The sequence below is a fragment of the Pangasianodon hypophthalmus genome, chromosome 24, assembly GCF_027358585.1.
Source record: "Pangasianodon hypophthalmus isolate fPanHyp1 chromosome 24, fPanHyp1.pri, whole genome shotgun sequence".
Classification (NCBI taxonomy): domain Eukaryota; kingdom Metazoa; phylum Chordata; class Actinopteri; order Siluriformes; family Pangasiidae; genus Pangasianodon; species Pangasianodon hypophthalmus.
Genome location: NC_069733.1, coordinates 2,664,094 through 2,952,451, shown reverse-complemented (window position 1 = coordinate 2,952,451; position 288,358 = coordinate 2,664,094). Strand labels below are relative to the sequence as shown.

At 39.4% G+C, this 288,358-nt stretch overlaps 8 protein-coding genes across 15 annotated transcripts; all 8 read left to right on the top strand.

The window, feature by feature from the left end:
• The first annotated feature begins 47,071 nt into the window (after nucleotides 1-47,071).
• On the top strand, nucleotides 47,072-201,178 carry unc5db (unc-5 netrin receptor Db). 2 transcript variants are annotated; one of them, XM_034299177.2, is made up of 17 exons: nucleotides 47,072-47,341; nucleotides 132,060-132,272; nucleotides 147,943-148,086; nucleotides 151,698-151,801; nucleotides 160,458-160,638; nucleotides 162,320-162,487; nucleotides 164,791-164,955; nucleotides 165,707-165,739; nucleotides 168,258-168,443; nucleotides 173,358-173,627; nucleotides 176,776-176,860; nucleotides 183,380-183,551; nucleotides 187,532-187,756; nucleotides 195,221-195,370; nucleotides 197,775-197,939; nucleotides 198,076-198,251; nucleotides 199,666-201,178. In XM_034299177.2, exons 1-17 carry the CDS (start codon nucleotides 47,260-47,262, stop codon nucleotides 199,847-199,849), a joined length of 2,703 nt encoding a protein of 900 aa, XP_034155068.1. In that variant the 5' UTR covers nucleotides 47,072-47,259; the 3' UTR covers nucleotides 199,850-201,178. The 2 variants fall into 2 exon arrangements, with proteins under 2 accessions (XP_034155068.1, XP_026795891.2); XM_026940090.3 differs by having other exon boundaries at nucleotides 198,073-198,251.
• A 10,059-nt stretch (nucleotides 201,179-211,237) lies between these two features.
• hdr (hematopoietic death receptor) lies at nucleotides 211,238-228,289 on the top strand. 2 transcript variants are annotated; one of them, XM_026939599.3, is made up of 10 exons: nucleotides 211,238-211,463; nucleotides 222,523-222,640; nucleotides 222,784-222,912; nucleotides 223,320-223,431; nucleotides 223,739-223,833; nucleotides 224,415-224,498; nucleotides 224,599-224,639; nucleotides 224,772-225,008; nucleotides 227,439-227,475; nucleotides 227,595-228,289. In XM_026939599.3, exons 1-10 carry the CDS (start codon nucleotides 211,443-211,445, stop codon nucleotides 227,891-227,893), a joined length of 1,173 nt encoding a protein of 390 aa, XP_026795400.3. In that variant the 5' UTR covers nucleotides 211,238-211,442; the 3' UTR covers nucleotides 227,894-228,289. The 2 variants fall into 2 exon arrangements, with proteins under 2 accessions (XP_026795400.3, XP_026795401.3); XM_026939600.3 differs by having other exon boundaries at nucleotides 211,240-211,463; nucleotides 224,772-224,855.
• LOC128317323 (inactive histone-lysine N-methyltransferase 2E-like) lies at nucleotides 212,360-221,171 on the top strand. 5 transcript variants are annotated; one of them, XR_008300843.1, is made up of 14 exons: nucleotides 212,360-212,828; nucleotides 213,851-213,986; nucleotides 214,137-214,299; nucleotides 214,425-214,617; nucleotides 214,756-214,857; nucleotides 214,971-215,042; nucleotides 215,182-215,274; nucleotides 216,029-216,121; nucleotides 216,818-216,910; nucleotides 217,480-217,551; nucleotides 218,136-218,241; nucleotides 218,485-218,549; nucleotides 219,266-219,447; nucleotides 219,551-221,169. XR_008300843.1 is itself a non-coding variant. In XM_053229093.1 (13 exons), the coding sequence occupies exons 1-13, from the start codon at nucleotides 212,730-212,732 to the stop codon at nucleotides 219,356-219,358; spliced, it is 1,380 nt and encodes a 459-aa protein (XP_053085068.1). In that variant the 5' UTR covers nucleotides 212,360-212,729; the 3' UTR covers nucleotides 219,359-221,169. The 5 variants fall into 5 exon arrangements, 4 of the variants coding, with proteins under 4 accessions (XP_053085068.1, XP_053085067.1, XP_053085069.1 ...); XM_053229093.1 differs by having other exon boundaries at nucleotides 219,266-221,169; XM_053229094.1 differs by lacking the exon at nucleotides 219,266-219,447 and having other exon boundaries at nucleotides 212,361-212,828; nucleotides 219,551-221,167.
• A 1,792-nt stretch (nucleotides 228,290-230,081) lies between the features above and the next one.
• LOC113542230 (lysosomal membrane ascorbate-dependent ferrireductase CYB561A3) lies at nucleotides 230,082-235,468 on the top strand. 2 transcript variants are annotated; one of them, XM_026939601.3, is made up of 6 exons: nucleotides 230,082-230,143; nucleotides 231,872-232,070; nucleotides 232,376-232,584; nucleotides 232,844-232,998; nucleotides 234,546-234,714; nucleotides 235,090-235,468. In XM_026939601.3, the coding sequence occupies exons 2-6, from the start codon at nucleotides 231,884-231,886 to the stop codon at nucleotides 235,111-235,113; spliced, it is 744 nt and encodes a 247-aa protein (XP_026795402.1). In that variant the 5' UTR covers nucleotides 230,082-230,143; nucleotides 231,872-231,883; the 3' UTR covers nucleotides 235,114-235,468. The 2 variants fall into 2 exon arrangements, with proteins under 2 accessions (XP_026795402.1, XP_026795403.1); XM_026939602.3 differs by lacking the exon at nucleotides 230,082-230,143 and adding an exon at nucleotides 230,763-230,895.
• A 286-nt stretch (nucleotides 235,469-235,754) lies between these two features.
• On the top strand, nucleotides 235,755-237,113 carry LOC113542232 (histone H2B). Its single transcript, XM_053229100.1, has one exon. It carries the CDS (start codon nucleotides 235,834-235,836, stop codon nucleotides 236,206-236,208), a length of 375 nt encoding a protein of 124 aa, XP_053085075.1. The 5' UTR covers nucleotides 235,755-235,833; the 3' UTR covers nucleotides 236,209-237,113.
• zgc:153409 lies at nucleotides 236,634-236,945 on the top strand. The gene has a single exon (XM_053229246.1). It carries the CDS (start codon nucleotides 236,634-236,636, stop codon nucleotides 236,943-236,945), a length of 312 nt encoding a protein of 103 aa, XP_053085221.1.
• A 2,456-nt stretch (nucleotides 237,114-239,569) lies between the features above and the next one.
• On the top strand, nucleotides 239,570-241,326 carry LOC113542231 (histone H1). Its single transcript, XM_026939603.3, has one exon. It carries the CDS (start codon nucleotides 239,653-239,655, stop codon nucleotides 240,265-240,267), a length of 615 nt encoding a protein of 204 aa, XP_026795404.1. The 5' UTR covers nucleotides 239,570-239,652; the 3' UTR covers nucleotides 240,268-241,326.
• Nucleotides 241,327-248,593: 7,267 nt separating this feature from the next.
• On the top strand, nucleotides 248,594-277,301 carry loxl2b (lysyl oxidase-like 2b). Its single transcript, XM_034299212.2, has 14 exons — nucleotides 248,594-248,752; nucleotides 251,887-252,256; nucleotides 252,470-252,645; nucleotides 261,761-261,972; nucleotides 265,286-265,496; nucleotides 267,252-267,435; nucleotides 268,052-268,209; nucleotides 268,389-268,556; nucleotides 269,905-270,070; nucleotides 270,180-270,420; nucleotides 271,213-271,328; nucleotides 271,461-271,597; nucleotides 273,517-273,628; nucleotides 275,703-277,301. Exons 2-14 carry the CDS (start codon nucleotides 251,908-251,910, stop codon nucleotides 275,771-275,773), a joined length of 2,301 nt encoding a protein of 766 aa, XP_034155103.1. The 5' UTR covers nucleotides 248,594-248,752; nucleotides 251,887-251,907; the 3' UTR covers nucleotides 275,774-277,301.
• Nucleotides 277,302-288,358: the final 11,057 nt, after the last annotated feature.

Below are 288,358 nucleotides of genomic sequence, written 5' to 3'. Positions count from 1 at the left end.
CTTATCTCCTGTAATCACGTTAACCAACAAGGGGTCGTGAAAGCTCATTAAGAGTATGGATTTTAATTAGTGGCCCTTTTGAACCTAGATAAATCACTGATGCTCCACAAGTTGCCATTAAACCTTTCATGGCTTTTATTTATTTTTAAAGTACCACTGAAGGTGTAATTTAACCCATTAACTATAATCTATGTTGAGTAATAAATTATGTTTTCGTAATGAGCGAGAAATGAGTAAATTGTTCTAAGAGCATCTCTAAACCAGTATCCTTGTAAAGAATGCAAGAATTCATGAATATGTATGAATATGCAAATGGGAAATGTTGTCATGTCCTTCTTCCATCCCGACTTCCTTCATTCCCTTTTGCTACACCACTTATGCTATGTGATTACCAATGATATATGCACATTGGGTATGTGATAGAATATATAGAGTATATACATTATTCTGCTTTAACATTGTTCTGTAGAAATACAAATACAGACACGAATAGGAGATGTACTATTTTTTTCCTTCGTCAAATTTTTCAACTGGTTGACAGTTGTGGTTGAACTCCAGATCCCTAAGCTTCCCCTGGCCTTGTATGAGCTTCCCCCAGGGTTTAATTAACCCTTCAGGTTTAGGCCACGCCCATTTTAGGTTTAAATACCAATATAGATACAGCTCTAAACAGATACAGATAAATAATGGCATTGCGTTACACCCCTAATGTAATCTAGTACAAAGTGGTGGGAGGCAACAAATGGGAACATAAGTAAACAAATGTAGCTATTTATAAAGGGTAAACACGGTTTAGAGTCCATAGTTAGTTATATGATTAATTCTACGCCTATCTATGTTTCTTTCTGCAACTTGAAGTGGATCTTAAATCCAGCACTCTCAACTAACACCCATACTTCACATCAAGCCCTGGCTCAGGAAAGAAAAATGGAGATGGGTAACAACATTAACTGAGGAAAACAAACAGACACACACACACACACACACACACACACATGCATCACATTATGGATTTTATAAAATCAGAGTTTGATAAACAGCATCTCTAACCAAAGCAAATAAGCACTCATAACGGGATTGTCTTAACGCATATTGACCGCTGGATGCCCGTCATATACAAACCATCCAGGAAAAACTCATAAATCTGTGTTAAGTGAATCTGAGCAGCGACAGAGGCTCATGAATATCTGTGATCATGTTAGAAAGTGGTGGGGGGAGTTGTGGTGCGTCTCAAATCGACTTCTTCTGTATGTAGCACACCGAGAATTCAGCCATTTTATAGGGAAGCTAGAGCTCAAAATAGAGGTGATAATTTGTTCACTGTGAAGCAAACCAAGAAAGAAAAAAAACAAAAAGAATTCAAGATGCAGCTGAGAGTTTATTAGGTACATCTTGCTTATACCTCCATTTTGTGTAGATAGCAGGTAAAACTCTGGTATAGGTCTCTTTGTAGGTGTACAAGTACTGACTGAGATTTCAAAGGCACCATCATATAATTGTTAGCTGCATAACAACTAATGACGTAGCTGCTGATCGCAGTGATGCAGTTATGCTTGTTATTTATAAAAGCAATAAAAAAAGCGGAGGTACACACAACTCTGTTAAACAATATTGCTACTTAGGTTGTTCTATATGCTTCGCCCAATACTGTCTCTTAGCTACGCAATGCTTGTGCTAGCTAGAGTATTCCCCCGCCCACTATTATCCCCTAGCCTCTAATGCTTTTCCCAGTTATTTGCCTCGCTCAGTACTGTCTCAAATATGTCTACAGTGTAGATACTACTTTCTCATAGACACACTATGCTCCACACACTAGCTGTAGTATTGCCGTACTGTTTTAATTGCAAAGGTCGCAGGCCCATTGCTGATTGCTGGTGAACCAAACAAAGTTCAGCAGTAGATTGCTTTGCAAATGCATGCAATGGCCTCCTGTGATCTTGATCAATTCATTAGCGAAACAGAGCAGCTTCCTTAATTATGATCTGAATTCCGATTAGCAAAACATCTGTTTTCCGTTTGATTTTACACTAACAAGAGCAACTCCCCTGACTCCGATTCCTTCGTGAGCGACATTAATTAGTGATGACAGATACAGTTGAACTAATTAAACTGACAGGCCTCTTGTGAATTGGGACGACATCATAAGAAGTGTGTGCGCGTGTGTTTTTAGCCAAGATGGATTAAGCAGAACAAAAGTACTAAGTTTACATTCGGAGCCATTCAGCCTGACCTTTCAGACACTCGTAGCGTGAAAGTGGATAAATGTGCATAGAGTCAGATCTAAAGTGAGTCCACTATACCATTTAGAAAAATGAATGTGATAACGTACAAGCTATCACACCCCCGTATTCCAGACAACAACTAACACTGGTCGTTAGGGACTTACAGTGTGAAAATATTAAGCAAACACATATACATATTCATAATTATACCATAGCACTGTTGAATTGTTGATGTAGTTCCAGCTCTAAGTGCCACCATGGGAAAGTTTGTATTTTACCTCTTCTCAGTAACATCAATCTGCTTTTTGTTTCATTAGCTTCAAGAGAAAAAAGAGAAAAACAATATTCATCGCATACTATATTTCAATATTATATAAGGCTTTCAAAAAAAAAAAAAACAACTAAACACATCAGTCTCAGTTTTTAATAATGATCAAATAAAAAACAGCTCTTGGTAAAGGTAGCGTACATATAGTACAACACAGCTATATTCTTCCTCTTGCTAAAATATAACCAAGATCATTTTTCGCTTTAGAAGTGGTGGTTAAAAAAAGGAAATAAATGTTGTGGAGCGTGACATTGCGTTTGCACATCTGTGTGTCACGGGTCTTGGAGAGTGAATGCCTTGCTAGATTTACAGGATTGATTCTTATGGGCACGAAAAGGCACTTTGTTTTTTATGAGGGCCTCCTAATGAAACTACAACAATCCCTCTATCTGTTATGAGAACTGAGGCCTGGGGAAGGGATAAGTCACTTTGAGTATTGTTTAAATTCACTGTGTGACATCGTGTAAGGATGTTGTTTTGAAGCTTTTATAAGCTCTGTGGCCCAGATTTTGGGGATCGGACATCATTTCATATAGAGTCAACTGAAAATAAGCAAATATGAAACTATACAATTAATTACTCAAGTATATTTAGATTTCATGGGAACTCTGTATAGCTATAGCGTGCCTGTAGGGAATGCACACAAGAGAGTGTCATTTATTAAGGCAAATCATTATCAAAGTCTGCACAAGGGGTCAGAGCACAAGCAAGACAGCAACAAACCTGGTTAATCGTAATCAAAACAGGCAAGGGTCGAAACAAGGAAGAACAACTAGTAACAAGGAAACAGGAAACACAGGCTCAGAAATGCACAATAACTATATACGAGACTTTGCAAAGAGACAGAAGAACCTAAAGGTATAAATAGATGGCAGAACTCAGAACAGGTGCACACGTTAGGTAACAGACCAAGAACTGGACCAAAACACAAGCAAACAAAAAAGCAAACAAAAAGCACATGTCATGAACTCGAAAACAGAACATGAAAGCATCACTCTGTGGGAAGTCATGACAATAGATTTATTTTACATTTAACAAGAGTCAAACACCATTTTTTTGCAGTTTATACTGTATGTGTTTACCAGTTTCAGTGTACTGAATTCCTTTGGTCCAATGGTGCTGATAGGTCAATTTTATTAATCTAAAGGTCTGTAAGCTATTGTGTTACACTATACATATGTATGTCAAATTCAAACCGTTAAAATGAGTGCTATTACCATTATTGAATTCGGCCAAATTAATATTTAGGAGGCAAAACCTTCACCTGAATGCATTTTAAGTGAGTTAGATGTATATTTGTCAGCTGAATTCAATAAATTCAATTTAGTAAATCAACATCTGGTTTTCTTACTCTCTGGGACACAGCATACAGAATAAGATTTTTAAGCTAATATTCAATAAATTAATCTTAGTGATCATATGATCACAGCACAATCTAAGTCGAAATAATGAGATATTGTGGCTCAGGGTTTCTGTAGTTTCTTAAGAAATACAACTTCTGTAGGGAAAGAAATCTGGTTTTGAAGTTATAGTCATCTCCACAATTAATATTACATGAAGCCCTCTATGGAGAGAATAACAGCACCAAGCTTCTTCCTGTAATGTCTAATAAAGTTGGAGCCACTCGTATCTTTTACTCCTCCGTGTGAGGTATTTTTAAACTTCAAATCTTGAGACTGAAATCTTTGCATTGCAAAATAGATTTTATGTCTTGCACCCACTTCTGTGTTGACAAGGCGTTGGATACCTTGTTGAAAGATCCATCTACAGCCAAGTCATAACCTCCTGGCAGAGACAGCCTAGTTTTAGACTAAAATAAGATTGTACAGTGGGTTTAACACACATAGTGTGTTATTAAAGTGTCAGGCCATCACAAGCCACCAGATCAGCTTCAGTAGTCACTGGCATTACATTTATAAGTTTCTAGAACTGTATTGGAGTTTCTTCCAAAACATATTCCCTCAGTTGGTGATTTGGGGGACGATGGTTCTCTAGTATTGTCTAACACATTGCTCCAAAATCTCTCATAGAGTCATTTAGGTTGAGATCAGGTGAATGTCATATGAGGCCATAGCATAATCCTCATCAATCCATTCAGTGACCCTTTGTGTTCTATGGATGACCTGTTTCATCATAGGATAAGATGATCAATCAGACGAACTGCAGTGTTGAGTTGCAGAGGAAAAATAAATGCACCCTTTAATTTTTCACTGTACAAGGTGGACAAAGAAAAATTCTTCAGCAGAAACTCCTTGACAAAAATCTTCCCGAGAGTCTTCACTTTATATTTTCGTTTGGCCGCTATTTGTGCACTACTAATTCTACAGGGTTTTTTTTTTCCACACTAGTGTCTCCTGGTTTTCCCTGATACCCACAAAGTTTCTTCTTTGAGTCTTCTCTGAGGCGCCGTGATACATTTGGATTTATTCATTTGGCAGCACTTTTAATCCACAGGAAATTACAAGTGAATCCGAACCCATTCTGTGTGCAGAACTGAACTCCAGCAGTGGCTCTCTGCTAACAACCTTCTGGTCACTAGCGGAGAACCTTAACCCTCTGCCTCACATTGTTGCCATGTAGCAAAATACTGTAAATGTGGATATTTTTAGCGTTTAATGCAAATCTATTCTCTGACTATGTACAGAGATGAAAACACATGACCTATAAACGTCCCACAAACCTCCTCTTTTCCAAAATGAACATCATTTTGAACCCCGAGAGCCACCAAATACAGGACAAATGCATCATTTTGCAGTGATGAAGAGTATTGGCATATGGAAATGTACCCCAAAATACCCCCTAAAATGGATTTTTTTTAAACGTTTAATCATTAAGAGTTATCAAACTCAAAATAACATTCTTTTTCGCATGAGAATATCATAATGTGTGCAGTAGAGGGTTAAATGCTGACCTGTGTCAAGTGAAAAACGTTCAGTTTTGCTCTTGCTGAATTAACTAATCTCTCAGTGAATAGGATTTCCTGTAGGTAAGCTTATCAGGTCAGCGGTGTGGTCTGAGGAAGAGAATTGAATTTAGTTGTATATTAAATAACCCTGGCCAATACCACGAGTGCTGACACGCTGCTCCATTTTTCTTTTGTCACTTACACACACCTCCACGCGCACGCACACACATACACATTCTTTCACACTTTTTTTTTTTATTTTGCTCTGCTTCTGCACTATAAAAAAATCCAAGGCTGTAAAACTGTCCAGATAAAAACGTGCTCTTAGTTTATCACAGCTAGAAAAGCTTTAAACGAGCTGAATAAATGGCATTTCAGTTTATTTAGAAAAGTTTAAATGCGCAAATTTGAAGGAAATTTCGCTGATTTAACTTTACGTGCATATACGGAATGTAGTCATTCAGTCAGGACATAAGAAGTGTAAGAAGCTTCTTTCTTTAGTTCTACACTAGACCTACAAGTGTACACTTGTTAGCTCCGACAAGTGTGAAGCACTTGAGCCACCAGTTTCAATGACTCACCGCAAAAGACATGAAGTTTGTAAATGTAAATGTTTTTGTAGGACAAACCAACTAAAAACAACAGACAACCTAAAGGGTAGAATTATTCAGTCCCCGTCAAATGTATAGGAACGGCTATGTTCTAAGATGTTTAACAGTTGTTAAACACCAGGAAATAAAAGCTGAAACTCTGATCTATCGTCTCATATTCATCTTTTGATCTCAAACCCAAATGTCTTCAATGTATAGCAAAAACAAAAGAAATGGCCTTGCCGTTCCAATACTTTCGGAGTATTATAAATTCATTTGTACGACACCCATACGACCTACTATCATGGTTCTCCTATGGCAATAAACGTCTTTAGGCAATGCAGCAGAAGTGTGAGGTCTAAATAATTAGATTAATGTATATTTAGTTCTTTTATTATCAGAGCCGTATAAAACATCAAATCTGCTGACTGATTCATTTTCACTGACACGTTTTAAAGTGTAATAAAACTAAGATCATTTCCGCATTTGGTCCCACATTTTATCATCCCTAATAAAAAATGTAAGGCTTTAAAAGTTTCAGTCTGGAAACAGAATGCGTCACTAGTGAAATGCTCTTGACATTGAGTTAAACTCATGCAAATGATGCTCGTGTCTTCAGTCTGAGCTTCTCGGTGTAGCAGATGCAGCCATGATTTGAGTTAAAGTCTAATTAATTTCTAAATTTCAACAAAAACCTCAAAACAAATGAAAGATTCCGAATAATCATGCATTTGAGTAAATATCAATGTAGTTTGGTGTTTAATGCAGCACATATTGTAACCTCATACTCCAAAATTATTGGCACCTTTCATGGACAATGAGCGGAAATTAATTTATATATTTAAAAAAACATTATTTTTGAGTAATGTTTTGAGGTCAAATATATGAGGATGTTGTATAGTTTTATTATAACGTTTGTTTTTTCTAATGCATTACCATTTTCTTCTCAAAATGCCAGTTTTATCCATAACTCCCTGCCGTTCTACTAGGTGTGTGCACTGTAAACAGCAAAAGTTAACATTAAGATCCCATATTGTGAATTTACAGTAAATTATAGGAATCTGGCTTTTCCTGAAGAATTATGGGATTGATCCTCGTTTGTGCTGATGCCGAGCTGACATAAATTTACAAACTGTGATGGTACGAGGAACAGTTATATAGCATTATAGTTACAGAAAATTATAGATTCACTTGCCATTTTTACTTACTGTTCCTGGCAATTTAATTGACTTTTTATACTGTGGTGATGTTGAGTGCTTTTTTTTTCCCAATTGCTGTTTTTTTCAGACTGAGTACAAGTAGGAGTACATATTTTTTTGGTACTTGTCAATACCAAATTGAAAAATCTTGTCACATACGGAGGGTGGAGATGGATGCAAGTGCAGTAAAAGGTTTTATTGAAAGGCAGGCAGACAAATCCAAAAACAAAGAGCAATCATGTAGTCAAAGACAGGCACAGGGTCAGGTGATCAGCAAACAGGTGTAACTAGGCATAGACGGGAAACATGAGAACAAAACATGAGAACGAGAACCGGATCAAAACCAAGAAGTATGGACAGTTCACAAAAGGCTCAGTAGCGTACAGGCAGCAAAACACTGATACAATACTTCACGATGTTACAGTGAAACACAAGGGCAAATCACAAACAGGTGATAACGATGATGACACAGTAGGAACACAACCAATAACAAGACAAGGGAGGAGACAAGACGGAAACCTAAACAAAACACACATGGCTATGTAAACAAAGTCACATCAACCCGGAAGAGCGGTGTCACTCTACGGGTAGCTTAAGCGCACTGAGCACTCCGACACTCACCGCGAGGAGGAAACTCCCTGACAGAGTCCCCCCAAGGGCGCTTCTCCTGAAGCACCCATAAATACTCCCCCTATCTACACTTAACCTAAGGTCCTGAGGTAGGCATTGTCTATCGTATGGTCTTCTTCTAGAAGAGCTGGGACGCAGACATGGGGCATATTGGCGGGAAGCAGGCAGGGGTTCAGCTGTGGGCTCACCGGGGTCAGGAAGCTTGGTTAGGACAGGCTTGCCGGGGTCAAGAGGCAGGGCTAGGACATGCTTGCCGGGGTCGGGTGGCAGGGCTAGGACATGCTCACAGGGGTCAGGTGGCGGGGCTAGGAGAGGCTTGCCAGTGTTACTGGGTGGGAACCAGGCTTGGGAGGCTGTATCGTCAGTCTAAGGCGTGAGCTGGTTTTGGAAGGCCTTGCCGCCGGCCTCAGACTGGAGCATGGCATATGAGACTGTCTCGTCAGCCTCAGACGTGAGCAGGTCATGGGAGGCCATGTTGTCAGCTTCTAGCAGAAGCAGGTCATGGGAGGCCGCGCCGTCGGCCTCTGGCAGGAACAGGCCTGGGGAGCCCATGCCATCGGCATCAAACTGGAGCAGAACTTGGGGGGCCTTATCGTCTGCCTCAAACTGGAGCAGAACTTAGGAGGCCATGTCGTTGGCCTCAACCTGGAGCTTGGCGTGGGAGGCCGTCCCGTCAACCTCAGGCATGATCATGGTCTGGGAGGCCACGCCTTTGGCCTCTGGCAGGAGCAAAGCAGGAGAGACCACATCTCAGGCTGGAGCTCTGGGGCTAAGGTCACCACCTTGACCTCTGGCTGGAACTCACCTTGTAGGTCTCCAGCTGGAGCTCTGGAGGCGAGGTTGTCATGTTGACCTCTGGCTGAAGCTTGGCAGGGGAGACTAATCTCCTCTGCAGGGAAGGAAGCTGCCCTGTCAGCCTCTGGAGGGAGCTCTGCAGGAGAGACTGCCCTGTTGGCTTCTGGTTAGAGCTCGGCTAGAGACTTTGCTTCCTTCTTGTCTCCAGCGCCACCCACTCGTGGGCTGGACTGGTGAGCCAGGACAACCTGGACCCCAGCAACTGCTTCTCGTCAGGCTCAAGGATCAAGTTAAGCTCTGTTTTTATGTTTGCCCGGTTCAAATAGTGGCTCTGTAATTAAAGTACCTTTTTGTTTTCATTGCATCTTAATCCCTCATTATCAATGACTGACAGTGGCTGATTATCAAGGACAAGATACTGGTTTAGACCTGTTATTTTTACTCACCTAGCATTGTTTGTAAATATTTTTCTTGCTTAGCTAGTACTTACTGTAGTGTTGCTAGTGAGGAACTTCTCAAGCTGAGTTTTATGTTTAAGATGTTTAAGATAACTAAAGTGCTTTCATATGTAATGGTTTCTCTGCATGCTTGATTCACTTCTCTATGCTCATACTTAATGACCACACTCGCTAATACTGCTCTATGTGGTCAGGTTGGCCATCCTCACACTCTCTGTTAAAGACACTGTTTACAGACCATAAGATATTTTATCAGGTTGATTGTATTGCCATCAGGAGCTGTAGTTCCTTTTGATAGTTTCACAGAGCACAATTTGCTTTGATTGCCCTCATTAATCATGAAATACATCAAGAGCGCTGTCATTTTGTGTCATCTGTTCATTATCGTGACCATGTACACTAGGCTTATATTACATAGAATCATGTGATATTGGATGTTGGTACCAGAGCATTTTTTTCTGAACACGAATATAAGCAAATGAGTGTGTTATCAGATATAAGAATACCAGAATCAGTTTTGATGCATCACTACACAGTGCAATTAGTAGGAACAGCAATGGCAATGATGGCAATGGAGCCCTAAAAGCCCTTCCCCATGCTTAGAGAGGATGGTCAGAATAAGACAGCGAAAAGAATTGAGCCGAAACTGGAAAAATCTCTTCATGGAAACCCAGACCTGACCTGAACCTGATAGAAGAGCTCTAGCGTCAATCTCCAAGGGGGTGGAAACATCACACAGTGATGAATAAAAATTGAATCCCAATGAGCATGCGCTCCCTCTATCTCAGACCGCTCCATTAACTTTCATGATGGTTGAGTCCATCATACAGTGCCTTCTTCAGCCGTCGCCGTTTAATTTATGATCTGGAGTGCACCGCTGACATAACCTGAAGCCACTCTTCCTCACTTGCACTCATTGAAACAGGCCTGAGCATCGTAATATTGATACAACACTGATGTGTAACATAAAACGGAAAGGGTAGCCCACGGGTGGAAATGCGGCAATTTTTAGTGATCGTATAACCGCTGTGAAAATAGTGATGGAGGACTAAACAAAGTCAAGTCAAGTTTTATCGTTGTTCCATCCATCATCACTCGTATAAAGATACAACAGTGGCTAGGAATACACCATCATGTAAAGGTGGAAAGATTGAGAAGTTTCTGTATTACCGCACTGCATAGAGATGAGTGAAGCAGCAAAGTAAAGTGCGGTATTTTTATTTAGGTCAGAGGTCAGATCACAGGCTAACATGATAGCCTAACCCTGGCCTTAGATTGAAACAGAATTATTCAGAACGCAAAACTGAAATACCTGTATTCAATCCATGATACATTTTAAAAAGTCAGTATTCAGAAGGCAGCTACTTTTTAAATGTTTTAGGAGAGTCATGTTAAATACTTATCTATGGAGCTGCTGCAGTGACATGGTGGATATACAGTATTTAATAAGGCATGGCCATAGTATATTGGGGCCACGAGGTGAAAATTTGTGGCCATGAGATGACAAAGTCATGTCCATGAATCGTATAACTTGAGCCCGCAAACTTTTATGTTGTGGAATACCATACTTAATATGTGACCTTCAGGTAATTATTTGGCAGGAATTGTGAAAAAATCTGTTCACTCTGAGAATTCGCATGTATCCCTTTCACAATGCCAGTGATTACAGTATGTCTTCATTCCAGGAATGAAGGATAACGTTATCAATCTTTTCCATGTCTAGGTTTGTGTGGTCACAATGATCCAATACTACTGTCTTACTCATTTTAAAATACAATTGTGGCCATGAGTTAAGCATTTTGTGGCCACAAAATAGATCTCAAGAAACAATAATTTGTGACTACAAGAAACATATCTCGTGACTTGATTTATTGGTTTGGAACTTTGTTTTGGTTACCAAATGTAGGTAAAACCAGAACGGTCCAAAAATAACCAAAAATGACAATGAACTAGAAAACAAAGACTGGATTTCAGAAACAGCTCTACAACTAGGGACTGGGATACCAAGAGACTATAATGTAAAAACTATGATACATTGAAACTAGAACCAAGCACTGGCAACTGGGAAACACTGAGACTAGAACTAGCAAATAGGAACTATGTGTAGAATTAGACACTAGAAATGAGAAACAATGAAACAAGGGAGCTAGGAAATGAGGAGTATATTACTAGGAATAAAGAAATCGGAAACAGTGAGTCTAGAGCTAGATACTAGGACTTGGGGGTCTGATTGATTACAACTACAACTAGAATTGAGAAACCAGGAAGTGAGGAGTATAATACTAGGAATAAGGAACTAGGAAACACAAGGTCTAGACCAAGATATTAGAAACTAGAATACCAGGAGATTACAACAATACTTGAGAAACTAGGAAATGAGATGTCATGAATATGAATATGGTACTAGGAAACATGGGGTTTGGAGCCAGACACTAGGACCTTGGATACCAGTAGCCGACAACAAGAATCAAGAAATTAGGAAGTAAGGACTCCTAATACTAGGAATAAGGAACTAGGAAACAAGGAGACTAGAGCTAGGCAAGGAAACTAATGTACTTAGCAACTAGAAATGCTGTAACTCTGGCAAATACTGTCAGCTCTGGAATTATTGGCCCCCTTGACGTGGGCTATTAGTGGAACTTGGCAGTAATGGATAGCATGCATGAGCTTAAATTTATGGGAGTGCTATGTAGTTTTATTAACTATAAAGTGTTTTTGTAAGTAGCACCATTTTAAAAGTATTGTTGTTTCAAAAACATTTTGTGATGTCTGCCTTGAGAGAATAACAACACTGAACCTCTTCCTGAAATATTTAACAAGGCTGGAGATACTTGTAGAGGAACTTGGTACCTTCTTCCATTCAGCTTCTTTAGATTCAATGCTATGTGCATGTGGATTGTCCTCTTAATTTCAAATGACAGATTTTCAGGGGTTTTTTTTTTGGGGGGGGGGCAAATGTCCAGAGACTGAGATGGTATTGGAAGGCATTGATTTTGTGTACTGCAGCCATTTCTATGATCCTCTATACGTAGGTTTGTGGGCTCATCATTTTCTTACTACCTCCATCTGTCGTGAAGAAGGCTAGGACCATCAACGATCCACCATTCTTTCTTCACTACTTCCTTGTTTGGCCAAATCCCAAATGCTTCCTATAGCAGTGCAAGACATCGGTTATGAATTTGGAGTCTCCACACCATCCTCTGACATTTAACCCTGATAATAAGTACCTCTGCAAAGGTTAACCAAATTCCAAGCCTCATCACATTGTCTGTGGATTTATAACCAAAACGCTGCCTCACTTTCTACTCTCAGTATTCTGCTGCCGCTGTTCTCTTAAACCATTACGATTCCTGTTACAGACATGTGTCGGGATGAATATCTCAACTTGCAATTGCACATATTGATTATCTTCATCTAATCAGTCTAGAAAACATCTATAATAAAAATTGACAGGTGCATTCATCTTAGAGTGACTTTTTATTTGTATCTTTCTGAAAAGATTCAGATTCATTTATTAAAATAGAACTACAATGAAAATACAAGCTTATAATTAATGTAGCAAGTGCATAATATGTAAGTTATCACCAGGAGCTATTTTTTTTTCATCTTGTGTATTTTGTCACATTTGTGTGCCTAATTAAGATCTTTAAATGTTAAGGTATCTTTGAGGTGCCTAATTAAGACATTACTGCCGTGTTTTTATTTAATATCTGCTTAGATTCAGTATCTCGAGGAAGATATTTTTTATTTAATTTTATTTAATTTTCTTTACTTCTATACATTAAGGTTCTTCTTGTAATTAAATTCTTTAAAAAAAACCCTTTTCTATTAATCTAAAATTAAACCACATTAATTAGCACAAATTAAATTACAAGATGTTATGAAATAATGATAATTGACTCAACTCAGGTACGTGGGTGTAAATAATAAACTCATCATTCTGCCTCATTTATGGATTCTGCCAGTAAACCACCAAAAAAAACCCATATTAATTAACTGGATACTTCAACTGTAATAGATTTTCTGCTTGAAATGCTGATGGAACTTCTCCACTCCTCTTTTATGCATCCACTCCTCTGAGATGTGCGTAACTTTTTCTTTTCTAAGAGTTGCTTTTATGGTTTTTCGTTTGGAGAGCGCCTCCTGACTCCGACTTTCTTCACTCTCAGTTCTCCGATGCGGCAAAGACGGACGATCAGCGGAGACGAAGCAAAGCCCTCTGATGTTGTTCCTCATCAAGGTATCTGAATGATCGTCTTTGTTCACAGCTTGATTAGTTTCTGACTACAGAAAGTGTTGAGGCACCAAGAGGACGCTTTAATCTCTGAATGCACTGTGGAACTTCTCTAGATATATGTGACAGATGAACTGCATCAGAAAGACAAGAAGAAAAAAAACGTAGAGAATGCTGTAGCGCAACAAGTTAATTGTAGAACCCTATATGGTTTTTCAGTTTTTCCACTAAAAGGTAAAGAACCCAACAACCCTTTTATGCAAAACCCTTTTAGGAATCTAGTACTCTTACTCTCATTAAATTCATGCTTTCCTGCCAATCAAGACCACCACTTTTTTTTTTTTTTTTTTTTTTTACACCTTTTCTTTGGGGAGCATCTGCTTCACAGGATTAATCATAATAGGTCTGTAAGTGCTATAATGACCCCCTCTTGACCTACTGTCCTTCATGTGCTTCATTAAAAGACCATAAAAGCTCCTCATTCCATTGATGACTTGTCAATGGAGAATCAATTATTTCCTTCCTTGACTCATGATTCATCATTGACTGCTGCTGATTGGATCCCTGTTAATGCTCTTACGCCATTACGCCATGCGTTTCTCATTTGTCGTTCTCTTGAACAGAGCTGAACCAGAAATGATCATGGTCTAGAAATGTCCAGCTCATTTATTAAAATTCAGAATGTCTGGTTTGATGATTGTACCTCCCAGTATTAAGAGTTTCCAGTGTGTGTCATGGTACGAGCTCCTGGGAGAGCTTTTGCTTCGTTTTTCTCTTTTTTTCCCCCCCTTTTTTACACGAAGTAGCTAAGGGTTAGAGGCCTCACTTATTAGCTCAGATATGGTAGGAAGGGTCAGGGGCAGTTGTAACCCTCTGGCTATACAGAAAGCATAAGTTTTGAACTGACTAGGAATCAGACCCTGGTCTTGGCAGCTAAGAAGTGGCTTTGTTCTCCTTAAGAGGAAAGCACTACTGCGAATCAATCCAAACATCTTCTGTTTGATCACCGTTATTCCTATCCTGATGGGCGTGGTAGCTTCCAGGATGACTCCGTCTCCATCAACAGGCCACAAGGGCTCACTTATGATGCTATAGCCTTCACATTCATCAGATCTCAACCCAATTGAACACCTTTGGGAGATTTTGGAGTAACATGTTAGACAGCAACAGTGCTCAAGAACCACCATTATCAAAACACCAACACTATTCTTTGGGAAGAATGACTTTCAGCACTCTGGTAAAGTTCAAGAGACCTGTCAAATCGATACCATTTAAGTTTTTTTTTATAGTGGCTCGTGGTGGCCCAAATCCTTGCTAAGACACTTTATATTGAAAAGTGAGTTATGCAAATTTCACCTTAACTTTTGTCAAACTTGCATTTGGGACCTGGCCCATTTTCAGGTTCTTTGTCAACCCTAGGTGTTTGTGATCATTTCCAGCTTGCAACAGAAAAATGAATGATTCTCCCCCTTTTTTGACGTTTGACACTTCCTGCCAGGCTGGATTACTTTCGAGGCAGCTGACGGATCGATCCTGACACTTCTGCGTGATAAATGGGGTGTGATGTGACGAGCATGATGACTTCTTTTTCCTTTTCTGAGGTTTATTTATCGATCGCCGAGGCCTGTTTTCAAAGCATCCGCTCTTACCGATATCCAGGTGAAAGGAAATTAAAGTGCAGAGAGCGTGTAAATTTGAAGCTGACATATGATAAAAGCAGGCGATTTGATTCGATTATAGTGTTAAAGTTTAAAGCATCTAGACTTACTTCCTCGTTTGGCTGAAGGTCAAATTTCTCCTTTCACCGCATGTCATTCTGCATGAAAAATTCATGACTCCCCTTCGAATGACCTTGACCTTATGTTATGCAGAGGCTTTAAATCACGATCGTCTTTTCCATTATGAAGAACCCGTATCACTCCGTCTGTTAAAAATCCGGCGCAGGCATCTTGTAAAATTCATTCACCCATTTCAAATCCTCTAATAAAATGTGCAGTGATTTATTAACCATCGAGACCTTGGCCCGTTAAGATCGCTCTCTTGTGCTATTATCATTTACGAACTACAGATCGAGTTCAGCCAGGGGGGGGGAAAGTTTATCAGAACTGCACCAGGAGAAAAGTTGGATAAAGATGAGTCAAAGTCCACGTTCGGCCATTGAATGGAATCTTCAGGGGGCAGTTTTGCAGACAAATCCTCCGAACGAACGTGACGGTGTCTCTCTGCTGATAATTTGCTCCAGTCAAAGACTACATTTAATCTATTTCAGGCCCCCGGCATTGCGAAGCTTTAAGCTATAGCCAGTTAGCTATAGCCGTGTCTGCTGAGAATTCATCAGCATGGCGCTAAATCCTGAACTGCTAGAGGATCGGATGAGTAAAAAAGGTGAAATTAACTCAGCCCGAACTGCATCAAGCTTACTGTTAGAGACGCTAGGGAGCTTTCAAGTGGCACAATAATTAAATGGCTTGAAGTGGACAAGCTTGGGGACAGGAAAAAAGGGAACACAGCCTCTGGAAATTACAGCCCATTTATTCCGAGCACACTACCTCGTCCCTGAGAGCAACAGTCAGTTCTTGGTAGTGCACTCAAGACTTTTGGACCCGAGTGTACGTCAGAGTGACTAAAAGTCAGTGTGAAGCTTCTGCCCTCCATTAAGAGAGAAGAGCTGCACATGATGCAAGCGAAGAGAAAGCTTCGTTCCTTGGAAAAGCTGGACGAGGAAAATATTTGGCCAGAGCTGAACCGATGACTTTGTGATTCGCGTGCTTGATTCGTGTCCTACTTTTGTATTACATTTACAAATATGTACGTCAAGTAAATGGAAAAGACGTTGTTCTTCACTAGATCCGTTTCAGATAAATCACTTAAAAATAAAAAACGTACAAAATCTATAGCGCTAATCACTCCACTTAAAATAAATTAAAATATTTCAGAAATCATCGTATTTTTGCATTAATGCGTGAATCCATTTAATACCTCGTGCTTAAAGCATCCTTTGCCACAAGTTATCGTCCATTATAGGTTATGAAAAATGTACATTTTCGTTCAATATTCGTTCACACAGCTTCAACACTTTCACCCCTAAGAAACAGGAAGTTGCATCATTTGAATTTTTTGAAGATCAAAAGAAGAAATGTTCTTTCTCTCCTTCTTTTATCTTTCTTTTTTTATTTCTAAAATGATATTCAGCATGATATTGACTAATAAATTCACTTTGCAAGTGGAACCCTGTTATTCAAATTAAAATGATTAATTAAAAAATAATAATAATTTTAAATAAATCGTTGAAATATTCTTAAAGTCCTTATGCCATTAGTCTGGATGCTAGTTAACCACATTGTGTGTATTTGCTATTGCTGTGCTTGAGGGAAAAAAAATAAAAAATGCAACCATGTTACTCATTTAAAATGTAACATTTATGGCTCAGGATCTTAAAATCAGGAAATTGGCAGAAAAAAAATTGTCTCAATCCAAAGGCCTATGGTTTAACCATTTAATTTGTATAAATTACGCCTGTCAGATTAATCTCGGAAATCAACATTGTGGTTTTCAAAATATTTTTGCTTCTACGCTGGATCTCCTCATATCCATAGCACGGGTTTGTGGGAAATTCGTATTTTATTGGCGAGCCAGAAGATAAATAATGCCTGGGCCTAGTGCATGAATATTATTCCAGAATCACGATGAGGGTTTATTTTATTAATCTCCCTAGTGAGAGTTCAGTTGATAATTTAAGCTCATTTAATCCAAAAGGAATAGCGGGACAAAGCCGGATCACGGGTGTGTAAATAACAGCGCCGGCGCTAGATTACTCCTATTTGTCAACGTCACTGTGTCCTCTGTGCCGTTCTCACGTTCCTGCACACACCTAAGCGCCTGCGATTTCTACAATCAATTTGTCAATAGATTGCGTTTGGAATTCATAACACACAGATTCATAGCACACCGATCGCGCCAGAGCCGTATTTCATCTACAGAACAATTACAGCGCAATATGGAAAGGGTTCGCTAATAAATCTTTATGCAGATTATAATGAAAAAGAGAGCAGAAGTGTTTTTTTGAGGTTGCTGATGAGTTTCAATAGGAGTCAGTGAGAATCCTCCAGTCCGTGCTGCTTCGTTTAGCGTACGCTGAGTGCGTAATGACGATTTTACAGTTCGTAAATTTCAGTTTGCCGCTGTGATCTTGTTTTTTTACGACATATGCAGCTTTTTGCGGTGGTCTTAGCCTGAGGGATACGGACCTGAAAATGATCCTCTCATAACAATACCTTAAACCTTACTTCATTCAAATACTTTGGATATACTGTATACTATGGCTGTATGCCCTTTTTTTTAATGTAGTGTTGTTTCAATCCATACATTTTTAGATATTTTCATTCAAACAGAACTACCAGGAATTTGAAAATATCACTATATATATATATATATATATATATATATATATATATTTTGGAGTTTGTGTGTGATGTGGAAATGTTGTGCATGGAGAAGATACTTATAGTCACGTTACAGAACTTAATATACCACAGCGCTATTGAATTCTCTAATCTGATTGGTCGTTTCTATAGCAACAGCTAATTCACAGGGAGTTGTATGTTGTATACTCTTCTAATAATGAACATGTTGTTATTTAACAACAAGAACAACAACAAGAACAAACACTTAATTGTTGATAAGCTGAATTTTTCTGTAAGAAGACTTAACATTTATGGAAGGAGTCTCCAGTGTCAGTGCTGGAGACAGTGTAATGTAACTGTAAATGGATAAAAAATGGATGGCGTTATTGGAAAATGATCAAATTCAAGGCGGTAAGAGCGACTTCTCTTCATCACATCAATCCATCGCTGGTTAATTTCCTATAACCGCACACACCCAGGTGTTTGATTCCGTATGTATTTACTTTGAATGAGAAGAATTTTTAAATACGTTCACTAAAATTACCGTAAGCATCTAACATCATTTGATATGCAATGCACGTTTTGATAGAATAGAAATACCCCACAGCTTGTCTGCATGTGTGAGTGTGTGTGTGAGTGTGTGTGTGTGTTTGATAATGAGTCATGGCAGGCTTATTTGTGTGAATATCGATGGCGTTGATGGATGGAGTTGTCCTGTTCTCATGCTGGACATTGGAGAAGGTGAAATATGTCCAGCAGTCTTCAGCCATGCATCACTGTGACTGGAATAGTTCATATGATTGACCACTTTACGTGACTGGTTTCTTTTAGCCTCTGCCTAAAATACTCGGATAGTGAGGATTATCCAATCTCGTCTAACGAGAGTTCACAAAAGCCAACTCGTATGGAAATTTAAGGATGGTTAAGATTTGCGGTAGCAGCATGCCATTTCATGCTCGTATGGAATCCAGTGAAAATTCAAATGCTCTGAGTTGTTCTTTTTTTTTTCAGGACTTTTAGTTAATTGTCACATAAGAGGTCTGATATCCTTACATCCAATCACTGCTCAGTATGGGTTTAGCGATATTAGCAGAATCTGTGTTCTCAATCTTTCAATTTATGTTTACCGAAACTGACAAATTTCTTTATGGACAATTATGGAAACCATCTTCAGTGATATTCACGGAAAATCTTATTTTCTTCTCCATTCATGTGTCGAATTACTCCATCACCTTTACGGAAAAACATGTAGAGTCGTTCTGTCTACATTTACAGAATCAACATTGGCCCAATACGTTTACGTTTAAAAAACATAACAGATATAAATGGGCAAAATGCAAGTAGCTGTATCTATAAGGTCATAAAATTACCAAAATTCTTTACTCAAGTAAAAGTTTAATTAACTAAATAAATCTTTAAAGTATGAAAGGCACTGTAAACGAAAGATTTCCAAAAGAAAGGTGTCTCAATTTCAAATCACACAATGATTTTAAGTTTCTGATGGTAAATTCGTCCCCCAAGGAATCGAGGACAATGAGAAAACAACAGCTTTATTGCTAATCTCTCATGTTTGCTAGCATAGTAATAACTCCGGTTGAATGCTAATTGCTAGCTGTCGCAACACGAAATGCCGTAATTTTAGATCGAGTCCTTGAAGCCATCTGAGGGCAAAAAAATCAACTTCACAGACATGTGATTATAGAGAAATGTAGTATTGAAAGTATTGAAAGAAAACCCAAGTTTAAAAAAAACAGACTTAAGTACAGTTATAAAGTAATTAGATGTATATAGTGTATGTATATAACTAATGTAGCACAATTGTTTTTTTTTTTGGGTAAATTTTGGAGGAAGTGTAACGTTTGTCCATATCATGCTGGAGATACAGTGCCTCCTCATCACGGCTGCTCTGGAAGCCATATTAGGACGAGTTCATGGTGTCAGTCAGTGTTAGCTGGATGAAATAGTAGGCGTGGGAACATGCTACATGGGAAACTTACTTATTTACTATATCTGTTAAAATGGTCCTTGCATATTTGTGTTGCTGTTTGGGAAAATTTGACATACTTTATGTTGCTTGGGGTTAAATTTTGGCAACCAGAAAAAAAAAAACACACAGAAATAATTTTGCCAAAAACTATTTTGCCTATAACAGATGTCACCGTAAATATAGTTCACTAAAAAAACATTTTTTTTTTTAATTTAACAATTTTTTTTTTTTTACTTCACAACCGTGCCTTGTCGATCGTCCTGCAAAGATCGTGTTGTCTAAGCAGCCAGTTTTAGAGTTTTAGAAACGCATAAAAATCATGAATCTATAGTTTTCAGAACAATACGTAGGAGAAAATCTCAAAATTTCACTATGTGAAGGGTTTTCCCAGGTTGCCACACATACGTAAACTTTTCAGTCTTTCCATGTACAAACGTCTGCTGAACAAAACACACCCATCCATCACATCCATCACACATCATTTCATAGATTTTCTGCAAACATCATATATATATATATATATATATATATATATATATATATATATATGTATGTATATATATATATATATATATATGTATGTATTTATATATATTATTGGTCTGGGATTTTCAATAAATCCATCAAATTGAACAGTGAAGAATTGCTGTTATGACAGAATTATTCGGGGCACGAACGCAGTTTTGTTCCCAACAAACCAAACTTTCATGGTTGACTGAAGTTTATCTAAGGTTATTAACAGTATTTGTAGCAAATATCTAGTAAAATACAGTATATAAGGTTGGATGGTTGCTTTGATTGAGTTTACAAACCAATGATTTTTACTTTCACCTGTTAGAGAGATTATACTGTGTATGTATATGTATATATATGTATATATGTGTGTGTGTGTGTGTATATATATATATATATATATATATATATATATATATATATATATGTATAAACATATTTTGATCAATATGTGTTTCATGCTTTCGTGCTTTGAATCATATGGAGTTTGATACAAGAGCTGCATCACTTTTTTTTTTTTAATTATCATCTTTCTGAAGCAGTTCATCTGTCACATGCATCTGGTGAAGTCACACGGTGCCTTCAGAGATTAAAGCATCCTCCTGATGCTCCGACACTTTCCGTAGTCAGAAACTAATCAAGCTGTGAACAAAGACGATCGTTCAGATACCTTGATGAGCAATAACATCGGAGCGATCCGCTTCATCTCCGCTGATCGTCCATCTTTGCTTCGAGGAAGAAGCTAGAGTGAAGGAAATCAGGAAGTGCTTTCCAAGCAACGAATGATAAAAGCAAATCCTCGAGAAGAAAGAAGCGTGGATAAAGAAGTACTTTAGTAGCATTAGTAGCATTTTTTTTCTACTGATGAGGCCATCAAGGTTAGATTTTTACAGCACTCCTGGTATTAAAGTTTATTTTAAAAGACCTAGTATACACTATATCCAAGGAATAACACACTTCAGGATGTGCTGTTATAGGAAAATAATCAATGACAATGTGGTTAAGATGAAGCAGAGATACTGTTACTACCCCGAAGTCTGAAGTTGATTGTTTTACTTCATCCTAAAGTGTTTTATACCTCTTATACCCTCCTCTGTCCTGAAGAGTTTCCCATATTTGTTGCAAAAGCGCTGACACTGGAGACTCCTTCCCTAAAGGCTAAATAAACAAACAACAAGTGTCACCTGTTATGATTAAAGAATAAAAAACATATTAGAATGAGTGCATTAATATAAACTTTAATATAAACTACTGTCACCAATCTGAATTCTTCCGACCAATCAGAATCGAGGATTTGACAGGTCTCGGGTAATAGCGGAATATTAAAATAGTGATATAAACAATATGGATGGAAATTGCATGGAATGTATGGAAATATATGGAAATGAATGCACAAAAGCCTTCCCATATTTCTTACTGGGAATCTTACTGTTGTTGTATTTGTGTGTGTGTGTGTGTGTGTGTGTGTGCAGGTGGAGTGTAAATATGGAGCCTGTGAATCATGTTGGAGAGGGAAAAACAACAATCTAAACGAATAAAACCCTGCATCGACTTTCCTTTTTTTTCCTCTCCAGCCGTCCTCCCTCCATCCATCCAGGTCAGCAGAGCGAGCTACGGCCGCTGCGTAAGTCCTGACCCAGCAGCCGAGAATGTTGAGATTAGCGGCCCTGGGCCAAACAGGCCTGATGAATTCTCTCATGAAAATGGAGAGGGGTGGGGGAAGGGAGAGGGGGATAGATGGAGAAGAAAACAGGGCAGATTGTGATGGATGACAGGGTCTTAGAGTCGTTCTTCACGGGCGTCTTTCCAACAGCTGGGCTACCTATGGTTACGGCCTCCGTAGGACACCGATTTTTCTTTTTCAGCATGCAATAGTCTTAAAACGTCAGTGGCGCAGAGATCTAAAACCTCCCCCTCGGGCGTGCGGTAATTAAACGAATTTATCACGATTGCCAATCAGAGGGCTCAGAAGGAGGGCACGCTTTCTCGTTACACACCATTATACGTAACAGCTATTACTTTGTTTGGAATTTAATTTTCCCCAAGGTGTGTAGAGAGAGAGAGAGAGAGAGAGAGAGAGAGAGAGAGAGTGTGTACACAGGTAATAACAGGGTGAAATTACCTTGGCCCAAATTGATCAGCGTACCAAGCTTGCTGTTGGAGAGGTTAAGCAGCTCTCAGCTGTCGCAATAATTAAATACAGCTCGGGTGACGCAAGTAAGGGAACACGCGGTGCATCGATTCCAAACGCAATACAGTGTCCGATAAACTTCATCCTGGAAATGTACGAATTTTACTCAAGTCACCTAATCCAACAATGTCACCAGATATCATTTGAGTCTTCTTATTATTTATACCACAGTGCTGTTGAATTCTCCAATCTGATTGCTCAGAAGTCGATTCATTTTCTCAGAGAAAGCTGTTTGAAATCCTTCCCCCAAACGAAATCGCTCTAAATATTAGATTTGCTTCTTTTTATATATTCAACTTCATCACACCATCGCACTATATTCGAAAAGGCTTAGCACAAATAGTGTTAATTGTCGCTTGTTATCGACCAACAACTGATTACGGCGTTTAAGCAATGACAGCTGTAGGGATGGCTACGGCAACCAGAAATAAATCACGCCGTAGCCATGGAAACCATGGAAAGTTACTAAGCAACATATAAGGAATAGAGTGTTTGGCATTCGTTCAAATTTGTTTGGGTTTTTGATATACTGTATGCTTATAATATATCAGCAATTTGTTATGATATCAACGTTGACTCAGGGATCGCTTAGGACCTTGAGTAATCATAAACGGATAAAAAGTACAATGTGTACTATATTTAATTAAAAAAAAATGTCATGGTTGGCATTTGTGTAAGAGGAATGAAACACTTCAGGATGCACTTTTATAGGAAGATAATCATCTTCGTGGTTTTTACAGTAGCTCCTGTTCATCACACCATCCTGTCGTTGATTATTTGCCTAAAACAGCACGTCCGCAAGTCTTTTATTCCTTATGTGGTTCAGCAAGCGCAGATTTATAAGTAACCTGATGAAGCCCGAATGCCAGTTTGTCATGTTCTGCAATTTCTTACTGCAGTGTCAAGAGCTTTTTTGTTTTGTTTTTTTCTGCTTGTTTTTTTTTTTTTTTTTTTTCATTTCTATTCCTCAGGTAAATAGAGGATTATGGGTGCTAAACGCTCTGAAAAGCCCGAAGGCTTGCACCTTATCTCCTCGCACAAGCGATGACAGAAGGCAGCGATGCAGCAGATTGTTTTTAATTGCCTCTTCGACTCCCGTCTCAGCAAATTAAATATAAAAAAAATTATAATTTAAAAAATAAGAAGAAGACGACGTAGAAAAAAACACAGTGCCCTCATCAGAATGTGTTGAATGCGTTGTTGCTGGCGGATGACTCCCTCTCACACTCGTCACCGAAAGGCCCAGGGGTGGTATACACTACTCGTAGTGTGTGTTGCAGCTTGACAAAGCACACTTAATGGCCCCCTTGTTCCATTGAGCTCGACGAACATTCGGCTTTTGTCCTCTGAAGGCTTCCATAAGGGCAAGAGCTGGATCGGATCCATAATTCAATTCGCTTTGGTTCAGCGCTCGTACATAAAAAGGTGAGTGGGAGGTGTGGATGAGAGAAAGAGAGAGAGAAAGAGAGAGAGAGGGAGTAAAAACGTTGCTTTGGCATAGTCAAGAAAACGATAATGATCCCTCAGGAAGGTCAACAACTTCAGACAACATGGTGATCAAAATGGAACCCAAATATTTTTAATTGGATTCTATTTTTATTTATAGATTATTTACATCTATCCTAACACACATCTTTTTTAGTAGCAATATTGTAATAAAAGTGAAACGAAGCTGTTAAATATTTATATTTATGTTTATAAATGATTGACAGCTCGGTATCTATAATAAGCTCGGTTCACTAACGTACCTCAGCGAAGGCTTTTCTGATCGACTGAGTGAAATTTCCTGATATCAGGCAAAACAGATGCTGTACGACGCATGTAGTTCGACATCCCAATTTTAATTCCGTGAAAAAAATGAAAGTATTACCTGTAATAAATTGCATTCCTTGAATGAAGAGTCATTTTGAATGATATAGAATGAATTTCTAATATGGCAATGTTTTCATCTACAAATAAGTAGTTTTTCATCATATTTACTAATTATTTGATATTAAAAATGATCAAAATAGATTCCTACATTTGCTATCAACTCTGTTACCTCCCATTTGGCAAACTCTCCAGATTTTTTCTAAGAGAAAAAAAAATATTTATAATTTTGTTGTGGCAGTTGTATAAGGTGTTTTACTATCAAAAAAATCTTTAGTTGTGCTGTGTGTTTTATCTCTGCACCAATATTATTGTGGAGAAGTGTGAATTGCTTGCCCAGGAGGGGGCTCACACCCCTCCCCTTTCCCATCACCCTGCTTTTAAGCAGCTTAACATAATGTCATGATACTCTACATACAGAAACCCAACAGTGTCCTGACTAATCTAAAAGATTTGCGGCAATATAGTAATTCTTTTGTTTATATGGATTGAAAATGTATGATAAGTCGATTTTGTTCATATGAAGAAATTCATTGGTGAATATGGTGAATATGGTGACGCTTTTTAAAGTAAGGCAATGTTTAATGTTAGCCTTCAAGTAATAGTCAGAGGTAAAGCTGTTAAGCCGTTAAGGTTTTCCACCTTGGAAAGTAAATTCAGGGCGTTAACAAGCTTTACATCAGAACATCGTTGCACCATCCTGTCATTGATTATTTTCCAATAACGGTGTGCCAACAAGTGTTTTATTCTCTCCTAATGTAAAATAATGTACTTGTTCATTAAGAAATTTTGAGGAAGTGACATCCTTCTCTTGGGAGGAATTTAACCGTAATAAGGAAGTAAGTGTTCCAGACTTGTTTTGTATTATTTATAATCAGTTTTTCTGTAATAGAGACTAGAATCATTAAGAAAGGCATTTATACTTGAAGGAGTCAGTATATGTACATTGTTGTAGTTGTACTTAACTATTTAAAAAAATGTATTTGCATGATGATAAAATGATTGACAGGTGAGATTTAATGAAAAAATATAAAAAATGTACCGAATATAGTATGTGTAAATAAAAAATAAACATATCTAATGAAATAACAAAGAAATTGCTTGTGATTATAGATTTTTTTAAAAAGTACACATCAACTGTATGATAGAAAAAGAGTATAATTGCATCATAAGCTCCATTTTTTGTAAACATATTATGAACATTACCCTTCTGCTACAAATATCATAAAAACACAAAGCCAGATGAAATGAAAAACAGTTCTCTGTTGGAATTTGTGATTTAGTAGTAGGAGTACTGGAGCACTTGAGTTTTCAAGTTGACCCATACCCTAGCGAGTGCTCTCATATCTCTGTTCATCAATAGATCTTTTTTTTTTAGCACTTCTGCGACTGGAGAACAATCCTCTATCTCTCTAACAGGCCTGAATTGAATTCACATAGCCGACGTAGCTTTAGTTAACTTATCAAATGATTAAAACTCCCAGCCTGCCTACAGCGTCATTTCGGTTCTGATCTATGAGGGACTCTGCACCGTAAATCCACTTAGCTCCAAATAATCTGTGGCTGTATTTTGGAGATCTAGCAGGAGGATATTTCGGGGTATCTCTTCTGCATGGTCTTAAAGTGTTTTGTAATTTAAATAATAGAATGCACTGTAACATGATATTAGCTCCTATCATGTATGATGATTAAGCTAAAGAAATTGTAATGCTGTTGGATTTCCACTAAAAAAAAAAACAACACTCGCAATATAATACTTCATAAAGTAGTTGATTAGCCATAACGTCTCATCCGATAATCTTCTGAGTAAATAAATACATCCTCATATCTTGCTTTAAATTACATTCTTAAGCTCTCTGTAATCGCATTTTTTAATAATATCTAGCAGAGTTGAGTTGTTCAGATGAATATAGGTCCGTATTCAGAGTTGAGTAACGCACAGATGTAACTACAGACTTAAGAGCTATGCAGACAGATGTGCAGGAATTGCATGTGTGAGATCTCAAAACAGCATAAACTAAACACAACTCATTTTAACGCTAATCTTAATAGATGTGCAGAAAATCAACTTAGGCACGTGCGTAACCCGACTCTGAATACAAGGAACTTTCCCTGTTTAAATATTGATGTCCCTTTTGAACTAAATTAATCATCACTGAATACAGCTCTTAGTGCGTAAGTAGAACTATATTATTCTCGTTGTGTGCTAACAAAAAAACTTTGAACAACAAACAAAACTTTGAACAGCGCAAACTTTGAACAACAAACGTGGAAAATTGCTTAAATTCGAATTTTTACTCCAACTCTTCAATTAAAGACCTATATTATTATTGACTTGAGAAAGATGGCTGTCACATAAAGTGCGACATAAACAGATTAAACTGGATCTCAGGCTTTGTTCATTAATTTTGAGCTTAAATTTATTTCTATTTTTTTTAAATCTAGGTATCCTGCACTCAAATTTCTCTGCCCATGTTTACTTTTTTTTCCCTGGCCTACCTCCCACTTCCCCACTCTAACAACAGCCTGAGGATAAGAGTGGAGGGAGAAATATTGCTCAGGTTCACCCCATCCATCACCCATAAGGCCTGGCGTGTGAAATACAGGCCAGGCTCCTCCAACAATGAGGCCTATCTTGTATGTTAGACCCCTCGCTCGGGTATTTATCACCTCCGAGTCCGGACAAAGCCTGATTCATGGGCCGATCATGCTGATAAAAATGTGCTGACTGCATCTCAGGGCTTGCTGCTCAGGACTTGCTCTCTTCCATCAGCTCTTTCTTTCTCCTTCTGTTTCCCAGCCTCTTCCCTACTCAGTCCCCAATAACACACCCAAAAATAGATTCTGTCTTTAGGGCTTTTTCAACCTCTGTTTCGACCTGGCTACCTCCTAAAGCACTTTCTCCCACAGGACAAATGCAGAAAAAGCTCACAGGGCTAAACTAGAACAAACTGTTCAAATGGTCTTATTTAGCTACACAGGGGGTCAGTGACTGTCCAAGTGATTTTGATTCAGGGTAAAAGCAGCAAATCAACCATAACATCACAGTAGCTCTTTTTTTTTTTTTTTTTTTTTTTTTTGTCTAGTGCTGTTGCTAGCTACAATCCTGCACTCCGTTTATTTGATTTTTTTTAACCTCTTGGCTCTACTCCTGTTCATTATCCAGACAATCTGTGGCAGACTCTATTAGCTCAGCGCACAGCTGCTGGTCACTGTTAGCTAGCGCTAATGTGCCAACGTTTCCTTGCCAGCTTCCATAAATGTCCCTGTAAAAAAAAAAAAAAAGGCATAAAAATAAAATAAATAACATCCCACATCACTGGATAACAGTTTCTAATAAGAAAGAAGGGCTGTAAATTGTTTTAACAATGGTAAATGATATGCTAATGTTGTTGGCATAAATGTTAGCAAGATGGACTGATTATTATTATTATCGCTTTTTTGGGACATGTAATTGTCTTTCTATAGTATGCAGAAAACAAACTTTAAAAACAAATTAGCTTTACACAAACGTAAAACCAATGTACAGGTATCTCATCTTTTCAGAGTCCATGACTCTAGTTAAAAGTGGTAACGTGAACCGACCTTATGGAAGAAAACATAACCACTTCAAATTCTCATTTATAGCCATAAACTAATCATTAATGATTAAGCATAAAAAAGTAACTGTTAGTAAATATTAGCTGCTTATACAGATCTTTGTAAGCAAGGAATTGTATGAAACTGGACCTTTTTGCGTCAACAGCAATATTTCAGAACCTTCAGAACCTACAAAAAATGCAATACGGCATCCCACAAGGTTCAGTTTGAGGGCCACTTTGATTCTCCATTTACAGGGACATGAAATTAGTTCAACAAACATAATGTTGGATTTCAGTTCTATGACGAAGATACACAATTATACTTATCGGGTCATTATGCAAATTAGAAAACCGCGACTATAGTTTGGAGAAAGCGCAAGCTACAGCTAAGAACCTGAGTGTAATTCAGATTTTCTTGTAAGAAAAAAGATTTTCTTACATCATGCTCAAATTTGGTATTTAGGTCTATTTAATAATGCATTTAATGAATAGATTCATATTCAACTAATTAGCAGTTAAAAGCTTGTGTCATTAATATGCCTTAAGTTGGATTTTTACCTCCTTTATCTTTTATACAAGGTCAGGTTAACCTCATCTTGCCATTTATCATTTATGCTTTTCTTGAAAGGGTTGCTCTCTGTTACAGTAGATTTCACTAGGAGGGTTGGTGTTACTTCATGCTCTACATGTGCCTCATCAATATCCTTCCCCCACATTGAGGGCAACATACAGCTGACAGCGAACGTCAGAATTTTGTGCGCTTTGCGGCCGCGACTCTATTGTATTGATTTAATGATTGATACGCTGGAGAGAAAAAAGGGACGCCGTGACTGACGGTGGGGATGAGCGAAGGTCTACGGTTTCTCTGGATAGCCTTGTCCTTGATTTAGACGAATTAATATCTGGAGGGCGATAACTCTCAGCGGCCTCTCTGACCCTGGGGCTCCACGCTGGATTGAGAGGTGGAACATCCGGCTTATATCTTAGCTGTGATTGATGGTAGTTAAAAACTAATCTGAGAAGATAGTAACTGGGGCGTCTAGCATCACTGTCTGAGCCTGAAGCTTGATGTTTCAATTGTTGTACTGGTTAAGTAAGGAACATGACAGGTGCTCAGGGCAACAAATACACTGTAACATATGAAATATGAATATGGAATTAATAAGTACATGAAAAAGTGTTAAGGATTATAAAGCATGTAAATTATTAGGATATTTTGGAAATGCAGGATGACAACATAATGGGGGAAAAAAAGCCAGATGAAGTTTCCTTGCAGCTTTAGTTACAAATACTGTACGTCCCCCATCAACCCCCGCACACACACACACACACACACACACACACACACAGCTATATTGTACTGTATATGCTATATTGTCCCTTCATATAGAAATATTGGCAAGTACTGTAAACATTTTCCCAGAATAGCACCCACTACAGTATCAAACGTAATACACACGCTGGAACACAGTAATTTCTTGTAGAATTTACAGAAAGTCTTTACACTGTAGTGTTTGTAATAAAGCTCACAAATCAGCTAGAGAGAAATGCAAGAACTGTTTTCTACAAACGCACACAGGGAAGTAGAAAAGCCAGGATTAACTGCACTAATGAGGCAAGCATTGGCTTTGTGTACATGCATGAAAACAGGTACGAGTGCTAATAAACTGGCGGTGCATGCGCTTATGTGCAATATCTCATATATTATAGAATTAATCTGGGAACTCGGCAATATATACAATATATTTGTAATTTATTGTATGCTCCTTTTTTGCTGTGTGGTTGCTGTTTACTATATTTACAGCAATTTCCATGCAATTATCTGTGTGTGTGTGTGTGTGTGTGTGCGTGTGTGTCCCGAAAGCCACTCGAAAATAAATTCAAAAGGATCTAGAACCCTAAAGTGCTACGTAAACCAGCAGAATGTTTCCATTTCATTTTTATCTCAAGAACCCTTGACAAACCATTAAAAAACCCTTCATGTAAAGTGTTACATATCTGTCTGTCTGTATAGAGTCTCTCTCTCTCTCTCTCTCTCTCTCTCTCTTGACAGATAGATAGAGAGATAAAGGATTCTTTTAAAGGTTTAATGTAGAACAGTGTTCATGTACCTGAGAGGGGTCAGGTAGAACTTCTAAATGTAGCTAAGAACCCATAAATGTCCAAAGAACCTATGAGGAACCCATTTTTGGTTATCTATCTATCTATCTATCTATCTATCTATCTATCTGTCTGTCCATCTGACTGTGTGTCTGTCTTATTAAGGGATACAGGCTTTTCTGTCAGTCCAGTGATATTACATTCTGAATGAGTAAAATGATGCATAATTTAAAATGTCATTGTTGTTTATTCATAATGTTTTTTAATGATGTCAGAGATCCTCTGTATATTTGCCTCTGAAAGAAAAAAAATAAAAAATTTTTTTTTTAAATGACCATGCTCCAAGCCGACTCCCTCCCTGGTGGCCTACAGCACAATATCACACTTATTAAAGAAAGAAATGTTGAACTGTTCCGAAACTTTCGCCTTATCCTGACTTCTCGCCCCCATGGTTTTTCGGGTTTGTGGTGAGTTTAATTTCTTCTTTGCGCTTTGATGAGTCTCCCTCGGCGAGGAAGCCTTCTCGGGCTCTGTGCTGAACTCTTTGTGAACGTGCTGTGTGGTGAATAATTGACTGGAGGTCTGATCGAGTCCCCGTGGCAGCTGGTCCGCCAGACGCCATGCCACGATCGCGATACATCACTCCACGTCACGCAGGCGATACCCACTAGCTGTCAATAAGCGCCTTTTTATGATTGGCATGACCTGATTAAAAGAGAAGCTGGTTTTGGTGCGGTTGAGTTGGAACATTTCTTCTTCCAGAATGAATGAATCTGCTGCTAATGTACCAAAAAAAAGAAAAGACATGTAACAAGCAACATGATTTAGCTTCCATTCTGCTATGAAGCTCACAGTCTGTGGTCTGCTTTCTCTCTCTCTCTCTCTCTCTCTCTCTACAAGGCTATGTTTTGAACAAAAATGAACTCGGCTTCTTTTTTTTTTTTTTTCTGAAAAATCTTTTCTCTTGGGCTGCTTGCATTAATTTTGTGATTATTCTATGTAATACGTCCTTGGGCTTTGGAAGGCCTCTATAAATATAAATTTATTATTAGGAATTATTATTTTATGGATCATAGCCCCGAGGAACTGCATGTGAAACCATGGCCCAACAAACGAATTCTTTATATCTGAGCATGTTCTATTGATTTTGCTTTGAAGCAAGTTATTTAGAGCCAGTCGCAAACGTTCATGTTCTCCATGTCATACGATTACCGTGTAGATGTGTTTCAAGAACGTTCAGAAATCGTCCGAAAATTAATGCAGAGATGATGACATTGCTAAAGCTATGTATGCGCATGTTAGCGTACGTTGGTTGACGATGACGAGCCATATTTAAGGTCAAAATTCGTAAATGTTACGGTTACTGTAACTGTAAATGTTAGCAATGTTAATGAGATTTGTTGTGCGTTATTTGAATACGCCAAACAAATTCACATTTGTTCATTTGGTCATTTTCATTTGGCCAATTCCCACCCACCAGCTACCAACTGGGGAAGGTGGACCTATCACCTTCCTCCATGTCTTTTCAAACTGCTGCATCACAGTACTGCGTAGCATACTTGGAGGAAAGCTATCTGCCCTTTTCCGCATACATGAGCTCACAGATGCTCACGGCTAGTGGCTAGTGTCACTGTGATTGACAGGGAAAAGAGAGTATGCCCCTCCCACCCAGAGAACACGGCCAATTTTGCTTCCTTGAACCCTGGCTGTGGATGGCCGTGGCATTAATAATTGGTTTTTAAAATATGTCTCACTTTATTTACAGCTTACAAAAGCTACTTATCAATTTGTATAACTATTTTATAATAGTTATAATAGTTTATCATGACAGTTTAAATTTATAAAAATTAATTTATGCATGATGTCTTATAAACACATTATAACATATAATTTCCTAAATTTATTTCCCAATTTTCTCATTCAAAGTTTGCCTAAATACTCATGTACGATGGAGAACTTTATTTCCGAGCCGACACAACTTTTCAAAGTAGCACCTCCTCTCTACTTTGGAGTATTTCAGCATGCTCTCAGCAAAATGTGAGGTTCACACATAGTCTCCCAGTTATTGCCTGGCTCGCTGTTCAGCTCCAGAGAGAGTCTCAGCCATATTTCACTCCCAATTAGAACTCGGACCATTAAGTTCTCATGGACGCTACTTGGCACAGCAGGTGGTTTCAAGAGTCCCATCGCTAGGAGCTATGTTATGCGGCTGAGTGTTTTATGAGGCTGCACCAGCTCAAGACTTGACTAACTTACAAGATTGGAGTGTCTCATTTGATGCCAATTGTGATTTGACCCCCTGAACATTGAACGTATGCTTCTATTAAGGTTTCGTGTCAGAGATCTGAAGGCAAGAGCCCGTCTTGCATCAAGTGACCTTTTCAGAGAAGTGCAAAGTTATTATGTCATTGGAGTTTGAAAAAGAGGGAACTCTTTTGGTCCAGACACTATGAATAAAATTATACTTTTCCTTGGTGAAAATTGCACGTCCTCCTTGACAGGCCCATTGTAATTTGCTCATTGAAGGCTTAAATGCGTGAGATTTCTTCGGAGACCTTTCACATGCAGATTTAAATTGCAGATGAAACTTTTGGAAGTGATTTCGATTATGAGGACTCTCTCATATTCCTGGAGAAGCTCGTTTTTAATCAGCCGATTATCTGAGCCGGGTCTCGGGTAACGTGAAACGAGATACGGCTGCCAAGTCCTTCTGGGGATCAAGGGGGAATTGTCTGCCACGACAAAGTGGCTGTGGTTTTGCGGCCTGTCCGAGTTAGTAGGGTGATTAATCTATTGGCATGGAGTGGGTGATTGAGAGAGGAAAAGTGAGAGGGAGGGAAAAGCGAGAGGGAAAAGTGGAGGTCGCACCTTTGTGGGATCAGTTAAATGGGACAGTTCAAGCAGCATTGCTAATAACAAATGACAGTCATTTGGGGTTTTCACACTTAAACCCCAGACCATAATCCGCACACCTTTACCAGTAATGTTTGGACCTTGTGGCCTTCAAATGGTATTTCATCAGGCTGCATTGACATTTGCAACGGAGTGTGACAGGAAGTGAGTGGATTTGGTGGAATTTACCTTTCAAACACTTGATCTTGGATATTACCTGCATTTTTTCTTTACTATATTATCTGCCTACTTCTGGTTTCCACATGCCTTTTTGGTTCATTTATAGATATTTCTCTTTTCCTTCTTGATTAACTTTAATACCCATTTTTTGCTTTTTCATGCTAATGTCTGAAATCAGACACAATAAAGAGCATTAGCGTGTCATAGCAAAATAATCTCCATGGCATCATCCTCTTTCCCAGTAATGGATCAACTTCCATTCACACATAAGCCAACCTATCTTAGCTCTCTACTTCTGGTCTTTAGCGCCAATGCTTTAGTGTCAGTTTCTTGGGAATTGGATTTCCTGGGAATTAAGTCTTGTCCTAGTTCGATGATGTCATCCCCTTTTTCCCACTAATGTACTAGCTCCCATTCACACATAAACCCTGGCGATCATTTCCCGGGAATTGTACTAGACCTTGTCTTGGTTAAATGATGTTATCCAATTTACCGGTAATGTACCGGCTCCTTCACACGTAAGTCCTTGCTGTCACTTCCTGTAAATAGTACTAGGCATTGTCTCGGTTAAGTGAAGTCATCCACTTCTCCACTATTTGGCTTCCATTCACACAGGACTCCCAGGAAGCGTACTAGGCCACTTCAGTCTTCCTGGGATTTTGCCTCTGCTCTGACATTTGATTAATTACTGCAAAACACTTGCATAAAAGTGCATGTGTGAAGCCCTAATACAAACTCCTGAACACTTAAGTTTTGCTTATTTGTTGCTTTATGGCAACAAATGAAATCTAAGATTGCCTTAGCATTACACAATGCAAATGTTGGTCCACTTTTACTACTCGCTAGCTACTTTAGAATCCTTCACCAATACAGACTAGTGGTGGAAAGCTAAAATTGTTGTTTAGTATTTAAAAAAAAACTACTTTTTATTCATTAGCAGCTACACTGGTGCTGAACTGTTCAAAATTTGGAAATAAACAGCTGGTCTGAGGCAGGAGAAGGCTAGCCAGAGACAAAAGGTTTTCAGTAATCTTCTCTAAATGTCTGACTTTCCAGTGACAGTACCATTTTATTCATCACTAGACACTGTCAAGTCATGTTGACGTTGAAGTATTTTCAAATTTGGGAAATGGGCAGTGAGGAAAAGAACAGCTAGAGATGAGAGATATCAGCTAATCCGACCTGTGGCCCTGGCACATCATCACAAGGGCTAATTCTGTTAGATCCTGCCTCAACCGGGACTCTCTGAGTACCGTGTGTCTTTATCCATGCTGTATCATTCGCAGTCATGTTCCTCACACACTGTAGACTCTCAATTACCTCGTCCCCAGACTGCATTCTTGTGTGCATTAGAGGACTGCTGAGCGTGATGGGTCAGGAAAGATTATCTGTGATTTATTCTCCCTTCCCACATCGCTGTGTTTTTAAAGATGATTTTTTCTTCTTTCTTTTTTTTTTTTTAACACACAGGCCAGTCACAATCTCTTCTCCATTTGTATTCACTTTAGTGTTTCCTCTGATGCTGAGGACGGCATGAAAAATGAAATTGAGACACATAAGAGAACGGGATCAATAATAATTGGGCTCTGTTTCTAAAACAGTGGAGATGGAGTGCCTCTTCTGCTCCCACCCAGTGTGTCCCATTTATAACACACCTAGTTGGGAAGATTCTTAAGGAGTTGTTTTAGAGGTGTGTGAGCATAGTGATCTATTATCACACAGACTCTTTGTAGGAAGTAAACCAATGTGCTTTAGTAAGCAATAAACCCCAGTTTTGATATAGTTACAGTGCATATAATGTATTTCTCTCTCTTACACACACACACACACACACACACACACTTTTTTTTTTTTTTTTTTTTTTTTTACAGAATTGAATTTTAATATCCCCTTACATGTCTTACACACACACACACACACACACACGCACATTCTGAGCATGGATTAAACATATTGATCTATTATTCCGGGGATGCAAATCAGACAATGCAGCATCTAAAGAGCACAAATGATATTAAAGCCGAGAAAATGAAAAGGTCAACACAGAACAGAACGAGGCCTGAGGCAAAGACAATTTTTAAAAAAAAAAAAAATCATTTTGTACTTGTGTGAATTTCCAAATGAAATATGAATACAGGTCCAGTGAAAATGTACTTTTAGCAATATATTACTTCCTCAGAAAAGCAATGCTTCTTTCTGGGTAACCAATGTAAAACATATTGTAGGTGTTCAGTGCTGCATTTCTGCATATGATCTTGAACCACCCACATATAATATTAAGGATGGAAGATATGCATAGAAAATCTGAAATTTATCTTCAGCTGAATGTTTACTTGGCTAAAAACCAAGGATGTGTCTTGTGGAAGGTCACATAAGCAAATTTTTTCTTTTTTTTTTAGATTTTCACTTATATTGTACAAAATCCTCTTCTGTACAACAAGATCATAAAGATAGATAGATAGATGAAGGGAAATTCTTAAAAGAAGGTGCATTTGTTTCTGTTCTAGACCATTACCCTAATGTGTTCACCTGTTCCGTGTTAAGGCTTCAATAGTTTGTCTATGTATACCCTGCTGTTTCTGTTTCTTGCTTGTATCGGCTTGTTGTCTCTCGGTTTTTGAACCTCACCTGTTTTCCCTATTTGTTAGTGCTGTGTTTTCATCATGTAACACTGTCTGCCTGTGTTTTTACCCCTGTCATGGACTCTGATAATGAAATTAGCATTTGCAGTAATAAATGTAACACTGGGTTTACACACTTGTGTCCTTCCTTCCCTTTTTTTTTTTTTTTTTTTTTTGGGGGGGGTTTGGGGGTCTGTCTGTCACGAGTGTTTTAGGCTCATGTGCTATGTGCTATTGTTTCTGTTCTAGTCCTGTCTCCACCCCCCCCTGTCACTTGTGGATTATCCTAATGTGTTCACCTGTTCCGTGTTAAGCCCTTAAATTAGTTTGTCTATGTCTACCCAGCTGTTTCTGTTCCTTATCCCTGAGTCTTATTTTATCATTTCTGTATTGTTAAGTTGCAAGCTTTGTTTTCTGTTTTACTTCCTGGTTTTTGTCTCTTATTTTCTCTAAATGTGTATATGGAAATTTGATCATGATATTTGTATTTGTCCTAATAAATATAACCCTGAATTTCCAGTTATTCTTATTTAATAATTATTCTCTTTTTTTTGGGACATCACTTCCCATTTTTAATGAGTGTCACTGGCAGTGTGACAGTTCAATTATTTTATTATTGAAATTGTATAATACAGTGTATTATCTATATAAAATGATAACTTCAACAAACAATAACACTTTCAGACTTTGGGAAAAGAATCACTGATAACATTACATACATTGCTCAGGGCAAGTTTATACCCCGAAGCCTCATAAAGCTTTTCTTGTAGTATTTGTAGTGTATTTCTAGCATATCTCTTCCAACTTCTATAAATAATTAAAAACAGAACACTGTTTCCTGATGGCTTGGAGCCACAGTGTTGGTAATCCAATGACATTTTCATTTTAGTTTACTGTTATATTACAGTTTTTCTCATTCACTTGAACACATCTGTCCATTCAGAAATTCCTTTTGCAAAACAGTTCACACACAGGCCTAAACTGAAATTTTGGCCAAATTGGCACATTTTGTTTGCAAAATGCTCTAATACTCACAAAACATTAAAAACATGCAACATAAGCAAATATGTCCATCAAACATGTCAAATTGTGCTCAGATGAATATATTCCTTCAATCAATCATTACACAATGGACAACAAACTACAGCTATCAATATGAACCTGTTTAACCTTCATTTGTGCTGTATGCCTGTGCCATTTGTTGAATTTTACATAAACATAGTGTGTGCCAAAAAAAGGCAAGCAAGCATATCACAGCAGGAAGAGTATTCTTTTCTCCAAGTGATTTTACCAGAGATAACAAACCCTACTGCACTCTGCACTTTTTAATTATTTTTTTTAGATGCTCTGTTGAAATATTGTACAAAAGAGACATTTTCCAAGAAGGAATCCATCCCTGGCAGTCCTATGCACCTATTGCCAGGCAACCAGCATTCACTGCCTCCAGGAGGGACATCTGGTCATATGGTCGGTTATCATACACCTTCCATCTCCAAGCAGAGAAGAACTTCTCAGTCGGGTTCAGAAAAGGAGAGTATGCAGGGAGGAATTGCATGAGCATACAGGGGTGTGCTGCAAACCATTCATTCACAGGGCAAGACTAGTGGAAGGCAACATTGTCCCAATTGATAGCATACCTAGTCATGTCTGGCCTCAACAGTCTTTCATTCAATGCATGCAGAAATATGATGAGGTGCTCTGTATTGTATGGGCTGTCAGTTGGTATGTAGCAAAGGACACCATCATTGGAGATAACAGCACACACGGTGATATTGGCGCCCCTCTTTCATGGCCTCCTTTTACAAATACGTGCCTTTGGCGTCTTTGATCCCTGCTTGCAAATAGCAACTCAGAGGTGGCATCTGTTATAAATGGATAACAACTGACTGCTGATTGAATAATTGTGCAAAGGTGTTTCAAGCAGGTGCACTGGAGAATCATAATTATACGGGTAATTGCTATTAGCTGCTCTTTTGCTTGACACAATTAATCCAACAGAGCGTTTGGTCTTTGGATGAGATGTGGGTTAACAGTTTCTAAAAAGGGTGTGAAAAATGTTTGAAACCAATGAAAAAGTATTAACATATTTGCAAGAAAACACTTCTGCTGTGCTAAGAAGATGATGATGTGGTGTGTATGTGCTATCCTTGCAAAATCACCAACTTTCAAGGCAGAATTGGAAGAAAAAAAGAACAAAGCTAGCTATAATATTCCAGCAGGAAGCACAATCCGAGTGCATTCGAGAGATGAAATCCTGACAGGGATCTCAAAAACGGAGACAGATATCGATGTGTCCTTGGGTTACCCCTAAGTGCTGACTATCGTTTTGCCACTTTGGGTCCAGGTCTCGGAGTATCGCCAGATATTCAGGCGGATGTTTTGCTCCGGGTGAAAGCTGATCCCTCGCTTTTCTCATCCCGAAAAAGAGACATTCAAAGCGGTTAAGCTTTTAACCCTGCTGTTCTGTTCGTTTACTTAGCAATGGATATCCCATTGACCCAGGCCTCAATTATCTCCATGATTAGTGATATACACAGTACTGATGGAAAATGGAGACCTAAAAGCCCTTCTCATGCTTGGGGATTGTCCTGATGTCAGGGGGGAATGTTAATAAGAGATGGAGGGAATAGGACAGCCATAAAAGTCCATGTTGGGGAAGAAAATATTGTCTTGGTCTGCTTTTAGCTGAATTTTAAAATAGGTCATCTTGACCCAAAGTAAACATGAGGGTTTAAACTGCTCTTGGAGTGTGCCATATGGAGTACCTGTCCACGCTCGATGTTCCTTCTGTGTCAGGAATTTAATATTAAGCTGCCTGCTGGCTGTTTACCAGATGGTGCCGTGAAACCCCTCGCAACGAGCGGCTTGAGACGAATATTCATGATGAAGGCATGCACTCTGGCTGATGCGTCCTCCACTAAATTTTCTGACTACGAGACAAGGGGAAGTGGTTTGCTTTACCTTAGGCAATGAAAGTTGAGACCTTATTAGTTGGAAGCTGTCAGTTTCACCTCCTGAGAACTTTCCTTTTTTTTTGAAGTTGAGAAACACCACCTCATACACCACCTTATACACATTTTCATTACCTTTTTCCAAGTCTCTAATCAATATGGTTCCATTTTGGTTCCCTTAAGAGACACATATTATAAGTGCGCCCTTAATCATACTGTACAATAGCTAGTCCTTAAGGCCCTGTCTTAGCATTTAATACTTTTATTCCTGAAAAATTTGTTCATTAAAAATGGCACCATCGATTGTAGAACCTTTGTAAAGTTTTCTCTTTGTAAAGTTGCATTGAAGTTACACAGAAGAAAACTGGGTCAAACTGGGTCTGTCAAACTGGGAGAAAGTTTTACTCCTCCAACTACTCGTTAATTAAATTCCAGAAGAGGTCAGAAGCCATGTTGGGAACTTTATATGGAGTGAACATTTATAATCAAGATAATGCAATGTAATGTACATAATGAAAGTAATTTTGAAATGTAACATCTCGAAAATATATCACTGCAAGTAATCCTTTAAAAAAACTGCAAAGGTTCTGACAGCTGCTGAACTGAATTACTTACGTTAACCCTCTACTGCACACGTTCATCTTCAATAAGCGCTTTATTCCATCACAGGGCACCACACACACACACACACACACTCATTCACACACTCTTTAATAATGTTGTGTAACCAATCTTTAAATTTAAATTTCTTTAAAGTTTTCTTTAAATGCTCAAAAAAAAAAAATCCATATAAATGGCATGTTGCCAATTGGCAACAGTGTGCAGTAGAGGGTTAATCTGACATGTATGAGATTTTTACACAATTCCTTTATTTTCATGTGTGATTTTTGCACATGAATCATTTATTTTCATAAGTGATTTTTACACAATTCACTTTTTCACGTGATTTTTCTTATAATACATTTACTCAATTTATTTATTTTCCCATGATATTTTTAAAATGATTCATTTATTTCCACATTTGATTTTTTACACATGATTAGTTTATTTTCATGTTATTTTTACACAATTCACTTTTTTCACATGTGATTTGTTCTTATAATACATTTATTTTCACATGTGAATTTTACACATGATTAATTTTTTCTGCATGTAATTTTTACTCAATTCATTTATTCTCACACATGACCTTTACACATGATTAAATTTGTGCACATGATTTTAACATGATTCTTTTGTTCATGTATGGTTTTTACTCAATTTATTTATTTTTCTATATTTTTAAAATGATTGATTGATTTTCACATTTGATTTTTCTCATATGATTAGTTTATTTTACTCATTATTTTTCTCCTCACATGATTCATTTATTTATTTTTTTACATATAATTTTTTTCCACATGTGATTTTCTCACATGATTAATACTTTTCCACATATCGCTGACATATTAATTTCCAATGGGATCAGATATTAATCACATAATCACGTGATTTTTTGACCACAGCATGACCATTGAAATGCACTCTAACATAACTCTAATTAATAAGAACATCATTTAAAGGACATAGAGTGATCAGTTTCTACCATACAAACCATGATGAAAAAGGAACACAAGATGCTAGAAGATGTAAACACACACTGTTTTTATTTGGGTTCCAGTTCTCAGAGTCATAATCTATAACGGTAATCAATGTAGCAGCAGTGACAGTAAACCCTGGCCGATCAATTATCATTGACCCTCGGAGGTCTAGGTTTACTTTCGCCCATTTTTTTTTCCCCACGCCGAGATTTAACAGTCAATAAAAACGCCCCCATTTCAAACAGATATGTTTTTTTTTCTATCTGGTTTCAGCACAGATAGATTGACAAACCTGTGGCATATGACTGATGTATGGACTGAATAACAAAATGTACAATTAGTGATATTTGAAAGCTATGGATGTGCTGTTTAAAGTAAAACAAATGTCTAGACTGTAATCCAAACACAATAACAAAAAAACCCAACACATTTTGTACTGTTAAACAATGAAGCTATGATTGGATTGCAGTTGAAAGTACATTTCTATGCCAAATAATTCCTAAATTACTATGCTATCTGTAAGATATGTTCATTCATGGTGTAGCTTACATCACAGGACATTTAAAGGAAACTGTCTAAAACAAGCAATTGCGCAACTATGTTTGTTACCAACAATGACACAACTAGTGTTGTTCAGAAACGCAGCTAGACGCATGAACAGTAACACTAAAAAGAAGAATATGGCACCACCTACCAGTTCTGCTATTGCTAAAACCAATAAATTAGTTATAATTATCATTATTAAATGTACGAGTACTGACTCCACCCCTTTATCCCAATATAAACCTTCCATAACTTCACTCACCTGTTAAAACGCGAAGAAATCTTACTATTAAGGAAAGAATTGCTTTTTTATTATTAAAAACATTTACATTTATGTAAGGAATATAACACTTAGGGATGTGCAGTTATTGGAAAATAATCCACAACAGGGAGGTGGGATGAAGCGGAGTTACTGTTACCACCCCAAAGTTCATTATTTTCCAATAAAGGCACATCCTGAAGTGTTTTATTATTTTTATACCACAGCAATTTGCAAACGATTACAATTTTTGTTATTTATTAAAGAACTGCACTTCTTACTTTTACATACAGTACGGTTACATGTCGTGGAACAAAATCGAGAAAGAAGTTGTGATCATTTATGTTATTTAAGACAAAAAACACAGCTTGTCATGTTACCGAGAAACCCCTAAAGTGTAAACTCCTCTGTCCCAAAGTCTGTACTCCAGACTTTCCTGTATCAAAAAACTTGATCATGTACTTGATCATGTACTTCTGATGATGCTCCCATGCAGAAAAAATTATACCCATGCAGAATCCCAATACAAAAATGTGCATAAAAAAGTTAGTCAATTGGGGTAACTGACAGATGATTGTAGTGTAGTGTTAGGACCGGCTATAGCTACACTTTTACTCCCGTAAGCCCAAACAGGAACTCAACAGGAACGTCAAAACCGAGATGGTCCGGCTGCCTCCACCATTCAATCCCAGCCATGAATAACTATATTAGTTGTAAGCTTAGCAAAGCCATGTTAATTTTTCAACACCTATGACAATAACCTGTTAAATTTTGTTAGCATAGCACAACTATGCCAAGAGTCGTCTTCCTAGGCTAGCCAGCTAATGCCGACCAGGCAGGGGCAGATCGGCCGCAGTTTGTGTGGCGAAATTGGGGTATTTCTGCTCAAATGCCAGAAGGGTTTGACCAATAGAAATAGGTTTTTCTCAGCAAGAATAAAAACCCATTGAATTACTAAAATACTTGAAAAGAGAAAAATAACTTTTTGTTGCTGAAGTAAAATTTAAACATTAACTGTGCTTACATAGTAAATGGCATGATGGCTCAAATGGCATTTAAAACAAAACAGACTAATTACCCATTTCATTCCCATAACACCTAACCTAACACTCATCTATAATCAAGCACAGCAATTTCAGCGAAGCCTTGAATGGCAAAACTATTGAACGGCTGCTGATAATTAACACTCGCGCGTCCACAAATGACAGTTTATCTTTTGACAAGAAAATTTTTCTCTGTGTGAAATCCGTTTGCTCAGTTAGGACATTACAATTACAATTAAAAAGACCTTTTTTGTAGATAATGATCAATTTATTGCCAGAGCGTTTCAGTTTATTCTGTCTCTTTCAGCTTTCATGACTTTTTTAGCTGTTGTCCTCAATGCACATGAGAAGCAAGATGAATATGTGAAATGGGTTTCTTGTATGACACATGCAGTCACGTCCAAATATCGAGTATATATCTGTTTATTATTTATTCATTATTGTTATTTTATTTAAATGGTAGCACTGCCCCTGTATACCAATCATATATTCCTTATATGGTTAAAATTTCTTTTTTTTTTTCTGTTGCCATGGCAGCTGATTCATCTTAAATGTTACTTAAATAAAAACCAGACTAAGCCTAAAAAAAAAAACAACAAAAAAAAAACCTTGATATAACTTGGTGTACAAATTCAAGAGCATTTGTTTGAGGTAAACTTTAAACAAGATAATATGTATGTGTGTGTGTGTGTGTATACATAAATATATATATAAATATATATATATATACACACACACACACACATATATATATATATATATATATATATATATATATATATATATATATATAATTAGTTGATTTGTAGCCAGTATTTTAAAAAAAAAATCAGAATATTTCAGAATATTTATATTCTCAAAGGCAATAAATTCTATATTTGGGGATATAGTATGTTTAAAATTGCATGTTCTACTGTTACGGGCTAAATGACCCTCTGAGGTAGGAAAAAAGTGCTGTAAAGATGTCATTTACGAATTTCAATATGCATGTCATTTATCTTTTATAAAATCAATTATGTATAAATTAACTTAATGTTTGAGAGAGCTAATGCATAGTTTTCTGTTTTCATCAGTATTCGGCAATGCTGAACTTTTTTCAGTTAAAAAAGTTTTAAACGTAACAGCGTTATGGCATTTTTTGCATCAACACAGAATCATTCAACAAAGAATCAGGATTCGGTAAAGAATCAATTATTTCTTCCATCACTGTTCTTAATGCTGTATGGCTTACTGCCTTACCAACCTCACTCAGTTAATAAGAAGAAATATTTTTCAGTTACATTGGTGGAGGATGCTGGAATCTTGTTTATGAAATCATTTACACACACAAAAAAAAACTTTTTGATGCATGTCTGGAAAAAAAAAAAAGTAGGTCTTGGAAGAAGAGTCAGACTGCATTCAGAGAAATAAAATAAGGGCTTCAGTTTGCTTGGCAACAAGAGCAGTGAGAAACCGCAGCACGGTCCCTTTATCACACTTTCTCGCCCTGTGAATGGAGCCGTGCATCTCCGTAGGCTGTGTGTGTGTGTGTGTGTGTGTGGGTGTGTGTGTGACGGGTGTGTTTCAGACAGCTTTACAAAGTGTGATGGAAAGCAAGAACCTTGACACTATGCTTCAGAGCACTTTCTTGGACACTCTTCATTATTCATACTTGGATATCAAGTATTAATGTGAATTTGGCATTTTATTTATTTATTAAAAAAAAAAAAAAAAAGTCAATGAAATTGCTTAGAAAATACAATATGTCCTTGATCCAGTGACCCAAGATGCACTACTATCTCGATGTAGATATGTATAGCCAAAAAATGATCACGTGACCTATAACTTTACATTTTGTTAGTTGATTTTAGCAGATTGTGAAAAATATAAATTGGATTCATTTTTCCATTATTATTTTATATAATTTTTTATACAGCTTATTTTTTTTTCTTTATGTAGTCTTTTTGTGAAATGCCTTAAATCTTTAAAAGACATACTGTATTTAGTATGTATGTAATATACACTCACTGGCCAGATATCATGGTGCAGATACAGGTCAAGCACAGAAAAGGGAATAAATCTCATATATATATATATATATAAAAAAATGTTTTATACGGAATGATGCGAAAAACAAAAAACATCCAGTGAGCAGAAATGCCTTGTTGATGAGAGAGGTCAGAGGAGAATGGCCGGATTAGCTGATAGGAAGGCTACGGTAACTCAGATAACCACTCTTTGCAACCGTGGTGAGCAGAAAAGCATTTCAGAATGCACAAAATGTTGAACTTTAAGGCAGAAGACCACATCGGGTTCCACTCCCATCAGCCAAGAACAGGCATTGACTTAACTTTAAAGTTAAAGATTTGAGAACCATCTCAGTGACAAACTAAATGTGCATTGTATCATTACTCAAAAGCACGAAACTTAGTCCCTTTTACTCGCTTGTAGCCTGAACGTTTTGATAACATGCCAGTGGTGGGTGTCTGTGATCTTGTGTATGAGGAAGACGACGGATAGCGCTTTCCTCCAAATGTGTCACTCTGCTCTGTGTTCCAGGATGAGCAGCAGGTCATAGTAGTCATGATTCCTCTTCACTGATTCGTCGTTTTGCATTAAAATGGGTTTCGGGATCTAGTCAAGATTTGGATATCTCACACACTTAGCACCCATTACATTATGGCTTTACCGTATAAACAGATGATGAAACTTTCTATTTGTATCTGCACATTTTTACCTTCTCCTGCTTGTTTCTCCACACTGAAGTTTCACCTGAAATCAGATAAATTGCTAACGCTGTCAGGCATCACCCTGCTAATCAAATGCAAGAGCTTACAATCGTCCCACTGTATCAAACTTAAAATCCTGTTTGCCTCGCGGTTCCATGACCAGTAATTGTTTTACGGCCTTCGTGAGAGAAAAACAAAAAGCAGCTCCCGAATGTTCTTCTTTGCATAATTGGGTTTGCAGCAAAATCTTGTGTTCCTGAACGCCATCACCTATAAAATGTGAGCCGTGTTAACCGTTTGAATTGCTTCCCCAAACGTAATATCGCCTCCACACCTTATTGTGTGTTGAATATGCAAAAGAAATAGTTTCTTTTTTTCTCCGTCGGAGCTGAAGGTAAAGGTGATTACAGTATAGTAAATGGACTTCAGTCCTGCTGATACATTATGTATGGTATAATAGTGAACACTCACACTTAGAGAAAAAAAAAATTAATTTCCCACTTACACGAAGTAGTTCCCGAACAATTACTATAATGTATGCTCTCTGTTCAAAGGCCAGCATATTAAAATATGAAAAATATGATTGTAACATTTAGAGTTTTTTGTTCTCTCTCAATAAAGGAGGTATTGTATTTCACCCAGGTAGGAGGAAGAATGTAGTTTCTTAAAATCAACTCGATAATTGCAAAAAATGACCTACCTTAATTCTAAAATTCTATATATAATGGTTTATTAAAATAAGAATTAGCGTATCGTTTGTATATATTAGTGACAGCATTTCTAAATGCTTCATCAACAGTGAGATGGCTTAACACATTTTTTTGAGTGGTTGAACACATAAATTCTTCGATTCAGAATTGAAAAATGATAGTAATAAGTTTAATATTTATAGGGTTAAATGGCACTCCAATTGTGGAGTCATCCTTAAAAAGTCATTTTAATTTATTATGTATTAATCCCATTTATCTTTATCTTTGCCCGCTGGTAGAAAGGACACAGTTTCTGATTTTTATGAATTTTAAGAATATAACACAAGAGTAAGGCAATTAGAAAATCCCAAACGTTTATTTGTTGGATTAGTCAGGTTTTGTCAACGAACCTGGGAAACAACTTACCAGCTGGCAAAAATGATCTACCAGCTTGCTTGTGGTTTGGCAGGTGGTATATTTTTTATGGAAATATAATTAAGAATATTCAAGTATTTTCAAATTATTTAGTTAGAGTACAAAAAAAAAAAAAAAAACAATTCCCGAATATAATAACGAGGTACAATTCTTTAAAGTCTCCATGAAATGGCTTGAAAGCCGTGATATGATTCCATATGTCGATGCATTTCCTTTTGAATCAGGAAGTCAGAGTGACGGCATATTGAAGTGCTGGACTAATTTACACAACAGGGAGAGTGTTAGCTAAAATGATACTGATGACTCTTCCTGATGGAGAAACCCTGACGGTATATAACGACGTTCTCGATCAGTCTCGGGTAGCGACTTTGAACAGCCCCGAGTTGGTAAAACACGTCTCTGAAAAGTCACGTAAGAGAGAACGCACTCAAATTCCACCCTCATCCAAATAAATAAACACCGGAATTGTTACAGAATAGATACTCCGCTAAAACATGCACCAGTGAATCACGTTTGCTGCTAAGGAGCTGCTACGATAGAGCAAGACACGCCTCCGAGGGCGGGACAAATACCTTCTAGAGAGCATTTCATTGGACGAACACAATACTCGTACAAGTTGAGTCATCAAAAATGTTTTAATCGTTTTCCTGGAAGTGAATTAAAATGAGGATATCTCTAAAATCATTATTTTTGTATACTTTTTCCAGATGTAGTCATATTAGTGTCCATAACAATAAGGGTCAGTTACAAAAAGCCCTGAAACACAGTTTGATTTCAGGTACTTTCCACCACTGGGAAACTATATATTTTTCAATCTTTTCAAAGTTTTTTTTTAAATAAAAGGTTAGTTTAAAAGTGCTGTTCTGTTAGTTGAGTCAAACTGAACTTTATTTCATTTCTCTGGTTGTCAAATTCGCTGTTGTTATTGTTGTTGTTGCTATGCTAACTGCAAACTCAACGGTTTCCTTCACGCGCGTGCCACTGAAACAGCTGCGGCTGATGATGATGATGATGCTGCTGCTGCTGCTGCTCACTTGCTTAACCCCGCCCACCTCGGCGCGCTATTGGTTAAGCCGTATCTCTCGGCGCCGCTCTCCTCAACTTGCTATTGGCTGGCTGTCCCACGTGTGACGCTTGAAAGTGCGAAGAGGCAGCTCGCGAGCTGGAGTTGAGCACTCGCGCTTGGGAGCGGAGTGACGGTGGCAGTTGGATAGCTTCGGCTTTAGTATGTGAAGTTATCCTCTTTTTTTTTCCCCCTCTCTCGTTTTTTATTTGGAAAACATTTCACTGAAGCCACTGAGGGTGTAGAAAGAAGGGAAATGTTGTGTATTTGAGGAGGAAAAGACCACAGAGATGCCAGCTCTGAGTACTAGCGGACGCTGTTGGGACGTCGCCTTGCTGCTCCTCCTGTGCGCGGAGTGCGCGTGCGGCCGAGGTAAGCACAACACTGGCGAATAAACTGCGCTTTATTTATTTTTCTTAAAAGATAAACATTTCAAACACGCACAAAAATATTCAGTAGAAACTCAGTCGTATGTAGAATTCATTTCCTGTATTTACAAATGCTTTTCTAAAGCATTCCTGAGTCATTTATTAGAGCGCACGAGGACGTGCTTGTTGGCTCGCGCGGGCTGAATGTGGATTATGAGTAATGATCACCTTGCACGAAAAAAAAAAAAAACACATGTTAAAGCTGTATGGCTGTGTATATATATATATTTTTATATACTGTACTTATTTTTAAATAAATAAGAGTGATGTGTGTGGTTTATAACATGCATATGTCTCGCGCATAGGAAGATGCAACAGGCGCGCGTGCACCACCACCACCATCATCATCACCATCCTTATGCATGAGGAATTAACATTGTTATATTATAGTGATAGTTCCTCCTCGTGTTGGGGTGCCTGAGCCACTGCAGTGCCTCCTCACCGATGCTCAGATGGAGAATAAAGTCCTGCATGCGGATCGAAAACCAAGTTGCACGCTGCACCCTGCTTTCTGCATCCACCACCACCACCATGAAATGTATCACACTCCCATACAGTATGCATACAGTACTCTGGGGAAGCCTACAGAGCAAAAGCCCTTCCAGGCTTGAATGAACACCTCCAGCGTTCGGTGTGTAAATGAGCCCTCCTGCAGTGTTGTATGAGAGGAATGGATTACTCTTGCGCTGTTGCAATCACACCTACAGTACGGAATTAAAGCTCTAACGTTGCATTAATTAACTCTTAGCGTTGGATTAAAGGCGTGCACTGATCCCACTTGTTCCGTTTCAGGCACCATCTGAGTGGCATCCAGTGTTGCAAGATTCTGTGCAAGTCATGGGAAATTTCATAGTTTACGGTTTCGTGCAGCATGATGCATAAAATGTCAGTGGATGAAAAAATTCGGACGATCTCCATCACCATTGTTGCAGTCAAAGAGTGTAATTGTCAAAAAACAAAAAGGGGTGGGGTTATAATTAGTGCCATCAACTCCCAAATACAGGTCCTTTGGCCTCGATCTGCCAATCAATCTTGGACCATTATTACATATCTGGTTCTGGGAGGTGCTAAGGGATTTTCCCCCCATGTCCCCGGTCAGTATTGCAGTAGCTAAATTCCAAATGATTCCTTAATCAGTCTTTATTAAGATTTACTGGTGTCAACTGTCTTAGTGATTGACTGTCAAATCTCAGAGTACTACATGATCTGTGGTTTGGTGGACGTACCGCACCATCTTTCACCCTGGAGAGATCCGAGAAATCCCGCTTTCTCCTGAAAATAAACGAGAGCTCTCGATCACGTGACAAAATGGAGCCTGATTAACCGGCTCTGGTGGTTGTTTCTGCACTATTTTGTACAGAAATAAGAAGAAAGAGAAATCATAGAGGAATTGGTTAAGGAAATGGAAGCAGTGAGGATTGTCTGTTCTGCCAAGAGAACTGGAACTATAGTGCAGTTTCTAACAACAGTTTGGGTTTGACATGGCAAATACTTTTTTATAGAAGCAATGTTGTTATGCTTATAGTAGTTTCTTCTCGGGACTCTCATTCGCTGTTCTTGCTTGAAAATATTTTCACAGTTTATCGCAGTTTCGTCGCAGTTTTGGGTTTGTCGCAGTTTAAAAAAAATCACGAAATGTGCGAGAAGGACACGAGGGCTAAAATCGTAGAGTACATTCTGCATTAGTTGTATATTGTCGTTTGTTACAGATGACGTATTTGAGTCAGGTGTGTTTAGTTTGTAGTTGGGTGGAGTCGAAGTTTCACTTTGACGAATCTTTTTTTTTTTTAATGAGAGAACATTTTTAGCTGTTTTTTTTTTTTTTTTTTTTTTTTTAAATATTTTAATGTTCATATTTTATACAAGTTAAGGTCGTATTATAACTTAAATGTTGGGCTCAGTAGTAGCAGACTCAGTAGCCAATCATGTGCGTTTATGGAATTTATTTAAGTGGAGGCAACTCATGAGAAAGGAAAGAGCTTTCACAGGCTTTTATTTATTTATTTATTTATTTATTTTTAAAAAACTCCATTTTCCCTCCCTGGGCTGATTAGTGACTAAAAAAAGTAAAAAAACAGAACGTGGCACTAGTCAAAAGTGGTGACATGAACACAGTGATGTGTTTTATTTATAGCCATTAAGAGTTACACACTAAAAGGGAAGTGTTGTCACCTTTCAGTGATGTTTATCACTTATCTGTACCTTGGTAAGCAACAGATTTTAAACGGCATGACCTTGAACACCTCTACACCGGAGTGTTAAACGAAGCTTTTTGCTTTCCCATGTCCAGCCACTGTGCTGAATTACCTGCAGTAGCAGGAAGTCTAACAGTGTGAACTGAACACTGCGGTGTTGATTTAAATTGCGTGTTGTGGATTAGCATGTATAGAGTTGAAATAACTCTCCCCGGGTTTAATGATCTCCAGTAGCGTTGATTTAATGCCCAACACAGGAGGTAATGCCACCATGTAAGAGTTAATTCCTCACAGTTGGTGTTAATTCTGCCTCGCGGATTTCTCCACGTACGTTATAGCTGTCATCTCGCCCCGAACCGTTACCTTTCGCTCTCGGCGTATATCACAGCGGCAAGCGTTATTAAAGCTCTGCTTCAGTTTTACACGTTTACAGAGCATCAGGAAGTTTCCATGCATAAATTAGTGTGTTTTGTTTTGTTCTAAAATATTCGTATATATCTGTATATCTGTTCCACCTGAGATAAAACATCTCTTAGGTTGTTTTCACATTTGAGTGTTTTTTTTTTTTTTTTTTTCACGCTTCAATATTAAAAAGAGAAAAGGCGAGGAGAAAAAAAAAGCAAAAAAAAAACAAGGCACCCTCAAGGACGTCGTCTTATCGTGATCTCAGTGTAGGTTTATGTTTCATCCAAGGCTAGAGAAGGACAGTGAATAGAAGCAGAGAATCGTGCACGTGAACACAGCCTGCCGGGTGAAGGTCGAAGCGAGTCGTTTCCACGCCCGTTCCCGAATCCATCACCTGCGCCGGTGTGCGCGCTTGCATTTACATTTAAATGAAACCAAACGAGCGAACATTGGCAGATGAAATACACTAGCGCTACCGGTAATAAAAAAAAGCGCCGCCGCCTTGTTTCTTGGAGGGCCGATCTCCCCAGGAAGCGGCATCATTTAAACGGCGATGTCGAGTAATTTATGAGCAACGATGACTCTCATTTATGCAGAGCCGTGGCGTGAAAAAACAGCGGGATAAATCCGGATACGGACTTCTGACCTACACGTGGCCTTATCAGCTCGCCGCGAGTGAATGATGTCGGAGCATATCAGTGTCACAACCTGGATGATCAGTCATATCTACTCTACTCTAAAAATGGCGCCGCGTGCTCCTTCGAATGACCCCCATTCGTTTCGAACGCCCACATTTGGGCCTCTTTGTCCAGGCTAACGTTTTCACACAAAGATCAGCATTAGATTAGCATCTCTGCCTCTCCTATTGTCGCTTGAGAAGTGATGAAGCGATTCATTAATCAAAGCTATGAGAGATAATCCATCTCAGTTTTCCAGCGTGTGTCGCGTTGGCATTTATTTTTTTTTAATCCCGAACAACTTCAAGCTCAGAGCTGAGCTGTTGCTCACAGCCCGAGCGTTGGCTTCCTGAGATTTGACCCCCATGACCTTCAAGTCACAGACACGTCTCCCGTCATCTTTAGCTGCCTTTTTAGGTTTGTGTGTCCATGCGTGTACTGTGTCACACTGGTCTGAGATTGCTCTCTGCTGCTTCTTCTTTTTAAAGAAGCTTTCTTTTTTTTTTTTCTTTTTTTTTTCTTTCTAAACCTTTGACTGCAACTGAACTAACAAACTAAATACATTTCACTTGGGATCTGGAACACACTCGCAGGCAATAACAGCCAAAAAAAAAAAAAAAACGTAAAATGGAAATCGTTCCAGAAATGGAGCTGCGAAATTTATTGAAATCTCTGCGATTGTTGGCACTTGGGACGGGAACTGCAGCCTGATTGGCTACAGTGATGTTGTGGGCGTGAACTTAGTTTACTTACAGAGACTGCGAAGTAACACACGATCAAACTAAATTCTTCGCTGTGCTCCGCATCGAAACTTCCTGTTTCCAAAGGAAATTAAGTCAACATACAAAATCAAACTAGCGTCTTCATCACGTGACGTTTCATTACCTGAAGTCGTAAGTGTGATCATGCTAATCCATCCCCAGGTGTGATTTATTAACCTTTGGTTACTCGCTAGCATTAGCGCTCTGTCAGCTTGAGTACATACACACTCTCCATTCTTATTCTACCCCCGTCTCTGCTTCAGCACAGCTCAAAATCATTCACTTATCAGCGTGTTAGCTGCGTTTGTGTCTGTGGGTTCTTCTGTATTCCAGCTGTCTGCAGAATATCTGTGCAAAGTGTCCTTGAGGTTTTTTTTTTTTTTTTTGTTTAAATAAATGAATTTTCTTCAAGCAGATCTGAAAAGCCACTAGAAAGGGATTTGGTCCTGAATGGCTGTGAGACAGGTGCACGCTTCCGAAAGGCATTTGGAACACGTGTAACTCGTGTATTACTGTACGTACACTATTAACACTGCTACCATGAGACTAGCGTGCGTTTGCTCCATTTATTCTGAACGTGTCGGAAGTCTGGAGCTGGGACGTGGGAAGTCTCCTGCGGATGCAGCAGAGATGCAGCAGAGTTTGATGGAGCCGTGACAGACAGCGTCAGCTCGTCTGCTGTCATCTCCACTCCCCTCGTTCCTCCCTCTCTATCTCTCTCTTTCTCTCTTTCTCTCTCTCTCTCTCTCTCTCTCTCTCTCTGCAGTCACTCTCAGTCTTTCCCCTGCCCTTCCCAAGACTATTGAAGATGATTACAAGCCAGCGCAAGAGATAAAAATCTAATAGAGGGTGAAAATCGATAACGAAAATATGAGGAACAGTGCACAGTATAGGACGCTCCGTGTGTGTGTGTGTGTGTGTGTGTGTGTGTGTGTGTGTGTGTGTGTGTGTGTGTCCAACTTAAAGGGCGAACAAAGTATGCTATGCAAGGGACTATCTATCTATCTGTCTGCCTGCCTTGCTGTCTATGTATCAGTTTTTCTGTCTGTCTGTATAAGGAATAACTGCAGTGTACTTAAGTAATTATTGTGCAAGCAAATCTATCTATCTATCTATCTATCTATCTATCTATCAGTCTAGGGAGTAACTGCAGTGTACTTATTGTACACGTAATTGTACTTATTGTACACGTAATTATTGTGCAAACAAATCTATCTATCTATCTATCTATCTATCTATCTGTCTGTCTGTCTACTGCAGTGTACTTAAGTAATTATTGTGCAAGCAAATCTATCTATCTATCTATCTATCTATCTATCTCTCAGTCTAGGGAGTAACTGCAGTGTACTTATTGTACACGTAATTATTGTGCAAACAAATCTATCTATCTATCTATCTATCTATCTATCTATCTATCTATCTATCTATTGCAGTGTACTTAAGTAATTATTGTGCAAGCAAATCTATCTATCTATCTATCTATCTATCTATCTATCTATCTATCTATCTCTCAGTCTAGGGAGTAACTGCAGTGTACTTAAGTAATTATTGTGCAAGTAAAGGTATCTCTATCTATCTATCTATCTATCTAGCAACTGTAGAGTACACAAGTAGTTATTTCATGTAGTAAAATTTATGCACAAAATTTCTAGAGTAACAAGATGTTTCAGAAAGAAATGTCCTTCATCAGCAGCAAGCAAAGAGACCTGTCTGTCTGTTTGTCTGTCTCTCTGTCTGTCAGTCTGTCTGTCCATCCATGTTATTATCAGCAAAAAGACTAAAATGTGTGTATAGAAACACATGTATAATATCTTCACCTTCTTCTTTTCCAAAAGAGAGAGAGAGAGAGAGAGAGATATGGGGGGAGTTGGGGGGACTTTGGATGGCTCTGACCTTCACTCCTCACACGCAATGTTGATTTACAGCAGTATTATTGGAAAGCAACTCAGCTTATTAGAGCTGATGGAGGAAGGGCTGTGTTTCATTCTTGTATTGTCCTTGGTGAAGTGTTCTATTTTAAAATGACTTGATATAATCAGAACAACTACGTCTCCTTTCAGTGACGTATTAAAGAAAAAAAAAAACCATACAGCGTGTTAGTAAGGTGTCGGGCCAACACGAGCCACCAGAACAACTACAATGGCGTAGATTCTCTAAATCTCTTCAACTGTACTGGAGTGATATCTCTCAAACATGCCGCTCCACAGGCCACGGCATATGATTTACTATTATTTATAACCTGGGGATGAGGGCGGAGTCATCCCGGAAGAGACCACACCCACCAGCATAGAAATGTTTGATCACCTTTATCCTGTGAGGAGTCAGAAGAAGAGCAGTATTCATTTGTTTCTTTTTATAAGGAGACAAGTGAATACAAACCCCAAACCATGCCAGCGAAATAAGTAAATGCCCCCGCCTTGACCCGATTCCTTCACGTGTCTGATTTTCTACAGCATGCATACATGTATCCTTCCCTGTCCTACACACCCCATAATCCAGTGCATCAGCAGCCTGTCTGTAAAACCCAGGCAATTGTTTCGACTCAAGATTATTCAAGATTCTGATGAGAAATAACTGGTGCAGTCACAGAGCATTCATTCAGTTTTCCCCTGTGCTACATTATTCCATCTCCCCTAAAGGACTTTTGGGATTAGCGCCCATTAGCATATGTTTGTATCTTGGCAACGGCGTGACACATTGCAGCCTTCAGAGCGTGTCTCAAACAATTCCTTTACTTCAACGCGCTGCCTTCTAACACACTGACTGAGACAACATAAGGCATCAAGGCCACATCCAAAATTTCAGTGCGTGTTCATTTCTGCTTATCGTTCATCAGTGTCATCCGTTTCCGATCACATCACTGCTGTGCCTGAGACACTCGAGAGTGGTCTACCACCCAAACACGGGTGTTGAAGTTTGAAATAAAACAAAAAAAAAAAAGAAAGAAAAGGAAAAAATCTCATAATTGTTCTTCTTTTATTATTTTTGAGAGCAATTTTTTCCATAAAATCTCTTACGCTGTCAGTATTTATTACATTATAAGCTGAAAGAGTGTGTGTAATATGTAATGAGGCGAGGCAGGACGCTAATGTTGGTGATCAGTGGTTTTTTTTTTTTTTTGGTCCAGGACAAAAGACAATAATCGTAGTTGTAGTCCGTAGTTTAGGTCAAAAAACACGCAGGCAACAATACCGGAACTGGAATAATCCATAACCAAAGTTGAAAAATATGAGTTTAAAAAAAAAACAATTGGATTTACATGAAAACAAGGTTTGGAACAATACAGAAATGTGCGGTAAGACTTCGTAATGAGACAAAGAAGCAAGAGGGTATACATAGACATAATAATCAAGGGCTCAACACAGAACAGGTGCACACATTAGAGAAACAACGACATAAAAGGAGCAGAGACAGGACCAAAACCAAAATAAATGCAAATGACAAACAAATAAAAAAGCACATAGTGGACAAAGAACAAGCACTAGCAGTTGGAGGTAGCAATGTAGCGTGTTTATAGCAGTAGCGGATTACGCAGCCGAAGGGCTTTCAGCGCAATCACGTGCCTGTGCTGAAAAAATGGAGGGTGCTGCAGTGTGATTTAGGGCGAGTCCACAGAAACAAAAGACGATTATAGACAGAAATGCATTTTATTTACTATTTTTTTTAATTTGGTGAGGTAGTCAGCTAACTGTGACACCAAGACAACCCAAATCTCGCTCAGCGGTGGCCCGGTGGTGTTTCCTTTGACGTTAATGGACGCTAAAAAAAAAACTGGAGACAGTATGTCACAACTGGTTACTCACACAAGTAGCATATCTCCAGCGAGCTCTTTTTCCGGAGCCGATGTTATTTATTTATTTATTTTTGCAGATGGCGCTCAGCAGATGAGCTTTTTATCAGCCTTGTTTATCAGCACTCAAACCCAGCCCTCGTCCGACCCGCCGCGTTATTTACAGCTCTGCGGAAAAACCTCGTCGCCCTTCTGTAACTCAGTTTACACACACGTCATAAAAGTGAACGAGAAACGGCCCGAGGGTTTCTTCCCCTCGTTCGTGTTGATGTATGTGTTTGTTCGGACCTTTACGAGGTTTTCCCGAGCTTGCAGTGGCACCAGAAGTTGTGCCGCACCATTCGCGAGCTGTAAACGCGAGAACTTCTCACATTATTGCACTTTTTAAGGCTCAAACAGGTAAACGATGGATCAGGTGAATGAGGAATGGCTCCCGTCTCTTTTCCCTGTGCATGCTGATCAATTTGTTTATGAGGTGTTTTTATGACTTTTTAGAGCTTGTCGTCGCACCGAAAGAAGATGCTGAAGGTTTAAACTGCTATAAAACGTGCTGGAACTTTTTAACTTAAGTGCTTCTGTTATTAGTGTGCTTCTTTAGGTCCAATTACGTGAACTAGATTCAGGCGAGAAAAGAACATCTCAGGAATTTCTTGTCCATGGTACTGTATTTAGATCTTTATGATATTTTAGTGCACATATTATTGTGCTTTTTATGCTTAAACATTAAGTAAATAAGAATGAAATAAGAACGAATGGGAAACGGAATCTCCTCGTTCTCCTGTACGGCGTTCCAGAGCATGTGTGCTTCGTATGTTTTAAAGCCGTTCACTTTAAGTGATTGTTTCTCTTATTGGTGCAATCAAGTGAGCGAGTGAAAGCCTGAGGAATTTTTTTTTTTTTTAACTCGCTGATGTATTAGTTCATTTGGATGTTTACGGCGTTTCAGAGCTCACAACCGTGTCAGATAATGGCGTCCACCTCTTCTTTTATAAACGCACGAGCAGAATGTGATTAAGCGACTAAACCGAACAAGAAACGTCCGAAGAATGTCTTCACCTTCTCCACACTGACACTGATGGCAGACATTTTGTGTGATTTCCCATCATTACTTGTTCTTAATGACGCACCGCGGAATTTTATACGTACACGTTAACCCAAACACCGTGCAAAAAAAAAAGAAAAAGCGCGTTTCAGTGTCAGTGTGAACAGACTGTAATACAGCCTTCCATCACCTGCTTGATCTCTCTTTCTGTTCGACATATGGAGGCTAAGCTGTGTTTGGAAGCACTGAGAGAGAAACACGGAGAAGCTGTGACAGTGTTTGCGGGCATCGTGCTGTAAACACACACACACACACACATGCGCGAACACACACCATTCAGACACGGTGTACCGTGCCCAAGCTATTGAGTCAGTTTATTTGACTTATGTATCAGTTCTGTTATTTCGGTGGTGTTTGTGTTTTCGTTTTGGCCGTCATTTTATATAACACTCATTTCATCCTCTAAAAGCATTATATTTTATTATATTAGAAATCTACATGCACAGCAATAGATTTCAGCTGCAGGATTTCAGGAAGATATTAAATATATTTCATTTTGTCCCTTAACCCTTTTATGCATAAATGCATCATAAAATAACATCTTCAGTGTTTTTTTTTGTTTGTTTGTTTTGTTTCTATTTCTACATCTATTCAAATGTTTTCATCTTTTTTTCTTTACTGCACATCATGTGAATTTGGATTTTTTCCCAAATAAATATCACTTATGCTGCAAAGTAGATGGATTGTCCATGTGTAGGAGGAAAAAAAAACTAAAACATGAAACGTGAAATAATAATAATTTAAAAAAAAAGTTTCAATTTTTAAAATATTGATATATCTTTTTTCCAACAAAATATTGCAATATTCCTGATGCAAAAATAAATTTTACACCTGTTGCATGATTTCAGAGGTAAAAAAAAAAACCTGTTATCTCTTTAAAAAAAAAATATTTTAAATAAGCCAAAGAGTTCACTGGAGTCTGGAACGAAAAATATTTGTTTTATTTAACTTGATCTTGTGTCTTCCTTAAAACAGCCTTAAATTGTCTGTCTGAAAGTGTGGACGAAAGGGTTGGAAGCATTTTTACATTCGATCCCAGCCGTTACTGTGTCAGATGGCTGACAAAATTGACCACGAAATTACCCAAAATCAAAGCCAGAAGAACACAGATTGCGCTTTTCAAATGAGCAAAATAACACATCTTTTGCACCCTTTCTTTAATAAATATGCAATTTGGAGTGTTTCTTGTTAAAGGTTCAAAATATAGGGTGGAGTCAGTGCAAATTTACTAAACCTTAAAGTCATTTCTGGATGATGAACATGTGTGTAAAATGAATACGACTGAAGGGCAGGTACTAAATTTGTGGAAGCCTGTTTCAGCCAGCGGAGAATAAAACAAAACTATTTAATAAGAGAATATATTAGCAGTTCATCTATTTGGCAGCACAAAAAAGACATTACTTATCATTTTTATCAACTGATTTTAACTGATAAATTTCCTTAGATTTTACTATTTATGTACGTTTGTTCTTAAGCTAACGTGATACACCTACATATTCTATCATACTGCCTAGTATTTATTTAAACTAACACTTTGGCTAATGCATGATCTTGAACTTTGAAATATTAACAAAATAATAAAGCAAGTCCACATTACGACTTCTTATTCTCGCAATTAACTTACGTACTCGCTGCACATTCACACCCGATCGCCAGCAGCGCTCAGACAGTTTACATGTGATATATAATAAGTGTAATTATTTCTCGTGAATCAGCTGCAGGCTGTCCATTAAGTGCACAAGCTATTTTATTAAAACCTAGCACCAACAAACAACCGAGTTTAGTTTGTAAAATATTTTTAGTTATTGATGTGATGCGTGTAAAGAAAAAAAAACAGGATCACGCAGCTAATTGAATAAAAGCTAAAAATAAAATGCCAACCCCCAGCAGCTCCAGATTTACCGAGGGGAATTAAGTGAAAAAGATCCGGCTCTCCTGGTCGCTCTCACGGAACAGCGTGGCAGCGATGAAGTGTTTCGACGTTGCTTTAATGGAACGGGCCGTTGTGTGTGGGAGTCCACAGTCACAGCGGTTAAATATAGAGCCGAGCGGTCAAATAAAAGTGATGCGTTATTGTTTTTCTCACAGTAAGGCTGACATTTATGTGTTCGTGCCCCTCATGCATATTACTGGCGTAGTTAATTATGGTTTAAAATAGCGTGGAAGGCTGAGAGCGCCAAACCTGATCTCCTCACGCTGGCTTACGCCAAGGCAGCAGAACCTTCTACAGGTTGCGTTTTTGGTTTTATAGTTGAGATTGAGATGTTCGGAGCTTTTTGCAGGCTGTGTATCATGGAAAGGGGGTGGCATCCTAAAACAGGAAGTAGTATGGACTCGAGATTCAAAGCAAATTTTTAAAAAAAATAACAAATGGTTTGAGGTGACATGATCACTTTTTCCCATTTCATTCCTTTTTGATGTGGCTGCTGTGATTGTCGTCATTGTGTTTTTTAGAGTGGGTGTGTATGTGTGCGCGTGTGTACAAGGGTTCAAGTACACCATGACCTGTAATATATACACTTTATATTTGCACTATTGATTTGTAAAGAGTGTTTTGGTCCCTGAAAAGCAGCGCGATGGTGTGGTCAATAGATGTTATGAGTCATATCATCTAGCCCTATTGGTTTTTTTTTTTGTTGTTATTGTTGTTGTTTTTGTTCGTTTTTTATAATGTATGAAATGTATGTGTTTTAAAAGTTGCAAGTGAAAAAAACCATCATGCTGTACGTTACTGAAATAAAAAAATAACAATGGAAAAAAAAATGAACTGATTCAAAATTGAATCGTGGCACAGTAAAATCAAAATTGAATCGAATCAAATCAAAATGATTCAGTGATTCAGATCTGGACAGCGATAATATTTATAAATTTTTTTATTTATTTATTTATTTTTCATTTTAACCCTCTCACTTTTGTCCAACTTTTCAACCGGAATAAACACCCATGCGTGATGTTTCACACACCAGAGAAAGAGAGAGTCGTTAGCTACCAAAGTTCACATAATCCATCCGGCGTGCTCACCTAATCCACCCATAATCACATAATCCATCCCGGATCGTTTTGATGGTTTTCTCCGCCTGTCTCTGTTTACTCACACGTTCACTGAGAAGCGGTTCTACTCTGCGCTTCTCCGCCGGGATCGTGTAGGTGTGATGATAACAGAGCTGTTGAGAGAGTGTGTGTGTGTGTGTGTGTGTGTGTGTGTGTAGGGAGGGGGAGGGAGGTGCGAGCAAACTTTGATCACGATGCTGTTCATTGATTTGTGCACTTTTTTTTCCTGAAGTTTGTTTGTTCTTCGTTCTTTCCGGTGATCCCTCGAGTAATGGCCTCGACCCTTCGTATCTCCTCCAACTCGTCTGTTTTGCATGCCTTCCATCTTCAGCAAAAAAGAAACCGCTGCCTTTCTTGCCTTGGTTCTGCGTGGCCTCGGGGCTTTTCCGTTTGTGTTCGTTCCAAGTTTCGATCTTCGCAGGCCTTTTCACTTTGTAACAAGGCCAAAAGTGCCACGAGAGTGGTTTTATAGTAGGCAGCGCCGCCTCTCACCAGCATCACGCCCCTCTTTGTTGGTTTAACCTCCACCTACTTCACTGCGAACGCTAATTTCTCAGCTTTTGAAGCTGGAGTTAAGGTATAGAGAATTAAAGGAATAGTACTAATGTTTGTTTGGGGTCAAAATGAAGCACTTGAAATGAAGTATGAAATGAAATGATATATGAAATAAGTAAGAGTTTATACACTTTGGGTGTGCTGTTATAGGAAAATAATCAACCGCCGGGTGACGTGATGAAGCGGAGTGAACCCTAGTTTAGAGTAAACATGTCTGAGATGATAAGATATTGGAATAGGACACATTTTAAACCACATCAGTCTCAACAACAGATGAAAAGATTCGACCCTGGGCAGCGAGACAGAACAAGCTGAAAGCACCTCACCATCAGGATCAGATCCTAAAGAGGCTCGCTGGAGCTGAAAGTGACTGCACGCGTGTCCTTCGCGCACCACCGCAGTGATTTAACGTCATGCAAACAGGGGAAGGCCACACACAAAGAGGAGCCATCTATCTATCGTTCCTTTCCTGCATGCGCAATCTAATAAAGCACTAAGCAATAAACCAGCTTCCTTCAAATCCAGGGGCAAATATCAGCTCATAAACACAGCACGAAGCTCAGACAAAGGGCATCGAAACGGCCTGCGGGGAAAGCCTGCTTCACGTCTCTGAAATGAAGTCCTACAAGATGTTCACCAGACGAGCACCTCGAATCCCGGCTCCAACCTAAACGCCGCTACTAATTGCCGTGGCAGTTTATTAGCGAATCAAGCGCCGGGCATCAATAATGCAGGCGTGGTTGCTCAACACCCTCATTTGTTTGTGTAAATACCTCAATGATATTTACATGGGCAAGCATGTATGAATTTTGAATAAAGCCTAATTAATGGAAGCACATTGATCACGCGCTCGGTTCGGAGCTCAGATAATTAACGCGGCTCGGTGAAATATTTATGCCGTCTAGAGTAAGCACGTCATCGAGAGCAGCCACGCAGAAATATAAACTGCAGTCCAGCTATTAAATATTAAAAGGGAACATTAATCTAAGGCCTTGTTTTGCGGTGCTAGAGGCTGGAGATTGATACCGAGCACGGTTAAAGCCGTTTTAATCATTCGGCCGCAGAGTCACAGGAGGTCACACACAGGGTCAGTGTGGATTTAATGGAGCTTTCTGGCTATTTTTAGTCATCCGTTCAAACCTGCTGTCCAATTTCCAGCTGTTTTGTCAACCGCTCTTTTAAATAGCTAACGCACGTTAGTGAAAAACACGTTCTGCTGCGAAATATTTGCTGTACAATATGGACCAATGACATTTGCCGTATTTTAAACCACAGCACTGTTGAATTCTTTCTGACTATAGGTTTATGGAAATATGTTACCGTTTCTATAGTAACAGCTAATTCACAAGGACTTGTATGGCAGATTCTGCACATGCTCTAATAATAAATGTTATATATATACATATATATATATATATATATATATATATATAGTGTGTGTGTGTGTGTGTGTTTAATTTTTTTAACAATGAAAAATGTATAGTTGTAGATCTGGTGAAGTTTTCTGTAAGAGAATTTCTTTAACGTTGATGGAAGGAGTCTCCAGCGTCAGCGCTTTGTAAGTCAGTAAGTTGTGTTTGCGGTTTCTCAGGAACATGACAAGCTGTATTTTTTTTTTTTTTTTTTGTCTTCTTAAGAGAGAAGAAAGAGAGACTGGTGAGGAAACAATTATTTATAGCTGCTACAGTGTACAGTGTTGCTGTGGTTGAAGAGGAATAAAACTCTTCAGGACATGCTTTTGGGGTGTAACAGTAACAGTTTTTTTATTATTATTTAGTATTACAATGTTACATTGGCCAAGTTTTTCTCTGATTTCTCTGAAAATATTGTACGAGCCGCACGCAGATGTTTTTAGATGTTTTTTCCGATGGTTTTTAGAACATTGCTGGAATGATTTCCTTTAAAAGAACCTGTTGAAACCAGGGGTTGGAAAATTCTTTAGCCGCACCACCAGGCAAGTGAAAGCTCCAGTGTTAATCTGAGGCCCAATTAACTAAGCTGAAAAGACAACTGTGGAAAGTAAGCGAGTACTTGCATCCGGATTTGACGTGGCCAGAGTTTTTAATCCTGCTCTGACGAAGTGTCTGATGAAAAAGCATATGGTGGTAGAAAGCCTCTCATCTTGGCTACGAGCTGCGGGGTTCTCTCATCGCCCCCGAAGACGCTGTTTGAGTCTGACTAGCGTCTGTTTGAACTGCGAATGAAAAACATGTGACATAAATATCATATCACGATACCTGAAGACGTTTTTACGATACGTGATATGTATTATGGTGTGTAGGTTTGGTAACCGCATTTTTATATCAATTCTAAGTTTGTTAGTTAAATTATACTGTATTGTTGTTATTTTCAGATATCGTGATATGATATTTTTGTCATACCAGCTAGTCATAGAGAACAAATCTTTCACTTCTTTTGAGAAGGTGGATGGATGTAAAGCTTTTATTTTATTTAAATGAACCTATAGAATGCTCTGGTGTGGTGTGATTCCTTTTGCTCTTCATGTTTTATTTCCTTTGTGATGTATTTTCTGCGAGAGACTTCTTGTGATTTTTCCCTTCATGGTGTCCTCATCAGTGCCAAATGAGATGTTTGACTTTGCTGATGAGTCACATTACTCCGCCTGTCCTTCGCCTCGTTTTTTTTTTTTTTTTTTTTTCTGTTCTTATTACAAAATGTAGGTCAGAACCGTTACATTTGTACAAGCTCAGACCTCCAGTTCCCATCGTGAGGAACGATGCGTGGATGGTTGCATGATTAAGTCCCATCGCGGGTATCACTGACTCTCGAACACCAGGGGACGTTAAATGAAATAAATATGGCGGCCCGCCAGCTTATTTTGACTCAGGCACATAGCTGCCTGAAATAGGCTCCGAGGCTTATTGCCTGAGCTTCGGCTTTCCCCTTCGTGTGACCTCATGAATAAATATTGGTAAACCAATTTCTCCAGATTCCGCAAGTTTGCAACAGACTTTTTCTTTTTTCGCGTGCCAACTGGCAGCCGTTTGACCAGCGTAATTCTAAAACAAATCAGGTAGCATCAGCTAAACAGGATATTGGAAGGGTTTAAGATGAATGGCACGCGCATAGGTTGCAATCAGACGCATCCTGGTGTGGCTCCACATTAATTTGCCATTATGTTGGGCTTTGTGCCATCTCAGAGAGTCATTAAATTAATACGCGCACCTTGACGAACACCGGCCAAAAACTAATTGCATCGACTGTGCGCTTAACACTACGCTAATCTGAGATCACTTACAAGCTCTGCTCTGCATAGTGAAAATCTCTCTCTCTCTCTCTCTCTCTCACACTCTCTCACTCTGTCTCTGTCTTTTGTCTAAGATGCGATGAAGAACTCTGCGCTGTTAAGCTTGTGTCAAAATGGAAGGTGTGCTAATTGATCCTCTGTAAATCAAACAGAATATTAATTGTCTCACACTCCGCTTTTAATTTTGTTAATGTGCGTGTTAAGAGCAGTGCACAAAAAAAAAAGAGCATTGCACCCACACACACAATTCAAACCAGAACTGTCACATTTCAGATAAAATATTAGTGAAATTTTCACGCATGAAGGCAAATCCACATGTTTAAGATCCCAGATTCGAATTGAATCACCTGAACATTCAGTCTAGGAATCCACCATGTTCTACTGCTTAGCTTTGTCTCCTTAGGGCAATCCTTAAGGGTTCTGTGTAGAACTAGAGAGGGGCGATACGATGATGTAATATTGATATCATAATTTTTAAAATTAATATTTGAATTTCATTAATATTTAATATTTCAAATAATATATATAATTTACTTTTACTGAGATTTTTGTAATTACACATTTTGACTTAATCTTTTTTTTTTTTTTTTTACTGAATTATTAAATGGAGAAAAGTTAAAATTTAATTACAAATAATTTTCCTACTTTATCAGTGTTAAATCCATGCTTTTATTTAATATCAACATATATCTTTCAGGGTTTCACTGCGTTATCGCTGGCAGTTTTTTAACCATCCGAAATGTATCACGATGCGTATCGAGCGTTTTAGAAATGTCTTTATTGGACCTATGAAGGAAATATGAAATTATGATCATATATGCTTTTCATATGTGTTGAATTTCTTCTGAATATATTCTCTAAGTACAAGATAGTTAACTTTTTATTGTGGAATGTTTAACAGTATTAAAATACTTTAAAGCAAGCAAAAAAATACCCGCTTCTGTGCAGCAACGCAAACATAAATGTCAGTCCCGGTTACGCTGGAAACTTCAGTTTATTTAGAACATCGCATGTAGCTAGCTCATGTCAGTAATATTTAATGCTAATGTTATGTGATGTTAGCTAGAATTTTAGCGAAAAATGTTTATATATTGTAATGTTCACTCACACTTTTTAAAGCACTACTTCATACTAATACTGTAAAATTATGATAAATGCATATGACATGACGATTCATGCACATCCATATATTTTAGTGCCGTCTGTTAGGTTAGGGAATCGGACTTTGTTAAAAGAATTGTTCTTAGCCTTATCAAAACCCATTTCTAATTGTCACCTGTTTAATCAGCAGGCCACTCTTGTAGGACACTTCCAGAGACATCAGTTCATTATCTCTGTCTGTAGCACAACACTGACACTGTAACAATTTCATTTCTTTATCATGCTGGTAATTCATCGCATCTCCGTTTCAAATCAGTGCAGAATAATGAAACCCCCAAGTGGAAGTTAGTGGGAAGAATGGTGTTGATTTTGACGAAGTGCAGCTTTCACGGCATGCCAAGAAAAGGTGCTTTCACACTCCAGTTGAGAATTCGTCAGAAAAAAAAAAAAATCAACACATGAAACATGAAGCGCAGTGTAAATTTCTGCAATGTTTGATAAAAAAAAAAAGAAAAAAGAAAACAAGAAAGCTGAACTTCACCTGACTTTTTGCTTTAAACAATCTCCTCCACTTTGAAAAAATAAAATCTAGATTAATCCCAGCTGTCCTTTTTGCTGTCGGAAATAATTTGATAAATGACATTTTGTGGCCACGGCTTCAGGCCCGGCATCTCGCTTTGATAAATGTTACTTTCCTTGGGTTGTCTTCAGTCAAAGGCCTTTCTTAAAGGCCACCTTCGTCATCATCACCGCTCGCCTTTGATGAGACGGAACCTGCTACTGTTATTGCAGATGTAAAGAGCGGGGAAGAAACGCACCGACAGACGTAAATGTCAGCATGAGCATTGTAGGCGCTCGCGAAGATATTTAAGACGGATGCAGATTTCTTCACTTATGCGATTTTAGACTTGTGTGAACTCTCTGAACCGATAGTGTTGCATGTAATATGAGTTTTATTCAGCTGTCAATCTCATGGAAAATTAAAGTTCTGAACGCAGAAAAAAAAAATGATCCACTTCAGTCTGTGTGGGCAGCCTGAGAAAACCTCTCACATGGTAAAATATTCTATTATACATATATACACACACACCGTCCACTTTATTAGGAACACCTGTACACCTGCTCATTTGTTCAGTTATCCAATCAGCCATGATATAGCAACTCATATAATCACTCTTTACACACACACATGCATTATGTGTTGAATTTGCCTCCTTACCCAAAATAATATTTGCAGGGAGATACCCAAGCCAAGATTAAAAAGCCCCAAGATCCTAGAGGTTTCTTGCAGTAACCCTTAAAGATTCAAAGCAGACGTTTTTCTTCAGCAAGTGGTAACAATCCAAAAACCCTCTGAGGAACCCTTTTCTAAGAGTGAACTGAGGACATAAACAGTAAAACTCAAGGCAGAATATGACAAAGGAGTGTCAGTGCTAGCGATCGTTAGACCTTTGAGGAATAGATGGAGAGACAGGGCTCTTTGGACTCAAAGGGGAAGCTCATTCAACTGCATTTACAGCATTAATCACACACTCCTATCCAGGATGACTTACAGAAGTGCTTTGTGGTCTTACTAGTACAAATAGATCAGGGTCTAAGAGTACCATTAAACCAAAACTATGTTACTGAGAAGCAAAAAAACATGTCAAAGGGTTTTTAGCAAATTAAATAAGGGCCCATTTAAGTTCTTGGTGAAGATGGTTTGAAGAGAGCCAGTGACTCAGCTGTTTGGCCTGCCAGTTCATTCCACTGGGGAACCAGGGCCACCACTGAGGAACCAGGACTGCCACTAACAGACCAGGACCACCACTGATAATCCAGGGCAACCAATGAGGGACCAGGATCTCCACTAAGGGAACCAGGACTGCCACTAGAGAAAACCGGACCATCACTGAGGAAACAGGACCACTACTGTAGAACTGGGGCCATCAACGTGGTACCAGGGCCACCACTGAGACACTAGGATTGCCGTTGAAGAACCAGGCCCACCAATGATGAACCAGGACCACCACCGAGGAGGCTCTTTGAAGCAGTGAGATCTCACCTTACGAGCATGATCTCAGCTAAGGACTTACAGAACATTGGGTTTGAGAATGTGCATTGGTGTTTGTGTGTAGTTCTGTACCAGGAGGTGGTGTAGAGACCTAGAATACAAGGATGAGTGTCTCAGATTTGATTCCTGCAGGAAAAGGAAGCCAGTGGAGTGGCCCCAGTATGGAAGTCAGATGAGAGAATTGGAGAAGGTAATGAACCATATGAGCAGCAGCTTTATAAATATTCTGTACAAGAGGTAATAGCATATGAAGTAGAGAGTTAATATTCAAGTCTGGAATACACTGTGGATGTGATGGCAGTTCTACCACAGAAGTCCTGAAGTTATAAAGATGAACCCTGATGGCTCTTTAGGTTGACTGTGCTGAGCTTGTGCAGATATAAAACAAGACAAAATGAGCTGAAATGTCATACATCAGGAGATAACTCAGAAATATAGCATACTTCAGTGGATACCCTGATGATTTGGCTAGTGCGTAGGTGTTGATGTATACTGTACAGCAGGTCAGCTGGTGCACAGCAGTCTGCATGTGAACTCAATAAAGTATTCAAAGGAACGGACCTAATACTTGAAAAAAAGATTCTGTAACAGAGCCGATAAAGAATGAAAAATACTATCTGTTGTTCAGCAGCTCTAAGACTGATCCAGCATGGCTTCTGTAGCATATGCTCTGTGCTGTCATTGGTTTGTTACCTGATTGTGTGCCCCTGGTTTGTGTTAGTTTGTCAATGTGTTTCTTAGTTCTGAGATTTCCTGGTTTTAACCCTAAAACAATTAAGCATTAAAAGATACCTTTTGTCGTTATTCACTCATGTGAGTTGCTCATTCGGACCTTTGTGAGACTGGAATATTATTTCACTGGACCTTTGTAATTTTACCTGAATACCCATGGGGTATAGTGCTCAGTGTCTGGTGTATAGTGTAAATGTCTAGTGACAACAGTTGAATTTAATCAAAAGTAATTGTGTAAGCAGTTCATGCTTTCATTTTTTGAGGATGATCGGTTTCCTAGTGCAAGACGCAGATCCATCAGATCAGTGGATGAGGGGGAATTGACAAAGTGAACAGCTGTTTGTCCATGATATTGAACTTCCCTGGATGTAACCTTATATGAAAGTAGTAAACGACTCATTATTATTTTTCTCCTCTAGCTTCACATGCACCGAAGTGCAACTAAAGTCCAATGAAGATTTCTCCTTTTCGCTCCTAACGCAGCAGCTCAGCGCTGTAATTGGCCCTTTGTGTGAAAGGAGTAGCGGTGAAGCATATGCTGAAATGAGATTCAGATCTCAGACTAGAGAGGCAGAGCGGTGGAGAAGTGATGAGGAGTGATAGCGCAGCGGAGGACAAAAGTGCCAGTGATTACGTTTATTTCCACTGCAGCAGGAGAAAACCTGCTCTGTACCTGTGATTGCTGCTCTGTACATTTGTGCAGGGCTTTGGCTAGAGTCTGTATGGTGGAGCACGCACATATACAATACTAATTATAATCTGCTCTCTGTGGGTTACATTTACCACCCCTTCGTTTTTGTATAGTACCGCGCTGTATTTTGTGATACGATTGTGCTCGGTGGTTTTACTACAAAGTCTGGCCTCTGGTTTGAGCTGAACTTGTTTATTAAATTATTTTATTTTATAAATATAGTTTATTTGGCTTGAGTCTGACTGGATTATTTTCGATGCCCACACACCCACATAAAGCTAATTTTAATTTCACAGGCGTTTTCGTGATTGTGTGTCCACTGCTTTGTCTTCTAAACGGAGTTGTACCGTAGTTAAAGGACAGTAGTTATGTCTCATGTTTTGGTTTGCCCAGAAACCTAATTATCTAGGCTAAATGCTAGTGGTAGCTAATGCAGTGTACTATAATAACACGGTGAGCTAGTTAGCTAGTTAAATGTATTAATACATACTAAGGTTAATTCTTATCCTCCACTGTTCTAGTCTCTAATGTAGCATGTCATGTTTGCGCCCTCGACAAAAAGTCACCAGTTCGTTTGTGAATGTTTCAGTTCCGAGTTGCGGCGTTCTCTCTTCACTTCACAAGTAAAACTTTTATTCATGACATGAAATCTGCTTCTCTTTGCATCCAGGCTACTGATTTGTCCACCACTGTCCCTATTATTGGTTATATGATATACTGTAAACACGCACATTATGTCTAATGCATTAAAAAAAAAAATAGAGATAAACAAATGATGTAAATTCTATAAAATTATGGCTCACTGTAAGTGACTTGGGATACAAGCCTCTGTTAACTGAAATATTTTACATATAATTGAAAACCCTGGATAAAATACTGTGCTTCCCTCAGCAGTGATGACTCAATCCCAGCTGACTAGTCTTCAAAAAGCAACTAGATCTAGAAGTTTTGAAAGCACAGTTTGTTTGGTGTTTTTTTTTAATCCTCCTTTTTTTTAAAAAAATCCTTCAGTCACGTTTCTGCACTTCACACTTAAAGCCGCAGCGCTCACCACTCAACCTCTCCACTTTGCCAATTTTTGCTTTTTGTTTCTCCAACGGTGCATTTGTGGTTGCTATGGCAGCGCCCGCGCTCCATTGGCAACCATTATGAGTAATGTGTAGTTAAGTTCAGATGGTCGCTGTGTGTACATCGTCCTCGTTTGCACCGTGATTAGCCCTTTACAAAGGGCACAACATAAAGCGTCCATCTGAAAAGCTGTACTAACAAGCGAGCCGCATCTCCCACACTCATTACAATTAGCACATGGTCATTTATGTTTAATGTTGCATTGCTACAAATGCCACATGCAGCAGTCTTGCTCTAGAAACGCCTGTGGAGACAGATGTTAATGGTCAGGGACTTTCAGTCAGTGGTTCACTGGACATTTAAGCAATTTGGGGGACGTATTACACACTGCATTACGAGCTTGTTCTACAAGCGAGTGACTCAGAACAAAAATCGGACAAAACTAATGATAAGACTTTTATGATTTTAAAGCATCTCTGTCCCTCTGTCTTTCTCTGGACATGTTTTTTGAGTTATAAAAGGAAGCATTGGACATTCTCATATACTACTGTATTGCAAAATAAAAAGAGTGCCATGGTTCTGGAGAGATTGGAACATACTGTACTGTCGGTCATTTGCATTTATTTCTATGATTTTAAACCACTACCTAAAACACGATGAGAGACTCACATGCTTGCTTCAGATTTTATTTTTGGCTGTGAGTGAAAGCTAGGCTCGATCATTCTCTACCCAATCTTTGAGTTTTAAAGAATGTCGACAAGCTCCATATGAATTTTAATGTTACTTTTCCCCCCCATGCAGATTAGTATTGCAGACAGATGGTGTCTTGGGTGGCAAACGTGACAGGCAGGCAAGATGGATCTCCCTCCGTTATCAGCGCGCTGTTCTCTGGCACTGTGTCCCAGGGGTGCAGGCCACCACGACATTTATTAATCGTCAGTGGATAATTCCAAATAAAAACCAGTTCTGCAGCGCGGAAATCTGCAGGGAAGAGCGAGAAAGAAAGCGAGAAGTCTCCGCAGCCTGACATGAAGCATTACTGTGCCTAGTTTCTCCCATGACTCAGAGCTATTACTTGTACGGAAGGCGGATATCGCTGGCACAGCCCTTTTTTCTCAGCCTAATAATTCTCAAAAAAGCCTGGAGATCGGCCTACATGCGAGCTTTCGATGAGAGGGAAGTGGAGAAGAGGTGCCGTAATCATATCGATGACACAGTTGTGTGCTCTTCCCACCAGAAATATGACAGTCGCTTTTTGTGTTTCTTTTTTCTGTCTTTCCACCATGCTGCAGTGGGAAAAGTGCAAACTTAGTGGTAAGAGGAAACATGTTAGTGCTACAGCTGATTTAGTCTCTTTTTTTTTTCGGTGGTGACTTGGTGAGGATGAAGGGCTACTGCCAACTGTATTCAATGGAAAGTAGCTATTGCATGCTCAAAAAGTTGCTAGAAGTCGGCAGATGACATCATAGGCTAATTTGCATATTCAGTGAATTATGATCTTTTGCATATAAAGACATGAAGATATGATGTTCTGAAGATGCTTAGAATAGAACGTAGTTTGAAATGAAGAAAAAAGAAGTATGCGGGTATGACAACCAATGGCAATCATTGGTTATTGGGAACAATAGTGATCAGCAGTTTGTTGCTGGGAAGAATGGTGAACAGTGGTTGATCATTGGGAACAATGATGATCAGTGATTGGTCATTGGGAATATTGGTGATTGGAAACAGCGGTGATCACTGGTTGGTTGTTGGGAAGCATTGGTCATTGGGAACAGTGGAGATCTGTCAATGGTCGTTGGGAACAGTAACGATCAGTGATTGGTCGTTGGAAACAACGGTGATTAGCAAATTGTGGTTGGGAACAATGGTGATCAATGATTGGCCATTGGGAACTGTGGTGATCAGTGATTGGTGGTTGGGAAATGAGCTCACACAAGCACAGCTCAGTCAGGCTTTACACACTGGTGGTGTGTCGACTGAGCCTGCTGTCTCAACTCATACATGCAGCAGCTATGATGTGAGCTGGAGATCCGTATCGAGTGCAGGACAGCCACTAACATCTGCTGAACAAGTCACTAGATTTGTCACTGGGCTCTTTTTTAAATTAACTTTAAAAAGTCATCAAATCTAGCAACAAAAAAAAAAGTTTCTAAGCTGACACGACAGAAATAGAACATTTTAAGAAAGAAATACTTCTCTCTGGAGGTCATTTCAGAAATCTGATAGCATTCATTGCTGGGATAAAAGCAACAATGCAGCTTTTAGCTCAAGTGATTGGATCGAAATGGACAGACGCACAATATGGGTTAGGCAAGGTCCTTGATCGGCGCTGGGAACGTGATGATGATGATGTTACTGCTGTGTAATAGCTCAGTTCTGACACTCCAGTTTGTCCTGGCATCTCCAGTGAAGATGAGAGTACAGGCTATCATAAAGCAAAAAACTCATTCAACAAGTCTAAGCTTCTGGGAAATAGACAGACCTCTGTGCACTAGCAGTGTGTTGTGCTGACAGCATTAAATTCACAATGCAAAGCAATTTGCTCTGATGCTACATTTTTATCCATTAGTGACTATGTATCTATTTTAACGCATTGTGTTTTGGGCAAGGCCCAATTTAGCTACCACAATAGACAAATTGCAAAAGATGAACACAATGGCAAACAACTTCCCCCCCACCCACCCCCCAGAGTTGAACTGTGTTCATTATATTTTCTTGTCTCAAGTGTCTCCTGCAGCTTCTATGCAAACCGCAAATTGCCGTCTTTTTTTTTTTCCCAGCACTACCCATCTCTCCCATTTTCTATTTTTGAACAGAGAAGAAGGTATGAGCAGGAGCTCTTTTATACCTAAGCAAGGCACTAGCGACGACATCTTGAGTGCACAAAACAAGCTCTGACAGATAGACTGACTCCCTAAATGATTTATGCAGTAAAGAAAGCATCTCCCGCACATTACCTGTCACTGGCACTTTCCCCGAGTGTTCACCAGCTCCGTTTTTGTTTCGAAAAGAAGCGTACAGAAGGGCTCATGCTTTTAGGTTGCTGAAGAAAGAGGGAAAAATTGAAGTGAATGAAGTCAAATTAAGCTCAATAAAGAGTGTTTTGATCTGTCTTTTCACTTGGAAGAAAACACCATTTTTGCACCATACCCTGGCTGTCACTTACTGTCCAGCGTGGCAGAGTGTAGAAATTGGGCTTGTGACATGAACCTTGTGTATATGGAATAATTCGTGGCTCTTTAGCTGGTTTGAGCTTCATTTTCCTGATGAGTTAAATGACGTTCGAGAAGGAAATCAGAACACCCATGTTTACTCAAATATTGCTTCATGCTCAAGCAACACAAAGTTAAATAACTAATAACTAATATTCATTCACTTGTTTTGATAGATAGTAACGTGATTAACAAACTATGTTTTGTTAAATTCAAATTCATTTTGATTTTTCAGCTCCTATTTGGCTGTGGTAGATGTCTCATGAATCGCTGATAGGCCAAATACATAGCCCACAGTAACATGTCAAACCATGCTTTTTTTTTTTAAACACAAGATCCTATAATTGTACATTTGTGTTTGTGAGAAAGAAGCAAAGAAAGAAAACATTTGCTGTGGCCTATGACATGTATTTAAAGTAATTGCTTGACTGAGAAGAGGTATCCTGCACCATGGGAGTTATATAAAAATACAGTTTTATCAACAGGGTCTACCTTGTAGATGTTCACTGAAGCAGGTCCTAGTCCAAAAAAAAGAAAAAGAAAAGAATCCCATCTCAAATGAGTTAATTATCTGTGCTCAAACAAGTTAACCCTAACCCAAAAAGCAAGCAAACCCTCTCTCAAATGATCAAACCTTGAACCAAATAAATGAACCCTAGAACAGTACAATCCACCCTTCAGCCAAACAGGTTGCGAGGTAATCAAATCCCCACTCAGATGAAAGAATCTAGTCCCAAACAAATTAACCCCAAACAAAGTAAATCTCAACCTAAACAAGTGCACCCTGGCCAAATGATCAAACCAAACAGATGAACAAAATAACAGTTGGCTGAAACGAATGAACCTTGAAGAGTTTTCCCAAACACAACATTCATCCAAACAAATGACCCCTGACTAAAATGAGCTGTGGTACATCAGTGGTTTCTTCCCTGGCCCGGAGTACACTGTTAAATAAAGGGTTCCATCCAGGACCTTAAAGCGTTCATTGATTTGTCCCTAACGGGAAACACTCAAATGTAGATCAGAAGGTTTCTCTTTCAGAAAAAGTTTTAAAGTAGAAGCGAAGAACCCTTAAGAAACTCTTCTCTTTCTATCTGGTTATGAAATCACAGAGCACGTTGGAAACCACTATTCTACACAGTCCAGACATCCTGACACTGAAAAATAATTCTTGTCAAGTAATTCTTTTAATATTGTTGTCTTTTCGTAGCTCTTCTCAATATTTTATTTGATTATTATTTCATTGTAGTCTCTGATGGAGTCGCATATCGACGCTGTTGTGACTCAGTGTAGTCCCACTTCACTGGGGAGCACCAATTTTTTACAACCAAGGCTAACGTTTGCTGAAGTACTTGGCTGCCAATTACTCACAGACTCTGGAGGCCATTTGAGAGTGTATCTTAGTGTCCTTATTTTGTGTTATCTTGGACATTTTTGACCAGGACTTTGGCAAATTGTTGTTGAAGTCCTGTGAGTTATTTGTGACTGACATTTTCAACACAGATACATAGCCCCAGGGTCCCCGGTTTGATCCTGACTCCTGGTTACGGTCACGCATTCACATCGGTTTCCTCCAGTTTCCTATGCGCTGGTAGGTGGATTGGTGACTCCCAATGAAACCCTGGGTGTGAATGAGTGTGTGAGTGATGCCCTGCGATGTACTGGTGTCCCATCCAGGATGTATTCCCATATCACCCCCAGTGTTCCTCGGGTAGACTCCGGAACCCTGACCAAGATAAAGTGCTTACTGAATATGAATGAAAGAATGTAATTGTCCACTGCAGTAACTTGGACAAAAGAAAGTTGTGGATTAATTAAATTTTCTTTTTTTTTTTTTTTTTTGCTGTAGCTTGTGAACAATAACTTAAGTTGGCTGCTTCTCCTTTGTGGATGGACAGAGCTCACCCTGCTCTGCTCAGATAACACCTCATCCCGTTAGTCTCCAGACAGCTTTGCTAGACTAAGCGCTGTCATTTTTAGCCCTGCAACTTTCACCAATTACATTTCAAAGTGGGTGGATTAGTGCAACTTTTAATTACTAACAAGGACAAAGTGCGTCTCTTGGTTATTTTGAACCATTTCTGAAGCATGGCAGCAGGGTTGATAAGTCCGGCGCTTCCTATGGCATAGAACGATTAAAGCGTAGAGCTGATAAAAAGGAGGCAAATTAACCCTTGGGGCTCAATTAGCATTTTTCAGATTATGATCATTTTTTCCACTTGGGTGTCACTTCTGTGCTTCCTCCTATCTTTTTGTTACATCAAAGAAGCATTTAGCTAGGAGACATCCCTTCTCTTTTAATTTGGCACCAGCTGTGAAGATCCAAGAGATCACCATCAGGGAAGATAAGAACGGATGCTAAACCATGGAGAGTGTCTCGAGGAATTCATCGTCAAGCAGCATGCTATATGCATGTAGAGAAACAGCCATCTTACTTTATAAGACAAACATGGCCATGTTCCTTTGAGGTACTTCAAGAAAGGCCAGCTGAGAAGAGTCTTATCTGCTATGTGCATGTGTTGACAGTGGTGTCAGATTTTTCTCTCAGACCATCCAGTTGTCAGTGAACGTCTGACACTGCTGCCTTTTTCAAGCTTGTTAAAACATAAGAAGACAAACCTCAAAAAAATTCTTTCTTGTCCAAGACCAAAGTAAGGCTGTTTAAAATCCACCCAAAAGGTACAGAGGACCATTTTGTCTAGCTTTTATGTAGCCCTGCTTCACAAAGAGGATTTAAGTTTAGATCTTTAATCACAAAACGTCAGATTTCACAAAGGAAACACACAGCAGTGAAGATGTGTCCATCAGAGCCGTTGGAAAGAAGATAGTATAACAGACTGTTCAGTTACCGCTTTGGCATACCTGTTGAAAAAAGTCTGTTTTTTTTAATCAGAGATTGGATGAATAGTAAGCGTTTGGCCTGTCAAGTCTACTTTATCTTCCAATCCATCTAGACCTATACAGTGAAATGAAATATCGGCCTCCAAAATCACTGTGCCACACAAAAATACAAGGGCTCTGTACACACAAGTACAAATAAAGTGTAAAACAAGGTTTGTGTCAGGAATCAGGGAAATGCCAATTCAATGAAACCCCATAATAAGTTCATTCTCAGCTAACAGAACAATCTAGTAAAGTTAGTGCATAAAAGTATAGGGTAGTGGTTTGTGTCACAATGTTATTACAGCATTACTTGCAACACAGTCACAGTTTAACAGGTTTGCACTGTGCAAGTTTTTGGCCCGATTTTGAAGAAAGGAAAAAAAAAAAAAATGAACATAGTAAGAATTCTTTGGTCATGAGTTGAAATTGGCCGAGAGTCCAAGAGTGGTCCAGAGAAGCAGTCGTTGGTTCTTTTGAAAATGGTGGCCTGGGTCTTGCATCGACTGTATGCAGACTGCAGACTCATTTATCCGGGCCAAGTGTGAGAACACCCAACTTGTGACTCTGCTAAGGTGGGTCAGCTACGAATACGGTACTGGTGATGGCGAAACATAAACGAAACATGCTAACGGACAGAAAAAAAATTCCCTTATTAACTCAAACCCACTCTGAAACATGTTTCTGTTTATGTGCTAATTGATGATGTAAGCAGAACATAGTAATGTTCTTTAATCACAGGTCTATCATCAGAGGATCTTCATGGTATAATCTGACATGGAGAACACGTCACATAGTCTGTCGTAGAATTCAGAAATCTGAAAAGATAGCTGAAAACAGTGTGTAAAACTAACGTTATTGTCTCCAAGGCTACTGGGAGCAGTTAAGCGCGCACATCTCATCTGCATGTTGTTTCTAATCCTAGCTTGCATGCGCCATCTTTTACCTAATTATTCTTTGCATCACCACAACATGCTGGCTAACTGTGCGTAATTTATCCGATTGCACAAGCAAATTAACAAATCAATAAAATTAGCTCAGAGCCTTAGTTTCATAGAATCCTTGTTAATTGGAATTCAGTTAATTCTGGAATACGTTTTTTTTCCTTGTGCTGTTGTGTGAGATACAGATCCTTTAGTAACAGTGTCATCATGCTAATTAACAGCAACAGCAGCTCGACCTCCTGCAAAGACTCACTTCATTGATGTGTTTATGAAGGTTGTTCATTTCTGTAAGGCTTACTCTGAGTAAACATGGTGGATCTCCAGACCTTTCTGTCTCGCCTTTTCCACATTTCTCTATTGATTTTGGGTAGTGGTCTGCTCTTGATGTTGGCATTGAAAGAACTGCAAATACAACCAATTCCAGGGATACAGGATTATCAGGCTAATCAATAGCAACACCTCCCACCAGGTTTTATCCACACGTCATGGTCCAGCCAAGCTTCAGTTTCCGCAATGTGTTCATAAAGACACTTCTTGTCTGCAAGGTCCGGTTTAATCAAACATGGAGCATGCCCAGGCCGTCTCTCTCGCTTTACACACATCCCACTAATGATTATGGACTCACTCAGGCCGATTTGGTCCGAAGCCCAGAGGGTTGTTAATCAGCTCTCGCTTCATGCAAATGTCTATTGGCCTTGCTCTTAATATTTCAGCCTCACCCTTCTCATCAGGTCCTATGAGGGCCAGGAGCTATCTCGAATTCAGCTGTTTTTCCTTCACATCATAGCCCAATTGTTTGCTACTGCAGTTTCCCTCCCTGCCATTTGTTCTTTTTACATAGGAAATGTTAGTCTGGTATTATTTTGTCCTTTGATGTTCTTGCCAAGATGACCCATATGAGCAAGCGCTCACGGCGGACCCTTATGAGGACATTTTTCCCTCCATAAAGCATTGCTTGAAACCGTAATATTGCACCTGGTGGGATTTTCATGTCGTTTTGCAATATCCAGCAGTGAGTCACGCTTGGCTGAATCAGCTCAGGGCAATGCTTTTCCACAACGCAAGCGTACATATCTCCACCAAAAACCCATCAAATTCCTTATCTATATTACATATTTACACCGTTATTTCCATATTGGCCAAGCTAGGGTCTTATTGCACCATGCATTTACCCCCCCCCCCCCCCCCCCTCCACTGACACACACACACACGCATGAAGCTTTGAAGGAGTGTTCTGAGGGCTGACTGCCCGAGTGACTGTCGCCTTGACACCATGACAGGAAGTGCAGGTGATAAGGCAGGCAGTGTCACATAATTTAGCGCTCCAGGTCTAAACTAGGTGAAATGCTATTTGTCTCAAGGTGGGAGAAACAGGGTGCCTACCAAGGTCAGATAAACCAATGACTGATGAAGGCTCTGAGTTAAGACGACAGACGTTGGTCGTGGCTTTTCATATAGGTAGCTATCATGTAAAAAATGCATACAAATATATCCAAATGTATATGCATGGGAAGCTTGAAAGGAACAGACAATAGCTTTGTTAGCAATACATTAATTTCACATCCCTAAATGACAAGGTTCACATTATGCTTTGAAAAAGAAATGTATGAATATAATTACTGAAATGTAGCTAGTTGGAAGACAAGTAGATATTTTACTGAAGATGAGGCTTAACTGTTTTTCTGTTTTGGTTTTCTAGCTTTTCTAGACCTTTCATTAAAACAGTGATTTGTGAGGACCGGATGATAGTGATTGTGGATTGTCCTCACGAATGGCTAAAGATGTGTGTACACACGTGTGTATATATACACACACACACACACTAAGAGAGAGAGAGAGAGAGAGAGAGAGATAGACAGTGTTTCTTGCATTGATCAGGGCAGCACAGCTTGACTTTGCAGTCTGATTGTCAGTTGAAAGTTGAAAAGAGAGTTGAAAAGAGTTTGAATTAAACTTCTTTACTTCTATTCATTTATGACCAGTGTACTTAGAAACACAGTTATTACTGAATGGTGACTGTGGATGAATGCTTTCAGCCTTCAGCCAGTCATGTTGAATAGTCTCATAGTCATGAGTCAAGATGACTGGACTTGGCTAAGTTCCTTAAACTCAATTTAATATTCGCATATTCACCTTCAAGCATATCAGTCAGCAATACCGATAGGAAAAGGTGTGTAGTCGCGAGAGCCAGGAACGCCTGGACCCACCGGCAGCTCCCGACACTTAAAGGGTTTAATCTTCCATGCTGTCATGTGACCTCAACGAGTTTCCTGACGCGCCATTGAACAGAAATGAGGAAGAAGCGCAGAAACAGATTTAGGATTATAACAGCAGTCCAGTCACTTTGAATTACCGCCACTAGACATTAAATGTGTTGGAGGCAGAAAGTGGCCTCAGTGAACACATTCATTCTGTGAGTAATATAGCAGTTTTGGGGGAAAAAAAAAAAAAAGAAGAAGAATCATCATATTGGAATCTGAGGAATAAAGTTAGCATTGCCGCTAAAGCGCCGCTGTAAAAAGACAGCTGTTACTTTCTCAACAAAAGATTTCAAACATCAATTATTCATCCCATGTGATGCGCACTGTATTGGCATCCTTTAAAATGGCAAAAAAGAAAGCGCACACACACTATTGTCTTGTTTTAGACAATACTGCTGCTTGGGGTGCGCTTTTATAGGAAACATATCATTTAGAGGATTCTGTGACGAAGAGCAGTCAACGTTACCATCCTGAAGTTGATTATTTTCCTATAAGAGCATGTCCCAAAGTGTTTTATTCCTCTTATATCACAGCAGTTTGTCAAAGATTACAATGTATTATTAATTAAAGAATGACACCTCATATATTTTATCAGTTTATGGTTAGATTTATTGTTGTGGAACAATAATAAAGACATGTTAGTTCCAATATAGAGTTGCTGTTATAGAAAATTAATCAACACCTTCTGACCAATCAGAATTGAGAATTCAACAGCGCTGGCATATACATTTATATAATCTATGACTGCAACCAGAATTCTCTCTCAAGCCACACATAGGGAATTATAAAGAGACGAGAGAGTCGTTCAGTCGTTCCATTTGGGAATCTTCTCGGCTGCCGTGATGGGGTTTTTGAGACAGCAAATCCTCCCGCTTTTGTGTAGTCTTCTGTTATGCTAATGTAATGCTAGCTAGCTACAAGTAGTGTACCTGATCACACCGCAACAAATTCAGTCTGGCAGTTGTTTATTGACTTTTATCAAGTGTATGCACCGTAATAAATGTGCTCCACTAGAGTAACATTATTAAATACATCCCTGAAGGAGTTGCACTGGAATGGAGTTTTTTTTTTAAACAGACACACATTAAAGAAGGAGAAAGGCTTATGGCAAAGTGCATTTGTAAAGGGAGCTGGCCTCCATTTAAGAGGGAATGAAAACATGAAATGAATGCACTGCTTTTAGGACCCAAATCAGAGACATTTCCAGAGAGTTTTTATTGAATGTTCAGTTAAATTGACTTACCCTGCAGTATTTTTTAATCAACTATACCTGGACTGAATCTATCAGCAGCCAAGGGATTCAAATCTGCCTTTTTTTTTTTTTTTAATGAAAACCGAATACAAACTAGCTGCCAAAACGAATACAGCAAAAGCTAGTCACCGAAAGTTAGCAATCAAAATGTGTGAAGCAGATTTTAGAGTTAAGTTGGAGTTAAAGAATCGTTCTTTGGTGCGAAAGAAAGTGCAGTCTTCTTCCTCACCTCTATACATGAGCGGCATGAATAAAGAGCTTCATGCTGTCAGTCAAGACCACGGTGTCCTCTCCTTAAGGCATGTCAAACCAAGGCCACTTTAAACTCCATTATCATTAAATACAATACGTTATTGTTTCTATAGTAACAGCTCATTCAGAGGGATGTGTATGGCGGATGCTGCTCGTAATCTATAAATAATAATAAATTAAAAAAAAAAAAGGAAGCGAGGGAAAAATGTTCTAGGCTTTTGTTCATGGTGAGCTGGTTATGGATATTATGGATATGCGGTTCCACTATACACATTTGCAGTGAGGGGAAATAAGTTTCTGTTATTTATTATACTTCATGTAAGTGCATATATCTACTTCAGATTTACACACAATGATAATTGACTTTGTATTTATAAATATGGACAAAAAGAATACATATTCATAAGCACAAACGAGGGGAAAAATATTCAGACACCACAAACTACCAGCATTAGTACTTCATCTGCAACACTGTCATTCAATTTTGGCGCATTCCTCTTCCTCAATTCGCCAAAGTTCACAAGGCTCGGTCTGATAGACTCACAATTTCAAAATCAATACATTTTCATTTTCAGTGGGATTCAGGTCATGAGATTGGTGAGGCCATGCAAGGCCTTCTCGGGTTATTTTGGCTGTATGTTGTCTTGTTGGAGCGCCTGACTTCTCCAAAGATTCAGTTTCTTGGCTGATGTGATTAAATTCTCCTCTAATTTGTCCTGGTACATCACTCCATTCATGTTTCCAATGATGTGTAATGCCCCAGGACCATTTGTATATCATGCATTTATATATGATGCTCCCACCACCGTGCTTCACTGCGGCTGTGGCGTTCCTTGAATCATAAGCGCAACCCTTCTTCCTCCAAACATAATGAGCTGAATTATTGCCACAGAGCTCTATTTTAGTTTTCCTAACCACATATTGGCTCTCCGTGGAAGTGTTGTTCCTGCTGCTTTCAGGTCGTCCTGCAACTCTATTCGAGTGACTCCTGGCTTCTCTCTTATCTTCCTTATCATTAGTCTGAGAGCGTGTTGTGTCTTGCGTGGCGCACATGTCCAGGGTTGATTAGCCATGGTTCCATCGAACCGGTCGTACTGACAGGGATGTTTAAGGTCTTTGCTATGGTTTTGTAACTTTTTCCAGTTGAACCCTGAGATCTTAAGGAAGCTCCTTCACCTTCACTATGACTGAATATATATTTTTGTTTTATTACCTTCAAGTGAAAGTGAGGGAACGACTGTTTATAGCTTTTATGACTAACTAGCTTCTTTGCAGATGTTCCACAACATGAAACGTAACTATAAACGGCAAAAAAACATGTCATTAATTAATAAAATCACAGAGATTAACATTATCATTAACATATTTCTAGTGATAGAAGAGGAATAAAACACTTTTATTGAATATGAATGAGATTTAGGAGATAAAAAGAGAAAAACAGGAAAGGCAGAGCTCTCTTAGTGAAAAGTGGACCAGTAGTTAATCCTTTATGTCATTATTATTTTTTGTATTTGTGAACTCTTACAGGCACATCTTGTATGAATATTTAATGTAACTAATTAATGAACAGTCTTCTTGACCTTTTATGAACATAATTAAAAAGAAAGCAGTTTTTTTTTCTTAATTACTGGATATTTATTATTTGCACTAGTTATTATTAATTATTTAGACTATAACATGGCACAATATTATTGACGCTGGCTCCTTCCTCATAGTCACTTCTGTCAAAATCTATATGTTTCCTGCATCTGAATGCTTCATTGCGCTTTTTGCGAGAGAACCTGATTGGTACATTGAGAACCCGATTGGTTTATTTTTCAGCCCCACTTTCTTGTGAAGGCTGGCGAAAGTTCCAGAGCGGATTTGTTCGTAACAAGCAGGTCGGAAATGAGCTAAGCAAAGCACTGAGAGAAGAAAATTCTTTACAAAATTTTAACTTAGGACGTGCTTGCTCAAAAAGTCATGCCTTTGAGAGCCTTTGAACTGATCGATGATATTAAAGTGGGAAATTAAAGAGGAAGCTAATTCATGATCAGAATTGAGAAACTTGGTTATGTGATTACCTGGACTTTAGTTTGTATTCTTGTAACGTGAGGACCAGATTGTTTTCCTGAAACAGCACAACCCACATGCGTTATCCCTTATTTTTTTTCCCGAATGTTTAATGCTATATCCATAACACTCGTCCTGTTTTCTGACATATTATTTTCCTTTAAATCCCGACACCCACGAAGCAGGTAGGCGGAGTGAAACCCGAGATCTCCCCAAGCGGCCGGCGTTGACTGACGGCTCGTCCTGACGGATTGACAGATTGATTGAAAGAAGCTGGGCTCCGTCTTCTACAAGCTGAAGTGTTGCAAATGAGGGGTAACTGTCTGGAACGGGGGAAAGCAGCTCAACACACGCTTCAGCAAAAATAAAAAGCGAGCAAAAATGCTCAACGAGGGCCTTGCGGACCAGGTAATATGCGACAAATCTGGGAAGCGAAGATACACCAAGCCCTCGCCGTACATTATTAGCTCGAGTACAGAAAGGGTCATCTGGTTTCTCGACCACGTCCAGCGTTCAAAGACAGTACGAAAAGGTCAGGTGTCATGTTTCAGATTCCTGATTGCAGAAAATGGCTCTAAAAATAGCATTTCCTCTCGAGTGCCTGTCTGTTTCCAAATAGTTGACCGCTTCTTTTTTCCAATTTCAGTTCCAATTACGGATTTTACGATACAGCGCTGACGCTGCATCGAATGGATCGGCCAATTATCTCTAATCTCCCGGGGGATGGATGTTTGCTTTACTTGCATGTCAAAACTTTTCGATTCTCATTAAATGTGTGTGTAATGTACCGCGTGTAAGAAGGATACAGGAGATAAAGGGCAGAATTACAAACTCGCAAGTGGACGCGATGTGCATCTACAAACTCAACGGGCGTCATTTAAATCTCAGACATGCTCTGGACGATGAAAACAATTATGTAGTTTTATATATATGATTTAAAAATGTTCAGCGTGGCTTTTTTTTTTCTTTTAAATCCAAAACCAAAGGCTTTTTTTCACCCATCACCCTTCCCCTTTCCCACATGGAGTCCATTTGAAGAGGGCCAACGAGGGGCGCTCAGATCCGTCCCCTCCATTGCACCAGTTTCATCCGACAAGTCTTCGCACTCGGAGCTTTCGCAGAAGCACATTTGTAATTGCACGGAAGCTTCCAGAAGAAACTGACGCGCATCCTATCAGCCAGAAGAGTGAGTGAGAACCTAAAACCTATTACGGCTGTCCATCAGGCCTTCAGGAAACCATTTATAAGATCAGAGGGATCAAGTTACCTTTTTTAATATCTTTTTGTTTCAAAATCCCAAGATTTCCAGTGAGCCCCTTGAAATTCTGTGTCAGGTTCCCGTGAATGCCGTAAGCATCACTTCACAGGCCAGATTGAGTTCTGTCTTCTGTAAAAAGGTTGCTCATTACAGCCCATCAGCCAGGTCTTTTACAAGCAGCCCGCCTTTCCCGAAGCCCGCCGAATAAATTGCCCCCATGCCCAGGCCGTGAAGTGAGCATAAAGCGAGTTTGCTTTAAACAAGTCCGGATTGAGGGTAATTGCTTTTTCCGTGTAGGTAGTTTTGGACAGTGCTGTGGACGGCTTTGCTGTATATCAGTGTCTGAAAGCTGCAATGTGTTTCCATTCATGTGCCAAGTGGATTTTAATCACACAGTGAATTTGGCAGAGATGTCATTACTTTCTAGTGCGCAATAAAACCTCATCCAAATTATACACCCAAAAGCCAGAGGCCACCACCAAGCGCTGCTTTTGGAATGGATTTGGAAGAAAATATGACCTTTAGACAAATTTCGCACAAAGCAAACAAACTACCTAGTGCATTTCATTTATAATCATTGCCAAGACCGAACAGGGGACTGATGGCATCAGTGCTATTGTGTCTGTGCTTCATTAAGAAGATATAGTGATAAACTTCAACAAGCAGCAGTGTAGCAGATCCATGCTGCCTTATAGCTGGTTTAACTAGCTAGCTACATTATGGGACTACTGGAAAGTTTATTGCTAACGTTAGCTAAGTTAGCTGACTAAGTCGACTAACTATATCATAGACTAGAGGGGGTGTCTGTGAGATAAATATATTAGGACGACAAAGTTTTTTTGCTAATTATAGTAGGATCAGCAGTTCATTGGAAGGTGCATAAGGATAAAAGTCTATTTTATCAGCTTTGTTGAAGTACTGTTTTTTCTCTATCTTTCACCTCTAGTTATGCGTTTGCATAATTCCACACAGAAAAATCACAGGATTGAAACGCAAGGATAGGCAACGAAAATGGCATTCCAAAAATGTCCAAATTCTAGAAATGTCTGTGAACATTTTTACACTGACTGAATGATGCGTATGAGAAGAGTCTCAGAGGTGGAAAGAGCAGTTTTCCACTTCCTGTTAAATCCCTTATAGTCACTGAGGTGTGGCTTTTTCCGCAATTCTAATTCCTGTAGGATTAAACTCTACTCTCCTCCCACATCAGAGGACCAGGCAAGTGGACCGTTTAAGATTCGGCTTACATACGTGCATAAAGCTTCTCAAGGCTTCATTCGGCTAAGTTGCCTTTGAAGCCCACGTTTAGCGAGCGCTTGCTGTTTATTTCTCCTTGAACAAAGATCTCAGCCTTGGTGACGCTCTGACTTCCCGAGCAACTGCCTCCTTAAGGGAGATCCTGCAGATAGTTTGAGTTGCTGTGCGTGTTTCTCTTTCTTTTTAATCACCTCCGCACACACTTTGTAATTCTGGTTTATGATACAGAACTTCTTTCCATTTTTCTTTTTGTCCTTGATTGTGCGCTGCACGGGAAGACGTGGGCGTATTAAATTGTTTCAAAGTAAGAAAAGGAGTTAGGAGCACACTAAATGTGGTGGATGCACTTATTTGTATTTAAATACAGTATATACACTCAGGTGCTAGTTTATTTGATACTCCTGCCTTGTAGAAACACTGGCAGGCGTGTAAGTTTCCTTATATTAGACACATATGAAGGAGCCTCGTAATACCACAACGCTGTTGCATTCTCAATTCCCTCTACAAGGCAAATCACAGGTTTATATTAATGTCTTCATTGTACTATGTTATTGTTTTTTACTGTATTAGTATATAATTACTATAAAAAGTAGTTTTATGGTAAGTCTCTGTGATCGCGTGGATTTGAATTTGTACACTATATAGCCACAAGTATGTAGATACCCTGCTAGATCTGCCCCGGGCAATTGTAGATACTATTATTATTATCTCCTGAAATGGAAGCGTCGATGAGCAAAAAACAGTCCAGGTACGAAGCAGTAGACTGTGCAGAATCGCAGAATGATACCACCGAGTGCTATTCTCTGTTACATCACTCACTACAGAGTTCCAAACTGCCTCTGGAACCAACATCTGCACAGAAACTCTGCATTAGAAGCTTCATGAAATCGGTTTCCATGGCCGAGCAGCAACACACAAGCCTAAGATCACTACGCGCAATGCCAAGTGTTGGCTGGAGTGGTGTAAAGCACACCACCACTGGACTCTGGAGCAGTGGAAATGTGTTCTCTGGAGTGCTGAATCATGCTTCACTATCTGGCAGTCTTGATGGATATAATCTGGGTCTGGCAGGGAATGCTACCTACCAGAATGCAAAGTGCCAACAGTAAAGTTTGCTGGAGGAGAGATAATGGTCTAGGGCTGTTTTCCAGTGTTGATGCTACAGCATTTAAAGACATTTTAGACAATTGTATGCTTACAGCTTTGTGGTAACAGTTTGGGGAAGGATCTTTTCCAGCATGATCGTGACCCTGTGCACAAAGCAAGGTCCATAACGACATGGTTTGACGAGTTTGGTGCGGAGGAACCCCAGTATCCCGCACAGAGCCCTGACCTCAACCCCATTGACCACGTTTGGGATGATCTGGAACATTGATTACAAGCTAGGCCTTCTCATCCAACATCAGTGCCTGACTTCCCTAATGCTCTTTAGACTGAATGGGCACAAATTCCCACAGACACACTCCAGAATCTTGTAGAAAGCCTTCCCAGAAGAGTGGAGGCTGTTATAGACAGAAACGGGAGAGCCAACTCCATATCAGTGCCTATGGTTTTGGAATGGGATATCCAAAAAGCTTATTGGTGTGATAGCCAGGTGTACACATACTTTTGGCTATATAGTGTATGTATGTGTTTCAAGCAAGCAAGGCATCTCTGCATTTCCCACCTCAACCTACTGCCAAGTGAAAAAGCTGCAGAGTCCATCCAGCCTACACTAATGGCCTTAAACAAATGGGCTAATAAGAGGGAACCCTGTCTTACCTCCGAAAACCGATTATCCATAGCTAATTAGCACATGTTTAATGAACAAAGAAATTAGGCCACGTCAAGTATGGATCTGTGTTTATGCTAATTTGCAAGGCAGTTATGCGAACAGTGTGCATTAGGCGGACAAATAAAAAGGAGAGAAATGTATTGAAATAAACTAAAGAGAAACACATGGAGGGAAAGGACCTGGGAAAAAGTGAGTGGGTGAGCAAGAAAGAGAGAGGAACAAAAAAATCAGTGTTGCATGACATGTTCGGTGGTAGAGAGTTGGCTATTTACAGTGTTGGCGTGCTCCCCGTCTGGCCATGGCACCGCTCAGACACAAGCCCTCCATCACAAGAGCCAATCAGAACATGTTTCCCGCACTGGCCGGTGGACCGTGTGGTGGCAGCCATATTGGATTCGTGCTTCCCAGCAGAAATAGAACAGCTGTGGCACTGCATACTAGCGTTAACACAAAACACACAAAGATACAGACACACAAACACACACACACATAGCAGCTATTTCTCTGCAGTAATGGCCTGCTGGGCCCTGGCACTGCCCGCTCACTCCCTGTTTTAAAACCCTTTCATTCCTGTAGAGGGTGGGTGGATTATGTGAGTAGCAGGAAATTACAGCTCTTGAATGGTAATGCTGTTTTGAATTGTTAGGATGGGAAAAAGGAAAAAAAAAAAAACCCAACATGGAGTCACAATACACAAATGGAATTGTGCACAGTGCTGTTTCTACCTGGAGGCTTCATATTTTCCATCCACTGTATAAAAGTGATTTGTTAGAAAAACATTATATAGATTATTTCACTCCAGCTTTCACTAGAGAGTCTGGCACTTTTGCTACTAAAGGTGACCAAGAACTGTCTACTTTCACAATAGCCAACCAATCACAGACCTTTCCCCGTATTCTGTCCACAAATACGATACGAGATTATCTCATTTACTCGCCACTAACTAATCACCTAATACCTTCTAAAGATGGGATTCTGTGACGCTCATTACATCACATTGTTCAAAAGTATATGTGCATACACAGCCAATGAGATCACAGCCTTCAAGATGCTGAAGCTCGTGGCCAGAAAACTGTACAAAAAGTATAAGATGGTCCGTGGCTAGTGAGGGAAACACCTGAGACTGAGATTAGGAACAAGATTATGGAGAGGGGTGGGGCTAGACGTTCTTCGTAGGAAATCCAAAGAAATCAGTCTCACTCTGTCAGAGATGGTGTGAAAGTGATGGTTAGGATTTTTCTTGTGCTTGTTTAGCTTTAAGAATAAAAGCTGAGATATACAATGCGCATTTGCCGTCTTGCTATTTATACGTTGTGCTCGCATGCTTTACCTGGCTGTAAGAAAATACTGTGGTGTTTGTGCATTGAGGTCTGATCTTCACACATCGCGATGCAGCGCTGTGCCTGAGAAAGACGAATAGCCTTTCATGAACACATGAACGCTTAGCTGATTCTTTACGCTGATCTGTCTGAACGTCAGTCCGGCTGTCAGCACCTGACTCTTTCATTCGGGAAGATGCAGGAGGCTTGTCAGAGCCATCACATTAAATCAACATTAGAATTTCTGCACTGATCTGCACGAGCCGTTCCATCGGAGTCCTAATTATGCCTATTAATCAATATCCAGAAAATGCGTCACATTTTTATTAAAGCGCACGAGAGAATATCCGCGCCGATAAGACGAGGAGTCTTTTCGCGCTTTCCTTTGTTGATTAGCATATCATAATTAGTCACGCTCCATTGGCCTGCCTGATAGATTCATTAGAAGCGAGGCATGCTGGAAGGCCATTAAGTGGCTGATAGTTAAGCAACCGTCACGTTTAGCAGCGGCGTCTCAATAACGTTTATAACCTCATCAGTCATGTGTAGGATTTTACCATTAAACTTATCTGATTCTTTCTCGTTTCGAAAAAAAGCGTACATTTTAATGGCTCTACCTGTAGCTTACAATTTATTACGCATTCTCATGTTTACTCTCAGTATATTGAAATAAGGCGTGACACAAATGAAACAGGAAGCCACTCTACATGTACATCCTTGACAAGTCATTTGGAGATTTTCGATGATGGATATAACTCCAATTGCTAAGAAAGGAGCTCTTTTCCCTTTCTCTCGTTTTCCCTAATAAGATTTTCAGCTCATGTCGATTTGCACGTGCGGATCCTCCACATGCGGACCTGCTAACAAGATTGTGGTTTTATATGTTTGACTTATTGACAGCTTGTGGAGCAGGCCATTAAAAAGTTGGTTTGCACAGATCTGTGCCAGGCTTCAGCACAGCCTCATTTAGCTAATTTGATTTACGCCACTTAATTTGTTCTCAGAATACAAGGCTACGTTCTGACAATACAGTTAAGCCATTACAACGGCTTGATGTCTCTGGGTTTTTTTTTTTTTTTTCCTTTATCGGTAAAGTGGCAGAAACTGAAGTACGCAGGCAGTTAATTGATTGCCAACTCTTTTTTTTATAACTCAGTTTCACTCGGATCTGCTTTTCAATGCAGCGGACCGTCTTTCCGACTTTTTTTTTTTTTTATGAAAATTTAATGACAAATTGAGAAACAACATTGTCTTTCTAAATTATTCAAAACGTGTTCCAAAGTGTGTAATTTCCAATTAAGCTTCCCCAGACAAGGACTTGGACAAAAATAATTGAACCCATCATGCATTAAATAATTCATTGAGACCCTAGACGTACAATTATGATATAATCTGAGGTGGCGAATGCATGAGGTTTAATACCTCGCTGCTTCTTTTTTCTCCGGTTTTAATGGAGGCGTCTCATTTCTTGCCCGCGTCCCGAGCTCATAAGTCAGCGCAGAGATCGCTGCCAGCTAGCGCCACGCTGTTTGTGTTTTATTTATGTATTTTCATCACGCTCCTGCGAGAGCTTGCAGCGTGGCAGCCCCCAAGCTAAAACACCACCTCGCCTTCGCTCCGAACAAGTAGATTTAGCTTGGCCTGCATCTCTCCTGACTTACAGTCCCCGTTTTTCATCAGCGCAGTCAGGAAAATGGTGAAAGAGGCCACTCGTTAGCGCCGGTTTTTTATGTCCGAGAGTCTTATTACATAAAGAACTAGGGCTCGATTTGAGAAACACCCTCACAACAAAAGTGCATGTACTATATCACCGAGACACCAGTGCATGCTAAAACCTTATAGGCTCACGCTAAGCAAACTGATAACTGGCTAGCTAACTGACGCTAATAATTTCGACATTAAGTAGACTACATAACAGGACAAAGGTTGTGCTGATAACATGCTGAGTTTGAGTGCCGGTATTTTAAAGCGTGGCTTTGTAGAGATCACAGCCGAACAAGCCGCGGCTAATTACTTTTCTAAAGCCGCACTTCTGTATTTAACACACAAGCTTTCCGAGTAAATCGATGTCCATCAACGCTTTTGAAGATGCACACAAGAACGAGAAACGTGATACCGGTGTCAGTGCCGTTGTAAAGTAAAGTGCTGGCTCTCGCTTATCTTTTAATGAAAATCATAAGTCAGGCTCAGGCTTGTAAATGACCAGAGGACCTGTGGTTCATAATCGAGATTGTAGTGAGACCGTCGCTTGACGTGACGAATGGAAATGGTGCCAAAACTTGTTCTAAGCGTCATCAAAAGCCTCTAATTCATGCTGATGCATTGAAGAAACTCACATTTCAAATGCACAGGTTGTGAATGCAGCTGGCAGATAGTTATGTAGCAGATGTTAGATTTCTTAAAAGTGTATTTTTAATAGTGTTAGTGCCTGTATAAAATATTATATCTAGTTTTCTAGCTAACAAATTACAGATACTTTCCTGTCGGGTTGCTGTACATCAGCTAAATTTAGTGCAGCTAGGATTTTTAAGTAGTTTTAGCACATGTATAAAAGAAAAAGCTAACTGTCAGCCAACTATCCTTAACTAGCAAAATAAACTTCCTGTCATATTGTACACTAGCTAAAGTAAACACAGTGTTAGCGCTTGTGAAAGACCAAGCTTGTCCACCATATGTAGCAAACTGTTTTAGACAGTGACATGCTTCCTGTGGTGTTAGCACTTGTATAAACGGCTAGCTAAATATTATAAATGTAAGATAAATAAGCTAAATGTTATATCTAGCTATTTCTAGCTAGCAATTTACAAATACTTCCTGTCAGGTTCCTGTACACCATCTAAATTTCACCCAGCTAGGATTTTTAATAGTGTTAATACCAAAGACCAAGGACTAATCTAGATAGCTAAAAATTCCTAGCTAGGAAGATACAGATACTTCCTGTCAGATTGCCTTACGCCAGCTAAATTTAATACAGTTCAGTTTTGTTTTTTTTTAAAAAAATGTTAATATACCAAATCCGACTGCTGTTGGCGATAAAATTGCACACGCCTCTTTTCAGATAGCTTTCTCACAGTCTACAAACGCGGATATTGCTAAATAACAGATTCCTCTGGTGGAACCGAGTGGAATTTTGAAGTATCCCTGAAAATTTCGTGCGAGATGAAAATGGCAATATGTTGTATAACTGATATTGTTAGGTTTTTGTCTGTGTACACGCTTTTCCTGATCCTGTTTATTTGTTTGCTGGGAGTCCTGTCTTGCCTAGCCTAGCCTAGCATATGCCTAGCCTACTTAACCCAGTCTGTGGTTCACCTGATACGTTACCTGTCTGTTGACTTGTTTTTTTTCCACCCCTGCTTCTTTTGATAAAACCCTTCAAATGCATCTAAAGCTTGTCTGTGCCTGACAACACTCATAACCAAATACATTATTTATATCGTAATATATTCTTAAATATACTTCAGTATGTATGTTTATTAAAAAATGGCCCAATTTCATGAAATTTGCATAGATTTTCAAATACAGTCTATTGCTTTTACATATGGGATATATCAAACAAAGGGGCGTATTCCACATGGTTTATACCAAACAAAAGTGAATATTCCATAATGGAAATGCTAAACAAAGGAGGATATTCCATATGCCAAATAAGAAAATTTATACCAAAGGAAGGGGCATATACCATATGGCATATGCTAAACGAAGGAGGATATACCATATGGGATATCCTAAGCAACTAACAGAGATATTCCATATAGGATATACCAAATGACGAAGGGTGATACTCCATATGGGATAGACTAAAAGAAATGGGGTACTCCAAATGGGATATACCAAACAAAGGGGGCTGGTCCATTTGGAATATATCGAAACAATGAAGGGTGATATTCCATATAAGATATGCCAAATGAAATGGGATATTCCATATGAGACATACCAAGTACAAGGGGATATTCCATAAGAGATGTACCAAATGATGTAGGGTGATATTCCATATAAGATATGCCAAATGAAATGGGATATTCCATTTGGGATATACCAAATCACGAAGGGTGATATTCGTAGTAGGATGTACCAAATGATGATTTCCTATAGGTTACACCAAACAAAGGAGGATATGGGTTATAGCAACTGCAAGGAAATATTCCATATGAGATATACCAAATGGCAAAGGATGATATTCCATGTAAGATATACTAATCCAAGAAGAATATTCCATATGGGAGATACCAAATGAAGGATTATATTCCATATGGGATGTTCCAAATGAAAGGGGTAAGATTCACCAGGTGAGACCCCCCCCCCCCCCCCCCGCTTTTTTTTATTTTTTTTTTTTAGCAGATTTACTTGATACAGTATTATTAGTTCAGAAGCATTCATTGACACCCACGTTGAACCGTATGTCATTTTTAATTTTCCTGTTAAAGATATGAATATATTTCATCACCTCTGGTTTTGTCAGCTATCTTTGCTTCATCTATAGCATTAAAGCATTCTGTCCTCTATCAGTTATTTCATTAATCAGGCTTTAGTATGCTATTTATCTTTTTGCTCACTCAAATCATGTAGTTCTATTGTTTTTTTGTTTGTTTGTTTGTTTGTTTGTGCTTGTAGGTGGCATTCTGCTAATTGTCACTGATTAAGTGTGTTCAGTTTTTGTCCCTAACACGCATTCTGGCTTGAGCTGGACCTCGATTCTGTAATTTAATTTAATACAGTTGCGTGGTAATAATATACCGCATGCAGAACATTTCCCTGTCCTCTACCTGTACTGTAATAACGAATGTCTGCGAGTGGGAAAAGCAAAGCCGAGGCGTTGTTATACACTGCATTAACTCCGAACAGCAGGGGAGAAAATGCATATGGAAATATATCAACATCATTGAACTTTCATGCTCTTTTGCAATTCACGGCTCTCTCAGAGAGGATGTGGGTGACGATGGAGCCAGTCTGACGAGCCTAATGAATTTTTATTGCTTAGGGCCATAAGGCAAAGGCAAAAGGCTCTGCCTTCGCTCAGTTTTCTGCACCTGTCTGAAACAAGCTCTGCTGCTCTGTTCTGAATTCTTCCTCCGATGCTCTTTGACTGTTATTTGGATGCAGAAAAAGCTGTAATAACTGATCAAAGCGTAGGCTGTGTTAATGCTTCGCGGTGATACGGCCGCGCTGTTCCTTTCCGATAAGCGTGTTGACAGATAATAAAATGAAATGGGTTTTTTTGAAATGTCCACTAGACCAATATATGAGGCTTAGCTGCTTTCTCTGATATAGAAATCTTCCAATAATCAGAAACCTGGGTTGTGTTTTCTTACAGTCGTGAGCAGCAAGACGTGAGCAATTCTGCTGCCTCGCCGTATTCCCATATGCCTGAAAAACTCCCAACAAAATGCGACACCCTGCGTGTACAAAGCGTCTCGCCGCATATTGTATGGATACGAAGCGGAATAATTCGCGGCCGACTCACTGAAGTGGCTCTAAGCTGGGCGATAGACGCGCTATATTTGTCATTTCCTACGGTCCTCTAGGGCTCGTTTCGGGGCCTTTACTGATCCGTGACATATTCTCCCTGATTGACCAGCTGCTCGGACATCGAAAGCAATGAATAACTAATGAAGCCGGGAACCTGATTTACCATGGAAAAAAGCATACGAGCGTTTCTTCCCCGCTATTAGATGATGTTTTGCGACGGCGGAATGCCAGTGCATGTCAATAAGATTCCACTCTTTGCCGGAGCGACTTTTAACCGGAGGTGTGCCATTTTTAAAGCAGAGGGCACCTTTGGCTCAGAAGAAAAAAAAAAAACAAAACAAAAACAAAACAGAAACTGAAAAGAAAAGATCCCTGGAACAGAAAGTTGATAGCTAATTTGTATGCATTATCTACATAATGGGGATTTATGTTCCAGGCCTCTTCCTGATTACAGAAGGAAAACAGTTTTCATTTCCCGCTAGGTATTTAGAAGAAGGCAAACGAATAGGCGCGGCTCCGGCAGGCCATAGCTTATGTGGATAAATGAATGTACTGCTGATTTACTCCAGTGTAAAACGTGATCTATCTATCTATCTATCTATCTATGTGTGTGTGTGTGTATATATATATATATATATATATATATATATATATATATATATATATATATATATATTGTCCAAGTCCAAGCTGGCTGTTTGTTTTGTTAGCTGTAGCTTTAGGGGGATGAGAGAGAGAGACTAGGAGGAAAAGTGAGAGGGATAGGGAGTGAGAGAATGAAAAATGCATTACATATCCTGACATGTTTTAGCTCAGAGAGGTATGGGATGTGAGGAGAGCTCTGGGAATTGAACGGGAGAACTCAATAGAGAAACATGGCACCCAATAAAGTGCTACAAACACAGCCATATGTGCCGTTTGCGTGATAAATCTCCAATTGAATCAGATCCCAGCTGAAGGAAGTCCTGGAGCCGGGCCAGCTTTGATGGCACTCTCATTACAACTCGAAGCACTTCTGTAACGAGTGAGCTATTCTTGAGAGAAGGATGATGATGATGATGATGATGATGAAATACATGCAAGACACCAACAGTTTATCAGAGTGACAGCTGATCGACAGAATGTGTTTGTTTTGTTGAGAGACAGATTTTTTTTTTCTCTGTAAAGAAAGGAGCAGGCTCATGAATCTTACATCAGCACATGGACATTTGTCTGTACAGCCTTTCTCTCTCTCTCTCTCTCTCTCTCTCTGTCTTCATGATGTGTGTCCAGACAAGCAGCAGGTCCTGGCAATTTGGGGACAGACTGACTTGGAACCACCAATTAAATGGCCATGCTTGGTTTATTTATTTTCCCGATATGACAATGCCTGTCCTTCTGAGATTTTCTTTATCTCTAGACAATAATTTAAAAACGTTATATGAGATACAGCTTCCACCCTAGTGCCAGTCGAGCATGCATAGTTTGGTACCAAGCTGCACACTTAGCACAATTTGCAGGGGATGATGGAGAAAATGGTATTGCTGAATAACTCTCCCTGGCCAAGACAGAGCAGAAGAAATATTACTTATTTATTCAGAAGCATATGTCTCTCTTGCGAAAAAAGATCAGGAAACTGAAAACAGAGCATGCTGCACATGCTGGTCTTAGCAAAACAGGCTACATAAGGGATAGATACAAGGAAATGTGCGCTACTGTATCCCAAACACCCCAGTGAAGCTCTAACGATACACTGATACAGAATACAATGCAAAACCTCTCTCCACTCTAAGTCCTCCTCAGGGGCCACCTAACTTCAATTCTTTGATTAAATACCCCCGATGCCCGGTTTCAGCCTGGGTAATTGAGCTGGAGTTTCAGTGCCTGAGGAGGTCACTGCTAAAGGTTCTCGGGCATTTTTGTTTTAGCCTTTCTAGACCACCATTTTGCTGCATGAACAACTTGTGTAATGCTTTAACACTTACTTCATTTAGCTGACACTTTTATCCAAAGCAGCTGGCAGTTGAGACACGATACAGCAGAGCAGTTGTGGGTTGAGGGCCTTGCTCAAGGACCCAACAGTGGCAGCTTTGCAGTACTGGGATTTGAACACATGACCTTCCAGTCAGTAAACCAATGCATTAATCCAATGGGGTAACCAAATAACCCAGTGGGGTAATCCAGTTTCTTAACCAAGTAGGGTAACCTAATGCCATAACTCAATGGGGTAACACAGTAACATAACCCAATGGGGTAACCCTGTGCTTTAACCCAATTGGGTAAAGTAGTGACTTAAAATAATGTAGTAACCCAATGCCTTAACATTGGGTAACCCAGTGAGGTAATCCAATGCCTTAACAAAAAAGGTAACCAAATGCTTTCACCCAATGAGGTAACCAAATACCTTAAGCCATTGGTGTATTCCAGTGCCTTATCCCAATGGTGTAACACAATGCCTTAACCCAATGGGGTATGGCATTGTTAAGGCACTGGGTTAAGCCATTGTGTTACCCAATGGGGTAACCGGAGCCTTTAACCCAATGCCGTAACCCAGTGGGGTAATTCATTGTCTTAACTAGCTGTTTGGATTTGTGTGCGACTAACGTATACAGCACAATGATTAGTTGAAATTCAGTAAAAGTACATAAATGGTTCAGATTGGAACAGGTGATGTTCATTTTTCTATTTTATTTATTTGCAGCATTTTACACTTAAGAGAAAGTACATGTATGTAAAAAAAATAAGGCATTGGATATTGAAGTGCAATGGGCAATGGCAATTTTATATTTTCAGGAGCCACATTGATGTTATATAAAATTTAATCGAAACTCAGCCATCTGTGAAGCTGTTTGCCTAAATGTGTTCATTTTTGTGTTCGAGTCACTGGAGCAAAACTACATCACGATTTTAAATGAAGAAGCAGAGGAAGGATTGCCAACAGTGGTGGCTGAGGAGCAGAATGTAATAAATGCCCATCTTCACATCAAGCTGTAGCGATCCAACCGCCGTTGCACAAACATCCGTCACTGCAGCCTCACTTATCCGCAGGCCAGAGTGGTGAACGAGCCAGATTTGTGGTGAGTGTGAGTGAGCGCTCGCTGAAGAATGTAATTACTAGAACTGACCGCCGCTCCGTGGCCCGTCTAGTTGTTCAGGCTCATTTTGAACACATGATGCTGACACTGCAGTGCCCACACTGACAAACCCAGCAGCACTGCAGGGGAAAAACTCCAAATGATGCCTGTCTTCTTCCACATGCTAAAGGAACCAAAGGCCTGGGAGGAAACAGAATGACAGGCACTGAATGGAAGCAAATGGATCCTCCTCGACAAGGTCAGGAGTGTCAAGGTACAGAAGGCTGCTTTTGTTTATGTGCTTACAGTGTGAGTTAGCTAAAGATCTTTACAAAACCTGCCTTATAAATGGCAAAAACCATGAAAATAAGAGTAGTTTTAAAAGGAAACTTTTTGGAAACTGCATTAATACCAACCTCTGCAGTTCACTTCTGAGAAGCTGTTATCTTTTATTAGCAAGATCATGAAGTTTTAATCGCACATACAGCCTGGTGCGGCTCGGTGGAGAGATCAGTCACATAAGGTGAGAGTCTGGTCAATATGAAGAGTAATTTTCAACCCATCTAATTGACACGTCAAGTGGCACCAAACCACACACCTGTTCTTCTGAACTGAGAGAGACACAGCAGTTCATTAGCACAAAAGTTTACCCAGAGATCACTAGGGAAAGGCCTGTCTTTTTTTTTCCCTCTTTCTTGACCCCTAGGCTTGAAGCCAGACTCCAAAAAGCTCTGCAACACTGAGATCATCTGGACTGAAAGGATGCTAGTAAGAGGTTGTAGAGTAATCGTTCTGCTATGGCACTCAGGGGAAGGGGAGTGTACGAGGAGTGTGTGTGTGTTCTTTTTTTTATTTTATTTATTTCTCATGAGGTGGTTTTACTATATATATAAAGTTAGCCCTGTGCCCTAGCCCACTTACCTCCGTGCTCTCATATGTGGAGGATTGGCCAAAGTGGTGTACAACATCCCTCTCGTCTATAACTAAAGCAGACCTGAGGGAGATTTCTGTGTCGAGTTATGGCTTTATGTTCCACTTGAGGGACGGGGCTGGGAATGGACAGACATAAGTTAAAAGTCTCTAGGTCAAAACCATTTTATCTCTAGGTCAAAACCGAAGAACCATAAAACACCAATGTAAACTAGGGAATGAGAGACCTACGAAACAAGACTTTGGAAATGACTTGAAAATGTTGTAGAAAATTCGAGACTTTGCAAAGAACATGAGCTATACATAGTGTATCAACAGTACTACCAGGTGAAAGGAATTAGATGCAAGCAGAAGCAAGGATTTGGAGGAGTGTCCAGTGTGTAGATTATACAGATAAGAGGACATTTTGGAGGGGAGAAATAGAAGAAGAAGCTTTATAGGTGTGTAGATTTTCTGAAACATTGCTATAAGTAACCCTCCGTTCACACTAGCGAACTTATAACAGCGATTTCATCTTATCCTGTCATATACAACCACTCATTAAATGTGTATAGAGACATTCCAAAGAAAAATAAAGCTTGGAAGGAAGTAGCAGAGAAGAGTGGATGTAGCTAGAAGAAAAAAAAAAAAAACATTAGCTCAGGCTATCTAAAAACAGTTGTACTGCTAATCTCTCAAAAGTTAGCTAGCATGATCATACCTCTGACTGTACAAACTAGCTGCCATGATAAATACAAGTAGACATAGCAGATAGATTACTGCGAAGGGCATTAGATTAGATTGTTAGACTTGAAGCTGTCTGATGATTAAAAAAAACTTATGACTCAACAAATATATGCTGTTTATGAAGCAATGTAGTGAAGTAGAGGTAGAGATTTTTTTTTTTTTGGAAAGGTACTGAGTAAAATTCAAAAGTATGAGGTGAGTGAAAAACACAAGCAAATAATGTAGCAATAAGTAGGCTAGCTGCCTAATAAAATGGCATTGTTTAGTTACATGGCTGGTTCAAGGCCTCAGTAATTGCAGCCCAGGTTTATTCTTTGTTTGCATGGCTATGATAATTCGTCAAGGTCATGCTAGCTTTGTGGGTTTTTTTTTTAATTAACTTCTAGCATTTACTTTTGTGTTATAGAATGAAGGACATATTGTTACCGATCAAGGGAAGTGTAGAGTAGGGAATTTCCTCTCTACCTGAAACCCTCATCTAAAGAGAATTGGTTTTTAGCTTAAACAATAGCGCTCGCTCAACCGTGATGCCAGTGCAGGTGCTGTAGTGTAACATATTTTCCTCATTACTTCAGCAGCTGTAAAGGAATTTTAGAAATGCAAGCAATCTCCGAGAGCTCACAACAGCACAATGGACACGATGACCCACTACACAGTGAAGTACATTGCCTTTAAACATGCAGAACGAGTTCAGGAACCTTTTTGGTCCTGGCCTTTTGCCGGGTTTCCTGTAAGTAAGACATTTTTCGGCGTAATCGTCTGATGTTTTTCGACTTGATCTAAAAATAGGACTACAGTAGCAGTGATTAGCTGCTATTTTAGCCAAATCATATGTCTTTTCATAAAAAATGGTAATTCATTAAGTATGGAATAAAACACTGAAATACAGTTTTTGGTAACTTTCTGTCAAATGTTATGTAGAGTCTGTGTGTGTGTGTGGGGGGGATTTTGCCACTTGCCCCAAATTAGGCCAAGTGCTGTCAGTAAGCAGAAGTGAGCATTTGGAGGCTCGGATGTGTGCGCTGAACCCTGGCTCTTCTGGAGAACATCTTCCCGCAATCCCGGTTGTGGCCAAGCTGAGACAGATGGGCAGCCGAACCCTCTGAGAACAGGTGGAACCTCTTAATTGGGACTCGGTCAGCAAAAACGGCGGCAAGCCTTCAAAGACGCCGCCACCACAGCTGTGTGTCCAGTAGAACTAGAGAGCCTGAGCTAAGCTGTGAGGGGAAGAACTGTCACGTTGGGCTCTTGGGACTGGGGCATGTAGCAATCTGGGGGGAAGAAAAAGAAGAAGTCAGACCTCATTATCCGAATATCTTGGTCTCAGTCTGAGCTTGTGTTAGTTATGAGTGCTCGGTTGTCAGCTTGGTAATCAGGTAGCATGATGTTCAGAAAAAAAAACATGGTATGATGCAATATTGTGTCAATACGGACTCGCCAAAAACTCGCCAAAAAACTCGCCCAAATTCTTTATTTTGCCATCTGACGCAAGTCTGGATACAAAACGGAGGAGCTGGGAGTGTTAATTATCCTAGCTTAGCATGTCTTACCCGTGCAGAGACTGACCTTGAAATTCAGCGCTTCTCCTCTTTCGTCTTTTGTGTGACCCAAGAGACCCCCGTGTCATCCTTTCTTCCCTCGTTTCCTCTTTGACTTTAGTGTGTGCTCAGGCAACATCAAGGGCTTTGAAAGCATTCGGGTCGTTTTCTTTTCCAATAACACGCTTTAATAGAGCCGTTTGTCTCGAGACGTGTCAATGCAAAGCGCGTACGCTGGCTCGCCGCATCATCCGTGTTGTACCATAAATGCTCCTCTCAAAGCACCAACATGCTATTATCATGTTATAAGAAAGGCCATCATCGATGATTGATTCTTTATTCCTGTGTATGTAATGACCTCCCTAGCGGCTCATACCGCGCCGGTCTGAGGGCTGCTTTATCTCGCCAATAAAGTCTAGACAGCAGTGACCTGAAGTCCTTTCGTTTTTATTTCTTTCCTTATTTTTTTTAATTTTCAGACGCTCAGCTGCAATCTGTATCCTTTCTCAATTGTAGGTCACTTTGGATAAAAGTACCCAAATAGTTAATCACTTGAGGTGCTGGTATTTGAATAATGTATTACGTGTATTATATATAACATTTATCTATATTATATACAACTGATATGTGGCAGTATTGTGGTTCAGAAAGCAGCAACATCACGGTCATATTGTTCTCTGATAAAAAGTCTCGAGGGTAGGTGATTTTTTTTTTTTTTTTTTTAAACTCTCATGCACATTGGCGCGGGCCATCAGAAATGACGCTGGTATGATATGATATTACATAAGACATTTCCAATAACATTCATTTAAAAGTCTTCAAATTCCAATGGCCTCAAATGAAGCACCTCAGGTTTGGAGCTTAAGCTCACTGAATTTGAGCCGACATCATGTAGGCAGGCTTTTGCTGTGCATTCTGTTCGTTAATCCTCTATATTCCATCTGTCAAAAACAAACATGCGACAGGAGCAAAAATGATACTTGATTTAACCCTGTTAAATTTTTTAATTCTTACCACTCATAGCTGTTGATTCTCTTACAGATATTGGAATATTAGGCAGAAGGCACATATTTAGACTAGGCATTTTTTTGGCTATAATTCAGGTTACTCTTTTAGAGAGAAATGAGAATTGTTCCAAGTGGAAGAGTGGACAGGCAATGAATAACTACGTAAATGTACCGAGTATAGAAAAGGCAGGCGATTATAACGGCGGTGCTGAACGGGGCTCAGATCTCTTGAATGTTCTTTGCAAAGACCAATAGTAATTACATGTATTGATTCACTTGTTATTTGCAAGGTTTTCTGCCCCTGAGAGTGATGGTTCCAGTTCAGGCAGGAAAATTCAGGCACTGTCCCAAGTTTACATTTTACAATCCTTAAAACCACAGTTCTGGAGTAATAAGGAGGGAGCACCGTGGCCTCGCACCTCCAGGGTTGGGAGTCCCGCCTCCACCCCATATGCGCAGAGTTTGCAAGTTCTCCAGTTTCCTCCCCCAGTCCAAAGACATGCACTGTAGACTAAATGGCAGATTGTCCACACTGTGTGCCCTGGATTGGGTTGGCACCCTGTCCAGGGTGTTCCCTACCTTGTGCACCGAGTCCCCTTGGATAAGCTCCAGGTTACCCCTTAACCCTGTGTAGGATAAGCAGTACAGAGAATGGATGGATTAATAATACTGTTGGAAAATGAAAGGGCCTTCAAAACAAGCCCACTTAAAGCTGCTATGGGCTCGACATATGGCCTGGTGTGCATTTTTAACACATGGAACATGGTAAGGTTATTTAAAGTGACCTAGAAGCCTCAATCCAGGGCCTGAATATTTCTTGAGTGACAACTTTATGAAGTCAGTTCTAAATGCAATGAAATGGGACGGAAGAGAAAAAAATGCATTGTATATAAAACGGAGCATCGGGATTTCCAAACCTTTGAGGGAGACTTATCTAAATGATGGATCAGGAAGCTGTCAGTAATAAGATCGTGTGCGAGCATAACGGCTGGGGAAATAACGAGTAGAGATTCATACGGAGCCTCTGACTGCATAAGTAAGCGTTGTAGTCATTATCGGGCGAGAGTCGAGTCCATATTGATTTTTAGCCGTGCTGAGAATCGAGCATATTGGAGCAGGTTGATGAAAGACCACCCTCTTCCACCCCCTCCCCCTCGCTTCTGCTATCCAAACACCATTTCTGGAGAACCATTTCATCTAAAATCAGCATTGTATCGCCACGACTGCCTCAAGCCACAACACGCCATCGAATCTCCATCAGTCATTCTGTTGCGGTAAACTAGACGACCTACGAGAAACTGCGCAAAGTGTAATTACGGACGGGAAAAAGTGAGGTTTCTGTTTCTGCACGTTTGTATTCGAGGCGTCTAGCGCTTCATCAATAATGGCTGGATGGTGGGAAGTCGAGAGAGGGGAGGGGAGGGGGGGATTTCCTGCACTCGTTTCCAGCAACAGGAGGCCCAGGGCACACTAGACTTGCTCGTCACGTCCCTCAGCTGCCTCCATGTGTCAGGCAGGCCGAGAGACGGAGAGAAGGAGAGTGAAGAAGAGTGGGAGGAAGAGAAGAAAGAGCGAGGCGAGGGGAATTTGAGGAAACTCGGCTTGTCAGTGTAATTGGCACCTGATGTGTAGGGCAGTGGTGATGCATTGACATTCATTACGCTTAATAATGCACTCGATTTCCCAGCTTCGGTCACTGCTGCTCCCGCCGACTGCATGCTTAGCAGAGAGAGTGAGTGAGTGCGGGGAAGACAGCGAGCGAGAGAGATGCTGGATGAGCTTCAAAGAGACTTCGTAAAGGCTTTTCGTCTCACTCTGCCGTGTGGTATTAAGCGGAAAAGCTGTCCGTCATTGGCCAGAATAATGTACGCCATTATCAAGAGCTCTGCAGTCCTGGGGACTCGATGGCCTTCAGTTTCACACACTCGACTACCCGATTCAGATCACGAACACAGCTTCTCACAGTCTGTCAGCTAAATTGGGGGTGTTACAGCAGGGGAACACCACAAACTTCTATCCGTGCTGAGATGTGAACCTTGATACTCGGGGTTCTCGTGGCTCTACAGTGCAAGAATATTACGAAATTCCCTCAGACAGAGCCATGTTTGATGTACAGGTCTTTGTGCTCATCCTAGCTGTAGTCAGTTATGTATTTTGTGACCATTCTCGCTGCTTGATGTGTGGAATACTGGACTTCCCCCATCCCCCAAGTAATAGGTGTGCTACTAGAAACACGAAGAAGGACTCTTCTTCTCTAGAACAGATAGTCGATGCAAGTTGAGAAGAAATAACAGACTATGACGTTCGCACCACTGTGACGTTCATAGCTCTCGGTCTCACAGGAAGTCTGCTACCTAGTAGACATTTCTCTAAAATGTTCTTGCTGATTTTGCTCCTGGTTTCAGGGGGCAATTGGGAAAAGTAACCACTATTTTACAAATTGAGCATTAAAATTCATTCAGCCTTGTACATTCTGGCTATGTGTCTTTTAGAGGAAAAGTGATACATTGTGCAATACAGTATATCCTTGCTATTCTAAGTGTTGTTATGGACTAAAATAGTCAGATTTGTTTACTTGCAACTTTGCTGGCATTAGTGCTAAAGGTTAGCAAAGAAGTAAGAGCAAAAGCGACACCAAAATCGGTCTGTATCTATCATTACAGCTAAATAGATGAAAGTTGTGGTATAACATTGAGAAAGCCCTAAGAAAGGACAATCAGAAAACCTTTATTCAGCTACGTCAGCTAAAACTTTACATACAACATGCTAACCAACACGAAGAGTGGTCCAAGCTCTATTTTTAAAATATCTATTATATTGAAAGTGTTTTTATGGACATATCGTAGATGGTTAAAAATGAAAGAATAAAAGGTAAAGTGAAGAATCCAATGAAGGCCATCTGATCTTGCCATGCATCAGCTTAGACTTAAAGTAATTGAAAGGATGGCTGGGAGTCAGATAGAACTCCAACTGAAATGGAGGAAAAATAGTGGAGGAATTTTATATTTAGTTATTGTAAATATATATATAAGGAATAAAGCATGACAGAGCTGCTAGTACATGTTTTTCAGAACAAGCGCATTAATACAAATGAGTGGTTCGATGTGCAGCCAGAACTGCTGTAATTTAAAATTAATCACCACCTTCTGACCAATCAGAATCGAGAATTCAACAGCGCTGTGCTATTTAAACCGTTCATTCCGGATCTGCAGGCGGAACAAATTCATTTGGCTCGACGACAAAATGCCCTTTCATGTAAACAGCCAGTGTTTGTGAGAATGACGTGATGCCGTGCCAGCGGATCTTACGCTCTAGCTGGTTTGGCCGTGTCGAGTCGTGCTCTGACCAAACCGACAATACAAACCTTATCTGGGTGAATTGGAACAGAAGCTCCCGGTCGCGTCTCATTGTCCGGCGGAAGATCACTGCACCTGATTCCAATCAGCTCGTCGTGCCCTTGTGTTCGGGCCCAGAGCCGAGAACCTGCTGCTTTCTTTGTCCTCTCCGGACTCTAGAAGAAAGATAACCCTTCTGAAAACAAATCAATTTGCTGGTGGTTGTGTAATGGTTTCTAATGGTTAGGAATGGTACTTTATGGTTTTCAGGTTTGAGTTTAAATGTTTCCTGATGCACACAATAGCTCCAGGAGCAGGTGTACGGGAGAAAAAAAATGTTTCAGACCCTCAGCTTGTGGAAAAGAGCTGAATTTGGCCATGTTTTCTTTTATGATTTATCATGCCCCCAAATGATATTAATCAGGCTAACAAGTGAATGTGTTGGTGTGTGTGTGTGTGTGTGTGTGTGTTGTATTATTTATGGCTATGTAATAGACCTGGTTATATTAATAAGGCTAACAAGGAATAGATGCCAATTTAGCCCACTTAGCACACTCTACAGAACACTAATTAGGGCTAATAATGCTAGCCTGTTATTAGACTAATTGTTTGTCACACCCTGACTTTAACGCAAAACAAACGCGTTTTGTTTCCGAGCCATGAACACAACAGTAATATATCTGGAAGACAGTTAATATTGGTGGCCTTTGCTTTACAATATAGTGCAGATTTGCATTAGTCTCAATTATTAGAAAGATAAATTACAGCAGATTCATCACAATACGCGTCAAACAGCCGGCACCCGGTACGCAGTGTGTTATATTATTCCAGCAGCCAGATGCTGACCAGTTTGTTTGGGTTCATCGTCTTCTCTTTGCCAAGAAAGTTGTAAAAAGGAGGGCTGCGATGAACCTCCAACCACAGCTGAGGAGCGAGACAGATAAGGAGAGACAGATGGAGCGATTGCGCGGGTTTGCGATCTACGCGGCTATAGAGACGTGGTGAGAGCCGAGAGCTGACGCAGGGCGCTTTAATGAGAAAAGCGCACACGTCCATCCTCCTCCACTTCCTTATTGTTGTTTACTTATAGCGCTGATTGAGTGATTGCACATAGGCAATTTTCTTATTTGTTTTCAGTTTCATTTCCACATCTTCATATTTCCATTCCAATTACTGTAGCAGTGGCTTAAAATAACACCTGGGTATTAGTCTGGATTTGTAGGAAGCTGGTTTGCGTACGTTTCCTGGATAACAGGCCTGGGCAGTGTGGCGATGTAATATGGATAAATTATGTGACAAGTTGAACTATCAGTATTAAAGACTGCGGTGTTATTTAATTTAAAGATTTGTCTCTAAACACTGACGGCTGATCGGACAGTTTCGAGAAGTAGAAGTAAACTTTAAGGCAGATTTACATTTCTTCATTTTCATTCTTTTAGGATTAAAGGTCCCAGACCTTTGTTTTGCTCCCAGACCTTTTTTTTTTTTTTTTTCTTGAGTTGTGCCTAAATTTCCAGACGTCCTACTGTGTGACACGACTCCGTACGTTCGAACCGTCTCTGCGTCACGATTTCACTCCCTGAGAAACTCTAGCACTTTCAGCTACTGTTTTGACAGCAGCACATAAAGGCTTTTTTTTTTTTTTTGAAAACGTCCTGTATTGTCACAGGAGAGAATCGTAATTTCTCGACTAGAGCCACAGGACGTCTCTGTAAAGCCAGCCTCGGTATTGTTCAGCAGATACCCTGATACGCGGTAATAAAGGGACCCGTGTGCCAGTTGGAGATCGTGAAACTGAATGGAATTTCCACGCTGAAATAAAGCGTCCTTGCTGAGATTCCTGGCAGCTATTCAGCTCTTCAGATTATTATGTTTTCTCTTGAGGAAGCAGGTTCAGAGCTGTATAGGTGCCGGTCAAGGCTGTGTTTTTGTAATCTCCATAGAAATGAGCTAGTATTGCTTTTGTGGCTTGGTTGCTTTATAAAATACGGAGCATTTTGTAGCACTCCTTCATTTGTTTTGTATTTTTTTTTTCCTGTCCAGACTATTAGACAGGTACCGGATTTTGTCTGGATTTATAATATCCTAATATACCATAACTATATTATATATAAAAAAGAATGAATGCAGTAGCTGGTGGGTAGGAAATTGTAATGTCTAAATTGGGAAATGGGGCAAAAAAGCCTTTTTTTTTATTTCCCTCTAAGATTATAACATCCTCAGGAGTTGTTTGGTTTTTGCCTCTGAGAAAACTTTTAAATGTTTTATGGAGAACCGTCTAACTATGGGCTTTCAGAAAAGCTTCCAAGTAGAACAGATGCAGAAAGTTAGAAGCCTGAAACATCCAAAGAACCCTTGACAAACTCGTGTTTGGAGGGACACTTCTGTTCATTTATTTGTTTTTTTTGTTTCTGTTTGTCGTATCACTCTCATGCAATAAACAGAATCTTTTGCTCTGTTGAACAAGTTTCAGTTTTACGTCTCTATGACTTATAGATTGGGCTGCCTATTACATTTTACTGAAGAAGAAGAAGAAGAAGAAGAAATCCTAACAATTACAATAGGGTTGCAAGCACTTCCTGCTTGTAGCCCTAATAATCATAAAGAAACCATACAGTCCCACAATCTACACACCTTTGGTGCTTGGCCCCCTAATAATAATAATAATAATAATAATAATAATGGAAATATCTAATATAAGAGTATGCTGTGAAATGTTGTGGTATACACACTTAAAAAAAGGTGGTTTACTTTTGTAATTTTTATGAAATCTTAACCTCCTGAAGTGGATCTGCTTAGAATCTCAAGATTCCAAGTTACTGTCTATATGTAAGGAATAAAACTCTTGGGGAGTGTGCAGTTGTAGGCAAATAATAAACAACAGGATGGCGTGAAGCAGTTACTGTTACCAAGTCGATTATTTTCTTTTCTTTCCCAAAATTTATGTTTTATTCCTCTTAGACCACAGCAATTTGCCACTGATTACATTTTTGTGGTACTTTTTAGCCGTTTAGAGTTACAAGTAAAGTAAAGCCATCCATCCTGTGGTGGAAAAGTGGAAGTGTTACAAAAAAACCACTGACACTGGAGACTCCTTCTATAACTGCTAAGTAAACATGTCATCATAATATCAAAAATGTGTTTATTTTGAAACGTCAAACAAGTTCCTGCGTAAGTTGTTACTATAGAAACTCTAAAGTGTTAGAATGAGCGCATTTAGCTGCTGTTATGGGAAATCAAGCAACACCTCCACCTTCAGACACACCTTCTTTCCCCATATGACCTAAAAATCGCTGTATGATATAACCGTACGTACGTTATAGACAGTCCTTGGGTTACTATAACGTTCACCGTAGAAACCTGCCAACAGTAATGATGTCATTCTACAGCATTCAGCTTTTTAAAAATATTTATTTATTTATTTATTTTTGACAAGAAAAAGCAACAGGGACGTCAATTAGGATTAGCATTCCACTCGGACCACCATATAAGCACAAAGAGTTGATAAATAATTCATCCAGTGTGAGTGATTTTTTTTTTTTTTTTTTTTTTTTTCCCCCATCACTACACTGATATCAGAAAATCTCATGAATGTTGGAACGGCTCCTGCTGTTTGTTTAGTTTACGCTGTATGATTAAGTCGCGCTGGGGATGTTAATTCATCCTGCCGATCAATAACGTCTCAATAACGTCCCGCTAGCACAGGCTTGCTAACATGGCCCACCCTTAATGTGTGTGTGTGTGTGTGTGAAGTAGGCTATAATAATAAGTAGGTTGCCGCTCCACTCTGTCTCTATGTTGTTCTTTCTTTTTCTCTCTTTCTCTTTATATTTTTTAAGCGTTCTCTCCAAGGCCAGAGCTTTGCTGACTCCAAGCTTCCTATATCCACACTGACTGTCTCGAGAAGCTCAGTGAGAATAAACTTTTCTCTGTTTTTTTTTTTTTTTTTTTTTTCCCTCTCTTGTCAGCTTTTCCTCTCTTCCTCAGTCAGCGAGATGCTATCTCAGTGGTTTGGATGCTAGTCTCGATCCCCTCACCCCTCCTCTCGACAAAGCACATTTGATAGCTCTTACTCAAGCATCTACGGGGATTGATACTGACGGACGGGATGCGCCGCGAGGTGCCCGCGTCGCGCTCGCCATTTCTCAACCTCAGACACGGCCCTTAATTAGCGCAGATCGCTTCTTGCCTTGCAAGTGCTACTGGCTCCCAATTATCAGCGTTCAGCTTGTGTTAGCTGCAGGGAAGGTTGCAGAGTTCAAAGCTCGGCTGCTCCCCTCACAGGTCCACCTTCACATTCTCAACGGCGGTTGCTGAAACACACGCTCATCCATGATATGATGCAATTCCAACACCCTCAGCCGAAACAGCCCAGGAATATTGAATGTTCCTGTTGTACTCAGGAGTAAGTCTGTGATTAAGTTTTTATGCCGGTAACTGGGGGATTAGTAGCTCAGATTCAAGGGCTGACGGGATGACACTGCTGGAGCCTTGAGCTAACTCCTCAAGACACTTCAGATAAAAAAAAAAAACACATCTATTTTGCTGAATACAGTCGTTAATATTAGGGATGCGCCTAAATTTTAACCGCCAAATAATTTCTTTTTTGGCCAAAAATGACACATTTCCGTTTTAATCCAAATGCATTTGTGCTGAAAACACTGTCATCGATTTTCTCCTTTTTCAGCTCGTGTAACAATGTTGCAGGTGTTGTGAAGGACAGGCTTTTTAATATTCAAGCTAGTTTTCATTACTGTGTTTTCAATTAAGAATTAATTAATGCTATTAACCTTAAATTCACTCAATTTCCAAACGCATTCAAAACAAAATGATTTATTACATATACAGTACAACGATACAAAAAGCAAATTAACAATAATATTAATAAAATCCAGAGCTCTATGAAACTTTTTTTTTTTTTTTTGTAGTTTGTAGAAGTTTTTTTTTTTTTTTTTTTTTTTTGTAGTTAGTTCATTGTTCCAATCAGCACTGCTAATAAATCAGCTTCAACTGCGTGGAAACGAGCTCCCGCCCACTAGCCCCTTATTTACATATTATATCCATACCTCAGTTTACTCTCATATACAGCTAATATACATGAAATATGCTAATTTATGCAGGTGTTGTTCCAGTGAGCTAATAAAAAAAAAAAGGAAAACATTCAGCACACTAGAGTTATCCTCAATATCTGAGGAAAGAAGGAAATGAATTGGGAAAATTTAGTTACGGTGAAGTTGAGTCGGCGGTGCTTGTGTCTGAGGTTGCGGCAAATAAAAATCTTCTTTACAGAAGCCTCCAAACACACAAGGGAGGAAAAGATATGTGCGATATGTTTGTCTTTTGCAGTCCTTTGTTTTTTTTTCCTGAAATGAACGCTGAGTGGGTGCGTAAGCTTTAAGGTCAAATCGTGAAGCGTTTTGCATTTTCACCCACAGGTAGTTAAGTTGTGAGTTTTTATTCAATTTAAAACTCGAACAGATGAGATTTAAGTGAGGTCAGAGTTAATTCAAGGTTCATTTATGAATACGGGTGAGACAGTACTAAACCCTTATTTCATATAAACAAAAACTCTGAAGTTAGTCAAGCCAAAAAGAATGAAATGTGTTGGGTTTGAGTGTTGATATGGCAGGAAGTGAAGGCGTATCTCAGCAACGCTTACGTGTAGTGACACCAAACCCAAGCAACAAGCTTTGGGTTCACTTGCAACTTGGGAAGGCTACTGAAAACAGGAAGTGAGGCAATATCCCAGCAACAACTTGACTAAATTTTGCCTTGAAATGTAGTATCTTCTAGTGAGCAAGTGCTAATTCTCAGTGGCTTCTGGTCTTCCTCAATCGCTAAGGGGTGCAGCCAAAAAGTGCTTGGCCCCCTTAATCGCTGCTGGCAGATATATTTTCAATTATCGATGATACAGATGTTAATTATTTAACTTCAAATTAAGCTTTTCCATCCACTCGAACCAGAGTTTAATTTTTCAGATATTCCAAAGATGACACTGATGAATAAGAAAGCTGACTGGAATTTGCGTACGCTCGTTTTTAACGATGAAATTTGATCCTAGCAGTTTTCCCCAAGCACTATGACTGAAAACCAGTTCTGACCACCGGATCCCTTCTTCCTGCTCTTCACGTGGATTAGATTAGTTCACCTGTCCACAATACGGCGACCTGCTGGCATTCCATAATTGATTCCTTGCACCAACAAGCCTGTGCCGTCAGTCAACCCTTCGTTTTTTTTTTTTTTTTTTTTTTTTTTTCCAGCTTTAATTAAAATCCATGACCGATTTCTAAGCCAAGTCGGGATCAATAGCAGAGGAGCGTCCAGAGATTGAAGCTCGATAAATCTATGGCTGTGAAGCCGCCGACCCTCCTGTCCTCAAGTGGGAATCTAGCACATCATCCTTGTGTGTGAAGAGGTATCGTGTCTGTGATCGTTACAGCCCCATACCTTACCCTCGTGTACTTTTTTTTTTTTTTTCCTCCATTGCAGCATTTGGGAAAAACTAACGTTTTTACATGAAAATATTCAGCAAGAAAAATAATTTCTGTTTTAACTCCAACCCACACATGCACACCTCACTCACTGGATCTTTACATTCCCCTGAAGATCAAGTAAAGTTTGCTTTAAAACCCTAAGGTGACTCAAGGTGAGGCTTTAAAAAAAAAAAAAGCCGGTTCAGGAGAAGGTGTTTACTTGCCGAAGGCGATTTTTTTAATAGAAACAGTTGAGGAAGAAACAATGCCCTGACTTCGGTAGTGTCGGTCAACGTATCTTATACAAGCAATATCTATTTTTATACCACTACAGTGTTGTATTCCGGATTCTGATTGGTCAAGAGGTGTCGAGTCATGTTCTGTAACAGCAGCTCTGGCAGTAACGCAGCTACAAATCACAGGTTTATATTAATGTGCGTTATTGTTGCTATATTTTACGCGTAATTGTTGATTAATGTAAAACGATGAGGAGATTTATGGAAGGAGTCTCCAGTGTCGGTGCTTTGGAACAGTCAAAGGTAAAGCTTTTCCAACGTGTGAAAGAGAAGAAAGTTGTTAATAGCCGCTATAACGTAAGTGAGAACGGGAACTTGCTTTAATTATTTTTTTAAAAACATCGTAATCAAGTGTAAGAGGAATAAAACATGCTGTTAAAGGAAAATAATCCTCTTTGGGATTAAATTGTTGATTATTTTTCTATAACCGCATCCCCTAAAGTGTGTCGTATCTTACTTATTCCATCATCTATCAAAAGCGCATACAACAAAAAAATTTGCTTGTTTATTGTCGTTTTTTAATTGGAAGACTCTCTCTGCGTCATGTGATCGTCTTTACAGCTTTCGGTCCAAATGTACATCATTTTTAAAAAATTCACGACTCCCGATTGTAGAATATACTTCAACAGAATTTGTATTTCGTATTTCGTTGTGTTTGTTTTTCGTAAATCATAAAATAAATACAAATAAAGCGCTGGCTGTTGGACTCGGACGTCACTAGCTACATGCACAGTGATGTTTTTAAAAATTTTTTACGAAAAATGTTTTCGCCCTTGAAAAATGTTTGTAGATTTAGACAATGGAAGTGGAAATTCTGTTTCGGTAACAAATACGGGTACAAACTTCAACTTTCATGGATAAATCACTGGTCAACACCTGAAGTGTTGTGAAACATCTACACTGGAAACATTTCTTATTCTCAGGTGCGAGTTTAGTCTTTCATTTCTAAAGTGTTCAGCTTTCCTGTGCCGATCTTCAGCTTTGGGTTACAGGGTAAATGAAGTCAGTAAGTCTAATGAGGACACGAGGGAGATCTTGCTGTCCTCCTCTCTCTCTCTCTCTCTCTCTCTCTCTCTTTCTCTCTCCCTCCCTTACAGCAAGCTTAAAACAGATGATTAACAGTTTGTAGCATCCTTTGTGTCCACATGCTATAAATAATACTTATTCATTTTGAAAGAAATCTCTTTGCGCCTCTTTAAATGTCACATTATCTGATAAACAGTTCAGATGCCTGGATAATTATAGGACAAAGAAAATAAAAGAATAAAAGGACGCGCAATTAATCATCTTTTAATTGTGATCATGGTATTTAGCTTCATCCATTAATTAAACATAATCTACTGTAATATTGGAGAAAATTAAGGAATGTCACAATTGATTAGGTTATATATTGCTTTTTTTAGACCGCAGCACTGTTTACTATTGAGAACTCTCGATTCTGTTTGGTCAGAAGGCGTCGATTCATTTTCTGTAGTTGTTTCTATAGCAGCACTTTACAGGGACAGGGACAAAATGGGAAAAAAGGGGACTAGATAAGGTGGACTAGACCTATAATAGCCACGATAGCTTATTGTTATGGCTTTGTTATTTTTTTTTTTTCATTTTGTTCATTCATTCTCTGATGTAATGTGAAGGAATACATAAATGATATTAGAATATGTAACGTAAATGTGTTTTCTGTTGAAATGGAATGCTAAAATGATGAAGTGCAATAACACAGTGTTTCTTAATTCGGCCGAAGATAATCGTGATAAATAATTGCGATTCCAGCGTTTACCGAAAATGGCTAATCTAATTTAGAGCAGGGGAAAATGTACGAAGGAAAAACACGCCACACAACGCGAGCGCTATATAAAGCTGCATTTCTCCCTCCACTGCCTCAGCGCCTGAGCCTACGCCGCCGCTGATTCAAGTCGTAGCTTATTATGCAGTTAGCAAGGACTGCAGCAGAAATGCAATTAGTCTCATTGCTGCTGCACGATCACTGACAAAATTCCATGGTGTTAATTAAGTTGCTCCAAAAATAAAGTTCCCCAAGCTACCAGCAAACACACGGGTCTGCTCAGGTTTCCTCGTTACACGGTGGATGAAGCTTGACTCCTCCCGAAGTGGAGGAACTTCACTTTAAAATAACTTTGCGGAAAACAGTTTGTAAGAGCAACATGTCCATCGGCGCCTTTGGAACCGGCGTGTCAACGGCCACGGCGGTCGCGCCTGAGCGATTTCACACCGGCCTCCTGAAGCATGGCGGCTTGCCGCTCTGCGTGTGTGTTCTCCTGTCTGAGCAGACATTGCCATACTGCTCACGGTCGAGTCAACACGAGGTCAGCTTTGCTTCCTTTCCCTTTGTAATGACATTGTGTGTTGGTTTTGATGTTATCACAGGCTGAAAATGATCCGGCCGAAAAAAAAAATTGTCATTGGCAAGATTGCATTAAAGGACAGATTAATGAAAGAGTGAGAGTTTTTTTCTTCTGCCCTGGAGCTGTTTTTTTTTTTTTTTTTTTTTTTTGACGTAATGGAAATTTCCCACGAGCTCAAAAAGCATGGGGTGTCTCCAAAATGGACGATAATTTTCCTCATGCATATTAAATTCGTTAGGTGAAATGATATCGTAAGTATTGCGCTGCTTATCATTATGCGCACAAACCCTGGGGACGGCCTTCTGGTGGCTAATGATAGCTCAAATGAGCTCCAACACCCAAGCTTATGTTCAGCGGAAGCTCGTTAGTGTGCAAGATTTGCTGGCAATTTCCACAGCCGAAACAACGGCTCAGTTTCTCCTGCTTTCTTGCAGCGTGGTATTAAAGAAGATTTATCCGCAGCTGCGTGTTCTCGGCCATATAGGTCGTTTCCCCTGGATCCCAGGCATGGCCCTATCACCCAGCTGGTAAATAAATCAGCGGCTTCCCTCTGCACAGATTTAATTTACCTTCTGACCGGGCCAGCGAGGGCTATTATCTCACCGGGGGAATAAGGACACACTCTAGCAGAGGAAGAATAGACGAGGGTGGGGAAAAGACCATACAGGTTCAAGACCCCTGGACTGTCCGAGCGAATAAATTGTCGCCAAAATGACATTCCGTCTACAGGTTTGGCAAACATTTACACACTTAAAGGTCATTCGGTGGACGCTACCACTGGTCAAAAGACATTTTGTCAAGTCCCCATCTTTGGTAATCAAATACTTACTCTTTACCTAAGCCCCCTTTTCTGTTAAATAAGTAAAGAGATGGGTGAAGCACACGGAAAAACGACACTCCCAGAAATCCAGAATTCCCTCAGGTCTCCATTTCAGTGGCCGTGCCTCATGCCTCATGTTTCACGTTTCATGTTTCATGCCCTGCTGACTGAACATCGCCGCCTGGCACGGTGCGCAGAATATGAATGAAACGATCTCCACATCAAAGAGATCAGCATTCGCTTCATATCATCCGAGACATTAGTTATCATTAATGGAGCAATCACGCTCTCTTGCCAATGAAGACGAGCGCGTTGCCTCAGCCCTGTCACCCTGCCGTCGCATTTTATAGGTACATATCACTCAGCTCACAGACGTGACGTGTAAACGACACAAGAACCCATTCAGTGGTTTGATGAACCCTATTAGCTAGGACTCGGTGACCTTGTAAGGTTACGAAGAATCAGCATAGATTAGTGTCATGTTGGTAATTTAGAACTGATTCCTTTAACAGGAACTGATTCATTATACTGCGTTAATTTGATTTAAAAAAAAAAAAATCCTACGCACTCAAAGCTACACACACACACACACACACACACATAACCTCAACCTCGTCTCGTCTCGTCCAGGAATATTAAAAGTGGTTTAATCAGGATGTTTGAATTCTCCTCTTTTGCTTAAGAAGCGACTGATTCCGTAGGATTCAGTGATTCAACGTAAAAATGTCTATTGTTTATGCATGAGATGGAAAATTGGGTTTGATTAAAGCACTTATTTTCTCGGAGCCAGTTCATTTCTGAGAGCAAATTAGTTTTTTTTTTTTTTTTTTTTTTCTTTGCCAGTCATGATGACAGATCCAAGCCACTTTTTTTTTTTTTTTTTTTCTTCTCCTCGCACTGAAGTGCGGTGCTGAAAGCCAAATCACTCCCAAGCAAGAGTTCAAGGAGTCTGTGAGCCTACAGAGGTCTCATTTTACCTGCATGGAGGTAGTGCTGGGATTAAAAATTCATATCATGATAATTCCCAACAATTGCCTTTTATACTGGTCAACACACTGCGCATAACTTCGTTAGACAGCAAACGAAGTGAATATGAACCCCATTTGGGATTCTGCCCAGAATATCGCTGTGGAAAGATGAATTGAATTACGTCGGAGGCCTAATATTTGCAAAAGTAATGTTTACTGTACATTAATGCTAGAAACAATTTAGCAATTGAGATGATTCATTTGGAAAAGGATTGTGGACTGTTTTCCTAAGAGCCTCTTAGTGCTTTATTGTTTTTCTCTAAAGTGTTTTATTGTTTTTATTTACACTCCGCACATTAGTAATTCCCTGATGTGCTTCGAGGTGAGAAAAATTACTGTTATTCTTAACTACTGTTGAATAAATTCCTCGCAGCGTGAGCATATAAAAGGGGAACTAACAAAAGCTATCTAAGCTATATCATAAGTAACACCTTCTGACCAATCAGAATCAAGACTCCAACAGCAGTGTAGTGTAAAGATGTATTTGAGGCATTCAGTTATTACAAAACGTAGAAGTAAACGTAAATTTCAGATTTGCTAATGACAAAAATAGAGTACGTCAGTGATTTCCGCCAATCACGAGTGGACGATGTGATCTGACTGGCCGCGATTAGAGCAGAAAGCTTAGAAATAGTATATATTCAAGAAACATCTATATAAACAGGTTACCATGACAACCCTATACTGATAAAAAAAAAATTTAGGAGTAATTCCTGAGGCTAAAATGCTGAAAAAAAAAAAAACAAGCAATTAAAAACTGAAATAAATGCTAGAATAAGTGCTAAGCAGGGCCATTTTACATATGAAGGAAAATGCTCAGGGTTTTTCTGTAGCTAGGCTTGTGCAATGAAACAATTTAATCGTCTCGGCACGATATTACACCTCCACGATGTCCAGTGATGTCCAGTTTACTCCGATTATATTTTGCGTTTTGCGAAGAATCTCCGCAATTTAGCGTCAGACTAAATAGCTAGTATGAGCTATCCTCAATAACACGAATAATACACATCTGGAATGATTCACGTAGGTATTTTCAACTCTCCGATGTGAACTGACACAGTTTGGAAGCCCCGCCCCCTTTCCCAATCTCATATGCTCACGCTTTCTGTCACTGTAAACGTTTGGCGTTACAGCTAATAATATTAAGACTCTTCTTAAGCCCGAAATGGTAGAAATGTTCGATTTTTGAAATTAGGATATAACAATAACATGAGACTCGTATGTTTATATGTTTCAACTGTCCCGAATCATTTTCCCACCAATCCTCCATAAGCGTTAAGCTCAAGGTGAAGCAAACTCTTTGTGTCTACCTGTCAGTGCTTCTTCCCCTTTCTGAAACTCCACATTTCGTGTGCATCTCGGAGGAAAACGAAATCCACTTAACGCAGCAGATGGATTTTTAACCACGGTAATTCACCGGCAGCGCTCGCTCCGCTGACTACCGTTCTAATAACGCAGCTCCGCGTGGTGTGTATAGATTTATACGTTCTCAACGTTTCCACACACCGCTCTTCATACTCATCCGCTACTCGAGTAGATTCCCCGTGTGGCGAGAGCTGAATGTAAACTCTCTCTAGCCACTCACAGGTAATTACTCAAAGCTTCTTTTCTGGATTTCCAAGCTGCCACTTGCAGTGGAAATGTCGGAGATCGTCTTCAGATCTCTTCAATTAATGGCACGTCGAGGTTCCGAAATGAAGAGTTCACCATTGGGCTTTGTGTCACTTGGTCATTCTGTCTCTCTTATCCCCCCATCTATCTATCCATCCATCAGCACTACTACCGCACTAACTTGCTGACTGAATCTCTGAATTTCCTCCCAGTCCATTCTTTGCCCATTCCCTTTCCTCGATTTCCATCAGGGGGTCTGAACTTCTTTTAACACACTCTGCAGAGGGAGTCGAATTGCACGAACGCAGCAGGAAAGCGGGAAACTCCTCAGTGGGCATCATTACCGTGCCAGCATCGCCCCAGTAAAAGCCAGCAGAGGCAAATCTTACACTTTCTTTGCAGGGCCACAGAAGACGCAAAGCTCTCAATATGCGTGTGTGTGTGTGTGTGTGTTGGAGGGGGGGTTGGCTTTGCAAAGTCAGCACTTGTATGTTTTTTTTTTTTTTTTTTTGTCAAACACCCCCCCCATTTTGTTGACAGGGAAGGAAAGCTAAGTCTGAGAAGTCATGAGAAAGAAAATGTTCTAATGCCAGGAAAGAGTGTTCGGAGTGCGAAAGAGTGAGAGAAACCGACAGAAAGACAGGGGAAAGAAAGAATAGGCCAAACTCAAACGCTCGAAAAAATTCAAGTGCGCTGTAAGCGAAGAGCCTGATAGCTGTACCGTCAATTCTAGTGGAATCATCCAGACACGGATCCACAGCGGACTGTCAATAACTGACAAAACTAGTGTGTGTCAGTGAGAGTTCCTGGCCTCTTTTTTTTTTTTTAGAGAGAGAGAGAGAGAGAGGAGTAGAATGCCAGCTGATCTACTCGGTAATTATTGTCAAAGCCGTGAGCCTTGGCAATGGGTCACACTGTGTCAGATGTGTAATTGCCCTTCATGGAGCGCAGCCGAATGGACACGCTGCTTGTTTTGTAGCAGATCTAACCTTTCAGATTGATTGCGCTGCATCACGCTTGCATTGAGTGCCCTTGGCAGTTTTTTTTTTTTTTTTTTTTTTTTTGCAATGATGGTGCAATTGAGCGACACTCACATAATGCGTGTGCAATTCTATAGCGACGCGTCCATTCATTTCTTTATTTCTTTACTTCTTTATTTTCCTCCGCTCACGTTGTGTCAGAATAATTGCGGGTGTTTAAGCGTGCCGTCTTCACCCAGACACCCTTTAAGAGCGCCTGTTGTGGTTCCTGTACAAATCTTCCCCACGGGAACATTTAAAGCGTCCCGACGTCTCTGCGTCTACGCACAAGTTTATCCGTTTAAATTCTCATATTACAGCCTGCCCCGTAAGTTGCACTCTATTAGAAAGAAAGGAGTGTCATCTCAGATCGACCGCGTGCACGCGTGTCTATTTTTTTTTTTTTATTTTTTTTTTCACGCCGCCTGAACGAGTCTATCCTCTCACGGTTCACGTAGAGGTTACAAAAGAAAGAGACAGATTGAACACATAAGTAGAGTTCCCTCGCTTCTCTCGCTCTCTCTCTCTCTCTTTCACTCTTTCCTCGGAAGATGGGGATTATCTTGACACTCCTTTCTGACACTTCTGCCTTCAAAAATGAATCCCCGAGCCTGCTGAGCCTGAGCCTACCCACCGTGTAACACATTCCCCCACACACACACACACACACACACACACACACACACACACACACACACACACATATGCGTGTGTTTCTGCCCATCTTTTATAGCTAGTGTTAAAGCACCAGGGCTTTTACAGCACTGGAAGTGTGCAACTGACTCGGACGGATGCGGTGAAGGAGAGAAAAGAGCCGTCACACAGATTTCCTTCGTACTCCCTCGCGCTTAGGGCTTTTTTTTTTTCTTTCTTTTTTTTTTTTTTTTAAACATACATTTTGCACGTTCCCGTCATAAACAAGCGCTCCTATAAAAAGACGCATAAAGTCCACGCCCTCTTTCCGCCAGCATCACAAAGACTGTTATTTCACAGCGCTCTCATCCTATTAGGATGTTATAACCCTCTTTACACGCGCGCCCTCTTCGTTGGATTTTGACTGCCGAGTGAGCAGCGAGTGAGACGTGCCGAAGCCACAAATGAAACCATAACTAATCGTAAGCTACTAAAAAAAGGCGCACATGCAATGTGCGAGACCAAAGAGCGCACAAAGACTGTTATTTCCTACTGCTCTCATCCCATTAGGACATTTTTCTATTAGGATTATTCTTATATACCCTATTCCATCCTGAATGTCTCCCTATTGGACATAATGTGCACTACATACAGGGTATTATCTACCTTATACTGCGCTTATATGCTGGGGCAGGCGGCCACAAATAGTTCCCTTTTGGAGATAGAGTGCTATGTAGAGGTTTACAAGCCAATAATTCATACGGATTAGAATAGAAATCCTTAATATCTTTCTTGTTGGAAATATAGTACACTACACAGAGTGTAAAAGACTTCATTTCATACTATATGCAGTGAAGCTACACAGGGAGTAGTGAGCTGAGTACTCAATGGCTCCCTAGCCTTGTATTATTTAGAAAGAAATCATTATTTCATGCCGCCTAGTGCAATTATATTGCAAGTTGGGAACTGAACCCCAGATACAACGATAGTCCACTAGATAAAGTAAAGGAACTGAGCTCCAAAAAATGACTCCCTGTTCAACATATAGTGCGCTACACAGGGTGTTTGCATATACCCTTATACCCTTATGAAACCAAGATAAATCATGTCAGCTTTTCCCACCCTCAATGTGAAATTAAAATGTATAAAAAAAAAAACTTACAGTAACCTAGTTGCATAAGTGTGCACACCCCTTAACTAATACTTTGTTGAAGCACATTTTGATTTTATTACACCACTCAGTCTTTTAGGATAAGAGTCTATCAATGTGGCGCATCTTGACTTGGCAATATTTTCTCACTCTTTCTTCCAAAAATAATCTAAATCCATCAAATTGTAAGCGCGTCTCCTGGTCCTAGGTCATTCGAAAACTTCTTTTGGTTAAGCCATTCCTTTGTTGATTTGGATGTATGCTTTAGTTCATCGTCATGCTGCAAGGTGAAATTCCTTTTCATCTTCAGCTTACTAGCAGACACCTGAAAGTTTTGCACTAAAATCGACCGGTATTTGTAGCTATTCATGATTCCCTTCACCTTGATAAAAGCCCCAGTTCTGGCTGCAGAAAAGCAGCCCTAAAGCATGATGCTGCCACCACCGTGCTTCACAGTGGGTATGGTGTTCTTTTGGTGATGTGCTTTTTTTTGTGCACCAAACACATCTTTTGAAATTATGGAATTGTTATATCTTTTAGAATTGGTCTCATCAGACCATTTTGCCACATAGTTTGGGGTGATTTAGTTGAGCCTGGGTGTCTTTTTGTGAGAAAGGGCTTCCGTCTAGCCGCCCTACCCCATAGCCCAGACATGAAGAATATGAGAGATTGTTGTCACATGCAGAGAGTAATCAGTACTTTAGTACTTCAGATATTCCTGCAGCTCCTTTAAATGTTGCTGTAGGTCTCTTGGCAGCTTCCCTGGTAAGTTTTTTTTTTTTGTCTTGATCTTTTGTAAATTTTGGAGGGACGTCCTGTTATTAATGATGTCACTGTGGTGCGAAGAAAATCCTACAGAAACAGCTGGTCTTTATTTGAGGTTAATCAGAATAATTTCATTGATGAAAGCTGTATGAAAATTACTTTTGAACATGAGATTGAATGTGATTGGTTCATTCTGAACACAGCCACACCCCCCTGCCATTGTACCAGGGATGTGTAGACTTTTTATATCCATTGTATGTAGTGCACTTCAATAGAGAACAGGAAGCTGAATCTAAGCTCACTACATTTAGGGCCCTTATGTGTAGTGCATGTCTATAAAGTATAGTGAATTGGACTGATGTTTTTTTTTTTTTCCTTGATAATTATCCCTCGTGTCCTCCATTCACCCTCATTTGCAAACACACGCCCATGTCAGCGACCCCTCTTTTTCCGCCAGAAAGCTGCAGCGTGCCAGCGTCAAGAGGCTACGTAAAACTTAACGAGTGTAATGGGAAAATAAGTGACTTATCGCTGGGCTGCTCATCGCGTTCATTAGAGGCAGCTCTTTTACGATCATCGATCATGAGGTGAGCAGCCAACAGCGGATTCCCTCCCGCTTTATGGAGCGTGGATTGTCACCTTGTTCCAATTATCTGTTACCTTTTGACAGGCGGCAAGTGCGCAGGGCATTGCTAAAACGCAGAGGGTGCGTAATTAGAGCGAGGGAGAGGGAACTCGGGGCCAATCAGAAGCTTCCCCGGGCCCATCATCCTCATTACGAGGCTTTCTTTTATACCGCGTTGCAACCCTGTGCTGAATTGGTGCATGGTAATGAAGATCGTCCATAATTAGGAGCTTTTTGACAGCTATTGATTTCAGTTTCAGCAGCTGCTTCTTAGCTGCTTTAGATTTAGGATTTCAGTCCAGATTTAAGTACTAAAAATGGAGTTGAAGAACCAGGCTGGATCCCTAGTCCCTAAATGCACTACATCGTATATGGCATAATGGCGTATAGACTGCAGAGTGAACAGTTTGCCTAGTAAAAAGCTGTTTTGGGAGGGATTTACTTCTTACTTCCAGTGAATAATGCACTGCAAAGTTGCAGTCCGATTTGAAATTCAGCCTCCAAGGTAGATCCTGTGTAGTGTCCTGTAAAAAGCCAATTAGGATTCTTCTCCATACACTGGGTAAGACATAATGACTTATACAATATCCCATATGTTCAGTAAGGAGCCTTCTGGGATTTAAGGTTTCCTTAGTCCCATATAACTGCAAACATGCACTTTATTAGGAACAGCTCTACACCTGCTCGTTTTTGCAATTGAAAAAAAACGTCACCTGGTCTTTTTTTTTCCGATCTGAACTGTCCAGTATGGGTGATCCTGTACCCTCTGTCCCCTCAGATTCCTTGTTCTTGACTCTGACGATGTGGTCTTCTTCTGTTGCAGCTCACCTGCCTCGATGTTCGACGTGTTGAGATGCTTTTCTGCTTGCCACGGGTGTAAAGAGTGGTTATTTGACTTACCGTAGCTGTCGTGTCCGCTTGAATGCTACAGTCAAATTCAATTCAATTCATTTTTATTTGTATAGCGCTTTTTTACAAAGGTCATTGTCTCAAAGCAGCTTTACACAAACAAAAGTAAAGTGAAGTGTGTGTGTGTGACGTCTCTGATGAGCAAGCAGGACGACGGTGGCAAGGAAAAACTCCCTGAGATGGTGATAGGAAGAAACCTTGAGAGGAACCATCCTCATATGGGTTTACACTGTAGTGTGCATGTGTGTGAGCACAATGTGTGTTGGTGTAGTCCATGGAAAACAGCTGAAGCGTTTTCGTGGCAGTGTGAAGCATTGCCGGTGGACAGGTCCAGAGTGAAGCGGGGGGGGAGGTCTGGATTAGCAGCAGCTCAGGAGTGTAGCTCATCTGGTCCAGAGCGTAGGGGGGTCTGGATCACCGGCAGCTCAGGAGTGTAGCTCGGCAGAAAGAGAAGGAAAGTGGTTAGGTACACTCACAGTCACCGTGTGGAGATAAAACTCAACATCCACGAGTCCCCCAGATCTACTCCTTTGATAAAAACACTAGTCGCTAAATGCTAGGTTAAATAAATACAGTTGAGGACAAAATTATTAGCCCCCCTACAAAATAGTCATTGTTTTAAAAGTATTTCAAAAGTGCTTTTAACCAGAGCAAAAAAAAAATTAACACAGCTTTTTTAGACATCCTAGTTTTATTTTGGATGCTTATATTATTTTATATTCCACACAGAAATGAAAATATTACACAAAACACAAAAACTACCAGGGTCAAAATTATTAGCCCCCCACATTCTAATAGTCAATTGTGTATCCTTTTTGCTGGATAACTGCCTGCAGTCGTTTGTTGTAATCGTCAACAAGTCTCTGACACTTCATTTGAAGAATCCTGGCCCATTCTTCTTTGGCGAATCTCTCAAGTTCCTCCAGATTCGATGGTTTTCTGGCATGGACATTTTTCTTTAGGTCACCCCACATATTTTCTATTGGATTTAAGTCAGGGCTTTGTGCAGGCCATTCGATGACATTCACCTTGTTTGTCTGGAGATAGTTCTTCACCAAGAGAGACGTATGTTTAGGATCGTTGTCATGTTGGAAGATGAAGCGACGACTCAGACCTAGTTTCACTGCTGACTGCTTAAGGTTTTCTTTCAAAATATCCACATATTTTTCTTTATTCATGATCCCTTCCACCTTGACAAGATTTCCAGTTCCAGATGCACTGAAGCATCCCCACAGCATAATACTCCCACCACCGTGTTTCACTGTGGGGACGGTGTTCTTTGGGTTGAATGCCTCTCCCTTTTTTCTCCAAACGTAAGCAGTGTCTCCGTGGCCAAAGAGCTCTAGTTTAGTCTCATCAGACCACAAGACACGCTTCCAGTATGAATAATCTTTCTCCAGGTTGTCCTGAGCATACTTAAGTCTGGCTTGAAGGTGTCTTTTCTTCAAAAGTGGAGTTTTTCTTGGTCTGCAACCTCGCAGTTCATTCCTGTGCAGAGCTCTAGTGATGGTCTTCTTAGAGACTATGATTCCTGATGTGGCCAAGTCATTCGCCAGTGTCTTGGCAGTTGTTCTGGGGTCTTTAGACACATCTCTCACTAGTTTTCTTTCCAGTGTCTTTGAAATCTTTCGCTTCCTACCTCTGCCAGGCTTGTTCTGCACTGTGTGGCTTTCTTTGAATTTCCGGATTATACCTCTCACTCCGGTTCTTGAGACTTGGAAATGCTTGGATAGCTTTGTATATCCTTCTCCTGTTTTATGTGCATCAATAATTCTTTGTCTCAAGTCCAAACTGATTTCCTTTGTTTTTGGCATGTTGCTTTCTCAAATGACAGCTCAATGACCCATACTGAGGCTGTTATACCTTAATTTAACTTAATTATTGAGTGAGATCACCTGTTTCACCTGATCACCTTTACGCACATCACCTGTGAAGGTAAAGGACTTAATAAATGGTCATTTCTTATAGGGGGCTAATAATAATGTCCCTGGTCATTTTAGCTTTTTCTTACATAACAATGTTTTGGTGTGCAAATATAAATATTTTGGTCCTTCTAACGAAAAATAGTATGTTCAGAAATGCTGTGTTAAAAATTCCTTGCTCTGTTAAATAGGTACTTGGGAATATCTTGAGGAAACTTAAAATTTCATAGGGGGGCTAATAATTTTGTCCTCAACTGTAAGTCTTCAACCTCGACTTAAACACTGAGACCGTGTCTGCTTCACGTACATTAACTGGGAGGCTATTCCATAATTTTGGGGCTTGGTAAGAGAAAGCTCTGCCCCCTGCCGTGGTTTTGGCAATGCGTGGTACTGATAGACAGCCTGCATCCTTAGAGCGAAGTAGGCGCGGCGGAACGTAAGGTACTAACATATCGCTTAAATACTGCGGAGCGAGACCGTTTAATGCTTTATAGGTTAGGAGTAATATTTTAAAGTCGATGCGGAATCTTACTGGGAGCCAGTGTAATGTAGATAAGACTGGCGTGATATGCTCATACTTCCTAGTCCTAGTCAGGACCCTCGCTGCTGCGTTCTGAACTATCTGAAGCTTATTTATGCATCTAGACGAACATCCAGATAGTAAAGCATTACAGTAATCTAATCTGGACGTGATAAATGCATGGACTAGTTTTTCAGCATCACTTAGCGAAAGTATATTTCTAATCTTAGCGATATTTCTGAGGTGGAAAAATGCTAACCTGCTTACATTATCTACACGCGCCTCAAATGAGAGATTAGAGTCTATAATCACACCGAGATCTTTTACTGTTAGACTACTTGAAACAGAGAGACCATCTAAAGTAACAGTGTGATCTCTAAACTTACTTCTAGCGGCTTGTGGTCCCAGTGCCAGAACCTCTGTTTTTTCTGGGTTTAGCAGGAGAAAGTTGCTTAGCATCCAGTCTCTTATGTCTATCGCACATGCCTCAACTTTCTTGCATTAACTTCAACTGCATGATTTCATGCATTGCAAAGCTGCCACATGATTCGCTTATATTATATAATATTTATATGCATAAATGAGGTTTTCCTAATAAAGTGGACAGTGAGTGGGTACTGTGGTACTAACGGCTATGAAATATTGGCTTCCTCACCCCACGAAGCGCCCCAAAGTGCCTACATGCTATGAAATAATGGCTCCTTGATTCTATTTAATGCACAGTATATGCACTAGGGACATTTCTGATTTCTTCCCACTTCAAAATAAGCATACTACATAGGATATTAGCTTGTACACTCTTAAAAAGGGTTGTCCTTTTAAAAAGTGTACATGTGTAGTGACCTGGACAGCCAATAAAGAGCCGTTTGGAATTGATTCCTGGCATGCACTGATATTTTTGCTAATACAAGGTCACGGCTTTGAGCTAGTTGGCTATGGATCAGATGTCTTAGCATGCACTGGCGCGTGGCCACGTCCTCACACTAGTGCATTTTGCGGTGGTAATAAGCGGACAGATCAATGCAGGTTTGCATTTAGACGACAGAGCGTGCAATCTTTCTCCACATGCCCGTGGTGCGCTGAACTCTCGGCATAATCACAACAGTATTTGCTTCCATAATGTAAATTCATACATTACAGAACTGCAGTCTGTGTTTTTGTGCCGCCCCTTCCACTGAGCTGAGCAGGAAAAAAGAATGATTATGAGTTTAATATGTGGCGTGGAAGACGCAAAAGGCATTGGTTTTGAATGGAAAAGTGACGCGGAAGCGTAGAAGCGCATGTTCAGTCAGGAGCAGAGAGCAGGATTTGAAAAAGCGGCAGAAGCAGATTTGTTTGATCATGTTTAATTCACGACAGCGGCGAGCGAAGGTGAAGAAAAGTTTAGGCTATTCCCTCCATCAATAGCAGGCAGCAGAAGAATCGAAAGCAGCTCCGCGTTTTCTCCGTCGCTCTCCCTTTTTTAGCGTTGGAGTGAGGGAGCGAGCGTGATGATTGAAAGCGGACTCGCTTTTATTTTCCCCGTTTCTACCGTGACAGAGTGTATTGAGCAATCAGCCTGCTTATCCTCAGAGGGGGAAAAAAAAAAAGCACGCAAGACGGCTAACACGGGAGCCACAATCAGATTCACTTATAGATTTGAGCTTGTCTGAAAACGAGTAGCGCTCATTGAGGCACTCGAAAACACGTAAATACGCCCGATTCGTGTCACCTACCGACAATGAGGTGTACGGTGAAGTGCGAGGAAAATGAATTGTGTCCTCAGGTCGCAGCCCTGTTCTTCTGGAAGCAGGTCGCGCAATCTCGCTCAGCTGCCGAAACAATTTTCAGATTGTCACTCACCCAGTCTTGTCTCTTTTCTTTTCCTTTTTTTTTTTTTTTTTTTTTTTGTATCCTTCCTATTTCAGCCTGTGGAGAAATGACCAGGTGGAAACTCCAGTTGTATCCGCACTATAGAAATGACTGACTCAAATAATAAAAGAAAAAAAAAAACTTGGATTCACAAGTTTCAAAGGGCAGAGGAGAACTGAACGTTGGCACAATCACTGATACCCACCATCTGCGGCTCGATACTCAACCGAAAAAAGAAAGAAAAAAAAAAATCGTAGAAGTGTAATCATGCTTTATTTTTCCAAGTTAAATCACATGTAAATGGATCAGTATCGTCCCACTCAATTTGTAATTAAGTAGGCCGTCTGTGGATCAAATCAGCGCTGGCATGAATAATGATGATTTCCGAATGTGTTTGGATGCAGCTAATCAAATGCAGTCCTGCTTAATTCATGCAACACTCCCAGTACCAGCGCTGTGTAATCTCCTCTGAAGAGAAACGGAGAAGAAGAATGTGCTGCAGGGATCAAAACGTTAAACCGCACATGGCCAAGAGATCGCGTCAGACTTTCCATTCTATTCATTTAGGAAATGCGGTGTGGAGAAAATGCATTTCAGGCAGCACGCTTGGTACATGTAGAGAACCACAAATATTTCTCTGGTGGATATATAGTGCACTACATAGTGTGTAAAAAACCTTTCATACCGTATGCAGTGTACCAATGTAGTGCACTTATATAGGGAATAGGAAATTTTGTCACACATTGAACATCACAAATTTTTCTTTTTTTAAAATCGTGTTTAATTAGCAAACAAATATCTCCGGCTATCTGAAACACCATTTCGCACTTTCCACATGTGATCCTCTGGCTGCTCCAAAAAGTTAAATGGTAGGAAATAATATATGGAATGCATGAATGGACACACATTTCAGTTCTTCCATTCTCAGCTGGTTACCTCGCATTTACTCCCACACTAACTAGAGACTATTCACTATCATCAGCTTTAGTTTATACTCTCAGGAATGCTGGGACCTCTATAATCTATACTCTATAGTCTATAGTCTGTACTGTACAGTCACTATTATCTATAATCTATAGTCTATACGCTATAATCTATACTCTATAGTCTATAGTCTATACTGTATAGTCTCTATTATCTATAATCTATAGTCTATATACTATAATCTATAGTCTATAGTCTGTACTGTATAGTCTCTATTATCTATAATCTATAGTCTATACGCTATAATCTATACTCTATAGACTGTACTGTATAGTCTCTATTATCTATAATCTATAGTCTATACGCTATAATCTATACTCTATAGTCTATAGTCTGAACTGTATAGTCTCTATTATCTATAGTCTATACGCTATAATCTATACTCTATAGTCTATAGTCTGTACTGTATAGTCTCTATTATCTATAATCTATAGTCTATACGCTATAATCTATACTCTATAGTCTATAGTCTGAACTGTATAGTCTCTATTATCTATAATCTATAGTCTATATGCTATAATCTATAATCTATAGTCTGTACTATATAGTCTCTATTATCTATAATCTATAGTCTATACACTATAATCTATACTCTATAGTCTATAGTCTGTACTGTATAGTCTCTATTATCTATAATCTATAGTCTATATGCTATAATCTATACTCTATAGTCTATAGTCTGTACTGTATAGTCTCTATTATCTATAATCTATAGTCTATACACTATAATCTATACTCTATAATCTATATGCAATAATCTATACTCTATAATATATACTCTGTAGTCTATTGTCTATATTCTAATTTACTCCACAGTCTGTTCTCTATAATCTATACTGTACAGTCTATACTGTATAGTCTCCACTCTATAATATATACATTCTAAAATCTATACTATATAATCTATACTCTGTAATCTCCTCTATAGTCAGTAGTCTACACTTTATAATCTACTGTATAATCTGTACTCTGTAGCCTGTAATCTACCCTTTATATTCTATACTCAGTAATCTCTACAATCTACTCTATAGTCCACTCAGTAGCTTATACTCTACTCTGTACTCTACAGTCTAAACTCTATACTCAAAATCTATACTCTGTAGTCTACTGCATAGTCTATACTGTATAATCTATACTTTGTTATCTATACTCTATAATCTATTTACACACTACTATTTACACACTACTATCGATTTACACTACATTATTTTATGTTCTTTTTTACTAAAGCTCTCTGCATTTCCAGGGAAAACGCCAGTAGGCTAAAAACCGCATTAGGACAATCTGCAGTTTTAATGTCTTAAATTTAAGGCAACCTGCTGCGCTTTGTAACAGTGATTTACAAGTCCTCACAGGGGGAAGTCTGTGGAAGTAAATAAAAGACCCCACAAGCCGTGCGAGAACGCTCCCTATTTGTCGGATCATTACAATCATCACTCAGCATTATCAAGCGTCCCGTGTCTCCTCCCACGCAATCATTTCACTGGTGGTTTTAGATAATTTCTGCTTCCAAAAATGTCAAGGTAGAGGTAGAAATCCCGATTTCCGTGGAGGTGGATCAGCCTAAAGAACGATTTAATCAAGTAAACTTCAGCGTAAATGAAGGGGAAAGAATTTGGGGAGGGTTTTTTGGGAACCGGAACTCTGAGCCAGATCTGTACAATCTGTTCCCAAAACTGTGTCTGTGAAATGTGTTAAAATGGATGCCATCCAGTGTGCTCACAGATACACTGGGAAATAAATAATTATAAACGAATTTGAAGTAAACCGAGCCCACGCTGTTGCGATTGCTTCCATGAGATTCCCGTCCAATTGGATCATGAGATTAAGTGCTAACCAACGTTCTCCACAAGCCGGCGTTTTACCCAGAAAATACCGGGGAAAAATTGCTTAAAATATTTATCCTGCTACATGCCACACTTCACACATTGCAAATCAGAAGGAATAATATTTACATGTTGAATTATTCAGGGTTTAGCGCTTTATTATTAGATCCATTATTATCCATTTTGGACCCACTGTTTTTGTCATCTCGTCGCCTGATACACTGGTGACACTGTTTGATGATGATGATGATGATGATGATGATGATCCTGAGATGTCGTGCCTGAAGTTAAGATGAATCCGAAAGTCGTTTGTTTACTCCGTGTGATATTTTCAGCTCAGTTAGACGCAGGAAGAACACACTTTTTAAAATAAATCACATTTCGGTGGCCTGCTGAGAAGACGCTCGTCAGTAATGAAGATCTCGCCATCCGTCACTCCGGCTTGTTGGCTTGCAGGAATCAAATAGATCTCTCCGGGTGGTAGACTGACAGGTCTTTTACTAAAGTTTTTGCCAAAATAGTTCAGGAACGCTTGCTTGAAATGAGCCACTGATTAAAAAAATGACTTGGAGTCCGTCACGGGCCGCCGAGATGCAGCATGTCGCGTGCGGACGTCACATGGCTTGACGTTTCCCACTGGGCAGTAACTGAGCAAGCGTGAATCCAATGCGTGGCCTCACCGTACCAAGCTGTGTGCATGTTCATTAGGACTAGTTGAGGTGGATCACTTTAAAAGATCAGTGGAGGGTCAGCGGGAGAGAGTGCACAGCGTGATGCAAGGCCGGCGCAGCGGTGAGTTACAACATGCTGGGATGAACTAAAGGTTATGGTCTTCCTGGGGTTTTTTTGGCTCCGTGTCACGTACCAGCTTTAAAAGTTCCGAGTTAGCAAAGTGTTACTAGTGAGAACGACGAAGAGGAAGTTTTTTATAAAAAGCAGAAATATGAGCTGATTAATGTTAAGCAAAAGTATACACCGATGATACTTACTTACTTAAACTAGAAATGAAATGTGAGTGCAGTCAGAAATGATGCATTTTATAGAGCAGTACACTGGGTTTCAAATACCAAACCTGAACTCTTTATATATAATCTGAGTCCACACGAGCTCAGTGGGGTTTGCTTTAACTAACTCAAATATTCTGTCTGCTTGTACCCTGAGTATAACATAACACTCATCCATTCAGCTATTTAACAGCACAGCAGACGTGAAAAGTTGTGTATAGCCTGACTCTTATTGTATATTAACTAAATGACAGACATGTAAAGCTGTGTATACTCTGACTCTTATTGTATTTTAACTAAATGACAGACGTGTAAAGTTGTGTGTAGCCTGACTCTTATTGTATCTTAACTAAACAATAGACGTGTAAAGTTGTGTATACTCTGACTCTTACTGTATTTAACCCAAATGACAGACGTGTAAAGCTGTGTATACTCTGACTCTTATTGTATTTTAACTAAATGACAGACGTGTAAAGTTGTGTGTAGCCTGACTCTTATTGTATCTTAACTAAACAATAGACGTGTAAAGTTGTGTATAATCTGACTCTTATTGTATTTTAACTGAACGACAGACGTGTAAAGCTGTGTATAGTCTGACTCTTATTGTATTTTACCCAAATGTCAGATGTGTAATGTTGTGTGTAGTCTGACTTATTGTATTTTAACTAAACGACAGACATGTAAAGTTGTGTATAATCTGACTCTTATTGTATTTTAGCTAAACAATAGACCTGTAAAGTTGTGTATAGTCTGACTCTTATAGCATTTAACCCAAATGACAGACGTGTAAAGTTGTGTATAATCTGACTCTTATTGTATGTTAGCTAAATGACAGACGTGTAAAGTTGTGTATAATCTGACTCTTATTGTATTGTCTGAGCCACATGAGCCAGTTTGTTGGGCATTTCAAGACTTATAGGGTGTTTTTCTCACTTTTTGTTCATTCTTGTTTCTATCAGATGTTCTGCAGCTGTCACTGATGGGCTGAGCTTTTTTTTCTATTTATTTCAGCACAAATCCCCAGGATGGTGTGAAACACAACCATCTTGTTCAATGTTGTTCTGGCCTCCAGAGAAATGGAGAGATTGGAAGAGAGGCGTTATTTGAACGGCTGCACTGTTTTGCCAAAAATCTCATCTACTGTCTTTGAAATGAGCTTCTCCCTCTCTCTGTCTTGCTCTCTCTCTCTCTCTCTCTCTCTCTCTCTTTCCTCTTTTTCTCACCTGCTCTCATGCCCTTTTTTTCTGCGTGACCCAAAGACAATAACCTGCCGTCGATTGCTTGTACATTCAGAAATTCGATACCAGGAAGGAATGTTCTCCACCATGATGAGATACATTAGAGCCCATCCATTTCTGCTTTTTCAATTCTGCCTTTCTTTTTTTCCTTTTTCTTTCCATTTTTTTTTTTTCACTTCATCAGGCCCTCGCCTGGAGGAGGCCATCTCTAAATTAGGAGGGTGAAAAATAAAAGGTCCAATTTCTCTCCATTTTGTGGCCTTTTAAAGAAGAAAATCAATGCCACTTTGGTCCTAAGGGAAATGAACATATTTATAAAAGTGAAAAAAATAGTCAGTGCGTGGGTGTTTTTTTTTTTTTTTTTTTTTTTTTTTTTTCAAGGTTGATTAGAAAGAAAATGTCTGCTATCATTTGTGAAGTGATGCATGCTTGTAGGCACATGGTTTAAAAGCAGTGAGCAATATGTGAACATATGCATGCCTACATTTGCAGGAACAAACTTTGTGAACCCTGTACCTGGATTTCTGCATTAATGACTCATAAAATGTGGTCTGATCTGTACCCAAGTCATAATAATAGACAAACACATTCTGTGTAAGAGGATAACACGCAACCTGTTGTGCTTTTCATGGCTTTATGGAGGAAATTGATTAATCATTCTTTGAACTCTTGTATTTAATAACTGCTTGATGGGTCCCTGTACAGTGGATATAAAAGGTCTACACACTTGTGTTCATCCCCCTGTCGAAAGGAATCGATCAGAAGAGGGGTACGAAATATTTCCCAAACATTAGATATACCTGGGAACACCGTGAAGGCCATGTTCAACAAGTGGAGAAAAATGAAGCACCACAATGACATCATTAATAACAGGACGTCCCTCCAAAATTTACAAAAGAACAAGACAAAAACTTATTAAAGAGGCTGCCAAGAGACCTACAGCAACATTTAAAGGAGCTGCAGGAATATCTGACAAGTACTGATTACTCTCTGCATGTGACAACAATCTCTCATATTCTTCATGTCTGGGCTATGGGGTAGGGCGGCTAGACGGAAGCCCTTTCTCACAAAAAGACACCCAGGCTCAACTAAATCACCCCAAACCACGTGGCAAAATGTGTTATGGTCTGATGAGACCAATTCCAAAAGGTATAATAATTCCATAATTTCAAAAGATGTGTTTGGTGCACAAAAAAAGCACATCACCAAAAGAAGACCATACCCACTGTGAAGCACGGTGGTGGCAGCATCATGCTTTAGGGCTGCTTTTCTTCAGCCAGAACTGGGGCTTTTAACAAGGTGAAGGGAATAGCTCACGAATAGCTACAAATACCGGTCGAAAAAGTTCTGACATGATTTTAGCCGACTTTTTTATGTCCACTGTAGCTGCTGATCACACTTGCACAATGCTGAGGAGGAACTTCGGGCCTTTACTTACGATTGCATCTCCATGAATAATTGCAGTCCAGATCCTGAAGTACTAAAACAGCCCCAGACCGCGATGCGACCTACACCGTGCTTCACCATACACTATTATTATGACTTGGATGAATTGAAGTCCATATTTTAAGACTTTTTTTTTTCCTTGCAACTCCAGGTTTTGCCACCATTCTTCACTATCACTGCACCACCTAACTCAACTGTCATTTCCCAGGAACTGCAGGAGACGCCGCTTCCGATTCGTCCTCAGTCGGCGGGACGTTGCCGTACTTCCTGCAGGAGCCAGAAGATGCTTACATCATCAAGAGCAACCCAATCCGGTTGCGGTGCCGTGCCACTCCGGCCCTGCAGATTTTCTTCAAGTGCAACGGGGAATGGGTTCACCAGAACCAGCACACGGTCCAGGAATATACGGACCAGAACACGGGTAAGTAGAAGCGCCATTTCCGTTCAGCTACACTGATAATGATAACGATATTTTCCTATTTAGTTCCATCTCTAGTACAGTCTTTTATTTATTTATTTATTTATCTATTTTTGTACAGATCATTTTTGCAGTTTCTGTAGCTCAAAATGGGTTCACTTTGGTGGTTAAAGCCAAAAATTATACAATTAGGCAGAAAGGCTTTTTATCAGTCCCACTTAAATACAACAATTATACAAGTGGCATAAAAACACGGTGCTTTGTTCTGTATTAATTATTACACCATCACAGCCAGCTTTTTGAAGAGCAGTTGGGGAAAATGCTTAAATTAAAGATATCCACCAATCATTTCCAGAAACACTTTTATTTACATAGCAATAAGGTACACTCCATTTTATTGAGCACAAAGGAAAATGTTTATAAGGTAAAATTGGATGAGATCAGAGCCATAAGGAATCCACTTTCTGGGAAGTGTTTAAGTCGTAGCAGCAGGCGCGATCAGCAGGTGTCTTTCCACTTTATTCCCTTTCAAATGTCACTTTCTGCTCTTTGGCTGTGATTGAGATTTGTTTGATCCCTTCTGTCTTGTCAGGTGCGCTGTTAACAAAAAGAAAAAAACAAACAAACGAAAAAGACCTCAACTCAATCTGGGCGTTAGAATGATTTTGTCTTTGCAGCTTGTGAACAAAAGGTGCTCACGTTCAACCCAATCACGTGCCACGTCATGAGAAATGAGCGGCTGGCGTTCTGATGAGGTTCCTGCAGGGATTTCCAGAATAAAACACAAACTAATCCAGCAGCCTGGCTGAAATGCGCCGTGATTAGCCAAGAGAGGAAAACCGCCTCACATTCATGAAGCCTTCTCTGGCAGGAAGACGCTCTTAATTGCTTATGGAAGTTCATTATTTTTTTTGTTTGCCATGCTGCGAGATTATTGTGGGTCTGATAACGGGGACGTGAAAAGGGTTAGTTCTCTTTATTTCCCCGATCGTGTGTTTGAGGGACGGCTTTTTATGAATAAAGAGCTCCATACAAATGCTATTCAAATGTAGCTATGCGAAATTGTCAAAATTATGATGCTAAACATTGGATGAAAACAAAGCGAAAAACAAAAGTGGAGCCAAATTAAAAAAGGCGCTTTTTCCTTTTTTTTTTTTTTTTTCTTTTCTTTGTTATTGTGGGAAAATCTTCCATATAATCAATGTCAGTTGTTTGAAAAAGTTTGTCACGTCTCTGCGTGAGTTTTGTTTTCTCATCAAGAATCGCACATAATAGTTTTTTTTTCCCAAGGCTGCACATGTGGAACAATGGGATTAAACAAGGGAGATTCAAATTAGCATAATGTTAAATGAAGCGATCGACAGTCCAAGATGATGCTTATCAGTTTGCGGCTACACTCACTGGAAATGTGGCAGATTTCGATAAAACAGATTTGATTGTGTTTTTATTCATTCATTTCTTTTTTTTTTTTTTCCAGAGTATTATGTCGTTACGTTCTTGTTACTGCTTTAGTCCTATAATTGAGACTTGTAATTTGCTCAACAGTTCGACCCCCGGACGTTGCCTAGGCAACGAAAAGCTTCGAAACGAGGGACTTTATATTGGGGCTAAACTCATAACCTCCGATAACGTCGTCCCTTTATAGCAGCACCGTAATGGACGACAAATACAGCTGGGATTGGATTAGAGCGAGGCCTCTTAATCGCAGACCCGGATCTACAAAGGATTGCACTTTATCGATTAGGACAGCGGCCCTCAATGCCGCTGATATGATCTCTTATTTACCGGCGCCCCAGATGAGGCTCGGGTGCTGATAAAGCGGCCAGCGAATGCCCTTGAGTTTAATGCGGGAGAGGCAGGAATGGTCCAGAGACGAGGGGATAAGCGCCAATTACCCAGGTGACAGAGTGAAGAGGAGGCGAGCTTGGCAATCTTAGCCGAAATCAGCCGTTTCAAACTGTTTCCTGGGCTGGAAAATCAGCAAAGTGAGCATGAAACGAACGGAACGATGCCGGCGCTGTAGCAGAAAGCCTTAGCTAAAATAGATTCCCATTACAACTTTTATTCTTATTTCATCTGCTGCTGCAGCTAGCACACACACGTACTATTGCAATAAATGAAGGGAAAGAGGGAACACTTTGATGTAATAATCATATAACAATCATAGTATGGTTTTGGTTACTTCAGAATATTTTCAACAGTACGATGTATAAATAGCACTTTCTTTGATTTTCACATGTTTAAAAATATTTTAAAAGATTTTGAGGCACTCGTTTCACCTAAAAAAAACCCCGTCATTGTGATGTGTATCTACGCTGAAATATTAACTAGCGATGTAACTATTTCACATTTCATTGTTTTTGTTAATACATTAATATTTTTTGCGACAGTTCCAGATGGTTAATATAACATACACACATTATACGATTATATACGTGTCAAAAAATATTGTTTGCGAAGTAATCGTGCTACAGAAAACATCATTACGTCATCATTACGATTCTTCCATGTTTACGAAATACCCCAGACATAAAGCCCAAATAAACACGTCGCTTTGTTTGTTTAATCACATTTTGTTGGATAGAAAAAGGATTGACCCATCAGGATCATGTGCATTTTTCACATTTCTGTTCGAAAGCTACTAGTCAGCTAGCTAGCTACACTCTGAGCTCAGGGATATTTATTTCGTATATTTCTGAAACGAATTCCTGGCTACTCCACTTGCTGCAGGTTTTCATTCCAACCAAGCATTCGAAATGAAAACCTGGAATGAATTGGACACAGCTGAACTTAATGCTTATTAATATGTCTATATATTACCGTAATAAGAGGCTTTTTTGACAATGCGGCATCAGTCATGTGACCAGCGTTTGAATAATTCAGCGTTAAGTTTCATGTTATTGGTGTGAGACTCTAATCTGGGATTAATGTTTAGTCTCAAATTCGATCTCAAATGGGACCATTACTGATAAGAGCGGCCGTTTCTACGCCTGGATTAGCTCACACGCGGCTATCAATAATTGATTCTTTTTTTCAGGAGGTCAGGCTCCTCATCTATAATTCAGACCGAGCGCTGTGATTAGACCGAATCAATCTCAGAGCTGTCTGCTAGTTAAAGAGGCATTAAAACATGACTCGGATTCGAGTGATGGACGTTTGGACCGCTCGTAGCCACTCGTGTGGTCAGAGCTGAAAAGTTGCCACATGCTCTAGTTTAACTTTTTGAATCTGAGTACGCATTATAATTAGCCTAAAACTTACTTCCTGCCCTGTGTAGCGCACTCATATCTGAAATATGAAGGCATTTAGGATTAATTCTGTGTGAACACAAATTTAGGTATAATATCAAGCCAAATTTAGACAGCTGACAGAAGAATGTAGATTCTTTCTACATTCACGTTTCAGTGACGTGTTGCGATTCTGATTGGCTCCTGAGTTATATTCCTGACACAAGCACAGCATGTGCTGTTACAGAAAAATAATCAACTTCCAGATGTTCACCGTGAAATCGCACAATGTCTGGTCACGTTTTATTCCACGAATTTCTGTTTCTGTTACTATAGAAATGATAATGTATTAATAAAGAAAGACAGATCTGTGCTATCATACTTTAATTCTGGTTAATAGAATAACTTATTATTAGTAGTAGTAGTAGTAGTAATAGTAGTAGTAGAATTTTGTAATATTTATAATCAATATAATTCATGTATTTTATATATTTTTATTTTTAAATTTTTTTTTTTATACTTTTTTACTTGTACCAATGTGCACTCAAAGCTCTGTTAAACCGTTATTATTATTATTAATAATAATATTACTATTTATTTATTTATTTATTTATTTATTTATTTCTAGGCCCATTTAAAACAAGGCAAATATGAGACTATTTTAATAAGAATTTTGTACTTTTTTCCAGTAAGATACCCAATAAAAATAACGTATTACAACGAGTCCATTGATATAAATAGATTTAATATAGATTTGCAGCTACACTACTGGCAGATCTTCTGTTACAGAAATTAATCAACACCTTCCGACCAATCAGAATCGAGAATTTAGCAGCACTGTAGTGTAAGACAAAGATAAATGACGTTACCTAACCAGCTCGGTTTGTACTTGCGCTGCCGAATGATTGAATGTATAGCTCAGACAGCAAGGCATTGACACAAACTGAATATAAAAGTGTAGATTTATACTGTATATATAGCTTGCACTGCTGTGAACGATGAGGTCTTTGTGTGTGTGTGTGTGTATGTGTGTGTGTGTGTGAGGGAATAAGGGTTTAATAGTGAAAGAAAGCACCAGGACCGGAATGTGGTTATTTTTCTCGCCGGCCCAAAATGCCTGAGGTCAGCCAAAGCCGACGCTGTATAGATTTACCTCCCATTGCTGGAAATAATGAGGTCCGTTAAAGAGTGATGGCAAATTCGCACCAGGACTCGTGTGCATGTGTTTATTTTCCTACTGTATATCTGGTAGCCTTAAAGGCATTAGGGTAGTCCATTTGAGCTTTGTTTTCCCTATAAAAAAAAAAAACATTCAGAAAACAAAATAGCACTACAACAATAAATCAAGTGCATTGCCGTATGTCATATAGTACATTTCCAGTGCACAATTACAGCTTTTTATTTTTAAATCCAGATTTCTTTGCATAGAATCAGCTTCAGATGCTGTAAGTGTAATTTTTAAAGGATGCACAGACTGAGAACTAGGGTAGGACACTCACAGAAGAGCTCATAATGTACAAAATCATCAAGCAGTTCATAAAATACACACTTAAGGCGCTTAGGCAGAATCTGGGACTAAAGTCAGTTTGGTGCTTGTTCAGAGGAAGTGGAGAATAAATACACACTCGTGTTACTTAGACCGGAAACAGATAAAATGATGGGTTTTGGGGTGCGATGGCGATGACACTTGGCCCTAAATATTCAAACACAAGGTGTCGCTTCATTTTCTATAACAGCACCTCTGACAATAGTGCAGCTGCAAATCACAGGCTTATATCAATGCGCTCGTTCTAATAGGTTATCGTTTCCATAGCAACAGCTCATTCACGTTACATTTTCTTTGGAAGGAGTCTCCAGTATCAGCGCTTTGTAACAGACAGATGTAAAGCTGTAACTTTTTGCCATTTTGACAAAACGTATATATATTTCGCTCTCTTCTGTTGTTGCAGGGTATGTTTACACTTTTCAGAGTAGCTGTAATAGTTTTTTTCTCTTCAAAAGCCACAGAATATGCAAACGTTTGCCGTCACCTGCATATGCCCAAGCCATATTACCACATTTGTAAAGCACGGTAGCTCTTATCGCTCTAAGTTCACTAAATCTCATGATGAGAAAAACATTTTAAACACAGACCTGTAATGTGTTTTAGCAGGATAACGGCGAAGCAGCAGCCCAAAATCAGCGGCTGTCATTTTCTGACACGAGAGATTACGTTCGCTTTGTCGTGATTACAGGCTGCAGTTGAGGCTGAACAGCATCTATTTTTACCGGATAAACTGAAAAAATGCCGTGTTGGAAAGTTCTTTCTAGCTTTCTAGAAAAAAAAAATGATTAAAAAAAAAGAACCTCTATATGCCACCAATTCCTATCATTTACCTTCTCAGACTCTGCCTTTCTCACACTCATTCATACGAGATTGCAGTCATGAGGTGTTTTATTTTTCCCGGCTCATGTCAAAGCTCTTCCCAATGATTGTTGCCAGGCATAATCACGCTGTGAGAAGTCGTCGTCCTGGAAGCTATTTATCATAGTTTTGTTTGCGTAGAGACGTATGAAAGAGTGTGAGGGAAGCGGCTGCAGCGCTTCTTGTTGTGCCTCTGTCATCATCTCTTTCTGATAAATGACAGCTGAGAAGCATACGTGTAGCTCGTGGACCCGCAGTGGGCCATGAATAAACAGAAATAAACAGTGTTTATATAGCACCTTTCATTTGTGATAAAATATCAGGGAATGCACATCCAGAAGCATATTACAATCATAAAATATTTGCTCATACATATGAGAGATATAGTGGTACTTATACTAGAAAACATAATAATACATTTTTAAAAAATGTTAGATTATAATTTGGGATATTTTTTGAATTGAGTTTTTGGTAAATGAGAAACTCCTAAATCATATTCATCTACCTCCTCATTTAACCCGCTACCTCCTCACTTTAACCCTTTACCTTCTTATCTTAACTCACTTTAAGCCTCTACCGCCTCATCATAACTCACATTAACCCTCTACCTCTTAACTTTTACCCTCTACCTCCTCATCTTAACCCTCTACCACCTCATCATATCTCACATTAACCCTCTACCTCTTAACTTTTACCCTCTACCTCCTCATCTTAACCCTCTACCACCTCATCATATCTCACATTAACCCTCTACCTCTTAACTTTTACCCTCTACCTCCTCATCTTAACCCTCTACCGCCTCATCATATCTCACATTAACCCTCTACCTCTTAACTTTTACCCTCTACCTCCTCATCATAACTCACATTAACCCTCTACGTCCTCACCTTAACTCACTTTAACCCTCTACCTCCTGATCTTAACCCTCTACCTCCTAACTTTTACCCTCTACCTTCTCATCTTAACTCACTTTAACCCTCTACCTCCTTATCTTAACCCTCTACCTTCTCATCATAACTCACATTAACCCTCTACCTCCTCATCATAACTCATCTTAACCCTCTACTTCCTCTTCTTAACCCTCTACCTCCTCATCTTAACTCACTTTAACCCTCTACCTCATCTTAACCCTCTACTTCCTCTTCTTAACCCTCTACCTCCTCATCTTATCTCACTTTAACCCTCTACCTCCTGGTCCTAACTCACTTTACCTCTGCCTCCTCATCTTGACTCACTTTAACCCTCTTCATCTTAACTCACTTCACACATCTTGACCATCTTCCTCCTTGCCTTAACCATAAACTTATTTTAATGATCTACCCACTGCTTTAAACTGCTGCCTCCTGCCTTAAACCGCTACCTCCTCCCTTCAACCCTCTTCATCTTCATCTTGACTCCTTACTCCTTCATTTTAACTGTTTTTTATCATCATAACAGCAGTTCTTCTCATCCTACCCCACCATCCTTCACATTTTAACCTTCTGCATTCCCGTCTTCACCCTCTTCCACCTCACCTTCAGGCTCAATCTCCTCATCTTATCCCTCATTCTTATCATCTTAACCCCTTTTCTTATCATCTCCACCCTCTACCTTTTCATTTTAACCTCTGCTTGCTCATCTTAGCCCTCTTCCTCATCATTTTAACCCTTGCTCCTAAATTTTCTCCTCATCTCAGTTCGCCAAGTCCTAATCTTAACCATGCTCCTCTTCATCTTTTTTGCCCTCACCGGCCTTATCAACCTAACCAACTGAATAATCAGCCTTTTTTTTTGTGCAAAAGCCCTTTAATTTTGTTGAGACACAGAATATAAAAGTGCCTCAGTAGTCCCTAAATATTTTAGGGATCTTTTATTCTCACCCATCCTGCCAACTATGTTCAGAAGTTACGGGCTCTATTAAATGTAGTACAAGATAGCCAGAGGCAGGAGAAGATACGAGCACAGCTTTACTTTGGGCTGATCTAAGAATCAGCATTGGCTAGCAAGGGTCAAACAACAGACAGCCAGAGGCAGGCGCACGCTAATCCATAATCCGAATGAAAGCAGACAGGCTCGGTTCAAACTGAAAAAGTCTAGAGATGCAAGAACTAGAGGAACTAGCAGAAACATGGCTTAAAGGTACACGACTTCACAGAGAAATGAGATGAATATACTCGTACACTGGCTACAATTACAATGCACAGAGACTTTGTATTTTTAGCATACAAAAGCAGAAAAGCGAAATGCTATAAATGGTAGTAGACGATTTTTTTTTGTACTTTTCCTGAAAAGTTTCTCCATGACAATGTGCTTTTGGCTGGAGGTCTTTTCTTAATTCAAATACAATAGTTGATAGAATCACTGAGGTCTTTTTTTAATATGTATTTTATGTTTAGAAAATATTTGGATGGAAAAAAAAAAGCCTTAGGTTAAATGTGACAAACTTGAGAGATTAAACCGTTATACAGACGTGAAGAAATCTGAGTCTCTCAGAGGGTTTATTTACTTTGATAACACCAGCACTTGAGGGCTTTTTTTTTTTTTTTTCCCCTCTGATCCGTTTTAGCATATTTTTGACATTTTTGCACCCTGACCTTGAATGATTAAAGGTGATCATGAGCAAGTTCCTTCAGTTTCTTCAGTTTTAACAAACAGATCATCAAAACCAGAATGCCTTCTGTCCCACCATCAAAGATTGTCCTAGTCTACACATACTTTTAACCATTTCTAAAATGGTTCTCTTAAGGACATCAGCCTCTTATAATTATCATAGCAAAGCTTAATTGGGAATTGTTCGCCTCCTGACGCCTCAAACAAGGACCGACAAACATAAGAATAGCGCGTTATGCCCTTCGGCGACATGCACGCTCCTGCTTTTACACATGGCCTCGGAGAGCCCGTCTGGAGCGCCCGTTTCCTGGTTCTGCTCTCTAATCACAGCTAATAATGAGAATTAACATGGCACGGCTTCTCTGAGAAGGGACGTTAGCAGTTAGAATGGAATTAGTGCAGAGCCGCAATTGGGCTGCGGTGCTTTAACTCGTTCGGTTTGTGTGGAGGACAGCGCTCAGGAGCATCTGTGAACCGAAAAGCCCCCCCGGGGGAACATGATTTAGATTCACCACATAAAGCAATCTCACAGACTCGCAGGGGAAGATGTTATTAAAAGAATTACTGCGCTAAGCGGAGTACAATATGTGAAAATGAATTAAACATCTTTTAATCTACAAGCGCCCACAAAGTGTTTTTTCTTATTGAAACATTGGCTGTTTACGCAGCCGGTTTTAATAAAAAAAACGCTCAAGAACGTTAGCTTATCAAGAATGTCAGCTTTTCTTATTTCTGAGCATTTATATGAATGTATGAACTGCGTCGCTTGACATTTAGGAACCAACTTGTACCGTGGGCGGTCCACAACCATTATGTGTAGCTAAGAATGGATAAAAATTATGACACCCCAACCCCACTGGACGCCGTTGGGATGAACTGGAACAGCGACTGCACCCCAGACCTCCTCAGCCAACATCAGTGTCTGACCTCACTAATGCTCTTGTGGCTGGATGAACACAAATCCCCACAGCCACGCTCCAAAATCTAGTGGAAAGCCTTCCCAGAAGAGTGGAGCTTATTACACCAGGAAAGGGGAATAAATCTGGTATGGGATGTTCAACAAGCATATATGAGTGTGATGGGACAATTAGATACTTTGTACCATTATATTCATAAAGGTCTAGTAGTAGTAATCGAAAACAAAGTGTATCTTTATTTGTTTCAAAGGCCATATTTCCATCGAACTGTGGGCAGTTTTAGTGTTGTGCTGTAACATCTTTATGCAGCTGTACTGTGCATCATTGTGGTCTCCCAGAACCCAGAACCACCTCTTGTTCTCCCTGCTTTCTCCCATGACTAGTTTGTTGTACACATGCCTGTGACTTTATAAAGTCTTGTATGTGTGACTGCAACAATTCCTAGCAGTGCTTTTTTAGTTCCCCAGTCCTCCCCGTTTGGCCAATTCCTAGTTTCCTAGTCTCCAGTTCCTTGCGTTTCTGGAGTTTTCTGCTTTTGACCTCAGCCTGCCTGGATGTGAATGTGACTCTACCTCTGATTACGGCGACTCCCTGTGATCTGCCCCCATGCAGATTCTCTGCAGGATATTCACAGCAAGAAACGGCTAAATACAAAGACTCCGTGCATATCTACTACTGAGTGTCGGACTAACACGGGTTCTGTGCTTTGTACCAAAGATAGGAGTGTGTACCAAAGATATCTCCCTTTTCCAGGACAATACAGATTGGATTGTCTCGGAAAAGAGAGATACACACACCCGTATCTTTGGGTACGAAGCACAGGACCCAGGTGAGTATAACATGGTTGCAGTCAAGATCATGTTTACTGGTGAACATCAAGATGAGACCTGGACTAAAGAATACAAGAAAAACAAAGACCTGCTTTTTTGGCTCCACTTTTTTTTCCCCACTAACTAATAATTACTAACTAAAGAAATAAACTAAAACATATGGTCCAGAGCAGTTACACACAGCCTCAAGAAAAAATCTTCTTAAGATCAAGAGGCGCGCAAGTGGTACAACTTGCTGCAACGCTAGCATCAGGATATATGACCAATAACTTACTATGGAAAAAAAATACACTGAAAACAGAAAACGTTCTGCTTTGTGATACTGTACAGACTTTGTTTTTTTTATGTACAAGTTTCTCAGAAAGCAGAACTGGAGACATTCGTTTAGCCTGTTGCAGGGGCAATTTTGCGCAGGTGTCCCCAAGTTCTCAGCCTGTAATAACATCATCACAGGAAATCGCACGTTCACTTTCTTCACACTGAGTCTCTTCTCTTGAGCAAAGCATATTTAGAGAGGTGAGAGTGACTTTATACTGATTTATTCTCCTGGAGCTCTTGGGTTCCATCACCAGTTTCATCAGTTTTCATTTCATTATGCTTGTCCTGCCGAAAAATCCAGAGTACTCTGACCAGCTCAGCGTGGGTTTTGGTACCTATTCTGGTCAAACCATGACAAGCGTCCATTTCCACTTCACATCCATACTCGGTTTGTCCATTTTTGTCCCATGAGGCCCTTGGCCTCATCCTTTGCTGTGGTTTGCGTGCCATGTGCTGCTAGAAGGAAGCTAAGACCATGATGCAGGATGACATTAATGCACTACTGAATCTCAGCGCTAAAGTGAAATGTCATGTCCATTTGTGGAGTGGACTGAGTCACTGGGTAAGGGTCACACTCACACACACACACACACACACACTCTCTGTGTGTGAGAATGACTGGCACAAAAACATCTACCTAAGACTCTGTTTTTGATGATTATACCACTATGGACTCATATCATCGATCTTCTCTCATATTAATTTACTGCACCATTAACTTAATATATGTTTTCCACCTTCCATCATAACTAAAGAAATAAATAGGTGAAGAATTTAAAATGCGTTCCCCCAATGCATTAGTCATTTTCTCACCAGGGCACTTGGCAGCTTTCTCATGAATATTCATGCCTCTGCCCTGAAATAAGATTTTTTAAATGCACGCTAGTGTAATAATTTAGTACATTTAACTGAGGGATAATCAGTAATGAGCATTTAAATAATGTCAGGCTTTTCACACACAAATACAGGAAGTGGTGTGATGAAGGTCAGTGTGGTGCTACACCATCTCCTGACATAATCATATGAAAGCACACTCAGTGCCTCTCAGAAGAACCTCTCAGCTCCATAGTGTTTTACTCTTCCACAATAAGGATTCTTAATGTGTTGCTGAAAAAAGGATAACTTGATCTCATAAGAAATTTATACGAATATGTAGCAGTGAGGACAGTGTGGTTGGATTTTGTTTAGATTCAGCTGTAAGAAAATTCTTGACCAAAATCAAAGCAGGAATTCAGGGCATTGATTGCTGAGTGCCAGGATTTATAAAAAATAAAAATAAAAAAAAGTGTGTGTGTGATTAGGATTTTTATTTTTTTTATTTTATTTTTTTTTTGGGGTTTTTGGCTGCAGAATATTGATCAAAAAATTCCTCTTAAAAATATAAACAAATAAAAAATACTACTACTACTTCTAATAATAATAATAATAATAATAATAATAATAATAATAAATGAATGACTACACAAATTAACTTTTTTTGAAATGAAAAAAATGAAAATGAAAAAAAAAAAAACTTTCTTTAACAAGTTTATTTAAATGCAATTTCATTTAAATTGCAAGCACATTTGTTAATAATTTAAAATTTTAAATTGAACAGATTTTAGATTTTAAAGTCTGTTTAACTTCAGTTTGTGTTTTTTTGTTTGTTTGTTTGTTTGTTTGTTCATGTTTTTTTGAACATCCAGAAACTTTCTTTTTTAAATTTTTGAAAATAACTTAGAAAGCTTTTGAAAAAAAAATTAAAAAGTGGCACTGAAAAGCAAACTCTATAAATGATCACATGACCCTCACACACACACTCGCTTGATGAACATGCGAGGAACAGGTACACTGTCGGCACACGCTTCTTTCTCTTTCTCTTTCCCTCTTCGTGACAAGAATTAGTCTTTAACAGACGAGGGCAGTAGTTCAGGACTGCTCTCGATGAGCTAAAACATGTCTCTCTCCTGCAGATTCACTTATCACGCACGAGATCTCATCGCTAAGCATCTATTAGCGCGGCACGTTCCCCTGCTTTCACACTACTCTCAGAGCCATCTGCTCCAAGAGCTCGATTATTAGCTGCATTTGTCAAGATTAACTTGGTAAATATGTCACGATTAACTTGCGCTCGTGACTGGATAAAGCATTTTCCTGAGCACGTAAACAAACGAGCATCATAAACTGAGCTTTTAAACCCCAGACTGCTAAAAATGAAACTGGCCTGTTATTCACTATGCTTAAAGAGAGAGAGAGAGAGAGAGAGAGAGAGAATGTAGCGTTCCAACCTGAGATAAGTGACTTCTGTCAAAAATCTCCTCACGCTAGTACAGTTAAGTCAGGCTGAGAGAACAGCATGGAGCTAAAGCCCTGTTAGACGAAAGCTTTGAAGAACAGACGAAGCAGTCCAGAGTTTCTGGAGAAGCCGTTATTAACCACGTGACGAGCACACGCTTCCATCCTGCCTGCCGGTCCTGCGCTTTATTACGACTGGTGTTCTTCATGTGCTCGGAGTTATCATCACTGCTTTCAGCTAACGCTCACACACACTCTCACACTCACACATATACACACACACACACAGGGACACACACACACACACACACGGACACACACACGGACAAGAAAGAAAGACAAAAAGCAACATGCTGGAAAGAGAAAGAAAGAAGGAAAGAAAGAATGGTTAAAGAAACTGAAGTATGCAAAGAGAAAGAAACAGAAAGAATAAAGAATAAAAGATAAAAGCAACTTAAGTATGTAAAGAGAAAGAAAGAAAGAAAGAAAGACAGATAGACAGAAAGAATGAATAAATAAAATATAAAAGACTGAAGTATGCAAAGAGAAAGAAAGAATAAAGAATAAAAGATAAAAGAAACTGAAGTATGCAAAGAGAGAGAAAGAAAGAAGAATAAAGAATAAAAGATAAAAGAAACTGAAGTATGCAAAGAAAGAAACAAAAAAGAATAAAGAATAAAAGATAAAAGTAACTTAAGTATGTAAAGAGAAAGAAAGAAAGAACGAACAAATAAAATATAAAAGACTGAAGTATGCAAAGAGAAAGAAACAAAGAAAGAATAAAGAATAAAAGACAGAAACTTAAGTATGTAAAGAGAAAGAAAGAAAGAAAGAATAAAAGAAAAGAAACTGAAGTATGCAAAGAGAAAGAAAGAAAAAAGAATAAAGAATAAAAGATAAAAGTAACTGAAGTATGTAAAGAGAAAGAAAGAAAGAATAAAAGAAAAGAAACTGAAGTATGCAAAGAGAAAGAAAGAAAAAAGAATAAAGAATAAAAGATAAAAGTAACTTAAGTATGTAAAGAGAAAGAAAGAAATAATAAAAGAAAAGAAACTGAAGTATGCAAAGAGAGAAAGAAAGAAAGAAACAAAAACAAAGAAAGAAGAAGAATAAAGAATAAAATATAAAAGAAACTGAAGTATGTAAAGAGAAAGAAAGAAAGAAAGAATAAAAGAAAAGAAACTGAAGTATGCAAAGAGACAGAAAGATAGAAACAGAAACAAAAAAAGAATAAAGAATAAAAGAAAAGAAACTGAAGTATGCAAAGAGAAAGAAAGAAAGAAAAGACTAAAAAGGGAAAAAAGAAACTGAGATTATGCAGAAAGATGGATGGATGGATGGATGGATGGCTTGTCAGTGGGCGTGTTGCAGGTGCTTTGTGTTAATGTGTGAAGAGTGACACAGTGAGTGTTAATGAGTTTATACATGCGGATTATTAACCTCATTAACAGACTAATGAACTCAATATTTAAACATTATTTAAAAAAGCTGGTGCTCTCGTTCATCTTCTGCTCTCAGGATTCCACTTGTTTGAAAGAAGTGACAGTGTGTGTGTGTGTGTGTGTGTGTGTGTGTGTGTGTGTAAGGAGTGTGTAACACGTGCGTATGAGGAAGGAGAGCGTGTCAGATACGAACACTACACTGTTCATCGTTGCTCTCAGCACACAGCTTTTCCTCTCTAATCCACCTCCAGAGGAAAAAATATCCTGGAAGTTTATTCTGAGTGCTAGAAGATACAAGAAGCTGCTTTTAAAAAAAAAAAAAAAAGAGAGAGAGAGAGAGAGAGAGAGCAACCCCAGACCAGAGGCCTTGCTTTCTTTCTTCAGCGCGTCACTTGTGTAGCTCACGTGTTTACTCTTCATTTTCACGTCTGTCGTTCTCTGAGAACATCACGCCGCTTTCTCACTCTGCCACAGCTGTGCAACTAAAACAAATCAAACAATCAGAAGTCCAAAGAACAGAGCGATATAAAATAGAGTGAAATCATCAATCCTTCCATCTTTCCTTCCCTCCTTGCATCAATCGTTCCTTTCTTCCCACCTTTCTTAAGATCCATGCTGAATTCCCTCTTCTTTCTTTCCTTCCTTCAATCATTCCATCCACTCTTCCATCCATCCCTCCCTCCCTCCTTCCAACAATCCTTCCTTAAATCATTTCTTCCATCCATCCATCCATCCATCCTTACTTCCTTCCTTTCTTGGTTCCTACCTTCAATTCTTCCTTCCTTCCCTCTTTCTATTCTCCCTTCCGCCCTTCCACCAATCCTTCCTTGCTTTCTTTCTTCTATCCTTCCTTCAATCCATCCTTCACTTCTTCCCTCTTCTTTCCATTTTTCTTTCCATTCTTAATTCCTTCCTTCCTTCCATTCCCTGTTTTTATCACCATGTTCTTTGGATTTCAGCCCATTTTACTGGCTAATGTTACTTCCACTGCTGTGTCAGAGAGAGAGAAAAGCACAAGAGACAGATGAAAAGGAAGGAAGGAAGGAAGGAAGAAAGGAGTCTATCCCAGAGCTGAACATATATAAAAGACAATGTATTAGAATCAACAATATGAGCAACATTATAATCCAATAAGATAAAAAAAAAAGTCAACCAACAATCCACCAGCGTGTTTATAATGAATCTCCTGCAGGGGTTTTATCACATATAAACGACAGAAAAAAAAAAAAAAAAAAAAACAGCGCACATATCCACTGAATGACATTTCATTAAAACTGTGTCTCAGTGAACAAGTGAAGAAACAGAACGGAGGCAGTAAACCTTGTTATGCGACAGCATCGTAGTTCAGTTTTTTTTAAAAAAAAAGGATAAAAAGGGTTTTATTCTCAAAACATCACAAATTCAAGTGGAGATAATAAGCCAGATCTTGTACTGCTGAAGCGCGTGCACATAACGGTTCGAGGTGATGTGACATGCTTTTCTGCTCACCACGGTTGTAAAGAGTTACTATAAAAGTTACTTGCTTTCAGCCGTTCTTCTCTGATTTTCTCACAATCAAGACTGGCAGAAAAATCTGCATATTTTCTCTCAATGTAATTCTCTCTCTCTCTCTCTCTCTCTCTCTCTGTCTCTCTCTCTCTCTGTGTGTGTGTGTGTGTGTGTGGTGTGTTCAGGTCTGAAGGTGCGTGAGGTGATGATAAACGTCTCCCGGCAGCAGGTGGAGGATTTCCACGGCCCTGAGGATTACTGGTGCCTGTGCGTGGCCTGGAGTCACTTAGGCACGTCCAAGAGCCGCAAAGCCACCGTACGCATCGCCTGTGAGTCCTCAACACACACTCTCTCTCTCACACACACACGCACACACACACATACAGTGTATTGTGCTGAGTTCATACCAAAATTACACACACAGATTTAATTAGAACGAGCAAATTAATATAAACCTGTGATTTGCCGTGCAACCGGAACTACTTTCAGTTCTAGAAAATGAACCAACAGCCTTCTGACCAATCAGAATCGAGAATTCGGCAGCACTGTGGCGGCGTTACATATAAACGCGCCTGTAGTCTCCACCCCTTTCTTAACATGTGCAAAATGGCTTCCAGCATGATGTCTGTCGCAGTCAGAGTGCTGGACTTTGTGAAATAAATAATCGGGGGAATAATGTCTATTCTGAGAAGGTAAAGTGAGCGCAAAAACACGCCATACTTCATTATTAATCCTTCATTATTTATTGAAGGTCGTCCATAAAGAATCCGGGAGTGAGCTTGAGCAGTAAACGTCGAGAGAGTGAAAAAAATGCAGCGATGAGATACACGAGGTTTCCAAAGAAACACAAAACAGAGGCTTTTTTTTTTTCCCGTTTCTCTGAAAACTCGTCACTTTTTTTGTTTTGTTTTGTTTACTAGCGACATTCCTCTGTATATATTCTACCATTCAAAAGTTTGGAGTCTATATTTTATACATGTCATATATTCTTTTATTCACTAGAACTTTACACAGTGTAGGTTTCAATAATGTAAAGCACACAGCAGTTATTTTCAGATGTTTTATGTAGCAGTTCAACTATTTTAGCAAAGGAATATGTTATTAAATGCTAAATAATATATCGGGATTATTTATGTATAGTAGTCTGCCTCGAGGTGAGATCACTGCTTTCTGAATATTCATTTTATTAGAACGTTGCTCTACATCATTCAGCATACATTTCAACTTTCTATATTTTATTTGATTTATATATTTTTTTCCAGCTGAACCCGTGATCTGTGAAGTTGCATATATCTGAATCGGTTTTTATCCACAATGAGCTTATCACACTCTCCTGCCCCATGAGTCACTGGTGTCAAACTCCAAACTTTCTACTGAGGCTAAATCTGGCCTCAATTTATTTGTGCGTCACAAATCTACAGAAAATAATCCTGGAAACGGTCCGTACGAGGCAGCACCTCATGCCAAAATGGATTAAATATCTATAATATTCTTCACCTCATTACTAGACAAATGTTTTTTTTTTTGTTTGTTTGTTTCAGATCGTTTTTTGCTCATTTCTATCATTTGTTTAAAAAAAAAAAAAAAAGAGAAGCAAAATGATCTGCCACTAGAACAAGACAATTTGAAATTTTCCGTTTGAATTGATTAAAGATATCTGGAAATTTATTAGAATCTGATAAAGAGAAATATTAGAGAAATAGTAATTATAAATGTAATGATAAAAAACAACAGTAGAAACTTTATTAATATAGTATTTATTAATATATTTAAAATGCAAAAATAAATAAATAAATAAATAAACAGTTGGTGAAAATACAATAGTAAATAGGCAAATAATAGAAATGCTATATATATATATATATATATATATATATATATATATATATATATATATATATATATATATATATATATACAGTGTATGAAAAATATATGAATCAAAATGTGTAAAAATGGAATAAAAGTACAATAATTAACAGATAATAGCTAGTTAAATGCTACACCTTTTTAGAATTGGTGATAGATGACAGATTTGTTAGGGTATGTGTATAGAAATAATGGAAAAGTGCCACTTTTCACCTCTTTTTAAGTTTCACAGTATGTGGAATATGGAGAAGGCAAGCACTAGATCTTATGCCGCATCTGACTTTGAAGTTTGGAATGATGTCATTTCCGACCTCTATGCGTTCCAGGGCCAAATTGGGAAAAAAAAAAAAAACATGAAGAGACGCCTCCATGTTCATCTTTTGTTAGCAACAAGCTAGCTGGCTAACTGCGATGAGTGACTCGTAAATAGTGAACAGTTTAGTTAGTGTTATAGATTAAACAAGCGGATATGTCTGTATGCTGATTGGTCTAAAGTAAATACTTGTATATACTGTATAGCACAGTAAAGGTAAGTGCTACGAGCAGCCATGTTGACTTGACGTCACTTGCTGAACTCAGACTGGAGGGGACTTGTCAAGTAGGAATTCCAAGTCGAAGGTGGTGTTTATTTTGTTTTTTTTCCCAGTTGGAGGTCGGAGTTGCGAGTTATGACCTTTAATTATGGCAGGGTACTAAATCATTAAGCAGTTTTAGAACACACACAGCACAGTGACTTTATTCATTATAGAAACGGAATGACGTATGAATGAATCCGCATCTGATTCATGAAACCGAATCAGACGAATCAAATGATTCGGCTTCATCTGAGCAGAAGCAAGCTCACTCCCACTAATCCCTTATTTTACTTGTCATATACAAACGACGAATCATCCAGAACTGAGAAAAAATACATTTCAGTGAAACTGATTTAGAGGCAAAGTTGTTTGAGGCACATAAGTGTCTGCTACTGAATGGATATTATATGATGAAAAACATTAATTCAGACTTCAGAAACTTTTACTGCTGCCAGGTTTAAATTCTGAGGAAATAAATTGAACAAATCCACCCTAGTTTTCGTAACAGTGAGCCTCATGGTGCATTAAATTACCCTGTCAATCCAGCATCAGTTGTTAATTTCATATTTCACTGTTTGCTTTTTTTTTTTTTTTTTTTTTTTTTTTTTGCTTAGACATCCTGCGTCTGGTGTTTTTTTTTTTCTTTTTTCTCCTGTAGAGAGCGTTTGTGTCACTGCGTCCTCTCAAAACAGAAAGAAAGGCGTTTCAGGCGTGTAGAGTGTGTTTCAGTGTGAGCGGCTCTGATCCGAGAGTGTAGGAGAGAGAACTGAACACTGAACACTGCAGAGCTGTCAGAGATACTGAAATACACACAGCTACTCAAAGCACTGTTTTTTCTCTCTCTCTCTCTCTCTCTCTCTCTCCCTCTCTCTCTCGCTGTGTGTGTCTTTGCTTTTTCATTTCATTCTCTTATGCTGATGTTAAAAATATGAGAGACTCCAGCTATAGTGACAGATTTCACCGTTTTTTGGTTTTGTATCATTCTGCAATCAACACACACACTACACGACACACAAACCACACCACACACACTTTTATTATTATTGTCACAAATCCCATGGGTTTCAATCAGCGATCCCCACTTTTGTGAAAAAAAATGACTTCAGATCAAAACAAACATGGTGGACGACACTTCAGCTTGGCTGTCATCGCTCATATTGCTTTATACCACAGCGCTGTTGAATTCTCAATCCTGATTGGTCAAAAGGTGTTGATTAATTTTCTAGAACAACACAATGCAAATCACAGGTTTATATTAATGCGCATGTTCTAATATGTTTTTCTAGTAACTTTTTCTTATTACTAAGAAATGTGTTCTTATTTGGTGAAGTTATCTGTAAGGAGATGTTTATTTAATATTTATGGAAGGAGTCTCCAGCGTCAGCGCTTTGCAACAGTCTGTAACTTTAAGTTAAGTTGAGAAAAGGGGGTGGGGATTCCTGTGAAAGTCCTGTTATGACGTATTTGAGTCATATATTGTCTCGCTCTCTCTGCAGACCTCCGTAAGAACTTTGAGCAAGACCCACAGGGGAAGGAGGTTCCCATCAGGGGCATGATCGTTCTGCACTGCCGGCCTCCAGAGGGTGTGCCTGCTGCCGAGGTATTGTGTGTGTGTGTGTGTGTGTGTGTGCCTTTCTCTCTCAATGTATTTTGCTGGCTGGTTGCTGATAGATAATATTTAACTTGAGCACATGCCCTGAGGTTTAATCATGCAGAGGTACACAGTAGGGGTCATGAACACACACAGATGACAGGCACGTAGTGTGTGGGTGCAGTGAGGTTAGACTCTCAGCAGGTTGTTAATCATGGCTGAAATGGAGGTGCCATGTCACTTTCCCCTTCTATGAGTGCACTTCGGCTCTTTTGTCTACATTACAGCACGTAACTGTCTTACTCCTCTCACTCTGCTGAAGGGTCATGCGCACCTTTTGCTTTCACTGTGCATCAGTTTATCACTGCAGTAAGATTTTGTGGGCTCATGCAGGCAAATCCAGGAACTTAAATCATAAAAAGGACAAGTACATCACACAAATCTATGGGACTAGGGAACTGAGTCAACTAGGTAACTAGGGCTAGAAACAAGAAATCCAGGACATCACTGGAAAAACAAAACATTCAGACTTTGCAAAGGCTCGAAAGGACGGGGTGGAACTAGTTCTACCAATTAGAGAAGGCAAGGCTAATGAGATGGGGGCATGTTCAGGGCAGGGCTGTGAAAAACAGGAAGCAGGAATGACAAAGTAAGACTGAAAAGTCTACATCTACACCTGTACTTCTGTACTACACCTGTACTACACTGTAAGTGTAGAGCTGTGCCTCAATTCATATGCTTCTACACTATTCAAGATGATTGGTGAGAGTGAATCCATCTAAAAACTGTCCAGTAAAATGAAACATAGATGTAGCAGAGCCAGCATTCATTCATTGGTGGGGGTTGCAGTGGCAACAGGATGAGAACATCAGCCCAGACTTCTCTATCCCCATCTCTGGCATAATGTCTGGCATCCCCAGACATTCTCAAGCCAACTGTGAGATGGAATCTCTCCAGTGAGTCCTGGGTCTCCACCGGGGTCTCCATCCAGTGGGATGTGCCAGAGACAGCTCTGGTGAGAGCTGACCAGGGGACATCTTTGTAAAATACCCAAACTACCTCAACTGACTCCATTTGGAGAGGCAGTATCTTCTGGGGAGTCTCTGATCATGGAGAGTAAGCCCAGCATCCCTACACGGGAGCGTCATTTCTGGTGCCTGTACTTGCAACTGTATTTCACAACTTGTGACCACAGGTGAGGATTGATGACTGGTGACCTTGTTGGATTGTGTAGTTTGGTGAACCTCAAGGCTATGTCACCAGGAGCTTAATCCTCCCAACAGGGCCTGACTTGGTGATCTGAGGGTAGACTTACAGATCTATCTAAGGGTAGAGGTCAGACAAAGAGTGATCCTAAAGATGACCATGAAAGGTACAAACAAGACAGTGTACCCTGCCTGGATTAGGGTTACCAGGTCAGGGGGTAGTGTCTGCAGATGAGCACCTGGTGACCGGTCCACCGATGAAACCCGATTGAGTTCACCCCAATATGGCGACATGGAGCCATCTTGTGGGCTCACCACCTGCAGGATGAAGGGTGAGTGTCAGATGCAGTGTCATTGCTGGCTTAGTTTGCTAGCTAACATGCAGTCTGGCACTGTAGATCACACTACATATCATTTGTCTTCTGCACAACACTGATTTGAAAAGGTATTTATCAGCATCTTGTACAAACCAATTAAAACTATGTATCTTTTAACTCTTCTGTAGTAAGGTTCCACAAATGACAATGGGGTGAAATAAATAGTGGACATCCACAAAACGAAGTTAAATGGAACATTTACTCCTGCATTTGTGCCTTGTCTCTGCTCTAAAGGGGGATTGTAGCGGGCAGTAACATAAATGGAATTTTACTTTTGGGTAGAAATAAGAAAAATTTGCCTGACACCAAACCAAATTAGCAATGCGCAAGCGTTATGACACTAAATTACTCTTACGCGTGCACCAAAATAAAGCCCATACATGGAATACATTAGACCAAATTCAGTCCAAGCATTTTGTTATTATTCATGCATCCCAGTGTTGCCATGGCATTTTTGGCTCTGCAGGAGAGCCCAGGGGCTGCAAATATGAACCAATACAGAAGATTTTTTTTACACACTTGAGCGCCACAATGGACATACTGTGCAGGAGAATTGGAGTGACCTTTAAAGAGATATAAGAGTTCCTGATGTGAGCTATTACAGCTATCCCTGAAGATCAGGGTCAGCCAATCAGCATTGCTCTAACAGAGTGAGTGTGGTATAACTTGTTATTTTACTGACATTATCAGTCCAGAGAATGTAATGAGTTTCAACCTGTGGTCTTTATTACGCCATAATATTACGGGTAATGTCTATATGCTTGAACCCTAAAGAAATGATTGTGTGGCACCCAAAGGTCAGAGGCAGTAGGCTTCCTCGTATTGTCAACTGGGGCCATGTGTTCACCATGTTTATAAGAAGACTCCATATGAACATCACAGTTTAGTGATTTTGCAGGTCAAACTGTTCAAAATAGCTCAGATTTAACGAGGTGTTGTGCATGGTTGATGTTTCTCATTATAGAGAAACCCATTAAAGTTAGGCTAGTGGTCAGTCCTGAGTGTAATTTAGATGGAATGTTAGTTGTATAGAGTTATTTCTTTGTCATTTACACATCTAGACATTAAAGGGAAATGTTGATATGCCAGACAGTTTTATCTTGTTTTGTTACTGTAGCATTACATCAATGGATCAGTGCTAGCTATCTAAGTCATTAGCCTCTGTCCTTAGCTAGCTTATGCTTGTTATCTAGATTTCCCAGTTGCCTAGCAACAGTGTTCTCGTTACTTTAACCAACTAAACGGTGAGCGTATTGTTTGTTTGCCTTCCCATGTTGCTAGCACGACTGTGAAATGCAGTGATGATCCATAATCTGCCAGTTTGTGGTTGAGGAGCAGAAAACTCAAAAATAGTGGAACATAGAAATCAGGAAAATGGAAAACTCTTTGCCAAGAACACAAACAAGAAGACAGTACAGGCCATTCTGGGGGTTTGGTTATAAATTAAAACATTATCAGACTTTGGCTTAACCGCTAAAACGGCTACTTGCAGACAGAAATGCACAAACTATAACGAAACACATTCAGACTCCATCTTTAACTGACAATCATGTGATTATTATGTGTTTTAATGGGTTTTTATTGTGTTTTAATTGAAAAAGTCCTTTTTTTCAATACAGAAATACAGAAATACAGAACTGTTTCAGCCTTGGTGTGCAATTTTTCCAAAAAAGTATCGCCCATCTAATACACACCATGTGTGTGGATGTCGTTAAAAGAAGATGACACTTAAGAGTGTGTGTGTTAGGAGTGTTACCAATTGAATTAGACATGAATATTTGTGAATATATAAAGATGGCATTTAGACATATTTAATATTTATGAGAATTTCTCAACAGCTGAAAATAATTTGTTTGGTTTTAAGAATAAATTAAAAGTGTAACATCGCATTTATAGAGTATGCAGAAAAGACTCTTTTGGGTCCAATTACAGATACATTTCTTCCTCCATGATCAAGCAGTAAACCAAGGTCTTCTGAAATCAAACTCAAAACCACACAGAGGGCAAAGCAAGTCAAGTGTAAAGTCCTGTGAGGGACTTTTCATTTTTGAGAGCTACCTTTAAGAAATAAAGATTAAAACAGAACAACACAGTGCAGAGATATGAAAGCTCAGATCAATAAGCTCGAGCAAACCTGTGCTGGACTGGAGAAGACAATATGAAGCAGATGGATGCAGGATTGCTTGTCTTTTCGTCCTTGGGCCCTGGTGTGCGGCTTTTATTTACTTTTACATATGAGCTACAAGAGCAGTTTTGAAATTCAGAAAGTTATAAACTGCCAAATGTAGATCCATTCACCAAAATGAACGACATGCATGCACATTTATCTTCATGGTGACATTTTAGGAGATGCTGATATGCTAACTATATCGTATAAAAAGCGGTCACCTCACACATCACACACAGAAGGCTGTCTATAAATCACATCTTGCATAGGAGTCAGAGTATTGTCTTTGTTTTTTTTTCACCGCTAGCTCAGGCGTCTGCATTGGCTCATCGCGTATGGGACTGAAAAAGGTTTTTTTGCCGAGGTCTGTTAGCCATCTGCGTCAATATTCCTTCTGCACGTAACAAATGTATGGCTGAAATCTTCACAGACATATTGCTAGTAACGGAATTAACGCCGACGACACACTCAATCTGCTCACAGTTTGGAGGGAATGCTTATGCGTCGCCTAGGCAACCTCGGCAAGTGGGCGTGCAAAAGTGTCCTGTCGTGTAGAGAAACATGAAAAGTGTCTGAAAGTGTCTGAAGGAGCCTCTGGGGTGGGATCAGGTGGATGAATGAGGAAGAAGAATGGAAGGGAGGAAAGGTGAGGGGAGGAAAAGGGAGTATGGAAGAAGAGAAAAATAAGTCCAAATTGGCAGATAAAGCTGTTTATACAAGTTTAAGCCACAATAAAATATTTTGAAAGAATTAATGTTTTAAAATCCTTTGATTTAGAACATTCAGACTGAGCTTTATGGAGCAAACCAGTGTGTAAATCTCCAAGGAAATTAATTCATGCATATTGATGCTTACTACCGAGGGCAGGTTTTTAAAATCCGCTCCTTGTTGTCCAGCCTCTGCATGTTCAGCGGGAAATCACGAGGGAAAGTTGATCTTAAAAACAGGACTGAAGCACGTATAATGACCTTTTAGTACAAATATATCAGTGTTACGCTGGGGGGGTCGACGTTGTTCCAGCTGTACTTACAACATGAGGCAATGAATAAAGAGCATAACACCTTGTAACACATTATAAACTGAAATATAAATGAACGTTTTCTATTTTAAGGCTTGGATGCATCACACAGTCAGTTCAAACCTCACGGGTTTTGGTCAGCAAAATCTGGGCTGTGAGAAATCCCTCAACTTGGAATTCCCAATGGGAGGTCGACATGAATGCAGAATAAGCAAGCGAGGTTAGCGAGTGAGGGAGGAGTGGGGTATGTGTGTGTGTGTGTGTGTGTGTGTGTTCTAAAAGGATTCCTATCACAGGTTCTGAGGTACAGAACTTAATCGCAATAATTATTCTGATAAGACATTCAGCAACACAAAACCACACTGAACACCCCCCACCCCGTGCGCGCTCACACACACATACACACACACACACACACACACTCACACTAGATGTGTTAATCAGTTATAATCTCACTGTGTCTCTTTCTCATGTATACACACACTTTCTCATTTGCCACTCAGTGAAATGGTGCTTCAGGATGTGTCTTTGCTGCAATCTTGCCTAATGAGAGCTTAAAGTTTCCCATGATTCTCTACTCACAGGGTGTGAAACCTTAGCAACACATATACCTCAGCTGGAATGTGAAGCTCGCTTGAAAGTTTGGCATTTGGTGTCCTAATAAGTGCCTGGAGTGTTAAAGAAAATGAACCTCGGCTGTGTCTCATTCACGGATTCAGCTTTGTTTATTTATTAGCAACAGCGCTGCAGGTGGAAAGTTCATTGAACCACATCTAATGTGCACCATGCAAGATTTCCCAGCGTGCTCTCAGACTAATGATAAGGACAGTAAGATAGAAGCCAGCAGGAACTTGACTAGAGTTGCAGGACAACCTGAAAGCAGCAGGAACAACACTTAAACAAAGAGCAATAAGCAGTGAAGTGTACCTCAATCACCTTCATTCCTACACCTCTGCTAAAAAAAAAAGAAGGACAGAGATGTGCATCTAAAACAGGGGTGTCCAATCTTATCCATAAAGAGCCGGTGTGGGTGCAGGTTTTCATTCCAACCAGGCAGGAGCCACACCTGATTCCACCTGTTTAATCAGCTGACCTTGGCTTTCAGTAGACTCAGGTGTGGTTTCAGCAGGTGACACATGATGAGTCTCACCTGGGTCATATAACTGGCAGTCTACTTATTTGTGTCTCTGTGTGTTTTCAGTTTTTTTTTCCCCATAACCCTGTGAGCGAGAGAGAGACCGCTTGGCAGAGGTTGCGAAGCACACACAAATACACAAACAAACACACACACACCGTGAAGCGTGAACTTGAACCTGATGGAGTTAAAGCGAGTTTTGTGTTTCCTGTTGAGTTTTGAAAGTGCGCTGGAAAACCACACCGCGGTTCTACAGTGTACAAAATCAAAAGACATTATAGATCTGGTTTGAATAAACAAGAATAGAACTCTTCCTGTATCATGAGGCAAAAAAATGAAAGACGCACCCCTTCTTGAAGGCCGGTTACGTTTCTGTGGGATGGTTCTCAAGATGGCGTAAAAGGTTTCTCCCAAGGGGACGAGTGTGCGTTTAAAACATGGGCAGTATGTGTCATGTAAATGGCCGTAACACCCACACACACACACACACACACACACACACACACACACACACACACACACTGTAGCCGTAGCTGAAAATTGCAATTATTTATCTCTATCAGGGAACGTGAAAGGACGTCAATCCTCAGGGTAAATCCAGACATCTAGCTGAGGACCTGAAGACATCATGAAATGGCTGCGTAAATAAATGAAAGGAATTCCGGGATAATCCAATTGTGTCCTTTAGTGCCGGGACCAAGGCACTAATGGCATCTAGTGGATGCTGCATAATTGAAACAAATGTGCCAATTAGACTGTCATTTCTCACATCGTCTGCCACACACTTAGCCTGGCTAATTTGTGTCTGTCGCCTCACACCTCCATCACCTTTCTCTCTCTCTCTCTCTCGCTCTCTCTCGCTCTCTCTCTGTCTTTTTGTTTTCTTACTTTCTTCCTTTTCTGTCTCTCTCTATCTCTTTCTCTCTTTCCTCCCATCTGCTTTCTCTCTCCTCAGCACATCTTTTCATCATTAGCCCAGAGCCGAGAGGGAAAATGAGAGAGACCGATAGAGAGAGAGAGAGAGAGAGAGAGAGAGAGAGACATGCACCAGCATGCAGAACAGTGAGGGGAACTCGGCCTTCACGCTGCATTAATTGCCGCTTTTAACTCCCAGATTTCCCAGATGGAGAACTGATGAAAACACAAAGACAGAAAGACGCACAACTTCAGGCACAAGACCTCACTGCCAGCCTCAGATTCATTTATTCATTATTTGAATTTTGCTTTAATTAATCCGCGACCCTGACCAGGATAAAGCGGATACTGAAGATGTATGAATGCATGATAATGAGAGCTCCGATTCGAGCGCGAGGACCTTCTGATCTCATCAACAGCTCTTCTTTTACATCTCATTTCTTTTTCAGTGTTTAAGCAGCCGCCATGAAGTGGCAGCGGTCATTCCAGCCGATACTTGATATTGATTTAATGATGTCACTTGACGTATTGTGTGTGAGTGTGTGCGCGCGTGTCCTGTAGAGGTAGGAGTCCGGAAAACACTACATGTAAGGAGTTACGTACTCGGAGTCATGCTGTTATAGGAAAATAATCAATCATACAGTGTGCTTTTTATCTGTTTACAGTTGCATTTAATGTTTCGGAATGTCCGCGAAAACAAGTTAGTTCCTGTTCTATGGCAGCTGTGCACAGATGTTCCCTCACCAGCCTGTCCTGATGAGAAGCCTCGTCAGTGTGAATGGGACGTGCAGATAACCACCAGGAGAGGTTTTATCCAGACAAATCTTCATAATGATAAATTTCAAAATCCGGGAGTGTATAATAATAAATTACAGCCACCACGGACGTGCTTGTGCATGAGCTCGTCTTCATTATGCTAATTAATGGCTTTCATTCATTATTAGCCAAAAAAGAAAGCAAGATCCAAACCAGGGAAAGCAAATATACAAGTGTTATCTGTATTATAACAGAACGGATGTAACGTCTACTAATAATCAATAACGATAATAAATCAATTGGTTATATGAGATAAGTAGATCATCTCTTTTAGATCTTTACACACCCAGATCTGCACGTGTGTGTGTGTGTGTTATTTAGTGATTATGCTAATGAGAGGGTGGGGACAGTACACTCTGTAGGAGCGCCCTGAAGTGACAGAAGCGGCGCCGGGGTTTACAGACGCTCAGCTGGGAATGACTGCAAACTAAATGCCATAGAATTAAAATGCTCCACTATACAGAGGATATCACAGTGTGTGTGTGTGTGTGTGTGTGTGTGTGTGAGAGAGTGTGTGTGTGTGTGTGAGAGAAAGAGAGACTTCTTCAGACTTTAATCAGCAGGATTAGACCAATTTGTATCTATCTATCTATCTATCTATCTATCTTCTTATCTTTCTATCTAACTATCTATTATGATTATTTATTTATTTATTTATTTATTTATTTATTTTGTAATTTGTACATTAGTACACACGTTTGTACTGCTTTGCTGATTTTTTTAAATTGATTAAAAATCAATTTTTTTAATGTGGTACTTTGTTAGAAGGAACTTTGTTAGAGTGAGACTTCATGAAGCAATTTCAGCCATAATTAGACGAAGAATAACAATCACCGGACTCATAAAACTTTGTCCGATTTAGAATAAAAATATCGAGATTTGAAAGAATCGACTCACAAGTCAAATGAACTGACTCGCTGAAAAGAGCCAGAATTCCCAACACTACTGGTGAACTGTCTTAACTGTGCATATTGAACTGTGTATAGTAAAGATTCTAGAGATTCAGATTCTGTCTCTCTCTCTCTCACTCAGGTGGAGTGGTTAAAGAACGATGAGCTGGTGAGTTCGCTCGACGACGACAACATCGACACTCGAGCCGACCACAACCTGATCATTAACGAAGCACGACTCTCCGACTCTGGGAACTACACCTGCCTGGCCAGCAACATCGTTGCCAAGAGACGCAGCGCCACGGCTACTGTGGTCGTCTTTGGTGAGACACATATACACACACACACACACACACTTCCGTGTGGCCATGATGCCATGAACCTCTGTTTTCTGTTTCAATACTGATTGCACTTAATGGTGTTCATCTGCCCATATGGTTGTACGTCATACATTAACGTAGAATATTTGAGTCCTGAGTAGAAGTGAGAACTCATTCCCAATCCTGCATTCACATTCACATTCACGTTCCTACTAGCCAAGACACCACTGGTAGTGTTTTCAGTGTCAAATGGCGTGACACTTGCTGCGTATAATTAGCTAGCGCTAATCACCAACATTGGTGTTTATCCTGCAGCGTTGTGTCTAAAGTGTAGGAATTTAAAGTGTTGATCTCTGAGGGAGTTTTTTTCCCCCCCAAGAGTAACTCAGCATAAAGCTGGGAATTGAGACTCCGATTGTAACTGCGTGGACGGCGTTAGCGCTGAAACAAAGCACTCTCACACTGTGATTTAATGTCTTCTAAGCATTTAGTGCTACATTAAGAAAAAACTTCAACTCACTTAATGGCAGTGTTGCTTTCTACTAAATAAAAGCCACTGGCTATTTAGCATTTAGTAGCAAACCGCTCTCCATTAGCATTTATCGTTAGCCATGTTAGCGTTTCTGAGTATAATATTTATGCTAACGAGAAATCCTCGATCCCCTCAGCGTGTTCACTCAGAAATGAGAAAGCTTGTGGAGGGACAAATGTTTATGGTTTTTCTCCATGAATGCGCGGTAATCTTAATCCTTAATGCTATAGCCCAGAGAGTCAATTACAGCGCAGCATTAAAAATCAATACGTCTTTATAAACGTGGAGGCGTGAAGCTGCTCCGTCTTAATCCCATTTCAACACGCACCGTGTGCTCATCCATCACTCACACAGTCCCGAAACTACGCTCAGACACCACTGCTAGCACAGAGACCAGAGCCAGGACGGTGTGTGTGTGTGTGTGTGTGTGTGTGTGTGTGTGTGTGTGTAAGAGAGAGAGAGTGTGTGTGTTCAGATGAAGCTCCACATCTGAAGCCCTTCTGAAGTTCTGAAGAGCTTCTGTTCTTCTTTAGTGGAACAGCCCTAACATCACAAACCTGTCTGTCCGTCTGTCTCACCAGCTCTCATGCTGTCTGTCCGTCTGTCTGTCTGTCGATCTATTTATCTATGCCTCTGTCTGTCTGTCTGTCTGTCTGTTTATAGCTCTGTTTATCTGGTTGTCTATTCCTCTATCTATCTGTCTATCTGTCCTTTAGTCTGGCTGTCTATTTATCTATACTCCTGTCTGTCTGTCTGTGTCTCTATCCCCTTGTCTGTCTGTCTTTCTTTCTGTAAATCTCTTTATTCCTCTGCCTGTCTGTCTCTCTGTCCCTTTGTCTGTCTGTCTATCTATCTGTCTTTTAATCCCTTTGTCTGTCCTTCTGTCTTTCTGCCTCTGTTTTTCTATCCCTTTGTGTCTATGTCTGTCTATCCACCAATCAGTCTATCTGTCTATCTATCTGTCTGTCTGTCTGTCTGTCTGTTGTGTCTGTCTGTTGTGTCTGTCTCTATTTAGTTAGAACCTGTAGTGTTTTTTGCTATACACTGTACAGTTAAGGTGTAACAGCGCTGCTGGTTGTCGTTGGTAACGGCATGTCTTGTTCTGCTTTATCCCTCATCAGCAGCTAATTCTCTCTCTCTCTCTCTCTGTAGTGAACGGAGGCTGGTCTCTGTGGACGGAGTGGTCTCAGTGCAGTGTGGATTGTGGGAGAGGAGTACAGAAGCGCTCTCGGACCTGCACTAACCCGGCTCCGCTGAACGGAGGAGCGTTCTGCGAGGGCATGTCCGTACAGAAGAGCACTTGTAACGCACTCTGTCCTGGTCAGCGCTCCTCTACACCTTTACCTACACACTCCTATAAAGCCCGACTCTAACCATCCATCACTTGTTCATTCCTCACTGCCGTGCTTCAGACTCGAGGCTGTGAGATCACACAGACGTGTTTCACTAAATGTCAGAAAAGGAAGTCGAGAAAAGGAAGTGTTTTATTTAAACACGAATAATAGTTACGTGTAGAAGGAAGAGAAGAAGTGATGTGTCACCAAACACACATAGTGATGAGGAAGCACAAACTGTCACCTCTTCTCTCTCAACTGTCATCTCTTTACACCAATATTTCCACCTCTAATTTCGGAAGATGAAAGCTAAGATTTGGAAAGCGCTAACTAGCAGCTATACACAGTCATTCCTCCACCAGCCTTTTTTTTTTTTTCTTAGCTAAAAAAAAAAACAATGCAAAATCATAAAATCAGTGTCAGAAAACTTACTTACTGTTACAAAGCTCTGACACTGGAGACTCCTTCCAAACATGTTAAACATCTCCTTGTAAAAAACATCACCAGATCAACTATTACACGTTTTTCTTTGTTAAACAACAGCACGTTTTTAATCTGTGCATTCTTTATCTTAGATTATGTGGCACATCCACTATTGAAGTATCTATGGCTTGGGTGATTCAACTTTTCAGATAGTTTTAGACAGTTTTTTTAGACAATGTGCACCATTTGGGGATTGATTCCTACAGATATGAATAGAATTCGTGGTGAACTGACAGCTAGCGTGCTATAATGACTCTGTCCTGCACTTAATCCTGGAGGACAGAGGAAGGAAGCAGTGCCCGTCTAGCAGACAGTCTGCAGCTGCTCATGTCCTGTCCCCGTTTTCACGCAAATGAATTAGTTCGGGTCCCTTTGAGCGCCAGTGGACCCGGCCGTGACCCACTTCTCAGCATTATTTTAATAATCACCTCGCTCTCCGAGCCGCGGCAGGCAATAACCTGCTGATTTAATTGCCTCGGTTCCTTCTCTCTGGGAAAGCAGCTTAAAACTCATATTTATATACGAGCCGCTTCATCACGCCGCACTCATTTGAATTATTACCCGCTAAAAAAAAAGGGAAGGTAATTTTAAAGCATGCCGGAGCGTTTTATTTTATCGACGTCTTTCCAAATGAAGTCGTTTAGCCTCGGACTCCTTTAAGTTAAGACGATTACGGCGATTATAGCTTGTTCTAGGAACGAAAGAGCCGCTGTTGTTTTCCTGATTTTTCACTAAGAGTCACGTTCACTGAGAGCTCCAGTCGCATTGCTCATTCCTCAGAACGGCTCTGCGCGACGGTGGCAGCAATTGGCTCGTTTGTTTCTGCAGAAAGCGTTTTCGCAGTGTTTCCATCGATCATCTCCGCCCTCCGCGTAAAACAGACGTGATGTATGAATTGCCCGCAACATCTGGATCGCTATAAACATTTGTCTTTTTTGTGCAGGCTTTGACTATATGCCGCACCGAAGATTCCAAAGACTCGAAAGCCAGATCAATTTGAATGTCGCCGGTTCTTTATTCTCATTTCGTTTTGCTTTATTGACCACGTTTTGTGAACGAGAAAGGCTTATAAATCAGATACAAATTTTTAGCACAGTTGAAGTTTCCAGCCCGGCTAAAATACGGCACTGGGTCTGTCCCAAGACAGTGATTTCATAGCCCAGTGCTGTTTAGAATTCATCAGACACATTAGTGAGACATGTTACATCGAGCAAGCAACATACAGCACCTGCTCTTAACACCTGAAACCTGCGCCACATTAGCACACAAACATCATTTGCATTTAGATGAGCAGGGAAGGAGCCTCGCTCGGCCATGGAGAGCTTTACGAACTTGCAATGTAATAACTACGTAATTGTTTCCTCTAGGGCGCTCTTACGCGTGATGCTTCTTGGCAGCGCTCGAGCCGTGAGCGTAACATGTGGCGCAGTCAGATTGGCTAATTTAAACTCAACGCTCCCCCAATGAAATCATCCACGTGATGCATGGAGATTAAAACGTTCACAAGCTCCTTGTTTGAGAGATCTGGTCTGCTGGGAAAATTGAGGGCTTCTCTTAGTTCTCATTCGTTTGTTGGTTGAGCCTCAAATAGACCACGTGAGAGAGATTTGATGAAAGTGACAGGAGGGACATGTGCGATCAGCCTGGTGATTGGTGAATGTAAACGTTTACCCAGGCTTTACCAAAGATTAGCCCTGCGCACTTTACATTGAAAGTGGGCTAACTTTATCTTCGTTTGAAAGTAATGACGGATTTGTGTACCCTATGACTTTACATTGGTCTTAACCTTAACCCATGTGTCCTCAGTGGATGGAGGATGGGACGAGTGGAGCGAGTGGACGGCGTGTAACGCCCAGTGTGAGAGGCAGAGGTGGAGGGAGTGTACCGCTCCTGCTCCTCGCAACCGCGGAAGAACCTGCGAGGGCAAAGGTCATGACATGGAGAACTGCACCGGCGACCTGTGCACTCAAGGTAAAGCCTATTTGGGATCATCATCATCATCATCATCATCATCATCATTTAGCCATTTTCTTCATTGCTCTGTTTTCCATCATCCCATGGCATGATGTTTTAGTTTTAGATCTCCTTTCCCATACAGTGGCATATGCTATTAAACCCTGAAGTCATGCTCTCTTATATAAACTCGCATAAACTTTGCAAACCTGTGTGACAAAAAATTTTGGCAAAATTAATGATGTCCAATGGTATAACTGCTATACAACCCAAAATGGCTGCTATATGTATGTATGAGAAATTTCAAGCTTACAAGTAGCTTAATGTGTATAACTTGGTTTTAGTCTCTAAAACATCACCATATCAACACCATATGAACAATTTTTGCACCTTCTGACCAGTCAGACTCCAGAATTCAACAGTGTTGTAGTTGTAGAGTGAAATTAAAGGCTCATTCCAAAAAAGCACAGTTTTCACAAATCGAGGCTAAGCATTGTAGCTGTTGCCTCAATCCACGCCTTCTCGGCGAGGTTTGTTCTGCGGTCCTCCGTCTGTGGGCTGAAGCAAAGTGTCTCGGTGCCATCTGTCAGCGCATCCCGACTGTAATGATGCCATGCATCATTATCTCCAGCTGATGTTGGCACAGCCAGCATTTGGACCTCACTGCATGATCTGAATCTCCGAGTGCCTTAGTTAAGTGATTCGGGGGTGCTCTCTAATTCAGTATCTCTCTCTCTCTTTCTCTCTCTCTCTGTGTGTCTCTCTGCAGATGGGAAGATGCTGCATGATGTTAAGCCTCAGAGTGAGTCTCTTTTCTTCCATATTTCATGAATCTGATTCATTCTTCCAGAATCAGTACCGTACCTTTGGTGATATCTGCTTGGAAGAGAAGGGGTTCTGTTACAGCCTCAGTTGTTGGCTTGTTCATACGCCGGTTGAGAGAACTGGTCGTATATCATATATATGGAATCTGATATTGAGTAATTCCCTCCCATTGAAAAAGCTGTCACCGAATTGAGTTTAAATATGACAGCGCAGGCTTAAGTTGCCCAGCCGCACCCTATTACAGAGCTTTAATCAGCTTATCCTTCACTCCAAATCGTTGAATGCACCTGCCCCGATAGCAGCTCGGATACCTGAGAGGCGGGAGAGGTTTGTTTTCCTCAGACGTCACTCTTCCGAAAGGAACCACGCCGCGCCGGAGATCGGGATAATTGAGTATCGCCGCTAAACATCTGCACTCACATCTGTCAAAATATGACGTCTGATTAATGCGGTGGAAGAAGAGATAGATTCTCCGGATGAGCAAAATACCCACTGCTTTCAGGACACATCCTCCCATCCATCCATCCATCACATTTTGTTTATCAGAGGTCTGTCAGTCATCAGAAATGGCCATTTCCCACAATCCCTGCCGCAATCATTCTGCCGTTTCAAGTTCAGGTGGATTTGCAGCGGTCAGATTAGGCAGGATGAGTGATGGGATATGGCGTGTGAGCGCGAGCTATATTTAGCCGAGCTAATGGGATGCAATTACTGCACATTAGCTCACTTAAGCAACCATAGCGTGTCTTCTTATGCTCCCCTGTGTTTTGCGTTAACCCAACCAATCACCACTTAGCACATTTTAAAACGGGTGTCAGCAACATGCTCCTTCTTCCGTCTCTAAATGCGGTTTGAAATCATTACTGCAGCAGGTCAAACTGAGTCCCGCGCATAACACTCAGCATGAATCCAAGGTTAATTATGTTCTGTCCAGATAGGTTTTTTTTTAAACATGAAACTTGAACAACATGTTCTCGGCTCAGTGTCTATAAATGATTAGTGTTTATAAACTCAAATAGGCGATGTTCGTGGCTGTCCCATACCCTCTGTCACCTTCTAACCTGCCATCCGGAAGCCTACAAAGTTCAATTTCTGTTAATGCTGTTTAAACTGACAATCACTGAGACGAAGATAGGATTCATCAGACAATAAAACATCTCAGGACGTGCTGTTATACGCAAATATTCAATGACAGGGTGGTGCGATGAGTTACTGGTACCACCCCAAAGTTGACAAAGATCATTTTCCTATAAAAGAACATTAATTCCTTGCATACCACAGCAACTTGCTAATGATTACAATGTTTATTTTTTTAATGAATTAATATTGTAGAATGTCCATGAGACTTAGCACTTATGTTGTAGCAGCTAGAAACATTCTCGCCAGCATCTCTTTTTCTCCCTCTTGAAGTTACAAATAATAAGTCTTTTAGTACTGAAACTGGAGACTCCTTCCATAATTGTTAAATAAATTTATAGAAAAGATTACCATGAATGAGCTGTTACTATAGAAAGGATACCAATCAGAATCAAGAACTCAACAGTGCTGTGGTACAATTTGAAATAAATATAACAATCACACGGCTATAGTGTCTAAAAAAAGTTGAGGACAGTGTGACATCCATTGCTAAATAGTGAACACACAATGAGGGTTAAAGTTCGTTTCCTTCGGGTCAGCCTGACGAATGTGGCCACTTAACTCCAAAGCAACATTACCTCATTAGGAAACTTTAAATACAGCAGGTTGAGCTTACAAGCAGTTACCCAGCGTCGCATTCCCAGCACGGTTGATGCCCTTTTCCGTCCTCGGCGAGCTGGCAGAGTCCTCACGCTGCAGAGGTCAGCTGAACAGATGTAGCTTGGTGTGGGGTGCTGGCACACTGCGGCGTCTCTGATTAAAGTTGTGAGAGTCCTGGAATTTTGCACCTTCCCAGATCACAGACATGTGCCAAGCGCATCGTCATACGCTGCTAAACGTATGCATATTGCACCTGTTCCCGTTTGCACAGGTGTCCAAGGGATTTGCCAGACTAATCATGAGCGCTGGACGTGACAGCCATTTTTTAGCGATAGTAATTGAACCATGACCCCCGTTAATGCTCACTTTCTGTGCCAGCCATTTTTTTGGGGGGAAATTCATCTTGGAAAAGGAACTGCTTACGCCAGTAGTTACAGTTATTTACACCCTTTTTTTTTAATCAATGCTATTTCAAAATCCTGGACTATTATACAGTCACATGCCTTCTTGAAAAATTACTTTTTTAAAAGTAATTGATAATATTAACATAAAAGAAAAATGGCTTTCATAAATGAAATTATAGATTGGCTAGGTGACCACCATGACATAACACTTTTGTGTTTGGGTTTGTGTGAACCGAAATACTTCTTCATTAAAGCATGTTATGCTTGCAAACTGTAATAGTCATCCTCTCATTTGCTAAATATTTCCAATGCAGCTAATGCAAACTGCCACATCTGTGTGGTTTTGTCTTGCAGGTATGGATGGCTCCAACGAGGTGGCACTGTACTCGGGACTGGCAGCAGGAGCCATCGCCGTCACTGTCCTCATCATATCTGTGACGCTGTATCGCCGGAGCCAGAGTGAATACGGAGTGGATGTCATTGACTCGTCTGCCCTCGCTGGTGGATTCCAGTCCTTCAACTTCAAATCTACCAGACAAGGTGAGACAGGATAGACTGAATGATGGCTTAGATTGTTCAGCCCATTCATTTCTGTTCAGTGAGTATTTGATGGAGTAAAAAGTTCTAGGCAGTGGAAGCAGATGTTCGCACTCTGCTGTGTGCACGTAATAGATTTATGAGATCATGCAGTGTTGCCCTTGGCTTGCTTGAACTAAAGGTCTGTAGAGTTGTTCTTAATGCATGATAGGATGCAGAACGTAGGCTCAAAGTGTCTCAGTGTTGACCCATATGTCCTTGCTGAGATTGCTTCCTGATCAGTTCTTTATAGATGCTTGTGGCAGTTCTGTCTAAACTGCACATTCTCACCCAGACTCATCAGAGATGCATGCTGCGCTGAACATCAGTTTCATTCTTTTTTATGAGTGAGTCTATCATTCCTGTCTTGTAGCACACAGGCTGATCATGGTAACAGCAAGTCACTGTGACCATGCTGTGCTCATGGTCTGGAGAGGCAAATTTACCCTCTGGCTCCACACAACGCCCACCACACAAACCATACCAAGGGAGGAGGGGATGTGGGCTCAGTTGGGTATCTTCCCGCAACCCATCAGTCTTGTTTAACTAGCCCAGCTGTCCCAGCCCTCCTGCTCATCATTCTGAGCACTGTAAATGATTCTTATTGAGCTACTATCATTCCTCTCAATGTCACTCTCGTCTAATACACAATACGTTTTTTCCTGACACTATCCTTCCACTGGGCTAGTGTCATTCCCACCACTGGACCATAGACATTCCTGTATATTGGGCCTGTGTTAATAATGGTCCTATTGGACCATTATTGTTTAAGTGAAGTGAAGTGACTTGTGACCAAGTATGGTGACCCAAACTAGGAATTTGTGCTCTGCATTTAACCCATCCAAGTGCACACACACAGTAGTGAACACACACACACCGTGAACACACACCCGGAGTAGTGGGCAGCCTTTTTTGCTGCGCCGCCCGGGGAGCAGTTGGGGTTCGGTGCCTTGCTCAAGGGTCTCACCTCAGTCGTGGTATTGAGGGTGGGAGAGAGCGCTGGTCATTCACTCCCCCACCTACAATCCCTGCTGGACCTGAGACTCAAACCCACAACCTTCAGGTTCACCTTTGGGTTGCAAGTCCGACTCTCTATCCATTAGGCCACAACTGCCCCCATTGTTTAAGCCCATTGTTTAAGCCCATTGTATGACTGCCATTCAGGCACATTGAACTACTGGCATTCCTGCCTATGACAGCCATTCCTGTATGACAGCCATTCCTGTCTATTTGTCGACTGTAGTCCTGACTATTGGTCTATTATTCTGTCTGTCGAAGGACTATCATTCCTGTCTACTGGACGACAATCATCCCTGCCTACGGGATTATGGTCATTCCCACCTATTGGACAACTATCATTTAAGCCTATTGGACTTCACTCCTCTCTGCCTATTGCATGACTGTCATTCAAGCCCGTTGGAAGACAGTGATTCTTACCTATTGGACAACTGTCATTCAAGCCTATTGGATGGCTACCAATTAAGCCTATTGGGTGACAGTCAAACCTGTCTATTGGAAGACAACTATTGTCAAATAGGCAGGAACAATGGCCTAGTGGACAACAGTCATTCTGTCTAATCGACAACAGTCATGTCCTGCCTATTGGGCAACTATCATTCAAGCCTGGATGATTGTGAAAGCTGCCTATTGAACAACTACAATTTACATCTATTGTACAACTATAAGTGTATTGTACAGCTATGATTTAAGAGTATTGAGTGACTATCATTTAAGTCTATAAGACAACTGTCATTCAACATAATTGTCAGACCACTGTCATTCCATATTGTCATCCACACCATTTGAACCTTCCTGTATCTCCTATCAGTGAGCTTTTAGGACCAAACCTCACTTTGTTGAGTGCTTGACTAGTAGATCTAATAGGTCCAATATTCCACAATGACGGTAGCTCAATAATTTGTGATGGTGTGATTATAATTGTTGTAATATGCAGTAATAAAACAGCACCTGCCAGAGCCATTCTCACTACTGGACCATAGTCACTATCATTCTTTTCTGTCTAGTAGGCTACTGTTATTTCTAATGGCATTGCACTGGCAGACATCCCATCACTGACCTTCTAGGACCACACCACATCTATAGAGTGTGCATGTGGTAGTTTTACCAACTTTGTGCTATGTGAAGTGTCCTTGAGTGGTAGAAGCACACTGTCTTTCTTAATGAACTATTTGGAGGAGGTATGACACTTGTGTTTTCCTGCTTATTGTAATTAAGCACCAGGTTTTAGTGCTTGCAGTGTTCTTCAGATCTGTAAATTCACATGTTAATTTGGTTAAAAAAAATTTCAGTTTTTCAGACTGCATGAAGTCACTCATACAAACAATTAAGATGAGCATTGCACTAACACTCCGCACTGGGCCACAATGCCAGCCCTTGACATTTAATTTCAGTTTAATTACTTTTGCGCTTAAAAAAAAAAACTAGCTCATTGTTTCACATTAAGCAGCTCAGGTGATAAACATAATGTACTCCTTCCTTCTCTATCATTATCTTTCTCTCTCTCCCGTTCTCCATCAGATGAAGGGATGAGTATTCCCAATAAAGTAATGCCACATTAATATAAAGCTGTGATTTGAATTACAGCCGCTCTTCTCTCAGAGCTGCTGTTATAGAAAATTAATCCACACCATTTGACTAATCAGATTAGTGATGTGGTATAGAACAACTAATAACTGGATTCTGAAGTTTGCTTAAGATCTGAGTGGGTGTTCATTGTGCTGTTTTGGAAAAATCAACTTCTGTGTTACATCTCACGCTTGCAAATTTGCAAGAATATCTGTTTTAATACTCATGGTTCATTAATTCAATTGCTTACCCTAGCATGCCCATGCACCAAGACCATCAAGACACCTTTATTTCCCCAAGTAGAATTTCAGCAATTCCGAGCTTACTTTTTTTTTAATCGGTGTTGCAGTCAAGATGTCTGAAGTGTCGATCCTTCACCTCTAGAAGACACACACTATCAAACATCATCTCCTCTGAAGCTGCCTGACCTTTTAACTGGCTGCATCTCAAATGCAGAGCTGATGGCATGCCATGTCAAGTGCAGCGTGTCTCTGCATGGAGGCATCTCGGTTTCATTTCACTCTTACTGCATCAGCACAGATGGTGAAAGCCCCAGAACTATTTTTGTTTGGTTTTTTTTTGCTGATCATTTATTTATTTGGATGATTTTTTTTTTTATTTATTTTTCTTCGTGCATGTACTTATGCCACACGAACAGAAATTTATTGTAGCTTCTGTTACTCATCAAGTCAACATCTTGGAGAATGATTCATCTGAACCATTATTACAATGCTAAAACATCACCACATGCAACGAAAGATTGAATCAGAGTGTCTCCAAATTACTGAATCAGTGTTCGCTTGTGTGTATAGCACGAGATACACAAAGCATTTGGTGACTGAAATGTCAGTGACACTGATCTGTGCGCCTGGGGTAATTTATGGTTTTCCTAAAAATAAAGGGCCATTAGCCTCGCGCCTCTTGCTGCGCGGCAGCTGGGATGAGGGTTACAGTCTGTGCGGCACGTGGCACAGGGCGAGCCGGGCACAGGGGCAAGCTGGCAGAGGTGGAGGAGGAACGGTGAAGTATGACCACCGCCTGCCGGAGCTCACGCTGGGATCATCCCGATTTAGTCACTCTTCTCAAAACTAGAAGGTCACCCAAAGAGAGCTCAAATGGATGCTCCCTAGGAAGAGGAAGAAAAAGAGAGGTAGGAGGGAAGACGGGAGTGCTAGGGCAAGGGAAGATGATAAAGATATCACACCATGGGAGATTTGAGTCATAGCTAACAGCGAGAAGAAAAACATTTCTGAGAAAGTAAAAATCCAGCAATTAAAAACAACCTGTGAGAAGCAGTGACCTGTAATGCATGCTAATGAAACACACCAGGTTGATTTGTGGAGGACAAAATGGTGGCTTTTTTTTGTCCCTGAAGGTTCATATTAACTGTGAAGTGTAGAAGCTTTAGGTTATATATGTTGTTCATGTTTATATATATATAATTAAATATATTAAAATAACCTTTTCACTTTAGCACCCACAGCAAATGTTAAACCAAGGTGTTTATAGCACAGTTACAAAGTGTGGAAAAAAACAGATAAAAACTGTAATCACTGCTCTCTGATGCTACACTTTCTGATTCTTACACTTTCTGATATTCTGACTTCACCCATATTTCTACAGTATTTTCCCATTTGGCCTGCATGGTGCGATATCACGACATCATGACGATATAATGACGATATCATGATGAGTGATGTCACAAGACATTTTTCTGAGATATTGTAGGTATCACAAGTTACAAACTCTGAATTAAAGCAGCTGATTAGATGTTAACATTTGGTACCATTTTCAATCTTTAAAAAGTATTGAACCTTTACTGTTTTCAACTTCTTTTTTCATTTGATACAATTTCAAATGCGTTTGGTCTTTAATTCTGATGTACTTATTTCATGCCCGGCACGAGCGCAGAATAATCAGGAACGATTGCGAGACTGATGCATCCGCTCCAGTGATCACAACCTCAGGCTGATTTTTAATGATTAAAAATATCCACTTTAATTCTCTCTAATTTATTGACAGTCCAGTTGTGACCACTCTGATTTCAGATCATAAATATTCACCATGTTTAATATATTTATGACTCTACATTCTGTAGTGTGGTGAGAATGCTCGAGCTTGTTTGGATGAGCCTTGCCAGTCTGATCTCCTGAGCCTTGGCTTTATGCACTGCTGCAAAATGCACACACACTAGTACAGCAACCTGAGAGTGCTTTTGGGCTTTTCTATCCATCGATATTGGTTATATTGATTATTGTACAAGAGAGAATCATCCTATCTTTCTTCTCGCAGGCAATCCTCTGCTTCTGAATTCATCTGCCCGGCCTGAGCAGACCTACAGCTTCCGTGACTCTGTGGGGAAAGAGTTGTTCGACCCACTGCCTGACGCCACGGCTAAAGTCCAGAGCTCCTTCACAGCCGAGTACCATGCCAAGACTTACCCCCAGGGCCTGGCGTCGCCGGTACCCACAAACAACGGACCCTACAACTCCTACAGGACTCATCTGAGGAGCAGCGGCATGTTCGGACACCAGGGAGGACGACTGGTCATGCCCAATGCAGGTAGGGCTGTGGAGATACACCACTCTAATGATAACCAAAAGTGCAGTCTCTATGAGCTTTCTTCAGTTCTCTTCAAAATTTCTTCTATAGTACAGGTTCCTAGAGGTGCTGGAAATCTGAAATATCTCAAATCTGATATGATATCACATTGTCCTGGCTTTAATCACAGTTTCTACATTTACAAAGAAATTGTGTTAAGATTACATTTAAGTGGTAGAGCAGGGTTCAGTTTGTTAAAACTGAGAAATTATTTATTTATTTGCATTTTTATTTGTTTGTTTATTTGTTAATTTATTTGCATACATATTTATGAATGTTTGTTTATTTATTTGCTTACTCTTTATTTATTTGCTTATTCATGTGTTTGCATATAAGTTTGCATAATTGTTTGCTCATCTATTTATTTATTTATTTATGTGGTTGTTTGTTTGCTTATTTGCTGATTTGTTAGTTTGTTTATTTTTTTATTTGCATATTTGTGTGTTTGCTTATAAATTTGCTTATTTGTTCACTTATTGTTTGGCCATTTATTTATTTCTTTGCTTATTTCTTTGATGTTTATTTATTTGATTTTTTTTAGTATTTATTTATTTATTTATTTATTTGCTTGCTTATTTATCGGTTTCTTATTTACATATTGGCTTACTTGTTTATTTGTCTGCTTAATTTATTTGGCTGTTTGATTATAAATTTTGCGTATTTTTGGTTTATTTGCTTATTTTTTCTATTTATTTGCTTGCTTTTTTGTTTGTTTGCTTATTTGTTTATTTGCTTATGTGTTTCTTTCTTTGTCTGCTTATTTATCTGGTTGTTTGCATATTTATTTGTTTACTTATCGTTAGCTCATTTATTTATTCGCCTTTTTTGGTTGCTTATTTATTTATGCTTGTACAGGTTTGTAAATAGATATGCAGATATTAATTTGGAGCTGAATTGTACCGTGACACACTTAAGAGCAGGCCGAGGTCAGTATTATTAATGGAGACAGAAAGTTCTGGTGATCTTTAAAGAAACGATAAAACTGCAGTATTAACGTTACTTTCTTATAGCTGTCTTTGTTTAACAGCGAGTCTGAGGGCGAACAGCTTCATTATAGCTTTGAATGTAAGTGCCTTAGTTTATGTTTTTATGCCTTTAGTCAGCAGACAGACGTGAATTTTTTTCCCCCAGCACTCCTAAACCTTTTCTCATGATAAAGAGCCAATCTCAGCATCATTAGCACAAATCCGCTGCAGAAAGCACGATGAGACGTGTTTCATTTAGCCATGATGTGCCGTGAGACAATCACAATTTTCACTGGCTAATGAGCAAAAAGGTCAACAGTCCAGCAGACCTGCTTTCTCTTCTGAAGGGTACTTCAGTCCTCTTTAGAGTCACAAAGAAATCAACAGCGTGTGTGTGATTGAATGACTGTCATGACGCAGTTTTAAAACACTCTACAAGGATATTTGCGAAAGCACGGCTACATACAGATTCTTGGATAATGAAAAAGAAATTGGTCCAAAAATGTAATAAGCTTCAAGAAATTCAACAAAACAGCTTTAATGACACGGGGTTAAAAGATTTTTAAAAACTGAATGCATAAAAAAGGATAAACTGAGAAAATTAACCAACACATTTATTGGTCTTTTAGAGCACTAGAGCTCTCTCTCTCTCTCTCTCTCTCTCTCTCTCTCTTTCTTTGTCCCTTATCTATCCAAGGAGACGACAGAAAGCCCCTAACAGCACAGAGAAATGACCTTGAAAGCACTCAAGCCTGCTCCTTCCTCCATTTTATGTTCCTGTGTCTCAGAAGTGACCGCATTTTATACTTTATTTCTTAACCAGATCACTCACCATCCAATTACGCTGCTCATCTAAGCGCATTCATTCACATTCTACCACAGCACAGTATTTATAGAAACTAACCTGTTTCCTGGACGTTCCACAATATTAAAAGTAAAAGTATACAGTGTCAAAGAGTATACAAAACATTGTAATTGTTAGCAAATCGCTGTGTTATAAGAGGATAGTTTGACGTTACCAGTCTCTGTCCGTCTGACAAAATGACCCAAGATGCCACGATAAACCCGATCTTTCCACAGTAATCATAAGAATTGAACACTCTATGCTTATTTATAAGAAAAAGTGCAAACAATAGCCCCACCCCAATCCTAACATTAACCCTTTTTATGCAACATTTTATATAAGCAACATTTTATACAATCAGAGTTGTGCAAATTTTTATGAATTGGTAAGTCTGAGATATTAATAATGGGAAAAAAAAAACCCTCGATATATCACTTCTTTTCAAACAGCACGTGTTGTTTTGTTGCCGTAAACACCTGTGGTTCTTTTGCATGGGGGGGTGCGCAAACTTTTGCTGTCCATTCGGCACTTTTACACAAAACGTCACTTCTGTGCAGTGTATTCAAGCCCTTTGGATTTCAGAATGTTGTTTTAAAATACTCAGCGGTGAAGTGTGAAGTGTGAGTCCACAGTTCAGCATCAGATAATACACTCTGAGTGCAACTCAATAACACTCCTTCCATTTTAATAAATCCTGAGTAAATCCTCTTGTTATTCTGAATAACCAAATCATTTCAAAAACAGACTCCTCGTTGGATCTCAGAGCAGTGCTGACCACGTCGAACCCAAGGGCAGACGAAATCGATTAAAAAAAAAAATCTTACATTCATCACATATTCTTCTACATAACTGAGAAATCACCAAAGATCTTGTATTCCCACTTGAGATGCTCTCTACTCGAGCTATTTCTTAAAAAAAATCACAACTATGTGACATAAATACTCAGACACAGAGTCAATTATATTAACAAAACAGCCAGTGAGAATTCTTTTAGCAAGTGTACGTCAAATGATGACGTCTGAGCACCTGGAAATAAGAAGTGCATTGCGTGGATAGCCAAGTCGCATAATTATAATAATAAATAAGTCTATAATTTGAGAGAATGACTAAGTTTTTTTTCATACAAGCAATTACACTGCAATGCATTTATTCAGAGTTATTACCAGAAGCTGGACATTTTCATTCCCATGTGATTCATTACATATTCATCAGCGCACTGAAAGTTTTCAGCTTGCTTCAGAGAAGAGTGCACTTCAGACGTGTGAGCTGACGGCAGATGTCTGGCGTGTTGTTTGTGCAGGAGTCAGTCTGCTGGTGTCCCACGGGGCGATCGCCGAGGACACGTCCTGGGAAATGTACATGCTCATCGATCAAGGAGAGTCCAGGTGAAACAAAATATCCCTCCATCATTCTGTACATTTCTCTCTTTCCTTTTCTTATTTAACTACAGGTCAATATGTCTTCCTATTTTTCATACGATACACTCGGTATCACATTGCAATATGTTCGGGGTCATCTTAAGGTAACACACACATATATATATATATATATATATATGTGCGCTTGACATGTTCAATGAGGACTTTTCCGGAACATTAGGGAGCAGGCACACATTAGCTACAACTGAGGACACGCCAGAAACCAGAAAACACAATTCTACTACAAACCAGAAAGGAAAACGAGGAGAAAAACAAGAGGCTAGACTTAACAATTGGAATTGCTTAATCAGTCCACAATAAGAATCCCCATGATGCCTTGTCCAGGAGTCCGAGAGCATAATTAACCCTTGCATGAACAGCAGTTTGAAAAGATCCAGTGGCTTCACGTGTCTTCAATGAAACACATACGTGTCTTCATCCTCCCTGATTGGTAGATGTCATGATAGAGGTGAATTAGATTGAGGTTGGGAAATGGCCGCCTTTAGACATTCGCAAGATCTGGGGTAGAACCAGTTAGTTTAAATGAAACGACCACTGTGAAACACATTGCATATGTCGGTGCTGTATTTTTGTTTTTCTCTTTAAGAAGATAGCCGTTGTACCGCGCTGACAACAAAGTGGGGACATTGTTATTACTAGATAATAAATAGAAGAAAAAAATGTAAACGCTCTCATAACATAACAGAAGGTTTCGCTGTTAGCTCCGGAAAACAAAAAAGGTCAGAAGTGGCCCAGAGTATGGAAAACGACAGTGGTCAGAACCGGGTTGGTGGGATTACGCAAATTCCTGTCATGAAATTTGCCCTCATTCATGGGTGATTTTTTTATCTAGCAAATTCCACTTGGTTTTAACACATCAGTTTGAGATATGATTAACAGATGTCCAGCTTTTACCCTAAACATGTGACTAAAAATGAGTGAATAGGCAGTGAATATTATCTTGCATTGTTTTTTTTTTTCTGGGCAACAAACTTGTGACCTTTTCCTTGCAGACAGGCAACCAATCAGATATGGCTATATTCCAAAACACAAAATTCCTGGTAGCTAATTGCAGGACTGGATAGTATGATAGGATGATGTGATATTGATATTGCGATAAATTTAAATAACTGTAAGTATTGGCAGTACTTATGATGATTAGAGTAACAAGTTGCTGATTGGACATCAAAATATATATTGTGTCAAAGGTTTTGTTTTACCTTTTGCATTTAATTTAAATTAAAAATTATAGTTTACTGTACTTTTGCATAATAGTGTATAGTAAGAATGTCTTTAGATACTGTGGTATGATATTTTCGCTGTATCACTCACTCATATCCTGACACTGTTTTAGATCAGTGGATGAGTGAATGCAAAAGGTCATGTCAAGGACAAAAGAACACCAGAATCTCTACAGTTCAGGCCGCATGATGGGGAAAATCCTACATCCAGGTCCTGTGAGATCAGTTTCAATCTCCTCTCCTGTCTTTCTGACCTTGTGTTTTCAATCTTCCTTTCCTCTTCCTCGGTTCTCACTATCACAAACACACAACAGATGGTGTGAGTGTTCTCCTCTCCAAATCACAGTCTCTCGGCGGGAACCCTGTGAGAAGATCGTTTTCCCCCTTCGCCCTCGCGAGTCGAGTCACAAGTGCCTTCTGGAGGCGCGTGTGTTTTTGCATGTTCCCTCCTTTAATTGGCTTAAATGACTTTAGAGCAAGGATCAAAACACGCAGCCGCCTGGCGCCATTGAGGCTTATCACATGGGAAAGCATATTTAAAACGAGTCTCAAATTAGAAGTCTGTCCTCCCAAAATGCTTTAAAGTCAAAGCAGATGAAATTAAATAGCACATGGCTTTAAGTTGAGCTACATTTTAATTTCCTTTAATCCATATACACATAGATGATGAAATGTTGAGTAGGATTACGGAGCAAGACATGAAACAACACCGCATTAATAACAAAGTGTATATTAGTGGGGCGATATATAAATCTATTTTTATTATTGTGTGCTAATCAGTAGGCAGCTATGTAGGTGTGACTTATTGATGAGAAATTGACGTAACTTTGTCTATTTTATTGCTCTACAAATCCTTTCTTCACTTCTGCCATGGAAAACGTAATTCATAGTACATGAAGTTCCTTTACTCCTGCAGTAAGCATAGTAACGACCCTGTGCCGGCCTCGTCTCATCTCCGCTGAAGGAGAACCAGCTTGGCTGTCGTTGCTCACTCCGTATGCAACCTTAAAAGGGAACAAGGGGCCGATGGGACGCAATTACGGTCAGCGGATGCAAAATGGGAGTGTTCCGAGTCATTGTGCACATGGACATAGATCGAGCTTTCCATTAGCCGAGAGAGTCGCTGCATTGCAGAACAGTCAGGAATGGAGAAGGTGTGACCTTATAAGCCATTTAGACCTCTTCCATGGCATAAAGACATAGGAAAGCACAGGTGTTTCTTTTGTCCAATGATGCTACTGTTGTTTTTGTTTTATCAATGCAAACGTTAACTCTGGTGATACTAGTACATACTGTTATATGGTGATAACGTGCAATTAAACGTAATATTTAATGGTTGCCTTTGTTATTTCTGATGCTGTATACAAATATTGATATTAGCACCAAGTTCCAGCATATTTCTTTACAGTAGTTACTTTTTACTTGCAGTTACAACTGGAACATTTGTGACAGCTATTATTCAATAGCTAAATATTTTCATTAATTATTATATTGTGGCACCAAAGTACAAACCTGGTATTTTTCACAATAATCAAATTGCATTTGAATACAAAAAAAAAAAAACATTGCATTACAAATAATTGCATACCTACATATTTGTGTGGCATCCTGGGAAAACATTTTTTAATATAGAAGCTATAGATGTTATATATATATATATATATATATATATATATATATATATATATATATATATATATTAGTTCAATATGTTTCACTTTTGCATGTATCTGAATCACAAGTTCTAGCATTTTAAAGTATCTATACCCTCTACAGTATTTCCAGTAATGGCTATTGGCGTTCAAATAACCACTCTTCTCAACTGTGGGGAGTAGAAGAGAATTTCAGAAGCATAATATGTCAAAACCTTGTGTCGGATGGGCTTCAACAGCAGAAGACCATATCAAGTACCACTCAGACAAAACCAGGAATCTGAAGCTACAGTGGGCACCAACACTGAATGGCTATAGATTGGAAAAAGACCAGGAGATGTTTTTGAACTCTCAATCTTCAACTATCCATTTTTGATGGAGAAATGAATAGAAGTAATTTATATTGAGTTAAGATATTAGGTTAATTTTGTTTTCTGATGTTCTTTGTCATTCTGAAATTTTGACATTCCAGCATTGTAGTCGATTCTGACAGCGTGTCTAGCAACGTTTCCGGATCTTTCTGGAATGTAACAAACCCAAAACTGACGTGAATCTGACTGAAATATTATTAGGGGGGCTATTGTTGTCAACAGTACACAACAGTTTTCTGATTTGGGAAAGACGCTGTTGTTTTGAAAGATAGTTCCCTTGCTTTCTCAGGTACATTAGATCAAAAGCTTTCCAGAAAGTTCCACAGGGCATCTGGTTGAAACCCATTATGAACTCGAGTGATGTCACTGAGGAACTGTACAAGTTCGTCTTTGTGATTCTGATTAAATTAGTACAGACTAATTTAACTAGATACAAACCTGGTGTAATAATAACTGCTCAGTAGTGAACTCAGACTTAGTGTAAGCATGGTGCTGGAGGACTGGGATTTGCCCAGTCATTTCCTGTCCCTGATCTGTCACTTTCTGTGCTTATAAACAGATTCTGTTCTCACCTGTAGTGAGAGCGAGCATCTCTCTCTATCTCTCTCTCTCTCTCTCTCTCTCTCTCTCTCTACCCCTCCTCTGAAGCCATCATCCATGAAGCTGTCACTCAGACCCTTCTTTGGCCAGGAGGGAGCAGTGGAGAATTGAATTTACCTCTCCAACAGTCAGATAGTGCACATCGAATGCACCTTCTCTCTGCAGCATAATAGGAATCCATTAAAATCCACCAAACACAATCGATCACAGCTGCCACCTGAAAGGTGACTTCCCTCCAAGATATTTTAAGCCCGTCAGAAATAAGATTATACTCTATTGCCAAGCTTTTATTCTATGTCAGCATTTTATTCCATCTGTTTGTTTGTTCATTTGCCTGTTTGTTGTTTCTCGAGAGCTCCTCCGCATTATGTGTCATTACAAGGATTTTACAAAACCCACGAGTCAAGTCATTAACCGTAGCGATATTAAACATATGTATCAGTATGTGAGAGGTTGTTTGCGGTATTAAAACCCGCACCTCCACTCTATCAGATATCCATTAAATCTGAGACCCCGTCAGGAGCAGCGTGGCCACTAATGGCTCCCTTTCATTCCTCGTTAAGTCTCGCAGGGATGAATCATCCGTCACTTTGAATAATGCACCTCATTACAGACCTGGCTAGCTCCAGCAACAGACCCTTGACAGTAATGTGGAATAGAATCACTTCAAGGAAAGATGATGAGGCGCTTTAGATGCTCTGGCGTCTGGTCTCACAGGTGTCATGTGACAATCTAGATTTTGGCTCGTGTTACAGATGCAGGAGTTTTGATTCAGATATTAAACACTAATAATGATTGTTTTGTTGAAAAGCTTGTTAAGTGGTTCAGGAATTCAAGATGGATTCATTTTGGTGTTTCATCGAGGAAGAATTTATGATTCGAGTCTCAGGTTACAGTCACTGATATTTCGTATGTTGAGTTGTTTTCGAATAACTGGGACATTTCCTTATGAATTAAGGCTGTTTATTTTTGACTATTTGGATTTCTAAGAGTGATCTGACTGGTTAGAAGGTGTTGATTGTGTCTTGGAGTAAGCGCATGTTAGCCTTCACCCTCCCCTGTAGGTAGCTCTCATATAACAGGGAAGAACTGGCTGGTGGGTGGGAGAAAATCCATTGTACGGGTATTTGTAGGTGTAAATAAACAGTATTAAAATGTTTACTATGTGGAATTTTGTCTTTACTTTGAAGAGGTATTATTCATGCATCCATCCAAGTGTGTTGACAAGTTCTCCTTGGCATCTCTGGTGCTTAAACCGATGACAATCTCACTGAACGAGGATATGTGAAGTGCCTTCGAGGCTCAGGAGCTCTCAGTGATTGAATAAAGTCAAGCTAGGTTTCTTTTTTAAAAAAAAAAAAAAAAAAAACACCTGAAATAATGAGCGGTTTCTTCAGGAAGCCATCATGCATGAAGTATGAAATTGTTAATATAAGTGAGTGGGCAGAGATGAATAGGCTGATTGACAGTTATGGTCCTTGTTCCCTCTCAGGAGACATTGAATTACATTTCAGCAGTGAATTCTGAAAAGCCTTTTATGCTTCAGATACAACCTAGAGAACTTAGAGAAGTTAGTGCTAATAAGATATTATATAAATTCAGATATTTAATGGGTGTTTGCCTTGCCAAATATTTTCTTGTTAACAGAGGTCAAAGAGGATATAAAAATGAAAAAAAAAAAAAAATCTAAAGTTAATTACTTGGCATGCTGTTTCTTTCTAACTCTTTCAACGTGTCCATTTGGAAACATGCTCCATGTATCCTTTAATTAATAGTAATTGTAATATAAACAAGAAAAAAAAGTTTACTAAGAATACTACAAGATCTCCTCACATCCCTTTGACTCGAAATTTCATGACGGACGTGAGCCTTCGTTAACTCGTCCTTAATGGGCTTTGTGTTGTGTTTCATGCACAGTCACAAGGAAAAGACGGAAAGTGATGATAATAGGCTGAAAATTATACACAGAGTCTTATGAATATGCAGCAGCCATTAAATGACTTGCTCCCAGGTGCCCTTCGAGAATCAGCAGCTATTTTCTTTTCTTTTTTTTTTTTCTTTCTGCAGAATTGTGGACCTCTCAGAAAAAAAAAAAATGCTTCCTTTAATGATTTCCAAGACTGCTAACTTGGCAGTTGGGGTAATTGTTTGTGTAGGATCATGCGGTTTGTTCACACAAAAACAGTCCTGATTTGTTTTATGTTACCTGATTGTTAAATCCAGCCAGATGGGAGAATGCGAAATCGTAAAGTTGTCCGCAAAACTTAAATGCTCGTTAATGCTCTTTTTAACCCCCTGGTTAGGCACACTATTTAGCAAAGGATGCCGCAATGACCCAGATTATATTTATATTTTATAACAACGTTCACTGTTCGCAATATAATGAGATTAAGAGAAATAGATGATCACAATCCTTTCTCGTGCTTGATGAACCTCCTGATAGACATAGAGCATATGGGACAGCCACTAACACTAGTCTTTTGTTTCAGATTTACAAACATGGGGCATTTTTAACACTTTTATTTCACTTTGTTACAATCTGAACATAATGATGATCTCTGGAATTTTTAATTTTTTTTTTTTTTAGTGAAAACTTTGCCTTGTCATTTTTCATATCTGCAGCGCACCATCATTAGAGAGATGCGAAATCCTGCTGGGGCCAGAGGTCACGTACGGCCCCCCAGGCCTGAGTCTGACCTCCCCAGTTGCCATGACGATAGCCCACTGTGCCGAGGTCACCGATGAGAACTGGAGCGTTCGCCTGAAGAAGAAAACGAAGGACGACGAGTGGGAGGTACGAGGCGTCTTCCCCTCTCTCCTCTCTCGACCTCGGCTTCATTTGAAATTCAGATTGGCGAGCGGAGTGGCTGCCTTTGATTTATCATCCCGCCTCTCGCGCTGTACAAGGTTCAGGTTATCTTTAAAAAACACTGCAAAAAGAAATGTGTGTACATCTCCAGTTCACAAAGCAGAGAGCTTGTTTCCTGTCAAATAGATGAAGCAAAATGGAGATAGAGGTTCTCTTATGCAATGTGAAGCCAGAGTGTCTTACAGAGGCCGGTGGAGGGAGAAGTTTAGGGTCATTTCTCAAGGGCACAATAACAGTAGAGGGAATTTACTGGAGGGAATCGAATCCAAGTTCTCCAACTGTTAACAGAACTAACAGAATAAACAGCTTTGAACCAGTCTGGGAACTTTGCTCCAAATTAGATAGACTTAGCTGTAGAGGAATTAGCCGTAAACTGGTCAGAGAACCTAAATGTATAGAATCTAGAATGTATTATCAAATGTAGTAAATTTAAATTAAATTTTTGGTGGCACAGTGGACCTTACACTAGCTACTAGCTAACTGCTGATACACACCCGAGTCATTCGGGATCATTGGTTAATTTTAAGCCTAAGTCTCTGGGTGAATTATTCTGAAATTTGAATCTGAATTAGTGGAATACAGTTTCAGTTTGATCTAATTCAACTACAAACTTCACTTACAATTTCAAATAAAAGCATAAATAATTGGATTTGAATATTTTCATTTCTGATTGTAGCGGCACATGTTGCATATTTGTAGTAGATAATAGTACAGCTATTACTCAATGTCGTTACTATTAAGCTTTAACTATTCCACCCTGTGTTGTGTGAGGCTAGCATGACTTTATAGACTTTCTGAATGCAGCCAGAGGAAAACAAGGTGGTGATGTGTGAGAAAGTGGTACAGGAAACAACGAAAACAAGACAATTTTGCCATGTAATAACAGGGAGGCCAAAAGAACTGTCAAACAGACAAGACCTCCGGGCCAAAGGGCCATCAAACACAGCTGCTATCGATCCGACTCCACTGGGGAAAACGACCTGAAAATATCGGCGATGTGAAGCAATCTGAGAAAGAACCCTGTAGAAGGTGTCACTCCTGACCTGGTCACTCATTCAGTGCTAAATCAAAGGCTTAACAAGGCCTCACACCTCTGCTACATTTCAGAGATAATGTTTGCAGGATGCCAGCATGGTTCAGTGAGATACTAATTATTTTTTAAATTATTATTCAGTATAAAAACAGGCAATTTTCTTCATAGACCATATATATATATATATATATATATATATATATATATATATATATATATATATATATATATGTTTGAAAAAGTTCAATGCAGGCTGTAATAGTGAAGTGAAGTGACTTGTGGCCAAGTATGGTGATTTGTGGCGAATCGGAATTTGTGCTCTGCATTTAACCCATCCAAGTGCGCACACACACACACTGTGAACACACACCCGGAGCAGTGTGCAGCATTTTTTGCTGTCAGAACACAAAGTGCTTTGCAGCTTGCTCCGTATGGGGGCTGCATAGCCGCAGAACGGTCAGAGTGCCCATGGTTACCCCCGTCCAACCCTGAAAGAACTGGACCATGGAGCAATGGAAGAAGGTGGCCTGGTCTGATGAATCACATTTCCTTTTATATCCCAACGTTGTAAAGTTGTATGCACGGCCGGTGTGTGTGTGCATCTCATACCTGGGGAAGAGAAGGCGCCAGGATGCACTATGGGAAGAAGCCAACCGGTGGAGGCAGTGTGATGCCCTGGGCAATGTTCTGCTGGGAAACTTTGGCTCCTAGCATTCATGTGGATGTTACTTTGACACATACAACCTACCTAAACATTGCTGCAGACCAAGTACACCCCTTCATGGCAACGGTATTCTTTAATGGCAGTGGCGTCTTTCAGCAGGATAGTACGCCCTGCCACACTGCAAAAATTGTTCAGGAATGGTTTGAAGAGCATCATAAAGTTCAAGGTGTTGACGTGGCCTCCAAATTCCCCAGATCTCAGTCCAATTGAGCATCTGTGGGATGTGCTGAATAAACAAGTCCAATCCATGGAGGACCGACATCACAACTTACCGGACTTAAAGGATCTGCTGCTAATGTCTTGGTGCCAGATACAACAGCACACCTTCAGAGTTCTTCTACACACCTACACATTAGGCAGGTGGTTTTATGTATGCATATGTGTATATATATATATATATATAATATAGAGAGAGAGATATATATGAGAGAGAGAGAGAGAGAGAGAGAGAGAGAGCGTTTACAGGTTCTTGAGAAAGACTGCATTGTTCAGATGCTAGCTGTCCTTGTGCTTTTTATTTTTTTAGAATTAAGATCTTACATTGTTTCAGCACATTGCATCAATCCTCAGTAGTGATCTAACAAACATTCCAGTTTTAGAAGCAAATTGACTTTTTCGCCTCACTGAAAGCGAGAGTCTTTGTGCCAGCCCTGGATCCATCAACGTCAGCATAGTGAGAACGAATCAATGACCTTCTCTGGTAAGGCACAGAGAGCCGGTGGTGGTGTCAGCTCACCTCTGTAAACAGCTTGCTCTTCACCTCCATTCACACTTTTACATCATCGTTTCATCCCGGCTCAGGTCGAGTCCTTTGTCCTCACTTCACTGTACACTTGTAGTCTGGATTCAGACTAAGAAATGATATTGAAAAGAAGCCATATTGCTGTATGTATACGCCTCATAAGCATACCCCTGTTATTCTTTAGAGATATGACCTTGGCTTTGGTGAAGCAATTCGTTCTAAAAAAAAAAAAGCGAGTGTAGCTCCTGCTGTATATAGCAGCTGGACAAAGATTTCATATTTAAAGGGGGAAATGGCAGTAGGCATCTCAGCAGATGGAGACAATAAATTGCTTTCGGTGCATGCCTCAGAATTAACGTCTTATCACCCATAGTCATTTTACACACATATAACCACCATCGCTTCATAAACAGCTGTGCATGGCAGAAGAGAATCTAAGACGATTAAATAAGCGCCAGTGCTAAATTCGAGGCGGGATTTAATTCTTGCTACAGGTATTATTTTTCCTTTACAAAAAAGACATTAGAGGTATACTGTAAGTGCATTTAGTGCATATAGTCACAGTATACTGAAAGCACGCTAAAGATTTACCACATTTCTAGCATCCATTCACTAGTTTTGTACTTGGTTTGGACTGAATGTTCATACAAAGGTTTGAACAAGTATAAATATAGTATATAAAAAGTACTCCAGTGTACTTCTCAAGTATCCTTACAAGAGCTAGTATATCAGAGGTAGACTAGTATACTTGTCTTCAGATATACTCAAAAATGCTATTAATTGTACTATTTATTATTGTACTATTCTATTTAGAAATGCTAGCATCCCAAACACTTCGAGTATGCTAAGAAAATGTAGTATAGCAAAAGTAAACTAGTGTATAGATTATATCAAAAGTAGACAGTGTATTTCTCTTTGAGTATACTGATAAATGCTAGCATATCAAAAGTAAACTAGTGTAGTTCTCATTGAATATGATTACAAATGCTAGGATATCAAAAGTAGTCAGTGTACTTCTCTCTGAGTATACTTAAAATGCTAGTATATCAAAGTAAACAGGTATGCATATGCTAGTATATCTTTTTGAGAATACTTTGAAATGCAAGTATATAAAAAGTAAACTAGTGTACTTTGAGTACAATTACAAATGCTAGCATATCAAAATATCAATATAGCATATCAATACACTAGTACACTTCTCTTCAAGTATACTTAAGAAGTGCTAGTATTTTTAACATACGAAACTTTTCTTCAAGTATAATTACAAGTTTTTGTACTTGTACACGTAGGGGAATTCTCTCCAAGCATACATTAGTGCATTTGCAGTAAACTTTGATAAATACCTTACTAAAGGTGGTATTGGCCGTACGTGCCTGCACTAAACCTTCTTTCTCCTCCATCCACAGGAAGTGATGTCAGCAGAAGACGATTCGACTTCCTGTTACTGTCTCCTGGACTCTGGAAGGTGCCACCTGTTGCTGAGCGAGCCGGGCTCGTACGCCCTCGTGGGTGAACCGCTGAGCGACGGCGCCACCAAGAGGCTGAAGGTGGCCGTGTTCGGCAGCTCACACTCCTCTATGAGCTACAGCCTGCGAGTGTACTGCGTAGACGACACACCTCACGCCTTTCAGGTCAGCACCACGAGTCTGTGTTCGAGTAACATAATGGCTGCAAATTATGCACTGTGTTACACATTTGTGGTTCGATGATGTGTGGGTGTGCAGGAATACCATAATGGGGAAATCTCAAAAGATTATAGATAAACTCTTTTTTCCATAGTGCTGAATAATTCAAACTGCACTGCAGCTATAGTGTTGGCATGGCATGGGATCATCCTTTTTGAAAATATGAAGTTTAAGCAGATACAAAGACGTTCCGTGACTGTTATATTGAGTTGTATGGTTAACACTGTGTGTGTGAGTGTGTGTGTGTGTGTGTGTGTGTGTGTGTGTGGACTCTGTTCATAAAAAATGCATGAAAGGAATTCTTTCAAATGCATAAAATAAATGAAGCATTACAGTGCCTCTGACTGCATTTAGGACTAAATGAATAAGTCAGTGTCATGCATGCAGCTATTTCAGTGAGAACAGAGTTGGCCATGAGTATTTTACGATTTTAATTCCACTCAAGTTGAGGTTAAAAGACAACCTGAAGTCAAAGCTTGCCTTATTAGATCAAGTCCTTATTCAGATGTGCAAGATTCACATTTCAAAGACAAAATTCGTCTTTGTCTGTAATCTTCCACTAAAGTGCAGCAGCTTCTCTAAACTGCCTCTGATTTGTGGCTACTTTACAGAGAAAGTTGTTGATGGGATAAAAATAATAATAACCAATCAGCAAAGACACGTTAAGATGCTTGCGGGGGTGAGCTCGGCATTCAAATCACTACCTCCCTTCCAGCTCAAATACATACAGCCTCACTCCTGGGACACAATTTCCATCTTCCTGCAATAGCCGGATTTCATCCGCCTCCTCTAATTAGCGTACCGGTGATTGACTGCAGGCTAGCATCTTGCTCTGACTTCATGTTTGTTACGGAACACCTACTTTTCATAAGCCAAATTCTGACAGATGAAACCAAAGTCTCTCCCGCCAAATTATGCTGCTTTACTAGGAGTGTGTCACATTGCGGAAGAAAAATGTATTCAGATTTCACTTTCACATTGGGCCTCATTTATCTATCATTTAGTAAAGTTGTGTGTACCTGTATATTGGATTCTGCCTCATCTCAGACTCAGCCAAAAGTGTCTAAACGAACAAACAGGCATAAATGTAGCCGTGTTACGTTGCCACTATCTCTGTGCTTTCTGTCTGGAGCTACACACAAGCACATAATCATACCACTCTAACTGAGTCACTCTATAAATTCTCAATCCAGTAAATGTATCACTGAGCTTCAGATGGCTAGAGTTGGAATTTGAAACCATGTACAAAGCCAATCTGTCGTTATTTTCCAGACCAATCACCATCACTTCCATCAGCTTTGGGTAATGTTGAGAACATTATCATTTAAACCAAAATGATCGAAATTCTTTATCCTCATATCAGACAGGACAGTTTTTACGTCTAGAACTGCCTTAAACAGTGGACAATGGACAATGCAGGTTGTTAATACTCTTTCTCCCAAAATGCTGATGAATTCTTGATTCTGATTGGTCAGAAGGTGTTGATTCATTTGCTGTAAAATCAGCTCTAACCATAGTTTTGGCTACAAGGCAAATCAGGTTTATATTAATGCAGTCGTTCTAATGTCTTATGTACACAGGCTGTGGTATGATGGCTGTTGTATGATGGATGCTCCACATAAACTAATCTTAATAATACCAATTTACCTTACAATTTACCTGCTAGCCTGTAGGTATGCATTAGCCTGTATGTGCCACTGAGGAGGGGAACATTGCCAAATAATGACAAAAAGGAACTTAAGATGATTGTAATGAGTTTTTTTGACTCATGTTTAACTCCCGGACCTAACCAACAGACGTGCCATATTCTTTGCACCCCAGACCTAAAATTTTTACAGCATGGAAGCTCCAAGGTGCTAGAGAACTTCCTCAGGAATTTTGGTCCAGGATACCACAATTTCTTCAGATAATTAAAGCCATGTTTTAATGCTCTGACCCATCCATTCTACAGTTTCCCAAAGGTGGACTGACATCTGTAGATTGTTGGTCATTATAGTAAACTGATGTTATTTGTAGATCAGCTTGTGATGTGATGCTGCTGGAAGAATCCATTTAAAACGAGTTCACAGGCTATAAAGGGATGCACATGGTCCCTGACACTGTGGCAGTCAAATGATGGTCAACTGGTGTTAAGTGGCATAAAGGGATGTACATAGTCCCAAACACTTTAGCGTTCAAATGATGCTAAATTGTTGTGTGGCATAACGTGTTATATTCCTACATCATTACACAATTACACATGGCAAGATGGAGGCATGGATTTGTGTTGTTCATGTCATGACCCTTACTATCTGCATGCTGCAGGAGAAATTCTTCAGACTAGTTTGAGTGAGCCCACTGAGGCCTCTCTTTAGGGCTGATGATTTGTCAAAACAAGAACAAGAAGTGCATAAGGAATAAATAGTTAATATAAATGTAGTATAATATAAATAGTGTTAATCAAATAGTTGTTGAAATAGATCTGTTAGTATCCTCTCAAAACAAATCTTGTTTGGATAGATATCTAGTAGGTGCTCATACTTTTAAGATTAGAGATTTTCTTTAATCTCTAATTTAATCTCTAGTTTAAGATTAGAGCATTGTGTATTTGCTGTAAACTTCACATACTCTAACTACATACGCTAACTACCTACCATCCATGCCATTTACTCATCAATAAGGAAAAAAACTACATTCCGGCATTGTTTTATACGATAACAACATTAAATAAAAATTCAGCAATTAGAGTTCAGTACATGTCCATGTGTGAGAGATGCTGTCCTGCTGAACCATTCTTTTTTTTATCGGAGTATTTGTCTCCTGTCTGTTCGCTGGAACGAGTCTATCCATCTCTGACCTCTCTCATTAACACTCTGTTTTTCGCCCACACGGTCCAATGCTCGACGTTTAGTGTTGTTTATTACACCGGTCTCTGTAAACCCCAGAGACTGCAGTGTGTGAAAACCCCAGAAGGCCAGCTGTGTCTGAGATGCTGGAACCATCACGTCTGGCACTGACTACCATAACCACAGGCAAATGAGCTCACACACACGCATCTTGTCCATGATGATGTTTGGACTCATGACATCTAAACCATTCAAGCTCATGACTCGTGACTCATCGCTTGGAGGAGCAGACTTGCTGTGTTAACAAGCCAGGAAATGAAGAGGGTCACTGAGTTTCTGTATGTCTGTCTGTGTGTGTGTGTGTGTGTGTTTTAAGGATGTAACTGAATACGAACACATTATTTAGAATGAACAGTGTTCTAAACAGATACAGACACAAATAGGATGTGCACTATTAATGTTTTTTGGAAAGATTGCCTGAAAGCTTCACATGGTATCTGGTTAAGACTGGAGATGTGCATGAGGACTGGGATCTAATGAGCGGTAAGCTTGACCTGTAAGTGCAAAACACATTAAGAAACCGAAAACACAACACATCAGAAAATGCAACAGCAAAAACAAAAACGCAACAGCGAATCACTCTTGTATGTGCTTGTTTTTTTTTGTGTTTTGTTTTTTTTCTTTTCGCGTGTTTGGTTTTGCTTTAATATTTATTTATTTATATATTGTCATGCTTAGTTTTGCTGTAATGTTTTTGGTTTGTTGTCGTATTTTTGTTCGTTGTCGTATTTTTGGTTTTACTGTCATGTTTCTCATTTTGTTTTAGTTTTGCTGTTGTGTTTTTGGTTTTGGTGTCATGGTTTTGGTTTTGCTGTCATGTTTTTGGTGTTGTTGTTATGTGCTTGGTTTTGCTGTTGTGTTTGTTTGTGTGTTTGTTTGTTTGTTTTGCTGTTATGTTTTTGGTTTTGCTGTCATGTTTCCAAATTTGTTGTTTTTGGTTTTGCTATCATGCACTTTACACCTCAATGACCACATATCACAGTCACCTGCCTTCAATTAACACTTCTTTCTAAATCAAAGGCTGATTGCACAAACCAGTCTAGTTTGGAAAGGTAATAAATGGGATAAGGTTCAGTAGGTATGATTGGTCAGTGGACTCCCGTATCAAGTGCAAAAATAGCATCTTGGCAGCCTTTTTTAATAAGGTAATATATTGAACAATTCTTGTTAGCTTTGTTTGCAGTGTCATTGGAATGGATTGGGAATATTAATTAGAGATCACAGGTGCTCAGCTGCAGGTGGCTAATGGAATGAGTTGTTTCAGTGGAGATTGAAGATGTGTTCATGAGCTGCTGGTAGTTGAGTGTTTCCCGTGTGAAAGAAGTTATTTTTGGCTGAGTAATCCGTTTATTTCAAATAGGCGACGGATGATAGTGCAGCAAATCCAGATATAAACCAAAATGCCATCTAGACTTTGGAGGACTAGAGCAGAGAGGGCTTACACTAAGAGGATAATGCTAGCTGTAAAGGGTTCAGAAGGTTCTGAGAGCTAGGACAGAACTTCCAGGCTTTCCAGCAAGACCCTAAACTCTAGAAGTCACTTTATACAAAAACATCTGTCGGAATAGATAAATGTAAAGTACTGCCCTTTGCTCAAAATCCACTGTTCTTTCATTCATACTGATTATAATGTGGTTTTGTGCTTGTACATTTGCTATTGCAGGAGGTAAATCTAGACCTAGTGTGCACCAAAGTGGAGCCAGATCTTTCAGGATCATTGTGACTGACTGAACAGTCACTCCGTCTAGTGCAAGACTAGAAATCCCACCATCACACTCTACTGATCTATAGTACCCTACTCCTATTATTCCAGGATTTCCTTTCACGCTGCCTTCCCTATAATGTCTCTGATCCCACTTCTTCTTTACTCTCCCACTTCCATTTGAGATAAGTCTTATACTTTTGTGCTAAAGCAGGTAGCATTGCCACCTCACAGCTCCAGGGTCCGGGATTTAATCCTGAGCTCAAGTTATTGTGTGTGTGGAGTTTCGCATGTTCTCCTCATGTCTGTGTATCTTTTCTCTGGGTTCTCTGGTTTCCTCCCGCCTCCCAAAAACATGCTATCAGGTGGACTGGGTACTCTAAATTGATCTGAGGTGAGGATGTGTGTGCATGGAGTTCTGTGATGTACTGGCGTCCCCAAATAGGTTCCAAACCACTGCAACCCTGGCAGATACCACGCTCATTTACCTGTAACTGTAAAACAAAATACTCCAAATGTTGCATTGGATAAGCACAAGTCTAATTCCTAATGCAGGCTGGGACAAAATTAAGTACGCTGTGTTTGTTGGCGGATGTTACACTCATATTTTTTCATATTTGCATCACGTTTCATTCTGAAAGTGTGATGTGGTTAAAAAAAAACGAAAGGTGACAAAAAGCAACCCACAAGTTTTGTTTTCAGTAAAGAGCTGATGTCGCACTGCATGATTACAGTTTGTATTTTCATATAGCTGTCAACATTGCTGTCTCTCTTTCTTCATCTCTCTCTCTCACACACACACGTCAGAATCAATCACTGTAGTGTTGCATGAGTGTTCACACTGCTAGCAGTAAGCAGGGAGAAATTGAGAATGCTCAGAATAGATGCTGTTCACACACACACACACACACACACACACACACACACACACACACGTATCTGAGAAAGCCAGTGAGACACAAAGCAGTTATGACAGATGAACAGTGCTACACCTGAAAGCAAGGCAGCCGTTAATCAATTTAAATTCAATTTACTTTTCTAAAGTTCACGCTGATTCTGGTTTTTGTTTTTTTTTTTGTGTGTGTGTGTGTGTATGTATGTGTGTGTTTGTGTGTGTATTGGTTTGTGTTTTGCTCTGTTTTTGCATTGCCATCACCATTTTTCATCTGAGCTGGGAAAAGCAAGGATTCTCTGAGGATTCCAACACTTTCTAAAAGTGGATATGCTGATGCCAGTTTTTTCCCTCTGACCATCGACCATTAAATCTGTGACTCACACACTGCAGTAATGTTGATTCCGTTTTGTTTTTTGTTTTTTTTAAAGCAGTTTTACATGAGGGATTTAATGATGGATACAGCACCAATGATGGATACAGTTTAATTGTGTTTATTAAGAGTGTAACGAGTATTCTCGCTTACTGTCCTAGGATCTGAAACTACATTCATTTCATTTTTATTCAGCTGCAAAATGTCCTGTAGTAATGTGTCAAGGCAGCTTTAATCAAGAATGTGTTTTTCCACTCATGCAAAGTTTGTTGGTTTTACTGGATGGTGGGAAATGAGCCAAAGTTATATATAGTACAAAAGACATTCTGGACAGAAGAATGAAATAATTATCTTCAATCAGAAGATGATCTGATGCACCATTCATATGGAAACTCAGTGACACTACAGTTGTTGCTTTATGAACATGTGTGGTGGAAAGGGAAAATTCTGACATTTTCTACTATAAATAGTTCCTAAAACTATGCTGAACTGAAATGTTTTTTTTTTTTTTCTTTTTTTTTTCTCAACTATTTCTCAACTATTTTAAAGTGAAAAGGTCGACAAGTTCATTCCAGTTCCACTGAAACACCTCTACATTTATAACCAAATCTACTCATGGAGGAACAACATTGCTGACATTGTAAAGAATTATCATTTTACAACACAAAATGAGTTCTCACTTTGATTATCATCATCATCATCCACATCAGTTTCTGTCTCATCACCTGAGGTAAAAGTCACGCAGAGCGTTTAAATCCAAGCCTCATCATCGCCTCTTCACTCTGATCTCTGTTCATGCTAACAAAAGCTGATTCATTCACTTACTTCTGTCCTGTTCTCTTTTTAATTTCGTCATTGAAACATTTTAAAATTTTTGTCCGCTGGCTTCTGTACAGAGTGTGTAAGCGCTCTTCTTTGTTTTTAATGATGACGATGATGATGATGCGATGATTGATGGAATGACCTTGATAGTCAGACTTACTGTTTTTATTGCTGGTTTGGTGAAATATATTTATGATTTTTTGAAGTTGAGGTGTCAATGTCAAACTGGATCAACCAGCTGTCCCGTGTCCTTTTCCAACACAGGACCTCCTCAGGTCAAAACGTTTGGGGACAGTCTTTCTTGAGACTCCTTGAAAGTATAGAAGCTCTCTATAACAAACTAGAGCAGACCATCGCTGACATCTCATTATCAACTACACACACCACCATCCTAACATCTTCACCTCTGTGGTTTCACACTAAATCACACCTCAGAGGATAGTGTGATCTTTGCAAGGTTCATGACATCACCAGTGTGAATCACACGTAGGGGTTTCAGGAACTTTCCTACTCTGCAGTGGAACTGATAAAGAACTAGGAAGGAGCAGACATCTTCAGTATAACAAATATATAAGAAGTATAACAAGTATAGCAGTTTTATTAGATCGTCTTTGGTTTGAGCCTTTGGGGAAACCTTTAAAGGTTCTGGCAATCAGCCAAAGAACCCTTGAGAGTTGCATAAAGAGACCAGTTAGAGCTCTTTATATAATTGAATGCTTTTTATGCCTTGCCACAGGGAGTGGTGACTGCAGAGAGCAACAGACATGGCTTGCTCCTGGAGGAACCCAAGACTCTTCTGTTTAAAGGGAACACCTACAGTCTACAGGTCTCCATCCAGGATCTACCCCAGTTCCCATGGAGCATCAAACCCTTTAGCACCTGTCAGGTGAGGATCTTTATTCAGTTTATTCCTTACATTCCACAAGCACAGTGTCCTGCTGTAGAAGTACTGCAGATACTTGTCATCATTCTGCTTTATGTAGAAAAGATATTTCTACTTGCATGTCGATCTCCTGAGATTACCAAGATGGAGAGTGTATGGGAAGGATGAGCTTCTTCCATCACTCAGAACGACACTTGATAATTGCAGGTGTTTGTTATGAGATGTATCCAGAACGGGATTGTTAGCATTCAGCCAGTTCACAGCTGGCGCTATGTGTGTCCGGGGAAATGAGGGTTAGCCTTGGCCTTCCAGGGTTGCTAGCTATCATGGAACAATTATATCATGGGAGAAAAATATACATATTTGTTCATTTTGCAAGATAGTTCTTTCTTGGATATTAATTAAGGAATAAAACACTTGGGAACATGATGTTATAGGAAAATGATCAACCAACGTGAAGCAGAGTTACTGTTAGCACCCGGAAGTTGATTATTTTCGAATAATATCATGTCCCGAAGTGTTTTAATTCCTCTTGTACCATAGCAGTTTGCCAATGCTATAATTTAAAAAAAAATTATTAAAGAAAGACACATCATCAAGTGTCCGCACAATGCGATTTGTTTTTTCAGGAAATGGCTTTGGCTCTTTTTCCAGGCAACACCTTAGCATTAACTGCTAAGGAGCGGTCAGATTCCGCTCACACCAGAGAGGAGATGATGATGATGATCTAACACCTTGCGAACATCATGAAGGCTTGTTAATCAGCAGACGAGTCGAGTCAGGTGTGGTAGGGTCCCGCTAGGCTGGATTTAATCTCATGCCTGTCTCCTCCAGCTTAACACCTGTCCTTTTTACACTGATCTGGAATCAGCTCTGAGGACGTTTGTTGGATTAGGGTTTGGAGGAAGCAAGAGAGAAGCTGACCCTAGAAATAGAGGACTGTCGGTATATAACGAGATAAAGGGATCTGAAAGTTTGACTGCTCGACGAAAGTTTTCCAGTGGGAAGTGAGAAGGCTAGACTCTAGACTACAGGCCCATTATGCACCTCTTCTGTCCCTCCATGAAAAACAGCCTCTCATGAATGCGGGTTGTGGGAAGTCAAGGACGCTCTCTGCTCTTGTGCCTCATTGCTGAAATTAATTCGACATCAAAGCTGACGTTGCTCTCCGGCACTCATGTACTGCGCGTGAGGCTTAAACCGAGAGTGACCTGACTGCTGGAATTAACAGGGATTTGGGTCCGAGCCTGGTTTTGTCCTGAACTTCTCAAATTCAGCTCTTTTAGCTGAGTAGCAGTGTTGAGTCAGTGACTTTACTCACATCAGTGAACACTGTGTGTCTCCTCTCATCATCTCTCTCCCCTACTCTCATCTCTCTATAAATCTTCATCACATTCTTCCTCTACATGCATCTTCCCCTTATCTTCTGTTTTTCTTCTTCCTTTCTCCATCTCTCTTTAATTCTATTTCTCTCTCTTTTCTACTGTCTCCTTCTCCCCCCTCTCCTCCATATGTCCCATCTCTCCATCCACTCTTCCTTCATCTCTACTTTTCCTTTCTTTCTACTTTTTCTCTGTATCTCTTTCCCCATGTTTTCTCTATCTTCCTCTCCCATCTCTTCCATTCTGTCTTTTTTCCTCTTCTTTCCTCCTGCTTTTTTCTTCTCTTATTTCCTTTTCCTGTTTCTTCCTCCACTCATTCTCTATCTCTCCCTCTATCTTTATTTTCTTCCTAATCTTTCTCTCCGCTCACTTTCTTGATCTCCCCCTGTCCTTTCTTCCTACTCTTTCTCTGTATTTCCCCCAGGTTTTCTTAATTTCCTCTGCCCTCTCTTCCATTTGCTCTCCATCTCATTCTCCTCTCTCCTTACTTTTCTACCTCCTTCTTCATCCTTCCTTCTGTCTTCATTTGGTCTCTATTTCTTTCTCTCCCTTTTTGTCTCCGTCTTTCCACCTTGTCTTCTAATCCCTTCCTTTCTTCCTACGCTTTCTCTATATTTCCCCCATGTTTTCTTAATCTCTTCTTCCATCTCTCTTTCATTTGGTCTTCATCTCACTCTCATCTCTCCCTTTTCGTCTCTATCCCCCCCCAATCCTTTCCTTTCTTCCTACTCTTACTCTGTATCTCTTTCCACACACTGTCTGTTTCTCTCTCCCCTCTCTCTCTTCTTCCATGCTGTCTCTCTGTCCCCTCTTGCATTCTCTTGCTCCTCTCTCTTTCCTTTCTGTCTCCTTCCACTTTTTCCTTCCTTCCTACTCTTTCTTTATTTCTCTTTCCCCATGTTTTTCATCTCCCTCTCCTTTTTCTCCCCATTCTTTTTCCATTTCCATCTTTCTTTACTCCCCACACGTCTGTTATCTCTCTCTCATCTCCTCTCTCTCCTCTTTTCTGTGTGTGTGTGTTGCAGGAGTTCTCCTTCTCGCAGGTATGGAGCAGTAACCAGCAGCCTCTGCACTGTGCCTTCTCTCTGGAGCGCTTCAACGTCGGCACCATGCAGCTCTCCTGCAAGATCAGCGTGCGCCAGGTCAAAGGTCACGAGCAGATCCTGCAGGTCTACACCTGTGTGGAGGAGGTCAGTGCTTGTTTCGTGGATGACCTGATCAGAAATACATTCACGTTACATGATCATTATGAGTCACAACACTTGTGTATCTTCAGTTCAGCAGAGCTCGCTGCGTGACGTTTGCCTTTTGATGTTTTTCCAGAAGGAGAAGGAGACGCTCCCATTTTTTATGCAGACCGACTGCACGGTCACCTCCCAGACGGGCGCTAAAGCCTTCAAAATCCCTCCGTCCATTCGGCACCGCATCTGCGCCACCTTCGACACTGCCAATGCCAAGGGCAAGGACTGGCAGCTCCTAGCTCAGAAACTCCACATTCAGAGGTAAAATCCTTACACAAACATGCCGTCTTTGTTCAGCGTAACTTACTCAGCATCACAAGTTACCGTGTTATTTTTTTTTTTTTAAGAAGCCTCCGCTTTGCCTTCACTTCTTCCACTTAACATTGACGCACGCTCTGCTGTGCTATGACACGACACGAAACTCTTTAAATAATCATGCTGTTATAGCGTATATGCTATACATTATGCATGTTCTGCAATATTTAATAACTTATGCATGCTAAGCATGTCATTTCTCAAGAAGGGAAGCATCTGATGTTTTAGGTCCGGGCTCTGTAGTTGTTCAGCTTTATTAAGGAACGTTATTATTTCATGAACGCTGAGGGCTTTTCAGATAATTTACTACTCGGGGCAAATAACTGCTTATTGTTTGGTGTTTAAATGCACAAACATGTTGAAACACTGCCATCAAGTGGCCGTAAATATGAGCACAGGATTAATGCAAACATTTAAACAAAAAACCCTTAACTGGCTTTTAATATGTGTAATTCTAAACAAGATAATGTAAGATCATTTATTTTAGAAATAAATCTAAAGTAGCCTGTTTGGCGTTCCTTGTAAATGACTTAGTGCTGGTTTTCCCTCTTACTCTCTCTTATCAGAGCCAGATGTCGGAACATCAGACTGATAAATGGCTCAGCAGAGAAAAGATGAAGGGAGTAAGGGCACAGGAGTGGAGGAAAAGTCACAAATAGCAACATTTCATACAACTTTTACATTTTAATTAGCACTAAATTATAAACTTATATAATAATATTATAACACACTGTTGTTAGTTTCTTGATTCTAAATGGTCAGAAGGTGGCGATTATTTTCAATAACAGCAGCTCTGACAGTAGTTGGAGCTGTAACACAAATGAAAAATTGATATTAATGCACTTGCTCTAATACGTTATTGTTTCTATAATAACAACTCACGCACAGGGACTTGTATGGCGGAATGCTACATATAAGGCTTGTTATTTAACAAATAAAAAAATTTAATCGGTGAAATGAAGTTTTCTGTCAGATATTTATGTAACATTTATGGAAGGAGTCTCTAATGTCAGAGCTTTGGACAAAGTCTCCAGGACTTTGCTGTTAAATTCAACGTTGTAATCATTGGCAAATCAGGGTTGTGTAAGAGAAATAAAACATAACATGGATTAATTTATTATAACCATACACCCTCAAGTGCTTTATTCCTTACTTAGCATATCTTTAGTGTAAAGTGTTACTGTTAGTATTAATGTGATTATTATTACTAGAATATAAATAAATACAAAAAAATCCATTTATTATTATTATTATTATTATTATTATTAAATCATAATACAATACAATAAAGTAACTCTCTGTAGATTTCTAGTTGGCCAGAGTCAACATTCATCTCTTGTCATTTTGTCCCCTTCCTCAGGAACCTGTCGTATTTCGCTACACAGCGCAGCCCGTCCGGAGTCATCCTCAGCCTGTGGGAGGCTCGGCACCAGGCCTCAGGAGACCTGGACTCACTGGCCAGCGCCCTCGAGGAGATCAGCAAGATCCACTCAAAAAGCTCGGCCCAGAGCCCAAGCGAGACGCAGCCAGACTACAATCAGTGACGGAGAGATGCAAACACGATCTGTCTGTAAACTCATGACGTGAGTGCTCACGTCCGGCTCCAGAGAAAGAGAGAGAGAGAGACGTGAACATGAAGAGTGTCTAATGACAGAGTAAAAGGATGCACTGCTTTAAAAAAGAAGAGGAGAGCACTTGAGGAAAGTTCTGCCTCAGCTGTACCATCATTATGAGGGTCAGCGCGGGTCATAAACCTTCTTAAACATTTCCTTTTTTCTTTTAAGCTTCGCCACTGGTTAACAGGCAGCATGGACCTTTAACGCTTCAGTGTGCTACTACTTACTTATTTCGTGGTTTGGTTGCACTATAAAGCATTGTAGAGGTCAAATATGTGGCGCGTTTCAAAAGAAGCGACGTGGTTTCCCCTTTGTGAGTGAGGATCAGTTTTTCCGCACACTGTGTACTGCGACGTTTCGTGTTGCCGGTAGGGAGGCATTGTAAAAGCAGCGACTGGGATGCAGATGAATAAAATATGTGCTTTTCTGTTTAATGTTGTTTTTAAGATGTGTAAGCGGAGGTTGGGGGGGGCGTAAGCTCGGGTCTCGGGTTGAACATCAACACAACAGCTCCAATGTGTTTCTCTTAGATAACAACAGCAGTTACTGCGGTCGTCTGTGCACAGAGGACGTTGCACTGTCGAGACAGTTACAGTCAGATAATTAACACGAGCCCAAGATCAGCTTTTAAAAAAAGCCTCAATCTGAAAGATGCCTCATTTCCTGCAACTGATACAGCAGTGGAAGATATTAAGCCTCTTCCAGTATGGCGTCAGTTGAGAGAGGAAACTGAGGTGAAAAGCCGCTTTTAGAACGGGATTAACATTTTGTTAATCCACCATGTTGCTGCTGTTGCGTTGTTTTTTTTCTTTATCTGACATGTTTTCATGAAGAGTTTCATATATAAAGCGAATTATATACATTTTTCTCTTGTTTTGGGTGACAGAAACAGAACGGACAGAATCTATAAGCGACTGATTAGTAGCCGTCAGTTTTTGTCCTTCTCCATAGTGATCAACATCCTAAAGATGACAACACAGAATGAAGAAAGGAATTACATGAAACTGCCCTTTTAATGCCATATTTTCCCATCAAATGTGAAATTGATTTTTCCCTGAATTAACCTAAATTATTCTGGTCTTCTCCTCAGCTCAGCTCTCCTCCTGCTGCTGATGAAAATCCAGCCACATGACAATAAATATATGCATAATTGCAGGATTTTTCCTGGCAAAAATGTTTCCGCTTGATTTTTTTTTTTCCCCACAAGATTTTAATGTATTGACAAACAGTTTATCCAATAAAGGTAAATGGAAAGAGGTTATGATTTTATTTACTAATTCAATTTACACAATTTATGCCATGAAAACACACAAACTCCATTTCCCAGAATCCTCAGCCAAACAACTACAACCCCAGTCACATGATCGTTCCTGTTCCTCAAATTCTACACCAGTTCCCAATCAGCACTTTCCCCATAAATTACCCAGACTCTCTGAGAGTTTTGGAGATCATTTAAGCCCAGTGTCGTGTGTAAATGTGTGATGCTGCTTCACACGACACAGGGCTTAAATTATCTTGCGCCACGGCACTGTCGAATTCTTGAATCTGACTGGTCAATAGGTACGGATTCATTTTCTATAACAGAAGCTCTGACAGTAGTGCTACAACACTACTTTTTTTGCTACAACACCACATCCCAAAGTCTTTATTCCTTACTTGAAAACTGAAAATGCAAAAATAAACACAAAAACAAACAAGCAAATAAATAAAAGGTGGGAATGGTACGTCCATAGTTTTTCACTTAAAATACCATAGATAGAAGTCAACCTAATAGCTTCTACACCATATAGTGTACTAATCTCCTGTAATAACAGTTTTAAACTAATACAGGAAGTGAAAGAGCTTAGGAATTCACTCAGGTTTCAAGGGTTAATATAGCCAATATGGAGCGAGCACACAGCCATCTGTTCCTGCCAGCTTCCTTTAGAATCAGTCGAAAAAAGGAAAAAAAGAGCAGTCTCCCAAGAAAGCTTTGGAACAAAAAAAGGCCTCTTATCTGCTCTGACCAAACTCGGCCACAATAGAGGAGCACGTGCCAGCGAGATAGATGTAACAGGAGGGAGAAAGAGCCGAGTGGAAAAGGTTGTCAGACTGGAGATGGATACGGCAGTGCGACACCATGTCCGTCTTTTCCAAATCATCACCTTCATTAATCTGCTCCCTCCATGGGGCTCATTTCTGAGCTCATTTTAATAGGGTTCACTCAGAGAAAGACACGGCCTGGTGGTCATTAACAGTGAAAGATGTTATCCAGTTAGCATGAAAGTCTCGAAATGTCTTTCAATGTTCAAGCAAGACTTTTTGAATTATGGACTTCAGGAATTGTTTCTTCATTCATAAAGGAAGAGTACAGCGAGGAGAGAGTGACTGAAAGCTGAAAACTTTACATGCTTCAGTCGAAACAATGCAAAAACCAGCATAATGAAGCATTTAGGGACATTGCTAAGAAGAAAATCCTAGCAGGTGGAGAGGAAAAAAAATGAATTTTAACACAACAAATCAAGCGTATGTTGACGGACAGGAGGGAATTTTTTTCCAGATGTTAGTTAAGCAACAGTAAGACAAAACAAGCCAAAAGTCTGGTGGAGTTAATATAATCACCGCCTCCATTTTTTTTCCGTCCGAAGAGACCACAGTTCCGCACTTTTTTTTTTTTGCTCTTGGCTCACAAATGCATGTTTTTCACATCCCATGTCCTTTCCCCTTCAGTGAATCAACTTTTCTGCCAGGTGTTTGATCTGAACACTGCCAGTTTTCAGGCATCTCCCTTACTGCAGTAAGGATCAAAATTATAAATGCTATGGCAAAACTTCCGCTCAATTAATCTAACCGAAGATATCACTATCAGGGCTGCCATTCAAGGTGACGGCCACTCCTGCACATTCCAGAGTGATGCATTTGATTAAAATGCTGTTTAGTGAGTCACATGTAACTTACTGATGTGACTAATAAGACAAATAACCCGTTGCATCATTTCAGTACTCCAGGTGAAATTGAAATCTAGAATTCTTTTCTAATGATAATGATTTCATTCATTTTATATATATATATATATATATATATATATATATATATATATATATATATATATATATATATATATATATATATGTGTGTATGTATATCATTGTGACTCTATATAGTTGCTCTTTTATTTATCATTTCCATTTTTCTACATTGTTTACTCCTCGAATCTTCATATCAAGAGTGGCTATGATTTCATTCCCTAGTGGCACACCAGAAAAGCTTTCACCCTATCACCTGAGTTTGAATCCTGAAGATGCCAAAGCCATCTGTGACCAGGAGTGGAAGAGGGGAAAAATGGAAAGGGGGTAAATAGACACAACTTACCAAAATAGATTTTTTTTTCCCCATGCCCTACATGGCTAACACAAGCCAGTTTAACATGTCATCATATACTCGCCTCAAAAAAACATCATTTGGGTCTGAAGGCCATTTCTACATATGTGGTTTCATAAAATTGCACAAGATATTTGTTCCGTTAATGAAGTCAAACATAAACTATATGATCATCTAAGTCTCTTCAAGCATACGATCTCCATTTTAAAACTTTCTATGCCCCCCTAAACAAACTCTGTGGGTTAGAAAGTGATTCACATTCAAAACAGAGTGGCTGGTTTTAACTGTGTGATGTCATTTTGTCCTGTTTTTATAGAGAATTGTGTCACACAGTGTCACATAAACAAGTTTGGGGTACTGATTCAATCATGTGTGTGTGTTGATTCAGACCTGCAGTTTGCACAACTAAACTAGCTATAAACTTTCATTACACAGTAGCTACATGAGGCTGCCTTCATACTTGTTTTAGTTGTAGTTAGTTAGCCGATGTTAGCTAGGAATGGTAAGAGGATATGGATACATTGTGACCTCTGACACAATGAGACATATAGTATAGTATAGTAATAAATATACTATACTATAGTAATACATATAGTATAGTAATAAAATCACTACAGACAGATTCATCTGTAAGAAAAAACTCCAAGTGTTAAAGCAGCATTAGCCTTGTAGCTAAAGTAGCAAACTTCAGAGCTCACACATCTTACCTACTTGACTACCTTTGGAGTGATGAGGAAAAGTTTTGGAAATGTCATTTTTGGTCGAATTTTTTCTTTAAATTTGAATGTTAACGCATTCTTCTGCTCTTTTCATGAGTTAAAAGTGCTGAGACATGAGCAGTGTTTTCCCTTTTTTCAATGTTAGCGACTAGCACCGAGGCTAACGTTAAATCTCCTCACAAAATCCTCACGTGAGATTTTTTCTCTTTTCTCATCTCAGCTCCTTACTGAAGTGCTTCATTCATCCCAGCTGCACACAAAGACATTTCCCACGATTTTTATACCTTGTATGAGTAAAAAAATGGCTTCACAGCTAGCACTTTTCACTAAGGAGCAACGTGGAGCTTGGTGGTGGTGTTATGGCCAATAACGGAGCTTATTACATCTCTATGTGTCTTCTTTCCTCAGTGTTTTATACTCATTCACCAGTAGGTGGCACAAAATATGGCCTTTCTGTGAGTTTCTTCCTCTTTTCCCCCCTTATTAACCTATAGTGATAATATAATAGCACTTTTTTATTAGCTCACATATTTTGCCAGACCCTAATGTTCAGTTCATGCCAGAATATACAATATATCATGTTCTTCCTAAAAGTGATTTCCTGTTTTTGCTACAATTGCACATTAGATTTATAGCATTTGTAAGAGGAACACAGTGAAATAAAGGCGTAAAAGTATTTAAAACCAATCCAAAAAAGAAGCTTTACTGACTGCCCCATTCCCTTATATATTTTCATTCCCACACACCTTTAGGTAGATCCCTGATCAGTTTTACGGCTCCGTATCCATCATTATTGTTTATATTGATCATCAGGGAGATGAAGATAAGATATAATGGGGCCTGTAAAATAAATGCGGCAGCGCTGGTATAAAATTTAAGGAGATGGCCCAGGTCAATGGGACAGCCGTCAGGACACAGCGCTCGCTCTCATTCTCTCACTAATGACTTCAAGCGCCATAAACCTTCCTGTCCCAGGAGCCACTCTCATTATCACACACACCGACAGAGCAGATAAAGCAGCGTGAAGAACGAGAGGCTTCAGGCAACGATATTTCTACCGACTGTTACTGCAGGAGTGTCTGAAATTCTGACTGCACCCCAAAGAACTGTTTGATTTCATCACTTAATCAAACACTCAGGATGAGTTTTAGTCAGTCACTGACTTTCACACTGAAGGGAAGTGGTAGGTCAGTGGTTAAGGTTTTCCGCTACTAATCGGAAGGTCGTAAGTTCAAATCCTAGCATTAAACCGCTCAGTTGTATCCTATGGCCAAATGAGGTAACGTCAACATTACACTTTATTTATTTAATATCTATTAATAGTTACCAATCCAGGGTTTCTACTACCATTGGTTGCTTTTTTAAAAAAAAAAAAAAACAGTGTTTGCTTTGTAATTGAAGCTGCTAATACTTGTATTTTTTCCCCCCAGCCTGCTTTGTTTATCTTTATTTCGACACTGTCACACCTCCCAAGTGGGGACTCTTGAGATATGAAATCCAATTCAGTGTTTAAATCAAACACTTTCTTTTGACTTCTTGAGAATTTGTTTGGTCAAGCCTGAAGTTATCAAGCTGGTACCCTGATTCAGGCCATATGTCACATGTCATGGGTTCACACTTCTGTAAAGTAATGAGTCCACGTTTAAAAGAGTGATGAAAGAGGTGAAATTTGGAGCCACACTTTTTTGTCTTCATTTTTTTTAAACGTTGGAGTTTTTTTAATATGTTGGAGAGATTTTTTTTTTTTTTTTAATGGCTCAGCTCCTGTTACCTTGCTGTGCATACAAACTCCTACGAGTGCTTATACTGTATGGGCTTGAATAATCACTTTCAGCTATTTTTTTTTTTTTTTTTAAACAAATCTCATGTGAAAGCCGGCATACAGGTGTGTCTGGAAGAAAATTTCAGGTGATCTGAATGTGGAGGAGGTGGCATTCCAATATGATGATATCAGATGGGAGTGACTGGTTAATAGGAATGTTGTTCTAGGAATAATGAAATCTATGATGATCCAGAAATCACATTCCTCAAAAGAGAGTTGAAAACTAATGACGAAATATGAGTACAGGTTAAAATATTAATGCTATATTAACTTGAGTGTTATAGTAAAGATCCACCAAAGTGTGACTCAACAAAACAAGACAGAGATATAATAAGATGCTGCTCAAACACCTGAACTGAACAAAGAACTCAGAAGTTTGTGGTCTAATTTCCAATAAACATGCTTAATTGACTGTACAGTGTCATTGCTAGGACGCTCAGGCTTGAAGACAACGCCCAAGTTTAAACTGTGTGGGAACAACAAAGGACATCAGCCATGTAAGTAGGTGTGGGCGAAGCTTACGCAAGCTTTGCTCACTTTGTCATAAAAGGAAACTTTTGCTGAATAACCTGCACACATTGGAAAGTAACCAACATTAACTTGTTCAGAAAGCCGTGACATTTTCATTTCCATGAGATTTAATAGATCTAGATATGCTGCTGAAGTAAAAACTACAAAAGTTTAAAAAAAAAAAAATTTCAATGCAGATCTGTTATGTCATACTATAAAGGCATGTCCCGTCATGTCTCATAGCAGAAGAGTAATAATTAATGGAGGACTAAAATGGAAATGTAGAGAAAGAAGAAACTTGCTTCAGATCATTTGTATGATTTGATAAAAATTTTGAAACAATGTTGCATAAAAAAATAAATTAATTAAAAAAAAAACACTAGTAATCATGTGGGTAACAATATTTAGGGTGCCGGTATTTGTTTTTTCTTTACTGTATGGTTCCAGTGGTTAGTGGTTAATGCTTTAATGGATTATTTTTCCTATAACAGCATGATCTTAAGTGTGTTATTCCTTTTATACCACAGCAATTTGCCAACAATTACAATTTGTAATATAATCGTGAATGACGCATTGCACTTTCTAACAGTTTACAGTTACATTTAATGTTGTGGAATGTCCACAAGACAAGTTAGTTCCTGTTAGCTTACATTATAAACAGACTCTCCTTCTCTCTCTCTCTCTCTCTCTCTCTCTCTCTCTCTCTCTCTCTTGAAGTTAATGAGACAAAAATCACAGCCATGTTACTAATAAACTAGAAACACAAATTCCTCTGTCCTGAAGACTTTCCTGTGTCTGGAAACACACTGACTGTTAGAAAGCACCGACACTGGAGACTCCTTCCATAAATGTTACATAAACATCTCCAATTAACAATTATACTGTTTTTTTTTTTTAAAATACAACATGTTTTTTTTAATCAGTTTAATATTAGGCTTCGATTATGTGCAGTCTGCCATACAAGTCCCTAAATAAGAGTTGTCACTATAGAAACAATAATGACTTTCAGCAAATCCAAACTATTTTATATTTTGAATTCTTAACAGAATTCTTAATAACGCTTTTGATGCTCTCTGCATTTTCTTAACCAGCTTCATGAGGAGCTTCATGGGGATCATGGGGTTCTGCATGAAAGCTGCTCATGTGGGACAACAATTAATTTCATTTCATTAAAATGACTTTTTGATTCAGAAATAAATTCATACATGGCAATTACCTTCACTATTTACATTTTCATCCAGAAGCCTTTATTAATATGGCTTTAAGACAGTGAACAAATATTTTTAGGCTACAGTGTCCATAAGTTGACTTCTAGCGTACATCTAATCTCTCAAAAACTTTATTTTTGCAAATCCTGTGTTAAAGAAGTGAGGACAAATGAAGCCGTGTATCATTAACCAAACTCACATTTTAAACATTTACTGCAGCATCAAAGTAAAGATCAAGGGAAAAATAAAACAAAACAAAAAAAACCAGCGGCTGTCAATTTCTTTTTGTGTGCCGACATTTCAGATGCAAAGTTCAAATGTTTTCTTATCTCACACGAGCGGCACATTATCAGAGGAGACAGAGAGACAACAAGAGAGAGAGAGAGAGCAAAAAAAAAGAGGCGCACACACACACACACACACACACACACACACACACACACACGTCAGCAGTATAAAGACTCAGTTGAAGACTGAAGTAGAAGTAGTACATAGAAAGTAATCTATTGTGAGCCCAATCATAAGAAACATGATGACTCTTTGCCAGATTAGCATACAAACCACACAAACGTTCCTTCGTAGTCACTGTGTTATGTATAGACATAGTTACAGTGAAAAACCACAAACCTGGTTTGTTGCACAGGTTTGATTTCAATTTTCGTGATAATCGTGAGTCATAACAGAGGCTGTACATTGGGGTAAAAATAATGCACCTATCATCACACCATGTTGCATTGTCAGATTAATTTTTGCCATATTTTCAGCACTGCAGGTCTGTATATAAACAGGATGCAGAGAAACACTGCCTCATGTTTAGAGGGAAATCACAACTTTATATGGACAAAGTTTTAAGACACATTTTCAGCGTTAGCTTATTTAAACAAACTCTGAGTGGACAGAAGTGCTGCATCCTTTTACCATATACCTTATTTTTTCCATTCTTTTTTTTTTTAATCCTATATTTGTAGTCTTTGGAGTTTGAGTGCTTATTTTTTTCAAGCTTTTATAGATTTGACATTGGCTCTGAGGGACGAGGCATCTAAAAAGTAAAAGAGTCAAAGTGAAAGAAGTTCATTTTAAATCAAAACTTAAAAAAAAAAAAAAAGTAGGCACTTTTCATCTATTGTTAGCAACAATAATTTGCTATGATTGAGCCATGCTGATTTGATGTCACTTGCTGAACTCAGGGTTGAGGAGACCATCCAGACTTTCAGAGTAGGAATTCTGACTTAAGGAAGTGTTTTCTTTGTTTTCACATGAGCATTAGTCGAATGTGGCATAAGTGTTAGCCTAAAAACTAGAGCCGTTACCTATTGTTTATTAAAATTAGTTAATATGAGCTCATGTTCAAAACAAACAAAAAAAACAAAATCATTGTGTGACCTGAGGTGTAGACTTCCTCCTCTGGTTTTAGCTGTGTATTAGCAATTTTTTGCACTTCACCACTTCTAACTGTAGCTAAATGCGGTGATGCCAGTCAGTCACTCCAGGTCTGCTGAACCTGGCATAACCTTAGTAGCCTTAATCTACAAATATAAATTACAGTCGAATAGAGAGGAAGTGGGTTGTGTGAGTCGTCTGAGTCACCAAGGTGGTGGTTGTGCAACAGGACGTTTGCACTGCTGGGTGACGTTTTCGCTCCTTGTTATGAATGACTAATCGATCTGTACAGATATGGTATGACTGTCACATTGACATCGCAGCATTCGTTCTACTTAAGATATTTCATAATTTCATAAATTCCCCACAAGACCACTTTTAGTAAAGACTCGATTGAAAAGAAATCAACTCTTTACGAATGGCCGGAAATGAAAGCGAAGCAAAGTTCTCTTTGCCCTATGAGGTATTCGATCATGCATGTGTTGCTCTACAAACAAAATTACGAACATTACTGGCTGTTATATATTTATACCTCTGGGCTAATTTTATTATTTGATTATTCTCTCTATACTATTTTGCTCACTTTACAGTTCACTATACACCCAAGCGGAAGCCATTTTTTTAGGATTCAGCCCTCATGACTAACCTGTAGGCCTGAATTTTAGCACATGACCGTGAAATTCCCCTTAGATTAGTCAATGACTCACTAAACTGGATCGGCTCCTCCCGCTTTCCTGCGAACTGACAGCAGTCTAGGCCGCATCCCAAATGGATATTGGAGATATAGCGCACTTCGTGTAGTGCAAAAGCCTTCATGCCATACTGTATCTAGTGCACTTACATACTTAATCCAAGGAGCTTAATCCAAAAAGGCTCACATTTAGATATTTATTGTAATATAATTGTTGGTAGAAGATGTTATTTCGTACCCTAGGTAGGGAGCAGGGAGGGATTTGGCATTCAGCCTTGCCATACATGCAGCATCGAGGTTATCAGTGCGGTGCAGGCAGCTAGGCGTCACTCTGATAGTGCCGACCTCACACCAGTGTGTGTGTGTGTGTGTGTGTGTGTGTGGGTGGGTGTGGGAGTGTGTGATGCAGTGTTTGTGAGAGGGTTCCTAAATAAAATGAATCCTGTGCTTGAGCAAGAAGAAAAACTCCAAAACTGAAGCAGCTAGCATGATATCAAGCACAATTTCTTGAATACAGTCAAATTTATCAACTATTTCTCATCATGAAATTATGATAAAAACCAATATAAGCTTATTAAACTCTGAAGTCCTGTTCTATAATCAGGCAATGTTGTTGTTTTTTTTAAGAAATGAGTTTATGGAATAAATGTATCACTTGCCAAGATAGCAGTTTCCAGAACAGGTCGAGAATTTTGGTATTCCCCAAACTTTTTCACCCCTTGAGATTTAATGTTGCGCAACACACATTAGCAGACTATGCACGGTCAAACTGAAAACATTAGGTGAAGTCGCAGTTTAAATTTTATGCATTTTATTAAACTACACTGTCACATTTGACTAGTAGGACATTGACTAAAAAACAGTCAGAGTTATCTCATATGTGTTATTTGCAATTACACTTGTCTGTGAGGGTTCTCTGGTTTCCTCCCAAAAACATGCACCTTTTGTACCTTTAGTGTGTAAAAGAGTGCGGCTTAAGCTCTAGTTATGTATCATTAAAGGTCATACTAAAGGTAGAAAGAGTACATTTGAACGTGCACCTTTAGAGTGACAAGGAAAGGTGCAGATTAGTACTCTTTGTTTTCTGAGCGTGGGTGTGAATATGTGTGTGTGTGTATGTGTGCGTGTGTGTGTGTGTGTGTGTGTGTGTGTGTGTACACAGCGCCCTGTGATGTACCGGCATCCCATTCAGAGTGTGTATTCCTGGGATGGACTCCGGATCTACCTCCACCCTTACTCAGATAAAGTGCTTACTGAATGAATGAATGAATGAATGAATCGATGAATGAATGAATGAATCAATGAATGAATGAATGAATGAATCAGTGAATGAATTAGTGCTTATTGTATTTGTCAGTGCACATTTGTAGTGCCTTGTAGGACACAGTAATGTCATTTTGATTATTGGTTATTTTAGGAAACTGTCAGGCCTAGAAGGAAAAAGAGGCATTGGGATTTGGGAGTCAAATGATCTGACTCACTGAAAAGAAAAGAATCATTTGAAAGAATCAAATGTAAGAAAGTCTTTTTGAGAGAGAGAGAGAGAGAGAGAGAGAAAAAGGCAAACCCTCCCCCACACATTTCCTTAAATGGCAACCATGATTTAAGCAATCAAGGGGAAGTCATCGAGTGTGCACTGAAGAGTGGATTGGAAGTGAGCCCGAGGCAGTGAATGAAGCAGGTGAAGAGGGAGGAGCTTTGTACATATCAAGTGTGTGGTTAAAGAGCTGCTGTGAATTGTTCGACACTGTTTCGGAATGAAAGTGCTCACAAATGTCGCGGTGTGGAGCTCATTCACCTCAGGTTTCTCTGTGACTGCTGAAGGATCATCATGAGACACTTTACCAGCCTGGTGAGTCTGGAGCTTAAATAAAAACAATGAAAAAAAAAAAAAAAACAACTTTTCCAATGTAAACGCGTCGAAACTCGCTTTTTTAAACCACAGATAGTTTTACACAGCAGCCAGGAATCTATTTAACTGCAAAGCACACTTCACAGATCTCTCTCTCTCTCTCTCTCTCTCTCTCTCGCTCTCTCTCTCTCTCTCTCTCTGAATATAACCTAAGCTCATTATTTATACCCTTAACACTAATATTTGGGCTCTTTATTGAAGCCAGAGAGCTTTTTTTTTTTAAATAGTTTATTCCAGAAATATTAACCTACACAACACGTGGGATTTGGGATTAAGGTAAATTAACATTAAATTAACCCTTTCATGTACAGTGTTCACACTTATAAACACTCAATTTAAAGCTGTTTTTAGAAAAAAAAAAAAAAAAGAAGAAGATGTAAATAAACTTCAAATCACTTGAAACCATTCCTGTATTTACTGTATAAATCATTAGTTCTGATTTCTAAGCCTTTCTAAGGGTTAAAGTTAGTTTTATTGTGTTTTTTTTTTTCTGTGTTTGTTGTTGATGTTTTTTTTTTTTTTTTTTGCTTACTGATGTTCCCAAATTTAAGAACTTGTAGGAAAGGACATATCTGTAACAAACACATCTATACATAGAATTTATGGGATTATTATATTTATAAATTTATAATAATTGTATATGGTATGGGTAGCATGGCCCCCCAGGGTCCCCGGTTCGATCCTGAGCTTGGGTTACTGTCCGCGTGTGTGTTCTTTCCCTGACCACATGGTTGTCCTTCCACCTCCAAAAACATACAGTAGGTGGATTGGCTGAGATAAATTACACCTAGGTGTGAGTGAGTGAGTGAGTGAGTGAGTGAGTGAGTGAGTGTGTGTGTGTGTGTGTGTGTGTGTGTGTGTGTGTGTGCGTTGGTTTTTGTGGCTTATGAGGACTTTTGACCTGATTACGTACCGACACTACGGGGACATTTGGAATTATGAGGACAGGGACAGTGTCCCCATAATTCCTCTAATATATCTATATATATCTAAGTAAGAGAAGCTAAAATTCAAAGTTTCGGTCGAAGTCCACTTACACCACATACCCCTGAAACTGACTTTACACAGTGTTAACTCGGAATTTAATATAGCGCCCCCTTTAGTCTGGTCTTGGTATTGCACCAACTTACACACTCACACAAAATTTGAGCCTTCTGATTGGCTACCGCTGACTCGCCTAATTCGCGCTCTGATTGGCTGCGGCCGATGTCATTCATGTCACGTGTCTCGGTTTGTGGGCGGAGTTTCTCTATGTGCAGCGCGTCATCATGCGGAACTCATAATACGTCAATCTTTAAAAAACAGGTATGAGAATTAACTTTATACACTTTATTAAATGTACTTTATATGATTATATTGCAAAATGCACGTTTACTTTAGTTTATACATATTCAGATTAAAAAATAAAAGATTATGCTCATGAGAATGGGGTACATGTTTAGTCTAATGAGTATATCTTAAAAATCCTGCTAGTTACCATAATAATCACAGAATTCTCTACTTTAAAAACTTGCCAAATGTATTTTTAATGAATGAGTTTAAGTGTAGGTTATGGTTTATGTGAATTTGGTTTAATTAATATAAACGGGAAATATCGGTAAATTAGCATGGTAGCGTTGCTAATGATATTTAATGCTAATGTGCGACATCGCTGATCTTTAAATCATCTCTTCCGGAACACAGTGCGGGTGTATGGTTTGTAGCTCAAATGGTTTCGAGTGGCCTGCGTTAGCTGAACACAAGCAACAACCGGTAAACAACAAACAGCATGGAGACTGGAGAAGTGTTTATTTCGGTGTTATTTTATTAATCCCGGAGCGAACTCTATTAACTGTTAGTTGGCTGCAGTTGCTTAGTTTGGCTGCACCACTTCCTGTTAGCTCGCGCCGCTGTAGTGCGTGTCGGGGGCGCGCGTCGGGGGCGCGCGATTTAACACTAACATTTTATCATGCTGCAGCTGCGGGTTTTACTCTCTCTGACCCCTGACAGTCTCTACACGCCTCGTAAATAAGCTAGTTCGCACCTTTAAATAACTATATATATTTATTATATATATTTATTATATATTTTATATATAGTATATAAATGAGAGTGGTGTGGTTTGTTTATCAGCTGTGTGTGCTGGTGCTGCGGTGACGTCACAGCAGAGTAACTGCACATCCCTCAGCATCACTGATGGAGCCCTCGGTAGGCTCACAGGAAATTTACATTGCTTTACATTTATATAACAATAACTTATATACAGGCCAAAGTGTTTTAAGGCTTCAAACTTAAGTATAAACTAAATGAACTAAAGTACTAAGGATGAGTTGTGCGTGGACACACAGCGTCCGGTGTACAGACTGTGTGAGATGAAGCTGAGGAGGAGGAGGAGAGACAATCCCAAACAGGAGGCTGAATATTTCACATCTGCTGCCAAAGACAAGGAGGGATTTGATGTGAAATATATAAATTCATTTATAGGTAAGTCTTAATATGTCATTCTTTGTTATTTTTTTTGTTTAAAAAATTATTATTCTTATTTAGGAGCATCAGGATGTTAGAGAACACTGCAGATGTGCTGCTCGGCTTGAATAAACACTGGACTAACAGGTGTTGTGCTTTCTCATACAGGACGTGGAGTATTCAGTTGTGTTCATTTTGATAAGGGAGATTTTCTTTTGGAGTACAGAGGACAACTCATAAACAAAGCTGAATGTGAACGACGACAGAAGTTATATCACGATGCCATGAAAGCATTCATGTATGAATTCCGTTTCAATGGAAGACTCTTATGGTATGTATAACATTGCATTGTTCTTCATATAATGTTTTCTGTAAGATCATGCTAATGCATAAAGTTTTGAAAAGGTTTTCTGTGCAGCCACAAGATGTTATGTGTTGTCTTATATCATGCTTCAGTGTCGATGCTTCCAGAGAAGATGGTTCCCTTGGGAGACTTGTCAATGATGACCACATCAGCCCAAACAGCAAAATGAAAATAATCACTGTAGAGGGAAAGCCTCATCTGTGTTTATTTGCGACTAGGAGCATCGACCCTGGAGAAGAAATCACATACGATTATGGCAATTCTGAGTTGCCTTGGAGAAATAAGGTATTGAAGATTGAACTATTCAGTGTTATTGGGCCACGCTTAAACATGCCGGTACAAATATAACTTACAAATCATTACATGCTACAATCATCTAATTATATTCCCAATATTTTACACTGTCATAACAAATCTTCACAGATTGTAGCTGAAGAACACCAACTGCCACCAGAGGAAAACAGCACTATGGCATTGAGTGAGGCCAGGAGGGTGAAAGACAATCAGTCTCTGTCACAGCACCAGGTATCCTGTAGTCAGTGAAAGAATTGGAAGATGGCTAACATGGTCTGCTGAAACCAAGCAGTACTCCAGTTTTAATACATGCCTTTCGTCTTGCTCTTTAACCTGTTCTGTAGGCTGTTTCTGAGGCAGACCCCTTTACCCCTGTGACCGAAGATACCCAGGCAGCCATCAACCAAACAGAACAGGTCATTTACAGAAATATATAATGAATTAAAACCTGTTGATTTTACATATACAATTCTATACCCAATTTACAAGCTTGAATAATAAGTATTGAAAATTTGGTTTTATTAATAATAAATGTTTTATGATGTCTGTTTTTAGAATATAGCTGGAGCCGTCACTGAGGTTACGTCAGAGCTGACGTCTGTGATGGACAAGTTGGAGACTGATGTTCTGGGAGGAGAGACAGAAAAGGTAAACTATAGAAATCATGTTTTGATTAATGATCCCCCTATCAGCTTGTGTGTGGCACAGCACTGGTTTATCAGTACACTGGGTATTAATGGGACCTTGTAGACATGTGATAGTAAATGCACATCAGCAGCTGTGTGTAAAGCATCTGACACAAACCTGGTCTCGAGGGACTTCACTTTGTGAAGCTATATCATGTACACCACATACATTATCTTAAATTGGCATTTAATAGATGTATAGTTACTGACTAGAGTTCATTCCTTTTACTATGTGCAGTGTGTTATATTCTCATCCCTCAGTAGTAGGGGACCATTATAGGAGCAGCACTGAGTATATATGTGGTCTACCGTGAGTACAGCAGTGACACACACGTTACAGTGTGTGGGGTGCAGTTATGAGTTAATCAGCTACAGCACTGTTTTTACGGGCATCATTGTCACTGATGGATGTTCATTATATGGGTATAAATAGTATACCATATATACAGTGCACTTCCCTAATATACTGTATATACAGTGCACATATGAACACTTCCCAGAGCCCTGACCTAAACCCTATAGAGCATTTGAGAGATGCAATGATGGAAGACTGCTGATGCGCTACTGTGGATGAACTGAAAATTTGTTGATTGAAACTCGTTGGAAACTTCCAGCACAACTGTTACAGAAAATCGCTGATTCCAAATTCTTCTTGGGAATACTGTGTGTGTAACAAGTGTGAAATGAGAAAAATGTTTTGTGATGTCTGTTTTTAGAATATAGCTGGAGCCGTCACTGAGGTTACATCAGAGCTGACGTCTGTGATGGACAAGTTGGAGACTGATGTTCCAGGAGGAGAGACAGAAAAGGTAAATTGTAGAAATCATCATCTGATTAATTATCTCCCTAATTGTTCTGTGCAGTTTGCGGAGTTTGAGGGAGTTTTTAATCACAGTACACTGTCTGTTTAAAGTCACTGGGACTGGTGCACTGTAATAGTGAAGTGTGTCTGTGAGCTGCTCCTCGCACTGGAAACATTTCTTGAGCACAGAGATAGAAGTGTCTGCAGTTGTAGGCACTATATTAAGAATGTAGTTAGTGTGTGTATGTGATGTGTATGGCTGAGACCTGTTTTATGAGAACACTGTGTCTAATGAGAACCTTTAGGAACTATGCTATAAGGATCCTCTACCAGAGGAATATTAGTGTGTGTCAGTGTGTTTGACTAGTACATGGTATATGAGGACAGTATTGATTTATATGATGACTCTGTGTTCATCAGCTTGTGTGTGGCACAGCACTGGTTTATCAGTACACTGGGTATTAATGGGACCTTGTAGACATGTGATAGTAAATGCACATCAGCAGCTGTGTGTAAAGCGTCTGACAGAAACATGGTCTCGAGGGACTTCACTTTGTGAAGCTATATCATGAACACCATATACATTATTAGGTATTTATCTGCCTCTTCAGAGTCACTGGGAGTGGTGCACTGTAAATGTGTATTGATCTGACTTGGGTGCTGGTTTATCATCATAGAAATCTCTTGTTATTTTTGTTTTTAGAATACAGCTGGAACCATTACTGAGGTTACAACAGTGCTGACGACTATAAAGGACAAGATGGAGCCTGAGGTTCCAAGAAAGGAGACAGAAAAGGTAATTTTGAGATCATCTTCTGATTAATTATGTCCAAAAGGATAGCCATTGCCTGCTAATGTCACTAAACTGGTTAGAAAGACACTATAGCTGCCCTGCCTGTCTGATGTTTCGAATGAGAATGGAGTTTTTTTGATGTCTTCAATTTTTTTTGGATACACTTCCTGTATATCAAATAGTCATAAAGTCGAGTGCGAGAGTAAAGTGTGCCTGATACATGCATGCAGAGAGCTGTTGGAGGTCAGACATGTCAGAAAATGTAACTGGACATAGTATAGTGTGAGTGTCAAGGAACTGATGCATAGCACATTTGTTGTAGACTACTGTTGCCTATTTAATGGTGTAGTTTGCATGGAAAACACCATTAGTTAAAGCTAATGCATGTTTGAACCAAAATAGGTTTAAAAATTGTATTGCCCTTTTGGATCTTGAATGTGACACTAACTTTTGTACCCACCACCCACTCGGTGTAACATTTTAATTCATGAAAATGGTGTTTGGTGTTTGCCAGAAAATACTCCTAGCCTGGTTAATCTGTAACCTTAACATTTTGTTGTCTAATATTTCAGATTACCATTGTGAAGGAGCAATCTGGGCCTGAGGAAAAAGATACAATAGCACCAAGTGAGAAAACAGAAAAAGTAAGTTTGCTGGATAGACATTATTTCTGGCTTATGATATTTCTATGGAATACATCATCAATAATTTCCTTCATTATTTGTATAATTTATTTCATGTTGCATAATTTCAAATATCTACTGTATGTGTAATGACCAAAGCCATTCATACACTATGTCGAATATCACATTAGTGAGCAACATGTTCTGCTATCAAAACCTATATTTATCAGTTATTTTGATCATTTTTGATTTGTTTTAAAAACATACATTTTGCTTTTTTTGTCACCATTGCCTCATACTTAAACACATCCAGAATTAAAATGAAGACGTGTGAAAGAGAATGCTGATGCAGTATCTAGAATATCCAGATACTTGTTAGTATTTTGTCACCTCAGCTTTTGTTATATAAAGTCAAGAGTAAAACCTCTAACAGGCATGCTCTTTTTGTCTGTATTTGTATTTGAGTTGTGAAAATGCCCAAAGTGCACATCATCTAACATCAAATAAATGGATTTTGCTTTCCATGTTATTCCTCCACTAGAGTTACTTTTAGACAAATATTTTTGGTTGTGATGTCAAATGAGTTTTATTAATTCTATTCACAGAATTGTAAACATGAAATGGTCTTCACAACTGTTTCGAGCATGAACAAATGTGCAGCATGTGTTGGACCTGTAGCATCACTCAAATGGATTGGTCTGAGATGCAAAGGTCAGTAATGTACTTTACAGTATTTAAGATGGCAGTTAATTTATAACTGGTATGGTTTGTCCAATTGGCCCATTGTTTCCAGACAGTGGTCCTGGTCTCATAAATTCATAAGGTTTGAAAATTATTAATAAAATTCTAAGCTTCATCTTTTTATATTGAGTTAAGGCAACAGTTGTGGTGTTTTTAGTTTTATGTGTATTGAAGTCTTACATTCTTACTTATTTACTTCTCTCTCTTTTGCAGTCTGCAATTGTTTTTGGCACAAGTCCTGCTTTGTAAAACTTATTAAGAATGAGTCACTATCATGGGTGAGTGCATTTATAATTCATTATATAAATTTTAGTCATTTGCAAGTGCAATTTCTAGTGATCGTTTGTTTTCTGGTACTAGAGAGTAAGTACTGGTGAGGATGAATCACTAGATGAAGAATATGTGCCACAGTCAGAGTCAGACAGTGAATCTGAGAGTTCAGTAGAGTTACAAGGAGAATGCCCCTTGAATATGGAGAAACGAAAGGCTATTTATTCCCAGATTGCCAAGTTGAATCCTGAAGGTGCAAGCAAGGGCAAAGTGTGTGTTAAGGCCAGAGAAGAAGTTGGTTTACTTTATGAGGAGCAGTTGACTGATGTAGATTATGACAGTGAAGCGAGCTATACACAAACCTCAGATAATCTTTCAAGCAAAGTTCAGGGTAAGCAAGTGTCTGAGACCTACAGAACGTCAAAAGTTGCAGTTTTAGGCAGTGCATCAGACAGTTTAATGCTGCCAACAACAGTCACTGGAACATCTGCAAGCCAGCAACTGTTGGAAGTAAGAGAGGGAGCTGGTGGAAGTGATTTACATGGAGATGTTGAGGAATCATTAATGGCAGAGGGCAAAGCTAAAGTGGATGAAGCTGAGGAGTGTCTTCAGTCATCTGTAATTTCTTGTACTGAAAATAAGAAAAACTACTGATGGATTAGAAATTACAAAAGTCATTGCGTACTACAGAGGCAACGTCATCTTCTTTCATTGCACTTAAAAGCTTCCAAACCCCAGGAGATATCTGGTGTGGGAATGTAGACTCTGCCATGGCTGCCAAACCCAAAACCCTGACCCTACCGTGGTGTTCATTTAGTTCTCCTGGCTAAACTGATGGAAGTGAATCTGAGAATGGCACTGAAAGTGAGAATATGAATGTGTCTATGAGTGCACCAGTGCAGATTGGTAGGTTTTTCTAACATATTGATGTGTTACATGCCCAATTGTTTTGGTCATGATCAGTCCACACTGTTTGTGTGCTGAATAATGTGGTAATCTCTTCTTACAGGGATGCAGAAGGATCACCCACCAAAAGAAGCCAAAGCTGGATGTTCTGGTTGTATTTTCCAAGTTATATATGTGGTTTTGACTTTTATTTTAGTCATATAACTCATAATTATCATTTTTGTTTTACCTATTTTTAATTTGAAACAAAAGTATATGTCATCATATCTCCCAGTCTTTATGGTTGTATGATGTGCATATTTATATACTTGTTTGTTTAGTCTCAAACACAGATGCTTTGCCCATGTCCCATAGAGCACCTGCTGTTTTATGTGCAATAAGCTGGCTATAAGGTTCACAATTTTAAACATCACAATCTAATTGATTCTTTTGATACGTGTTGTATACACCAATCAGACATAACAACCAGTGAAAGGTGAAGTGAATAACATTGATTATTTCTCTACGATGGCATTTGTTGAGGGTTGGGATATATTGGTATAACAGTCAGTTCTCTGTGTTGATGTGTTAGAAGCAGGAAAAATGGGCAAGGGATGCTACATAAAGGTTCCTCTGAAAGTAACGGAACAGCAAGCTCAATTAGTCTGTTTTTGCTATACACTGAAGACGTTTGGGTTTGAGGTCAAAAGATGAATATGAGATGATGGTTTAGAATTTCAGCTTTCATTTCCTGATTTTTATATCTGTGTTACACAGATTAAAACATGGCACCTTTTGGTATAGGCACAAATTCTCTTAAAGTAAATTAAACAACACTTAATATTTGGTTCATATCCCTTACTTGCAATAACTGTATCAAGCCAGCATACATACATCCCATATACATCGCTCAAAACAAGAGTAGCTGTTCATAGCTACTAATTCTTTAAACTATCAATTTAACAGGATACACCTGGGCAACAAGAAACACCAGTCACATGTTCCAACATACTTCATCACTTGAAAATAAAATGTTTAAAAAATCTATATGTAAATATCAGGAAAAAAAGCTAAAATTCTGAGCTATCATTTTATATTCGTCATTTGATCTTAAACCCAGATGTCTAGGTATAGGAAAAACAATATAATTGAACTTGCTTTTCAGAGGGGACTGTATTTAACAGAGTTAAAAATTATGTTAACAGTTAACAGTTATGTTTTTTAAGTGCTCAGTTGTAGTATCCCTAACCTGAGTTGCTTAATGTTCTGTAATTGTTGTATAGAAGGACTTGTTCTGTTAAGTCACAGGTGACCCGGTAAATCACCATGCGGTCATGTTTGTGTTTGTGTTAAGTCGAGTACCAATAAAACATGCCTGTCCTTCTAATACAGTGTAAAGTCTTTTTTTGTGTATTGTTAAACTGATGTCCCGATAAAGCGGTGTGACCTTATAAGTACCAATTCTGTCGGAGGCGGGAGCTTCTCAGACGGTCCTTATATGCAACCATAATGTCAGGTCTTGTGTTTAAGAGTTTAATTTTGCGTAGAAGAAATCTGAAGTGAAATTTGTCTTGCTAAAAAAAAACCAAATTTTTTGATGTTTACGGCATTGCTGTAGCACAAAGGGAAAGGTGGGTCCCCTTAAACCACGTTTCAACTGGTTTGGCCGGCAAAGTCCTCGTAAGACTTAAAAACCAGTATGTGTGTGTGTGTGTGTGTGTGTGTGTGTGGTGCCATGTGATGGATTGGCATCCCGTCTCATGTCCAGTGTTCCCGGATCCACCGGGACCCTGACCAGGGAAAAAGTGCTTGAGAGTGATTGAGTGGATGATAGATATCATTATTTATGCACATTGCTCAAACAAACAAACAAATGATAAAATTTCATTGATTCAAACAGTATTTAAGTTTACATTAAACCTGTTCATTGCATAGCTGACTAAATTTATACTCGCTGCATGTAAATTAAATATGCTACAATAAAATGACTTAATTTTCAGAGCACAAAATGGCTTTGGTTGTATTAAAGTAATGCCCAATTGTTTCGATTCAAAAACAACCCAGCATATATTGCCATACATTCAGTTATATGTGTTAATCCATGGTATAAATATGTTGTATCTTTAAAAAAAATGTAGGTCTGTAAATCATATCTGCTTGGACTTCATGTGTTCTGTCGGTGGGAAGTTCAAGAATAAAAGCTCTATAGCATTTTTTTTAAATATATAATCTATCAATAAAGAGCCTAATATTTCAATAGTCCATGAAAATACATCTGTATGGAAGATTCCTGGCTGCAAAAAGTGTGAAACGTGTCAGTAGAGTTCTGTTTTTAAATGAACCCAAATAGCAAGCTAAGTTAGAACCTGAACTGACTCAACATGGGTTAATATTTGAATCATCATGTTGAGGGTTTCAGATGAGTGTTTCGCATCTTTTGACTAACATGCTTCAGAGTCATCTTCGTGTTTATGTGGTATTTCAAAGAAATGCAAACTGCGAATCAGATTTAACACTGAAGTTAAGAAGTGTTACCAGCAGGTGGGGCAAGAATACTACAGTAATTTTATTCCCTGAGTTGTTTCCTGAGACTGTGAGGAGACTTGCATCGAGCAGTTTGTATAACTTGGGATAGGAAGTGATGATAAAAATAGGTCTGACATTTTTAAAAATAGACCTTATTTCATCATCAGTTCCTGACATGTTTAGAAATAGGGCTTATTTCATCACACAGAAAAAAAATACGGCTTACTATCTATAGCCAATTTTGGTGCAGTTTGGGAAGCTATGTTTGGCTTTTACAATTTATTAGCATTTTTCTCAAAAATGGCTACATTCCAGTGGTTAAAGTTCCTTCACTAAGGAGTCCAGTCGTAAATGTTAAATAAACATCTCACAGAAAACCTCAGTATCAATAATAACGATAGCTACGATATCAATAATTGTCCATTTTTCTTAGTTTTTTTTTTTTAAATAACATGCGAAGTGTCTGCCGTATCAGTCCATACAAAAGTAAAATATAACAGAGCTCAGAAAATGTGCATCAGCATGTTCATGTAAATGTCATTTATTATGTTCTGCATCTGTGTTTTCTAGCTGATGTTATGGATTTGGGCCTGGAGCTCGAGCGGGAGCCGAACGGAGCGAGACATTGTGTGCAGGGACGGCATGGGGTACGAATCCAACGACATCTGCTGCCTCAACTGTCCAGCTGGTGAGAGTCACGGTTCCCATAATGCACGCCTGGGAAGAGTGTTTCAAACGAGCATGATGAATGTTCTGAATCTTCAAGGATTTGATTTTCTTTGGCAGATTGATTGATTCATTGGGTGATTTTTAACATTTATTCTTTTGCAGGTACTTTTGTCAAAGAGGCGTGCAGCACAGCGTTTGAGAGAGGTGTGTGTCAGCAGTGCGACTTTGACACCTACACCGAGCATGATAATGGACTTCTCAAGTGTTTGATGTGTACCAAGTGTCGCCCAGGTACTCAACTAAGTGTTACACAATCACACCATTTGAAATGTGTATCGGAAATGACTTAATAGTGAGGTAGAATACAATCCAAGCACAAAGAGCATAGCTAAATGGTAGAGCGAGCATTAAACTGAGCACTCTCTCTATCAGGAAAAAGGTGCATAATTGAAACTGAGCTCTGAGAAATTAAGGGTTAATCATGCAGAATTACTGTTACCATCCCAATGGTGATTATTTTCCTATAACAGCATGCCCTGAAGTGTTTTATTCCTCCAATTTTTAAAAATTAAACATACTTTTTTATCAAGTTCTGGTTACAATTAATGTTGTGGAACGTCTCATTCAGTGTTTCTACATTTCCATTCACAGCGTTCTGATTCTGATGCCAATCTCTTTATCAATATCAATATCTGTAGATCAGGAGCTTGTGGAGCGATGCAACAGCACCAGAAACACACGCTGCCAGTGTAAAGCAGGTTCCTTCTGTCTGCCAGATCAAGCCTGTGAGGTCTGCAAGATTTGCAGGAAGTATGTTCACACTCACACCTCTGCATTGAGTATGGGTTTGGGTTTGTGTGTGTGTGAATCTGGGAGTGAACGTGGGTGAAAGTGTGAATGCAAATATGAGTGTGTATATATATATATTGTATGTCACAAGCAGTCACGATACACTTACACGGGTTTTTTGATTTGCCGAAACTAATATATTGTGTTTACAATGTCGATATATGTTGTGTAACCTAATATCAGTTCTCACAAGTCAGACACCGTGTACGTGAATCTTGTTTTGGCGATTAAAGCTGATTCCGATTCTCATGTCGTTTGATATCTCTAGATGTAAAGAAGACGAGGAGATGGTGGAGAGCTGCACAGCCCACTCAAACACCATCTGCCGAAAAACAGGCTCCATCTCCTCTAGCACATCGACAGGTAGCCCCCCCCCCCCCCCCCCCCACACACACACACACACACACACACACACACACACACACACACACCATCTTACCTCATGAAGTCCCAGTATGGCCAAGTCGTACAAGCAAACTTCGTTTGTAAAATTATCAATAGTTAAAGGTGGAATTTGTAACGCGTCATGATTTTGTACAGTATCACGCACATTCTTTGGTCAATAAGGGCGGAGCTTAATTTAAATTAGATCAGCCAATCACACACTTAATCATGTGATGTCAGTTTTTTCGAAATTCCTGTGCGTTTCATATGTGCGAATTGTTTACTATACGCAATATACTACAGCACTGCTCAATTCTGATTGGTCAGAAGGTGTTGATTAGTTTTCTATAACAGCAGGTCAGACAGTAGTGCAGTTTGAAGGAATGTTGCATAACCTCACATAACATCTCGTAATTCTATTCAACGGACAATTTTCAGTTCTGGAAAATAGAAAAAAGGTAGACGAAACTATCCCGATGATAATGTGATTAGTGATTAGTTGATTAGTTACTCATCGTGATGGAAATGTGTGTAACTTGTGTTTGTGTTTGGAAATGCAGTGGTAGTCTCGATGGTTGTCGTGGCCTTCTTCATGATAATCGTGATCATCGGGTGTGTCCTGTACCGGAGAACATCAGCTCAATGTAAGAACGCGAGTAAGAAATGGGCTTCACACAGGTTTATACCTCAGTTCTGAAATATTTTCACCAGCGCCAATATTTTCACTCCTCTGTGTAATTTCAGTGGCGTCAAGATGGCCGAGAGGAATGTTGAAAACATGCATAGTAAGTAATTTAAGTTTGTGTGTGTGTGTGTGAGAGAGAGAGAGAGAGAGAGAGAGAGAGAGAGAGAGAGAGAGAGAGAGAGAGAGACACAGGGATTTTCACCACAGAATATGTTATTTTTTTCCGTTTTAGGAAAATGGCAGTGATTTGGTGGAGGCAAAGCAGAACGCTGTGAACGGCACGCTGGAGGAAGGAGCACAGATCCTGACTCAGCCGGTGGGTGAAGACATGGCAGAGGATGAGGAGGATAAAGGGCTCGGCCCAAGCCTCCCCAACACCACGGCTTCGTCTCAGACCAGCCTGCCTGTGTGCACACTGACAAGCGAGTACTGCCTCAGCCGCTCACTGCCTCAGCCGCTTAACACTCTGGTGAGAGTCGCAGCTCCAGTGCATGCAGGCATCAAACACAGCTCGCGGTCAGAGCAGAACTAGTGTTATGTCAATACATGAGGAGACTTGTGGATGGAATGAAAAATAGAGAAGATAAAAGGAAGGAAACAAATTTTTAAAGGCAGAAATGGCAGGGAAGGGACAGGTTATGATGGATGGATAGATGGTGGAATAGATGCAAACAATGGATGGGTGAAATGGTAGATGAGTAGATGGATAAAACAGTGGATGGGTAGCTGTATGGACAGATGGATGGATGGATGGATAGAAGAATGGACAGATGGACAAACGAATCAGCGGATGGGTGGATATCGATGCGCAGATGAGTGGGTATATGAAAGGTTTATAGGATGGTTAAATGGGTGAATAGAATGAACTGATAGAATGGAGGGATAGATGGACAGAAACATACAGTATCATTTAGTCTTGTTTGAAGGAGAAGAGTAGCTCAGGATATAAAAGTCCTGATGGATGGCTGAATGGATTACATTTAAAAACAAGACTCTTGCAATTACATTTGTAATTATTCTTAATCTTGTGAAGAAAGACAAGACCAAAGAAAAGGAAGAATCACAAGAATAGAGACTGGAAGCTGGAGGGTGACATTGATAGATGAACGAAGGAGCTCTTTCCTCTTTATCTACTCGTATATAAATGACAAGATTACTAGGATAAGGTCAGATGAATAAATAAAACACTAGAAATGATAGAAAAAGAGAATTGAAGGAGAATAAGAGATTGGTTTGTGTGGAAGTAGGAGCGTGGGAGAGAGAACAGACAGACAGATCGATCCTTTATTGATCGTGTAAGAAAAAACACATCGTTCTAGCACGCTGTCTAAACCAAGTAAAGATACAAAAGGAGCTACTGCAAGCAAATGAAATATTGTACATGAGTCAGAGGAAGTGATGTCATCTTGGATCAGTTACTTGTTTTTTTTTAACACAGGAAGTTTGATGCATGCAGACACCGGGGAATATCGTGCTAACAGATATTTGCATATTCTTGTGCTTTACCACAAGAATGTGGTTATGTTTACATGAGCCTGACTGATAGGAAACTTTTCGCTGAAGTTTCAAAGGTAATAAAATGGAACAGAAATTGAGCCGAGACAAATTGAGTCGATTTCAAATGTCAAACTTATATAAGCAGTCTTAACGTAATTCCAAAAATCGGACTTTCTGAAATAAACAAGAAAAAAAAGAAAATTTAAAGTTTGCTCAGATTCACCAAAAATACCTCACACACACACAAAATTAACCCAAAATCAATTTCTGTTCTCAAGTATTTGTACAATATTGCAATATTTAGTGATTTAGCGCCATCTAATGATATACAGTATAGTAGGTTTGGTGATTTCAAAATCACACTGATGAATATTATATAATGTTTTCCTCTAGAAAGACATCTAAAAATCGATGCTTTGTACCACAGCACTCTTAAATTCTCTACTCTGATTGGTCAGAAGGTGTTGATCTATTTTCTACAACAGCAGCTCTGATGGTAGTGTAGCTGCAAATCATGGGTTTAATTAAAACCTTCATCCTAATACATTAATAATAAAACAAAGTGTTGATATTTAACACAAAGAAATAATGAATATTTCTTTTATTTATTTATATCATCTTGGAACCTTAATATTCCTCAGTTGTATGGTAATATCTATCAGTCAGGCTCTAGCAGCATTAAGTGACGCTAGCACAGCTGTGTGTGCGTGTGTGTGCATGCTTGTGTGTTTGTGTGCCGTTTAATTCATCCCTTTACATCTCTGCTTAAAAAAAAAAAAAAGACCAGCTTTATTGCAAGCTTTTGCTCGTAAGTTCATTGTTTTGCTCTTTGTCCTCTTTTTTGCTCTTCTGTAGTGTAGCACAGCCACGCCTCCCTCATCGCATTTCTCAATTAGTGTTGTAAAACAGAAACTTGTGCATACAAACAGGATGTGGTGTCATACACGTAATCATCAACTCACAGCTTCACAACTTCAGTCAGTAAAGAATGAAATCACTCAGTGGCTTCAGAATGCATGGGGAACAGGTTTCTTCCTCATGACAACTTGGGTGGAGGATTTTATTTTTATCTCACTATGTTTACCTGTGTGTAATAAGCAGGAGAATTACATGATGGCTTTATGCTGCACTTTATTTTGCTCGGTTTCATCAGATTTTAAACCTGCGTGTTCCTCATTCATGTTGAAGCATTTTGATTAAAATACCCTGCAAGAGTAAAGAAAAGTGGGAGCAAATGACTCTCCTGTGCGAATCAGCTCTTAATGTTCACATAAAAGAGCCAAATCAGAGTGACACGTCACTAAGCAGCGCCATCTGGAGCTGAAACCACAGCATCATCCAAGCTTCAGTAAGAAATCATGTTTGTATTAATGAGTATTTTCCCACTTTCTCTCCATACCAGGAAATTGAAAAACTACGAAGGCTCGTTCCTTTAAACGGTACGTTCTTGTCCTCCTTCATATAATAAATACTTCAGTCGTGTCATACTGTGTCATTCCTGCACAGTGTGTGACCTCTGGTTCCTTCCCTCTTTTTTTTTTTTTTTTTTTTTCCTCAGGAGATGAATCTCTGAGGAAAAGCTTCGACCTGTTCGGAGAGATAGACCTGAACTACCACAACCGCTTCTTCAGGCTCCTAGGCCTGAGCGACAACGCCATAAGGTCCGCCGAGGTGTCTTGTTCTTCACCCGAGGACAGAGTGTACGAGCTGCTGAAGATCTGGATGGAGAAAGAAGGCATGAAGGCCAATTTTAAGAGCCTCATCGAGGCCCTGCTTAGTCTGAACCAGAGGCTGTCTGCAGAAAACATCGTGGCAAGAGCCGTCGATTGTGGCTACTTCAGCTATGAAGAAGACTGAAAACAAGCACAAGATCTACTGCAGTGCTTTATTGTGTATGAATTTTTAATGTAAATATATTTGATGGAATTGTTTTGTATTTTTTTCCCCTACTCAGGCACTGTTGGGAGAAAAATGGACTAAGCCATTGGAGTGTTATTTATTATTTTTGTACTATATCATCTAAATATATATGAATGTAAGAATTTTGTAAAACTGTAAAAAAAAAATTTTTTGGCCCTTTAAATAATGTGAAGTGTTGATTGGTTGATTTTCATGTTCCATTTGTTACTTTTTTGTTACTTAATATTAAATTTCCAAGTATTTGTGTTTTTGTATCTTTTTTTTTGTGTTATTACACACTATTTGTGTTTTTGTATCTTGTATCTATAAAACAAGACATGAAAATTTATTGTACTATGGTGGTTGGAATTATCAGTTGTCTTTCACTTTTTAGTCATCACACAGACAACACACACAAAAACATACTTGTAATGGTGGATTAAGTCACTTTTTACACACAGTATACCTATTTAGATTTTATTATCTTATAAGAACAATGTAAATAGCCTGTTTATGTAATTTTACAGCTTGTCATACCGCCATTGACCACAAGAGGGTAGTGTTGTATAAAGCGCCTTTATTTCAACCTAAAACTCTCAGTGCTGTAGTGAAAGAGCTGAAGAGGAAAGTAATATTACAGCAACTCTTGAGTTTAAGAGCTTCACAAAAATCATGAAAATGCTATAAAATATATATTTGATCTTTTATGGTATTATTGACCAAGAATTAGTCACAGGCTCTACCTTATCTTCAGGCAGCGTAATGCATTACTCCCCCCCCCCCCCCCCCCCCCCCCCGTGAGTTATAGTGATCGAAACCTCAGAAAACATCATTACGACCATTAAGACCTGGTCTAACAGGGACTTCAGGTATTCATTAGATTCTCAGGAGGATGCAGCTTGCTCAGACATGACTTTTTTTGTGGATGCTGATATTTCGCAACCCAAACAATGAGCTGTTGGTTAAAAACTTGAAAACTGTTGAAATTGGAGGAAAAATATACTTTATACTCCACTCTGTTGGGCCAGGTTTATGGAAAATGGCACCACATTACTTCACCAAATGATTAATGTAGTGAGAGCCCAAGGTGATTGCTGGAACTAGAGAGAAAGCTTTTATAGATGTTTGTGAACAAATGACAAGATGGTGTACGTGGGAACACCTGACCATCACACCAGTATGTGCTTGTTGAACATCTCATTCCAGATTTATTCCCCCTTTGCTGCTATAATAAGCTCCACTCTTCTGCGAAGTCTTTCCACTAGATGTTGGAGCGTGGCTGTGAGGAATTGTGTTCATTCAGCCACAAGAGCATTATTGAGGTCAGGCACTGAGGAGGTCTGGGGTGCAGTCGGTGTTCCAGTTCATCCCAATGGTGTTCAGTGGGGTTGAGGTCGGGGCTCTGTGCAGGACACTCGAGTTCTTCCACTCCAACCTTCACACACCATGTCTTCATGGAGCTCGCTTTGTGCACAGGGGCATTGTCATGCTGGAACAGGTTTGAGTCTCTTAGTTCCAAGAAAGGGAAATTGTAATGCTACAGCATATAAAGACATTCTATACAACTGTTTACTTCCAACTTCGTGATGACAGTTTGGGGAAGAACCACATATGGGTGTGACGGTCAGGTGACCATACAAGGTGGGAAATTCCTTTCATACTTTACATACTTTCGAGATATTATACTCTTGAATGTAGTTAAAGTATACAGGAAATACGTTGTATGGTCACCTGACATATTGTAAATATTTTATTCAGTGTTATTTTATCTTATCTTAAAGTAAAAGTAGATGATTATTCACACACACACACACACACACACAAGATATCTGCCTCACATCACACACTGATTTTAGTTACTAGTGGTAAATGAATGCTCTCTTTATTTATTTATTTATTTATTTATTTATTTATTTGATAGGTATGTTGTGCTATATTTTATACATGCCATAAAATAGATGCTCGTTGAGATTATTAATTTTAATTCAATTCAGTTAAAAAATAACACCGAATAAAATATTTACAATGTTTGTTTCCCACTTTCTCTACTAATTAACATACATTTATGAACAATACTGAAATGAATTTATTCCCATAAACTAGCTCTACGACTCGAATAGCAAAGCCACTGCATTACCCATGGTGCATTGCGCCGAGGAAAAGCGGAAGTAAACAATGGCAGCTCCGCTAAGCTAGGAGAGTCCAAAGGTGTGTTATATAAACTGTCCTAACGCTTTTGAGGCTTTAAAATATATTTATTAAAAAATCTCTTGTTTTATCGATTAATGTTAAATGCAAATGCAGTCTGTTTAGGGAGAATCTGAGCGCGCGAGGGGGTGAGACAGTTACCGTGGAAACAAGAAGAAGTTGTTTTTGGTGTTTATTTCCGGAAAGTGAAAATGTTCACATTTATTCAGTGACTGTGGAAATCCAGGTGGTGGGATAGAAATCTGACCAATAATTCTTTCTAGCTTTAAAAAAATAACAATAAAAAAAGCAATAATAATAATAATAATAATAATAATAGCAACAACAACAAAATAATAATAATAATAATAATAATAATAATCATCATCATCATCATCATCATAACAACATGCAGACTAAACTGAAAAATTTATTTATTTATTTATTTATTTTTCTTACTATTATTATTATTATCATTATTATTATTATTATTAATATTATTAATATTATTATTATTATGGGGGGGAGGGTTGTTTGTGCACCTGGGCAGCACTCCGGAAAGGAGGGAAGACTCTCAGGCGAGGAAAGAAGAACTGAAATCATGCAGATAACGAATAACACTAAAGATCACGCGGTTTATTTTTGGTGTGATGTCACCAAAAGCAGGAAACTTTCAGACTTTCAGACTCAGAGCACACATTACGCTGGCACTTGTGTGATTTCGACATTTCAAAGGCTACTCACTTTTATATGCTTTATACCCATTTGGTGGGGTAAGTAAAATATTTTTTTTAGATTAGAAGTATGCAGATGTATTCCACAGCCTGGTCGAATTCTGGATTGTGATTGGTCAGGAGGTTGTTGATTAATTTCTATAACAGCAGCTTTGATCGTAGTTCCGGCTGTTATTCAAATAACAGGTTTATATGAATGCGCTTGTACACAGGGACTCCACATAATCAAAATCTAAATTTTAAAACATGAAAGAAGATGTGTTGATGTGGTGAAGTTTTCCGTAAGGAGATGTTTGTTTAACATTTTTACGGAAGGAGTCTCCAGTGTCAGCGCATTGTAACAGTAAGTTTTCAGTTGGGAGTTTACTCTTTGCGGTTTCTTGGTAATGTGTGTGTTAGTAACTCTGAGTGTTGAAACAAAATTCTGTATTGACTCAAGATTCGTCTGTAACCTATAAAATTTTAAAAATAAGGTCCCTCAGGGGTTCTGGCTTTTTAAAGGGATTCACTTTAAAGCCTTTCTGAAAGGGAACCCCCAGGGTTCGAAATGGACGCTTTAAGGGTTTCCCCGTGGGATGTAATAAGGAACTGTTTACATTACTCAATAACCTTTTTATATAGTAATGAGGAACCTCCATGCTGAAACACATTACATGTTTATACAGAAATATTACTGATGTGTTTAGCGATTGTTACCATAGAGAAGAAAGAAATATTAAAATCTCGTAACGGTCAGGTTTCATTGTTACTAAAACAAGAGACATGAAAGTTGAAGCTTTGGAAGCTGATCTGTTTGAAAAACAGACCGAAGTGCTGCTGAATCGCTCTCTTTACGTAGACATGTTTAAGATTACTACGCAAGTCATTCAGGGTGGATTTTTCCGTTAATTAGTTTACAGTGTCTGATGTTTTAATGTGACTTTTTTTTTTTTTTCTCATTTGTCTTAAAGACTGACAACACCCTCACTTCCGTTAGTTTTTTTTTTTTTTTTAACCATGTGCACCATTTTTTCAGGCGGTTCCAGTGATGAAGGCGACCGTATCCTTTTACACAGCCTACCTGCTGTGTTTGGTGCTCAGCCTGGTGTGTGTGGTGCTGGTCGTCCACTGGAACGCCTCCTACCGCGGCGGCTTCTCCTGGGACGGGAAGGTCACGCAGTTCAACTGGCATCCCGTGCTCATGGTGGTCGGCCTGGTTGTGCTGTACGGAAACGGTGAGGGTTTCCGTAAAAAGTGTTTGTTGTGATGTGACGAGGACGAAGGGTGTGTTTTAGCGAGTGGGTGAATAAGCAAAATGCATGTGTGTGTGTGTGTGTGTGTGTGTGTGGGAGGAACATTTTTGGCTTGTGTGTGTGAGTCATTTGGGGATTGCAGTGTATGACTTTATGATTTTGTTTATCATGCACATACATAATAATCTGGAGCTCATAACAACAAAATGTAAGCAAATCATTGAGACAGCGCCTGTCAATCAACTAATCATATACTGTGTATATATATATAATCTTTATTATCTCAGCCGCTGTATTGTATCGTGTCCCGCTGACCTGGACTCAGGACAAACTGCCATGGAAGATTCTTCATGCCTGCCTCCTCCTGCTTGCTCTGATCTTCACCATCGTGGGCTTGTGTGCCGTGTTCAACTACCACAACGCCAATAATATACCGAACCTTTACTCGCTGCACAGCTGGGTGGGAATCCTCACCAGCGCCTTGTTCGCCGCTCAGGTGCAGAAACGATCCAGTGTTATCATTATTACGGTTCTCTAGAGAGGACGATGTCAAATGCTATCTAAAGGACTTTTCTTTTCAGTGGAAGGTGTGTACATGAAGTAACTATGTTACCATGGAAACGAGAACCTTTTAGAAAGAAATATACACCCTCCAGCTTCAACTTTCAACAGCGCTGTGGTGTATTCATAAATATAACTGGTTTATAATAATACTGTTCTGCTCTGTGTGTGTGTGTGTGTGTGTGTGTGTGTAGTGGGTTGCTGGATTCGGAGCGTTCCTCCTCCCGTGCTCCCCCGTGCCTCTGCGCGTGTTCGTCAAACCCACTCACGTGTGGATGGGAGCCATTCTCCTGGTCCTCAGTGTCGTGTCCTGCATCTCAGGCATCAACGAGAAGCTGTTTTCTGTATTGTAAGTGACAGACAAAACAGGACGTGTCAAATGAGTTGAAAATGTAAACAGTGTGTTGCGTGATGACAGATACAGAAGGAGGAATTTTCCATATACAGTTTTGCTTTTTGGCTTGCTGGTCTAGTGTGACCGGCTTCCTGCTGCTCACATGGCTGGTCACCAGGTTCATCTTAACGTTCAAACGGGGAAAACCAGCGTTGTCAGATTCAATACAGCAGAAATATGTATTTCCCCAAATCTACCCTCTTTATTTCTTTGTGTATGAAAAGGAAGTAGTGATAAAAAAAACAAAAACCCACACATAGGACTATTGAAGTACTCTACTACTCTAATCCTTACTCTAAGTCTGACACCAGATACAGAATTACAAAATCAATTCAGATAAGCGACGACATCTATCGAGATCTTTCATCATTTTATTCAAAGTTATGACAAATTCGAGTGACAGTCTTCAGGGTGTATTTCCTGCCCATGTTTGTTTATCTGACTTTAATAAAATTTGAAGCTTATGAAGGTTATAACTAGTGTTTTAGCCCCGTATGCAGCCACAATAAAACAGGCAACAGTGTAAATTTTTGCCAAATAAAGAAGAGCCAAAATATTATGTGTGTTGATAGGAATGTAGTTCTCAAATTATAAAGCAAAAATATTTGCGTGAATTTAATGTTAATGTCACTGATTCACACAATCTGTTTGAAACAACAAGGACGTAAACAATTAAATTAATAATAAAAAAAAAATTTCAAGAAATGTAACACTGTAATGTGTAGAAATAGGTATAGTTGCTGTTACATATGGGTTTTTTCTGTTTATTGTACCTTTCAGTGCTTTGCTTTGATGCTGACGTTTAATAATGTAATACCATGTTCACACACAGGTTCATTAAATCGCAGAATAAGTTTGTATTTAAAAAAAAAAGTAATATACAAATAAACCGAAACTATATTATCATCCGAATTATTAGCATCGCTTATAGCATACTCCATCTTCAGACTGTCGGATTATACGATGAAGATTCTCTAACCTGCGATTAAAGAAAATCACTACCTTCTGTATATGATCAGATCTTGTGCAGAAAACTGGCTCACATAAATAGAAATAAGTGATGAAATAAGGAGATCTTTCTGTCCATTAGCATGTTTCATTATGTTTAGCTGTTACTACTACTGTATTTGTAGCTGTGCTGTGAGTTTCTCGTTATCCTGATTCAGATTCACGCTCTGTTTTAGCTCCGTTTTTGTCCATAGATAAATGTGTCATAAAAAAAACCTCGATACAAGTGTGTGATTTAGACATGCAGTTTGCACAATGCTAAAAAGGTGGACGTAAACTGGACACCAAACATGTCATGGCTGACTGACCCCATTTTGAAGTTTCATTTTTGGCCAAACTGTCACTGAGTGCTGTTTAAAGACTGTGCGTGTGCCTGAAAGAGAGACACGAAGGAACAAAAGCTTTAGAGTGGAAACAAAGCAAATCTTGTTCAGTATGAAAGTATGAAAGTGTCCTAACACCGAATCTGCTCTGCTATTGGTCCGTTCTCTTAGAAAAAAGGGAACCAATGAGACGCTGCCGTACAACCAGCTGCCACCGGAGGCGGTACTCGGCAATTCACTTGGCGTCGTCATCGTGGCTTTGGCGCTGGTCGTCCTGAAAATCCTGTCCAATCAGACTTGGCAACGTCCCGAGCCAAGGAACGAGGAGGCGGGCTACAGGGTGAGCCTGTGTGTGTGTGTGTGTGTGTGTACAAAAAAAGATGTTTCAATTCTTATGTTTATAACCTATTCTTGTTCTCGTTTTGCTAGTTAAAAGCAGGAATGGTGTATTTCTCACATATAACATGCATTAGGATTTGACGTCCATGAAATTCAGCCTTAACTCAGGCAACATCACAGACGTCATAATGTTTAATATTTATCATTAGTGTTGTGTGGTTTATGATGAGCCACAGAGGTGCATCACATCATACTGACAAGCATTAACTAATATTATATGTATAAAACCAGTATTATAGTTTGCATTCTTGTTAGTTTCATATATATTACAGATGTTCATGTTGCTTTTTTTTTTGTCCTTTTTTCTTCTTTCCAGCAACTGCCAGGAGACAACAGCTGAAGTCTCACAGCCTTTTCATTTAGCTTTCTTGATGGTGTCTGCGTCGGATTACAGTCTGGATCAGTTTAATGCACAGATACGGAGGTTTATATGATGGGAGTGATGATTTATTCACTTCTAGTTACACCACTTGTTTGTGTTTGGACATTTCATTTCCGTTTTGTAAGTGTGCATTGCATCAAAAAAAAAAACAAAAATTAAATAAAAAAAAGCTAAGCATCAAAAAAGTGTGTTAGTATGATAAATTAATTAAATAAATAAATAAATATGTTTAGAGATTTGTGCTACATTATATGATATATGTGAAGTGAAAATGTAATTTAGGTTTTCTGTCAATAATAAATAGCAGCAATAAAATATACAATTTAAAATAAATTAAAAATTTTTTTTATTATTATGCATCATTGTAACTGTATGACCCATCTTTTTGTCTGTCTTTGTTCCTTAATCCGGTTCAAACCGGTTTGGTAATTGGGGGGGGGGGGGACGTGGCGGGGGAACAAGTGAAGCAGAAGCCCATTATTGGACAGAGCAGGAGCACGTCGGTGTTCAAAGTTAGCCAATAGGAAACGAGGGAATGATTTCATCCAATCAGAGCGCACTCGTTCCAAATTAGCATACGCTCTGTATATATACTCATTTGCTCCGCGTGAGTCATGTGTTAACCCATTTTTTGTTACCTGGAGTATTATATATAATTATTTTTTTTTTTCTGTCGCGATGCCGGAACCTGCAAAATCAGCTCCTAAGAAAGGCTCGAAGAAAGCAGTGACTAAAACAGCCGGTAAAGGCGGTAAAAAGCGCAAGAAGACGCGCAAAGAGAGCTACGCCATCTATGTGTACAAAGTGCTGAAGCAGGTCCACCCGGACACGGGCATCTCCTCCAAGGCCATGAGCATCATGAACTCTTTCGTGAACGACATTTTCGAGCGGATAGCCGGCGAGTCGTCGCGTCTCGCGCACTACAATAAGCGCTCCACGATCACGTCGCGCGAGATTCAGACCGCCGTGCGCCTGCTGCTTCCGGGGGAGCTCGCCAAGCACGCCGTGTCCGAGGGCACCAAGGCTGTGACCAAGTACACCAGCTCCAAGTGAACGCTCTCCGACCTGCTAGACGTGGAAAAGAATTACAAACAAAGGCTCTTTTAAGAGCCGCCCAGGTCACTATGAAAGAGCTGGTCTTCCTGTTTTAATATTGTCAGTTTTTGCGGAGACAGTAATCATTATTTATGTTTACCGTTCGCAAAAAAAGCGAGAATGAACTGTAAACATGTAACATTGCACTGTTTTCATGTGTAACAAAATAATAATACATAATAAAAACTAGAAGAAAGGATCAAACTAACCAAAAACAAAATAAATTCCGTATTCAGCGGTCCTTGTTCAGTTCTGGCACCGCGCCAAACATAGAGCACGCTGCTTTCAACTAGGTCCGCGTCTTAGGTATATACCTCCTCGCTTACAGCCCGCCCTTTATTTCTCTGAACACAGCGCGAACAGGAAAGGCAGAATACAGCAGGATGTCTGGGCGAGGAAAAGGCGGAAAGGGACTCGGGAAAGGCGGCGCCAAGCGGCATCGTAAAGTTTTGCGAGATAACATCCAGGGTATCACCAAACCCGCCATCAGGCGTCTGGCTCGCCGCGGCGGCGTGAAGCGTATTTCCGGTCTGATCTACGAGGAGACTCGCGGGGTGCTGAAGGTCTTTCTGGAGAACGTGATCCGCGATGCCGTGACTTACACCGAGCACGCCAAGCGCAAGACCGTCACCGCCATGGACGTGGTTTACGCGCTCAAGCGCCAGGGACGCACCCTGTACGGCTTCGGCGGCTGAACGCGCACTTCCGGACTTCACGCTCTGAACAAACAAAAACTCCTAAAGGCTCTTTTAAGGGCCGCCCAGTTATTCTCTCAGAGAGCAAACTCCAAACTCTGCCTGTTCACTTTCACTGGGATTGTTGTGAGATTTATTTCTGTACAATAAACATGTTTCTTATTCTAATTCACTGATTTTTTTTCTTGTTTTGGAGTGAAAATGTTTATATAACCATAATTATTAAGTTATGGGATAATTAGTGTTATATAACAAAACAGTCTGTTTTATACATAGTGAGAATATATATATATATATATATATATATGAATCATAACATTAAATTTGATACATTAAATTCATAAATTTTCATTATAATGGTCATGAGTTCTGGAGAATGAATATATATATATGTGTGTGTGTGTAAAATATATTTACTGAAAAAATGTAAAATTGTAAAAGTATTTTGTATATAATTATTTAAATTATTATAATTTTATATTTTTTCTGTATGTGTATATATATATATATATATATAAGTAAATTTTTTTCTATAAATATATTTTATATTTTTTTTTTCTTCAGATGGCCATTAAATAAATAATTATATTGTAATTATATTAATTATGCAAAAGACAGTTATAAATCTGCTAATGGTGCATTTTCAGCTTGCAAAATCTGTTACTTATTTTCTGTGGCATCATTTAATTAAGGATTGAGGAAAACTAATATTTATCTGTTTATTGTAAGTAAATGAATCGGTTACGTGTGCGTGTAGTAAATGATCCGGTTATTTAAGGCCTGAAGTACGTGACTGATTTTTCTATTTCATCTTAAACTATACCTCACTATTTTTTTTTGATGACCGTTAAAGGAATAATTACATTATAATTCTATTAAATATGCAAAAGTTGGTTATAAATCTGCTAATGGAATTTCCTATGTGCATTTAAAGTCTATTATTTGCTCTTCTTGGACATAATTTAATTGAGAAGTAATAAATCAATACTGTTTCGACTGATCTGGCCAAGATCACATCTTGTTGGTGAATAAAAACGTCAATAATAATAATAATAATAATAATCCCTTAGACCCGTTTTCTTATTTGCCTGAATTTGCCTTATAGCCAAAAAAAAAAAAACAAAAAAAAAAACAGTAATTGCGTAAGACTCCTATAAGCTTCCTTTTTCATTTGTGATACGTATTTACGATATTTCTGAGCTTTAGGATCTTTATGATATTTAATATTTAATAGCTTTAGGATCTTTGTTATTTCTGAGCTTTAGGATCTTTATGATATTTTTGAGCTTTAGGATCTTTAGGATCTTCATGAGCTTTAGGATCTTTATGATCTTCATGAGCTTTATAAATGCATATGAACGTCCCACAGGAAACTACTGCTAGTGTTGAGCTCATTAACACTCGTCATACCAGCACATAGAGCACAAGTTGCAATGACTGAAGACTTTTGTTATTGTTATCTCAGGGATTAAACGTACACTCTTCCTGTTTATGCTCAGTAAGCCTATCATGACCCAGAATCAGAGATAATTTATTAGTGAATAAATTATAAGTCACTGAATCCATGTGCTGCTTAGAGGACAAACAATAACGTCCTTCTGTAAGGACTCCTCCCGTGAGGGTAAACCACAGAGGTATACGACTGATCAGACTGAACAACAGGCAGCTGACGGACAAAAATGCCACCAAACTCATTTTTATTTCAATAATCATACAGATGCAGAACCTTCATGTGATGGAAAGATCAGATACGTTGATATTTCTGACTCAGTGAATCCAGGCTATATGTGGCTCCATTAGCATTAAGCTACTAAGTGTCCTTGAAAATTCCTGCCTAAAGTCTTTTTAAACATTAATAATGTGTATTATGTTGATTTAATGGACTCTTTATTTAATGTAAGCACAAAAAACATCATTTTATTTCAGAACTTTACTCCTCAGAGTTAGCCACTATACACAGTACTGTACACATCCCACACATTGCTAATGCTAGCATTCCCATTTCATACGTAAATCCCAACGGCTGGGAATTTCTTCCCAATGAGACGATTTTACTCGCTTGTTATTGTTTCTTTGATGGAATGTTTGGCAGAAATGAGACATAATTAATGTTTAGAGGGATAAAGTAAGACTCTATGAGATTAAGGGAGGTTGAAATGGCGACGGTGTGGAAGTGTGCTACCTCCACCGCCGAAAATCGCCTAAAATGACTCGCTGTTGAGGAAAGTCCTGCTAAAACGACCATGGGTGTGTGAATCAGAGTCTTTTCTAAGTGAGTTTACTATAAAATCTGCATTTCGTCACGAAATTTGTTATATAAACTTTAAAAGAATAGAGGAAGTACGGTTTCCACCACTCAGTTTCCCTGCAGATTTGGCTGCGTTTTTGTCATTTTAAACAAAATGGCCGGACAAATCGAGCAAACCGAGGAGCAGCTGAGCAAACAGGGAACTCAGCTACCGGGAAATACTTTTTACACGGCGATTTATGGATCATTTGTTCGGAAATTACAGCGTTTCTCGAGGTAAGAAAACACATCTGAAGTCCACTCTCTACTGTTGGGAGCAGCCGCGCGGTCGGTTGAGTCTATAAGGTTCTCATCGCTCGTTTATATGTCGCCCTCAGCTGTTCGACGTAAACATTGTCACTTCGTGCATTTTTTAAAAAAGTCTTTTAAACGTTAACGATAAACTTCTGAACGGGTCTGATGGCAGAGACCGCGCCAGCTCCGGCAGCCTCCACGGCCAAAGCGCCGAAAAAGAAATCCGCCTCAAAGGCGAAGAAGTCCGGACCGAGCGTGTCAGACTTGATCCTGAAAGCCGTGTCCGCGTCCAACGAGCGCAAAGGCGTGTCTCTGGCGGCGCTGAAGAAAGCGCTCGCGGGCGGCGGATACGACGTAGAGAAGAACAACTCACGCGTCAAGCTCGCGCTCAAAGCGCTCGTTAAAAAGGGCTCGCTCGTGCAGACCAAAGGCACCGGAGCGTCCGGCTCGTTTAAAGTCAGCAAAGGCGGCGCGGTGAAGAAACCAGCCAAGAAGATTGAGGTCAAAGCCAAGAAGCCTGCGCCGAAAAAACCGGTGGCTAAAGCGGTAAAGCCTAAAAAAGCACCGGCTAAGAAACCTGCTGCTAAAAAAGCGCCTAAGAAAGTGAAGAAACCCGCAGCAGCTGCGGCTAAAAAGGCCACAAAGAGCCCGAAGAAGGCGAAGAAACCCGCGGCGAAGAAAGTGACCAAGAGCCCGAGCAAGAAGGTCAAAGCCGGGAAGCCCAAAGCAGCCAAACCCAAACCGGCCAAGGCGAAGAAGGCGGCTGCGAAGAAGAAGTAAAAAAAAAAACTTAAAAAACATCTATAATACCACCGAGTTGTCAGAGAAAGAGTTAAATTTTGGACTGAGCATGCGCAGAACTGATTATAATACTACTACGGGCTACAGGAGGAGTGGAAATGAGCTTAGAGACGAGATTATAAACAGCTGAACAAAAAGCGGCACACTGAACATTAGCCATGTTTCCATCCGGCTTTTTCACAGGAGAAACACTTTCACATTATACATGGTTTGTGGATATTTCTCTCTCTCTCTCTCTCTCTCTCTCTCTCTCTCTCTTTTTCTCTTTTTTCCCCAAAATGTCTTTAACTTTTATTGATACAAATTTGCGACAATAGAAATGTTTGTTAAAAAGAAACTGGGATTTTTATATGTGTGTAATTCCCAAAAACCAAAAAAAAAAAAAAACATCCTTGTGTAGTCCGTCCGCACTTCCGGTAGAGAAAGTAGTGTTTTGTTTTTGTTTTTGTTTGTTTTTTGTTGTTTTTTAAACGGAAGTGACGTAACGTTCACCTGAACAGTGATGGGATATTTGAATGGAAATATTGCTATTGATTTAATGGACTCTGAAAACACAACACACTGTCACTACCTCTGCACACAACGCACAAATCCGATTAAGGCTTTGTGCAGCTTTTCCAAACCCTTTCCGAGCCGCTTACACCACAGACCTGGAAACAAACAAACAAACAAACAAACAAACAAGTCTTTACACTAAAACTCCAACTGTACATGACATTCTATGTGTGTTATTTTTTTCCACATCTCTACCTAACCTCATTTTATTTTTTATTTTATTATTTTATTTGTAATAGTCTGTGCCCATGTTAGTCCCATTTTTATCTCTGTAAATAAATCCTGATTGAAACTTCCTGTAAATAGCCAGGACAAAGATGTTAATTTATTTATTTGTGTAACAATAACAGCTCTTCTGTAGTTGTGGTATAACATGTCTCATTTTTTCATTCAAACTTTTAAGCATTTATGTAAAAAAAAAAACAAACAAACAAAAAACATTTTAATACAAAAAGTCCAAATAAAACAAGTGCAAAAGCCAAAGTTGTTTGTTTGTGTAGTTATTTACACACTTTATTACACTTTACTGAAGTTCGATGTTTATTAAAGCTGCAGCATCACGTCATGTTTCTGAGATCGTTAGTTACTTACTGTAGTCAGATATTCAAATATCCGAGGTACTAATGATGAATATTTCTTCTGGTATCTGAGTGTAACGTGATGTCTGTTGTGTCTGATCTCCACAGGCCAGAGATCAGACGAGATGGTTCTGATCACTTTGACGCAGCAGACACGCTGATGTAGGATTTAAAGGTCTAAAATAAGAAGACGTTCTTGTGAAACTGGTTCTTTCAGTGTTAGTGAACTCACTCAGGGCCGCAATCAGGATCAAACATGTTTGAGGGGCGAGCGAGGGGCGAGTGAAGAGTGTAGAGCGAGTGAGGGGCGAGTGAAGAGTGTAGAGCGAGTGAGGGGCGGGTGAGGGGCGAGTGTGGGGCGAGTGAGAGGCGAGTGAGAGGCGAGTGAAGAGTGTGGGGCGAGTGAGGGGCGAGTGTGGGGCGAGTGAGAGGCGAGTGAGAGGCGAGTGAAGAGTGTGGGGCGAGTGTGGGGCGAGTGTAGAGCGAGTGAGGGGCGAGTGTGGGGCGAGTGAAGAGTGTGGGGCGAGTGAGGGGCGAGTGAGGGGCGAGTGTGGGGCGAGTGAAGAGTGTGGGGCGAGTGAGGGGCGAGTGTGGGGCGAGTGAGGGGCGAGTGAGGGGCGAGTGTGGGGCGAGTGTGGGGCGAGTGAAGAGTGTGGGGCGAGTGAGGGGCGAGTGTGGGGCGAGTGAGAGGCGAGTGAAGAGTGTGGGGCGAGTGAGGGGCGAGTGAAGAGTGTGGGGCGAGTGTGGGGCGAGTGAAGAGTGAGGGGCGAGTGAGGGGCGAGTGTGGGGCGAGTGAAGAGTGTGGGGCGAGTGAGGGGCGAGTGAGGGGCGAGTGTGGGGCGAGTGAAGAGTGTGGGGCGAGTGAGGGGCGAGTGTGGGGCGAGTGAGGGGCGAGTGTGGGGCGAGTGAGGGGCGAGTGAGGGGCGAGTGTGGGGCGAGTGAGGGGCGAGTGAAGAGTGTGGGGCGAGTGAGAGGCGAATGAGGGGCGAGTGTGGGGCGAGTGAGGGGCGAGTGAAGCGCGAGTGAGGGGCGAGTGTGGGGCGAGTGAGAGGCGAGTGAGGGGCGAGTGAGGGGCGAGTGAAGCGCGAGTGAGGGGCGAGTGAGGGGCGAGTGAGAGGCGAGTGTGGAGCGAGTGAGGGGCGAGTGAGGGGCGAGTGAGAGGCGAATGAGGGGCGAGTGTGGGGCGAGTGAGGGGCGAGTGTGGGGCGAGTGTGGGGCGAGTGAGGGGCGAGTGAGGGGCGAGTGAAGAGTGTGGGGCGAGTGAGGGGCGAGTGAGAGGCGAGTGAGAGGCGAATGAGGGGCGAGTGAAGAGTGTAGAGAGAGTGTGGGGCGAGTGAGGGGCGAGTGTGGGGCGAGTGAGGGGCGAGTGAAGAGTGTAGAGCGAGTCGACGCCCGTTCCAGAAAACAGCTCAACCTGCACAAACAAAACAATATCCCGCGTCTCACTGATCACAGGGATAATTTACTAACAATTATTCTGTTTCTGTTTCAATATCAAATATGTTTAAGATGTTTGCTATAATTCAAATCACAGGAACTAACTAACTATAAACAGTTAAAAGGATCCTACTTTAATAAAGAAAACATTGTCACTACTGGCATGTTATAAGATCAATAAACCACTTCAGGTCATGCTGTTATAGGAAATTAATCCACATCAGCGCAGTAACAGTGACTCCGCTTCATCACACCTTTCTATCACTGACTATTTTCCTATAACAGCACACCACCGTGTGATTTATTATCTTAATGGCGATTTACAGCAAGTGAAACAAAATGCCCACGTTGTCTGTCAAATCAAGGCGATGAAAATGTATTTCTCTCGTTGCATGACGTCATTACGTCCAGTACATAAATGTGGGAGATGATTTATTATCTGAAACAAAATCGAGTGCTCCAGACCAGCACCTCGTGGTGTTACACAGGAGCTCCTGTCACCCTCTTGTGGTGTAATGTGTAGTCCGTTGCAGGTTTGCAGAGGATTTTGGGAATTGGATGCAGAAGTCATAAGTAGAAGGAAAAGATATATAGCCTTGCTAGCTTTAACTTCCTGTGGTATGATGGTATGAGACGTGCCTCCATGTGCAGGAGGTTGTTTGGGTTTTTAGCACGTGAGGTGCTAGCTAAAGAAAATGGGAAGGAAAAAAGGAATATTTGGGATTCTCTTCATCAGGTGTGGGTTAGAATATAAACGTTTGAGCTTCTCAAAAACATGGTGAAATTAAGTTAGCTGGGAGAGAGAGTATTCAAAGTGATGCTCACTCTACCACTAAACAATGATCTTTGCAATGCTTTGGGAAACTCGGCCCAGAACAAGATGGTGTCGGCTTAAAGCAACCGTGGACTACCTTATGTTTTTACACCCAGACTTCTGATTTTTAAAATTTTTTTACAGGATCTTTGCATCAGCTCTTCATCGTGTAATCTTTACAATGGGACGAGTAATAATCTCAAAAATTGACGTAACACGCTACAGACACTGCTAGCGTTCTTATAAAGCTACGCATTTTTACTGCATTATTAGTGTTTTTACAGTAAACACACCACCACATGGGTAAGTGAGTGAGTTCAACGTTTGAACATGTATGTATTTTAACTCCTTGATCCCGCCCTTGTTCACAAAGCTCCTCCCCCAGGATCTTCAGTGGCCCGTCGAATAAAGTGAAATAAAATATAAAATGGCTGCCCGTGTAATCCCGAACCAGAATTCCGGGCCGGAACAGGTTTTCTCAGCCACTTCTGCCCAGGCCATGGTTTAAACCATTGTTTTGACATTTTTTAAAGGCTCAAAGACAGAGAAATACAGAGAGAGGGGCAAAGGGAGAGAGAGATAAGAGAGAGGGGCAAAGAGAGAGATAGAGAGAGGGGCAAAAAGAGATATAGAGGGGGCAAAGAGAGAGATAGAGGGGGCAAAGAGAGAGATACTTGCAGGTAGTGAAACCTTTTCACACAAATACAAATTTTTCCCAACATCATAAAAGAATTACTTGGCTGTCAGTTGAGATTGTTGCCAGAATATACAGTATATATATATATATATATTATTCTGTTGCTTTTCGTTCTCCAACACACCAAATTCACCTAATCAATCAACCAGCAATTCCCAAACTGTGTGAAAGTAGGAAAAACAATAAAGCATAAGGGAAAGATCCAGGGTTAGGAACTGTGGCCAAGTCCATCCAAAGATTTTACATATATACAGTGTCTTGGATAAGTATTCACCCCTGCTGATGTGTAATGTTTAATCTTACAAGCTGGACCTGAAAAGGATGTAATTCGTATTATACATCATTGAATATATGGATGAATATATGGATCCCACTTTATTCCAGACCATTTTGAAGCCCAAGCAGCTATCAAAGTCTGGGACAAAGCTCTGGAAAATGTAAATCAGAGTTTGATTATTAAAAATATCCCAAACCTCGAACATTCCACAGAGAGAAATTAATTCCCAAACATGGAAAGAAAACAGCAAAACTGTGACTCTGCCTAAAGGAGGTCATCTGACAAAAGTCAGTGACCGGGTAACGAGGGGATTAGTGCGAGAAGCAACCAAGAGCTATTCACAGGGCAACCATAACCACAGGAGACCGAAAACTAGCAAGGCGCCTCATGGGAGTGAAAAGAGTCAGCTCTTGGTGGTGGTGAGCTGAGACGATTACTCCGTCTCACTGCAAAGAACCGCTGTTTCTTGCATACCACAAATAATACTTGTTTTCGTGAAATGCCTCTGCAGCATCGCCTCATTAACCCTTTCACGCGTAGATTATTTAAAGCATATGTAGATTCAAGTGATGGTTTTTATTACTCAGACTCAGGATAAAAATTTTTTTATGGTGGTCAACACTGCAGAAGTGACCCAGATAATACATCACAATGGTGAATATGTACTGGTATCTTTTATGTTATTCCATAAACTGCTCTGACTTCAGGTAGACTCTTCAACTGTTTGTGTTAAATATCTCAGTTTAACAAGTCATAACACGTACCTGTTGATTTCTGAATTATGTTGCATCATACTACGCCATCAGTGCAATATTTAATAATTAAATTTATCATGCTGATGTTATTAATGGGCAATGTTACAACATTACAATGACTTAAAATTGAACTAAAATTAAGGGTTTATTTATGGCTTACTTACTACGCAGCTTGTAGCCAAACACAGTCAGCTAATGTTACTAGCAAGCTGATTTGTCTAGCAACTTTCTGAGTCATCTAAATAATAATAATAATAATAATAAAAAAATATATATATGTATATATATATATATATATATATATATATATATATATATATATATATATATATATATATATATATATATATATGTTTACATTTTTATTTTAGTACACAGATTAACATATCCTATAGGCTAACTTCTGATATAGCTATGATATAAATGTCTGAGTTTATGTGAGAACATATCGTAAAAAAATGTGAGTGATTATGATGGCAGTTTGTAATTTTTATATATATAATATATTTTTTTTTATTTAGATGACTCAGAACGTTGCTAGACAAATTCTATTATTCCACTAGGGGGCAAAATAGAGCAATAATCTCAGCTCCTGACAAAATGTTAAAATGATATTTAATTGTTCATTAGCTAGAGAAACGGGTGAACTTTGCTGTCCGCCATTTTGATTCCTTATACTCATAACACTGTTCAGCGTTTTAAACTGTAAATATGACAGTTTGTGGTGTATGTGGATGTTCCAATCGACCAGGCGGACAAAAAAAAGTTTCCGAAAGTAATTTACAAATCAGGGCCCCTGAGACTCAGCTATTACGTCTAAGAAATACGTAAATTACGGAAGGCTGCCGTTAATCTTAAGGATATCATGAGCATATCACCATTTTGCAAAACAAAGTTTTTTCAAAATTTTATTTAATATATGAATATACGTGGGTTTTTCTTTTCAAAAAAAAAAACAAAAAAAAACTTATGCACTCTTTAACTCATTCATCCTTACAACTCCACAGATATGGTGGATTGATCAAACTTTGATATAAAATGTACAACTTAATTAGACAGTTTTGATGTTAAAAAATTATGAACAATATGGACAAAAAGCAAAAAAATCTTCCAACATTCATCTTGCTGCTAAAGTGCACGCAGGTACATGTTTACCTGGGGTGAATAAGTGGAAAGCAGGACATTGTTATGAGTATTTAATGTGTATTAACAATTTTTTTAAAGAATTAAATGAAATATCTTGAATTTCTGATAAGAATGTCTATCTGCATGACAGGACTGATGCATCAGGTATTTTAGCTGCATAGTTACAAAAGTGTCGCATTGTGCATCAGTGAAAACAATCCTTAAGCATGTCTCTTTCTCAGAGAGGTAATTTTGGGGTTTCACAGCAACAGTGCAATCATAAATTTTACATTTTATACTTGTAACTAATTTGGATAAACTATATTGAAAAATCAGTATGCTAGTCTCGAGTGATTTGCATCTTATATTTCCTTAAAAAACAGACATAAATGTGGAAACCATGCAAAGGGTTAAATGACCTCATCTAAGACCTCATCTGGAAATAATAATAATAATAATAATAATAATAATAATAATAATAATGATGATGATGATGATGACTTTCAGGTGATTATTACTGACACGTGATTATCCACGCGGTGGCAGCACGCGCTCGTGTAGACGGTGACGGCTGTGGCGCGCGCGCCTGATGTTCCCAAACTCGTGGTCCTGACCTGCACATGAGCACGTGCGCATCGTCCGCCAGCTGCTGCACGCGCACAGTCTAAACTTTTCCTAAAGCACGGCTTCTTTTTTATTTATTTATTTATTTTTTTTATTTTTTTTTTTGCTGACTCTTCACGCTGCACGTTTTCCACGTTTTCCACGTTTCCACGCTGCTCAGTGGAATTTCCGAGGCGTACCGATGAAGCATCCCAGCGGGGATTTTCGTGCAGCACAAGGAGGCGTAACTCTCCGGGGTTGCCAGATTGAGCTCAAACCCCATCATGACCTCATCACATCAGTTTGTATATTAGAGTGGAAAAAAAACAAACAAATTTTTGGGTTAGTTGTTAGAAGAAATAGAATTCAGTAGCAGTTTTAGATACTAAAATTCAATTTCATTCTTTATTAGCTTAAGGTTGATTAGATCAGCCATTGTGTCATGTAGGCCATTTCTAAAAATATACAGCCATTAATATTTAATATTTAATATTTAATTAGTACATTAATACTTATTATTAAGTAAGGAATAAAACATGACGGGTGGTGTGATGAAGCGGAGTTACTGATAGCACGTCAACGTTGATTATTTTCCTATAACAGCATGTTGTTCCTTTTATGCCACAGCAATTTGTCAACAATTACATTTTTCCAAAAAAATAATAAACGATATGTCATACTTTTTATCCATTTATAGTTACATTTAATGTTACGGAACATCCTCGAAGCAAGCTAGTTCTTGTTATCACTTATGTTATAGTAGCTTACGGTATAGTTCCCTGACGAGCCTCTCTTTTTTTTCTCTCTCTCTGTCTCTTGAAGTTAATAAGACAAAAACAAACAAACAAACAAACAAAGACGCACCATGTCACAATTGTGGAATTATCCGTACAAAAGTGGTGTGAATGTAAACCTTGGTGTGAATGTCATTACATTGTATAGTCTTTAACCTGATTTTGCTGTCGCAGACAAAAAAAATCACGCATCATAAAAGAATTCTTTGGTCATAAGTTGAATAAACTTAAAATTAGTGCTTTTATGACCAACGACAGCCTGACGTCAAAGTGTGAGAAATTTCTGAATTTCTGCTACGATGCTTATCTAAAAGCCACCAATCGGAGGACAGGATATGACGACGCCAAACTCACGGGTCAGCTACAAATACGGTAGCGATGATGGCGAAATTGAAAGGAAACATACTAAGAAACAGAAACAGTATCCTTATTACGTCAAATCCACTTTGAAGCATGGTTGCGTTTACGCGAGCCTGTTTTCAGCACCGTCCCGATTGCAGAACGTAGTAATTTTCTTTCATTACAGGCCCATCGTTAGAGTATCATCGTCGTATAATAATGACACAGACAACCAAGCGAAAAACAGGGTTTTTTTTTTTGGGATCATCTCGTACAGTGTCACTCATCCGGCTTTACTCTACACACTTCCATGTCATTAAGGCAAGTCATGAGGGCACGCTTATAGAAAACCGAAACAAGGCCCAAAAGGAGGTAGAAAAGCTCGCTTCAATCTGGCAACCCCAGGACTCGGGCTGGACTGCAGACAAAAGTTGAGGGAGTTTTTGGGAAACAGATGAGAGGAGACTGAAGCCACATCGGACACAAAAGGGTGAGTTCAACAAAATGATTTGCTTCAGTTCATTGAGATTTGCATTTTCATTGAGATGATCAAACTTTAACTTATATCCTTCAGTCTTTGTTTTATTGCTGTGTAAAAAATAGCATGTGTAATACAAAAGTGCATGGAGTAAAAGTAGTTTAAACTACATAAAAAAGGATGATTAATGTGTATGATGTCAGTGGAAGAGAGAAGTATCAGGAATGAAGGATATGGCGTATGGTAAATGATATATTCTGATTATATTGTAATATGCCTTTCGATATGTTAAAGAAAAGTCACTGGTGTGTGAAATGTAAACATTATTTTGACCCTTTGATTGCCATCATTCAGTTTGGTGTTTTATTATAATTATTTATTAATTATTTATTTGCACATTTCATTTATTTATTTATTTTTTTGCAAAGAGTGACACCATTATGATAATAATTTAATGTTAAATGTAAGACAATGTAGACCCTCAACCACTATTGCGCTCCTCTTTGTGGTGACCAGCGGCTCATCGGGACAGATATGCACTCTCATAGGAATTTTTTTGGAAGGAGTCTCCAGTGTCAGTGCTATGTAACAGTCAGAAGTAAAGCTCTTTCAAGTTTTCTACCATAGGAATGTCTCAAGATGTGGTTTAAGAGAACATGAGGGAACGACTCATAGCTGCTACAGTGTAAGTGATAACAGAAACTAACTTGTTTAGTGGACGCTTCAAAACCTTAGCTGTAACCCTGAGTGTGATATATCGGTCTTAGTAAAAAGTGTGATATATCGGTCTTTAATAAATGAAGTAGTCTGTCATCTGTCGTCTGTCCTGAGGACTTTCCCATGGTGGAAAACTTACTGACTGTTACAAAGCACTGACACTGGAGACTCCTTCCATAAATATGAAATAAATGTCTCCTTACAGAAAACAACACATCATGACATGTCAACAATCACACATTTTTCATTGTTAAATAAGAGCATGTTCGTAATGTGTTTAGAAGCTATAATTTGTGAATGATCTGTTACTATAGAAACAGCAACGTATTATTGAGTGCATTAATATGTTCTGTGCTGGGATCTACTCTCAGAGCTGCTGTTAGAAGAAAAGTAATCCATGATCCATGACTGTTGTTTGTGCTTCTTTGACCCTTGACCTCTGTGGTGGTCCTGGAATCCTCCTTCATGGTGGCAAGGGGCAAATGGGGGCAAAAATGTGCAAATGAGACAAGCATATATAGACAGAGTGTGAAATGTTCCACGCTCCAATGCTCCAGTGTTGCGTAACACAATGCGTAAATGTTCCGTAGTTGCATTTCTATACTCTTAATGCTATGACATTTAGGATTCTGTTGGAAATAGGATTCAAGGACATCTGGAAAGCCTTTGTGAAACACTATAAAATGTACTAAATCTGCTATAAATAATAGGAATATTTCACCCAGATTGCTAACATTACTAAGCTAGTTGGGTGAGAATGTATTATACCAATGAATTATGCTGAGTGGTTAAGTAACAGTGCTCATATTAACATCAGCAAACTTTCTGTTTATGTTCTTTTTTTTTTTTTTTTTGTCAAATTGTCAGAATTGCTACTAATCTCTTTTCCAGCTGTTTCCTTTGCTAATGAATCAGAAACATTTTTCAAATTCTGTGCACTGATGTGTCATGTAGTGTCTGTAATCCACCCACATAACAAGGGATGTAGTAGCTCAGTGCGAGCATCACCTCATACATCAGATTTATTTATTTATTTTTTATTTTTGGAAATACTTCAGGAATTGAAAACATACCACATATGCACTGACTGCAGAAAGCTGAGCTACACGCCATGGTATGGTTTCTGGTTTTCTTTTCCAACCATGTTGTAACGTGTACATTTTTAAAACCTTGTGTAATAACTGCCACGCTGTGCTCCGCCTGAGCAAAGCCCTACGGTGTAGAGATGGAAAGTGTGAGTAATTCTTCAGGGGTTCTCGAGGATTGAGTCTGCCACATCTGCACTTGAGCTGCGTGAAGCTCCTGGCTGTTGACAATGTTTGACAACACTTTTAAGGATGCAGTGTGTAGTTACTTTATAGAACAGCTCTGACATAATGTGTGTATGAGGGTTTTTTTTTTTTTTTCGGAAAGGATTCTGTTGAGGGAACACCTAAAAAAAAAGAATATAATCAGACTTTCCCCCTTTTCTGACACTGACACTGACACTTTTCTGGCTATGCAGTGAAAAAAATGACATTCTTGACACTCCTTTGTGTGTTTTTCCTGCTATTCAAAACTTTGGTATTTCAGTTTAGTAGACTTTTATCTAAAGTGACTTTCCTTTCCAAAGCGAATCAGACAGAATCTAACCTGCTGCAGTTGACGGTTAACAATGTTGCTCGTTGGAATTCTGACAGTCCTGAGATTTGAACTCAATGAGATACAAGAGATTTTTTTTTTTTTTTTTTTTTTTTTTTTTTTTTTTTACGATCTCATTTCTGACCTGCTTGATTACTGTAAAGCAAAATAAAATGTCTACTAGCTTTTTAAAAGTTTTTTTTTTTTACTATATTTACTAAATAATTCAGAGTCGTTACTTAATATTATGCTTTATACCACAATGCTGTTAAATTCTCGATCTGATTCTAATACGTTATTGTTTCTATAGTAACAGCTCATATAGTAACACTGCACCTAATCTATGTTGAATAGTAAATAAAGAATATTTAAATAAAGAAAAAATAACGCATAACGTGATATGGTGATGCTTTCTATAGCAAGACGTTTATTTAACATTTATGGAAGGAGTCTCCAGTGTCAGAGGTAAAGGTGTAAATTTTACTACTATACATTTATAGCTACTATTTTCGCAGATGTTCCACAACATTAAATGTATTTATTAAGAGAAAAAAGTATGTCATTCTTTAATAAATACAATTTGTTGTATTGACTCTGGGACATGGTGTTATAGGAAAATAATCAACTTGGGGTGGTAACAGTAACTCCATCTTGTATCAGGCTGCAGCCCATTGTTGATTATTTTCCAGTAACAGCATGTCCTCATGTGCGTTATTCCTAATGTAATGAGCAGCTTGTTTGTTGAGAAATGTTGTACACTTTCACTAATGTGCCTTTTTTTTTTTTTTTAACTCTCTTTTAATTTTCAGACTTGCTGGACATAAACCACAATGCTGGCTCCCTGGTCTCTCCAGTGCCACCTGCCAGTGTTAGCATGCATATGGAGCCTCTGCCAAGCGCAATACGAGTACCTGGCTTACCCCCATGGTTACGCCGAGCCCGAACAGGATCACTACACCCTTCCGCAGATTCCCAGTGATGTGCCCAGGATCCAATTACGCTTAGCCGGAGAGAAACGAAAGCACAACGAGGGACGTGTCGAGGTTTATTACGAGGGTCAGTGGGGGACCGTTTGCGATGATGATTTCAACCACCACGCCGCTCAGGTGGTGTGCAGAGAGCTCGGGTACTCCAAGGCCATCTCCTGGTCGCCTTCCGCCAAATACGGGAAAGGAGAAGGTATGCTGTCGTAGCTCATGACAAAAAAAAAATGGCTGACAAAAGGTACTGGGAACTAGGTAGATTCTGAGCTATTACAATTAATGTTGCTGTGATTGACATTTGATGTGACTTTAGCTATGCCCTCATTTCACATAGAAATGCTAAACTAGTTATCTACCCCTAACCCTAACCTAGTCAACATTTGTGCACTGCTTTCCTCTGGTTTTTCAGGCCGCATCTGGTTTGACAACGTCCACTGCACAGGGAAGGAGAGCACCCTGGCGCAATGCGAGTCTAACGGCATCGGTGTGTCTGACTGCAAACACTCAGAAGACGTCGGAGTCGTCTGCAGTGACCAGAGGATCCCTGGATTCAGGTTCCTCAATCCAGTCACCAACAACATAGACGTACGTTTTTTTTTTTTTTTTTTAGAAAAACGTTTTTAATAGAGCTCAAGCCCATAACCGTTCGGTCACAGCCGAGTTCGTTGACCACCATGAGATAATGACGAAGCCATTTGCACTATATTTTTACACCAGAGTTTATAACTACATGATTAAGTGTATGTTATGTTAGGGCTGTGCAAACTAAATGATTTCTTTGTTGACCAAAGGCCAGATTTTCAACAACCCCCTTGAAAAAAGGGTTGAACAGTGTAGCAATGATATGACTTTTTTTTTTTTTTTACCTGACCTCTGCAATTAGTTGCAGTGACTGTAATTCCTTTTTTGAAGAACGAAGCCCGTTTTGGTCCAGGTTTGCTCATTAGTGGGAGCCGGATGACGTAATTTCATTCTGGCTAGTCTGGCATGTCAAAGTTTTAGGCTGTAATTCTGCGATTTAAGCTTTCTAAGACCACTTTCATTGTTGTTGAACTGGAAATTGTTTGCTAGAGGAGCTAGCATTGGGTTTTAAATTCTGCAGAACCTACTATCACTGGTATATCCTTACTGATTTATAAGAACTGGCCAAAAAGAAAGCAGAGTAGGGACAGTTTTTTTTGTTTGTTTGTTTGTTTTTTTCTCCAAAAGAGACAGGTACAAATTACAAGTGAAGCCTACATGCCTTCAGCTGTCTAGACATCTGGCCTTCAGACTTCATCTAGTCAGATTTGCTTCAGCTGCCGGCAACTGAGCCAACGAGAAAAAGAGAGTAATTTTTTCCCATCTGGCAACAGACCACACGTAACGGTGGTAAAGAGGCAGCAAGGTCAGCCATAATGACAGAAATTTTGACCACATGGAAGAAGGAATCGTGTGGAGTTAGCATCGTGTGGAATTAGCGAGATTTAATGCCAGCATGTTCAGCCTATCATACAGCATTAATGCATTAGTGTTTTAGAAGATTATTACTCAAGAGTAGCTCTTTACAAGTCCTAGATAAATCACAGCTGATGAACATTCACTGCATGTTAACATTAGTTCGTCACAGCATTATTTATTACCTAAGGACAGGATGGATATCGTGTCCTAGTGTGAATTCATCCATGCGCTGTGGAAATATTTCCCCATCCAGGGTTTAGATCACGTCCAAACCACTAACTCGGGCCATGCATTGTGTTTTGGAGTTTGTGTGAATCTGTTGCGACATTTCTTGCATAACTTTATGCAGTAGTGATGACTGAGCTAGTCTGTGTTTGTGTGGAGAAGGGCTTTGGCAAAGCTCACTTCCTTGCTGGCTAACTGCTAATACACTGTCCTGCACACATGCATAAATCCTCTGGTAAAAGTACAGCTTCAGAGTCATCACCCAGATTAAAGTAGAAAAGTATAACCTATTAAATTTACTTAAAATGTGAAAGTAAAATTACAAGAACGAGTTACTAAGCAAAAAGACGTATTAAGTTACTGATGGTAAACTAATGCCATTTTCACCAAGGAATGTCGGAAGAACATTAGCTAAGGCTAAATAACAACAGTTTTTTTTTTGCTAATTTCTCAAATGATAACTAGCATGAAAATAACTCTGATGATGCAAACAGCTGAAAGTGTACATAGCAGCAGATAGCTTACAGTGATGGGTATTAGGTCTCATTTTTGCTGTAACATCTGTTTAGATTTGTTATGAAATTTAGATTTGATGCCAAAAATTCACCTTTTATTGACTTTATCTAACTTAACTATAAAGCACAGACTATATTCACTGAAAGCTTGTTAGAAAGTGCAATATGGAAGTCATAGTATATACACTGTTTTATACAATCTACCCACTTCCTTCTTGGCTTCTCCTTCATTTTTTACCTCTAGTTTACACAGCCAGGAACTGAAAATACCAAATACCTCATGAAACATTTAGCAAATTTTCTGCATAAGTTTTATCCCATCCTGGAAGAAACCCTCACACCTCACAGAACTCATTAGCCTTAGTATAGAGAAAGTTTATTTAAAACAAATCCCAGGTTTTATCCTCAGCTCAGAGACAGTGTTATCCCAGCAGGAGAATCACTGCAGATCCTGTTGTTCTGTTCCAAACAATGACTCATATGTTCCCAAACTCCCCCGCGTAACCCTGCGTCGTATTTAATGAACTGGTTCAGAGTAACGCTGGGTCGGTTTTTCAGCTTTTAAATCGCTCTGGATGTGAGTGTGTGAGTGAAACCGTCTGATCTTGGATCAGTGTGGCAAAAAATGCCCTGGAGGTGCCCTAGGAACTCACAGCTGTGTATGTGTCTGGCTTTGCGCAGCAGTGGTCTTCCACACAGCTCTTTTAAACTTCACAGAACACGTGAGGCCAAATGAGCTAACCTGGATTCAGGTTAAGCCAGATCTTTGACGCTGTCTTGGTTTGCATTTCCATCTTGGACTCTGTGTCTGCTGAACGTTTCTGATGGTAAATGGTTTGCAGTGATGCATGACCAGGAAATGAGGAGCACTTTAGAGGAACAATCCACCCTAAATGACTTGCTTTATAATTAACATGTGGGTTTCACTGGCATCCAAGATTTTAGTTTGTAAAGAAATTCTGACACTTCTTTCATTGATATGTTGCTCTATTTTCCCTTTGGCTAATGGTTTCCTACATTGCACAACCAGCTGATAGTGGTGCAGTGGGATTTACCCCTCTCTTCATCTCTATCTAAAGAGAAAGATGCGGCGGCACTTTAATCTTTGAGTCCGTCCAGCTCTCTTACCTTGTCTGCTTAAACATTCTGCTCAAACAGACGCTAATATTGCCACCTAACCAAGCTGAGTGCAGACAGCAAACTCCACAATCTTTCTTTTAATCTTTCTGAGGCTAAAGGTCACGCTTATGCCCTTGAGCTTTGAGTCAATACATTACAATGACATCCCAAATGGAGATTAACTGCCTGTCTATATGTCATGCGTTCCTTAAGTATCATGACATCATTCTCTCTCTAGCTTTCTCTTCCCACCCCCAGTCTCTCTCTCATAAAAAAAAAAAAAAAAAAAAAAAAAAAAACACATGTGCAACTTCTTGAGCTTGCCCTAATGAAGCCTTAAATACAGCCTCTAAAATGTGAAACCACACGTGACTCCTGTTTTATTCTCTTTTAACTCTTTTTTTTTTGTACTACTTTGAAACTGCCCTTCTGAAACTATCTATTAGCAGAAAGTGATAATCGTCAATGAGTGTTTCTGGTGGCGCCAAAATTTATAGGAGAGTGCTCATTTTTCCAGCTCATGTGCGCCATTAGCACCAACAGGATGTTACCACCCATTTAAGCAGCCTTGTTTGTTTTAAGTAGAAGGATATCAGCTGGTAGGAGCAAGTCTGCTAGCATTGTAAAAACATGTTAATGCTTGCTGTAACATCTCTGTAAATTTGAGAAGACCTTTTGCAAGCAGAGACTTGGAGGACGAGTGGTCAAGTTTTTTTGACATAAATAGCCATGATGAGGTTCAAGGCCATTTTGCCTGTTTCCAGTGGAGTCCTCAGAATCTCCTAGAAATTCTGAGTATCACTCATGAGCATTTGATTGGTGCCACATGTTGGGAGCCTAAGGGCAGACTTTATTCAGAATTAGCACTCAAGGACGATAGAGACCATGTTTGCAACCACACCATATTACTAAACACTGTGACTGTGGTCACTCCAAAATCTCTATTCCTCAAGATGTGGTACAGCTCATTCATTACGCTAGGGCATGTGAAACATGATATATCGAGATCACTTCATTCAGCTGTTAAGAAACGACACTCAACATGCCTTTCACTGTATCACACACTCGAAACAGTCCAGACATGCCAGATAAGATAAACGGTCAAACAGTCAAACAGTCCAATGTGACATCTAAAACCTATGCAGGCCCCCATTTCAGCTAAAACATTTCAGTCAGCTTTTTTGTAAATTAGCTTGATTGTCAAGTGTTAAATATTTTTATTTTAGAAACCTTAGAAGCTCCACTCAGAGAACATGGTGCCCTAAGGGTTCTTAGCATGTTTCTTTGGATTGTTCTAGCTTTCTAAAGAGTTCCTACCTGGAAGCTTTTCTGTAATAGAAACTCGCTATTGCACCTAAAAACAGGAACCTAGAAACTTCTGGATTTTAGCTTTTTTCCCCAAAATTTGTTAAAATTTGCAGAAAGGTAAAGGCAAGGAGTGTAGTTAAGGAAAGGGTTAGTAATTAAGGGCTAGGGTTAGTAATTCTTCCTCCGGCTGCTGTTAGAAAAAGTCAACTTTTTATACCCCTAGAACCTAACAACAAGTCAAACGACCTTTTGAGCAGTCGTTAGCGACTGTTATGCACTTGACATAGATCTCCATCTAACTGCTGTTTAGAAGATCTGAGAGAGCAGATTCGGTCACTCGCCACTAGTGTGTAAAGCCTGACTGAGTTGCATGAGCCTATGTTCCCAACAACCTATCACTGATCACCATTGCTCCCAATGACCAATCACTGATCACCATTGCTCCCAATGACCAATCACTGACCACCATTGCTCCCAATGACCAATCACTGACCACCATTGCTCCCAATGACCAATCACAGACCACCATTGCTCCCAATGACCAATTACTAATCACCATTGCTCCCAATGACCAATTACTAATCACCATTGCTCCCAACAACCAATCACTAATCACCATTGCTCCCAACAACCAATCACTGATCACCATTGTTTGTCCTACCTGTGTACTTCTTTGTTCTTGATTTTAAACTCTGGTCTCTGTGATATTTATAGTACTTAAAGCAGGTTATTCCATCTACATTATTATTGCTATTTTTTAAACTTTCTATTTTCTTTTCTTTTCTCTATGTAGAGAGAGAGAGAGAGATATGTTTGTAGTAATTTTATGTTTCTTCTGTATTTCCTGAAAACACCACTGTACACCACTAGCTTCTCTTATGACTTTGCTACAAGATGGTATGAAATTCCACCCAATTCTTACAAACTTTGCTGGAGATCATGTTGCTTTTTAGGAACACAAAGTATGAGAAGTGCAGAATGAGAACCAGACACCCTCCATTCTCGCTGTCTCTGTTTTTTTTTTGTCTGTCTGTCTGTCAGTCTGTCTCTCTCTTTCTTTTTCTCTCTCTCTCTCGACTGGACATACACATGCGTTCCATGAGACTCTTCTTTTTTTTTTTACTCTCTCGTTCCTCCACTTTTTTTTGGCGTGCCGAGGAAACAGGTTCACCGCTTGTGCCTCTGTCTCCTTCTCCAGATCGACAAGCCTAAGGGGGCTTTATTTCTTTCGGAAAGAAAAAAAGACAGACATGTTCTTACAAATCGACCTTCCAGCTGGTGAAAAACCCCCGACACACACATACACACACACACATCTCCATTTGCGGAAACAAGCCACATGTGTTTAGGAAATTTACTAAAGCTTTTTTCCTGGTAATAGGTTGTAACTGGGGCTACCTCCTTGTATCTGAACTCACATGTTGTTTTAACATGAGCTTGAAAACGACAGGAAGTCGAGCAGCAAATAGCATCTGATGTGTGTGTGTTTGTGTTTGTGTTTGTGTTAAGGGTCTATTGAGACAAGCCACATTTCAGCAATTTCTCCCATTTTTTTAACCTCAGAAATCACAAATAGTGTTACATGAGAACTGTGGGTGGCTTTTTTCTTGTTTTGGAAAGTTTCAGTGTTATGGTCTGCATGCTTAAATTTAAATCATTTCACATAACCAAAGTCGCTCTATTACACAGACACTCTATTACTAACTTACTAGCAAATTCCATGGTGCTTTGTTTGAGCCATTTTGACCACATTTACCTCTTGCCTTAACATGCAGTCTTTATCTGAATATCAGTATCTGGATAATGAATGGTCCGATCTTGCCCACATTACTCGGTATTCATGTGCGTTCTCATCGTCTGCATTCTATACACATTAATCTCTCTCCCGTTATGTTAATAATATGCTGGGAAGAGTACGGAAAGCTGTAAACATGGCAAAAGTAGGAGTCTGTTGTTGTTCCTGCGGACGTGAGCTTTCGCCTCAGTGGAAACGCACTGTATGCATTGCCAATCAAGGGGTAGACAAATCAAAAATCCACTGGATCAAAAATCCACCCACCCATGCTGTCCAGTCCCATGTTTTTTTTAGTTGCCTGAAAACATAACTGACTAGACTAAAAAGCAATTAATCATTGAAAACATTTCTACCATACAGTTTCTCGATATGTATAATGATATGATACGTAGGTTTGCTAACAAGCCGCCAACAAAACAGCAGTGTTGTGTTTAAAAAAAAAAGCTGTGAAAAATTGAATTAGATGATACTTTTATTTTACAAAAATGCATTTGTATCTATTTTACAATTTTAAAGATTCAAGACCATGTTCAAATCAGCTGCTTCTGCTATACCTCAGTGTTGAAAAGTATATTGTGATGTAATGTTTCATGATATTGATAATACATCGTCAAATTGCTCAGGCCTAGGTAACACACTTTAAAGTGAAATGCAATGCATATTGCTGTCATGGTGGATATGGTTGTTTCTATTTTTCTATGTTTGTGCTTTCAAAGATAGATAGATAGATAGCGTATTACAAATCAACCAGTATTTGACCAAATATGGAAGCTAATACCCACTAGTTGCATTGCTTCATACACTGGTTTTACTAAAAACAGCACTGTGAGGAAGACGTGCGCTCGGCTTCGTGCCACTGCACTAAAACAGATCCTATATTTTACCCTTTGGTTACTGACCACAGAGTCATGTTTAGATTTTTTTTTTTTTTTAGAAGACTTGCTCCTGTTTGCTCATGTGCCAGACAAAAATACAGCTGCGTCTGAATTTTGGTGAGAATGAGAGACCTTGCAAAATGACTTTGAGGTGTCTTACTTCAGATAGATAGTATTTTAGTAAAAGAAAAATAGCTGATATTCATATGTTGATTGAAAAACTCTCTTTATTGATACCACAAACATCTAGTTACACATGGCATTTTGCACCCAGTGGATGCTACAGCGGATCGTACTGTATGCTAATCAATCTCAGATGTTTTTGAGTATTATGGCAGATCACAGACCTTCAAAGAAGCGTGTTTCCAAGAGTTAACCAAAATGTATAAATGGCTCTTTAATGCTTAACTGCAGTCTTAACACTGTAATTGTGTAGCCACTCGAAGTACCGTTTGACCACAGATGTCCATGGACGTCGGTTATTGGGTCTGCCTAGCTTACATTTACATTAACTTGCATATGAGTATATACAGTATGGGTCCATATTAAGCCATTTGTATAGAATTAATATAAAACCATAAAGATTGTCTTTGCTGCATCCTCAATCGATTTATCAAAGTTTTTCATTCTGGCCACATTTGAAAAAAATATCCTTTTTAAATGTCTTTGTATTCACTTTTTAGGATTTATATAATATCATAATGCCAAAAAAGTGAATATTCGAGTTATAATACAGTTTCTTATAAGTGTTATTAGAATTGTAGGCCATGACTCATGTATGATCCCGATATTAGGATCCTTCCAAGAATCCCTGCATTCTGTATAAGGAATAAAACACTTCAGGTCATGCTGTTGGGACTGTTACAAAGCGCTGACACTGGAGACTCCTTCCATAAATGTTAAATAAACGTCTCCATACAGAAAACTTCACCATATCAATGATGATGCATCTTTCTTTGTTAAATAACATGTTTTTAATTTGTTTATTATCAGGCTTGAATTACGTGGGGCGTTCACCATACAAGTCCCCGCGTAAGATGTTACTATAGAAACGATAACGCATTAGAATGAGTGCATTAATTTAAACCTATGATTTGCAGCTATTGTAGAAAATGAATCAACATCTTCTGACCAATAAGAATCAAGTATTCTTCAGCATCACTGTGGTATAACATATTAGTGTGTCATGTGGTAAACCAGAGTTAATAAGCAGAAAGGATGCTCTCGCAGCCCGGTATGTTTCATTACAGCTTTGCATTTCAGATTATTTTGCTTTCCGTTTGCTGTCTCAAACAGTAGAGTGTGACATGTTCATTTCAGCTGCTGTGGTAAGGAAAAACTTCGCTAAGCTTCGGGATAGCCATTATACTTCTTCCAGATGGGCGTGTAGGTGGTGTGTGTGTGTGTGTGTGTGTGTGTGTGGAGGTCAAGCTGTGGGAGGCTTAAAGCCTTTTTTCTGCTGAGCACAGCCAATTGTGGAGTTCCCAAACTTCTCAAACATAGCCATAGACAAAGGAATGCAAATAAACTCACTGACCTTCTCACACCAACGTGTGGTTAACATCGTTTCGCAGAAAGTTAGCTTCCATTCTTTCAATTCTCTTAGTTTCCATTCCATTCTAGTCATGTTAGCATTGCTTCCCACTAGTAGGTTTACTGTGTAAGATGCTGTGGTTTGGTAACAATGTTACTTACAAGTAGATGTTTTCTTTATTGTGTAGTGTGGGTTTGGTCATCAATCAGAGCTCGTCTGCACTTTGTCTCATGACATAGGGAGTCAATGTATCACACCTAGCATCATAGGCTATGTTAGTATTGATGGATCTGGGTTGAGTACATGGGAATCCGTGCAGAATCAGAGGCCAAATTTTCCCCCCAAAAATGGTCTTGAAAGAACAACATGGTATTGTAAAGAGGAGTTTAAAAAGAACAGCATACATGACACGCTATTTACATTGCAACATATTTCAGCTTACTGAGCTGTAAAATTAGTGTTCGCCTCCAGACCTTTCCTCCTCCACTCCATTTTCTATCAACTCACATTCCTGATGTGCTGTGAAATGTAAGCTGCAAAATGGCTCATATTGTTGGCGTTGTCTCAGATGTGGAGGAATGCTGCTACCAGTGGCTTATTTCAACATAATGAATCATAAAGTTCTGCAATAAACTGGCAGTAACAGGAGTGTTCTTGATGTAATGCACAGCACTGACGTTAAGTGGGAAACGTCTCTGTGCAATTCTGTGGGAAAAATGAAACTATCTTCACTGATAAATGAATTTCTCCAAAGTATTTAAAGTTAATGTGGCCAACAATTAATGCTAGTGGGTGCCTGTTTGCATGATTGTAAATGCATATGACTACTGGCCAGGATTAGCTATAATTTATTGTTGGCAATTTTAGCAGTTTATCTTTCCCTTTTCAGCATTTGACCATCCAGGTGGAGGATGTACGCATCAAGCCGATTCTGGCCTCCAACAGGAAGCGAATCCCTGTAACTGAGGGCTACGTGGAGGTCAAAGACGACGGCAAATGGAAGCAGATTTGCGATAAGGAGTGGAGTCCCATGAACAGCAGGGTGATCTGCGGCATGTTTGGCTTCCCTGCTGAGAAGAAATACAACACGCGCGTCTACAAGTCAGTGTGCTCTGCTTTTTCGAAAGATTTCAATACTATTTTCAAATATTCCTAACCCAGCAGATCATGCAGTGAGACATTCCACAATCTCTCCATCATAATTCCACAATCTCTCCATCACTATTCCATAATCTTTCCATCACTATTCCAGAGTCTATCACTATTCCACAATCTCTCCATTATAATTCCACAATCTCTCTACCATCTTTCCACAATCTCTCCATCACTATTCCATAATCTCTCCACCATCTTTCCACAATCTCTCCATCACTATTCCACAATCTCTCCATCGTAATTCCACAATCTCTCCATCACTATTCCATAATCTCTCTACCATCTTTCCACAATCTCTCCATCATTATTCCATAATCTCTCCATCAGCATTCCATGATGTCTCCATCACTATTCCATAATCTTTCCACCATCTTTCCACAATCTCTCCACCACTATTCCATAATTTCTCCTTGACTATTCCACAATCTCTCCATCACTATTCCATAATTTCTCCTTGGCTATCCCATAATCTCTCCATCACTATTCCACAATCTCTCCATCACCATTCCATAATCTCTGCATCACTATTCCACAATCTCGCCATCACTATTCCATAATCTCTCCATCACTATTCCATAATCTCTGCATCACTATTCCACAATCTCTGCATCACTATTCCATAATCTCTGCATCACTATTCCACAATCTCTCCATCACTATTCCACAATCTCTGCATCACTATTCCATAATCTCTGCATCACTATTCCACAATCTCTGCATCACTATTCCACAATCTCTCCATCACTATTCCATAATCTCTGCATCACTATTCCACAATCTCTGCATCACTATTCCACAATCTCTGCATCACTATTCCACAATCTCTGCATCACTATTCCACAATCTCTGCATCACTATTCCATAATCTCTGCATCACTATTCCAATCTTTCGATCACCATTCTACAATGGAGGTTTTTTCAATACTGGCTACTGACGTTGGCCACCAAAATGATATTCATTGTGCATAATTTAGCTAGATGCATTAATAGTAAACAAATTTATTCATTGACTCCACTGTAACGCATGAGTCAAACAGAAGACTCTTTCATAATGGCAAAAAACACAAGCCACTTTTCCATTCAGTCATTTGGAAAATACTGGCTATGTCTTAACCGCATGCACAAATCGCTGACCTCCTCATGCAACTTACCAGGAAGGATCGTCTCTGATGACTCGTTTTAGTTTGCCTAGCTGAATTTGAAGAAAAGCCATGAATCTTTGGACATCATCCCTGTTTAGAATAATTCTTTGCAATTTATTGTAACTTGGAAAAGAATTATAAAAGGCTGTTTCTGGTACATTCCACGATGCATGGCTGCCCAATGTCTTATAAATCTCTGAGCCTTCATTCAGGACCATGTGGAAACCTGCTTGAAAACATCTCGCCAGTAAATAATCATGCATTTAAGATAATGTGGGATCACATGCCTAGTGTTAGCATTAATTTTCAATGAGAATTCGTTGAAGGTTGCTTGCTAAAATATTAAACGTTCACCAAAGGGTCTTTTTTGGTCGCTGTAAGTTGTGTTTTGTGAACTGAATTATTTTTTCATCTGTGGTTTTAATCACAGAAGCAACTTGTTCTGCCAGTATTTTAGTGTGTGTAAGTAAGTCAATGTCCCCGTTGAGTTTGTTTTTAACACAGACGGCTTTGGATGGAGTCCAGCGCAGGACATTCCTGTGCTTAGGGGCTAAACGAGAAACAAATGTGGCCTGGGTCGCGCCTCCTGCAACACCTCAACACATGAGACAGAGTGTTCTCTTATTAAATGCTCACGTTTGGAGGAACATTTGGTTTTAATGGATCACAATGGATCAATGGATTTGATATATTTTGAGATCCGCTTTTGCATCATAATATTTTAGTTGCATGTGGTTTATTAGGAACAGTCACCTGCATCTGACAACTAACTGACCAGAAAGGACAAAAAAAAAAACCCTGTAAATTTAACAGCATTTGCATGGAAGAATAGGGTGGCATGGCTGACATTTCAGATTGGACATTTTTCGAAATCCTGGCATTTTATTTTTGTGTTTTATTTGCACAGCTGCATCTGGATCTAATAGAATAGGAAAAAAAACAAGAATCGGTGCACTTCAGCGAATCAGTGAAAATGAAAGAAGAAATGTTTGTTTGAAGGTTTGGCATGGTTGAGATTGCATAAGAAGAATAGTTGCTTCTGTCTGGCTACGATGGGCCAGAATAAATGACTGGAAAAAACTGCACATCTGTGAAGATTTAGACAATTTTTTTTTTCATAACGAATTATGGTTGATATTGGAGATTGTATAGCTTCCTGAATCAGTATTTGTATCACATCCTTATTGAGGAGGAACTCTCGGCTGTGTCTGGCATCCTGGAGCAGAACCAAAAGAACCAAAACCCAATGCAATTCTGGGAGAAAAAAATAAATAAATTTTTACACAGAGGACTAAAACATGCATTCCTGCTTCCTGATGAGATACTGACCCTGACACACTTCTACTCCTGTGTCTCCTCTCAGCCTCTTGGACCCTGATCCATCCCGATTCTTTACTTCGTCCCACAAGGACACCCTAAAGATTATACCACTTCCCAAAACCAGTTCTTTGCTTCACTGGATAGTCTCACCATGATATTGTAGATTTGTACTTAAAAACCGCCGGTGGAATTATAAAGACTATCCTGTGCTCATCTCAGGACTCTTATTTACAATCTGTTCATCTTTTCAACACACACAGTACTGATATGCTCAGTGGGGATCTAAATGTACATCTGGATTTCTGTAAAGCTGCTTGTGACTATGTCTATTAGTAAAAGTGCCATGCACCTAATACTGAATTGAGCTGACATGAAGTTGAGTTGAAGTCTTTTTGGAATCTGCACCTCATCATTGTATTTTAGTTAGTAATTCCATGCCGTTTAGCAAAAACAGACTTTGTTTTCATGCATCTGGATCCAACAGACCAGAAAAATAACCAGAGGCATGAGACTCACACATACAGGTCTGCGTGGTATTCTCACGCTGCCCAAGTTCATATCACCACCCCGAAAAAATAAGACTGATTCATCTGAAGTTAATTATCTGAGTTGGAAGACAAAGGCAGATTTATTATTCAGCATGGCAGGATTGGTCCATATGAGAGACTATTCTCTGATCTGAGACTGTTCTCTGTTCTCCAAACTTCAGTTCAGCTGGTCTGTGGTTTCTGGTGAAATGGGGATATGTCAGATTTTTAAAAATATTATGATGATGATGATTGATTTTCTCTCTCCAGGATGTTTGCGCGCAGGAAGACGCACTCGTACTGGGATTACTCGGTGAACTGCACAGGAAACGAAGCCCACCTCTCGAGCTGTAACCTGGGACATTCGCTTTCGTCCAACAACACATGTACTAAGGGCATCCCCGTGGTGGTGAGCTGCGTGCCAGGCAGAGCCTTCGCTCCAACCCCCTTATCTGGCTACAGGAAAGCTTTCAGACATGAGGTGGGTTTCAGAGCTCTTCATATGTACAGTTCAATTTCAGGATTTCAGTTTAAGTCTTCACTAATTTGAAGTGTGTGGATTTGGAATTTGTGTTTATGAAAAACTGAACCTGAGTCACCGAAGATTCAAAGACACACCTAAGGATTATTCATTGAAAGAAAATGAAGAGAGGTATTAATGTTGTTGGTGGCATTGCGAGTGTATTTCATGTATTTCCATGACTGTGTTGGATTGGTGTGTTTATTATTTTTTCACTGTGTTGGTTGATTTCCCACACAGTGGCTTTTTATGGTAATTCAATTAAACTAGCAAAATATTCAGATGGAAATGTTGGAATTGGTAAAATGCATATGAACATGATCCAACACACACACACACACACATACACGGAGGAGATTGCTAATGATTTCAGCTTCAAAAAACTTGTTTTCTGTTCACTTTGAAGAACTTTATTCATAATTTAAAAAGTTTAAAATGTTAAAAGCACATTTTTTTAGCTAGTGAGTTACTGATATTTGGAAATTTCAGATATAAGCTATTGGATTCTACAGTCTAGCCCTGAAACTGTGTACTGCTCGTGAGCATTATGTCTAGGAACAAAGAAGAGCTAAATCATTTAACATTTTAAATGACATTTTACCTTTCGCTGTCCTCTACAGCTTTCTCAAAACGGACCAACTTTCTCCCAAACCAAAGGCTTTTCACTCAGAACACAAAGCCGGCATTGCAGTACCGTCAGTGTATCATTTCCATGTATTTTAAGATGGACATTTATTTCAACTCCATACATGAAGGATCCGTTCCCAACCCTGCAATTTCGGAGGAACCTCTATGATTACGCCGACATTAATATAAGGGATGGTGTTCGATCACTCTCAAATTTTGCTCACGCAGGATTTTTCCCAAAAGGATGATTTCACTGACCAAACCGTGCGCTTCCAGATGTCAGGACGGCAGCCTGTCACGTTCCCGAGTCCTACTGAACCATCTCTTTAGATTTTACACCAATACAGTTGGTTAGACTTGTTAAATTAAAGCAAATAGACATATCTTAAACTCCTCAATGTTTTAATTATGTCTTATATTATGTCTTGTACATATATTCAGTGTAGACAATATTGACAGAAATGTAAATCCACAATCTCTTCGCATGCTTGAGGATCCTCCATGTGGCAAGCTGAAATGCTACATTTTTTAGCTGAAATGAATTGCTTTGTATGAATAAATCACATCAGTCCTGCAGAATATTAACAATTTTTACATATACATTATAAAATAATGGGGGAAAAACTATTGGTTTTGCCTCTGTAGTGCCCCCTCTGGTTCTACTCTGCTATAAGTGCAGACGATGTGTCATGTGGAACCAGAGAGTGGAGACATTTCTTGACTGATTTTGCATCATCATCATCATTATTTTAACAATTAAACATTAACAAAGCAGAATGTTCCTAAGCATTATAACAGTTTGGATGAATGTATTATAATTTTCGAACATGTTTTTTGGTGAATGGATGGACAATATGTTGAAAAAAAAAAAGATTTTGAGGATTTACACACACACACACACACACACACAGTCTGGTGGATTCTGAAGCATGGTGTTCCATTCCCAATAATATTAGTTATACTGGTGATAATTTAGATGAAGATAAGATTATATAAGTTAACTTATAAGTTAAGTTAAGGCTATAAACTCTATAGATCTAGCCTGGGTTAAAGGTAACCAGTGGACAAGTATTTCATTCTGTATTTCAGCAGCCATTGGTGCGTCTGAAAGGAGGCGCGGTGGTTGGTGAAGGTCGGGTGGAGGTGCTGAAAAATGGCGAGTGGGGCACCATTTGTGACGATCACTGGAACCTTGTGGCTGCCACCGTGGTGTGTCGAGAGCTCGGCTTTGGAACCGCCAAGGAAGCGTTGTCTGGAGGTCAACTGGGTCAAGGTTGGCTTAAATTGCTGTGCTGTTAAATTATCGACTCTGATTGGTCAGAAAGTGTTGAGTAATTTTCTATAACAGCAGCTCAGACTAGTGCAGCTGCAAATCACAGGATTATATAAACACACATTATCATTTCTATAGTAACAACTTGTATAAAGGCTAATAATCAATGGATTAAACAGTGTGATGTCATTCAACAAAGAAAATGTATAGTTGTTGATATGGCTATAAGTTAGCCATATCTCTTAAGGAGACGATTATTTAACATTAAGGAGTGGATTTTTTTTAACTTGGAGGGATGGAAGGAGTCTCCAGTGTTAGTGCTTCATAACAGACAGTGTAACAGACAGTGCTTTGTAAAGCTGTAACTTTAAGACAGAGCTTTAAGGTAACATGTCAACCTTCATTTTTTTTGTCTTATTAACTTAAAGAGGAGAAAAAATGGAGGCTGATCCGGGAACATGGAAATGTTTCTAAGTGCTATAACGTAAGCGATAACAGGAAATAACTTTTATTAGTGAAGAATGATCTTGTGTGAGAAATGGATTTCGGTTTTAGTTTTTTATGATTTAATTATTCTTCATTATCCAACTAAGCAGTAAGTGTGTGTATGTTACAGGAATGGGCCCGGTCCACATGAATGAGGTTCAGTGCTCCGGGTTTGAGAAATCTGTCACCGAATGTGTCTTTAACATGGATAAAGACTCAGAGGGATGCAGCCATGAGGAGGATGCTGGAGTCCGCTGCAACGTTCCTGCTATGGGCTTCCAGCAGCGTGTGAGCACCTACACATACAGTCTTGATTAAAATGGAGCTGCCTCCACCTATCTCTATACCATTTCTGGAAATCTACCAACCTACACTTATCATCATCCTGACTGCTTTCAGCCAATAAGAACACACTGGTTTGGATGTACATTCGGAATAATTAAGAAATACTATTTGTTCCCACACAGCTGCGTCTGAGCGGAGGCCGTAACCCATTCGAAGGCCGTGTGGAGGTGCTGATGGAGCGAAACGGCTCTCTGGTGTGGGGAACGGTGTGTGGAGACGGCTGGAGCACCATGGAGGCCATGGTAGTGTGCAGGCAACTCGGCCTCGGCTTTGCCAGCCACGCCTTCCAGGTACGATTACCTCACAGTCTGAAATCCCATCACAAATCAGTGAGGACCTTCTCTTTTTAACAACAAAGCAACAGTTTTATTTCATGCTTTCACGTTGAGATCAGTTTTGTTCGGCACGGCGCTGTCAGGAATGTGACAGGAAAGCATACAAAGCATACAAAGGAATGTATGTTTGTTAATAAATTTATTTATTAAAAATGAAAAGCCTACTTAATCATAATGATGCAAACCAGCTCCAATTGTTTCAAGCACATGAAGGATCAGGAATAATTTACTATATTATTAAAACTATATCATTTTAATAGCGTAGAATAAGCGGTTTTCTGGTGGGGATCAACCAGTTGTCAAAGACAAGGCCAAAACTGTCAGATATTCCTATCCTTGTGGGAACGTTTGGTATAAAAAACACTCACACTCACACATGCAGGACACAAACATATTTGTTCCCTTTAATCATTTTATTTAAAAGCCACATTTCATTTGTGACAGTTATGGCCATCTTGTGCTTAGTGTTGGCAGTGGGATCCATCCCTCACTTTCATATAAACATCTGGCTACATCTGGGACACATCTACACAGATAACGAGTTCAAAGTGACCTGCAGCTAATTATATTTGTGTATTTCCATATGTTATTAATTACCTAATTCATTAAAGATGCGTTTAAAGCAGAGGCAGTATGATGCAGTTAAAGCTGATTCGATACGATTCAATGGAATAGAGTATAATAGTTAAGCTCTGAGCATTCAGAGGCCATGCCTCCTTCACTGGGACTGTAAACTGTAAAGTTATCCGCATAATTCTGATAAAGTCTGAAGAACAGACTGAGCATTTTTTAAAAAAAATTGTAATAAGGACATATTCTGTTCAAAATATGTTCAAAATTATATCATGCCTCATCAGCAGTGCATGCAAACCAGTGATGTTTCTAACATGTAAAGAAGACACATGGCTCCCTCTAGTGGTTCAGTTACACATGTGTAAAAAAGAAAAGTCCATTTTTGTGCCCCAGCAAACATCCCATAGGTTGTTCTTTATAGTCTCATTTTATTTTATTTTATTAAACATGTGACATTTAAATTTTTTAATCACAAGGTTAGCGTCAGTGAGCATACAGTGTGTGTATCTGGTCGTGTGACTGTGTCTGTTTTACATGTTAGAAACTGGTCTACATGCATTGATAATAAAAAAATAAAATTGTATATCTATGAAAGTGAATATAATTCAATGTATTTTTGAATATTTTTATGTATATCTTTGTATTAAGTAAAACTAATATCATCATTATCACAATATGACATCAGTATAAAATGCAAATGACACACGTGTGTGTGTGTGTGTCTGTGTAGGAGACGTGGCACTGGCCCGGGGTGGTGAGTGCTGACGGTCTAGTGATGAGCGGTGTGCGCTGTGCCGGTACTGAGATGTCTCTGTCTCACTGTCTGCATCACGGAGAGCACGTGAACTGCCCCAGAGGAGGAGCGCGATACGCCGCCGGGGTTTCCTGCTCTGAGAGTAAGAGCATCACCCATAATGCCTTACATATCCCAATATAATTTCATTAAAAAAATGAATGCATGTTTTATATTTTTTTAATGACTTCCCCCTGCACTTCTCGGTGCAGCCGCGTCAGACCTGGTGCTGAACCCGGCGGTGGTGGAGCAGACCACGTACATAGAGGACCGGCCCATGTTCATGCTGCAGTGTGCGTATGAGGAGAACTGCCTGGCCTCCACGTCCAGCTCGACTCCGGCCAACTCATACCGACGCCTGCTGCGCTTCTCCTCCCAGATCCACAACAACGGCCAGGCCGACTTCAAGCCCAAAGCCAGCAGAGAAACCTGGGTCTGGCACGACTGTCACAGGTCAGCCAAACACATCACACAGCACGGGCCTTGAGTCTGCGTCCAGCACCGAGGACTTTTTATTCCAACAATTATCAAGAAATAATACAAACTCAAAATTCTCATCTGTGGAAATACACTGGTTAAAGTTGAAGCTTTAATTATTTTTACTGAAGTAAATTTAGCAAAAATATAAACTCTTTTCCCCCCATTTTCTCCCCAGTTTGATCTTGCTAGTCCCCGCCCACCAGCCAGCTACTAACCTAACACATGATTCCTCTGAGACACGTGAAAGCCAACCAATCACATCTTTTCACACTGCTGCTCATGCTGCATCACAGGGCAGCGTAACACACTCAGAAGAAAGTCCGATCTGCTCTTTTCCAAATACGTGAACTCGTAGATCCCCACGATTGGCTAAGTCTCACTGTGATTGACAAGCGAGAGAGAGCATATGCCCCTCCCACCCAGATAGCACAGCCAGTTTTGCTCTGTTGACTCCCAGCTATGGATGGCTGCGGCATTGCTAGGATTAGTTGTCCTTAGTCAGCTTTACATCACAGCACTTCCGATTTCCTAAACGCCATGGATCATTTGCTTGGATCAGATTTAAAACTCATATTCATTCACACAAATGATGTTTTAGCCCATTTTAGCCCTTCAGAATAACAAGGTGAAGTATAAAATTTAATGACGTTACTGGCGTACAATGAATGCGCTTTGGGACTTTATCAGTATAGTTTATAGTTATCATCCTCTATATAAAAAGAAGATTATAAAGTTATTTTAATTGTATTGTTCCTGATTTTTCAGACATTACCACAGCATGGAGGTCTTCACTTATTATGATCTGCTCAGCTTAAACGGCTCAAAAGTAGCAGAAGGACACAAAGCCAGCTTCTGTCTCGAGGACTCGGAGTGTGATGAAGGTTTGTGTACGGCTGTTCTATAATGTCAAACAGTGTTAGTGTTGCTGATTGCTTCTTTAAGGTGTGTTGGCAGCTGGGGGGGAACATATATGTGGATTGCGCAGGCTGTATTAACTCTTACCTTTTAACCAGGCATTGAAAAGAAATACGAATGTGCCAACTTTGGTGAGCAGGGCATCACCGTGGGGTGCTGGGACACTTACAGACATGATATCGACTGCCAGTGGGTGGACATCACCGACGTCAAGCCTGGGGATTATATATTCCAGGTGAGCAGAGTTTCACATTTGCTGCATCATGTATTATTTGAATATCTTAGTTTTGTTTTTAATTCAATAATCACATGCATCATTTTACTGTAAGAATGTCATATGTCATTTCTAGTAGCATTCTTGCCGATTTGTTATAGTTATAGTTCTTACGGTAGGCGTGCTACTCCAGTATTTACGGTAGTTTCTCCCATGTTATAGGAAGGTATTTTTTTTACCTTAACACTAACATAACATTAAAATCCCTAGCCAAAACTAGCATTATAATGCCAACACTGAGCAGACAAACCAAAGCTACTTGCAAAAATAATCACAGAGTTTTAAAATGTAACATTTTTATATCTCTATACACAAATTCTGTCATCTAAACTAGATTACATACATGCTGTATATGCAATGTATTATGAAGAAACAGTTCTAGCAGTGTGGGACTAAAACTTCTGAAGAATCTGATACATATTTAAATTTAGTTTTAAAAAATGTCAGCAGAATAAAGACAAAGAAGTGTGTGATTAAACCAATAGAGAACACAGCTGTATTTATGTTTCTCTTGAATGTTACGAATGTGTCTGCAGTTATACAGTACATCATTATATTCTAGGACTGTATGATTCTTGATGAAATTGGAATAACATGTTTTTGTTGTTTTGTTTTTTTTTTTTTTGTCTTAGAATTGAGATCATGATCCTCACTCATGATTCAATATGAATATCTATAAAAATCTTTTTTACATTACCGTAGCACCATTTTCCTATCGGATGTTTGTGAATAATATATTGGCACATTTGCTATTTAATATAAATCTTTGATCATATTAAGAAACCAATCCCCCCAAAGTTAAAAGGAAATCACTAATATTAACACTAGGTTAAATAATTGTGTAGTGGAGCTGTTGTTTGTAAAATCCACTCACAGCTTCAACTCCAACGTTGTTTTTCCCCCGTTTTTCTTCTATAGACTGGCCGTGATTCAGGTGAATATGTGAGGTCATGAGGTGTATGGTGTACGCTCATAGGTCACAGTGAATAAGGGAGAATGGCGGTGCTCTTTTTTATGTAATGGTTGCCAGAATAAAAATGCTGCAGAAATGAATCAAATCGCACTGACAAATGAATCAAGGTCACAAACACAAGTCGACTTTTTGGGCCGTCCTTTGAAGGAAAAATTACATGCCTCGTACTCAGAGAAAGCAATCCCATAATTCTGTTCAACAGATGAAAGATTTGGGCAGGACTGAGGAACACATTTAACCATTTTAACTTACAGTAAGCTACTTTTAAAAAAATTATTAAAATACACTATATGGCCAAAAGTTTGTGGACACCTGACCATCACTCCCATATCTGGGTCTTCTCCAATCTGTTGCCACAAAGTTGGAAGCACACAATTACACAGAATGTCTCTGTATGCTGTAGCTTTACAATTTTACCTTCACTGGCTGGAACTAAGAGGCCCAAACATGTCCCAGCATGACAATGCTCCTGTGTACAAACCAAGCTCCATGAAGACATGGTGTGTTAAGGCTGGTGTGGAGGTTCTCGAGTGTCCTGCACAGAGCCCTGACCTCAACCCCACTGAACACCTTTGGGATGAACTGGAACACCGACTGCACCCCAGACCTCCTCACCAACATCAGCGCCTGACCTCACTAATGCTCTTGTAGCTGAATGAACACAAATCCCCACAGCCACGCTCCAACATCTAGTGGAACGCCTTCCTAGGAGAGTGGAGGTTATTACAACAGCAAAGGGAGAATAAATCTGAAATGGGATGTTCAAAAAGGAAATATGAATGTGAGGGTCAGGTGTCTGCAAACTTTTGGCCATATAGTGTATTATGTGATTATCAATGGTATGAAAATGATATATCGCTATATGTCTGTACATGGAACCTAACCTCTGTTCTAACTTATTTTACAGATTGTCATTAACCCCAACTACGAGGTGCCCGAGTCTGATTACACCAACAACATTGTGAAATGCAAGACTCGTTATGACGGCCACCGCATATGGATGTACAACTGCCATATAGGTGAGACAATCAGACGGTGATTAGAAAAATGCAATCCATTTAAGTTAGTGGTAAGTTTTAGTTTAGTATTAATACATATACATATACAGTCAGGTCCATAAATATTGGGACAGTGACACAGTTTTGGTAATTTTGCCTCTGTACACCACCACAGTGGATTTGAAATGAAGCAGTCAAGATGTGACTGAAGCGTAGACTTTCAGCTTTAATTCAAGGGGTTTAACAAAAATATTGCATTAACCGTTTAGGAATTACAGCCATTTTTTACAGAGATCCTCCATTTTCACAGGCTTAAAAGTAATGGGACAACTGACTGATAAGCAGTTTCATGGCCAGCTGTGGCCTGTTTCCTCCTTATATCATGATAAATTAAGGAGATAAAAGGTCTGGAGCTGATTCCAAGTGTTGAATTTGCATTTGGTAGCTGTTCATGGGAACTCTCAATATGCCATCCAAAGAAGTGTTGATGCAAGTGAAGGAGGCCATCATTAGGCTGAAAAACCAAAACAGACCTATCAGAGAGATAGCGGAAACTTTAGGAGGGCCAAATCAACAATTTGGTACATTCTTAAAAAGAAGGAATGCACTGGCGAGCTCAGCAACACCTAAAGGCCTGGGAGACCACAGAAAACAACTAAAGTAGATGATTGCAGAATTCTTTTCTTATTGAAGAACAACCCCTTCACAACATCTAGCCAAGTCAGGAACAGTCTCGAGGAGGTAGGCCTATCATTTTCAAAGTCTACAATCAAGAGCCACCTTCATGAATGTAAATACAGACGGTCTACCTCAAGATGCAAACCTCTGGTAACACTCAAGAACACAAAGGCCAGATTAGACTTTGCTAAAAAACCTCTAAAAAAAGCCTGACCAGTTCTGATGCAAGATTAACTTGTACCAGAATGATGGGAAGAGAAAAGTATGGAGAAGGAAAGGAAGGGCTCATGATCCAAAGCATACCACATCATCCGTCAAACATGTGGAGGCAGTGTTATGGCATGGGCATGTTTGGCTGCCAATGGAACTGGGTCACTGGGGTTTATTGATAATGTGACTGTTGATAGAAGTAGCAGGATGAATTCTGAAGTGTACAGAGCTGTACTTTCTGCTCAGATTCAGTCAAATGCTGCAAAACTGATAGGACAGCGCTTCACAGTACAGATGGATAACAACCCAAAACATACTGTGAAAGCAGCCCAAGAGCTTGGAAATTAAATGTTCTTAAATTGCCGAGTCAGTCACCTGACCTCAACCCAACTGAGCTGCTTTTCACTTACTGAAGACAAATCTGAAGGCAGAATGACCCACAAACAAGCAGCAACTGAAGATGGCTGCAGTAAAGACCTGGCAAATCATCTCAAGGGAGGAAACTCAGCATTTGGTGATGTCTATGGGGTCCAGACTTCAGGTAGTCATTGACTGCAAAGGATTTACCTCCAAGTAATAAAAATAATCCTAATATTTATGATTATATTAGTTTGTCCCATTACTTTTGAGCCTGTGAAAATGGAGGAACTCTGTAAAAAATGGCTGTAATTCCTAAACGGTTAATGCAATATTTTTGATAAACCCCTTGAATTAAAGCTGAAAGTCTACGCTTCAGTCACATCTTGACTGCTTCATTTCAAATCCACTGTGGTGGTGTACAGAGGCAAAATTACCAAAACTGTGTCACTGTCCCAATATTTATGGACCTATATATATATATATATATGTATGTGTGTGTGTGTGTTTAAAACTATACCTATTCCATCTTAATCTATAAACAGTAAACTATAAACAGGTCCAAAATTCCAGGTTTACTTCCAACACCAATTTTTTTAATATCTGGCATCACAACAGTTTAATCAAATGAAGCCAATAATGTCATATTTTGTTTTGAGAAAATTATTTTTGTAATTATTTTTAATCTGGATCCTACATTATATCTATTCATACCATAACATTGCTGACCTTCTGATTTTTAAAGCATTTTTGGAAGGAGTCTCCAGTGTCAGTGTGTTGTAAAGTTTTCAAACCAACTTTAAGTTTTCCACCACAGGAAAGTCTTTAGGACAGTCTCCTCTTTCCACAGGTGGATCAGTGAGCGGTGAAGCAGACATACTGTTTCCTGGCCTTTTGAGCAACCAGGTGACCCTCAGGTAAAAGGTGGACAGGTCTAAATGAGACAACGGAGACACAGAGAGCTCGGACCACTATATTTCCTTCCCTGAATGTTTGGTGCTAAATACATGCACCACTCTGTTGGGATGAAATACCCTCCAACGCCCCCCAAAAAAAATCACCCTATATGAGAAAACACACTAAAAACTGTAGGACTTGTAATGATAGTTATATCATGATAATGACTAACCTTTTTTTCACTGTATACAGTATTGTCACCATAGTCTCTGTCTATATTTCAATTAGTAGAAAATGCCTAGTGCATTCATCAGTTGTCAATCGGTTTGTCAGTCATCCTTCATGTTTGGCCTCGACCACTATCCTTATGCTTGGGACAGAATTTTTTTCTCAGTATTGTGGTACAGTTTGATCGACTGATTATCGGTACATGTCTAGCAAAGCAAAACTCCAACAACTACTGGCACAGGACATCCAGAAAAGAAACACAACACCAATTTCATAATTAATCACAAGTTGTTTCAAAGTGACTTGAGGTAAGGACAACCCAAACATAATGAATTTGCCTCTACTGGCCTCTGGTGTTGGTGATTCAGCTGATTTTTAAGGAAATTCTGATGCACTTTTTTTTTTAGCCTTAATGGACTTGTGCACAAACACAAACACAAAGGACTCCTGAAGATCAAAAGGAGCCAGATTTGGGAATTGTATTTGCAAAAAAGTTTGCTACCTTAATATTGTTTCAGTATCGTTCAGTATTTTATGATCATATGTCGTATAACTGCAGTTCTCTGGAGAAATAAAACAGAAACCTTTACTAGCATTGGTGACAACCATGACATTGCATTTCCAGAGTGCTCAGTGCTAAGAACCTTTGTGATATCGAATAGGAATCATGGGCACTTGGACAATCTCGGGAGTTTTACTTACCCAAATATCAGGGCAGAAGATAATTACAACTGGTAATATAGAACAACCAATAAATGCTCTAATAATACTAAAAAAATAAATAAATACACAATCTTGATATTTAATGTTTGTACATTTTCTAAATTCAAAGAAATTTTGAGTTTTTTATGATGTAAAAGCAGCAGATTAGCAACTTGACTTATGCTAGTTGTGTGGTGTGCTAGCTTAACATTAGGTAGCCTGTTAACATTGTTAGCTGTTAGCTTAACATTAGGTAGCTAGCAGATAAGTATACCTGTGTATATTAGTGCATTTAACAACTAGTGCTCTAACTAGTATACTAGTTAGTAATCTAAAATAAGGAGTTAGGTCAATTTTAGCAACTACTGAGGACACACTCTGGCTAGCTACATAGCTAGCTAAGTAACAACAGCTAGCTAGCTAGCTATTTATGAGCTTATCTGTTAAATGCAGTGAGTATTAGAGGCTCAAAAACAAACCATTGCAGGTACCACCTGAGAGAAGGTAAGTAAAACTCCCTTGAGCTTTTTCAATGAACATCTATAAAAAAAATAAAAAATAAAAAAAAAAACATTTGGGAATATAGTCTAACATTTTGCCCCATTAATTTTCTTTACTTTTACTACTACCAAGTATTTGCCAGTGACCACAAATGGCCTTGGAAGTTCAAATACGAACCCCTTTTTCATTCCACTGAAGGTCTTATGCTGGTCTTATTTATGGTCATTGCATTACAATTTTACTCCAATCTTAGCTTCAGTTAGTAACTTATTTTCAGTCAGGGATTAGCTAACAAATATATCTAGTTCATTCATTTTATTTGGTGCAGAATGTCTTTATATTTTGTTGTTTTTGGTTTTTTTTCCTGATCTAGTGGTGCTATCAAAGATCTAACCTCTGTTTTTAGAGGGTACATGTTGTCGTGACTGATTTACATTATGCTTACTTGAATGGAGCGTTAAAAAAAATCCCATACTGTGCATTTGTAATGTTGTTTAGCAGTAAATAAATGTAAGCATCCAGGAAAACAGAGAATATGTTGAGTGGTATTTTTGCACTTCGTCCACAAGAGGTCGCTTTTATACCAAAATAAAGCAGATCTATGAAAGTCTCATAGAAAGTTCTTGTTCTTCTTTTGGCTGCTCCCGTTAGGGGTCACCACAGTGGATCATTGGTCCGCATAGTTGATTTGCCACAGTTTTTATGTCGGCTGCTCTTCCTGTTGCAACCCGCCCTGATTTTTATCCGGGCTTGGGACCCGCACTGGGAGTGCACTGTCGTGTGCGGTTCCCTGGCCGGGAACCGAACCCAGGCCGTGGCGGTGAGAGCGCCATGGCTTAACCACTAGTCCTCCAGGGACCAAACTCTCATACAAAGTAAGGAAAGGTAAAATGGAGAACCTGGAATACTTTTCTGAAGGCTCACACCCATTCACTCTTTTAGACTTGCACTCATGACATACTTTTTCTTTAAGGTGGACAGTGTGAGATAAATACCTAATATAAAGGTATTTATCTTATTTATTTAGATACCTAAAAACTTACTCAAAGACTTTGCGAATATCTTCATGTATTTACCTTGTTTTGTTTGCATACCATTAATAGTGTGCACAAGAACTTGGCCGAACAGTGCCACTATTTTCAGTCGACAGGTGGTCAACCCACTTCCTGTTGGGCCTCTACTGCATTGGATATTGGAAGTGCACAAGGCTGAACAAACATGTGGATGATGAATGCCTCTTGCTAGTAGCTGCCTCATTAATCTTACAGACAGTGTGGAAAACACTTTTCCCACTTTCTCTAGAATAGGACAAGGGCTAGTTTAGAATGATCTTTTTCTGAACACTTAACGACAGGGTTGCCAGGGTGGGCTAGTTACTCAGTTGTCGCCAAGATCGCAAATACTCAGAATGAAATCAGATAGCTTTCTGCAAACAAAGGCTAAGTGTAGAAGGTGTGGATATGATGTACTGTATGATACAGTCTATCAAAGATGGATACGGAAAATGGGGATTATGGAGTGGACATTACAAATGCGGGCACACAACGGTAACCTTGCTTCTCATGCAAAGGCTGAGAAAAAATTTTCTGTCTTTTCCATTGCTCTGATTTTTTTGGACTAGTTTCAGGTCTTTTGTGCGGCTTTTCAGATCAGAGTTTGATGGACAGGTTGCAGCCCTGGTTAATGATATTAGCTCAAACACAGTTGAACAAAGGTAGTTCTAAACCGTTGCTGACATGTTGTCGACTGTCAGCTGCCTATTACGGAGTAACTCTAGGATAAGTCAAGTCTAATAGCCTCTTGACTTAATTTTGTTTGAGGCTACGTATCAGAAGCATGGAGCTATAGTGTGGAGCTTCATCTCAAAGTGCTCATCCTTCACAACACATGCTTCAAAGCTCCAGTAGCCAGTGTTTCATCACTACTATGTATTAACAACAGCATCATAAATTAGCAGTGTGAAAACCTTAAGCGTTAACTTGCACCCTGAGGCATTTGGCTCCTAAATTATAGCTTTCATTTACACACTTGAAGTGATTTATTTAGTGACCTGCTCCTCGGGTCCTAAGTTTTTTCACAGAAAACACTTCATGCTTTGGTATGTCTGCACTTGTAGCTACTTCAGCACACCAGTTTACATTAGTTGCATTCCTCCATAGGTGAAGACGTGCACACTTGCTTATTCAACTAGACCACACATTTTAAGATTCATTTCTAAAGAGCTGCCTTTCCTCTACCAGCTTATCGTTGACTGAAAGACAGTGAGAGCGAATCTGGCACAATTTCATTTTTATTTATGAGAATGTGTGTGTCATGAACTCGTTTCCTGGACATCTTCGGCATCCAAACCGCTAAAACCGTCCTGGGAAAAAAAAAGAGCCCTTATATGTTGCAAGGTTGTTTTTTTTATATTTTCCAGTGAAGCTGGCTCATGCAAAGGAGGCTTATCTCAGATGAGATGCATGATGGATGTGGTGAAGATCTGAAAAAGAGACCTCCATTTTCCTGCCAGCTCATCTTTCAGGAACGCTGGAGATGCCTGTGGTGAAGAGGACATTATGCAGATCCTCCTCGAATACATCAAGCTAAATTTATTCAGGAGCGTGCCGTTCTGCAAGGCCAGCACTGGATTACGGTTCAAAAGGGGCACGACCAAAACAATAACTAAGCCTATAGATTTCATTCAACAATAACCAAAATGATAGCAAGGCCTATAGATTTTAATACATTAATCAATAATCAAAACAAAAGCTATACATATAGACCTTATTACATTAAGTGAAATACACAATGGCTAAGCCTATAGATTTTATTACATTAAACCAGGGGTTCCCAAACTTTTTGAGCAAACGACCCCAAATGGAATTTTCACTGTAAAATGTTTAGCAATTTCATGCGCAGTGATGTTAAACACACTGATGAGCTCTGTTTCTCTTTAAAGATTTATGCCGTTATTGTGATTGATGTCATGATCTGCGTGTCAAATTGAAAACTCCGACCTTACATTCAAAATTATTTAGTAATCTGTTAATCTAATCATTGAAAATCCAGAAGACTGGTATGCAAAACCTTTCGGTAGCTTTAAAGGTGACATGGAAGGTTTATTTTTTTAATTCAAACACTTACAATAATAGGAAACCCAGTTAGTGTTAGTGCTCAAAAACGGTATAGAGTAGTACGTAAACAATGCTTGCTTGTTTCATGGAGGTAGATGGACGGGAACATTTAGCCATTTTTCTTTCTGAGATACACTAGTGCAGCGTGTCAGTATAGTGAAAAGACTAGAACAACATGTACCCTATTAATTTAAACGTATCTTGTCTGAATGTGACTCCCCGTAAAATTTTAAAATATTAGCACACAAAATCTGTCTTCAGTACTTCTAATGTTAACTTCTCTTCTGAGTTTCAACCCCATTTGTCAATCAAATAACCACACGTGGGGTCACGACTGCTAGTTTGGGAACCCTTGCATTAAATCATAACCAAAACAATAGCTAAGCCTATAGATTTTATAAGCTATATAAAAAAAGTTAAGCCTATCAATTTCATTACATTAGCCAACAAATTTGTGTCCACAGCCCAATGTTTAAGTTTCCATTTTAGATAACAATAACGGAGTACCTTATTCATTTATCACAGCTTCTTTTTTGTGTGACAGTTGTGGTTTATTTCCCTTGTGATATTGGGCGAGTGAGCTCTATATGTCAAAAATTTTTAATTTAGAAAAAAAAAAAAAAGGGAAAAAACCCTTAGGCTTTGGTAATGATGTCTCATTGCATCAGAGTGCATTTTGACTGACAGGATGGCTGGTTTCCATGACAATATTCAGTTTAGATACAAGGTCCAAGGCCTCACTTGTAAGTCAATTTGAATAGAAGCACCGGATGAGTGAATAAAAGGTAAAGGAAATGTAGTAGCGATAATATGAAGTACTCCATAGACAGAAAAATTTTTTGCCGGCGCAGGGGGGGTGAAATGATTATGTTCTAAAAACATTTAGAGGTCATAACGGCTCTGCTTGAGTCACCCCACGAGAGTTGCGGAACAACATTCCTCACTATAGTTCATGTTAGTTTTCTAAAGTAGCCCTTGATGGATGAATGTTTCTGTTCGAATTTGTAAAAATCCCCCCCAAAAAGTACAAACTGTCTCTACTACACACATGATAATTTATTATGTGGACTATCACACACTGTGCGTGTCCATTGAAATTGTTTGGCAAATTGTAAGCAAATTTCCATAAAGTTGGCAAAAAAAAAATGCCTTTCTGTCATCTACTGTTATGCTCAGCCCAACACACACATTCATTCACTTAGCAAAAATGCACACTGGTTATGCTAACTAGCCAGCAGAATAAAGTATTTGTGTCAGCTGTCCAAATCTAATTTAGATGTATCAAGTTTGAAATATTAAGTATTTTATTGTTCCTCTTGCTGCTTCTATGCTAATTAGTTGCTGGACAAAATACCTAGCTTGCTAACTAACTAGCAGAGGAACCTAATAAAGTTATGTTAGCTGTCATGTATAGATGGAGTAATTGGCACTTCTGCATTTATGTAATTAAACGTCCTTACAGTAACCATTGTTACCACTTTCAATTTGATTGCTGCATTCTTATTGGTTCACATAATTAGGGCAATAAATTGAGGAAATTAACGTGACCGATGCATCAAGTGTGCTAAAATAATATAAAATAATATCAGCCTCTATCCACTGCCTAGTATGTTTTTCAACAATCGCCTTTTCACAGATTGATCTCTAACTGCTAGCTTGTGTGGTGCGAGAGCGAAAATCAAACTTGCCGCAAGTCTTTTTGTCAAATTAAAAACATACATATTTAGATCACTACACACTGCTAACAATATAATTACGATGTACTCCATTCCTAGCGATGTTTTCGTGCCTTCTGCAGCCATGAGCAGTAAATCTGCAGTAAAATAAAAGAAAGCCAGTACAGATTTTGTCCTCGAGGGAGGAACAGAACTAAAACAATCAGCATTCAACCAACCAAGGACGGCCAGCAGTTTGTCAAAAACCTGTCGACAGGCTGCTCTTTAATGTTGACTTTTATTGCGTTCATGTCTCCTGGTTTGACCTGATGTACGCCAGAGGGCAGATGAAAGTATTTTCAGCCAGGGAATTTTTTCTTTAAATTAAAAACACGTGAAATTTACTTTTGTGTCACCTTGTCTTCCCTTTTTTCCCTTCAATTAGAAAGATTCACTACTACCATGAAAGTAATTTTACAGTTTTACAGACTTCAATTTCCTATTTTATTATACTTTAATGTTTACATAGCCCAGGTTTTAACAATGCCTACATTACACTGAAAATGACGTTGAAATAAGTAATGCAGGCATGCCTGGTGAACATTAAGATCTTTATAGACAAACGTACAATTATTTTTTTTATACCAATAAGACATTCCAATACAGAAATGGCTAGTGGAAATGGAACGGACAACGTTTATCTGGCTACCTCGCTGATGACCAGTACAGCCGTGTAGTTTTTTTCACAACTCTTTTTCCCCTGCTCCTATCACCTTTGGATTTTATATGTGTAGTTAGTGTCAAGGTTAGATATCAAACTCTTTGGGTGTGCTACTATATGAAAATAATCAACGACAGGGTGATGCATTGTGGGCAATATCATGTAGCACTACTGTTACCACCCCGACGTGGATTAGTTTTTAATAACAGCACGTACCTAACTGTTTTTTTTTTTTTTTTTTGTTTTTTTTTACACTTATACCACAGTAATTTGTCAAAGATTACAATTTTTTACTTATTAAAAAAAACAATGTCATACTTTTATCAGTTTATAGTTACATTTAATGTTGTAGAATGTCCATGAAGTTAATAAGTAAATTTACTTTAGAACTAATGTTATATCAGATATTAATGGTGAAAACTACGCTGTTTTCTTCTACGGAAATGAGGAGCGTGCACACTTCCTGTCCAACGCATTTTAAAGGCAAATAACATGTTAATATATATTTACTAAGGCTGCATTGTTTTATGATAGAAAGGGAAAAATGTTCCGCTATCAAACTGTCTTTTAACAGGTTGGGAATGGACTTATTTAAATCCCAGACCTTCCCTGCATGATATTCTTGGCTTGTGTTTCCTGAAGCCTGCCAATGTTCGCATGCCTCCAGTAAATCAGCTGTAAAATCGAGAGCACCGTAACAGATTTCATCCCCTATGTGTTCTGTGTTGAACAGAACCGAGACTATCAGCCAAGCAGTGACAGCAACCTGGGGGATTTCTCTGCCAAGGCTCAAGGACTAGTGGCAAAGCCATCAGAGCGCAGACGAGTAAAATGCCTAATAAAAGGTGTGAAAATAAATACATTTGTTCACAAAAGATAACTGAAGAAATGAAAGTCCAGGCTTAATTTGTTCATGCCCACTGGGAGTAAAAAAAGGTCTGGGCTAAAGCTCAGAATATCTAATTTAATAGAAGAACTGGAAAAGCATGGAAGTGGCTGAAGCTACAGGTTTCCGCAGACAGTGAAATAACAGAACCTGCTGGAATGTGTTGATGGATTTGAACAAAATCGAGCACAGGAGACCACCGTGACTACAAAACGGAATGAGAGAAAGGCCAAATTAAAACCATTCAGGCTGACTTTGGGGGGGAAAAATGCTCTGGGAAGCGAAAGACATTTTGACAGAGTGACAGCTCTGGCTTTTAGAGCAGTCCAGATACCAGAGAGAGTAGGAAAGAGAAAAATGAAGCTCGAGAGAGAGAAAGGGAGTGAAAACGTGAACAGAACCAGAAGAGACTTGAAAACGGACAAGCGTACAAGGAGCCAGGCCTTGCCTTGTTCCTCTAGATGAGCTATGTTCCCAGTAATGCTTCTATGTGGCCCAGGAATTTCTCAAAATGATCTAGGGAATCCAAGAAGGCCACATTGGGAGAGTTTCAGCCTTTAGCGTTGTTTTGTTTCTCATCTGGTTTGGAACAAGAAGTCTGAGATTTCAAACCGCACCTCATTGTCTACATGTCTTTCCATTATGTAACACACACAGGCTAATCGTTTCTAAGGTAATCGAAAGCCCAAAAGCACGAATGCCAAACCTCATGTCAGAATTCAAAGTACTAGGGTATTACCAATGGTACAAAGTGCAAATGGGATCTGTATGGTACATTAACACAGGGCTTCCGAAGTGTGATGTTATCTCAACTTTACGATGGCACAGGAATGGGAATTTCCATAACCGAAATCCGCAGGGGTTTCAACACACCGCCAAGGCAGATATGAAAAAATCCATCATTCTTTGATACAATCCTGAAATCGTTTCAGCTCTGATACATGGGTCCATATAGCAACCCGCTTCGTATGAAAATATGATCGAGTGTACACAAGGTAAACGTCTTCTTCTATTTCCATGACTACATCTCCAGACTATCTCAAAATAAATGCTTAGAAAATTCAGAACAATGCCAAGCTATTTTGCTGTTTAAACAAAACTCCTTTAAAACCTCTTCATACGTTCCTGCACTGTTGTAACAGGCCTTTCTGCCCTTAATTTGTCTGTCACCATTTTGTAAACTGAAATATCCTGTGGCAATGCTTTTTCAAACCTGGTTGGCAAAAATGAGCTCCCTTAATGAGTTTTGGCCACGGTATTCTCATTTATCTACCACTTAAAAGGGCACTGTTCAGACAGGTCATTGGTCTACGGTGCCAAGCGATTGCAAGTAGTCAAATTAGTCATATAAACACTGGTTTAAAAAAAATTACATATTTCAGTTGAGGACAATTCTGGCAAATGTCTTAGTGCTTTCACATGTGCAGTGTTCAGTGTGTTTGATTAGAACCCTGGGTGTGTTTGTCTTTTGGAAGATGAGAACACAGCAATCACACTCGGGTACGCACCAAACAACCGGTCCAAGAACATCCTCCAATCAAACTCCAGCATGGCTCAATTGCAGTGAGAAATTGATTTGACTATGAATCGACCCGACTAGAGGAAGTGAACCAAACATGTCACGTACTTATTTTATTTATTTATTTTTTGTGTATGCAAGTAGCTAAACTCACATCTACACCGACAAACAAAATGAGAAAATAAATGCTGGACGTGATACATAAGATGTTTTAACCTATGTATATATATATAATTATCTAGTAATTTATTGAGCACTGACTCCATGCTCAGGCCATTTTTGTTTTTAAAGTTTTGCTTACCTTTTTTTAATCACTGTTTTTCTAACCAATGAATGAAAGAGGATATTTTCAGCTCTACACACCCCTCGGATAAATTTTTTTTTTTGCTTTTTGTTTGTTTAATTATGTGCAGTGTGAAACGAAACCAAACCACTGGGGCAAAACCAACCAAAGGTATCAAAGGTTTCACTCTGACTTCTGCCTCCACGAAGACAGATACACTAATAATACAATACAATACAGTAGACTATATAGCCAAAAGTATGTGGAACAGGTTGGGCCTCTTAGTTCCAGTGAAGAGAAATTTTAATGCTATAGCATACAAAGGCATTCTAGAAAATTCTGTGCTTCCAACTTTGTGCCAACAGTTTGGGGAAGAACCACATATGAGTGTGAAGGTCAGGTGTCCACATACTTTTGGCTATATATAGTGTAGGTGTGAAAGAACTCTTAGGAATAAAGAGTTTGATTTGCCCATTTTGGTACATAGATATTGATTTAATTAGTGATTGATGTGACTATGTCAGAGGATACTCAGAAGACTTTCCAATCAACCACCAATTAATTTTTCTCAAGCCTTTACTGCATGGCATTTGCCTTATGGCAAAAAAGTACATTTAACTGTAAAAATACTAATAAAGGGTCTACTTTTGCAATCCTTAAACATGGAAAATTCTGTATGTTCCAAGAGATTCCATGTTTATTTGGGAAGAGTGTGGAAGCTGTTATTCCTTCTTGAAAGTCAATGAAGCTGCTAGACTGTGTATGATAAGATCTTCATCTTCGAAGGTACAGTGTGTTCACTGTTCTGCCAGAATTAAGTTGTTGCCCTTGTCTGAACCTTCTTGCTTGAAAGAAGAACCTCGAGCCTTGGTCCATACAAGGCAATTCCATGAGAGAAGTGTTTCAAAATGTGTATGTCAGTGCAAAGTGTTCTTCCATGCTCTGTATGTCCAATATCCAAACTCTAATAATCCTGTTCTCTGTCAAGCTGTATGTGTACTCCTGCTGCCAGATGTGATACTGGTGCCAGACACAGTTCTACTGCTGTGGCTCCACTTGCCATCCGAATCTGCTTGAATCATCATGATGCTTTACTGCACTCGTGGTTTACACCCAAGTCTCACTGTTGTTTCGGTGTTAATATCACCTGGATACCTAAGAGCTGCTGCTGTAATCATAAAGACTGTCCTTTTGCTCATCCCAGGGCTCATATTCACAATCTGTTCATACTGAACATCCTTCGAATGCATTTAGTACTGTTTGTCTTTACTCTTCTCCACTGAATAGTGTAATGATTTGTAATCTCACCACCTGGTGTTGCCTAGAAAAGGACGGGCTCCCTTTTGAATCTGGTTCCTCTTCTCAATTGCAAATCTACAAAATGGGAAACTGTATCAGCGCTGGTAATCTTCTGTTCTTCTCCAAGGTGAGATTCTGTATGACCATTTGTGCCATTCGCTCTGATCCCCTGCTGCTTAATGGCCTGACAGAGTGCTTTTATTACTGCTCGCCCTGCTTTATTGGAACAGTGATTGGTCTCTAATGGAAATAGTATCCACCCTCTCAGGCTTGGCAAGGCTGTGATTTACAGTCACTGGCCCTGGGCATAGCTTTTTTGTAGACAACATGCAGAGAATCGAGGTAGGGGGGTGTTTACAGTAGGTGCTGTATAGACAGAAGCAGAATGACAGCCATTACGTCACTTTTTCAGTCACTTGTTCAGGATCCCTGCTTGAGTCTTGCTGTGTGCCTGTTAAAAGCATTATATCCATTATAAAAGAATTGTAATTGGCTCAGTTGAGTTATATATACCATATGCTATAGTTATATAACAGAAGTGATTATTGCCACTTGGATAAATTGAGACACTACAGGGGGCCTTACTTTTTTAATGTAAGGACAGTTTCCTAAAAGCCTCAAACTTTAATACACAATTTTGATAATGTTGCGTAGGCAATGTGTTTTCTGCTTATATATATATTTACATATTTGTTGAAAGGGTAATATATTACAAATCTACATTGAAATACTGTGATCAGTTAAAAAGGATGTTTGGTGAAAAATCAAATGTATACAATTTTCTCATTACTCCAAATGTATCATTACATTGATCTCTGTTTTTAACTAACCCTACATTCATGCTAAGATGTGACAAGTCACTTGTGTCGCTTGTAGTTTGTTTCTTGTTGGTGTGTTGTTGCTTGAGACCATGAACTGTCAAGTGTTTTTTTTGTTCAGATGAGAAACGGTAGTAGCTATATATATCTTCTAAAGCTGGCTAGTTAAACACAAAACGCACTAATCAGTGTGAAAACTGATTGTTTGATTTACATGTTACATGCTAGGCTACTCACCACAGGCACCAGTGATATCTGCTTCCCTCCAAGCTTTATTTTTCTTCATAATGTCTCCATATACATTTAATGAGAGGTCATATATGACAGAATAACCAACAAAGTATAACCACAATTATAATTTTTTTATTCCATTTTTGCACATCAAACAGTAAATGGGACCTAATTGCAGGTAGGAACTAAAGTTGTGAATGGGGAGCTGAAGAAAATGTCAGACCATATGCGCCATAGGATTGGTCCAAGGAATCATTCGGTATAGTGAGTTATTCTGCTTTGATTGGGCCACTATTTATCTGAATCAAGACAGAAAGGAATTCTTACTAGTTGACTGACCTTTCTTCGATGTTAAATTAATTTGCTATTGTGTAGATATTAAACACAGTTATCCCATTTTCACCAGTATCTGTTGAACATTTGTGGAGATGTGAATTGTCTGAGAAAGAGGGGTAAACACCTAGAGGTAAATGAGTGCAAAGACTCATTCTACCATAAGTTCTTTTTTGAAAACAAAAGCAAAAGTTGAATGTGCTGAGGAAAAAGCACCAAGCCTAGGAGTGCACAATGTCAGAGAAGCCTCAATATATTCAAAGATGTGGGAAGGCATGTTTTCAGTCATAGCAGGAATTTGACTTTGGACCACCATC

Coding starts and splice junctions, on each gene's coding strand:
- unc5db (XM_026940090.3), top strand. CDS start 47,260: ATGCCAGCTCTGAGTACTAGCGGACGCTGTTGGGACGTCGCCTTGCTG. Junction 173,628..176,775: donor ACTGGTCATGCCCAATGCAG/GTAGGGCTGTGG, acceptor TTGTTTGTGCAG/GAGTCAGTCTGCTGGTGTCC. Junction 198,252..199,665: donor CAGAAACTCCACATTCAGAG/GTAAAATCCTTA, acceptor CCCCTTCCTCAG/GAACCTGTCGTATTTCGCTA.
- hdr (XM_026939599.3), top strand. CDS start 211,443: ATGAGACACTTTACCAGCCTG. Junction 211,464..222,522: donor TGAGACACTTTACCAGCCTG/GTGAGTCTGGAG, acceptor TGTGTTTTCTAG/CTGATGTTATGGATTTGGGC. Junction 225,009..227,438: donor CTCAGCCGCTTAACACTCTG/GTGAGAGTCGCA, acceptor TCTCCATACCAG/GAAATTGAAAAACTACGAAG.
- LOC128317323 (XM_053229092.1), top strand. CDS start 212,730: ATGTCATTCATGTCACGTGTCTCGGTTTGTGGGCGGAGTTTCTCTATG. Junction 212,829..213,850: donor CGTCAATCTTTAAAAAACAG/GTATGAGAATTA, acceptor GTGGACACACAG/CGTCCGGTGTACAGACTGTG. Junction 217,552..218,135: donor CAAGTGAGAAAACAGAAAAA/GTAAGTTTGCTG, acceptor TTCTATTCACAG/AATTGTAAACATGAAATGGT.
- LOC113542230 (XM_026939601.3), top strand. CDS start 231,884: ATGAAGGCGACCGTATCCTTTTACACAGCCTACCTGCTGTGTTTGGTG. Junction 232,071..232,375: donor GGTTGTGCTGTACGGAAACG/GTGAGGGTTTCC, acceptor TTATTATCTCAG/CCGCTGTATTGTATCGTGTC. Junction 232,999..234,545: donor GAGAAGCTGTTTTCTGTATT/GTAAGTGACAGA, acceptor CCGTTCTCTTAG/AAAAAAGGGAACCAATGAGA.
- LOC113542232 (XM_053229100.1), top strand. CDS start 235,834: ATGCCGGAACCTGCAAAATCAGCTCCTAAGAAAGGCTCGAAGAAAGCA.
- zgc:153409 (XM_053229246.1), top strand. CDS start 236,634: ATGTCTGGGCGAGGAAAAGGCGGAAAGGGACTCGGGAAAGGCGGCGCC.
- LOC113542231 (XM_026939603.3), top strand. CDS start 239,653: ATGGCAGAGACCGCGCCAGCTCCGGCAGCCTCCACGGCCAAAGCGCCG.
- loxl2b (XM_034299212.2), top strand. CDS start 251,908: ATGCTGGCTCCCTGGTCTCTCCAGTGCCACCTGCCAGTGTTAGCATGC. Junction 268,210..268,388: donor CTATGGGCTTCCAGCAGCGT/GTGAGCACCTAC, acceptor GTTCCCACACAG/CTGCGTCTGAGCGGAGGCCG. Junction 271,329..271,460: donor GGACTCGGAGTGTGATGAAG/GTTTGTGTACGG, acceptor CCTTTTAACCAG/GCATTGAAAAGAAATACGAA.